General features: G+C 37.7%; 13 protein-coding genes across 30 annotated transcripts; 4 read left to right on the top strand and 9 right to left on the bottom strand.

The window, feature by feature from the left end:
- Nucleotides 1-4,388: 4,388 nt before the first annotated feature.
- tcea1 (transcription elongation factor A (SII), 1) lies at nucleotides 4,389-8,453 on the bottom strand. Its single transcript, XM_079877791.1, has 10 exons — nucleotides 8,267-8,453; nucleotides 7,649-7,711; nucleotides 7,454-7,559; nucleotides 6,822-6,921; nucleotides 6,501-6,646; nucleotides 5,416-5,472; nucleotides 5,131-5,285; nucleotides 4,881-5,027; nucleotides 4,729-4,800; nucleotides 4,389-4,618 (listed from the first exon to the last, which is right to left on the bottom strand). Exons 1-10 carry the CDS (start codon nucleotides 8,339-8,341, stop codon nucleotides 4,610-4,612), a joined length of 930 nt encoding a protein of 309 aa, XP_079733917.1. The 5' UTR covers nucleotides 8,342-8,453; the 3' UTR covers nucleotides 4,389-4,609.
- Nucleotides 8,454-13,966: 5,513 nt separating this feature from the next.
- Nucleotides 13,967-23,637, top strand: LOC307161036 (uncharacterized protein). Its single transcript, XM_079875489.1, has 4 exons — nucleotides 13,967-14,043; nucleotides 15,162-15,841; nucleotides 16,863-17,019; nucleotides 17,163-23,637. Exons 2-4 carry the CDS (start codon nucleotides 15,173-15,175, stop codon nucleotides 22,628-22,630), a joined length of 6,294 nt encoding a protein of 2,097 aa, XP_079731615.1. The 5' UTR covers nucleotides 13,967-14,043; nucleotides 15,162-15,172; the 3' UTR covers nucleotides 22,631-23,637.
- LOC307161037 (retinol dehydrogenase 12) lies at nucleotides 23,437-26,341 on the bottom strand. 4 transcript variants are annotated; one of them, XM_079875491.1, is made up of 7 exons: nucleotides 26,226-26,341; nucleotides 25,733-25,848; nucleotides 25,441-25,596; nucleotides 25,196-25,300; nucleotides 24,779-24,988; nucleotides 24,479-24,671; nucleotides 23,437-24,367 (listed from the first exon to the last, which is right to left on the bottom strand). In XM_079875491.1, the coding sequence occupies exons 1-7, from the start codon at nucleotides 26,246-26,248 to the stop codon at nucleotides 24,256-24,258; spliced, it is 915 nt and encodes a 304-aa protein (XP_079731617.1). In that variant the 5' UTR covers nucleotides 26,249-26,341; the 3' UTR covers nucleotides 23,437-24,255. The 4 variants fall into 4 exon arrangements, with proteins under 4 accessions (XP_079731617.1, XP_079731618.1, XP_079731616.1 ...); XM_079875492.1 differs by having other exon boundaries at nucleotides 25,441-25,640; nucleotides 26,226-26,316; XM_079875490.1 differs by having other exon boundaries at nucleotides 25,441-25,848; nucleotides 26,226-26,326.
- Nucleotides 26,342-29,804: 3,463 nt separating this feature from the next.
- Nucleotides 29,805-31,703, top strand: LOC307162391 (putative G-protein coupled receptor 141). Its single transcript, XM_079877642.1, has 4 exons — nucleotides 29,805-29,860; nucleotides 30,119-30,251; nucleotides 30,363-30,398; nucleotides 30,546-31,703. The coding sequence occupies exon 4, from the start codon at nucleotides 30,557-30,559 to the stop codon at nucleotides 31,430-31,432; it is 876 nt and encodes a 291-aa protein (XP_079733768.1). The 5' UTR covers nucleotides 29,805-29,860; nucleotides 30,119-30,251; nucleotides 30,363-30,398; nucleotides 30,546-30,556; the 3' UTR covers nucleotides 31,433-31,703.
- Nucleotides 31,704-38,695: 6,992 nt separating this feature from the next.
- ctnnd2b (catenin (cadherin-associated protein), delta 2b) lies at nucleotides 38,696-120,237 on the top strand. 10 transcript variants are annotated; one of them, XR_013821722.1, is made up of 24 exons: nucleotides 38,737-38,982; nucleotides 52,192-52,325; nucleotides 60,940-61,052; nucleotides 74,695-74,729; nucleotides 76,027-76,143; nucleotides 80,258-80,424; nucleotides 81,643-82,183; nucleotides 82,367-82,510; nucleotides 84,106-84,355; nucleotides 87,112-87,168; nucleotides 98,216-98,348; nucleotides 99,544-99,757; nucleotides 103,365-103,548; nucleotides 105,097-105,214; nucleotides 107,457-107,642; nucleotides 109,408-109,602; nucleotides 110,049-110,199; nucleotides 111,046-111,259; nucleotides 112,498-112,582; nucleotides 112,886-113,012; nucleotides 115,725-115,856; nucleotides 116,208-116,284; nucleotides 117,022-117,945; nucleotides 118,903-120,237. XR_013821722.1 is itself a non-coding variant. In XM_079876129.1 (23 exons), the coding sequence occupies exons 2-23, from the start codon at nucleotides 52,197-52,199 to the stop codon at nucleotides 117,265-117,267; spliced, it is 3,429 nt and encodes a 1,142-aa protein (XP_079732255.1). In that variant the 5' UTR covers nucleotides 38,696-38,982; nucleotides 52,192-52,196; the 3' UTR covers nucleotides 117,268-118,423. The 10 variants fall into 10 exon arrangements, 8 of the variants coding, with proteins under 8 accessions (XP_079732255.1, XP_079732250.1, XP_079732248.1 ...); XR_013821723.1 differs by having other exon boundaries at nucleotides 109,408-109,581; nucleotides 118,903-119,357; XM_079876129.1 differs by lacking the exon at nucleotides 118,903-120,237 and having other exon boundaries at nucleotides 38,696-38,982; nucleotides 81,829-82,183; nucleotides 117,022-118,423.
- A 2,220-nt stretch (nucleotides 120,238-122,457) lies between these two features.
- On the bottom strand, nucleotides 122,458-134,387 carry ankrd33bb (ankyrin repeat domain 33Bb). Its single transcript, XM_079875697.1, has 4 exons — nucleotides 131,789-134,387; nucleotides 126,229-126,358; nucleotides 124,294-124,434; nucleotides 122,458-124,169 (listed from the first exon to the last, which is right to left on the bottom strand). The coding sequence occupies exons 1-4, from the start codon at nucleotides 132,236-132,238 to the stop codon at nucleotides 123,349-123,351; spliced, it is 1,542 nt and encodes a 513-aa protein (XP_079731823.1). The 5' UTR covers nucleotides 132,239-134,387; the 3' UTR covers nucleotides 122,458-123,348.
- Nucleotides 134,388-135,930: 1,543 nt separating this feature from the next.
- marchf6 (membrane-associated ring finger (C3HC4) 6) lies at nucleotides 135,931-159,064 on the bottom strand. The gene is made up of 26 exons (XM_079877392.1): nucleotides 158,756-159,064; nucleotides 157,898-157,997; nucleotides 156,690-156,763; nucleotides 155,193-155,336; nucleotides 155,006-155,078; nucleotides 154,635-154,803; nucleotides 149,775-149,964; nucleotides 149,612-149,673; nucleotides 149,496-149,528; nucleotides 149,362-149,413; nucleotides 149,181-149,239; nucleotides 148,998-149,078; nucleotides 147,586-147,654; nucleotides 147,192-147,266; nucleotides 146,797-146,931; nucleotides 146,591-146,710; nucleotides 146,214-146,314; nucleotides 144,220-144,357; nucleotides 143,076-143,280; nucleotides 142,903-142,972; nucleotides 142,268-142,449; nucleotides 141,401-141,535; nucleotides 140,617-140,706; nucleotides 139,737-139,869; nucleotides 138,766-138,901; nucleotides 135,931-137,802 (listed from the first exon to the last, which is right to left on the bottom strand). The coding sequence occupies exons 1-26, from the start codon at nucleotides 158,772-158,774 to the stop codon at nucleotides 137,715-137,717; spliced, it is 2,733 nt and encodes a 910-aa protein (XP_079733518.1). The 5' UTR covers nucleotides 158,775-159,064; the 3' UTR covers nucleotides 135,931-137,714.
- Nucleotides 159,065-159,527: 463 nt separating this feature from the next.
- Nucleotides 159,528-161,596, bottom strand: atpsckmt (fATP synthase c subunit lysine N-methyltransferase). Of its 2 annotated transcripts, XM_079877390.1 has the most exons (4): nucleotides 160,923-161,596; nucleotides 160,587-160,724; nucleotides 159,978-160,028; nucleotides 159,528-159,871 (listed from the first exon to the last, which is right to left on the bottom strand). In XM_079877390.1, exons 1-4 carry the CDS (start codon nucleotides 161,205-161,207, stop codon nucleotides 159,674-159,676), a joined length of 672 nt encoding a protein of 223 aa, XP_079733516.1. In that variant the 5' UTR covers nucleotides 161,208-161,596; the 3' UTR covers nucleotides 159,528-159,673. The 2 variants fall into 2 exon arrangements, with proteins under 2 accessions (XP_079733516.1, XP_079733517.1); XM_079877391.1 differs by lacking the exon at nucleotides 159,978-160,028 and having other exon boundaries at nucleotides 160,923-161,485.
- A 294-nt stretch (nucleotides 161,597-161,890) lies between these two features.
- Nucleotides 161,891-169,822, bottom strand: LOC307162133 (neuropilin and tolloid-like protein 1). 4 transcript variants are annotated; one of them, XM_079877229.1, is made up of 9 exons: nucleotides 169,519-169,816; nucleotides 168,856-168,921; nucleotides 168,568-168,702; nucleotides 168,242-168,490; nucleotides 165,609-165,650; nucleotides 165,400-165,527; nucleotides 164,066-164,294; nucleotides 163,743-163,856; nucleotides 161,891-163,147 (listed from the first exon to the last, which is right to left on the bottom strand). In XM_079877229.1, exons 1-9 carry the CDS (start codon nucleotides 169,544-169,546, stop codon nucleotides 162,564-162,566), a joined length of 1,575 nt encoding a protein of 524 aa, XP_079733355.1. In that variant the 5' UTR covers nucleotides 169,547-169,816; the 3' UTR covers nucleotides 161,891-162,563. The 4 variants fall into 4 exon arrangements, with proteins under 4 accessions (XP_079733355.1, XP_079733354.1, XP_079733352.1 ...); XM_079877228.1 differs by having other exon boundaries at nucleotides 161,943-163,147; nucleotides 168,856-168,924; nucleotides 169,519-169,822; XM_079877226.1 differs by having other exon boundaries at nucleotides 161,943-163,147; nucleotides 168,860-168,924; nucleotides 169,519-169,822.
- Nucleotides 169,823-174,628: 4,806 nt separating this feature from the next.
- On the top strand, nucleotides 174,629-177,730 carry cbln2a (cerebellin 2a precursor). The gene is made up of 3 exons (XM_079877435.1): nucleotides 174,629-175,056; nucleotides 175,164-175,283; nucleotides 176,033-177,730. The coding sequence occupies exons 1-3, from the start codon at nucleotides 174,769-174,771 to the stop codon at nucleotides 176,228-176,230; spliced, it is 606 nt and encodes a 201-aa protein (XP_079733561.1). The 5' UTR covers nucleotides 174,629-174,768; the 3' UTR covers nucleotides 176,231-177,730.
- Nucleotides 177,731-192,956: 15,226 nt separating this feature from the next.
- socs6b (suppressor of cytokine signaling 6b) lies at nucleotides 192,957-198,035 on the bottom strand. Its single transcript, XM_079877789.1, has 2 exons — nucleotides 197,701-198,035; nucleotides 192,957-195,028 (listed from the first exon to the last, which is right to left on the bottom strand). Exon 2 carries the CDS (start codon nucleotides 194,909-194,911, stop codon nucleotides 193,319-193,321), a length of 1,593 nt encoding a protein of 530 aa, XP_079733915.1. The 5' UTR covers nucleotides 194,912-195,028; nucleotides 197,701-198,035; the 3' UTR covers nucleotides 192,957-193,318.
- A 15,289-nt stretch (nucleotides 198,036-213,324) lies between these two features.
- On the bottom strand, nucleotides 213,325-222,568 carry crispld1b (cysteine-rich secretory protein LCCL domain containing 1b). Its single transcript, XM_079875684.1, has 15 exons — nucleotides 222,391-222,568; nucleotides 221,589-221,898; nucleotides 218,994-219,112; nucleotides 218,757-218,889; nucleotides 217,747-217,862; nucleotides 217,550-217,650; nucleotides 216,567-216,728; nucleotides 216,260-216,320; nucleotides 216,108-216,174; nucleotides 215,839-215,969; nucleotides 215,702-215,745; nucleotides 215,538-215,610; nucleotides 215,339-215,408; nucleotides 214,387-214,520; nucleotides 213,325-214,038 (listed from the first exon to the last, which is right to left on the bottom strand). The coding sequence occupies exons 2-15, from the start codon at nucleotides 221,844-221,846 to the stop codon at nucleotides 213,987-213,989; spliced, it is 1,521 nt and encodes a 506-aa protein (XP_079731810.1). The 5' UTR covers nucleotides 221,847-221,898; nucleotides 222,391-222,568; the 3' UTR covers nucleotides 213,325-213,986.
- Nucleotides 222,569-224,075: 1,507 nt separating this feature from the next.
- pi15b (peptidase inhibitor 15b) lies at nucleotides 224,076-227,763 on the bottom strand. Of its 2 annotated transcripts, none has more exons than XM_079875685.1 (6): nucleotides 227,682-227,763; nucleotides 227,259-227,479; nucleotides 226,005-226,123; nucleotides 225,626-225,758; nucleotides 225,431-225,546; nucleotides 224,076-225,280 (listed from the first exon to the last, which is right to left on the bottom strand). In XM_079875685.1, the coding sequence occupies exons 1-6, from the start codon at nucleotides 227,755-227,757 to the stop codon at nucleotides 225,145-225,147; spliced, it is 801 nt and encodes a 266-aa protein (XP_079731811.1). In that variant the 5' UTR covers nucleotides 227,758-227,763; the 3' UTR covers nucleotides 224,076-225,144. The 2 variants fall into 2 exon arrangements, with proteins under 2 accessions (XP_079731811.1, XP_079731812.1); XM_079875686.1 differs by having other exon boundaries at nucleotides 227,259-227,554; nucleotides 227,682-227,759.
- Between the last annotated feature and the right edge of the window lie 11,229 nt (nucleotides 227,764-238,992).

Raw genomic sequence — 238,992 nt, 5'->3', positions numbered from 1 at the left:
GAACTAACACGAACAAACAAAGAACAGCTTTATTTTGTTTTAACCAGAGGTGGACAAAGTACACAACTTCCTTACTTGAGTGAAAGTACAGATAATGGTCAAATATTACTCCATTACAAGTAAAAGTTGTAAAGACCGATTTTTACTGAAGTAAAAGTACAGAAGTACTCGTTTTTAAAAGTACTTAAGTATCTAAAGTAAAAAGTAAATGTCAATGCATTGTTTTGTTATTGTTGCATTGTTGTATGTAATACTTACCCTGGAAATCCAGAGTTCTCACGAGAGCACAAGTTGAATTTGCTCATTAATCTTTCAGATTTAGGCCTGGATTTCCAGGCTATGTAATACTTACCTTATGCCTCTGAATCTATGCCTGCCTACCTACCTACCCTCATATCAATATCAAATTTATTTCTAGAACACAGTTCCTGTAGTGGGATTGAATGTGAGATTGAATAAGTGCACTCAATAACGTCCACAATGGTTTCGGACACCCAAATGGCTGTTCCCTCAAATAGTGCCATATTTAAAGTTTTTTAGCTTTTAGTATTAATATGTTAGCCTTACTGTTATCTATAAGCTAGTGTGTTCCAAAACAATGACAAAATTCACATTTAGAAGACCAAACCCAACGTTGAAAATGAAAATCAGGTTGATGTCAGAATCCAACATCAGATTGACGTTAATCTCCAACGTTGGACAGACGTTGTATTGTGGTTGAAAATGAAAATCGGTTTGACGTAAGAAACCAACATCAGTCAGGTTCTGACGTCAACCCAACTTTCATTTCCAACCAAAATCCGACGTCGGGTTCTGACATCAATCCGACATTCTGACGTCAACAGGACGTTGGATGCTGACGTCAATCAGACATCGGGTTCTGACGTCGACCCGACTTTCATTTCCAACCAAAATGCAACCCCTGCAACCAAAATCATCCCCTGACTGACGTTTCTAATTTCTACGCAAGGACCTTGACAGAAATGTAGTGGAGTAAAAAGTACGATATTTGTCTTTCAGATGAAGTGAAGTTAAAGTAAAAAGTTTCCAGAAAAAATAATACTCAAGTAAAGTACAGATACTCAAAAAGTGTACTTAAAGGTCCCATGACATGAAAAAGTGTACTTAAAGGTCCCATGACATGAAAATGTCACTTTATGAGCTTTTTTAAACATTAATATGAGTTCCCCTAGTCTGCCTATGGTCCCCCAGTGGCTAGACATTTTGATAGGTGTAAACCAAGCCCTGGGTATTTTTGAGAAAATGAAAGCTCAGACGGGTGAATCTAGAATCTTCCCTTTATGTCGTCATAAGGGGAAAGGTTACCTCCCCTTTCTCTTCTTTGCCCGCAAAGAGAATTTGGCCACCCATGAGAAAATGAGCTACACGAGCGTTATATTGTTTTTTCCTCGAGAGACATCATGGCTTGCAAACAAGCGATGCATTGCAGTTGCTCAGTGTTTGGATGTACAAATGAACACAAAAGTATTTTTTTAGCTCCTTCATCCGAGCTTCTGAAGAACCAGTGGGTTATGAGAATTTCTGATGTGTAATTGTTCCAGTTTTAGACAGATAATCTTTCTCTCAAAGTCGTTCAATACTGTTTATGCATCAGTAAATCAAGCCAGTGACTAAAATATCAACTTCACATTGTTTCTCTTGGTAGGATGAAAATAATCTTATTTAAACTGTGATTAAAATATATACAGAAAGCGATCAAAGAACAATCCCTTTCCAATCGCCCAAGCTGTCAATCACACAGCGCCAGTTTATCTGGACACTTGCCAAAACTCGTTATGAAATCAATGACGCTGTTACGCTGCACAACGAAGCTCTTACTGTACTTACCTCATGTTTGCATTGGTGAAATCATTAGTGAGAGTGCAGAAACTGCATTGCAATAAAAAGATCTTCATTCACACGATCAACAGGCTGTCATCTGCTCACTGCTCATCACTGCAACCTTTTATGTGATGGGAATAGTTCTAAATACTTAAAAAAAACTTCTCACGATTCGTTAATCCCGATAGCTGTAATAGTAAAAACGTATAATAGCTGTAATAGTAAAAGTATTCGAGAGAGTTCCACATGTAATGCTAGATATTTCATATGTAAGCATGTCAGCCAATCACAGCAGAGGGGGTTTACACTGAAGTCTCACAGCAGACACGCCCCTTCAAACAGAGCGTTCAAATCAGAGGATAAAATCAGGCAAGGAAAAATGCCTTTTATTTCTAAATTATTACAATTTTTGATCTTAAAAACATACTAACATTATAAGGGCACCCCAGGAAACATTAAAATAATAAAATAATCCATGTCATGGGACCTTTAAGTACAGTACTCAAGTAAATGTACTTTTTTACTGTCCATCTCTGGTTTTAAATAACGTTAACAAAGATTAACAAATACAGTAACAAATGTATTGCTCATGGTTAGTTCATGTTAACACATTAACTGATGTTAACAAATGAAACCGTATTGTAGTGTTACCAATAGAATTATACAAAAATGCAGTGCCCTTATTTGTCCAAGACAAATTTTTTGGTAAACAATCATTAAATATTTATACAATATATACATTAAATAAAGTATACAGACAATAACAGTATTTCAGGCTTTATTTCCCATTTAACTTATCAATAATGAATCAAAATGTTCAGAATAACCCCAGGGGGTTCTGTTTGGTCTCCATTTACAGTGGAGTGTAACAGTGCTGCCCACTCACTCTCTGTGCTCTGGAGAGGATGCACCTGGGAACCTTACAAAAGAGCCTAGAAGCAAGTGTCCTCGCCATTTAGCCATTTCTAAGAGCAAAGTTTGTGTATCCATAAAGAGCATTCATAATGTAAACATCTTTTCCAATTAAAGAATGGGTGAGCTGCTCTCCTTAACATCTTAAATTACTGTAAATGATGAGCAAAGATGCAGTGGTCTTAGGATGAGCTAAACCATCACCTCCTGTTTTCCATATGCACAAAAGGACGTCAAGAACAACCACCAAAGGGTTGTTTGTTATTCAGATGAGACATTGCTAATGCAAGGGGCTTGTTATGACATCAAGGCGGCAGTGGGTATTACAGCAAAATCATTTGAGAAGAGAGCGATAGAAATTCACAAAACTGAGCGATATGATCTACCATCAAATGGCAAGTACTATCCACTTTGTATTGATTGCCGACGTCATAAGTAACATTGCCATGACTGATCAGATATGAAGCTGTTTTTTCTTTACAATACATTATCATTAATTTGTTAATGGTGAATGCAAGACTTTAACCTGCCTAGTTTTTTCTTTTGAGAAATTGTCCTCAGAAAAAAAAGAGCAAACATGACCTCTACCAAACTAAATCATTCTTTAAACAAATAAAATGGTAACACTTTATTTTTAGTGTCCTTATTACATAAGTTACTACAGTAATAACAATAAATGATGCATAATTACACTCAACTAACCCTAAACCAAGCCCCAATCTTAACCCTAACCCTATAGTAAGTACATGTAGTTAATTATTATTACTCAGTACATAATGTACAATTACATTGTAACACAGACACCTTAAAATAAAGTGTAACCAAAAGTGGATCCAAAAGCATTAGTTTTATTTACTTTTTTAAAAAGTGAAAAATTCTGTTATAATTAAATCTTTTATATTTTTTAAAAATTAGTTTTTTGGCATTTTTACCTTTTATTATCATAGGACAGTTAATTGACAGGAAGCGAAGTTGGAGGGAGAGAGAGGGGGACGGGATCTCGGGACGCCTGAAGCGCAACTGCGCTATATGTTGGAGCGCTGCCCATGAGGCTATTGGCGCCGACCTGTTATCATTAAATCTTAAAAGGAAACATAAGGATCTTTACATTAAATGTAACTGCAAAAACCTCAAAATAATAACACCCAATAAGAACCAATGCGGTGACGTTAATCTAAGACTATCCATTTGCTAATAAATTATTTTTGTGAAGTTTTTTTTTTTAATTTAAAATTGACAATCGTCTCAGATGTGTAACGTGCTGTCTTGTCAAAATGATGTATAAATCACACTCGCCCTCAATCTTTAAAACATTTTACTCCTTAAAGTAAAAGCCATGTACACAGTAAAAATTTGTAGATCATGCATATAAATATGTATAATTCAAAGAGTGAGTGACAAAGAGACTCAAAAGTATCTTCCAAATAAACAAGGTAAAAAATAATAATAATTCTTGAGCCGTTACCAAAAGCAAACATACGCTAAAAGTATTTTATTTTAAAATGGGTAGGTTTGTCAAGGAAAATTAAATAGTTTTGACTGGTTTTCATAAGGGAAAAGCAAAACTATCTAAACATGAATGTTGTCAAAATGTTTATCTACGAATATAAAAAATGATGGTAAAAGAAAACAGAAATCCGACAACATTGATCATAGTCCAAAGGCCTACGGCCTAGCTATACGTCAAGTTAAAACACAGGACATGAGTTTGTGGACCATTATAATAAAACAAACAGTTGATGGGATCTATTGTGGCCTTTGTACATCAGGTGCGCCATTGAATTGTCATCAATGATACAGAAACGTGGTCCTGGAATTCAGCTACATCTCCAAACAAAGAGAACAACCCCCAACTTCAGCAGAACTGTGGAAATAGATTTAATAGAGACACCGTTAATTAATTACATAATGTTTGTAGGTAATATAAAGTTATCAATGGGCACAACAATAGAAAACATCAAAAGAAACGCATACCTTCCACCTATTTCCACATTCAGTGCAGAAGACGAAAGTTGTCATCGGTTCATCAGCACTTCGAGTTTGAACCTAATGAAAAAGATTTGTGTTTATAAAACGTATTTATAAAAATCAACTACACAGATAATTATAAAACACTGTCTGGTTACCTGGGTGTATGTACACTTCTTCTTTTTGCATTTCCCGCAAGTGAACAGGTCAGTCTGGGTGCCCCCAGAAGTAGCCACCTGGTGGTCCCTGATGGCCTCTTTGGTCAGATTCTTACGCATTTCCTTCAGCTCATCGCTTGCCATTTCCTATTGGATTTAGATTTCCACACGGTCACCTCTGAGAGAACATGTTCCTATAACTATTATAAAACGGCAAAGTGAATAGACTACCGTGTCACTGTTTACTCACCTCTGCTGTCATTTTTGCTATGCGGTCTGGGCTCACATTCCCACACAGCACGTTCCTTCTCAGGTTGGGGTTCTTTGCATCCTTAAGATTGGAGATTCGGCTTCGTACACGATTCTTGTATTTCATGTCAGTGTTTTTAAACTCCGAAAAAATACGTGCAAGTTGGTCAAGGAAATGCAAGTAAAATGAAATATAAAATATAATATATATAATATGTGGAGGATTTTACACATTTACACATTTCAATAGCAATAATAACTTTTAAGATGAATACAAAAAGGATATATTCTTCAATCTGGGCTCCAAGTTCATCGCAATCAGCGCCAATCGCAATGTGATCATCTGAAAAAAAAAAGAAAAAAAAAAAAGACAAAACACTTCAAACATTTAAAAACAAGAAAACTCTGAACTTTACACAATGCATGTATGTGTGTGTGTGCATATATATATATATTTATATATGGGGTGTAACGGTACACGTATTTGTGCCGAACCGTAAGGACGTCACATGCAACGAATAGTCAGTCACAGGCGATCAACACTCCAATCCAGAAGGAGGGCGCGCGCGGTTATGCAATGCTGTTTGCTACCAGTAAAAAGCGCAGAAGAAGAGATGATGATCAGTATGTTTACATCTCTCAACCAGTGTTTCAAATGCGGAAAGATATCAATAAAACTGCTTGAGAATATCTCACGTAGCATTACATTTACTTAAGGCATTTAGTGTCGACAGCAAGGTTAGTTCACTAGAGAAATTAACTCTAGAAAGAAGCATTTCATATATGCACTATATTAGCATATTCATTATATTTATTTAATCTGTTAGAAAATGTCTTAATTATTCAATGTATATTTAAAAAAATATGTAATTAACTTGGGCTCTCTATATAGTTTACAGCATTAGCCAAGATTTTTTTTTTTTTTACAAGAATGTTTTTTTTATCCTTAAGAAAATGAATAACAATTGAATTTATTTAAAAAAAGGTTAAATACAAAAAAAGATAAAAGAAGCAATTTTGTGTTTAGTTTACTTCCACCTGCTGTACCAAACCCATACCGAATCGTAACTTAAAAACCGAGGTACGTACCAAACCATCATGTTTGTGTAGCGTTACACCCCTAATATATATATATATATATATATATATATATATATAAATCAATTATCATCAATCACCAATAACTATTGAATAACTGTTAATCAAAGTAGTCTATGTATTTTGCACCATTCATTCAAGTCTAAATGTATGACTTATAATTCAGAAAGATATCAAAATTAGTAACAAGTCTAAATACTCTTGGCAAGACACCATATGCTAACTTAGTAAGGAGAAAATGTGTGTGCGGAAGAATTGCCTGCCATGACTTGCCTCCTGTTTGCAAAGCACTTGACAGCATCTCTCTGCACTTGATACGGACTGAGTCAGATGTGCCTGGAGCTCGTGGGAAAGTGGCTATCAATGTGTTGGGTGTAACATCGACAGACTCGCTCTTACTGCTAGAATTACTGCTTGAGCTGAGAGAGAAGATAAGAAATAAAGAGAATAAAGAGATAGAGGAAAAGTTCATAAAGAGCAAGCCAGAGTTAGAACTATAAAGCCTTATTTAGGGCCAAAGATCAAAAGATTAATATATGATTATTTAATTTTATGATAATCTCAAGACCATTAACACAATCTTGTAGTTGGTACCTCTCTTCTCTGGGCTCCGGACTGGCTTGCGATGGTGAGACTACCGGTGTTGTGCGTTCCTTCTTTTTCTCCTCAGAATTCTTATCCGCAGCAGGTTCATCTGGATGTCAAAACCACTCTTTAGTCATTTCATAAGTGTAGTGCAACAAATATATCTGGGACATTGTACAAAAGGAAACCTGCAGTTGCTACCACATATAGGCAATTAGTGGTATTACAACAACAAAAACCCATAGTAACTTATATTATTGTTAAATAACTGAATGAGAAGTTTGAATTATACACAATGTATGCTTACACACTGTTACACATTATATTATACACACAAGCCCCCAAAAGTATTTGGACACATAAGCCACACTGCGTATGTCATTACATTAAATAACAATATCAAACCAAGTATCATTTATTTTTTTTAAATAGCAAAAAAATATAGATATTTTTGTAAAAATGATGTGTTAGGTTGTAAATTAAGCCATACAATATTTGAAAATTGTCTGGTTGTCAAACATTAGTAGATGATGATCATAATTTATGTGATAAAATACACTTGTTTATTTACTCACCTGTGTGAACCTCAGCGTAACTTCATACATAAATACTTTCACATTAAAATGTCAAATGTTATTTACCGAGCAACTTCTTCCAGGACTTGATCAAGGACTTGGCCAGTGAGGTCACTTCATCGTCTGTGCTCTGTTTGCGGATGGCATTGACCGACATCCCGATCCTCGTTGACTGTTTATAAGAAAAGCAGAGGAAATCTCTCGTTATATATACTTGAGGACTGAAGCGAGAACGGCGTGCAGTAAACAAGGTAAACATACCTGCAGAAGCTCCAGGGTCATGGGTATATTCTTTAATTCCTTTAGTAAGTCCAGTGCACCAACCTAACAAGAATAAAAATACGACTTACCAAAATGCACTTCATTATGATGCTTTAATAGACACAATAAAATGTATGGGAACTTTAATAACACATGCGTATGTTTACGTAGACGTCAACAGTAGTCACTTTGTAGCCGAACTTTTGCGAATTATCCCACTTTTACTCACTTCACTGCCGCGGTCTGGATAAAACCTTGCGTTCAATTGGTTTATAAAATTATATAATAAAACAAGAGTCTTTATGCAGTTTGTATTCGATATGAAAGCAGTTGCATTACTGCCTCCCGCTGACTGACCCCGTGTATTTATCCGCGCTAACAGCGGCTAATGTTGCTAACTTTCCCGCTAAGCGTTGAGTTTCTAAACCAGTGAACTAAACCACTATATGCTGCACACACTTGAACATTAACCACTAAATCTATTCACAAGACAGTTCGCCAGTTTCGCTGTAGATGATGAAATTAGTTCTTCTTAATATGTAGCGGTTAGCTTGCTATGTATCAATGTAGCCTCGTCTAGTACGGGGCAGGGAATTCATTCATGACAAAACACCTCACCCCGTTCTTCTTCTGTGCCATTTTATCCATCTTCTTTGCAATCCGGATGATCTCTTCCTCTTCTTTCTTACCCATTATTTATGATTAGTGGCAAATATTAAATTTAAACTAAGTATGTTCAAAACGTAGAACCACACAGGAACACACCACTCAACCGGCGGCGAAACCAGCACAGCTCTGGCAGGAAGGCGTTTCTATGAAAAGCCCAGACATCACTAATCAACCCATTGACTACTCATCGACGTAAAGCCCAGGCAACACTAACGCCATCAAATGCGAAGCGTTCTGAATTATTGAATTGCTTCAAGCTTATCATTTGAGCCACATGAAAGTTACACACATAAGTGTCTAAAATGTTATGCACATTGCTTGTAAAACAGTTTTATTCATATGGTATCGATTTTTTTGTTGAAAGCACAGTGGTGAGATCCCAGCAACCTCTATGCAACACTAGAGTGCGCTCGTGCTTTATTTTACAATGATCAACACAGCCGCGGACAACATGACATGAAAACAGGTTTTGATGTCGGATGAGGCGGTAATGTGTTCACGTTCTTCTGCCTTGATATATTGTCTTCAAGATAAGTTAGTGAGGATATATCACTCTGAATGAATTCTTTGCTGCGCAGTTTAAAGGATGTTAATGTAACGGGGTTTATTTTATGTTGTGTCTTCACATGTTGGGAATGAGGTGGCTGACACACACTCAGTGGTTAAAGTGGGATTTGGCAGTTGGGGGAACCCTCAAAATTTGTGTAGGTGCAACAGGGGAAATTGACTCACCGTGGGACAACATATTGAGTATTGTGGTATAGCAATACTTTTTGGGACAAGATCGAGTGTCACTGTGGCACCAAGTATCACAATACTTATTTTCTTGATATTTTATAAAAATTGGTTTTATTTTGGTCTATCTACATCTACAAAAATACACAACCTTGTTTTTCACATTGTAAATTCAAACATAAAAATGGCTGAAGACTAGCCTGGATGCCAGCCGAACTTAGCCCCGCCCACAACATTTTTAGGTCGGGAAGTTCGGCCTGGACTTGATCCGTTGTGGAGCAATTATGCTCGAACCAGAGCTGTTCAGACCAATCAAATTGTCAGGGCGGGCTTTATACGATGATGGACAGATGATCAACAGTAACGTAATCATCCACGTCAAAGAGCGCTTGGGTTGAATTCCTTTACAACAAAGATGACTGCCTCTGAAGAATTGAGATTTCACGAGTTCACACTTACAAAAAAAAAAAAAAAAAATTTGCCGTGCTGTCCGAGGAGAGGGCTCCGGGCTCGGTATTCGGCCCAAACCCAAAGTAGCCTACTCCCCCCCATATTCCTGGCTGTGGAAGAACAAGCCAAGAGCGAGTGGAGGGATGCTGAAAACTGTCAAGGAATGTTAGGTGAGTTGACAGAGTGATTAAATATATGCTTCCTCTCATGCCTATCAGCATCAGTAGACATGGTAATTGTTTGATGACAAGTTGATTGGATTGATTATTTGAACATGCTCCTCCCGAACTTTGATTATGAAACATCATGTGTAGATTCCGCCATCGCGTCTGTTATAGAAGATATCGACAGCGCATTCATTTTAAAAGTGGAACAGAGAACCGAGATGAAGGCATTTGTCGATCGGAAAGATGAATGAAGAACATACGTCACTTACTCCGTTGCTCTGATTGGTTGTAGGTCTATCCAATTGAGTGCAGAGGCATTTTCTTTCCTGGTTTGGTTGAAACACGCCCCTTAATCACAGCCCAATGGAGCAGTATCAGACTCATATTCTGACTAGAATCGTAGATGGTGGTGTCCTTTCCATAGATGGTGGTGTCTGTGTCGGAGACTTTGATGTCTGTTCTGGAGACTGTGGTGTCCGGTCCGGAGACGGTGGAGACGTGCCGGAGTCATTAGTGTCCGTGCCGGAGACTCTGGTGTCCGTGCCAGAGACGGTGGTGTCCGTGCCTGTGTCCGTGCCAGAGACGGTGGTGTCCGTGCAGGAGTCGTTGGTGTCTGTTCTAGAGACGTTGGTGTCCGTGCCTGTGTCCGTGCCAGAGACGGTGGTGTCCGTGCAGGAGTCGTTGGTGTCTGTTCTAGAGACGTTGGTGTCCGTGCCGGAGACGGTGGTGTCCATGGCGGTGTCTGTTTCGGAGACGTTGGTGTCAGTTCTGGAGACGTTGGTGTCCGTGCCAGAGACGGTGGTGTCCGTTCCGGAGATGGTGGTGTACGTTCCGGAGACGTTCGTGTCCGTGCTGGAGAAGTTGCTGTCAGTTCCAGAAACGGTGGTATCCGTGCCGGAGTCGTTGGTGAGTGGTGTCCATTCCGGAGACATTGGTGTCCATGCCGGAGATGGTAGTGTCTGTGCCGGAGTCGTTGGTGTCCGTGCCGGAGATGTTGGTGTCCGTGCCGGAGACGTTGGTGTCCATTCCGGAGACGTTGGTGTCCGTGCCGGAGACGGTGGGTGGTGTCTGTTCCGGAGACGTTGGTGTCTGTTCTGGAGACGGTGGTGTCCGTGACGGAGACATTGATGTCTGTGCTGGAAACGGTGGGTGGTGTCCGTGCCGGAGACGTTGCTGTCCGTTCCAGAGACGGTGGTGTCCGTGCCGGAGACGGCAGTGTCCGTGCACTTGTCCGTGCCGGAGACGGTGGTATCCGTGCCGGAGACGGTGGTGTCTGTGCACCTCTCCTTTCCGGAGACGGTGGTATCCGTGCCAGAGTCGTTGGTGTCCGTGCCGGAGACGTTGGTGTCCATGCCGGAGACGGTGGTGTCTGTGCCGGAGTCGTTGGTGTCCGTGCCGGAGACGGCAGTGTCTGTGCACTTCTCCGTGCCGGAGACGGTGGTATCCGTGCCGGAGTCGTTGGTGTCCGTGCCAGAGACATTGGTGTCCGTGCCCGTAGACTGTGATGTCGTTGGTGTCCGTGCCGGAGTTGTTGGTATCCGTGCCGGAGATGGTGGGTGGTGTCCGTTCTGGAGACTGTGGTGTCCATTCCGGAGACTCTGGTGTCCGTGCTAGAGACGGTGGTGTCCGTGCCTGTGTCTGTGCCAGAGACAGTGGTGTCCGTTCCGGAGTTGTTGGTGTTTGTTCTAGAGATGTTGGTGTCCGTGCCGGAGACGGTGGTGTCCGTGGCGGTGTCTGTACCGGAAACGGTGGTATCCGTGCCAGAGTCATTGGTGTCCGTGCCGGAGACGTTGGTGTCTGTGCCGGAGACTGTGGTTTCCATGCTGGAGTCGTTGGTGTCCTTGCTGGAAACGTTGGTGTCCTTGCTGGAGACGTTGGTTACCTTGCTGGAGACGTTGGTGTCCGTGCCAGAGACAGTGTCCGTGCCGGAAACGTTGGTGTCTGTGTCGGAGATGGTGGGTGGTGTCCATGGCGGGGACGTTGGTGTCCATTGTGGAGACGTTGGTGTCCATTCCGGAGACGTTAGTGTCCGAGCCTGAGATGGTGGGTGGTGTCCGTTCCGGAGACGGTGGGTGGTGTCTGTTCTGTTCCGGAGACGGTGGGTGGTGTCTGTGCCGGAGACGTTGCTGTCCGGTCCGGAGACGGTGGTGTCCGTGCCGGAGACGTGGTGTCCGTGCCGAAATCGTTAGTGTCCGTCCCGGGGAGGTTAGTGTCCTTGCTGGAGACAGTGGTGTCCTTGCTGGAAACGTTGGTGTCCGTGCCTGAGACGGTGGTGTCCATGCTGGAGACGGTGGGTGGTGTCCGTGTCGGAGAGGTCCAGAGACGGTGGTGAACATAATCATGCTGAAAATTGTTTAATTTATGTTGGTTCAAGGCACTGGTGTTATCTCTTCTACTCGTCAGTGCTGTTTCTAATGCCGAGTCTGTATAACAGTTTCTCCTCCTAATCTCCTCCATATCGTTTTAAAAGACAGCATTCTGTGTAGAATTCAAATGGGTTCGATATGTTTTGTGGTCTGTGCCGAATCTCGCATATTCAGAACTTCTACTAGCCGAAACAAAATTATCAGCAATAATAGCTCTGTGTTATCATGTCTCTGAACCAGAGCAGACTGTGAGCAAACCAGACTTTATTCGCCCCAATGTAAAGCATATTTACTCTGTCTAAATAAATCCCTATCCCATATATAGTGCACAATGTGCCATTCACCATATAGAAAATAATAATTGTGTGAACAAGTGATCGATTTTTATCCGCAGCGTCAGCATATATTCATATTGTAGGGAGCGGGACGCTTTAGATTCTGAGTGATGTCATCAAAATCGTTGATCTATATTGGCGGAAGTGAGAGACTGTAAGTTTTGAAAACTTATATCTTCTAAATGCATATTTTTTCATTGTTTTGGAGCACTAGCTTATAGATAACCTTAAGGCTAACACATTCATACTAAATGTTAAAAAACTGAAATATTTTTTTATGGGGAATAGACAGTAAATGCGTTTTGTCACTCTTTGACAGTGCTTTCTTGTTACTAAATAAAAAATCCCATGTTTGTCTTACTCAGGGCCCTGCGTGTGTCCAAGCCTCTAATCCTTAGAGATCAAGACAACGTGATACGCACATCCAGTAAATCACCTACATGAGCAAAAATATCAAAAATTGTCAAGTTTAATAATGACAGCAAGAATGTAGGCTACCTTATACTGCCTGGAAACTTTACTCAAGCAGTTATAGAATAGAATAAGAGCTTGATCAGTGAGTGAAACCGTTCTGCACAAATCAAACTGCTTGAATTTTCCCTAGAAACACTGAGCACGGCTAATCTCCACCCCATGCTGATAAGGAAATCCTATAAAACTATCAGAGACATGACAGGAAGGCATTGAGATTACTAAAAACCGCTAAGTATCACTGAACAAACATCAGCGTCTCATTATAAAACAAATTAATAAAAATAAAAGAATGAATAAGTTCGTCAGGCAAGTCATTGCAGTTCATATCCATATCTGGTGCTAATTGATTATCATGATCCAAGATTAACATAATCCCAGATGTAACTAATAGAACTAGTGTTGCCTTGCTGTATATCAATCACAATCACACTATTCCTGCTGTGCTTCCGTAGTCACAGTTATGTTCCCACTGAGAGTCACATGCTTTACCAGCTGAGACTTCCTTTCCCTTATATTCAGCTACAGCATAAAACCTCTCTACTTCACCCCACTCTAATCCCTATTAACAGAGCCCTTAAATCTGCTTATATCTCTGCAAGAAATTAGAAACACCTTCAGCCATCTGCTGGATATCACACTCAGCAGAAAAATACTTCAAGTCTTGTTATGTTTAAGTGAAAACCTCTAAAAAACATTACAATTGCAATTCAATTTGCTAGTTATACAGCCAGAAGAGAGAAAGAAGCAGATATTATATAAACAGTTGAGATCAACCAAAATGTTTACATGGAGGTTGTTGCTAAACTGAATTACAATGTTTTGTGTGATATCATTCATTATCACACTTGCTGTTATAATGATTATCAATACTTTATTGTTAGACACCTCATAGGCTAAATATACAGTTAAATTATTTATATTTAGCCTACAATTAAATGACTGAAAATACAGATTATAAAAATAACCAGTTAAAAAAATTCTTTTCATATTTACTTTAATATATAGAGGCTTAAAATGAAAAATAATAAAAAAAATCTTGAAACTCTCTTTCTGTAAAATGCTGTTTAACCATGACCAAAGATTACACAAATCGACCCTGATGCCTGCCGTCCCAAAATAGCCATGAGCGTTGTTCATAATCTCTTCAGTAGATGGACAGCAAACTCGCCAACTCAACCCTCCTGAAAATGTGAAATAAGGTAAGATGAGAAACTTCAAATGATTTATAATATTTAAAATAGTAGCATCTAAACCTAGTAGCATATTCCAGATATTTTTCAATGTTTATATTGGTAGATAAACCTGCTACTGAACGTGTATGCTAATTATCAAATATTATTCAATTTGGTTTTTGTTTTAAGATACACTGTATGGACTGTTTTATGCAATGGCATTTGCAGGAGATTAAAAGGAGATTTTCATGTTTTGAGCTTTATATATTTGTGTTTTTGAATCTTGGTTTCCGGAACATGTCTTGTGGCTGTTATGAAGTGGTTTACTGCACTGAAAAATATATGTGGAGCATCATTTGTCAGTTGAATGAGGGTGTCTGTGCCACACGGCAAGGCAATCTGTATAAAATTATGTTTTCAGATAGCATACTGTACATTTTAGGACTAGTGACCCGTTTCAGTATTTCTTCAGTTTTCTGGAGTCCTTTTTCAGATCAACAAACATTGTTCAGGTTGTTTTAATGTGTATATAAAATTTACGTCATTTGTTTTATCTCTATTTAGTTTAAGTTGTGTTCAATAAATATTGGCTTAAGCATTTGTTTATTGCATTTGACTTCCATTCTTATACCTGGAAAGCGACCCTTCCTGTGCAAATTATTTTAGTCCTTTAGAGAGGCCATTTCATTGTTGACTGCAAGAAGCCATTTTGTTAATGACTGTAATGAAAAATTTAAACCAATACCTAAAAGACGAATGTAGTTGCTGCTGCTAATTAACTACAGACTGATTCTTTTAATGCATTTGTTGTTGTAAGAATTGCCCAATAAGACTCCATTAAAAAGATCATATCACATAATTTAAATGTTTTGTTTTGTTGTCATCAGCTGAAAGACCCCCAGAGTACACTCATTTACAAAAACACTTGCTTTATGGGTGACACAAAGTGGATGCGGAAGCTATTTCAGTACGGTAGAATCTAATGAGACCTAATGGGAACAATTTTATGGCATGTAATGCAGGATTTATGTTGTTATTATGCACAAAATATAAAAACCTTGTGATGTTGAAAAAAAGTCTGTATTAAACAGAAAAAAAAATTGTTTTGTTAAATAACTGTTGGTTCTTTCATTTTTTTTTTATAGTATCTTTTAATATGAGCACATCGCCCCTTAATGATGCACCTCATCCTGACGTGTCGCCGGGGAGCATGCAAACATTGGCCTCCAGGCCCCTGCCCCCCCACCCCGACCCCATTACCACTAAGAGGGTATGCTTCTACAAAAGCGGGGACCCTCAGTTCACGGGGCACCGGATGGTCATCAACAGTCGCACTTTTAAGACCTTTGATGCTCTTCTAGATGCCCTCTCCAAGAAAGTGCCTCTGCCATTTGGGGTAAGGACCATCACAACACCAAGGGGAACACATTATGTTCGTACTCTTGATGATGTGCAGGATGGGGGTTCTTATCTGTGCTCGGATCAGAAGAAAGTCAAGCCTTTTTACTTGGATGAGGTCCACAAGAGACAGGTCCCTTGGAACACTACCAGAGCTGTCAGCGCGGGACGCAGAGCACGCAGAGAATTGGTCCGGCAGATAGCAAAGAAAAATGAAGTGACCACAAGGACAGTAAAAATGGCAGAAAAAACTGTGGTGGTGCGGACACCAAAAAGACTAACGGTGTATAAAAACAGGGATCCGAGCATGAAGCGAGTAATTGTAGTTCATAGAAGAACAGCACCAAATTTTGAAACGCTAATGGATTATCTTTCTCAAGTGATGCAGTTCCCAGTTGTGAAGCTTTACACAGAAGATGGCAGAAGAGTAAGTATATAGTATACAAATATTTATAGTATGAAAATAGTATTTTTTTCTGGCTAAAATTATCACAGAAGAACGGTACCGTAATTAGGATTAAACATTGTCATTTTTAACATAGCATAAGTAATTGTCTGAACAAAACAAATAATATAGTGCTCTTTTTAAAGTTGTGGATGGTACAATTATATTAAATTTTAAATTAAAAGATTTTTTAACTACAAAATAAGAATATATTAATGCCTTTTTTTATTCTGTAAAATTATGTTTTATATTTTTAGAGTTAGTTACATTCCTATCCAGAAGTTAAAGATAATGTTATATTCCAGAGGTTCTTGGCACATCAGCCATGTTGTTTTAAAATAATAATAAATAAAGAATAAAAAAGAAACACACACACACACACATATACAGCAGTCAAAAAGAATTGAAGATAATCACTATGGAAGTCTGGATGTAACTCAATGGTTATAATAGCTTGTAAAGATCTGTACACCATATTGGACAACATGTATCAGAGGGTTAAATAGAGGTTGGTGGCAACCAGATAGTTAAGGATCTGAACTTCTAACATTAAGGTTAGTTTAATCTCAGTCTAAGGAGTTAGTGAAAACACAATCTTGCTCTATTTTAACTGTACCCATAAAAAGTTTATAAATAAAGTTATTTGAAAAAATATATTTAACAATACATTCTAAAAGTAAAGTGATTTTAATGTATTTTGTTAAAACACTCAATTAAGTTTTAGCTCCTATATCTTTGATTAACAGGAAAAAACAAAAAATAATGTGATATTATACTATTATGTTTTGGTTAGTACAAAAGATTTTAGTACTGTTAAAAAACTGTTTTACAATATTTGTCCTGAAATATATTTTAGATAATTTTGTTTTGTTTTGTTTTGCATTATCAAGAATTTTAAACATATTAGTGAGCTGTAAAACTTATGTCTTAATGTTTGAAAAAAAAAAGAAAAAAAAAAGGACAGATATTTACTGGAAACATTACGTTTCTTATTTATTTATAGGTTGAAGGACTTCCTGCCCTCATTTTGTGCTCTGGGATTGTTGTGGCAGCTGGTAACGAACCCTTCAGAATAGGAAACTACAATCTCCAAGCTCCCACAAAAGTCCAGTCAAGGATATCTGAATCATTGGGTCCAACACAAACTGAGACACTACTACGTAAGCCTAAATTACTTTTTTAAAATATTGATTTATTTAGCACTTTTCTTTAGTGATAAAAATCTTACATTTTAATTTTCAAGTTTAATTGATTATGTCTCCCCCCCCCCCCCAACCATCTTCTACTTCCATTCGTCCATTAGAAGAAAAAAATATTTCAGCGAGGACTTTTTCAAGATCAAGGAATTTCTCTTTATCTTCTGAGAGGTTCCTTGTAGAGCAGATCAATAAGTCACTACATGGAAATCTGACAGAGGACAATAGGACAAAGAATGAATCAATGGAGACCGAAGGTAGTCAGCCGGTGGGATCAGATGAGGTGGAGACCTGTGACTGTACGGAGGGTGTGGAGGAAAGGAATAACCCCATCATGCCTACTGAAGACGACATTGAAAAATCATTCCGGGTCAATGAGGATGGCAGCATGACAGTGGAGATGAAGGTGCATCTTACTATAAAACAAGAGGAAATGATCCACTGGACAACCACACTGAGTCGCACCTCCATTAATAGCCAGCAGAGAGCAGTGTGCAATTCTAAGCCAGAATCAAGTAAAAACTCATTAGATGTAACCAATGACTCAGGCAAAGAGTCGAATGGACCTCACAGCCTAGATTCAAAAGAAATCAATACATTCGCTAACAAATCTGTAGGATTCATCAAAGAAAAAAGAGAAAATTATGGCAGTGATACATCATCTGAGAAGCCTAAGCCCATCTTTAGAAGGCCGCCCACTCCAGGCCCCAGACAACAAAGAAAAGAGGCCTCAGTCGAAAACATCAAAACAGTTTCAGAGACTGATGTTCAGGAGAACTCAGTGGGTGCATACTCATACTTGGAGCGGACTGCACAGGGAGAGCTGACGGAAGGTTACTGTGTGGTCAGTCGCAGCAGTAGCAGCAGCACAAGAACCGTGTCAAAACCCGGGAGGAGTGAATCCGGAGAAGTTAAGCAGAAGAAGTCTCACTCCTCCTTCAGATCCTCAGGCATGGCAGAGGTTCTCCAGATACAAAACAATGGGACAATGGGAATAACAGAGACTGTGGTGCACATATATGAATCACAGGGTATGTGTGACAATTACTATGCAAATACACAGGTGGATGTGGACAACAAGCCTGGATACCACACAAAAGCTTTGCCTCAAAGTAAGCCAGGCTCAACAGACTCTGGACCCCCTTCGTCAAGTAACGATTGGGATGTAGATCTCACTAGACAATCCACAAGCTCCAACTCCCAGGATGGTAGAAAAACTAATATGCTGTCATTGTCTTCTGCCTGTTCAACACCTCCAAAAAAGATAAACAACAATCCATCCATCCTCACTAATGATAAAAAACAAACCTTGGTTGGGTGCACAACTGAAATAAATTCAAAGAAAAGTATGCATCCAGCAGCAGCAATGGAACAAGAGTCGGACGATAAAAGCATCGTTGGTTATAAAAATACACCAAAGTCCAAAAAATCAAAGAAAAGTACTTCTTCTGAATCATCTGGGCTTGGGAAGAAAATAAAGGTCAGTGCTCCAGGCTCTCCAAAAGACATCCAAATGGCGTCTGACACACTGAGCCACACAGGATCAGAGAAAAAGACTAGCTCAGCGGAAAGTGACAAACGTGAACACAAAGCTGTAAGAGACAAAAATAAGAAGATTAAAACATTGGCTAGCTCTCCGAAGAGTAGAAACTTGGATCTTGATATTGGGAATCAAAGATGGTCAGATAAAGAGCTCAAGTTAAAAGATAAAACCATCAAAGGCATCTCCCACAAAGTAAATAAAAATGACAGTGACTCTCAAGGGCCTAAACTAAAGAAGAATAGTTTAGACATTCGATCACCAGCCCATCCAGCTCCACTGATAAAGAGGTTACAGAAACAAAGGTCAGTGAATGGTGTCAGATCAAAATCCTCTAAACAAAAACAGGAGTTGAGTGAAAGTGTGTCATTGCCTGTGCTACAGTCCTCTTCCTCTAGTGTAAATCAATATGTTGAAAACTGGCTGAAAAAAATGGAACCAGAATCTGTGCCCTATAATGATGAGACGGACAATCCTGAGATAAGGGCGGTATTCCATATAGGGAATGACTCCACTGATGACTCTGAGATTAAAAGTGACCCTGAAAAAAATAGTGTAGAGGATGAAGACCCTGTTCTAGAAAATAATGCTGAAGAGCCTTATTTGTACACTCACCCACGTGTACAAATAAGTAGTGAGGGAGAGTCAACCGAGCCACAAAGGCCAATAGGCTTTTGTAAGTCGATGCCAGTTTTGACAGTACATTTTGAAGAGGAGGGTCTTGTAAGAATGCACAAGTCATCTGAGAACTTGGTTCCCCCAGACCCTTCTGGGACATCTCAAAGTACAGAAATCAGTATTAGGTCAGGCATGAAACCAGTTTTGCAACAGTTGTGTTCATCTGTTCAGTCCATCAAGCGGGTATTGAGTCAGACCCGTTTAACACCTGTGGAAAAGGAAAAGTCCAGTAGCCTCCCAGACTTCTCATCTCAGGTGGCCTCTGCCTTTGGTTCTCCATCCAGAGCTTTTCTGTCCTTCTTGTCACTGATGACTCTGAGAGATGGCCTTTCAGTCCTCTACAAAGATGAATCACAGGCCATCAACCCCAACATCTGCCCAGAGGCCTTGCAGGTAATGCAGTCCTTGGAAAAAATATCCAATATTAAAGATGAAGTTGAGCTAAAGGCCAGCTTAACCAGTCTTCAAAGTTCAACTTCATCCAAATTAAAACAAAGCTGGAGAGATTTCCAAGAGCAAAATGGCTTTGGAGAGAGTCCACCACTCTCACCAAGACTATCAGAGCAGGAGTTTGCTGTAGAAGTAGACTTAGAAGGAGAAACAGAGGATCAAGACAAACAGAACAATTTTAGTATAGAACAGTTACTGGATGAACTGAACATGCCTGAAGATCTTCACAGAGAGATTTCCTCACTTGTTGAAGGAGAAATAACTTATTTTAATCAAACAGACTTAATCAACGATGCTGATGACACCAGTGAAATCTCAGGTAAAGAAAAGAAAAACGACGGTGGCTCGTTGAGTGGTAGTTTAGAGAAAGCTGCTGACATGGAAGAGGAAAAGGACCATAATGGCCAAGTCAGTGACACAACCAATGATGACATAACCAATGATCCAAAAAATCCTGAGTCTCAGGAACTACATTTAATTCAACCTCATTCCCCTGACTCAGAAACTATAGAAAAGGACCTTGGTAATGAAGATTCTGGCATAGCAGTACCCAATCAATCACCTGAGGGTAATGGTAGAGATTCAAGTAAAGCAGAGGTTTTAGAAATGTCTGATAACAACCAGATGAATGCAGAGAACATGCAAGAAATGATAATGTATGAAGACCCAGAATCTGAAAACAAAGATGCGAAAGAAAATTGTTCTCCCACATCAGAACAAAAGATGATAGATGTAGTTGAAGAAAAAGTTTCTGAGCTCTCTGATGACCAAGACAATATTTCTGAAAGTGAGGACAATATAACTCAAGAGAACATAGAAGACACTGATATTGAGGAGGAGGACATAATCCAGAACATAAATGAACCTAGTGAACAATCAGATGCTTCAGAACCTGATGACACAGATGCCAAATGCTTATGTTCAGCATCAGAAACTGAGTGTGTGCCATTTCCAGACAGTGAATTAGCTGAGCTAAATGAGGAAAATCAGTACAGTACAGCTGAGAACTGTGTCAGAGAGCAAGCTGATCATTCTGATTTTGAGGAAACGATTGGTGATGGAGGACTGGAACAAGAAACCAAGTACATCTTATCGGAACGCGAGTCCCTTCACTCAGAGCCCTCAGAGACGTCATTGCCTCACCATGATACAAAGAGTGAATGTAGAGATCAAACATTAGAATCATCTAGTCAAGAAGATGATCAGGTGATGTCTCCAGATGCGGATCAACAAGGATCTGTGGTCTCAGAAGGTGAGGATCCTGATCCACTCTACAATAACGGCAGCCCTCAACAAGGTAGTAATGACGATAATAGTATGACCCCTGAAGCTGAATATGAGAAAACACAAATTGAAGAAGAACATGAAATTAATGAGGTGGATAATGAGAGCTCTGAAGTCTGTGAAGAAACTGATCCAGATGCTGAACCAGACTCTTGTACAGTAACAGATCCTGAGGCTGTGGATGAGAATGTGACAGAAAAAAAGTCATGCACAAGTGATTCTGAACCCTACAAAGTTCAGACTTTAGAGAAAGGTAGACCCACCGATAAAAAGGACAGTTCCACTGAAGAGCGCAATTCTGAAGAGGATGAAGATGACTATTATGGCAGTTTGCTTGATACTCATAATAATAATGTGAATGGTGTTCAACATTCTATTGCATATACTGACAGTAAAGATTCACTGGAAAGGGAGTCATGCAGCAGTACTAGTAAAAGTGAGCACCAGTTTGAGAATTTGGGAATGGAACATGGATATAATTATCTAATACATCCAACTGAGATCTCACAAGAGCTGTTAGACTTAATCAATTCAGCTTTGTTGTCCTCTACCCTGACTGTCACATGTGATTCAAATGGTAACCTCAGAATAGAGCCAGACAAATGCAAAATGAGGGAGATATTCATGGCTTGCCAAAAGACAGATGATCAGTACGGTCAAAAACATCTCCCGAGCCCTAATACATCAGATCTTTCTGATTACAGGCCTGAGACATCTGACAATGGTGGGTACCAGTCGCAGGAGCTTTTTACCGAGAGTGGAGAAGAGGAGGTGGAGAGGTTACGTATCTTTAGAGATATTATAAAACAAAGCACAGAGAAGCCAAAAAGAAAAAAACATGTAAAAGAGAACGGTTTGATGAAATCATCTACATGGATGACAACAAAACATACTCCTAGTACAAGTTTAAAAAGCAGTAGTCTTGCTTCTTTTCAGGATGCTAAAAGTGTAATACAAGAACCACTTTGCCACAGTAGATCGCCTAGTGATAAAAGTTCACTTAATGTAGAGTCTGTACAGCGCATGGCTTTAAAAGATAATGTGGACTCTGGAGACGGAGTGCTGATTGATAAAGGAAGGTGGCTTCTCAAAGAAAACCACCTCATCCGAAACTCACCTCCTGTGTCCATGGGAATGTATGGGAATGGAGACACCACATCAGCTGACACAGCTCAAGACAACAGGAGTGATGATTCACCCAACCAGTATTGTGAGAACCAAGCCTCGCCTCTGGCGTTAATATCCTCTTCAGAGCTGGAGGACATGGCTAAACCCCCTACACCGAAGTGTACATACTTCAATATTTCACATTGCAGTGACTCTGATCCTCTCTTGGATAATGACAGTGTCAACAGTGGCAGCAGTGGAGGGGATGCTAGGAGGAACAAGGAACTTAAGGTATCTCCAATGGGGGAGTCTTCTAAAATGTGGGCAAAGAAAAATGGAAGTATGTCTTCATTCGCATCTGTTGAGTTCAAACTGCCTGATGGAAAAGTTTATCCTCAAGAGGGGTCAGGATCTGGTACTAACAGATCTCAGAATCAAGACAGTCGGACAGTACAAGAAGAGGAGTCGAGGGAGGGAATAAGTCTCAGGTGTGGGCAGCACTGCCCAATACTATAGTTCAAAAGGGAAAATGTAGCAGATACAAGAGCTTCTGGTATTGTTAGATTTCAGTTATTTATAGAGGTTTATATGCTTAAACTGTTTGAACAACACATATAATGTAAAGAACTGCAGTAATAAGACTTTAATTTTCACACTTGGGTGCCTGTTGGACATTAAGCTTTCAGTTGTAAACATTTGATTGTTTTAAACGGTTTTGGGCTATTTCAAACATGTCTTTTCATTTCACAGGGGCTATATTGCACAATTGAACTGATTTACTTGAATTTATTGAACTTCCTAAGTGGTATTTGTTGTTGCTTTTCCTAATTTAGGCCTGTATCTTATTTGAATGTAATCACATTCAGCCCCAAAATATGCTTGATTTTTTTGTTTTGTTTCAGAGATGTAGGGACTCTGGCATATAATAATAATAATTATAAATAAAAAAACAGGTAATGTGCAAGTTTAAAACAGCATGCAAAATACCCTTTTTGAAGGGTGGTCTGCTGAATAATCTCTCAAGATGCATTGCCTCACTCTTTGAACCACATTTCAAAGTGGCTTTGAATGAAATATAATAATAATAATATATTTAGAAAAGTGATTGCTGTTACTTTAATTAACGTCATGTGTTTAGAATAGGAAGAGCGTGAACAATGCTCAGTTTTCTGTTTTGTTTTGTTTTTTGCACAAAAATGTCAAACTGACGAAGCAAATATTTATGTTTTGTATATAGTTTGTTATTTTTTAATGCAGAATTAATATAGCACAATATCCTGGGAAAGAGCACTATTTTAAAAATCTGATTGTGCATAACAGCTGTCATCATTATCACATTAAATGTGATTATTTTTATTGTGCTGATAACTCAGAAATCAAATAAAATATACATTAAGCACCTCTACAAAGGATATATCTTATTAAATGGAATGCAGCAATTACATTGATGTAGGTCTTATATATTTATTTCCTTCAACACAAAAGCTGTTGTTGAATATACATGCAGACGTCCTCAACAGATTGACATCAGTAGCTGCACACAGATCAAATTTAACAAATATATGTAATACAAACAGATCAGATAAACTAGACCAGAAATCACCCAAACACATTAAAAAGAGATAGACAGAATAAAAATATAAGGGTATATATATAGGACTCATTCTGAGGGTTCCTGGATAAGGGGACAAATTAGCTTGGTTCCCACAAAACTGTGTTGTTAAGTAGTGTGGGGTTTAAGGAAAAATCGAACAGCTCATATTGACTTTAATGTCAGTGGGAAATGTTACATGCTTGCCATATAATGTGATTGCCTATATCAGAACCTAGACCATTTTGGCTGCTATCCAAAAGGTTCTGATTTTATAATGCAAATGGTGAGCTACTTTTTTTTTTTTTTTTTTTTTTGCAAGAATGGAAAATCATTATTATTCTATTTGGACAAATTTGTTGACATATAACTTTGAAATAAAAACATGCTACTGAACAATAAATATTTGTTGTTGAGGTTTATGTCATGGAATTTTTTGCTTGGATGTGCATGTTGAAATTAATTGTAATTAATAATAATATGAATAATAAAAATTGGTACATCTTGATGGGTATTCTGAGTTGTTCATGGGAAACAAAGAAAATTCCACTCATTGCTCTCCATCCCAGACAATTCCCAGCATCTTGCAGCTGAGCTCCCAAAGTTTCTCAGCCATTTCATCATCTCTAGCAGCTCTGGTGCATCTTGAAGGTCTGCAGTTGCTTTAGAAAATGAGTAAGGAATAGAGGGGACAAACAAAAAAACAAAAACAAATTTAATTTGGGCGCCGAAAAGTCGATTTATATGTGATGAGGCCTCTGCAACTTTATTACCTGTAGTAACCACCACTTTCTGTGTCTAATTCTGGTTGTACTGCGCAGTAAATGGTAGTTTGTGCTCCCTGCACTGGGGTCTTTGTGAAGGGTCTGACAACTTTCCACATGATTAGAAGTCCAAGATTCATGTGTCTTTTAAGTTCTGTTCGAACAATTCCTGGATGGACTGCATATGCTGTGACACCTGTGTCTGCGGATAAAATTTAATGATAGATCAAAAAGTACTCCAAAATTTCACCTATTACGCTTTAATTTTCCCATTTATTTTTATCTTCCGTACTTTTAATGAACACTTACCCTTGAGTTTCTTAGCCAAGGAACGGGTGAAAAGGATGTTGGCCAATTTACTCTGACCATATGCCCTCCTACTGTGGTAATTCCTTTCACTATTGATATCATCAAGTGTTATAGTACCCCAACTATGAGCCATGGAGGAAAGGTTGATGATTCTTGAGGGTGCGGATCTCTTCAGCAGATCAATCAGCAGGAAGGTTAACAGGAAGTGACCTAGGTGACATCAATTATGTCACTTACATTTATATTTACTATACATTTATGAGTTTGCAATATTAAACATGCAGCAAGACAGGATTTTAAAGTTGGAACGGGTCAGGATATGCAAAGGCACAATATTGTTCAAACATGCATAATAATGTTAAAAGATAACATTAAAGAAGAGCACAGAGGTCTGAATGAACAAGAAATACACTTTACCCAAGTGGTTGACACCAAACTGCATCTCAAAACCATCTGCTGTTTTAGAGTAAGGACACATCATGATCCCAGCATTGTTAATGAGTATGTGGAGTACTCTCTCCTCTGAAAACAAGAGGAAAAAAAAGAGGACTTTAATTATATATTTTTTTCTGTAGTCTGCCGTAGGAGGCACACTGGTATTTTTCAAATTTGTTAGATCAAATACTCTTAATCAGATTTGAGTGTAACTGTAAAACTCTTACCATTGATGATTACCTCAGCAAATTTTCTGATTGACTTTGTGTCAGATAAGTTTAGTTTTTTTATCACTATGTTTTGATTCCCTGAGTCCTCCATGATCTCTTTATGTGCTCTTTCTGCTTTTTCAAGGTCTCTGCAAGCCATTATTATCCTGGCCCCTGTGGAACAACTCCAAAAAACCATGACTTTTATCATTGGTGTCCTAGAAAGATAAATTTGTCTACTATATATTTCATGTTTTTTAGTTGTTTGGTAACCGCAATAGAGAAGACAAGAATAAGATAAATGTGATACCGCGTTTTGCAAGGTCTCTTGTGGTTTCTTTTCCAATGCCAGTATTTGCTCCAGTGATAATGACTGTTTTGCCATCGAGTCGTGTAGTAGATGACCACTGGCCACTGAAAAGTTCTCTATGTAAAAGCATCGTAAATATAATTTAAAGGGCAGTGTAATGTGAACTTCCTTCAAGGATCATTTATTAACAAGAGATACAACAAATAGTGAATAAGAAAGGGCAATCAAAATAATTGAATGATTAAATGACTCAATGAAAAAAAAAAGTATATATACAGTGGCATATCTAAACTTTTTTGTCTTAATGAGTATGTCAAATAAACAATAACCTTTTAAAATATTTCTGAACTAAACCAAAATATGAATTACTGTAGAAGAATAAATAAAAGTTGTGTGATAGCAACTAAGAGTATAGGCTTACATCTTTACTGTTATGCAGTTTTAGTTATAACATTTGTACGTTTAATTAAAAAGACAGAAATGATAAACCTACCTCAGAGTGTATATGTTGGACATCTTGCTCAATGCAAAGATGCTCTAAAGACAACACATGACTTCCCTCTGGAGTTGTTCACAGAAACTGCAATGAAAGACAATGGATTGTTTAGCATGAGCCACATGCAGAACATTGGTTTGGATTAGAAATTGAACTAATCCAAGGCTAATCAGTTTAAATCCCTGATCTACTGTTAACTCAGCTTGAATGCATTCCTCACTAGATTCTGGGAACTTGCTGCATGTTTTGAACCTATTTATGTTGAATTTGAACAACCTAAAATATACATCTAAATGCTAAAGTACACAAAACAATTAATTTAGAAATATGAAATTACAAACAGCTGAGTGGGATTATATTCATTCTCTTGTAAAGGAACAATAGAAAGGGGACCACACACACACAAACACACACATGCGCGCTATCATTCATTCAAGCATGATAAGATGCAAAAACTTTTTTAAAAATCTGTACTGGCATGCTGTCTGTGAATTTCCTGTCTGTGTGACAGATAAACACAACAGCACAGAAAGCCTCTCCAGACAGCACACCGGCCGCATTGAGTTCTCTTTCACGCTTCAATGGACAAATACACACAAAAGTATGCGCGCTTTTATCCTCGTAAGCACAGTTTTAAATGACTTAAATAAAGTCTTAGATTAAGTCTTAAAGATTTGTGAGGACATAGGATCTGTCAGATCCGCATCATGAGCTTCTGATCTTAAAGTGACAGCAGCCAACAAACCTGCTGCTGAGATGTAAATCTTGACTGAATAACTTTAATAAGGATTCATCTATATTAAATTTAAAATGTATGCAGTGAAGACTTATTAAAAGAGCAAATTTGAGTGACGTTTGTTGCAAAATGGCACATCACGAGTGTGGATAAAGCAGGGCTACCCTGCTTCCCTCGGACGAGCACACGCATGCTCTCCTGTTCTCTTCCTCTATCGAGCCAAGATGTAAGAAACAGCTGACAGCTGACAGCTGACACCTCGATAAGTGGTTCCTAGAGCCGGGGCGCCGCCAGCAGGACGACTTCGCTGAGAGTGTTACAGGGGCCCCGAAGTCAACGCAGGCAATGCACCACTTCCTGTCGAAGCGGTAGGAAGCTTCCTGCCAGTTCTTCCACTGCTTCTAGTCGGCCTAAGTTGTCGTCGACTCAACCTCACCAGTGGTATGCACCCAGACCTCCTTCCACTATTATAGTGAATCAAATAAAAAACAAACACCTTCACAAACAGAGCAATCCTCCTCTTCATTATCCTATTCCAAGCGTCAGCTCCCCGCCACAGTGCAAAGAGCTACCATCTGTAACTCTTCAACCCCTCACCACCTGAAGCCAGGCTTGGGAAGCCATTCCCGCAATGTCGGATTAGGTTTTAGAAATAATCAAACGGGGTTACTCACTCCAGTTCGCATGCAGGTGTCCTTGGGCTTGGGGCCCACTCTACCAGGGGAATGGCCTCTTTTTGGGCTTGGTCTAGCAGAGTGTCCATTGCCGACATCTGTGCGGTTGCTGGCTGGTCCTCGCCCTGCTCCTTTGCCAGGTTCTACAACTTAGACATTTCTGCTCTTCAGGCGCAGATATTGTTTGCTTAACCTCTGGGTTTTTTTCGGTGGCATCATGCCCCATGGGCTCTGGGTCCTGACTTGAGCCCGTCTTGTTGGACAAACCTTTCAAGTCCCTTTCTCTCATGCCTACCATGTCACCAAGCACCCCTGGGCTTCGGGCTCGCAGGGCGATCTTCCGTTCTGTGCTAGAAGCATGGCGCTATTGAAATGCGTTCCCCATAAGCATCACTGACACCATGCGAATGAACTGTGTTGAAAGGGAGCGTTCCGGTTTAATGTAAACTTGGTTCCCTGACGCTACTCTGCCTGCACGCGACACAATGCTGCTGCTCCTCAGTCAAAAAATTCTAATGAAAATGGCTTTCAGCGCGACTTTAATAGGCACACGGCCCCGTCTGTTTTGGCGGGCTGAAAAGCCATTTGTCTGTGCAGGTGCAGGTGCAAGTCTTTGTCTTGTCTTTACTAGCATAGTCTCAGAATATACCTAGCATATTCTCATAAGACTATGTTATTTTGACAATATATCCTAGTAAAACTAGGTAATATAATAATGGTGGTATGGCCAATAGTAGTACACGCCAATGTTTTGTGATAAAATCAAATGCAGTCCATGACCTATATTAAATAAAATATTCAATCTTTCAAGGAAAAAAACGACTTCTTGTACTTCACGAGTTCACACTTACATACAATTAGAGGGAGTAAAGTTTAATGCGTATTTGGCGTGCTGTCCGGGGGGAGAGCTCCGAGCTCGGAGTTCGGCCCGAACCAAGAGTACTCCCCCGCGTATGTAAATGGATAGGACTAGAAGTGTGGAGAAGGGGTGGTGGAGGGATGCTGCTAAACTGTCAATGAATTGAGGTGAGACTGCTGAATATATATACACCTCTTATCATTGATTGCTGAGTGCTCTCCACTTGTGTTAATTATCTGAACGTGAAAATCATCGTTCAAAGATCTTGGAGTGCACGTGGACAGTGAACTTTCCTGGACCTATCATGTAGACTATATCTGCAGCAAAGTACAGCAGAGAATCTACTTTTTAAGGAGACTTCGGTCATTCGGAGCGAGCAGCGAAATCCTGTCTCTTTTCTTTGTGTCAACAATTCAAAGCATTCTGCAGTATGGAGGCGCAGTGTGTGGTATGGGGGCCTCTCAGCTCATCTGAAGGCAAGGATTCTACGGCTCCTGGGAATCTGTTCCAAATTGGTGGGACACTCAGTGGAGAACGCGTTCACTGAAAGCCATGTACTGCACACCGTCAGACTGGCTGACAAAATCTCCCAGGACTCTTCCCATGTGTTGCAGCGGGAGTATCAACTCCTGCCCTCCGGGAGGCGCTATAGGGTCCCAGAATGCAGAAAGAACAAATATAAACACTCATTTGTTTCTCTGTCAATATCTCTGCTGAATCAATACAAGAGAGTAAAGAAGTGTTCACTTTCACTTTCATCTATATATTTATGGCTATTGAAGACCACTCTTGCAGGGCAGGGCCCCCATCATATTAATTAAGTATCTATTTATGTTTTTACTGATGCTTCTATGTTTTTAGCTTTTTTAGGTTGTTGTGTTGTAATTGTTGGAGCTTGTATTGCAAGACAAATTTCCGTGTACACAGACAATAAAGTGCTATCTATCTATCTATCTATCCTCCCGAACTTTGTTAATAAAACATCATTTTTAAAAATGTTCCGGTTACTAGATGAGTGCATTATTGAAAGGTAGAGAGAAAAAGAGAGCAGGAAGGCCAGATTGAGAAAGAAAACATTGCAATGTAGAGAAACTTCCTCATATGTGCTGTTGAGATTTGTAAATCTTTAACCTCTACTGTGGCAAATAACGGTCAAAGGGTGTTTCCCGAAGGCTCTGGAGGCTGGCTGTTTGACACTGACAGAAGATTTACACATGAACTGACAAGCTGACATCACTTCATCTTCAGCTCTCTTGACACCTACAGTGAATGGATGAACCGCTTCTGTTACATCAAACTGTCTGTCTGCTGTCTGCTGAAGTATTATTGATATTCAGTATATGATTGATACTTGGGTAAATGGGTAAGTATCTGCAACCATTTTCTTGATGTGCCAAACTCTTTATCAGTGGAATTATTCAAAATAGTTGTTTCAGTCTAATTTTGCAGAATAATCCTCAAGTTATACGAAGTTATACGTTATTTCATTAAAAAATGAAAAACATGTTAAAACAATAGTTATTGCAATATAGATGTAGTAGGTCTGTTTTACAAATAGGTACAGGCTGGTTACCTTGACTAAAATTTTTCTCTTTTTTTGTGCTTCCTTTAAAATTGAAAGGTGTTTAGAAGAATTACAAGGGAAGTGTTTTGAAACTTCTGCTAATATTACCGTGTGTGAAAGAACTGTCAAGTTCAGCTAATTTAAAACACCATAGAAGGACAGATCTTCAAGTCCCTTTTCACCTTGACAGGTATGAAATGAACAGGCTATTGGATGTACCAACACGTATTTGAAAATCGTAGAGGAAAAAAAAAGATAAACATTGATAAAAAGAAATGTGATGAATATATCTATTTTTCAGGGCAAAAACGTTTTACCAGGAAAAGAGTTGAAAAAAGTGAGTTTATGTTATATTTCACCCTAAATCTCATAATACGGTAATACATTTACTAAGATTCTTTTCTTAGACTCTTTTATTTATATGTTTAGCATTGAATTAATACATTTTTGAGAGCAAGTAAATCCAAAAATGTCTCTTTTTCAGCAGTGTCAGGCATGATCATAAACAACACCACAAACCACACTGGCCTGCCGGAGGACTTCAGAATCGCTCTTCTGGTCTTATACACATTCATCTTTCTTTCTGGGACTCTTAATGTTTTACTAATGTCCTGTATGCTACAGTCCCAAAGACGTCTCTCTTTCACCAAAGTGTCTGTGATAAACTTAATGGCAGTGCACTCCATTTTCCTTCTCACGGTGCCCTTTCGCATTTACTATTATGCTTTTGATGAAACCTGGATTCTGGGCTTGTATTTCTGCAAAATTGTCAGTCTTATGGTCCATGCTCACATGTATCTTGCATTCATCTTTTATGTCTTTCTTCTTATTGCGCGTTATGTGGCGCAATGTGATCAACAGCACAGGCAAGAGTTTCATCGCATCCTTCATGCCACGATTGCAAGTGCAGTCGTCTGGTTGGTCATATTTGGCTCTATGTTCCCAGCAACTCTGGCTAACTATGGAATCGCGCAGAATGATTCCACTCAGTGCTTTAATTTCGGACAGGCTCTCCAGAAGCCTGCTGTGAAGACTTTAAACTATGTTATTTGCATTCTAGTGATAATGGGTTGGAGTGTGCTGGCACTTTTCCAAGTTTACTTTCTGCTGGACGTGAGAAAGAGATTTGGAAAGGCCATGTGTCAACGTCAAGAGTTCTGGGCACAATTGAAAAACATTGTATTCCTGTCCATTATGTTTTTTTGTTTTGTGCCCTATCATGGATTCAGAGTATATTATGTCAGTAAATATGGCAATGCTGAAGAAATTATTCATATAAATGAAATTTTTCTTGCTATCACTGCTTTCAGCTGCATTGATATGATTGTTTTTGCTGGTAGGGATATATGCAAACGTATAAATTCAAGTTGATGGTTTTGCAGTTTATAACAACTATGTTTACTTTATTTAGTTTCTATATTGTTATTGATATAATGAATTTATTTCCATTTTCTTTTATTTGTTTTTGATGCTTTTGTGCCTTATAAGCTTAAAACAATTGTCTTGCATGACAGAATGCTTGGAAAATAAACTATATACTGTATATGTATCGCATGAAGCAACATGCATGTGTGTTTAGTTTTATATACTTTTTTTTTTTTTTGTACTTCTGGAGAACTGAATCTGGAATAAAACTGTTAAATAGAGCGATAAGGTTTGGTTGTGAGTTCCTCATCATGTGCTAACCATAAAGTTTACAACAGATCCATCACTGTTTACTGGATGCCATGGCTTTAAGGTGTCATAAAAGACAGCCATTTAAAATAACAAAAGAAAAGAAAGGAAAAGTTGGCACACCACAGCTTCAGACATAGCAAAATATTTAGGCCTATTTCATGTTCTCACCACAGGTGATGTTTCGAGCCCAATGGCTCTTCATTAGACAATGACTTTGACCCATTTGGCTCGAAACGTCACCTGTGGTTTTCTATGTTTAGAGCTGTGGTGTGGCAAATTTTATTTCCTTTTCTAAAAAATGTTTTGTGGTTGAGCACACTCTGGAGCTTTTTGCCTGTTAGATGTGCACACTTTGTGTTGAATCTTTGTAAATAAAGTAACACCATTAAATAAGTCAAAGCAATAGCGCATGACACTGACAGTAGGCTATGTGTGTTGGGAGTTCAACAACTGCGATGTTCATACTAATTTCTACAAAGGAAGAAATCCTTTTGTGTTTTAGGACCCTCTAGAGGTCGATCAAAAACTAGCATGAGTGTTCTAACTACGTCCTCAATCGACTTTTTAAAACTTTGTAGATAACAGTACTTTTCAGAACTACTTCATGTCAAAAGTAACCATGTATGTGTTACGGAATAGAGACTCACAAGATTTATAGAGGTGAGAAACACTAGTGAGTGCAGATAAATGAGAATGTCTTTGAGAAGTGGTAAATGGAGATACTGACAGTTCTTTCTGTTGCAGATGGTTGAGGAGATCGTGGATGACAAGGAGGTAGATGGCAGAAGCACACACACCCATGCTGGAAGAGAGGTGTGTAGATCTACTAGAGACTGGATGAGGGAAAAAACGATAGAGACAAGGAAGACGATGGAGACTTGAAGAAACAGGATGGGAGATGAATAGACGTGGCATACACTTCATAGGAGGTAAGTACAGATGGTTAGGTGCGTCCTTACTCATGAACGAGACCAGACAAAGTGCCAGAGTGAGGTGTGTGCTTATATGTGTCTGTTATGATGAGCAGAAGAAGTAGGTGCAGGCCAGGGGATTAATATTCAGGTGATAGCGATCTTTGTGATTGAGTGGTGATGATCCCTGACAGTATGTTAGGATATTAAACACTTCTTCTTCCTCCTCTTACTTGAAATGTGTTCCTTTTATGGTGAACAGAAAGACCCCCTTCCTATTGGCTATGATTGTTTATGACAGACAAGCAGGCTACTTATTATTTACGCCTACTTATTATAAACTTAGTAACCCATACTTTTTGAAAAAACAAATATATGACACACACTGTCCTGACACCCATAGTTGGTGGCGACTAAAAATGACATTCTTGCAATGAACACTTGGCGAACCCAGAAGCCACTTCCAGTAAATATGTCTAATTATATATACTGTCATACCATCAAAACATTATCATGTGGGACCGATCAGCAGCACCTGATATAAACTGCAAAACACACAGCAGATAATTGGTCTCTCTTGGCACTCTGGTGGCTAGTGGTCAGCGAAAATAAATTTTTGTCTTCTCATAAAAAAAAGCTTGCAATATAACACAAATTAATGTAAAACAAACCATCACCAAAACTCGCCTGTATTGCTGTAGTGATTTTTTAAAGGCATGCATAAAATGATCTGCCCGTTATCAGTTTGTAGCAGTAAATGAGGAAATGTCTAAACGATCACAAGTTCAGTATGGAGTACCACAAGGCTCAGTACTAGGACCGTTGCTGTTCACTCTGTGCATGCTACCCTTGGGAGATATCATTAGGAAGCATGGGATTAGTTTTCACTGTTATGCCGATGATACTCAGCTCTATATCTCTTCGTGCCCCGACGAAACTTGCCAATTCAAGAAATTAGCGGAATGCATAGCTGATATAAAAATTTGTATGACTAGTAATTTCCTATTACTTAATTCTGAAAAAACAGAGTTTCTAATGATTGGACCAAAATCCTCTGCACGTACTAATCTAGAATACTGTCTAACAATTGATGGTTGCTTTGTCAAGTCTTCGTCGTCGGTTAGGAGCCTGGGTGTGCTCTTTGATACCAATCTTTCATTTGAAAGCCACATTTCTAGCATCTGTAAAACCGCATTCTTCCATCTTAAAGGGTAACTAAACCCCTGGTCAGAGCCTGACTCCACCCACTGGCAATATTTGAAAAATGCTGGAAAAGTAGGCAGAGCCCAGTGGAGAGGGGGCATGCATCTGAGACGCATCTCTCTGTAGGCAAGGGGGTGGTTAGCTGGTTCCCTCTGACATCACCGGCCACCACAACTTCCAAAAGGAAAATTCAATTGCAGTAGCCTCTGTTCAACCTGAAGAGGGCAGCACTCAGACGTTTTTACACCATATATTGTAGAATTAAAACACTTTAAACCCAAATGTCAAAGAAATTACTTGAATTGATGAACAGCATTAATAAAGCCCCAGTCTTACAGATCATTAACTAAAAAAAGTTGGTTTAGGGTTTAGTTACCCTTTAAAAATATATCTAAATTACGACATATGCTTTCAATGAAAAATGCGGAACAGTTAGTTAATGCGTTCATGACCTCAAGGCTAGATTACTGTAATGCTCTTATGGGTGGTTGCCCTGCATGGAAAATAAACAAACTACAGCTGGTCCAAAATGCAGCAGGTAGAGTTCTTACTAGAAACAGGAACTATGACCATATTAACCCGGTTCTGTCAACACTTCATTGGCTCCCTGTTAAACATCGTATACATTTTAAAATATTGCTGATTACTTACAAAGTACTTTAGTTCCCCAGTACTTGAGCAAGCTCTTAATGCATTATAGTCCTTCACATCTATTGTGATCTCAAAACTCTGGCCAGTTGATAATACCTAGAATATTAAAATCGACTGCTAGCGGTAGTTCCTTTTCCTATTTAGTACCTAAACTCTGGAACAGTCTTCCTGACATTGTCCGGGAAGCAGACACACTCTGTCAGTTTAAATCTAGGGCTGTCAAACGATTAATCGCGATTAATCGCATCCAAAATAAAAGTTTGTTTTTACATAATATATGTGTGTGTACGGTGTATAATTATTTTCTATATATAAATACACACACATGCATGTATATATTTAAGAAATATTTGCATGTTCTGTATATACTGTGTATATATATTTATATTATATATAATTTATATTATATATAAATATGTTATATATAAATAACACATTTTTCTTAAATATATATGCATGTGTGTGTATTTATATATAGAAAATAATTATACTCCATACACACACATATATTATGTAAACACAAACTTTTATTTTGGATGCGATTAATCGCGATTAATCATTTGACAGCCCTACTAAAAACACATCTCTTTAACCTGGCATATACACATAGAAAATTGTACATTCCTATTATTGAAATCAGTTAAATGATTATTAGGCTGCATAAATTAGGTCAGCAGAAACCGGGAACACTTCCTATAACACCCGATGTACTTGTTACATCATAAGAAGAATGGCATCTATGCTAATGTTAGTCTTTCTGCTTATTCCGAGGTTTCCTGTAATCAGCTGGATCCAGGCCGTATCCAGACCAGATGGAGGACCTGCACCTAGACACGACCACAACGCATCCCTGAAGTGTCAGCAGAGATTGAAGAGACAGCCATTGACACTGATCCTCAACCAACCCGTCTCCATCCCGGTGTGATGACTCTGATCTTAAGATGGAACTGGATAATATTCTAATTGTTCAAAACCGATCTGACTTCTGACCTATAATGCTGCCTGAATCATAATCATACACTGTTCGTTCATTGGCCAGAGGAGAACCGGCCCCCCGACTGAGCCTGGGCTCTCCCAAGGTTTTTTTCTCTATTCTGTCACCTGATGGAGATTTGGTTCCTTGCCACTGTTGCCTTTTTTCACCTTTGTTTCCATTGTCTTGGCTTGCTTAGTTGGGGACATTAAATTTAACATTTAATTTAATATTCAACAATAATATTGATCTGCCTGCATTGACACTATTATACAAGAACTGAACTGAGCTGGACGATGATATCACGGTTTACTCCAGAGCGGCTATATATATATAAATGAACTAAATTAATAACTTTTTTTTTAAAACAAAAATTAAACATCACTGAACTTACTTGAGCTGGACTGTGATGCTGTTTTCTTCTGGAAACAAGCTTTTTTTCCATTATTTTCCTGTTATCTCTGTAAAGCTGCTTTGAAACAATCTGTATTGTACAAAGCGGAAAGCGCTATATAAATAAATGTGACTTGACTTGACTTGTAACTGAAATAACGGTCCTGAGATCTGGCTGTGACCCTGGAAACAGAAAAATAAAAAAGTGCCCGCACGCGGCATTTGAGGTGTGTTCTGCTGATCTATTTGACGTCTCTGATGGACCCGATTTTTTCCCTAAAATAGTGGAAGATGCAGTAGGTATAACTAGGCTAATCGTGTCACATTTCATTGCACACTTATTAACGCCCTTAACTGAAATGCCTTAAAATGTGTTGTAAAACATCTACTTGTATCAATAAACGATGGGAAATTAATTTCAGTATGACATAGGCCTACTGTTTGTCACAATGTTTTCAACTCAGTCCTATTGCAGACAACACCACAGTCATCTGCCTCATCCAGGATGGTGACGAGTCTGCATACAAACAAGAGGTTGAGTAGCTGGGTGTCTGTTGTAGTCATAACAACCTGGAGCTGAACACGCTCAAAACAGTGGAGATGATAGTGGACTTCAGGAGGAACACCCCAGCACTCCCCCCACGGAGGTTCCTGGGTACCACCATCTCTCAGGACCTGAAGTGGGACAATCACATTGACTCCATTGTATTAAAAAAAAAAAAAAAAAGGCCCAGCCGAGGTTGTACTTCGTTCGCCAGCTAAGGAAGTTCAACCTGCCACAGCAGCTGCTGACACAGTTCTACTCATCCGTCATTGAGTCTGTCCTGTGTCCGTCTAATACAGTCTGGTTGGTTCAGCCAGCAAATCGGACATCAGGAGACTGACGAGGAACTGATCCGGACTGCAGAGAGGAAAATTGGTGCCCCCCTGTCCACCCTCCAGAACATGTACTCTTCCAGAGTGAGGAAAAGGGCAGGTAAAATCATCACAGACTCCACTCACACCGGCCACAACCTATTTGAACTGTTGCAGTCCGGACGGCGCCTCAGATTAAAGGCACTACTAGAACATCTAGGCACAGGAACAGTTTCTTCCCTCTGGCTATTTCCCTCTTGAACAGTTAAACGCCTTCCAAGTGCAATACCCCACTTTTCTGTGCAGTATCCTTATAAAAAGTCATATTTATTCATATTACTTCACAATAATGTATGTTCATTGTCTGTAAATATTTATTCTGACTAAACCTATCTCTGTCTTTGAACTTTTTTTATTTTATTTAAATGTTATTATATGTCTTGTTATATCGTGTCCTGGAAGCTTCAATACCAAGGTAAATTCCTTGTGTATATGCAAGCACACTTGGCAATAGCCTACAGCTATTTCTGATTCTGATTAATTCGTGTGGTTCTAGCTTTAAAAAAAAAAAAAAAAACTTAATTTATTCTATCTTAATACTGTACGTCTAATGGAGATACATATTATTTTGTGTCATTTAATTGCTTCTCTATAAATAAAATTATAGTTTTAATGTTGATGGTTTTGCTAGCTTGTAGTTTGAAATACTTGTAAAGTTTAGATTTACTGTAGTTTACCCTCTTTAAATTCGGAGTAGTCTATACTTTTGGATATTTCAGATTATTATTGCTTAAATTTTCAGTGTAATTCATTACTGCAGAAGTATCTGTTGTCTGGCGGTCCCAGAATTTTATTTATTTTTTGCTTATGAAGTAAGCCTACATGCTAGATTGGATTATGAATATGACTATGATTCTGACTGTGTATCCAAACAGAACATTCATATTCAAACGACAAATTGTAATGGAATTGGAGCTAATTGATAAAGGAACTAAGTCTGTGCCTTTTCATCCTCTTCCACTCAATGCCACTGGAGTGAATGCATGCCTGTGTCCACTGCTCCAGAGCGGAAGTACCCCGTCCAGACACGCTGTCTCTCTGTGTGTTGCTTTGGCTGATGGCAGGCAGAAATGGGATTAACAGTCTTTTCATACAGTGGTGCCTCTCACATGACATCATGCTGATATTTTAGTCTGGGCATACAAAGGCGATCTAAACTGATCAGACAGAAAATGTCCTTTATCTGATTGCCCATTACCTCCATTAACTCCTCATGCCTGAAAAGACAAATCATCATCCAATCATGATTCATGTTATTACAAATATGTTAGTTTACAACTAGCAAAACTTTAAAAAGTCTCTTAAAAAACAAATGTGTGGACATTAGCTGTAGGCTACACAGCACGTCCACCAACTGCCCATATTCTCTGAAATGACATTCTGAAGGATATTGCACACAAAACTGAAAAGCACTTCTCAGTCTGACAAGCTCTAATCTGATTGGCTGACATCTTTCAGGAATAATGGAACACGTTTTTTTCTCAGTCCACCTGAAAACCAGGGTTTATTTACTTGAAACAATCATTTTTTTGAAGAAGAAGAACTAATAACTGGATTTGCTTGTTTTCTAGACTCATATCTGCCTATAGGCTAGGCTACTTTTTTATATCTGTGAAGTAATCAGTATTCCTTTTGGTTGGATATTTTTCAGGATTTTTTCTGTTTTTGTAGAAGCGTTCAAAGACTTGAATGAATCGTATAAAGAAATTTAGCCGATTATATAAAGCCATAATTGTCAACTTGGAAATTGCACGTAGTAGCCTGTTCTGACGCTCTGTTTGGCGTTCAAACGGGAGCATATGCAATTTCACACGTGACCGCGAGATGTCGCTGTGGGACGCGTCGTCATCACTGCAGCAAGGTGCTTGTATGGGGATGGTCCAGCAGGGAAGAGGAGGAGGAGAGAGAGAGAGAGAGAGAGAGAGAGAGAGAGAGAGAGAGAGAGAGAGAGAGAGAGAGAGAGCAGGCGCTGCTGCTGCTGTGTCTGTGGCTACCCACCGCAGTTTTCCGGTCTCCTTCCATCCACACGATTTTCCTTGGATACCTAGCGGATGCTATCCTTTCCTCGGCACACCAGCATCTCTTCTGCTTTCAATGCCATTCGTTTGGAATGATTTCCGTGTGTCGCTCGCTGTGAATTGTCGGCATTAATCGGGGAGGGGAAGCGAGAAGAGCGTTGTTCCTCTGGATATAACACGGTAAGCGCAATGTCATTCCAGTTGCTTTTCCAGTTGTCACATTCCCCACCTACAACCACGATATCTGCCAAGAAAAAGCTCGAAACAGTTGCGAAACCCTTGGTACGCGTATTAACGGCGCATGTTATGTGTGTTTATTTGCTTGTGGGTGTCGCCGAGTTTGTGTTTAGCGTTTTTATCGCATTTAATGCTCGTATTCACAGCGCTATGAGCGCAGGCTGGGAACTGAAAATGGAATCCATTAGAGCATCATTCTCCATCCAAGACGGATGGGGAGGGGGGCGAGAGCACAGAAAACCTATTACTTCCCTATTGACCTAAATTTCAATGATGTATTTATAAGATTACACTAGTCCACGGATATGACCGCTGCTTCTTTGTGTAGTTTTACAGCATGTTCTCTCAAATCGTTATAAAAACCCAACTGTCAGTGCCTTTTGCTTGTGAAGAACCGTTTTCATTTGTGTCCATTCATTTTGAATTTCTTGATTTACTAGCTCGTGTAGCCTCGTTTTTTTCTAGCATTACTGCTGAAAATTTGCATTTTTGACCGGCTAATATTGACAAATCCTTTATAAAACATTGTTTAAATAGATTTTGAGTATGAAAGATGAATCAAGCCTACTAGTTTAGGTGTGCTGATGTGGAAATGGGAGGGCTGTATGTGGCTAGACTGGCCGCCTCTCTCTGCACTTGCTAAGGTGAGGCCGTCTTGGAAGAGAATAAGTAATAATTCAGCTCATAGTAGCTTTTAGGCCCTCATGTGTTTATTTATTGAATTTTGAATAATGTGCTATCTTTTCCCACACATGGCACATTGTATGTTATCAGTTGGTTGTTGGTGCTCAATATGCATACTAAGCAGTTGTTAATGGATAGAGTTATGACATTGATGGATTTTATTCTCGATTTATTCTTGGTGTGTCAAATTCACTATTAAAACCTGGCTGCTGTGGTTGCAAGAACTTTACAGTAAAAATACTGGGATGTTTCACACTTGGAATTCTGGGAATCCCCAGGTTTACTGTAACTTTTTATTTGCAGCTATTTTTTCTTTCTTTTTTTGCAGCAACAATAAGTACTAGTGGCAAAGTGTAGTTGCAAGGGTTTGATTTACTGATGCCATAATTCACACAAGTACTTTTCTGAGAGATATAATGCAAGAGAGACAGAGAGAGAGAGAGAGAGAGAAATGGAGAGATATTGAAAGAGAGAATATTGATCGTTCAAAGGATCGGACATTCTCAGGTTGATCATAAATTATACATTGCACATGGAATTTTTTTTTCTGTGCAGAAAGGTTTCAGCACCCTGGCCCTGGTATTCACCATTTTAATGTACTGATGCATAAGAGTGTGCTCTCAGGGAGCAACAGTGCATGACTGTGAAATATTGTATGCATACTAGTATTAACCTGCTTGCTACTGTATATGGCTGCATATGATTTAGAATGCAGGAGCTATGTATGCATTTTGTAACAGATCACGTACTCTTGAAGACCTCGCTCAGGTATCTCACAGGAGGAACAGACGAGCAGCTGAAAGCAAGCAAATTAGTGCAATATACATTCAAAACACCCATCATCATTTATAATGTTTGCAGTAATGTTTCGTTCAAATGTTCGATACAGATACGAGAAAATTACATGACTTGATTATGACCTGACTTTGCCCATCAATGGCCCTGCAATTTTAGGATAATGGACAGATTATCTATAGCTTAAACTTGGTGCGAAGACATCAAAATGTGCAAAAGCAAAGTGCTGGTATTAATGATTAATTATTAAAATGGTGCACTTTCAGCACATTGAGTGCAGTGGTGCTTATAATAGGCAATTTAACAACAATTTGTTATCTTTTGTTTAGCATTTTTCAACGAACATTTGATCGTTGTTCACCTATAGAGGTAGTTTTTATATGCCTCATTTCATATTCATATAGGCTACTCTATGATCTAACAGGTTTACTGCAGTTTCTTTAGATTTATTTTGAAGTTGCAGTAACCTTTGCAGTTTTTGTATTCTTGTTTTCTTTGCCACAAATGTTGTTATAAATGCTAACATTTTAAACCTTTTTTCAGGAAACAGTGTTTATTAACCTTATTTTTTAAATCGTTTGGTCATGGGGAACGGAGGAAGACTATATCATGCTCATTATTCAGTGTTCTGCTCTGGTGAAAGTAATAGACCTATTGATAAATATCAGACTTGACTCCAGCCACTTGGTGTGGACTGACTCAGTCTCCTCTTCTGATAATGACCCCAGAGATAAAGCTGTTGATGACACAGACGCTTGCCATTGTTGTCATCTGAGCCGACACTCACTGGCTGATATGTAGTTATATAGCTGTCATACAGGAGGATATGAGAGTGCAGAGTCATACATTTATTTTATATTTTCATTTTTCCCTAAGAAGATCTGCAGAATAGTGACTTGAAATTTTATGAATTTTTGATGACTCGTTTTGAGGTTTGAGGTGTACACTTAATTAGTAGCTAGATATGCCAATATTTAAGTTAAACTCAAAGGATGTGCAAGAGAGCAGATTAGTTAAGAGTTTGTGAGTACAAATGATGTGTACATGCATATTATTAGCTTATTTGCCTGTCATTTTTGAAGATTAATATCTCACTGTAAAAAAAAAAAGTTACCTCGTTGCCTTAACATTTTGAGTTCATTGAAATTAAAAATTTAAGTTAATAGAATGAGGGAAATTGGTAAGATAGAAACTCAAAATATTATGTTATCTGAACCACATGAATTATCTGATTTGACAAAAGATAAAAAGTTGTGAAAACAAATCATGAAAATATATAGCCTATTTTTACAGTGATAAATCCGCTTTAGAGGTCCACTGTAAAATAGGGCAGTCAATATTACAGGATTTTATTAGATTTAGCAGAAATTTCTTACTGCAAAATACTGTTTTCAGAATTTTACTGTGAAATCATTGCAGACTAGCACATTTTCCTTCATAACACAACACATGTATTAGCCTACTGTACTGCATGCTGGGAATCACACTGTGATCATTTACAGTAGCTGATTAAAAATATTTATTACAAGGGTCTTTGAAATTCTTGGCTGTGAAACAAACTACTATCTTTACGTCTTGTATTACACCACGCCATCTTGCGTCTTGGTTATTTAGTGAAAATAACCTCAGAGGACTTCACTATTCAAATAATATTAATATAGCATTGCCCGTCTTGTGGCTAGGCCTATTGTTTTGTACATTGTAATAGACATTTTTTTTCTCTAGTGGAAGCTTTAAGATAATATACAGGTAAGATTATAATTTCCACTCAAATCATTATTTCATGCCCACAAATTTATTCAGTTTGTAGTCATGTTTTTGTTTATTTTGCAATTTATGACCATACAGAATCCTTTACTGTAGTAGATATGATTTTGAAATCGAATAGCCCCCCCTTTTTAAATTCCTGTGTGCATTAAGTTGTCTTACTGTTATTGTGGGGCCTCATTTCCCAGCATTGCCTTCCTCACAGATCAAGTGCTTGAGTGAGCGATCTTTACCCAACTTCATTTAGCCAGTGCACCATAGAAACATCTTCTTATATGAACAGTGCCAATGCACCGGGGAGCTGCCTTGCTTATGTTCCCACTGTCAATGCTCCAGAAAAGACTTGATAGGAGGGCAGAAAAACATTCTTACCTGACTGCCTGGATTATGCAGACCTGGAGTGAGGAGAGACAAGCTGTGCTCACTGAGCATTTGCACTTATGATTAAGGAATCCACTGACACATGAAATATGAAATATGAGAGACAGCAGGGCCCTGGGTACCTATTTTTAGATTTGCCAACCAAAATAAATTCAAAAGGAAGGTTAGTGTTGTTTTTGCAGATGTCATTATTGTTTTGTTTTAAGGATAGTTTAAAGTTCCCATTCCCCACCTAAACCGGAATAGTTTGCTTTTTACTTTTTAATTTTTAACTGGAATCATTTGAGATATCTTGGATTTGCTAAATAAGAATTGTGAGATTATTTATGCAATATCAATTTATCTGAATGATCGTTTAGTATAGATTTTTAGAGGTCAGTAGTATAAGATAACTTGACAGTCAACTAGCCATTGTGTTATGAACTTGCTTTTGCAAAAAGTGTTCTTTATGCGATATGCCATTGTACTATGGTATATTATTATTATTAGATGGAATACTTCATGCTTTTGCATAGTGACCATTCAACTGGGCTACTGACAACCTTTATTGTTACAGTATATAAGAAAATAATATAATTTAAACTTCAATTCAATTATTCATTTATTTGTTAGGCATCCATGTACAGCCAACCATTCATTATGCACAGAATACTAGGCAACTGGCCGTTAAAGTATTGAAAAATAATAAGCGGAGTTACACCTGGTGTGCATTATCTTTCAATAATTCATGAGCCAATTTTTATGCTTATACCATGGTTACCACACCTCAAGACATTGTTCAGATGTTTTAGAGAGAGACCTTTCCATAGTGAATGATAATAATTTAGTTAAACATGGAAATTGTTTGCCTTTGTTATTGATGGATTTTGTTTCGTAGAATAAAAAGTGAAAAATATCTTGAACTTATGTTAACCATTTAACAAAAACCCCATTCAGGATTTGGTTTCTTGGTTAATTTTGCTATAATTACTTTTCTTATTATTAAAGCTGCAGTCGGCAAGATTTTTTTGATCATATTCTCTGAAACCGACACTATGCTCCGACAGAACAACATAAATCAGCCGGTTTTAGAAAAAACCCCGCGCTTCTACCTCCACCTGGAGCCTGTTATTTGTTTTGCAAAAATCCACCGCTCCCGGTTCTTCCGGTCCAATCAGCGCAGGGCTGTGTGATATCTGACTGTCAATCACAGTTCATACACATGCCACAGATCCCCCTTCCCCTCTCGCGCACGTTACAATATCACAAGCACACGACTGAAGTTCGCAGGTGTGTTGGATTGTACGAAGCGTGATGGCAGAGAGAAAATCTACTAACAAGCTTCCAATTCCTCGGTTAACAATCAGAGCTAGGAGGTCCAAAACAACCAAGGAAAAGAAAATGATGCTTCGATGCTGAAGATAAAATCTGGTGCACGCACTGACGAGCACGAACTCGATGGGAGGATGCTCGGTGGTAGTGGGGGAGGGGCATGAGAGTTGTAAACATTAAAAATTTTGGCTAAGTCCCCTCAATCTGCCAGACTTGTACTTAATATTACTTCTTATCCACAAATATTTTGTATTTGATCTTATAACCTTATTTTTTTCAGAATGCATAATTAAAATGTTGTAGTTGTCACAGACCTGTGATGACAAGCTTTATCACTGGTTAGAATGAAAATATTTGTTTTTTGCTTTTGATTTTGACATCTCCAAGTAAGATGATTGAACATTTTTGTATTAGTGAGAGGTTTGAGTCCTGCTATTGTCTGACCAGTAGGGGTCCTCTTAGCCATCATTCAGCAGCCAATTATAGAGGGTCCCAGCATGTCGGTGAAAACAATCTGAAACAAATGCAGAATGTGGTCTTAAATTAGCTTTTCATAAACAAACACAGCAAATGGGCTGACATACTGTAACACAGTGAACATTTGCAAGTTCAGGTCTCCATTAGATTAATTTTCTTCATCCTTAAGGAATAACACACTGCTTTGTCTTGGAGACCTCAGTGTGTGTATTACATTTCCACTGTTACCACTTGTACATAGATAACACTAGTAAACACAGCTTTCAGCAATGTCAACTCTCTTCAGCAGCAAAGTCATTAATCCCATACTAGGTCAGGGCTCTTACTGAGCCAACCGCTTCCACCCAGAGCTACACAGGCATGGCAGCAATGTCCTCGTGCCACGCTTGAAAAATCCATGCCTTATACTGATATCCCATGATGCATTTTCCAGGCAGGCGTACAGCAGAATTACAAATATATGTCAGTTCCCTGGCATGTCACAAATCATCAAGTAGTTTCCTTCATGGAAGTTGAAGGTTGCAGACATATTTGAAAAGTTAACAAACATTTTTTCACATCAGTGAGTTAGAAAAGAACTAAACAGAGAGCTTTTTTCTGTTTTTTTTTTTCAACTAGAGACTGAAAAAGTCACCAAAGGGATAATTGTTTCAATTATAGTTCTTAATGCACACAGGCTTTTCCTTTAATATGCTGGGGAAAGAGTGGAAGAGGTGGCCATTGAAAAAAATGAAATGCACCCAAACATCATCACCAGAGACTATAGAGGAGAAAAAGCCCTAATAAGCAGTGGGGCCTGTTTGATCACAGCAAGTCTCACATAATTACTCTTTATCATCGATGTCACGCTCAGCTGTCCTTTGAGAACATGATCTGAGGAGCATTTTAATTGCCTCACATTTGCGCTGCCTCTCAATGTATCGTTGACATTTTAGGCAAGGAGACATGTCTTGGAAAAACTATACAATTCTCCACCAAGACGTTTGCCGATAGCTAATTAGCTCTAGAATGTGCAGTGATATAGTGATGGCATAACCAAGTTTTTGTAGTGGTCACTCTTATTTAAATTTAAATGAATGCGCATCATACATGTATCATACACTTCTAGTCCACTAAAAATGTTTACAGCAAAGACACGGTTAATTAAATATACCTATTGCAATATAAAAGACACATTATCTCCAGTCTCATTTCGGCGCTTTGTGCAGGAGAGCATAACGTCATCTCCCAGTGTGCCAGCCTCACAGAAAAAGAGATTAGTTTCCTTTAAGACCTTATTGAACATTTTAATCTTGCAGTGTGCTCAGAATTTTATTGCTGTTTCATTCCCAACCTTGTCAGTCGTGTGTCGAGACAATAAATAAACAAATATGTCTGCAGTCAGAATACACAGGACTGATTAATGTCTGTGTGATTAATGAAGCTGTAAAATATTTGTTTTCCCATCCTCCGGCATTTAAGTTATATAACTAAAATACTTTGTAATAATTCAAATTTTATTTGAATGATTTCGCATGAGATTTCACATAAATATTTATCTTCCAAATGCTAGTTCTTAATGAACCGCCCTTGTTTTCTTTGTCTCATTAATTCCAGCAACTAATCAAGCCTGATTTTACACTGCAAACACTGCTGGGTGTGTAAAAGCGTGTGAATGTGTAAAACTGTAAACACAATATGTGCCTTTTGTTTGTGCATTTTGATACTTTAGTATCCTGCGGGATCACATGACTAATTGTGTACCTGGGATCACAACCGTGATGTCTGCCAATAGCAACATCAGCCGAACGAACACCATCATGTCCTGTGGGTTTAGGTAGATCCTTTTTTCTGGAACATCTGGCGTTTCACCTGGTGATCAGATCTTGGGAGTAAGTCTTCTGAATCTTGCGGAAAAACAAAACGGGGAACGTCCGAGGGGAGTAAACCGTTGTCAAAAGCATATGGCCAGAGTCTTACTGGGATGTAATGGGGATGAAAATGCAAAGGCAGGGCAGATGTCTTGAATGAGATGTTTAATGCAGATAACAAGATTAACCGGTTGCAAGATTGCATAGTGTAAAGCGTAAAAAAAAATATATTATTTAAAATTTGATCAGATGTTTGGACTGAGGTTTCTGCAGTTCTGATTTTTGGTTAATTTCTGCTGGTTTCTGTTTCTGTAGATACTGTTGCTATGAGTTGTATATAATCCCAAAGGACGGAAGATGCAGCAATTCCATTGGGTGCAATCACGAGACTCTTACACCATCATATATGAACCTACACATGCAGCAAACACAAACTCATGCTGAAAGATAGATATGGAGCACAGTGTAGACGCTTGAGATTTTTTTTTAAATAATTTTGTTCATGCAGATCCAGTCAAAAATAGCCTAGTTTTTTGCCATCCAAAACCACCTTGAATCATCAGTGCAAAGCATCTTGAGAAGAATTAGTTGCCGTGTGCAGCATCACTGAAATGATCCGTATGCCTCACGGTTGCCTTCTTGGAGAGAGACTGTCATAATGGATTGATATCTCTATGGAAACGGGAGCCTGTTAGCAGGCACAAGCATGATGTCATAGACAAATTAGGCATTCAGACATGAGCCCCAATAGAGAGATCCTCCTTTGTTGTAGGGCTTTCAGCGATTCTCGGCTGACATTAATTATGAACATTTCACAAATTTGATCAATTTATATCAATTTCCCTTTTTTGGCTATTTGATATCTGCAGCCAATTCAGTGGAAAGGCTTAAAATGTCTACATTCACCTCAGTGGTTTCAGACAGAAGTCATTGTGGAAGCACATTCAAGTACGTTAATCCAAAAATGTAGCTTTTGTCACTTTAAATGAAAAAGTGCCACTGAGGAAGTGAAATGGGATATAACCGCTTGTTGGGAACAATGGCTCTGGCTCTTCCACTGTTCAATTTGTTTAGTGTTTGACAATGAAATTGAGGTTGTGTTACGGGACTCTCCCGTATGCTGTCTCGAGCCTTATCTGACAGGTCAGGGGCCGTTGTGAAAGGCGTTTTAGTAAAATTACAGAAAACATTCACTGAGCAGCGCAGGCCTGTTTCTAAGGTAACTGTGGCCTTGGAGTGATTGTAGCAATCATGTGACTTAATACAATTAGACTCTTTTACCTGTTTCTCAGTAATGCCTTTTTCTTTTTCTTTCTTTTTCCATTAAACACACAGGGTGTGTTCAGCCAGTTACAGTAGCTTCTATATGGTCTATTCAGTATGTTAAAGAGTTTTGCCATTTCCTTTTAACGTGTAATATGCTTGTGTTGTGAGTCAGAAATCAGAGTACTTATTATATAGTAAATGTTCATTTGGATTAATGCATCCTATAACTCCGCTTGCTGATGTATTGTGCTTCCAAGGCACAGCCCGTTCTTAGTGCTCCATCCAGTTTCAGCAAGTCTTTACATGTTTTGTTATGAGAAATTCTCCACATATAATAAACATTGCTGAATAAAATTTAAATTTTCAATATTCCGATAATAACACCACTTCAAAGAAAGTCAACAGTGTGCTTGATTTTAATGATATATGATATGTATGCAAGTTGATTTTGATCAAAATTACATGAATATTGCATCATTATTTTGTATAATGGCAGCATAAAAAGGAGATGGACACTATTTCATTTTAATGTTGACAGGGCAAGCCAGTGGTGAAATAGTGTTTACTTGGAATGTTGAACATTCAGATTTCATTCAGTGATTATTATATGCAGAGAATTTCTTATAGTAAAACATGTAAAGACTCTGTGGAACGGCAATACATTTTTATACACTGTTGTTCAAAAGTTGGTTGGCAAGATTTTTTAATGTTTTATAAAAAAAAGTCTCTGCTCAGCTCACTTAGGAACATTATGATACTGTGAAAACAGTAATATTGTGAAATGACACCCATTGCAGAAAATTGCAAATGTAAAATTACAGCCATTACTCCTGTCAATTTTTTAATAACATTTTTTCTTTACAAAAACAAGCCAACAAAAATGATTAGGTTTTTCATTAGTGATTATAGCTGGATTTGGCTATAATGTGACTTTTTGACAGTTATGAAATCATAAACCGAAATGAATATGTAATATTCAGCCCATTATACAGTGGTATGCATAAGTTTAGACACCCATGCTAAAGTTGACTAAAAAGGGGAATAAAAAATCATCTTTTGGAATTTAAACTTAATGCCTTAATTAAAAAAATTAGGAAAAATCCAACCTTTAAGGACACCAATTTTCTTTGTGAAAGAATAATGTATCGTAATTCGTAAATAAATAAATGTTCTTCCTTAAAATACAGGGTGCATAAGTTTGGACACCCCTATGTTAAATTCCCATAGAGGCAGGCAGATTTTTATTTTTAAAGGCCAGTTACTTCATGGATCCAGGATACTATGCATCCTGATAAAGTTCCCTTGGCCTTTGGAATTAAAATAGCCCCACATCATCACATAGCCTTCACCATACCTAGAGATTGGCATGGAGTACTTTCCATAAGATCATCTCTCAATGCAAATCAAACCAGCTATTAGGCTAACTGAAATAAAACCATGCCAATCTCCAGGTATGGTGAAGGCTATGTGATGATGTGGGGCTATTTTAATTCCAAAGGCCAAGGGAACTTTATCAGGATGCATAGTATCCTGGATCCATGAAGTAACTGGCCTTTAAAAATAAAAATCTGCCTGCCTCTATGGGAATTTAACATAGGGGTGTCCAAACTTATGCACCCTGTATTTTAAGGAAGAACATTTATTTATTTACGATACATTATTCATTCACAAAGAAAATTGGTGTCCTTAAAGGTTGGATTTTTCCTAATTTTTTAAATTAAGGCATTAAGTTCAATTTCCAAAAGATGATTTTTTATTCTTCTTTTTAGTCAACTTTAGCATGGGTGTCTAAACTTATGCATAGCACTGTAAGTAATGCTTTCTTTCCGGAAGTGCATGAAGAGGTTACCAGAGCATGGACAGCAGCTTTTTCTGCCCGAAACCGTTCTGGTGCCTCTTCCTCCCTCACTACCCTCGACGGCGGAGCAGCTAAGAGGTTCGCTAGATTCTATAGCCTCCGTAGAGCCGGTATCTTCCCGTATACTCGCCCCCAGTGGCCAGTAGCGCAAAGGACCCGTTCTTAGTGTCGGCTTGCAACGCCCCCATGGGCCGGATACGTGTATCTATTTGCTCCAGTAGTGTTCCCCAGAAATGGCTAACCCTGTGAGTTCCTCCGTCACCCCTGCGGCAGTCAGACGTTGCGGAGCATCTGACGCCAGGCCTACACTCGTATGCATTGTGGAACCTGTGATATTCTGGGTGTCCATATGTAGCACGGTCCCTATGGCGACCCCATATGTGTATTCCACCACGATCAGCTCCTCTGCGGACGAGCCTGTGTCTTTCCCTCGACAGAGCCCGCTCTGTCGTCTCTGCTGGTGTTCTTTCCCGCCTATAACTAGGCTGGAACCACCCCAGAGACTGACATATGTAGTACTACCCTGCTTGGCTAGTCCATATGTGTAACCGTCACAGTGCCTCCCTCCTGGGTAGGATGTGGCTTCCGCAGCATTCCCTTCCCCAAGGGCACGCTTTCCCAGCGTTATCTGTTATCCGGAACAGCAGTGACTGACCTTCTCTGCTGAGAGCTCCCATTTCTGCCCAACACCGCGGTCAGGCCAGGAGGCTCAAGCGGAGCGCTGGAAGGGCCAGCAGCCCTGGCGTTTTGGTAGATATCCTCATTCGTCAGTCTGTACTTACGTAGTAGTGACTGACGAAGGGGAACGTCTCGGTTACGTATGGACGGTAACCCTCGTTCCCCGAGGAGGGAACAGAGACGTAAGTCCCCTCCACACAGTTGCTGGGCTTCCGCTGTACGACCGAGTCACAGGTCCGACTCCTCATCGGCAAAACAAGGATGCGACGCACTGTGCAATTATCACATGCCAATGTTCATTGGCTCGTTTAGTTTCACTCAAAGTAGATTCTGCCTCAACTGTTTACATTTACTTAAGACATAAATTACTGTGTTTATTAGGATACTCGCATAGACAGGCATTTTGACACGTCAGTATATCGTACAAGCCCAATTAGATGGTAAAAAGAACTCAGTTCAGTACTCAAGCGCTGTATGAGCAGCGGATTCATGTGCGAGCGTCTCTCAGACAGCACACACATATAACAAACTGAGTTCTCTTTTGCTGCTTATAGCGCTTAAATGGTTAAAACCGCAATGCTTAAAAACGCATGCAGATGAAAAGTTCTCATGATAGAGATGATAGTCCAAAATCTCTACCAGTCAACAAATTTCTACCGGTTAATTGTGTCTACCGGTATATCACCCACCCCTACTTTTCCCATTTCGCCATGTACCTCACCAGCGACTAGCATCTGTTTTCACAGATCTTACTGTTCAGGCAGTAAGATCTGTGTTTGTATATTCTCTCTTTCACACAGAACAGATGTGTTCATAGTTGTACCTGATGTGGTTGTGTAAAAAGGCTCTGTGTTCTGGTGCTCATAGGTACACATTCGCACGTGAGCAGCCATTTTCTCTCTGTTCCTGCTGTGTGCAGACTGTTCTCTGGGGAAGCAAACATTTGGGTGGTTGATTTTGAGAGGGGAGGCAACTGCCAAGGAGGAAGCTGAGGATGAAGAAAGTGATCTGATCTGAGAGAGCCAGAGCATTATAGTGGGATTTCATTACTCAAAATCTTTTTTTTTAAAACCCACTAATGCACTTGGTGAAGTACAGACAATTACATGTTTTATGTTATAATAATACAATTTTTTTTTTGGTCTTTAGTTGCATCACTGTTGCTACAGTAGGTTGTATTAGTGGTGGGGCTTACTCATTTTAGAGAGCATCTGAATGGCCAAATATCTAAAACTGCATGATGGGTCAAATATTTCTGGTTGTTCAGTTTGGGATGAGTATTTTTTTCTTTTTTGAAAGAAATCGATACCTTTATTTAGCTAGGAGACATTGAATTGATCAAAAGCGACAGTAAAGACATAAAACATTTTTTTTCAAATAAATGTTGATTATTTGAAGTTTCTATTCAAAGAGTCCTGAAAAAGACGAATCATAGTTTCCACAAAAATATCAGCACAACTGTTTCATTGTTTCACAACATTGCTAATAGTAAGAAATGTTTTTTTGAGCACCAAATCAGCATATAAGAATGATTTCTGAAGGATCGTGTGACACTGAAGACTGGAATAACGGCTGCTGAAATCACAGGAATAAATTACATTTTAAAATATATTTATAGAAAACAGTTTTATTATGGAGTACATTAGTGTATAGATGACATCAAAGCTAACACACATGAACTAAAAGCCACAAAACTGAAAAATTTGTTTTTGAGTCTTTTCTGAAGCTTATGTATACAAATCAAAGCATGTCAGCGACAAGCTGAGAAATTGTGTTTTGAATCACAAACCTCGAGAGATAAAGAGACAAAAGTAGGTCAAAGAGACTGAAAGAAACAGAGACTGTTAATTAAATATGTCTAACAATTATTACATCACGACAAACAATCAAAGTGTAGATAAAGCACTTTGATTAGTATTATGACAGCTGAAAAGTGCTGAACCACAATTTTTTATGTAATTTTAACTGACAATCTGTCTTTGTAAAGGATCTGTTTAAACTGATTGCTTTAGTACACTGAAGCATGACAAAAGCCTTGCAGAGTTCGTCTCGAATAACTATGGATGCTATTGTTTTGGTTCACAGAAGTAATGCCAGTACCAGACCAGCCCTTTGACACCGAAAACTCCAGCATGTTGAGCCCGGTACTGAACGCCTCCAACGGAGATGGATCAGAGACTGAGACCACCTCTGCCATCTTGGCCTCTGTTAAAGAACAGGTGGGTACTTCATGCCAAACTACTGTAAATTTCTTCATTCTTACAGTTTGTCTCTAATAGAAGGTTATGTTTCCCCTCACACTCATAGTCTGAAGCTATATGGAAACATTCATTTTCCAACAGTTTAATTAGAAACTCTCTGAATCTGTATATACCGTAAACAGTAATTACACAGAACCATACCAGCCCTCAGATGAACTGCATATGCCATCTGGGTTAAGGAGCCGCAAGGTTTGATGGGTTTTCGCGTGAGTCATTTCCATCATCTCGTGCTACCGGTTTCATTTAGCGCCTTGTGTCTAAATTCACAGATACAAATGGTTTTTGATGGTCACCACACTGCAAATGTGCCTTTGCGCCTCAGTATCACATGGTTTTGCGGACGAGTGGGAGTAGTGGATGTAGGTTTTTGTGCTGTGTGGTGTAAGAAATTTGAAATATTTGACACGGCATGATGCAATCAGGTCTTCATGCTATGCTAGTTACAACACCGCAGCTTATCTTTAATAAGACTGGTCACCTGCTTGTCAGCAGATGGACAGCTTCACAGACGTTGGCACAACCTTATGATAAACTGGCTTGATCTCTCAGGAATAATGACAGGTGATTGTAATTGCTTATGCCCTCCTGTCATAAAAAAATTCTGTCGTTTATGAAATGATTTATAGGATTATTGCATGTCAGAATTTAGTGTGCAATAATGTATAGTATTTCTCACTTTCACTTTGCATATATATATATATATATATATATATCATATATATATATAGTTCTATCTTTGCTGGAGGCCATTTTTAAGTCAAGACTATGTGTAGATAAAAATGGATCGTGACAAGCCCTTCGATTCCTGCTAGCGTTTAGCTCACACTCCTGCTTTTAACTATGGGGCAGAAAAAAAGCGACATGCTCTCAGGGTTGGAAATCTACACGGGGAGTGTTAAAGTAGGCCACAGCCATAGGCTGCTGTGGGCCAGTCTAATAGCTCTCCTATCAGAGCGAGAAAAACTGTCTGCCATCGTTTTTTGATGCTTTTCACTAGAGGGTACTGGTGGACAGGGTCCATGACTCTATGTCTTATGCAGTGTTTCTCTCTGAGAGAAAATTAAAAAATAGGGCTGCACGTAAGTGCACGATATATCAAAATATCACAAATGTACATTTCACGTTATTCATATTTCAATGGCTTGCGATATCTGAATGATTTTAATAGGCTACTTCAAAAAGTAAAAGTTTTAGGTCAAAGCAGCAGAGAATAGACTGAACATGCAACTGTTACTTGTGTGACTTGCTTGCCTTTAAAAAGATTTATTAAGTATTATTTATTAAGTATAAAAGTATTCATGTAAACACAGTTGGTTATGTTTTAAGTGAACGTAAACAGTTGGGAAAGAAATTAGATTCGGAAAAATGGGATCCGCACATTAGGTCTTAAAGTGACAGCAGCCTAATACAGTAAACCTGCTGCTGCTGCTGTCTGTCAAACAACAAAAGATAAAGAGAAAATCACTCACTGCTCTTGACTGAATTACTCTTGTAGCTTTATTATGAATCAATGTATATTTAATTCATGTGAAGACTATGTAGTATTTTAGTTTTACATTTGATTATTGAGTTTCTGTATTGTTTCTTAAAGGGATGTCACGATACCAAAATTCCAGTAGTCGGTACCGATACAATTAAAAAAGGTTCTCTGTACCATTTTCGGTACCACAGCAAAATCTGTTCTAACAATTTTTCTATTTTATTTAACCATTTGAAAAAAATATTAAATTCAATTCAATGACTTTATTATTTATGACGGTAATCATCAGTAAATAATACATATAAGCATTGAAGGCTACATGCTGTTTTAAACGTAAATATTGCTTATAAAAAAATTAAGTGAAAAATAAGCAACCTTCTATGCACATATTATTATTATTTCTAGTAGTAGTATTTTTAATACATGGAGACGTAGCTAAACCTACTGTACAGTAGCCTAATATAATTATTTCTGTAAATTTCTTCAAGTTTAACCGAACTTTTATTTTGACGGGTTGCCGTGAAGACCTTTGAGTTTCTGTGTCTGTATGATATGACGATAGTTTTCGCCATTCATTCACACAGAGACAAGCAGAACATGCAGGCCAGGGTTAATATTTAAATAGTATTTTTGCGGTTTAATATACACAGACAATATATCGTGGTATATATCAGCTACAGTGCTCCAAGTAAAAAAGTTAAGTCTGGAGCCCTGCGCTTAGATAAACATGGAAGCGACTGAAAGCAGCTGCCTATTACTGGGTAACGTTACCGAATATAACGTTACCCGGTAACGTTACTACAGAAATGCTGGTATTGTCACATTTTCAAAATTTCATTACCGACTTGGTACCGAAGTGTTGTGGTACTTTGACAACACTAGTTTCTTACTTGAATGCTACTATTAAATAGATCTAATGTAGGCCTACCTGAAAAACTTAAAGCACTGTTAATTTCATTCGTATAACGTTATTTGTTTTGTTGTATTTGCCCAATTGTTTGTAATTTGCCTCTTTGTTCTTATTTTTGATAACAAAGATAAATTAAAATAACTAATAGTCCACCTAGTTTCAGGTGTTTTTGTTTACCTGGATGTTCTTAAGGTTAATATAACTAGGCCTATATATATTACCAGTTGAGCAAAGAGTTTTTGGTATTTAAATAGTTTTTTTTTTTTTTTTGCATTAATGTTAAAATTACATTGTCAGATTTGTGTCATTACTGTTTTTTACACGCATATCGAAAATCATATTATTTAACAAGTTATCACATATCACATTTTTCTTCAATATCGTGCAGACCTATTACAATAAAAAAAACATGTAAAATGGGGTGATTTTCTTTCCCGAGTCGGTGTATTTCTTTTTTAAACTTTGATTTTGATTGATTGAATGATTGCTTGGGACATATAGAAGGGCTTTAGTTACACTACTGTTCAAAAGTTTGGGTCTGTACTATTTTTTTGAAAGTAGTGTCTTATGCTCAACAAGGCTTTTATTTGATCAAAAATGCATTAATATTGTGAAATATGTTTTGTATTTTAATATATTTTAAAATGTCATTTATTTCTGTGAAGTCAAAGCTGATTTTTTAGCAGTCATTATTCCAGTCTTCAGTGTCACATGATCCTTCAGAAATCATTCTAATATGCTGATTTGGAGCTTAAGAAACATTTCTTATTATTATCAGTGCAAATAGCCCACCTTGTTGGTAGAAGCTATTTACACTAACTCTGCCCACCAGTGTCTGGTTGGGCTAGACCAAAGTACAAAAAACGCCTGTAATTTGTCAGCTGCAGTGTGGCGTAGAGAGTAAGGCGAGTTGAAGATGGCAGACGCATTTCTCCATCACATATCAGATTGGAAAGGCATCTCAGTAGATATGAAGCAAATATGTGAAAAGTGGAATTAAAGTGCCTACCAGTTATTTAATAATAAAGTGTTTATCGGGTAGGTGTAGGGAGCGCTTTATTGTCCTAATAAGGTGGCAGACTGTGGTACAAATAGTATCTAACTACTACACTTGTTGCAAAGAAAATACAGCTATTACTATGTTTACATAGTGTAGGCTAAATAGAATCTATCGCTATTTGCACTTAGTGTATATAGCATCTATCGCTAAGAAAATATGCTATTTTCACTTAGTATTTTTAATTGAAATCTTTCGTAACATTATAAATATCTTTACTGTGACTTTTGATCAATTTAACGTGTCCTTCCTTTCTCAATAAAAGTATTAATTTCTTTAAAAAAAGAAAGAAATCTTTCCAATCCCAAACTTTTGAACCATGAATTGCTACTCTCTATCAAGGGATAGTATTTTAGCCCCAGCTGGTAGATACTGTAACTACACCATTTGGCTTTAAAAAATATATTTCTCCATCAATGGCCATTCAAAATGAGTTGTTTTTGCTTGTTCTGATCAAATGCATTTATTTTTCATATATTTAGACAAACAGACCTTGCTTGCTATCGCTAATCAGTGGTAGGCTATGTTAGCAGGCAGGGCGTTCATTTTATATTTTGTCTATATTTTATTAGACAAAAATTTGTTGTACAAGAAAAATCATCATTATTTCTGGTCCATTTGCCAAAAGAGAAATATTTGACATGTTCTAAAAGTGTTTTGTCAACATTTAGGAGTACACTAGCATCAAGAAGACCCCAAAACTAGCAGAAAAGCCATAAACTAAAACTCATATTTTCATGATTTCATGTGTATGCATAAACCACATCCATGTTTCAGTATGACCTTGTGTGTGTTTTTCAGCAATTTCTTAGTCTGCTTTTTATATTTAAGTATCTCTGATTCATGATACTGTTATTAAGTGCAGCTGGCATGATGTCCATTTCAAAATACACTGAAAATAAATGTTTATCATTCTGCCACTGCTTGTCTACTCGCTCAAATTATGATAAATCACCCCATTTTTTTTTGTCCTCCACTAGATGGCAATCTCCGATTTTGGAGGCATTTGGTAAAAGTGGTTTAGACAGAGGTCATGATGCAAAATTCACAGAATAAACTGAACTGTTCATCTAAAACCAATGTAGATATAAAGACAAAGGATGCTCTGTAGCACTGAAGACCTGTCTCCCCTCTGCTATGTATAAAAACAATGTAGCAAAATGTCTGGCAAAATGTCCAGGTCTCTTGTATGTGTGCTTTGTGTGCAGTTTTCAAGGTTGCACGTGCAAGCAGAACACAGTCTCTCCTGTGTACGACGACTCTCTCCCATTAAAATTCTCCTGTATCACTTGTGCTAAACAGAATCACATCCACTGGTCAATCAGCAAGGGAGAGCATGTTTAACAACTTGGACTTATATGCAATGCTCACACTGTATGGTAAGATCAGTAGCTGCTGCATTAGCAGTATAAGATTAATGAGTGTGATTTCTTCTATATAATGAACACTTTATTTTATTATTTCCCTTTGAGTGTTTCTTTCTCAGACTATGTTGATATAGTGATTATATTAGTCATATTTATAAAGTACAGACATTCTATGTTTAATTAATTTTCAGAAGAGCTGCTGTAAAGCTCAGCTTATAGTTTTTCTCTCTTTTTATCCCTTTAATGTGGTGTTAATTAAAGAAATGTATCTTAGTGTTGTTAAATTGACACATTAACTACTCAAAAAAGCCACAGGCATGTAAAGTTTTATTATGAGCATGGCAAGGATACTTTGGGGAAAGTGTCAGTGTTTGTAAGGGGTGCAGCTAAGGTCGAATATTTCTTCCCATTTAATTCTAACTCTGAATTTTTGGTCATTATTTTAGGGAAAGTCTGTTAATCAGCTCATTATATCTCCACCCGATAGGAGTGATTTACTTTAGCCAGAAGTGAAGTCATTTAGAATTTCCTCAGTCACATAATTAATATCGCATATTCAATCAAATAAAGCCGTTCTTTTAATTACTTGTAATATTCATAAATGTGTTGAGTTTGTTTTGAAAATGAGCAAATTATCAACAAAAAGATGGTTTAAATTTATTTGAAGTTTATCCTGAGGTCTTTTGAATATCTTCATTTTTGCTGTAATTTGCAACCAGGAATACGTCTACATTCATTTGAGTCATTCCTGCCTGTTTAACACTGTATGGTGCTCAGTCAGTTTGGTCAGGCTGTGGAGTGAGTCTGGACTCATTAAACCCCGTGAAATTATAGAAATTGGGTTAAATCCTTAAAAGAACTCGTGAGGCAAACCCCAAGTGACATTTTGCAATCAAACGGACCAATGAAGAAACTTAAATGTCAGTCTTTGTCCACAGGGCGCAATTAGGCATTCAAATCAATTTCTCTGTCCCTTGGATGTTTATTTTCTAGCCAAATAGGTTTAATGGCATTTTATGGAGTTAATATGTAAGATAATGGGAATACGTTCCTGTTTCTCATCCTTGTTGCATTCCTGGTCTTGCAGTTTTCTACCTGATGAAATAAGTAGTATAGTGTAGGAGCTGAGATAACAACAACAATGCATTAAATGCTATAGAATAACCATTTTTTGGTCCAGGTGACTCACTGAGTGCTTTCCTGTCTGTACAGAGTGCTATATTTATCCAAATTTTGTGACAAGTGGAAAGTGGAGGCTACTCCCCGCTCAGGGAGCCTGTCCATTGCAGGCTACTGAGGCAGAACAGCCTGTTAGGATCCCTAGAGGAAGCACAAAGCTTAGCATTGCTCAGTGGAACTGTGCTTTTTTTACTGCCAGGACCCGCAAAAAACACCTCTTTCTCTCTGGCGTTCTACGACCCTTTCAATGAGACCCCGCTTCCCCCCCCTTCTCCTCTTCAGAGTGGAGCACAGATGGCGTCAGAAAGAGGGGAAGAGTTTAGGAGGAGGCGGAAGAGTGACTGGAGGGCAGTGGTATTTGGCTGGCTGGCTGGTGGGAGGGACCCTTTGTGATGCAATGTTGCATAAATAATGCCAAAGGGGCTCTAAATTCACTGTTGCCATGACGACCTTTGTGCCTGACTGCACTCCACTTTTTGCTTTCCCGCTGGAAGGCAGTCACTACCACTCTTGTAGTTTCTCTAATGACTTTACTCTCTTGATAAGCAGACTAGTGGGATAGTGATGCGCCAACACTGCTTGTTCTCAGCGCAGACGGCCTCTGGAGTATGGTACATGTGCCGGTAAGAACAGTGTTATTTTATTTGGGAAGACAACAGGTGTTTTGTTGTGGGTAGATGGAAAGCTGGAGCAGTTTTGTTGTTGTTGTTGTTGTAGATTTTTAGTTGTTGGTGGCTTCATCATGAACTTGTTGATGTGAAATAAGAAAGGTCAGAGATTATGCTTGTTAGAATCATAATTGCAGAGTTGAAATGAGCATGCTTTTTCAGCGGAAGAGCTATCGCTAAGCGGCTTGCCTGTTTGATGCAAATGCACAGAGATGCGTCTGCCATATCGCCATTAATTGAGACCCTAGACGTGATGATTGTTGAAAATGCTGCAGTTAGCGCCTCTTTAGTCGTCATGGTCCATAGAGCTCTCTTCAACACTCTGAATGGGTATTTTTGTAGCCTTCATCTGGGTTTGTGCCCAAAATAGCAGGTGATGTGTTCTGGAGCCCTCTTAGCATTAACCGCTCTAGGGAGAGTGTCTTTGACCTTGTGGCTGAGTGAACTCATTTCAGCCTTGTCACAAAAGGAGTGGGAACGTTGCATTGACTGTCGTAGCCCTGGGCGCAGGCACATAGTGCAGTGTTTCTGACTGGATTTTCACAGTGATTACTTTAAAGAGGAGCTCTGGGATTTCATCTCTGATTTAGCATCGACAAGTTTGTCATTAAATGTTAAGCAGTGCATATCTAATTGAGTGGAGAGGAAGTGGTGCATAGTGCTGGAATGGTCCAGTGACTATCAAAGTTCAGAATACTGCCATTGGTTATCTGGAGAAACTGTAGAGTAGTTAAAGAGAATGTACGGTTTCATTTACTGTACTTTGCAACCAATTAACTCATTATGGCCAGGGCCCATAATTAAGTATATACACCACTGTTCAAAAGTTTGAGGTCAGTAAGTTACTATTACTTTCATTCAGCAAGGACACATTAAAGTGATCAAAGGTGAGAGACATTTATTATGTTACAAAAGATTTCTATTTCAAATAATGCTGTTGTTTTGAACTTTTTATTCATCAAAGAATCCTGAAAAATGTAGCCTATCATGATTTCCACAAACATTTTAAGCAACACACCAGTTTTGTAACAATATAATAATAAGAAATGTTTCTTGAGCACCAAATCAGCAAATTAGAATGATTTCTGAAGCTGAAAATTCAGCTTTGCCATCACAGGAATAAATTACATTGTAAAATATATTAAAATAGAAACCTTAAAAAAAGTAGTAATATTTGACAATATTACTATTACTGAAATGAAGCCTTGATGAGCTTAAGAGCTTATGAGCTTTCAGAATCTTAAGAAAAAAAACGTATGGACCCCAACCTTTTGAATTAAAAATAATGCCAAACTTTTATCATTGCAATATCATATAAAAGCTAGTTTTAGTCTCTTTGTGAAACTGTACCTGTCACAAAAGATGACACATCAAAGTTTTGCATATTTGTTTTATTGGTTTTACAAGGAGCATTCCACGTTCATTTCTCCATATCGATTCCTGGAGAAGAAAAATAAAAGGTAAATGTTGTCAGAAGATGCACAAGTCATGAAATTTATTTTCTTTAGTGGGTGGTTTGAATGCTTTTGATTACAATTGCCTGCGTTTCTTATGTCAGTAAGGGTCTGACAGTCATTCTTACAGTTTGACCGTGTTTTAAATTGCAGTTCCTTATAAAGTGTTTGTTGTGTATGCCAACATTTTTGAATGAATGCAAATAAATTTTTATCAATATGGAAAGAAAAGCCCTCTCTACAAAGTCTCTCTACATCCTCCCCACCCCACCACACACACACACACACACACACACACACACACACACACACACACACTTGCACACTCTCTCTATCTCTGTGTGTATGTGTTACTGGAGCTTGTGTAAGTGCATGTGTGATACATGCTATAGACAGAATCAATTAAATAATTCCTTTAGGGCTTTACACATATGCTCTGACTGCTTTATGTGTGCAGGAGCTGCAATTTGAGCGACTGACGAGAGAGTTGGAGGCTGAGAGGCAGATTGTTGCCACCCAGCTGGAGAGATGCAAGCTGGGATCTGAGACCGGAAGCATGAGCAGCATCAGGTGGGTCTAGTGGAGTGACACCTCTCATTTACTCAATCTGTCTCACCCCACAATCACCACTTAAACCAGCTAAAATCTTTCACATCCCTCAATCTCTCCTAGATCTACATCATCAAACATGTCCATCAAATACCATTAAAATCATGTTTTTGTAATTCTGTGAAAATATCTTGATGTCCTTTCCCAGCTTATTTCATCATGCATATTTTAATGTAACCACATTCAGAGGAGACTCAGATCTTAACTCTCTCTCTTTAAGTAAACTCTTTCAAGACTGCTAAGTAAACAAAGGGTTAAGTTGTCACAAGCTTTGAATTCAGCCTGTAATTAAAATCTCAACAGTAAACGAGAACAGATACTATAATAAAACAGACTATGGATTATATGCAATCAGTTTGACCCTTCAGAGGCTGATAAGTGCTTCTAATCACTGTTTACAGCGAATGTTCAAATTTAATTGAATGGCCCCATTGTATTATCCTCTTGTTGCTGTGGAGAATATTTTGTGTTTATTCATCAAGCCTGAAAACTCAATAAATCAAATGTCCTTCAGCTGTTCAGTCAATAAGACTCCCACGTTGCTTGCTTTGTCAGTGAGATTCTATTGTACAGGATGATATCAGGTTTAAAGTTGTATATTTGTATCCAGGGCTTGACATTAACACCCACCAAATGCGGGTGGATTTCAGCAGTGGCGTGTAACGCAGTCCCTTCTACTAGTGAATTTTATAAAATCAAAATTTTTCAATAGTAGTCTTTTAAAAAGGCTTCTGAAATAATAAGCTAGGTGCAATGTAGTGTTGTCAAAAATATAGATTTATCGATACTGAAATATCTAAAATGCTCCCAATACTCATATTCCACAGAATAGACACACAGTACCAGCTGCGTTTTCTCGCTCTCCTCTCATCTCTCCGACATCGAGTTGACGGACACACCCGCCTCCCCTCACTCACTGTTTCATTTGCTCTGCCTCCGAATGAATATTGTTGCTTATACAGGGCTAGAATTTCGCCGTGGGATTTCACGTATTGTGCATAATTTCTGCATAATTCCTGCAGATTCTGTGCTCACACCCAAAGTGTGTACACATAAAACCCAGTATATTAGCTATATAAAACAATATAATGGGTCCGTGCGTCAGGTCTTAAAGTGACAGCAGCCTAATATACCGGCTGCCAAATTATGAGATGATATTAAAAAAATATTTTTTCCCCATGGTATCGATGCCAAAATTGTGGCCAGTGAAAATGCTGAGTAGCTAGTAACTTTAGAAACCACTAGCCACAGTAGCCACTAGCCCTGTTTGTATCATTAGTGTTAGTATCTCTACTTTCAGTAGCTATTTTCTCATCAAAAGTTGTGAATCTAACTTATGCGCAAAGTTGGAATATTGCATAAAACATTTGCGAATAAAGCACCGTTTCCATCCAGTGAGCCGATGAGAGATATATATTATATGTAGGCATATATATATATATATATATATATAGTTATAGGTAAAATGAAGAAATTTATAATGACTTCAGTGTTGTTGATTGTACCTGTCTTTCATTTTTGATCAAGCTCGATCTTTGAATGTTCTTGCATTTTTTTGCTGGCTGTCAGTATGTTTAGTCTTAAAGAGTCAGGCTAGGTCAGATCTCTTCTCAAGACAAATATAGCTTACAGACAAACAAGCAGCTCAAGGCCAAAATATAATCTGCTAGTCAAATAACACGGTACTCAAGTATCTAATCAAGGTTTGCATGGATCTTGATTGATTTCAGTTCATGGTTATTTTACTTTGTGCATTTTTTTTCTGCTGTTCACTTCAACAGACATATACTTTCAGTGTTGGTGTTACTAAATGGTGTTCAATTTCAATTGCATTACAATACAGATACAAAACACCGCACTATTATTTGTTTCTTTTTTTTATAAGGCAACAAGCTGAAAGTCAGCATCAGGAGAAGCACCGTGGGCTAAAGAGAGCACTTTCAGCCCATGACCCACTTGTTTAATGAAACATGGAGCTTTTCAAATAGCACTCCATTTTGAACAAACATAATGCTGGCCTAGTTCTTCAACTAACTATCTGATACTCAGCAAAAACAAATCTCTGATTAACCGATGTGCAAAATGCCTCTGCGGCAACAGTGGAAATGCCACATGAAGTTGTCTTATTGTCTCTAGTCGGACGGAACCTAGGCACAGCGTCAAACATCTGCTGCTCTGAGTGAGGCCTTTGACTTTGACTAGACGTTCACTGTCGAGCCCTATCCGGTAGCATGGAGTTGTCTTGCTAAACGCTGTCTGTCGAGCACAGTGAGGAAGTATTAAGCCAAAGCTGTTTGACTGTTTTCCTGCCAGATTAGTCCACCAGTCTCCTGTGAGCTTGGACTGCGCTGGCACTGTGTACGTGTCTACAATGTGTGCCTCGAGGAGAGATAATGCTCTGTTGGCATGTGGTGTAAATAAGTTGTATTGAGGAGACAATGTGTTTGACAGCTCTAATCTCACTATAGTAAAACGGCAAGCGAGAGCTTCTGGCCATACAGTTGGCAATGGGAAAATAGTATTATTAGTATTCAATTCGTAAAGTATGTACATTATTTCAGCATTTGCTATATGTAGCAACAATCTTTTTGTCTGTTCCTACAGCTCAATTGGTAGAGTTGATGCTAGCAACATTATGGGAATGGGTAAAGCGTGTACCTTGTTTGTACAATGTAATCTGCTTTAAAAAAAAGCATCTGCCTAAATATAAAAAGAAAATGCATGAATGTACGTCTAGTATTAGATATCCACTTTGCTTGAAATTGCACATGAAAAGAAAAGAAAACATTGAAAGGCTTTTCCATTGAGACTGTACTGAAATGCATTAAATTTCTCTTCACCCTCTAGTTGCAGAGGATAAATTGACGGAAAGAAAGATGGTGGGCTGAATTCACTAAACAGTTTTGTGTGTGAGTGTGTGTGTGTGTGTGCAGTAATTGGGCACAAAAATCTGCTACCACCAGTAATCTACTTTAACTAGGCTTTTAAGTGAGCTGAAATAACGGTGCATGTGTAAATTAAGTCATGAGTATATCGTTAGTTATTGTTGTTCTTTGAATCCAGGCATGCAGCGTAGAAGAGTGCACTTTAAGCACACTACTCTTTTTGCAGGCCCTTTTTTTGGCATACGATATAGTATGGAAGTAGGCATATTCAGACATAGTGCCAGTGGTTTTTTTTTGTTTTTTGTTTTTGGTCAGTGGGGTCCAATGTTGTTTTGGACCCCACTGACTTTTATCATATGGATGAAAGCAGTTAAAACATTCTATAAAACTTTACAAGAAGCTCTCATTTGTTAACATTAGTTAATGCAATAACTAACATTGAACAATATATTCTTACAACATTTCTTACCCTTTGTTAATGTTAGTTAACAAAAATGTTTATGCTAATTCACAGAGCATCAACTAATTAACAGATGTTAATAATGTATTAGTAAAGGTTGAAATTAACATTTACTAAGATTAATAAATGCTTTAGAAGTATTATTCACTGTTAATGTTAATTAATGTAGTTAAATAATGTTAACAAATGAAACCTTATTGCAAAGTGTTACCAAATATTCTTCAAAATATTTTTCAACACTCACCCATTGAAATTCATCCTGTTGAACCCTTCTCGAAGGGACAGGGTTGAGGACACTGACAGTAAGAAACCTTCCCATCTGCCTGTGCACCCAGGGTGTCTGTGCTCAGACAATCCCTCTCCATTCTTACAGGATATTAAGCATATTAAGGGTGTCTAGTGCACTGGCTGACTCACGCTAAGTGTCTCCCCATACAGTACAGGGAATACAGAGCGTATTGATTTAGCAGGCAATATGTCTGGCTTAAGAGGTGATGAAAGCTTCTTCTGCTGCCCAAGTTCAGTTATAAGCACGGACTGTTTGACTTTAGCCTAACCATGTAGACTTAAACCCAGTCTGGTGACTGAGAGACAAGGATACTGTCTGCATCTCAATTACTGGGGTGACCCAGCTATTATTGTACTGCATGTAGCTTTCGATAACCAGATTATGCTGAATGACATTTAATAAAAACAATCATTCTCATTAGTTGTATTAAATAACTCTTTGGAAGAGATATTGTATAACAGACTTTGATTCAGATATAGCTAACTTATTAACGTTTCTGAAAAGACATGTAAATAGCAGTACTGTGGCATTTATCATAGCATTTTCACCAGTTCTTGTTTTATTATCTAATGCTAATGTTTTAGGTCTTAATATGTTTTCTAGTCTATTTTTACTCCGAGGAAGGAGTGGAAAATGTATTTTGACAACATTACATGGCTGTCCATGCCAGTGGAAGTGTCACCACTAGACAGCTAGATACCACTATGTCTCTCACATATTCGATCTGCCTTGTGACATAGCGGCACACTGCTGCCTAGCTTAAATGAACTGAACTGGTCATGAACTGAGAAATCAAATTTTCCTTGAGCTTTTGACATATCACAAGAGGTCATCATACTATAAGAATATCCTGTAAGTTTCAGAACTGAAAACTTCCTTGTTAGACCAAAAAAATCTTTTATTGTAACCAAGCCCAGAGAACGACTCGTTTAGAATGTACCTATTTATGACATCATAGGTAAGTGAAAGAACACTGAAGAAGACGATCAACTCCTACTTCATCATCGCAACTTTGGCCCCGCCCACTGGCGTGTTAGGGAGATGACGAGGAGAGAAGAGCGATACAGGATCACTGGACTAAAAATAACATTATCTTCCAAAGGATCCTAATGCTTGGAATGGGGTTATTTATTTTCAACAATGTGAATGTCTCAGTTGAACATTATTTATTTGAATTCAGTACATTTCACTGTGGATTCTTTGGTAAATCAGAACACAATCAGAGTTCTGGAGTCGGTATAACTCTTGGTATAATCAACGAATCTCTTATTTACATTGTGTTTGCACTGTTAGTTATGATGAAAGCATTCATTAGTGTGCAGAAATCGAGTTAGAGAAACCTATAGAAACTATAGATCTAAATATAATGCTATAATCAACACTTTTCAAGATTAGTTAACCTTGATGCTGTAATAGTAAAAATGTGCTAAACGTTTTTGAGAGAGTTCCACATGTAGTACTAGCCATTTCATATGCAAAGATGTTAGCCAATCACAGCAGTGGGCGTTTACACTGAAGTCTCACAGCAGACACACCCCTTAAAACAGAGCGTTCAAATCAGAAGGTAAAATCAGGCTAGGAAAAATGCCTTTCATTTCTAAATTATGACCATTTTTTATGTAAAAATCATACCAACATTATAAGTGCACCCTAGGAAACATTATAAAACAATACAACAATGCAGTTCATGACCCCTTTAAATAAACCGGCCTAGCATAGCGCAGATCTCAACCACTGAGCTCCCTACAAGTGACATCATTCACACTGTCAGCCTAATGAGCCACCACATCCTCAGATGCAGTCGAAATAACATTCCGTCCTTTTAGAAAGCACAATTACAATAGGAAATGTGTGATTGATCCTGTAATTGTTCAGGCTAACTGCTGTTGTCCTTGTTACTGCACACTGGGATCTATTTTTTTAAAGTCCAAATCAGTCTGGAAACTCCTTTTGAAACATTTAAAGGGGGGGTGAAATGCTCATTTTCACTCAATCTCCTGTTAATCTTGAGTACCTATAGAGTAGTATTGCATCCTTCATATCTCCAAAAAGTCTTTAGTTTTATTATATTTATAACAGAAAAGATAGGCTGTACCGAGTCTTTCCGGAAAAAACCGAGCGTCTGGAGGCGGGTCGTGTGGGCGAAGCCAGAGCCATAGAGAGAATCCGTCGATCTGGGCTTTGTTTATAAAACATTCATCGTCGAAATGCAGGGAACAAACAGCATCCACTGTTCCTAATGCTGGGTTCTTTGGTAAGCTTTCCCTCACATCCAAAAACACACTTTGGAGACACTATGCAGCGCTGCCGATGATTTCCTGTTGAAGCGCGTTGAGGTGCGCGGTCTCGCTCTCCTCTAGTCGACGTGTGCGCGGCCGCGCTTTTCCGGGAGAAATGCTCATATAAGGAGTTCCACTCTGGTCTACGTCATTAGATCCACGGTCGAAAAAAAAACAGCCGAAACTTGTACCAACCCGGAAGTAAGATTTTCGGCACAGAAATTCTCCGTTATTCGTCCAAAATATTTTTAAAAAACTTTGGCCATGTTAAGCATGAGAATCCATCTCTTTAACACTGTAAACAACTCTGAATACATGAAACACCATTGTACCCCCCTTTAAAGTAGAAATGCAGTGACTTTACCTGAATTTACCATAGTTACTGAATAGTACCCATAGTGTAACTGTGGTATTTGTAGTAACTTATTCAAAACCATGGACTGCATAATACTGATTTGGATTGCTTAGTACTAATAACACAAAATACAATTATTGTTCTTTTGAACTTTCAATTAATGAAAGCATTCTGAAAAAAAGTGTCTTTTTTCCACAAAAATATGAACTGTTTTCAACATTTATAATAATAAGTAATGTTATTTGAGCACCAAATGAGTATATTAGAATGATTTCCAAAGGATAATTTGACACTGAAGACTGGAGTAATGATGCTGAAAATTCACCTTCGCAATCAATAAAAAATATATGAAAATAGATTATGAAATAAATGTGAAAAAAATATTTTGAATTCTTGTAATATTTCACAATATTAATGTTTTCTTTTAATTACAATGGTATTCCATATACATAAGTACTACATTTTTGTAAACAAGTTACCACAGTGAGTGTTACTATATTAAAACTACTACTAAATTTTCTCGAGTCAGTTTCCAAACGAGAGCCATTTTGTGGCAGCCAGGGCAGCAGAGGTGTCTGGGGACTCGTGTTTATGTTACTGTGATTTGTAGTGAAAGTATTTTACCTTCATGTCATTCATAGTAATACACCGTAAAAGAGTGTTCACCATCACAAAGCAGCTGTACAGCATCTGTGCAGCACCATCCATTGCTTTCATATCCTCTGAAACAATTCTGCTGTGAGAAAGACGGCCATGATTCAGCACTACAAGAGGGGCTCTCTCATTACGGGATGCTCTCTCGCACTGGGATTGAAATGTATTCCTCTCTAAGGACTGTGTTACATCTCTCTTGATTTGTAGCCTATATCATTCCATGAAGAGTCCAAAAGCACACACAGCATTATTTCTGTTTTTCTCACGTTTTTGCTAAACTGACTTTTTAAGGACTGTAGGAGTGCTTCTTTTGGCAAAATGACATGAATTTTAGACTGTTCCTCACAGAAAGATATCATATGGCTTTAGAAGACTTGGAAAATGGTACTTTTATGATACTTTTATAGTCATTTTGAAGCTTAACACTGACAGCTCACATTCTTGTTCATTATAAAGAAAGGAGTGAGCAGGATAGTCTTAAAGGGGGGGTGAAATGCTCATTTTCACTCAATCTCCTGTTAATCTTGAGTACCTATAGAGTAGTATTGCATCCTTCATATCTCCAAAAAGTCGTTAGTTTTATTATATTTATAAAAGAAAGATAGGCTGTACCGAGTCTTTCCGGAAAAAACCGAGCGGCTGGAGGCGGGTCGTGTGGGCGAAGCCAGAGCCATAGAGAGAATCCGTCGATCTGGGCTTTGTTTATAAAACATTCATCTTAGCTGTGCTAACGCGCCGAGCTAGTAACACACAGAGACAATAGAAGCAGTTTTACTCACCGAACCTTTATCATTGTGACTGCTCGATCCTTAAGCATTAGACGATCTGCAAATCCGTCGATCTGGGCTTTGTTTATAAAACAAGCATCGTCGAAATGCAGGGAACAAACAGTCTTACACAACTCCGTTTATGCTCAGGAAAAACAAACTCCATCCACTGGTGCCTTAACGCTGGGTTCTTTGGGAATCTGTGCAGGGTTGTCTTGCCCTGGCAACCAAAAACACACTTCTTTGGTGACATTGGCTTCCCAAAAGCTTCCCAAAAGCCGAGCATAGCGCTTTGATGGCAAACTGCTTTCGCTCTCTCTCTCTGGTCTACGAGTGCGCGCGCGCCCGCGATCTTACCGGAGAAGTGCCCTTAGGACCCATATAAGGAAATTCCGTTACATCTGACGTCACACATGCCCATACTCGAAAAAAACTTTCCGAAACTTGTGACAAACCGGAAGGACAATTTTTGGCACAGAAATACTCCTTCAAACGTACAATTAAATTTTTGAAACTTTGTCCATGTTTAGCATGGGAATCCAACTCTTTAACAGTGTAAAAAACTCAGTATGCATGAAATAGCATTTCACCCCCCCTTTAAATTCACAGTTTGTGTTCTATGGAAGAAAGAAAGTCTGAATTTACAATTTACAGATTTCTTTTCTTTTTACGTGGACTAATCTTGGAGCCCTAATGACTAAAGGGATTAAATAGATTCAATCTGTTTAGCTGAAATATTTCATGATAAATTACTCTCCATGTTATATATCACACATACAGTCCCAGGACTAACAAGCACTATTTTAGTCAGACTCATGTAGAGTTTAATAATGGGTGGCCTGGCTCTTACAGATGAGTGCCTCTGCTCCGCACTCATTAATACAATCACGTGAAGCCCTTTCACATGCTTTGTCTGACAGCATGGCCTGTGCACCACACTGAAGACATGGGAAAGTAGTTAGCCCCACCCCCTCGATCAAACTCTTGTGAAAATCACCAGTTTGTTTCATGCGTGTAATCTTACTTTTAAATTTCTAGACTATTTGGGGTGATATTCTTCTTTTTAAGATGTGTTTACTTTACATTTATATTCCTTCTTCTCTATATAATATATATATTTAGCTTAAAAAAGCAAGCAACCTCTCTTTCTTGATGGCTTGCGTCTATCTTTCTGTCTGTCAGTTGGGAGGCACTCATTGACCCCCAGCGGTTTAGGGACGGCCTTTTTCTCTCCCTCCCTCTTTCACTCTTTTCACATACGTTAGCAGTGAACAAAAGCCGCTCTCAGCTTTGTTCCAGCTTTTCATAGCACACTTTCACTCTTTCACACCACAATCTCAACTTTCTTTCTCCTATCATGACAAACCAAAGCAAACAGGCTGTAAAAAAACACACACACTGTAAACACACACACACACACACACACACACACACACACACACACACACACACACACACACACACACACACACACACACACACACACACACACACACACACACACACACACACACACACACACACTTTGTATTACTGCAGTATAGGGCAGCTAGGTTTGTTCCACAGCATAAATGATAAAAATAAAGTTTTCATCTTTGGAAAAAGATTGCTTTAACCAAATATATACTGTATACTGTAACAGTTTAGATTAGGGAACACTATTCACTATTATCTAGTTGTTTATTAGCATGCATAATACTAGCATATTGTTTGTTTATGAGTACTTACTGTATACATATAAAGCATATATTATATACTTATAAAGGACATATTGATGCCTTATTCTGCATATCCATATTCTACATCCCTTTACCCTACCCAATACCTAAACATAGCCACTACAACAACGACCTTATAACTATCAATAAGCAGTAATTTGGAGTTTATTGAGGAAAAACTCCTAGTAGTGAACATGTGTTCCCTAATCTAAAGTGTGTGTGTGTGTGTGTGTGTGTGTATATATATTTAGTGCTGTCAATTGAATAAAAAAAATCACTAATTAATAATCACATATTTTTCTGTAATTAATCGCACGTAACATTAAAATTTGTTATATATTTTATATTGTAATACACAATTTCTCACTGAATCTCCAAATTAATGTAGAAACAATATAAACATGGTACAGTATATTTTAATGCCATCTTTTTACCAAGTTCTATGTATGAATGGATGCTGCATTCATTGCGTTAAATATTTTAACACATAATAAAGAAAATATTAATTGCAGAAATCGTTTTTTTTGACAGCCCTAAAATAAACATAAATGTTTTTAAAACAAATGTATTTGAAAACAAATTGGATTTAAAGCTAGGGTAGGTAAGATTTTTCTAAAAAAAAAAACATTCCAAATTTGTTTAAACTGTCTTTATATACCAATACATAATTAAAATGTAAGTACTCTGAAAAAGAAAGTATAAAAATCGAGTGTCTGTAGACCTCTCACGACTGTTGTAAACACAGGTCATTATTTCCATTCACTCCACCCCCTCCCTTCTGGGCTCCTTCCAAAGCCACGCCCCCAAAACACATGAACGCGCGACGCCAAACGGCTCAGCTCAGCTGAAGACGCATTTATTTACCTGAGACGAGCGGAGAGGAAGGAGCGCAGTGCATGCAGTGACATCATGTCAGAATCACATGTAATAAAAAACCTAACTTTATCACTATGAATATAAACAAATATGATGGCTTTTAGTACTCACTATCAAGCTAGCATATCGATACTGGTAAAGTTTAAAATATATTTTGTTTGATTCGGTAACGAGCTATATTTAGGCTATAGGTAACGAGCTATATTTATAAGGCAAAGCTAGGTTGCATTGATACACGTTTTTCCATTACCATCAGTTAAACTGTGATGAAGGTGAATTTCGTGTAAGAGTCATAACATATACGGTGTTTTGCATGTAAGAGTTTCCATGATGAAAACATTGTTGACTCTGATGAGGACTAACGTTACACTCCGGTGACAAGTACCGCATCGTCGGTTCGAGGACAGGTCCACTCCGGGGTCGAGGGCGAAGCAGAGGAGGTCGTTCAAGAGTGCGGGCAGGGTCCGAGGAAGTAGTTTAGCAAAGTAGCAAAGCTGGCATTGGTAGTTTTTGCTGCATTTTCTCAGCCATTGTGCCGCAAACTCCTGCTTACTCGGTGTAGTGAGCTGAATATTTCCGGGAACGGTGACATGTGATGAGTGCACGCAGGGCAGCGCACGCAGTGGGGCGCGGGCACGAGACATGAAGGCATCTGATTGGTTCTTTACATTCGCACCGAATGGCAGTGATTGGTCAGAGTTTTTACTGTCCTACAGCTGCTACAGAGGTCAGATTTTTTTCATTCCTTTTTCTGAACACATAATATATTGACTACTATCAGAATGGAAGGACCATTTCACCCAGTATAAAAAAAAATGTTTCTGAACAGGATTACCTACCCTACCTTTAATGCTGTTAAATGTTGTATTTAATGCAGTTAACGATTTACCTAATTTGATATTATAAGATACACACACACACACACACACACACACACACACACACACACACACACACACACACACACACACACACACACACACACACACACACACACACACACACACAAACATTTTGTATTACTGCATAGGGCAGCTAGGTTTGTTCCACAGCATAAATGATAAAAATAAAGTTTTCATCTTTGGAAAAAGATTGCTTTAACCATATATATATATACTGTATACTGTAACAGTTTAGATTAGGGAACACTATTCACTATTATCTAGTTGTTTATTAGCATGCATAATACTAGCATATTGTTTGTTTATGAGTACTTACTGTATACATATAAAGCACATATTATACACACACACACACACACACACACACACACACTGTCAAGTGACATTATTCATCAATTTAGCATTAGTTTGCAGTTCACGTCGCTTTGTTTGTTGTTTACAAACCAATAAGATATTTCTATCTTATGAATAATTGTAGAACAGACAAAGAAGAACAATAGAGATCCAACACAAAGTTTAATAATAATAATCCAAATAACTGCCATCAGGCTGAGCAACACACACTAAACGCAAACGTTACCGGACACTGAATGAAGAAAAGGTATGACTTAAATAGGAAACAAGGCACTCAATGACACACAGCTGATACAAACAAACTCATAATGACAGAAACCATGACAACCAAGGAGTGGCGGGAACAAAGGGAGACAGAAACTTAGTGAATGCAAACTATAAGTCCATGATTACTAAACAAACTGAACATAATGGTGACAGTAGACAATTAGCCAGAATGGAGGCAAAGAACACTAAATCAGAGTGCTAATTGTAATGGTCGAAAATCACATTGCTCCAAGTGTTTCAGCTAATATGTTGAGTCAATATGGAAATGGAGCACATAAAGAACAGTGATTAACTACTGACCATACAATGACCCACAGCTGTGATTGCCTCATCTGTCATGTCATTATTCTCAAGGTAATTATCTTGGGAGAGAAAAATATCTTCATCCCAAAAGGCTTTAATGATCCCCATGAAGACAGACTCATTCTGTGCCATCAATGTGATGTTATCTAGCCAGATGTCTTCGAGAGTGATATCACAATTGTCAGTCTTATAGCATACTGGAAATTGAACGACAATTTCCAGCCAATGGGAACAATTAGTTGTTTTTTTATTTATTTATTTTGTGTTGGAGGCACTCATAATCATATCTCACAACTGAATCAGTGTTCATCTACCTTAGAGGACTTATTTATTTCATTTTGCTTGTACTGTAATTACCTGACATATTTAGCCAGTAATTGTCTTTTATAGGGAGCTATTAGGATGAAAACAGTTAATGCTTGTTTGAAAGCAGGTCAACACACTCATTAAAACGGGGGTTTGGCAAAAAATGCCTTGTGGCTCATTTCTGTTACTCACTCTCAGGGAGCCTGTCTCTGTCTATAGCATTGTTCGCGGAAGAAACGGTGATGAATGGGTTTTAGGAGAACAACGCCGTGGCCCTATTAACATGGCGTTTTGTTTTCTTCTGCGATCAGTCACCCCCCGCACAAACACAGACTGCCTCACAAAATGAATCCTTGCACACTCGCCGGAAGAAAATCAATAGAGTGATTTAGCAGCTGCTGTAAGGATCCAAGGACAATGGGTGAGCGTTTAGCCTACTGATAGCGTTACGGGTAAGGCAGACCACTATATACCGTGTGGTGACAAACCCGGACATTGATTAGGGGTATGTGACTCGACGTTCATCCTCAAGCCTTTATTTCCACCCAATCCATAATCATCATAGCTTCTGTTTGTGTGTTCTACAACTGAGATGATACTTCATTGATCGACCTATGTGATTCAGAAAGTGTGCAAACAGATTTATGTACTTGATGGGAAAACAGCTACACAAGTAGTTTATGGAAGCCAAAGTACGTATTTAGTAAAACCAAAAACGTCGGTAAGATTTTTTTATTTTTTTGAAAGGAGTTTCTTACTCTCATTAAGGCTGCATTTATGTAATACAAATACAGTACAAACAGTAATATTGCGAAATATTATTACAATGTTTTCTCTTACTGATTCCAAAGTTATGGCAGATGTCTATTTCACTTACTGTATATCCCTTAATAACAGGTGCATAAAATCACGCATACAGCCGTACAATCTCCTTAGACAAACATTTACTGTAAAATTGGGCCTTTCCAGTGTGACATGATCCTGTGCAGAAAGCAAGGTCCATGAAGGAATTGTTCACTGAGTCTGAACCATTGAACACAGTTGGGATAAAATGCAAACTAGGCCCCATCATGCCTGACCTTACTGATGCTCTTGTGTCTGCTGCTTTACCATAAAAAATATTATCATCACTTCAGTGTTTGTGTTGACGATGCATCTAAATCTATTCTATCCTTAATCATCCTACAGTTCTGCAGATGAGAAGTTTCGCTGGAACAACCAAGGTAACTGAACTGTTTTCTTGCTAAAATGAGAATTTTCTTGCTCTTCAGCCCATCAGTGATTTGAAACCTTACGAGAAGGAGGTGAATGTTGTATTAAGAGGACCTTCTGAAATACGTTTTGACAGTTGTCATAATCTAGCTGCCCACATGGTAAACCGTGCATGTCAGAGTGAAACATGTTGACTTTTGACTGTATTGATTGTGCTACAGCAAAACGTTAGCCCAAGATGACAACCTCTGCCTTCCAGAACATAAAACATAGAGGAGAGGCTGAGATTGAAGAGCAGGAGCAGTGCAGCACATAAATGATTCATGAGCTTGCGGTCACGCCACACTCTTTAAAATACTGGGTTCTTGATGAAGAATCAAAACAAAACCAGATTAAGCATCTCATTTTCATGCAGGCTAATTCAAATGGAAAATTATTTTGTAGATTCCTCAGTGGTTGGTTTTGTACTGTAAATTTCTATGGTTTTAGTTCATGCCAGTTTTGGCCTTCAAAATAGGACTACATTATAAAAATGTTGTGAAAAGGTTGTGATATCATTTTATTCAGTATAATTTAAGGCCAATTCACACCGAACCGACAGACGCCGACCAATGGCAACAGACACTTTGTCGGATCAGTATGTTACCCCTGTCGGCGTCTGTTGGCATTGGATGGCGCTTGTTTTCATGTTCAATCAGCGTTTGTCGTGTCGTGGAATGTCTGAGAAGTGACATACTGTAATCTGGTGATTGTGCACATTGGTCACCATCTGTTTGACGGTGTGTTTTTTTTTTTAACATAATACTTATTGTCACAATGCTTCAGATACATATAGAGATCAAATACAAGACTCAAGTGGTGTCTTTTTTTCATATTTCTTTAAAATTTTTATATAAATGTTCACAGGCTACCCTATATGAATCGAGTAATCTGAATAACTAGCATATGGTTGGTTTTTGGTCATAAACCTTCATTCTGTAAATACAAATATTTTCACTGCATTTTTTAAATGTCTGATTTCAAAACCTAAATAAAACGTCGATTTGAATATGTAAACTGCACATTTGCATAATGCACATTTTTACAGTTTTAAATTACAGGTGAATGTTTTTTTAAAGCATTTTATTTCAGCTTAACCTAACTGCAATCAACATTGTAAAACCTTTTGTCCTTGCTGTGTAACTACCAGAATATTGAAACACTCATTATTGTAGGGAGGGAGCTGCTTTATTTTTTGCCTTCGGTAATTCTATTAGTTTTATCAAACAGCCTGCTAGATGAAGTTACCTCTCATGTCTTTGTTCACAGACGGACAGAAGGATATAGAGGAGGAGCTCACCACAGGTCTGGAACTTGTAGATTCCTGCATCCGATCTCTTCAAGAGTCTGGTATTCTGGATGCACAGGAATTCACTACAGGCGAAAGTAAGGAGCACTTTTAAATGCTGGAAGTTTAACACAATTAAGAAATTACTGAGACTGAAGTATGTTAACGACTCCTAAATGTTCTGATCCCGCAGAGTTGTGATCTTAAGATGAAATGATTGATAATTTACATTCTCTGAGGGCTCTCAGTCAGAAATGCATGTGTAACAGCCCATAATATGAGCTTGCAGGTGTTGCTCTGTAGAGTGTATTCACATGAGCTTGCTATATTCTCCAGCTTTGTGAAATTCATCAGTTAACCTCCCTATCTCCCTTATTATGCATGCTAGTAGCTTAATGCATGAATTACGGGTGATTTCTCAACAGAGTTTTTAAGGAAACAAGTATATTCACCCTGCTGAGAATATCAGACTTCATCTGAACTGATTAAATATGATATTTTTTCAAAGGCTCAGTTTCTCAGTGTTTAAAGGAGGTTGAGATATAGTGTAAAAAAGGTGTCCATACACTCTAAAAAATGCTGGATTGTGTCAAATATGGACAAACCCTGAAGTTGGGTTCAATTTTTTAATTACATTTTTAGCCCAACGTTTGGTTTGTCATTGTGGTGACATCTTAATTAATTGGTTACATTAACATTAAATATTATTTAAAATGACAGATTTAGCATCAATATATAATGTTATACATAAAAAAATTATTTTTGAAGGGGTTAGATCAGGTAGAAATACACTACCTTGCAAAACTTTGGGCTCTTTATGTTTTTTTTAAAGAATTTAGTCACCAAAGCATAAGAGGCTTTTATCCATGTTCATGTACTTTGAATCAATCAGTATGCTAGTGTACTTCTAAAAGTTAAAAAGTGCACTATACTTATATTTATCTTGGTTTCTGATCATGGCTCCAATACCTACAGCTGGTTTTAATCTAGTTTTAATTATTACAGATACACTGCACTAGCCATTGGTGTCAATAACTGACTAATCTGATTAATCATTATTTCTCCAAATATGCGCACCATTAGACTAATAGCCATGGCGGATGCTGCATGTATCTGAACACAAATAAACTGGAGAAGACATGAATTAATGCTTTATGAGTGATGATTTCTATTCAAAATAACGAACGTTACAGATTAATTATTTTGCACTCATGGCATAAATTAAGAAATGAATGTCACTGCAAACCAGTTTAATCATAAACAGTGGTCAAATATCGAAGCTGGAGTCTTAAACCTTTCTAATGATGCTCAGTTTGTCCAGATCAAGTAAGAGTGTGATGTTTTAACGAGTAATGAATGTTGAACAACAATAATCTGGGGCCGTCTGTGATCTTTGCCGCGTAATACAACTTTCAGTAATGTTAGACATAGCTTTAAGTAAGCAAACTAAACTACAGGAAACTTCAACCAAAGTATCATAGAACATGAAATATTGAGCAAACTGCTAAATAAATCAGTGTACATGGACCCTTAATGGTTTTTAATGAGCCATCTTAGAAGACAGTATATTTTGTATTTATTTACTTGCTTGTAGTGGTTTCACTCTCTCTAGCTGTGAGTTATAAATAGAATTCAGCTGAAATATTTATCAGCTCTGATCTAAAATGCAGGTCATATAGTGTGCAGATAAAACCCCACACCCAAAAAGATAAGTGACCAGCCACCTGGACACAGATCTTCCACCGCACTACCACTCTGTATGGCAGCAAATGGCATCTTAAGATGTCTGAGATGCTTGGGTTGAGACTGCATTTATGAAACTTTCAGCTCTTACTGTAAATGTGCCTCTTTTGAATCTGATAGTGGCTAAAGTGGTTATAGTAAACTCCAGCCATTTTCAATAACCGCAGTCAGCCAGTTTCTGATATTACTGGGTCATTTGAAATGACCCATCTCAAATGACCCAGTTATCATCTTCAATGGTTGTGAAGTCGCACTGTCACATAGTCTAGGTGTGTGTTTGTGTCTCCATTTATGGGAAATCTTTTCATAGACCACAGGCCTTTATTGGTTTTATTTTAATCTTCATACTTGTGGCCCGTTTTTGTTCGAAACAGCATCACAGATGAAAATATAGCATGTGAATATCACTAAAATAAGCTGTTTTATAATTTTGATTAATCTTACAGCATGTTGTGGCATGTAGGTGTTTCGTAAACAGAGATTAATGCTTCTGTCAGGCCATTTCAACTTGGCATCTCTTTAAAAGATGCAACATCTTTTGGTGCTGTCAGACATCCTCAGAAGAGGAGAAACATGCCCTGACAGTGCAGCAATAAGCTTCGGTTAACACGACACAAAACCACACACCATCATGATCGACTTTGCAGGCTGTCGGAGATTAAACAGCATTTAAATTCATGTCTGTGCACACAGGTGATATGTGCTGCTATATGGCAGTGATTGGCAAACGGGTACAAACCACAAGGGTACAGGAATTTGGATTGTGCTTTGTGCTTTAAAATAGGGCTGAAACTAACAAAAATGTTGATGATTGATTTATTAATCGATTATTAAAGTTTTTAATAGTGTGCACTATTTTCAGAAGTTTGGGGTTATTAAGATTTTTTGTTTTTTAAAAGTTGTGTTTTATGCTCACCAGTAAAAACAGTAGCATTATGAAGTATTATTACAATTTAAAATAGCTGTTTTTAGTTGAGTTTTATTTTTATTTTAACATATTTGAAATCAAAGCTGAATTTTCAGCTCAATTATTAGTCTTCAGTGTCACATGATCCTTCAGAAATCATTCTAAAATGCTGATTTGCTGCTTAAGAAACATTTCAAAGCATTACCAATGCTGAAAACAGCATATTTTTCTTTCAAGATTTTTTTTTTTGTAACATTATTAGTCTTTACTGTCACTTTTGATCAGTTTAATCGATCCATGGAGAAGAAAAGTATTAATTTCTTAAAAAGATAAGTCTTACCTCACACTTTTAAACAGTAGTGTATACAGTATATGAATGTACACTATACTAAATATGTAGGATTTTAAGTGAATATGGTCAAAAGCTACATTTAACTTCCAACTACAAATATTTTATTAACATTTTTTATTTGCTTGTGAATGAGACTTTTAGCAAAGTGAAAATACTCATATGCTTAGCCTCTTTTGAATATAATATAACACGCTTCTCTATTATTATTTCTTCAACAGTTTTTCTTGTTTCACTTACACTTTCATCTTATTAAATGTCTCAGCCAATCAAACTAAATACATGTATAAAGCAAGTTTCTACAGCTTCTCAAACTACTTCAGTTGGTGAGTTAAACATCAGTTGGTTTTTCCCCAACAGTATATTTTTTTGTTTCAAAGTGAATCATGTTTGTAGTGTCCAGTTTAAAAATGTATTATAATTCTGAATGATGAGTTCATAGGAACACCTTTCTTAGAGTGCCTGTGCCTTATTAATGTGGCTGTGGGTGACAAACTGTAAGACTAAACAGGTCTGGGAATCACTGCTATTTGGTACAGTGTCAGGCTGTCAGCACAGGAGGGCCGAGTAAAGAGAAGGGACTGCGATTTCTGTTCATGCTGACCCCATTTTCCTGAATGTGTGCTCATTGAGTGTCTTCCAGCAGTGATTAATTATGCATGCCTTTTCTGTCCATCTACTCACTCTGAGGCTTGAAATAATGAGCAGTATAAAAGAAAGTAAAACAGAAGAGAAGTACTTGGGATGGAGGCTGGAAGACAATGAAAGAATATGAGATGAAATGGTAAAGCAATTAACCAATTTTACGAAGGTAAAATGAGGTGAGGGGAATTAAATGGACAGAGAAGAGAGGGTAACAAGATTTGCATCTCCTGAAGGAAATACCTGAGCTTGCAAGGCTGCAAAAGAAATAACGTTTTATGCAAGTTTAGATTTTAGGCTTTGAATCTATGTAAATGTAATGCTGATTCATGCTGATTAGACATTGTCATGGCAATCATCATGTATCTTTTTTTCTGTTGGCTGCACACAAGAATCAACAGTCACTGTAAAGAAAGTTAAACATGGTTAAATATATGCAAAGATGACAAAACCACAGACAATTCAGTATGCAAATAAAGAAGACCAACTGCAATTCTTCATCTCTGTTGGATATAAAAAGTGATTGTCAAACTAATAGTATTTCTCTTTCTCCCAAATTCCCCCTTCACAGGACCAGGCATCCTCTCTCAGAGTGCTTTGCAGCTCAATAATCAAGAGGGCACCTTTCCCTATCCAGTCAGTTACCATAGCAACCAGACCCTGGCCCTCGGCGACCTGTCGGCCTCCCAGCCCCCGCGCAGTGGTCAGGTGGGAGGAGCCTTACATAGCTATAATCAGGTGGGGATTCATCTCTTTTTAAAAACTCTGATTTTGACCCTTTTGTCTTAAACTTTGCCACCTGTTTTTATGAGAAGACTCCCTGGGGGAATTCACTAAGAATTGCGTCTGTTAATAGTGCCGTTTTTGTGCATGTGCTGCCTTCATTTATTTCAACGCATTCTCATCCTAGGGCGTCATATACTGACGCTTTTGACATTTCGTCTACATCGAACGCACATGGTACCCTTTAGCGTCAATATGACACGCACAGAGCTTTGTTCGGTTATGGGTAGGTTTAGGTCTGGGGTAGGGTTAGGGTTAGACCGCTAGGAGGCGCCTTCTGGCCCATATCTATCTGCGTCTCATATTGACGCTAAAGGGTGCCATGTGCGTTCGATGTAGACGAAATGTCAAAAGCGTCAGTATATGACGCCTTGGGATGAGAACGGGCTGCGCCTGATCAGTGTTCATTTTCACACCTTTTGTTTAGTCATGGCCTTTGTCTTTTGATGAAAACATCCTTTAAATTTAGTCAAAATTTCATAATGTCATATTCATTCATTTTAGTCATTTTATGTATAAAAATAACACTGCAGTTTTCATTTTTTGTTAAAAGTTGATGCACTTTAATATTTACAGAGCCCCATATATGACGTGTGGAAAAAAATAGATATTGTGGCTAAAAATTAAGAACTCATTCCAACGACTTTATTTCTGGTAACGTTTTATTAATTAGTTTACTTATTTTAGTTAAAACGTGGCCTTGTACAAATTCATACAATCACAAATTAGTACCACAATTTAAACAAATTAATATGTAGATTTTTTCCATGTGTGAGGCTCCATAAACTTTTAACAAAAACGTGAAAAAACATTGTCAGTGTGGTGTTATTTTTCTTCATATTTTCGTCAGTAGTATAATTTAATTAAAAATTGTTCATCGTGATGCACTTTTTTCATTTTCGTAAAACAAACATTTTTGTTAGTAATTTCAATGACAAGATTAACAGTGCAGTGAATTCAGATGAATTCAAAAGAATGACAGTGACTTAATTGAAATACTCATTTGCATTTATACTAGACTGCGAGGTGTTTTTCTACTCGCTAAAAAGTGGCTCAAGCATTTAGCGAATTCACCCCTTTTTCCCTTTGAAAATGTCATGTCGGTCACCATCACTTAGCTCTTGGCTCCTAGATGAGTGAAATTCTAGCTCTTTACATGTCACTTACCTCCAGGTGACGTCTAATCGTGTTGCCCAGCTGGCTGCCAGAGAGACAGCCGCCCGGGCCCATTCTCGAGACTCCTTTGCCCAGAGTCATGGCAGTGCATTCCACATGCCTGACGATCCGCCAACAGCCCCTGTAAACTATTCCTGCTCCACTCTACCAGCCCAGCGAGTGAGCTCTCCCTTTTCCATGCAGGCTTTGGGCTCCCCCTCCAAACTGCAGAGGCTGGGCTCAGCCTCCGACATGCCCAGCTACGCCACTCTGGCGCGGGTGTCGTCGCCCAAGCAGTCCCCGAGCCGGCTAGCCAAGTCCTACAGCACCAGCTCTCCCATCAACATGGCGGTGGGAGGAGGGTCGTCCTCTTCACCGCTGCACATGGTCGGACCGGGCAATGGCTCCAGCTCGTCTCCGCTACACCAGCTCAGCGCTGCAGTAGGAAGCTACGCCACTCTGTCCCCCACCAAGAGAATGATGCACACCACCGATCAGTACAAAATCTCTCATGATCTGTACGCCAACGCCACACTCCAGAGACCTGGCAGTCTGGCAGGTCAGTGCTCTTTGCCGGATACAGCCTTTCCGTTTAGTAGTAGCACTACCAAAAACACATAAGCACTGGCTATTTTCACTCTTAGCGGGTGTTTGATATCATCAGACATGTGGATAAGAATTTGCACTATTGTACATTTATAGCATCTTTGTGCTTGAGAATCTCCCTTTGTCCATGATTTAGGTTCTAGGGGTTCGTACAGCAGTCAGCACAGTCACCTGGGCTCAGAGCTCAGACCCCTGCAGTCTCCTGAGCACCACATCGACCCCATTTATGAGGACAGAGTCTATCAGAAAGCCCCCCTGAGAAACTTCAATCAAGGCCAGGGTAAGATGGCAGCCATCAGGTTCTCTTACGATTTAAAGTCAACAACAAAATCTTTTCATCTAGAACATAATGGCTCTTCTACAGACTGTGCATTTATGAAATAAGAGGCTTGCTTCAGCTTTATTTTTGTTCAGAATAGAAGTTTTTTCCCAAGTGCCCAATTAATAGCAACCATATATCATCACTTTAACAGTATCAGATAGTAACATGTTTTGCTTTAAAGGTTTTAAAGTAAATGTAATTGCGTTCACATTTTGTTTTATCTGTTGAGCTGAATGTAATATATCATTACAACTATAAACTATAAAAGCACAGACGTCCCTACACTTATATTACACTTTTGCAGGCTAAATGGGTTTCTACTTGTACAACCATAACAAGCAGGTATGCAAGGAAAAGGAGCAGTTCAGTCAAAAATAATTGACTCATTTACTCATCCTCATGTTGTTTCAAACCTGCATGACTTTCTTTCTTCTGTGGAACATAAAGGAAACTGTTTTTAAAAAGTATGTTTTTTGTGCAAAGATAGTCAGTGGGGTCCATGTTTGTTTTTGACCCCAACGCTTTTCAAAATATCTGCTTTTATGTTCCACAGATGAAAGAAAGTTTTACAGGTTAAGCATGACATGAGGGCGAGTAAATGGTAGCATTCAAAATTTTGGGTGAACTATACCTTGAACCTTTGCAATCAAACTTGTGCACCTGACTGGTATTGAAAGTCAACATCAAATGCTGTTCGTAACTCATTTTACTTCCATAACCTAATGTATTTCCGGGTCGAACCGAATATGGATTATGCTATGGGATAGGGTATCAATTCAGAATTGATTGGTTGTGAAAAGTGGACATTACATACCATAGAAGGGAGCTAGAAAAGGAAATTTTGAAAAATAAAAGGGAATGGTGACATCATGTAAAAGATTTACAAGATGTTTTTTAAAAAGTTTTTTTTTGTGTGAAATTTTCAGATGTCAAATTTAAGTATCTTATACAAATTTGTATGCTGTAAGAGTTTGTTTATTGCTTGTCATTGTGTTTTAAACTACACAGGTTTTGCCATGATAATAGCCTTTGGTGCTGACATAAATTAATTAAATGAAAAAAATAGAGAAAAGATAACTTTTTTATTTATTAAAATTGTGAATAGATGAATCGTGCGCACCAGGCTTGTGCAAAAAATAAAGTTGACTTTAAAGCGGGAATGTTTCCAGCACGGCTCTGAGCTCCAGTCAGCTGGAAAACTCTGCCGTCAGGAAGAACAGCCCTCGGTGGTGGTTTCTGGGTAGCTATTCAAATCTGAACAAAAGCAGGCCAGAGAGAAAAAAACTGTTTTGCATTGACACTCAGACAAGCTACAGTAATAAAGCACCTACTGAAGAGCTATCATTATGGGCCAGTTTGTTATTTTGATGGTTTAACATCCTTTCTGTTTTGTTTTGCTCCTTCTGTCCTCCTCCGCCTCCTTCTCTCTTTTGATTGTAATACCTGGTCAACATGTAACGTTTTTCCACCTTTTGCTGCACCCAAAGATCCAATGAACCAGTTTTGTGACCAGGTCCTGAACTTTTTGCTCTGTCCCTACTCTCCTGTTGTAGCCCCTTCCTCTCCCGGTGTTGACTCCATACCCTTGCAGCGCACTGGAAGCCAGAACGCCACGGGAACATTCCCCCGTTCTGGCTACGCTACTGGCCCTGGTGCCTCCACCGCCGACTATGCCAACCCCTACCGTACACTACAATTCTGCCCCTCCACAGACTCACCCTACAGCAAATCGGGGCCTGCTTTGCCCCCGGAAGCTACCCTGGTCAGGTCGCCCTCTGTGGACAGCATCCAGAAGGACCCCAGGTGAGTCCTTTGTCTAATACATCTTGAAAGAACGGCATACGGAGATCTGACCCAGTTAGTGAGAATTAGAGACCCGAATTGACGTGCTGTGTGATTTACAAATCAAATAGAGCTTCACATGCACAAGTTGTCAATGAAGACATTGTTGGGGAGAGTGGTGTAAGCTGTGCCACTGTTGAGTTTAATTTGTGCTTGGGCAAGGAAAAAAGAGAACTAATACAGCTAATGACATTTCAGAATGTCTAATGGCAACTGAACCCAAAATAAACCATCTGTAACAGAGCCATGGTAACATGACTTCTCAAAAAAAAAAAGAAAGAAAAAAAAGAAGTTTATTAGGGGTAAATATGTGACCCATTCGCATTTTCATAAAACGGCCAGGACAACTGTCACTACATATTTGAATTTTGTGAAATAATTTTCAACATTTTATAATGTATTGTATGTTCACTATCAGTATTACAAAGCATCTGACAGACTTTGTCCCAGAGATATGGTACCGTTCAAAGGTGTAGGGTTTGTAGGAATTGTTTATGTTTTTGAAAGAAGTCTCTTATGCTTACCAAGGCTACATTTATTTGATCATAAATACAGTAAAAGCAATATAGTGAAATATTATTACAATTAAAATAACTGTTTTCTATTTTAAAATGTAATGTATTCCTGCGATAGCAAAAATGAAATTAGCTACATTTCAACAGAGATTATTCCAGTACTTCAAAAATTATTATATTATGGTGCTTTGTGACTCTTTCTTATTATCAATGTTGAAAACAGTTGTGCTGCTGAATACTTTTGTGTAAACCATGATTTTTTCAGGATTCTTAATAAAATAGAAATTTTTGAAACAGAAATCTTACTTAAGAAAACAGAAATCTTACTTTTGTAACATTTGAATATCTTTTTCTCTTTTTCTAAATTTAATGCAACCTTGCTGAATGAAAGTAAAAATAAATAAATACTGACCCAAACTTTTGAACGGTAGTGTACCTAATGAATCTTTTACTAAAGAAATTTCATAGTTTTATACAGTTAAAATTAATCCATATTAAATATATTTTAAAATGAAAATCCTCACTATTTATCTGCATCTTTCAATCACCATCAGCTGTATATGATTGGCTCTTTTCAAATATATGGTCACATGTAAAAATAAATAAATAAATGTTTAGTTTGCGTGATTAACGGGGTGACGCATCTTTTTCCACTCTCCTCTACTACAGCATGAATCAGACTTCACATGATCTCACTTCCTGTAGTACCTCAGATTGCCTGTGTACTGTATACTAACAAAATCCAAAATCACAAAAACCTATTGCACATTTGTCACAAAAGTAAACATCCTTCAAGAATGATAGCGCATGATTTTATAGAGAGGTAGTCAGTTCCACCTTTTCACTCTATCTTTATATTGGAATTAAGCATATTTTTGGTTTTATCCTGTGACATTAATTTGATGTGCTGAGAGGCCATTGACGATCATCTCTTGTGAACTAAAGTACTGTATGACTTCTCTCTTTTTTTGTTTGCTTGCTTTTTCTGCTGATTTGACCTTGTTTTAGTTGATTTTTGCCATCCCTTCTGTTGACCCCTCATTCTTTTGTTTTTCTCCCATGTCTTCTCACTGCTAGTGGTTATGGTAGAGGTGGTATGACGTGTGATGCATTGCATTTACTGGCTGCAAACAAATGCACAGATATGCACAGACAATTTCAAACTGTTTCAGAACATGTCAAACAATGTCGTCTGTTATCTTTGGTTCACTAATAGTGTTTGGTATATTAAAGGGTGGGTCTGGCAACCATACCGACCACAGTTTATCACCAAAATCCTTGCAAATTATATGTGAAACAGCATTTGTGTAACTAAAAAATTATTTGTTTCAAAATATTGTGTATACACAAGACACTGCATTATAACATATTGAACATCTAGATCAGAGGCATTCAAACTTTTTAATGACACAAAGGACCCATAAATATGATAATCGCTGCAATACATTTTCATATAAATAACAGTTTTTAATGTGTGAAATATTTGTACAGGAATATTAGTGCTATTACACAAGAAACATGTTTCCAAAATTAAATAGATTTTATATTGTCATTGTTCTAAAGCCAAAACAAATTATTTGGACAGTATTTACTTCGTATTGAGTTGGCAGCATTTTTTCTACTCACTGTTAGATTAATATTGGACATATAAACCTTACAAAAAACATTTTCAATTCAATTTAAATTAATGTTCAGTTTTTTCCCCCTCAATGGAAATATTTCGAATCAGTCTTTAGAAAGCAGAATGAAAAGTAATAATGACACATTTCGCATTGTGCTATTTATTGTTGTAGTGTTCAATTAATAACTCAAGGTTGAAAACCCCTGATCTAGATGATTGTCTTGAGAGATGTATTGAATTTTTTTTCCCTAAAAGTAGAATGCAGAGGAATTAACAAATATCAGTATTTGCACTGACTGGAAGTGTGAAACCTGATCTCACCCAAAAATAAGCTATTGCAGTCTATACTGTCTGGTTCACACTGGAATTATATGGATGGGAGTTATTTTCCATTATGTGAGACCCCTCTTTAATAAAAACCAGCAACAAATAAGCTTTATAGTGCATGTTGACAGTCAAATGTGTAATATGTTCATGCAGCAGCAAGAAGACAGCTAAACGTAAAAATATTATTTTAAAAATGTCAAATCCCTTTGTGCTAGACACCTACCCTGTCTCTCTCTCTGCCTGTCTCCTGATAGGTACGACCCTGAATTCCTTGTCTGGAATCAAAATCAAGCCGAGCAAAGAATGACAAAGTAATCCAACATTTATTTACATTTCTACTCATCCACAAAAGCACTGTTCTCCTCTCTACTCAACATCATATGCCTGGGCAGGATGACTGTGTTGAGACAAGCTTTGCTTTACAGAATATGTCAGAATATGTTTTTATGGATTTCCTTCCAACGTTTCCGCATTGTGTTTACAAGAAGAGCGCTAGGCCTTTATTCATCCACAGAAAGGTTAATTTGTGGTCAAGTCTAAAGTCATTTTTGATTGATCAGTTTAATGGAGTGATAGAAATCAAATAGTTACATGAAGAACATACAGTATGTTCTGATCTCTGTTGGCTTTTCCAGAAGGAGTGATAGGTGACTTCATAGGTAACCAGAGTTTGTTCATTGCTGCAAAGCATCACATTGTGTGTGTGTGCGTGTGTGCGTGTCTCCTGTTGTGTTGTTATTCATTGTTTTGTTATCATTTTATGTTAAAGCATGCTTATTATCCTTTTTTACTTTTATTTAACACCATTGTCTTCTTTTCAATGCAAGCAACAGCCATGATTGTATTGTTGTCTACCACATTGTGCATAATTGAATCACTGTATTGGCAACCAAACTTGTTAACAAGGAGATGGATATAGTTCAGGTTGACATTTTTAAGTGTACTCAGTGAGACTACACTTGCAACATCTCTTACAAACATTTACTATAGTAGCCACAGTTTCTGTCAAAATAGTTGCTACAATTCGTGTTAGTACAGTAAAACTACAGTAAAAGTGGCTTTGGACAGCACTGACATGAATTGAGCAAAACAAGATAAGACACATTATAAACCTTATGAATGTTATGAAATGGAATTCATTCAGTCAGTCCACAACCGATGCAACTGGTTAGCAGAGGTTTCTGCTTTTACTATATTATTACCTAATAATATTTCAAATAAATACTTTTCCTTTGAACTTTGAAAAATCAAAAAATCCTGAAAAAAAGTATCATGATTTCCACAAAAATATTAAGCAGCACAACTGTCAACATTGATAATAACAAGAAATGTTTCTTGAGCACAAAATCAGCATATTAGAACGATTTCTAAAGGATCATGTGACACTGCAGACTGGAATAACGGCTGCTGAAAATTCAGGGTTGCCATCACTGGAATCTTTTGATTCCAGTATAATACTAGTAATATAAGATTTATTTGACCATTTTGTGGAAATCAAATTTATGTGACTGTTTGTTTAAAAATGTCTGAGGCATTTGCCTCGTTCAGGCATGTGGAAGCATTAATATAGTCTAATGCTGAGAAGTGCAGTGTTGATTCTCTGATCTGAGTGGGTGGCTGGAGATGAAGTGGTCACTGAATGTGACAGAGACATTTCCTGACCTCTCTCATTGCAGACAGTTCAAGCCGCCTCTCAGGACCATTCAAGCATTTGTGTGCTGAATCCACAACACTGCTGAACACTATTTCCTAAATAAGGGGTCAACTGTGGGTCGCATGTTCACACCTTAATAGAGCTTACCTCTCCTGGCTGCACAAATCATATTTATGTGACCGTTAGCAGCTCTGAGCCCCTCAGTTCCTCTTGCGGCTGTCAAAACAGTATATTATGGGTTTGTTCTACTGTAGGGTGAGAGCTGTCAGAATTAGCCATCTGTAATCTCAAACTGACTGCTGGTTAGTTGCCCCACACAACATGATTTACTGAAGTAGAACATACATAATGTTGGTTCTGGAACAATATTACCTAACCCATAACCTGCCCTAAAAAAATCAAAAGAAAATTATATATTCATACAAACATTGTTCAGCCCCCTAAATGTATCTCAGGAGTGTTGTGTATGACCAAAGAATAATGTTAATCAAAGGGCCTACTGGGGGAAATAATGATGTCCACGGATAAATCATTTATAATAAACATATTACATAAAAAAAAGAAATGGCAATTTTGATTTCACTGCAACTTTAAATATAAAATGTGTAACTTATATGCAACTAACATCCATAAACGGAGTTGCTAAACAATTACAAATATTTTTCCCAAACATTCCCCCTATCTTCTGTTGGTTGGACAAGCAGATAATCCCGCTCCAAACTCACGGTCAAAACGGTATTGTTGTGTTGTGGCAGTCAGTGATAGGAATCGTAAAGATTCTGTCAACATTTACTCACAATCATCTCCTTCAAACCCGTTTTTTTTTCTTTTGTCCATATGTTGTTTTGGACCCAGTTGACTTTCATTGTATCTACCAAAACAGTTATAAAATTCCTCAAAATGGAATGTTCCACAGAAGAAAGAAAGTCACAGGTTTGAAACAACATAAGTTGAGTAAATTATGACAGAATTTTTCATTTTTGGCTGGACTATCCCTTTAAGTTGGGATAGAAAAGAGGTATTTCAACATCGCCTTTATCCATGACCCCGCAATTCTTGTTGAATCTATTTTGTATGCGCACCGTCTTTAATTGAGCTGTCACATGTTGTTGTTACAGCGCTCGTTTTTCTTTCAGACAAAAGCACGCACCAGAATGGAAGTGCATGAAGTGCATGTTTCATGTGCGTGAAGCTTATTCAGCGCTTTGCTCGTGTTTGAATAGGAAAGCCAGGGAGCAAGCCGAAAGGACAGAGGAGCTCTATGCTCATTAGAGTGTTTGTTTTAACAGTGCGCACGCTTCAGCGGCTAAGCCACAAGCTAGAGCTGCAGTGATTACATGGGCTGGTGACTGGTCTTATTTACTCTGCTCAGCATGTGTAAGTTCTTTATTCATCTGCCTGTAATGCCAGAAGCTAGTTGTATGACATACAAACAGGCCTGCAGTGTGGCAGTTGTGTTGGGCTGCACACACTTTGAACATGTGGCACTTAGTAATGCCACTTCTGTCTATGAGCAAGACATGATAGAGAACGGACTAACTGAGTTCATTGTTAAAGGGGCTATATGCAAGAATTTTCATGTATTAATCACATTTTTATTGCAAACAAGTTGTAATGAAACTTAAAAAACAAGGCCTTGCCTGATTTCTTAGGTTGTCTATGAAAGCCTGTAGAGAGACTATACAGGGTTCCGTTCAATGACACATGAAAGGAAAGCTTACACAATGTTCAGGATAATGCCAAAAGAGCTATTCTGTACTGTAATGTGAATGTCTGTGTCATGCAAAGAAAAGGGATTGATTCAAACTATAGTCTCACATAGCCAGATCTAGATAGTCTATAGTCTCAAACATAGGCCTACTTTATAATCATACTATCATAAGTTTAATGACCTCACCTGTCAACAAGATGCTGGTGAACTGTTGCAAACTTATCCACATCGCTATAATCAGATGCTTTCTTAACTGCTGTTTTCTCACCTCTGTCATTTTTGTTATTGAGACTGAGAGGAAAGCTTGCAGAACTTATTTACATATTTAAACGTCGCTCTCAGCAGCGCGTGTCGGCGTCTGGATGTTTGTTAAAAGTATATCGCTGCAAAGGTATTTCCAACTTCATTTTACTTCTAAGCAAAGAACGATAAAGAACTTTCCCATGAGTATATCCAGGCATTGAATCACGTTTGGTCTCCTGTACTTTACGTGTGCACGAGCGTGAGCAATAAGTTGCTGGCTGCAGTTCACTTAATGGCCACTGGTGTTGCTAATAACAAGGGTTTCTGAATTCTACATAGAGCCCCTTTAACCTTGCTAATGAAATCACTGACAAAAACATTTTTACTCATAAAGAAAAGCCTAATGGAGATTAGATGAAAAGATACCATGATGATAATTAAACAATTGTAGTTAAATCTTATAACAATGCAAAATATTTCTATGATTTCTCTATCATTTGTTGAAATTTCAAAAGGAATATTTATTCTTCTTTATTTCTTTAATATTTTGTATTATTGTATTATACTGTACATTATAATGTTGCGATACAACATTCAAACTATTTATTTTAGTTGTTTTATACTACATAGTTCTATACATTTATTATATTAGCCATTTATCGGTTATTGCCCATAATATAAAAATAATTATTGTCTTATTGTATAGGCCAGAATTTCAATATCGACATATAATGAAAAACATACTGTTCACGATCATATATAAACATTGTTATTTGTGACTGAGTTGTTATTATCTTGCAGTGTTTTATATATATATTCATATATTATAATAAAGATTGTAAGAAATATGAAGAAATAATTTAGAATAAATCCAATCATAGTATGCTGGTGATTGCCCCACAATAGCTGCTTACCAATAAACTGACATTTACTTTTTTGAAGAGGATCCGTGTACATCTCACATAAAGACTATATTAGATTTACCTCTGCTGCATCCCTTTCAAAATATCAATCCATTCGCTCTATTTCTAATAATCATGCTCAGCCAAGCATCTTGAATGCATAATTTATGATGCTTTTATTTGGCTGTTTTTTATGCCACGAAACATTCAGTGGTCCACAAGGGGCTTATCCTCTTCTTCCTCTGGCCCCGTGGGTTATTTCAGCTTTTGCGCTGCAGCATGAAGCTGGGTTTTGTGGTGTTAATGTTTCAGCTATGGGGATGAAAGATAGGCTCACCTGACTGAACCAGAACAAAAGCTCAAACAAAGACCTGTCACAAACAGGAGAGTTTGTCTCAATCCAGTGAGTGCTCAAATGTTACATCAAGCTCTGCTGAAGGGTTTTCAGGCTGCATGCCTAGCAAACCTTTTACAAATCCATGGACAACAAGACCCATTTCTCACTGGAAATATAGGCAGCATCCTAACAGTCATAGAACCTCACAAATTCGAACACTCTCCATAGGCAGCAACTCTGTGCACCACACAATAGAGCCTCCTACAGAAGACTAAGTTGATCTCAATAGAGTTTAATAGATGTAATTTTGTAAGCCAACCCAGCATCATCTTGCTTCCCAATAGGATTTTTCCATTGGATTTTTGTGTTATTGCAGAAAATAAGCTCTGTGGCTTCTTACATGTTTTGTAAGGTAATCTTCTCAATTGAACACAACTTTTAGGAATTTTGAAGCCTAAATACAATTGCTAGAAGTAAAAAGCTTAAGTGAAGCTATGAGAGAAATACACCACAGCTGGCATGGCTTTAATGTCACCATTACTACTGTATGCTTCCGACAATTATTTCATTTATAATTGTTATATATTTCATTTATAACAGTCTCTATATAAAATCTTCAAGTTGGAAAGTCTGATTTATATTTATTAAACATGACAAGGCTGTAAAAGCAGACTAGTGAGAAGATGAATTTTAAAAAAAGTGGGTTAATTCTGGTGTATTTTATGTAGTTGAAGAAAATGTGTAAATATCTTGAGATTGTGTTCACCACAGACCTTAATTCAGGCATTTAACCAAAAATTAGGGATGCACCGATACCATTTTTTTCAGAACTGATCCGATCCAATACCAAAAATTCAGTTCTTTTTTTAATTAAGTAGAATTTCTATAACTCTGAACTGATAATCACCATTTTGTGTGTTAAATACAATCTACTTAATACAGACAACTTCATTATAAAGAAAAACAACAAATCCAAAAAATATATGATCATAATCTATGAAAAAATGCTATTATAAAGATTAGTGGATAATTCAGCAGTAAAATTTACTCTAGAAAAATCACGAGTGCACAATAATTTGATAAAATCTGAACATTTAATGAAAAAAAAAAACCCATTATTTAGTGGGGAACAAATAAGAAACAATAAGTGTAGCACTAAATCTGGTAAAACGTTACACATTGCTCTTTGTATTGTTGTAATATACATTTAATGAAAAACAAGATAAAAAAAATCAGAAAGATAAAAAAAAACTTTTAGGCTATATATACTATAAAATTAAGACATTTTTTAAATGTATAGCATAGCTGATTAATGAGGCAGCAACAAATGATAGAACAGAACAAGAAAGGCTATTAATAATCTTTCATTGCGCAAAAGTATTATTTACATTTACATTTAGTCATTTAGCAGACGCTTTTATCCAAAGCGACTTACAAATTAGGCCTAAACTAAGCGAGTCATCGTGAAGAGGCAAAAACAATGCAAGTGCTCAAAATACAAAGTGCAGGCATTGCTCAGAGTAGCATAAGCCAGACAAGGGAGGATTAAGGGAAAAGAAAAGGATTTTTTTAAAGAGGTTAAGTGCTCACGGACGAGATGAGTTTTAAGTTGTCTTTTGAATGTTGTCAGGGATTCTGCATTCCGGATGAGGGTGGGGAGATCATTCCACCAGCATGGAACCGTGAATGAGAATGTTCTGGAGAGTGATTTTTTGGTTCTGGTAGGGATGTAGACTCGTTGGAGCAAGTGAAAGTAGGAGGGAGCTGAGCCTGTTATAGATATGTAAGCAAGCGTCAATGCCTTGAACTGATTATGATATGAAAGGCTCCAATACAGTGCGGCACAACGCGCTAATGCGCATCCCGCATTAAATTTCAGTTACTGTGCACGTGAAGAACAATTATAGTGCTATCTACTCCAGTGTTGTGAACAGACACCCGGTAGAAAGTAACATGATTCAGGTACAGCAATACAGTCCAGCAAAATAACGTCATTTTATGCAAAACCATAGACCTTTATCTACAGATCAAGTATAATAATAGTAACATTGAATCATCTTGGAGAGAGTTTCATTGTGTTGACTGTCGTGACTGAGCACAACACGCTGTTTGATGCTGAATGGAGAATGACTGACAGCCGCAGCGGAGGGAAGAGTTTACGTGAACTTGAATTTAACGACTTAAATATTCATTTCTACCTCACATTATACTATAGAATGGCTTCAGAACACTTATAATATAGTGCATGAAAACTTTATGATGCTTTATAATGTTTTTGTGTCTTTTGTGGGATTAACAATAACACAAAATAGTATACACACAATATCGGATTTGGATTGGCCTCTTCTGACCGATACCCAGTCTGGCAAAGAATGGCAGTATTGGAGCCGATACCGATACTGAATATCGAATCGGTGCATCCCTACCAAAAATCCATTCAAAAAAACCTTTTGGGAAAAATGTTTACTTGTTTCTGGGTTTCTCATATCTGCAGCACTCTATATTTGCATTTTGTTAAGCTAACTGCATAATACTAGCCTGACAAGCCAGACCCACATCAAGATGTAGGGTCTGGGAACACACCATTGGCAGGGCTCAATCTGAGGGCGGGATAAACTGTTGTCTTTCAAATTCCCTCTTCACGCAATAGGATAGTTGGTTGTAGCGCTATCCTATTGCCTTTGCGTTTTCCCTATCCTATTGCGTTTTCCCACCAGCGGAGCTAGTTGATAGATTAAACGGCAAAATTCCGAACACATCTTCCTTTTCTAAGAATGACTTCAGTGCCGTTCTTTGTTCTTTTCTCAAAGAAAAGCTCCAAGTCTTCCAGAGTCGCGGCCAAAGCCGATTCGAAAGGCAGCAGCTCTTCTTTGTTTTCCAGTAGCAGGGTATTCACTCGGAACCATCGCAACTCTGCCGTCATTGTTAAGCCCGCCCACCGACTCTATACACGATGTGATTGGCCTGACTAGAGTTTGTTTTTTTTCCAGCTCGCAAGCCAACAGAGAGTTGCTAGACGACACTGGCTGCAAAATAAAATTTGCTGCCGCTAGGGTGCGTCTAGATTTCTAGGCTAGGATAATACTCTAATAAGCCTAAAAATACATCACATGCACAAATATTTTGTAAAATAAATACATTTAAAATTTTTATCTATACTTTTCAGTATTGAATGAATTTCTCGTCCACCATTTTGGATTCATTTTTTTCACTGAGCAATGAATTTCCCATCCTATGTAGAAGGACACATGTTAATTCTCCTGCTTTTTGTTAAAGTCTGTGTGCATACCTTAAAATACTGTCTACGTAGGCAGAACACTAAGTATTTGGAACAGAGCCTCTTTCGTTTCTGACTGTTAAAATTAAGGTCAATGCTTAGTTTAATTGTAGGGGGTTGATCCTGCTGGTGAAGTTTAAGGGACAAACCGTTTATTAGTAGACCAGCCACCCACCCACAGCATCTCTCCATATCAGACCATGAGGGGTGAAATCACAAGTCTGAGAGCGCACATAACGAAAGAGCTCTCTGTTCTCTGTAGCGTGAATGAGTCACTTCCCAGCCAAATCCTTCTCCGGCTTTGGCAAGGGATGACGTTTTTTTGCAGGCCTGGGCTCTGAGCAGACGTTTGATTATTCATTTTTGGTGATTAATGGTAGGTTCATCCTTGCTTCAGCGGCCTGTCACAGTGACTGGAGCTGTGGTGGGGGGAGTGGCTTCACCCAGGCATTAATTGTCATAATGGGGAGGTTAAGGATTTGGCTGCCGGTGACAGACCTGACAGAGAGGAGGGAGTGTCACCAGGGTGCAGCAGCTTGTACTCTGCATATGTGCGTGTCCCTGTAGGACTGGCCTGCTGGGGAATGATTCAGGTTTAATGATGCGAACGAGGACGAGCAGGGTGCCATTACTATTCTGACTTTAATCATAAATGATATAGTCTGTTTCCAGAGCAGCAAATATCTAATAAATCTGAGTGCCCTGCTATGCACATTTAAATCATTACTGCACGTTTAGTCCTCATCACTTATGTATGCATTCCTTCATGCTGTGATGCTGCATTATCTATGGATGTAGAGCAAAACTGTGACTGCCCACTTCTTCAACGGCCTTGGTACCAAAATTTCCCCATTCCTTTTCTACGTTAATAAAAAATCTTCAATGACACAACCAACTCGCTCGCAGTTGGAAATCGGGAAAAAGACAGGTACAAGACTGTGTATCCACCTTATTTTTCAATCTTGAATTTACAATTCATTAGCCCCTATAGGTAAACAACTAGAAGAATAACTAGAAGTGCAGTAAACAGTAAACTATTTGCGGTACAAACTAGTGTGTTAATGATTACAATAATAATTAAAATAATATGATAACAAAAACCTGTATGCAACAGCAAGCAGCATAACAGACTATTTTGGAACTGCTAAAATAACTGGCCGCAGCTGACTTTAAATTGCCAAAAATGGCCTTTCCCACTCACGTTAAAAATGGCAAATTAGCCTATGCTTTTGAATCAGTTTTTTTTTTTTGTTCCAATTCTTTCAAAACATTGAGTCAATATGTGTTCGTCAGAGATGCAACATATAATTCTGCAGTGGCTTCACTTGGAACCATTTTAAATGATGAAGCAAAAATATGCAGAACAAAAATATTTGACAGTCTCTTATATGCAAGTTACACAGCAGTAACTTATTGTTTATTGAACTGCTACCACATTCACAAGGTGCTTGGTTTTTATGGTTGGATTATGTTATTGGTTGTGTTATCAATATTATCAATATTATCTTTAGCTGCTTACTGTCAAAGCATCTAGCTTTAGCTTTTTGTTTTGCTAAACACAAATGTCACTTCTTGAAGAACTCAGAAGCTGGTAACGCATTGGGGCCATGCCTTTTGCTTTATTGCCGTCTATAAATGCATGGGGTAAACATTGAGTGAATAATTTCACTTTAGTGCACTAGTTAATTAACAGTCTTTTTAGAGCCTCTGTCAAAAAATTTACTTACGCTAATTAACCCAGAGTTGACTTGCGTGACAGCGCCACATTGATTACCATATAAACTTCATCCATTTTACAGCCATTTTTGTGTTACGCTCTAATTACTGATTTACGCAAACATTATCAATTAGCCCGCTCCTGTGATTAATGACAGCTTGCTGTCATTGCATCTAATGCATTGGAGAGTTTGTGGGCTGTTGGCCAATTCCGACCCTCTGTAATGTACTTGGTTCCCTATTTTTGTGAATAAAGCCCTCAACATAGGAGCTTAGTGAGATGTGATTTAAACATGCCTTAATTTCAAGGTTGAACAATGATAAAAAGCAACAAAGATACAGTGAGAGAAAACAAAGTGCCAATCTTTCAGGTTTATCTCCTTTTTGACCTTTTTCCAATGGATCCCATTCTTCTTTTCATGACCACAATTGCACTCTCAGGTTTACTGGTTGTGCTAGAGAGAAATGGGACATGCTACAATAAATGTTTCCCATGATGCCTCTTACCCAGAAATGTTTGTCCATCATGTTGCTTTTTAGCAGCATTGCATTTTCTCTCTGCCTTCACCAATGTCTTGTTTTTCCTCTCTTCTCTTCCATCCTTCCTTTTGTTCTCTTTCTATCATTGCCGCCCCATCTCTTTCATACAGGATCGTATCATTTGAATCGATTCCTCTTGTTTGACAGCCTCTGAAATGGTAGTAGCATAGAGACAGAGTTTGCTGGTCTGAGAAAGAGAGGGAGAAAAAGACTTGAATGTCAAACACAATGTTCTCCTCTCTTGCCTACATGCGGTGTTCATGTTTTTTTCACAGCAGACATCAGGATGGTATGTTGAATTTGTTTTTGCTGCTTACCTAAATCACGGTGTTGAATGATATTCAGAGTCGACAGACTCGGGGGTTTAGGAAATGCAAATATTCTCCTATGGGGTTCCAGGCACCTTAGGACTGCTCCAGGCAATAGCACAGCTGTCACTGATACCCATGATAAAGCCAACATTTCTGTGAGAATGCTATTGTCTGTATAGATTACCCGTGATCTGACGTTCCTCTGCAGAAAGCATGAAAATCAGAATTTAAAAAATGATTTCTGACGTTTGGTAGCTGTAAAACCTTTGTTTCTCATGCATTATTTTTTTCAATTTTTTTTTCTCCTTACAAGCACTGTCATACATCATATTTTGAGGTTAATTTGTTTCCATTGTTTAGTGGCATTCGTTTCTATGTTAATTAGTATTACTCAACTATTTTCAAAGGAGAAAAGTAACAGAGGGAGATCACAGATGTTGGCAGAAAGTTAGAGTATGTTGAATTCGGTTTGATTTATTGTGAAGAGAAACATTCAGAGACTCCAGAGAGGAGAATTGAAAAAAAATGATGTTTACACCATAGAAGAGAAACATGCTGCTATATTTTATGATAGACACCTTCACAAACACGTTTTTTTAATGTTATATTGTTTCTTTATGTGAAAGCTTCTCGATGTTCACTTTTGTGTGCATATTTACCTCTTCAGGGAATTTGGCTGGAGGGATCCTGAACTGCCGGAGGTTATCCAAATGCTGCAGCACCAGTTTCCATCGGTACAGTCCAACGCTGCCGCCTACCTCCAGCACTTGTGCTTTGGAGACAACAAGATCAAATCAGAGGTAACTCCTGCATACCAACATCAAACACATTCTGCATGTTTTACATAGGCTATGGACTAATAAATCCTTGCAGTGGGGATTTCAGCTTCATTTGAATTTCCATGCTGGTTCAGGCTGTTGTTTTATGTTGGTTAGTGTCATTCTAGCTCAGTGGTTTTCAACTGGTGACCCAAAAACACTTTATAATAAGTCTATATTAATAAAGTAATTACAAATCATTAACAAACTATTAGTTTATAGTTAATTCACAGTTAATAAATTATAGTCTCTCTACATTGTTAATGTATTAGTAGGCTATAAACAAATAGTGAGTTTTTAATTCATTATCAAGTTATTAACACAACACAATTATTATTGTTTAATTAGCTTGTAGTAAAGGAACTGTTAATTGGTTATTAGGAGTAAATAATTCTCACAGGTCGGGAAAATGTCATTAATTAGGTGCTTTAAACCAACCTTTATTAGAAATTAATTACATTCATATTCAATGTTCCTTAAATTGTTTACAAATACATTAAGAACACACAATAATAATTTGGTTAATTACAGTGACAATGAATAATTAACTCAGTATTTGTATATAGCCTATTAATATATTGTCAATGTAAAGACGACAATATATTAACTATGAATTAACTATAATTGTTTGCAAATGATTTGTAAGTACTTTACTACCTTATACATATTATAAAGTGTTGCCAAAAAATGATATACAGCCAACTATAACCCATAATTAGGATACATTTAATAAGGAGAAAACGCTTTATCCGTCACTTGGTGGAAACTAGCCAAACTAGGCAGATGCCAACATATACAGGTTGTGTGACATGCTGCCTTCCTCCAAAACCGGTTATGTTAATAAATTATGTTCATTTAATAAATGTTAAAAACTTTAAAACATTTTAAAAAATTGTGGAAATCGTCATTTATTTTGATCAGTGTTTTTACTTTCACTTTTGATTAATTTAATGCACCATTGCTGCATAAAAATATTATTATTATTTATTTTTTAATCTTACTGACACCAAACTTTTAAAGAATACTGTACATGTATATGTATATGTAGATGGTTGACAAAATAATTCTTGTTGATTAAGATAGATAAGCAGACTGGTGGCTAGATATACTAGATAAGCAGACTTTTATAAAAATTATTCTACAATGTGTTTAATATTTGTGTGGCTCTGTGTATCAGATACGAAGGCAGGGTGGGATTCAGCTGCTGGTGGACTTGCTGGATCACCGTATGACTGACGTGCACAGGAGTGCCTGCGGCGCACTTAGGAACCTGGTTTATGGCAAGGCCAATGACGACAACAAGATCGCCCTGAAGAACTGCGGTGGGATCCCTGCACTCGTGCGACTCCTGCGCAAGACGACAGATGTGGAGATCAGAGAGCTACTCACAGGTGCTCAAGACACATTAAGCACATTTATTTCTCATTCCTTCTCCTTTGTTCTCTGATGTGACGGGATACTGGCGAGAAGTAATTTGTAATTTGTTTGTCCGCACTTAAAGAGGAAATGCTGCAGGACTTATGCTGCCTTTAAGTGCACCTGGGAAACTTGTACCTTTGAGTCGGGCATTCTCCATTACGACATGCCACACATTCAAGTCACCTAAACCTGGGGTTTTCAAACCTGTCCTGGAGCACCCCCAGCACTGCACATTTCATTATATTATATTATATTATATTATATTATATTATATTATATTATATTATATTATATTATATTATATTATATTATATTATATTATATAGATAAGAGTTTCCACTATACTTCAAATTGACACACCTCTTCCAACATCACAACTTGACAACTTGGGTATTGCAAGTTTCCCACCTTTAAATACGACTCCGTTTGGTCATTCATATGCTCAGAAATTGTAATTGCAATATTTCCAGCTCCACTTGAAGGGCACTACATTTCAAGTATATTTTGAGGTTATATGAAAAGAGATATTGGACCAATGAGATTTCACAGTGGGCGTGAACAAAACATCCTGTCTTTTTTGTGTGGCACCTGATTAGGACGTGGTGTCTGGCCCTATCTTTGAATGCGCTTTATCTTTATTTCCTTCCTCACCACCTTTTTTTGCGTGTTCAGCATACAAATACATTGCATATGACCTTTCTGTCACTATCTCTGGCTTCCTTATAATTGGGCCCAATTTGTTAATCAGCTCTCCTAGAATCATCCGCTTGTTACTGTGGACCCCTCTACCCATTAAATGATTTGTTAATGATCTCCTAATTGGTTAGGGCTATAATAATTAAGGATAATACCAGTGCTTGGCATAGCCTCTTTAGGGAATTGTGAATAATGAGTCTTGACGCGTTCACAAAAGACAAAGGCTCTTCTAAATCCCCTATAGAAATATTCATGGTACAGAGACAGTTCCTGAGAGATGTCGGAAAAATTGGGCGGCAATTTGCTTTTTGAGACATTTCATAAATGTCAGATGCTGAATTGTTGGGAGACGCTTCAATAAGACGTTGCGGCTCCCTTGTGTTTCAGCCTGGTGAGCAATCTAAATGTCCATCAATTGAAAAATCTCCATCCTCATGAATCCAGAGCTCGGAGAAACATCTAAAATGTTTCAAATTGAATATAGGAAGAACGAAGCTGAGTGGCACTTGCTTATTACAGCTCTATGTCTCTGTGTATGTAATCACTTTAGATGAAACATTTGGAAAGAGGGGAGAAGCCATTTGTGCTTTTTCAAAGACAATTAATGTTTAAGTTAGAGAGCGGTTCTGAACAGAAGACAAAGAGTCCTCTCGTTAGTCCGTAACATCCCCCCTCAAGCTACATCTACGCAGACCCCGGTCGCCTGCTGATTGCTGAAGCCAGACAAGGGCCTGTCACGACTGCTGGGGCCTGTTTGAGCTCAGAACTCTTGATTCGGCATAAAAAAAGGCTGTATAAAAAAATAGGTCTTTGATGTTTAACAAACAAGATTGGATAGGATAAGATAAGTTTAAATTGGCTGGGGCAGAGCTGTACACCATGCTAGCAATACAGATGAAGGGCCTCCAAAAGTGCTCCCTTGTATACTGTAGCATGCTTTTCAAATGAAATGTCATGAGAAATAATATTGATTATTTTGTGAGAATGCATGGCCAATTTTGAAGGGGCTGTCTATCGTAAAAGATGCTTTTTAGAACCAGATGGTGTAGTTACAATGTAGTTAGTAAGTGACTTTGAGCCCTTGGATTTAATGACCTAAACAGCAGTGAGACACCCAAAAAGGAGCCCCCAGGAGTTGGATCGAGAAACACTAGTAAGGAAGATGTTTCTTGCCACTACTAACTCTATCTAAGCTATTATAGAGTCCCACATAAACATTCAGTCATTTTGGGGGATGCCACACAGCAAATTCGCATCAACGGAGGGTACCAAATTAAATGGCAGGAAAACATCCATAGGCAGTATTCCAATCTGCATACTTCTACAATGTAATAAAAGTATGTACTTCACTGGTGATGCCAAAGTACATACTTTTGAATATATAGCAACATCATTAGATGTATTTGGACTCTTTGGATGTACTAGCATGTCATAAAATTACTTTTTAATACCACAGTCCCCCATTGCATTCTGTTTGAGCTTGCTTGTGAGTATTAGCATCTACCTAAATTAATTAAAATAATAGTGTTTATTTAAAGGTGCTCTAAGCGATGTTGGGTGACGTCACTTCTTGTTGACGTTCAAAGTATTGTCAAACAAAACGGAGGCTAGCCTTAGCCTGGGCTGTCTACAGAGACCGCGTTTTTTTTACAGTGTGTTCAGGGGACAGGCAGCTAGTGGATAGTGAGAAGATGTTTGCTGTATGGGACAAAAAATGTTTTGGTCCAAAACGCGTGACATCGGTTAGAGCACCTTTAATTAAATAGTGATTAAATAATATAGTGATTGTATTTAATTAAATATATTTAATTATAATTTATTTATATAATATTTAATCTATAATAATTCATTAAAATGCATTGTTACTTAAAGTATTGATGCACACTGCCATTTGGCATACAATTTTTTTGTGTACAATTTGGGTGGATGCTAGTATGTGATAGAATGTGAATGAGGACACATCTATGGTGTAGCCGCATGTCAATATCTACCAGCTATTCCTTGGTGTTTATAATAAGCTCTTTGTGTTACAAAATAGTAGTGAACATTTTGGAACAAACATACACTACCGTTCAAATGTTTTGGGTCGATAAGATATTTAAAAAAAAAAAAATTAAAGAAGTATTTTATGCTCACCAAAGCTGCTTTTATTTGATCAAAAATACAGTAAGATATTTTGAAATATTGTTACAATTCAAAATAACTGTTTTCTATTTTAATATATTTTAAACTGTAATTTATTCCTGTGATGGCAAAACTGATTTTTTTTTTCTTCAATGTCACATGATCCTGCAGAAATCATTCTAATATGCTGATTTGGTGCTCAAGAAACATTTCTTATTATTATAACTGGAAGACTGGAAGTCTGTGATATTTAACAAATAACATAAGATACAATTAGCGGGGACAAAGTTTTATACCCTAGCAGCAGGGAGGAAGAACGTGCAAAAGCGCTCCCTTGTACACTGAATCAGAGCAGTAGGGGTCTTGTGAAAGGACAAATAGTATGCAAAATTAGACACAGTTTAGCCATATTCTACATTCTAGCAGTTCACAGTTCAGTCTTGATTGTGATGTGGCTTGGACCACACAATCTAACGTTCATACTAACGAGCTGATGAGGACACTAGTGAAACTTCAGAAATTATTTCACTTGAGGGCTCTTGACCAAGACCTCATGCAATATTCAAATGCATGTTCTTAGCCTCCTGCAATCAGTGGGAGATTTTATATATTTTAATTATATATATATATATATATATTTGCACAACAAAAACTCAAGGTGAAGAAGGGAAATTGTAATCTCTGTATCAATATAATGGGTGTATTCTTCACCACTGGATGAAAGGCTTTTTGGTTCATAGACGTTGTTCTTGTAAACAGGTGTGCTGTGGAACTTGTCCTCTTGCGATGCTCTGAAGATGCCCATAATTCAGGATGCTCTGGCAGTGCTGACCAACACGGTCATTATTCCTCACTCGGGCTGGGACACATCACCCCACCAGGACGACCGCAAGCTGCACCTGCATTCCTCACAGGTGCTCCGCAATGCTACCGGGTGCCTCAGGTACAGCTCCTAATTAATGTCAATCTAAGTATTTATTCAAAATATATTTTTTTCATTTATATACAGGCACAGTTTCTAGTTTTGCTCTTAAGAGGCTTAACCTTCACTTAGAAGCAATTCATTGTTTTATTAGGTGATAATTCAAGTAAGATTTATGCAAATATTATGCAAATTTACATCTTTCAAAATGATATGATGAATTTGTGTGCCTTCAGAAATGTCACAGTATATTGGGGTCTCAGTGAGCAAAAGTACATAGCTGGATAATGGCTCTGTGCTTCTGTGTGTCAACCAAACACATTTGTGAATTAGCTTTGAGGCATTTCTTGGAACCCTTCAACTGATAACTTAAGTTAATTGATTTGAATAAATAGATTCAGTTGCTTTTGATGAATTTGGCTGGTCTCACGCTCTGTGCATAAAACCATTTTGTGATGGACCTCGTTCTGCCACTTTACTAGGATTATATTCTGGCCAGGATTGATCTGATTCAACAATAGGATTCTGTCCACTGTGACTGTGGATCTGGTGGCATGCCAAAACCTTGCCTATGTCCAATTCTCTTTTGTCCAAATCCCCCATATGTTTGACTGCTGTATGTTGTGGCTTTGTAATTTTTAGCTGTGATGGTTACATTATTTGCACATTTAAGCTTTTCCATCGTAATGCTGTTGATATTGTGTTGATTATCTTAATATCATATTTTCCAGTTGCTTTCTATTTTTTGCTTACTAAACAGAAATGTGAATTTTGATATCACTTAAGCTAGAGCTCACTGGAAACATCAAAAAATCTGCAGATACTTTCGGAGTGCAGAAACTTTTTTACTTTAAAACTCATTAACAACACTTTACATTTATAGCACACACTATATGCATATACTATGCTCTCTCCCTTTGCGCATCAGCATTCAGGTCTAAAGCAGCGGGATTGTAGAAAGTGCTGAGTCACTCTTGGATGGCTGGACTAAGCTCCCTACGCCCAGCGTGATAATTAATCCTCTTCATGGATGGCTGAGGAACTAGAAGTCTGATTGAATATTTAATGGTTGGACACAGTTGCCACACCACCTGCAGCTGCCTGAGACACACAGATCTCTTAGAAGCTTCTTGGAGAGAGAGAGAGAGAGAGGACAGGATGTGGTCTTTGATTTCTCACAAGCACCTTCTCAGATCAGACTTCCTGATTCAGGTCTCCCGAGGCTCCAGCTCTTGGGATTCTAGGCTTGTTGCTTTGAGGCATGTTGCTGGTGATTCATAAAGCTGATGTGAAAATTTTCTTTGTTAAATTACTTTCTCGTATCACAGAGTTGACTTCTCAGAAAGTATTAAAACAGTGCTATCCAAATATTGTTCTGTGTGAAAAGAACTTGGGGGGGGGGGGAGTGAGTTTTTACTCATTTCCATGAAAAGCTTATTGATGTTGAAGACCACTTTGGTTGGTTTAGTATTGACTTGAAGCTCAGAACTGCAAAAACATAATCAATGGTGTCGATAATACAAAATGCGTGACATTGTATGCATGTGTGCGTTCTTGTGTTCTCTACAGGAATGTGAGCTCAGCCGGAGAAGAAGCCCGCCGCAGGATGAGAGAGTGTGAGGGTCTGACTGATGCGCTGCTTTATGTCATCCAGACAGCCCTGGGCACCAGTGAGATCGACAGCAAGGTTTGACCTTTTCCTCCCCTGCCTTTCTACCAAAGTTTTATGCATTCAACGGAGCACCACAGAGAGTTCTATCAGGTTTAGTTGAGTGCTTTTCACTCCCCAACCATTTTCAACACAGCACTAGAGTACTTCTTCATTGTTAAATGTTAGATGAGATTGAAAACACAATGCAGAATATGCAAAAATTCCTCAGTGAAAAAAGCCAGTTCTGCTGAAAAAAGGCCCGTCTAGACCAGTCGCACGCCCACGGACCACCCACAGTCCGTTCACTCACCATCTGATGAATTTCACTCACAAAACTAGAAATCACTTTCCCTAATCTGGGATGCATTTCCCAAAAGCAAATGACCAACATAGTTAAGCGATTATGTGTTTCTCAAGACCATAGTTCCAACAAACATTCAGCATTGCAAGTTGTGTGGTTGGATCTACAGTTCTCAACCTGTGGTTCGAAGCATAGTTTCTTGTTAGACAAGTCACCTTTATTTATACAGCGCTTTTTACTATACATATTGTTTCAAATCAGCTTTACAGTGATAACAGGAAAATAATTAAACAAGTTTGTCTTGGCTGTACAGCAGATCTAGAAGAAAATAGTGTCATAGTCCAGCTGAAGTTCGTTCAGTGATGGTTCATTTCTGTTGTAAAAAAAAGTTATTAATTTAGTTTATTTATCTATACAGCCGTTCTGGAGACAACAGTGATGTCATCGTCCAGCTCAGTTCAGTTCTCATACAATGGTGTCAATGCAGGCAGATCAGTAATATTGTTGAATATTAAGAGTTCCCAGCTAAGCAAGTCAAAAGCCAAAGGCAACAGTGGCAAGGAATCAAAACTCAATCAGGTGACAGAATGGAGAAAAAAAACTTGGGAGAAACCAGGCTCAGTTGTGGGGGGGGCAGTTCTCCTCTGGCCAACGAACAAACAGTATATGATTATGATTCAAGCAGCATTACAGGTCAGAAGTCAGATTCAATAGGTAATCAGAAATGTTAATATGACACATTTCTGATTGGCTGACTTCCCGTAGCTTTTAGAAGTGAGTGCACATAGGATTTTTTTTATCAGTCTGCCTGGAAATACAGATTAAAAAGGGACCAGAGTAAAACAATGATTACTTCTGAGTATGAAATAATTGGATTTTCCAAAGTTTGACAAGTTAATGGCTTAATCTTTGAACAATATTCAGTTAAGCCATTAATTCAGTTTTGAGTTTTGTTTAAGGCTCTTAATAGCAAGTTAACTCGTCCTCTAGTTAACTGAGCAGAACTTTATATTACAGTTTATGTCTGTGATAAAGGCTGAATTTTTTCCTTTTGGATGGACAGGAATTCTGATCACAAAGTATATATAATGTTTTCTGATGTTTTCTAAACAGCCGTTCATCGAGACTGCAGGACGCAGATTTAAATTAAGTTGTTTACATGCTGTTTAATATTATTGTGGTATAATATTTCAGATAAACCCATCCTTAAATCTTCCTAGCTACATCACTACACTGGTCAAGCAGGTTTGCCTGCAGAAATATCTGTTTTAACCAGCTTGTGCAGTTTACAGTCTAGCATATAGCCCACCTAAATCTAATTAAAAATTATTTAGGATGCTTTTAAACAGGTCCAAACCAGTAGTTTTTTTTTTATTTTTCCAGCAGGGGCAATAGACATTGTATCAGACAGACAGTTTAGGTTTAGTTTCAGCTCCTTTAATTGCTTTTACCACCAACAATGTTGTACAAAACAAGCTGCAGTTGCTATTTAGAGAGGTTTATGGTAATTATACAGAAAAAGTAATGCAGCGACACACCTCTCTATTTTGAGTCCATGTTTTGTTTGATTTTCAAGGGGTCTCTGTTACCAGCATAATACTTTGTGAGAACAAGTTTGAATGAGGAAAAAAAGAGTGTCACACTTTAATCCCTCTGAAAGCATTTACAAGATCAAAGTCGTCCTCTTTGTTTTTCCTGCCTCACTGCTCATCACAATAGGATTAGTTCTCCAGTTCTCCACTGGAGTCCGTCCAAAAGACTAATCTAACAAGAGACTATTAAGAGTTCAGAGCACAATAATGCACAGCCTTCACAAAGAAGACAGATTGTCTTGCAAATAGAAAAAGACATTTTGATATTTACTGTGTCAAGTAAACTCAAACTTCTAGAGGTGTGTTAAAGGTGTGTTCTGGAGTGTTAATCTGTAAACTTTTTTTTTTTCCCCACTCTTTGCGCGTCAAACGTGCCCCCTTCTAGACCATCGAGAACTGCGTGTGCATTCTGCGGAACCTGTCGTACAGGTTGGCGGCAGAGACGTCTCAGGGGCAGCAGATGGGATCGGAGGAACTGGACGGGGTTCTTTGCACCGATGCCAGCGGGAAGGATGCAGAGAGCTCCGGCTGCTGGGGCAAGAAGAAGAAGAAAAAGAAGAGCCACGATCAGGTGGGCCGGGGGTTTTTATCCCTGCAGCTGTTGGCAATTAGCATCACTTAGCAGCATTCGCGTACGGGTCGCCTGCGTCGACACTCGTCCTCCTCCAGTGGATAATTACGTATTTTCCAGGCTGATTTCATTTAGTTTCTGAAAACAGATGAAGATAGGGGCATCGGGAGTGTTTGTTCAGCATTTGCATGGGATGAATAGCGAGGTAAAAGGTGGCATTACTTTGCATTGTGCCTTTTAAATAACTAAATTGTCTGTGAGTCATCTGTTCCTTTAACAACGATGCAAATGCACATCTGGCTGTGTGACAGTTTGCCCTGTTTATTCAATTGCTCTGTATCTCAAACAACTAGTGAGCATTATCTTCACAAATTTCACTAGTACACAACAAAAGTACAGTGTTATTTCCCTTTGCCTTGGCCACTTTAATTATCTTGGAGTGCCTTGTAAATATTATAGTATATGTATAATCATTCCGTACAGTGGTATGATCATCTTATCTCATCAGTACACATGTCACATTGAGCTGCAAGATACATTAAGCTTGAGTCACATAACATTACCCAGTCTCTTCCCTCTCTTCTCCCCATCATTTCCTGATGCCTGATGTCTTTATAAATAAAAGTGGACAAAAATAAAATCGCATCTGGCACTTTCCATGAATAGGGTACAATTTGGGGTCCTATTACACTTTGGCACAAAATCCCATGTTTTTTGTTGTGAAACACTCTCCATCCTCTTTAAATAATGATTTTTGTCCTGTCCCATCTGCACTGTATCTAGCAATTAAAATCATACAACAGTGTCATCATTTTTGCTGAACTGATAACCAGTTCATTGTTGTAAAAACATACACTAATGTTTAAAAGCTTGGGGTCAGTAAGATATTTTTAAAGTAGTGAATACTTTTATTCAGCAAGGATGCATTAAATTGGTCAAAAGTGACAGAAATCTGTTGTAATGTCTTTACTATTTCAAATAAATGCCATTATTTTGGACTTTCTATTCATCACAGAATCCAGAAAAAAATAATAATCACAGTTTCCACAAAAATGTTAAGCAGCACACATTGATAATAATAAGAAATGTTTCATGAGCAGCAAATCAGCATATTAGAATGATTTCTGAAGATTCATGACACTGAAGACTGAAATAAAAGCATCAAAGACATTTCAAAAATATGCTGAAATAGAAGACAGTTATTTTAAATTCTAATCAACTTTTTTAATAAGTATTATTTGTTTTAATTACAAAAGAATGTCATTTTTAAGCTTTGTCCCACTGTTTGTGCTCAACTCTGTTTTTTGAGAACATTTTTTTTTAAAAGTTTGTCAGTAATTACTACCCAACCTATGGTCCCAAACTTGTGTGTCCCTGCCATGTGACATTAGTAAAATTAAAAACCCTGTTACCCTTTCTGGTATAAAGTATTATTTTTATTTACTTTTTTCTATTAAATTTATTGCTTATTTAATATTTATTGCTATAAAATCACAAAAATCAGATTTTTTGAAGAACTTCATTCAGACATGTCATATATTGCTAACAGAGTTGCAAAACGACATAGAAAATAAAACAACTAAATCACAGTTGATGATCAATATTTTCTGGAGGTTGAGCACCTACTTTCTTTGACTATTCTTTTTTGGTTCAAGCTCTGTTTTGTACCTTATTTGTGGAAGGTTTCTGTACGTGATGTCTTTCTCAGTAGTACCACTTACAGATATTTTGTCTCGTGTAATGACACTTGTGTCTTTGCTTTCAGTGGGATGGTGTTGGGCCTTTCCCAGACTCCAGTGATCCTCCAAAGGGACTGCAGATGCTGTGGCACCCGTCCATAGTAAAACCATACCTCACTCTGCTGTCTGAGTGCTCGAACCCGGACACACTGGAGGGAGCGGCTGGGGCTCTACAGAACCTGGCAGCGGGTAGCTGGAAGGTAGGCCCCACCTTAAAACCTGTGAGTAGCCCTGCACCTGAAGAGCCACGAACCAACCAGACTGTCTCTGGCACACACACCACCATTATGACTGACACAAATACACATTCATACCTCAAGGTCATGGAGTTAGAGAACATGGTGAACTTTATCAAGAACAAAGTCTCTTTTGAGAGTACACAAACAGTGTAAGATACTGTATCTTCAAATGGATAGAATGTAAGAAAAGAGCTGAATTCTCTCTCAAAGTCTTGAAAGTGTAGACAGTGACTCAAATATTCTGTCGAATTCTGCACTTCAAATCTTCTGTTGTCCTCATTTTCTGCTCATTTGTTACAGAAAAGGGAAAACAAACAGTGGTGTGACATTATGCAAAGTTGACACAAATCTCATTTGAACGCATCTTTTCAGTTGATGTATTGATAATCATTTTGCGGCACTTTTTTGTCCGTTTTCTGTGCCTGTAGTGGTCGGTGTACATCCGTGCTGCTGTTCGGAAAGAGAAAGGGCTGCCCATTCTGGTGGAGTTGCTGAGAATAGACAATGACCGGGTGGTGTGTGCTGTGGCCACAGCTCTCCGAAACATGGCCCTTGATGTCAGGAACAAGGAGCTCATAGGTAGGTTCGGGACATGGAAGTGTATTTGCCTCAAGCTAACATTTTCTCTTTGACTTCAGCAGAGCCGAATGCCGCAGAGGTATGTGTACCCCTAAATTACTTTTAAGGCAGAGGCCTTTCAAGATCTATTTCTTTTTGTGTGTAAGTGTGTGTATTTGTTATGTGTGTATCAGTGTAGCGTTTCTAGTCAGGTATTGCTGTGAGACGAGGTGGCATTGTTTGAAAGGCTGCTCACGACACTAACAGACTATTGATCTTTTTAATAGTTTGTGTATTCTGATGGGCCCCCTTGTCTCCATGGCAACCGCTCGCACTCTTTCAGTCTGGTCTCGGCCCTGAGTGAGTTTGAATGCGTGTGAATCTCTTTTGGAATATAGGGCAAGAGGAACGGCGTAAAATGTACAAGTGTCGAGACGCCGGCACCCTCGGAATACTGCGGGTTCTTTGCGGATAGAGCTGTTCAAATGTCCTCCATTATTTAAGGAGATCAGTAATGAAGTGGGCAAAGCTGCAAGCGCACATGGGAACCTTTCTTTCATGTAACTTCAGTGCATACCGGTTGAAAGCAGTTTTGTAGCGCAGGTTGTTGCAGAGAGAATTAGCTTCCCAGTGGGAATGGGTATTTCGCGGTCACATTAAGTGTAAGCGAGCTGCTGGGTATATCGGACGCTTTGGCATTTCCAATGCTGCAGTTGTTACAGCCTTGAGGTTCAGCGCATTTAAAAAGAGCTTTGCGTGCCCACGGTAGAATCTGAATTCAAAATCTGCATCTCTGAAAAGGCCTCTGGTTGTCATACCTCCTCTCTGACTTTTCTTTTCTGTTCATCTCATCCACGCAACCCAAAGGCAAGTATGCCATGAGGGATCTGGTCCATCGGCTACCGGGCGGCAACAATAACAACAGCACCGGCTCCAGCAAGAGCATGTCCGATGACACCATTACAGCGATCTGCTGCGCTCTGCATGAAGTCATCACCAAGAACATGGAGAACACCAAGGCCCTTCGTGACGCCGGCGGCATTGAGAAACTCATCGGCATTGCCCGCAGCAAAGGAGACAAGTTAGTATCTTGGTGCTCTGTAAAATTAGCATGATCAATAGACAAACCAGATTTTACACTATTATATCCTACAGAATTAGGCATATTTAAATGGACAGAAAATTAGTTGATAAAGGAAGAGGACATGCTGGACTGGATTGTTTATTATGAAAAATGAAAACTTGTGACAGTGTGAAAAACAGCACTTGCCTTGAAGGAAGCCAAGCCTCCTCTCAGGAGATATTAGGATAGATGGAAGTCCAGTAACTCTATTGGATTTTGTGAGCTATTGTACTGGATCAGTTTACTCTGAAAGTGCATTACAAGATAATGTTTCCTTTTAGTTCTTATGGTTAACATTCAATGCCGTTCAAAAGATTTTTTTAAAAGAAATGAATACTTTTATTCAGCAAGGATGTTTTAAAGTGATCAAAAGTGACAGTTAATACATTTCTAATGTTACAAAAAGATTTCTATTTCAAATAAATGCTGTTCTTTTTTTCTGAATTCTGAAAAAATGTAACATGGTTTTCACGTAAATATTAAGTAGCACAGCTGTTTTCAACATTACTAATAATAAGAAATATTTTTTGAGCACCAAATCAGCATATTAGAATGATTTCTGAAGGATTGTGTGACACTGAAGACTGGATAAATGGTGCTGAGAATTCAGTTTTTCCATCACAAGAATATTTTTAAATATATTAAAATAGAAAACAGTTTCAATGTTTTCAATGTATTTTTAATCAAATAAATGCAGCCTTGGAGACTTCTTTCAAAAACATACAGTTAGAGACTTCTTTCAAAAGTCTTACAGACCCAAAAGTTTTGAACAATAATGTAATTTAAACGAATCTCCTTAGCATTTACTGTAGATGTTAATTGTGTTTATCATTCTCATTTTTTTGAGTTTTTGTGCCTTTGAATACATCATCAGTAGAGAAATCTTTGCACAAATTGATCTGAACTCAAACGCATTTTCACTGAGATATTTATAATCTATGTCTAACCAGCAGATTAATACTTTGTTTGTTTATATTGCTGAGAATGTACTTTTTAAAATAAAGTTTATTTATTGTAATACAGGGTTTTATTAAGTTAGTTTGCACAAAATGCAAAATAATAATACTCATAATAATGAAGCAATCCATTATACTAGAAGCCCCAGAAATGGATTCGAAACCAAACATTGTATTGTTTATATTATTGCAGATAAGGCTATGTATTGTATCCATTTTCTCTTCTATGTTTCTCTGCAGACACACCCCGAAGGTGGTGAAAGCAGCTTCTCAAGTCCTCAACAGCATGTGGCAGTACAGAGATTTGCGAAGCCTCTATAAGAAGGTAATGAATTCTGAAGACCTCACTGTTCTCACATCTATTACATTTGCTCCTATATACTTTTGAATAGGCATCAGAGGCTTTTTACTGCCGAATGGTGTAGCTATAGCATCTACCAGCAGGCGCTAACTGGCCCATTCTGACCACTTGGTTTATCTCAATTATTTTAAAGGAATTCAATTTTGCATGAAAATCTTTTTTCTTTTTTTTTTCATCTGTGTCTGTCATATACTTGAAACCAGGAGGTTTTGATGAGTGTTGCTTCAGGATGAATCAATGATCATGTTCTTCTTATTTTTATGACAGGATGGCTATTCTCAGTATCACTTCATTGGCTCTTCATCTACAATTGAGAGAGACAGACAACGACCCTATTCCTCCTCTCGCACCCCATCTATCTCTCCTGTGCGGACTTCGCCCAATAATCGATCAGGTGAGAGACGCTCCACTTTTCTCCATTTTGACAACAAGTGATATCATTGATATTTCCTTTGTCTTTATCTCCTTGTCGGGAGTAGATTAGAGGAATAAAAAAAGTAGGCTACTTGGGATGATCAAAACTACTTATTTTCCAAATCAGTTGGTTGCATAGCCAGTGTGTTGCATAAACACCTAGTCAACTCATCAGTTTGTATAATAGGATGGTGCAAGGTGGTCGGTGTGCATCAGGATGGAACAAAACACCAGGGTCTCGAGACACACAGAACTATTAAATAACCACAATGCTCAAGGTGCTCAAAAAAGGCATGACATTTGTCAGAGAGCACACTAAGTAAAGCATCTAAAACAAGTTGACCTCACTAATCAATTAGTCATTTGTTGGAGAATTAGGCTAAGCTACATTAATCCGGATAAATTTGAAAACGCCATTTTCGTTTCAAAACGCTTCACACTAGCGTTTCAAGCGTGTCCAAAAGTTTCTCATTCACATTGAAACATCGGAAAATGCTAAATTCACCTTACTGCACATGTGTAATACCTCATAAAAGCTCACTGAGAGGATACAGACGGAACAGACATCAAGTTTGCATGCTATTCTTCTGGCAGTATTGTTTTATTTAGCAAAATATCTCACCATTCACTGATGCATCCAGGAAGCACTCAGTCACCATTATATGTTTGGTCTGCTCTCACTGCTCTCACAAACGCAACTGCTCTCATGTTTTGCCACAGGACAGCAATTGCGAGTAAATTTTCTGTCATCTTTGCTGGATTGTGATATGAAGAGTGTACAAAGTAACATCTCTTTAGCAACAGTGTGAAAGTGAATAGCACATAACAGGCACAATAGCGGTACAAACATACATAACTATGGGCTCAATACGCGTCACATGACTAAACACGCGTCATCATTTTCAAATACCTCCGTTTTCACAGTCCACACTACAATACGAAAACGGCGTGTTCCAAATGATCCACTTTGGAAAGCATTTTCAAAAAGCACCGCTGGACAAAACCACCATCTCAGTGTGGACGGAAGGCCAAAATGGAGAGACAAAGATGCGTTTTCAAACGAAACCATATTAGTGTGGACAAGGCCTTAGTCAACTAGTCATTCAAAATGACTATTCCCAAAGTAGTACATTAAAAGGACAATAAAAAATGTGGCCATGCCGTTATGTGATCATAGAGGGAACAGAGCTGTCATGATCAGGGTACATCCTGATATTCTTCTATTTCCAACTGATGGCAGGAAGGAGAATGCAGTACTGTCTGTCAGGACGCCATGTGTATCCTAATTACACAGCGCTACAGAAGAGTCTGTTCTGCTTAATTAACACACTTTGTTTAGAAGGCACTGTCTGTTCTCTAGTTGTTTCAGATATCAAAGATTATTTAGTAGATTCTGCTTTTGCACTCATTTTATGTTTAATAGTGTTACATCATTTCAAGTCTGTGATAAATCTGTATTTACAATGCTCATTTTGTTTATTCAGGGCAACCTGAATATTAAGTGCTTATCAAGTCCTCACGTATCATTGGAAAAACAAAGAGGATAGATTTATTATTATTTATTTATTCTCCCTGCTGCTTGGGAGGGTGTGGTGGGGAACTATCCCAAATGAGAATCTCACACCTTTTAAATTAAAGTTGTAATTGTCAGGAAACTTTAAATAAGTACATTTGCAAGTAAGATGGCCATCCAGAGGAATAGACTGTGCCCCGACTGACAAAGTCATGCTGAAAAGAGCAAGAGCACTGAATCTGTCCCCAAGAGCCGATTCATTAACATGTAAATAATTAAATAGATGATGGCACATAAGTAACTTTTTTTTCTGATATAATCAAATTATTTTGTTGTAAAATAATCTTTTCTTTTAATAGCTTAGGATATTATTGGGTGGTTTCTTCAACTGTGTTCACTTGTATATCCCAAGGGTTTTATTAAGACTTGATTTCATTTGACTTTTTGTTATACTGTATGAAGGTCACATTAAAACTCTGGAAACTTTTTATTATTATTAATTCTTGATACTTTTCAAAAGCCTTTTATGTATAAAGTAAACGTTATTGTTTTACCCTTTCCTGACTTGAAAACTATATGAAAAACCATCACAAAAATACTAATTGTTACATTAAAAAAAAGAAAAGAATAAATACTGAAAAACCATCTCAGTATTTATTGGGTGAATTATAGCAGTTTTTACTGAAATTACGGCAGTTATGTTGTATTTTGTGTCGTCACATTTTCTCTGCAACAAATGTATATATTTATAATATAAAACATTTAATGTCATTAAACTGTGATTCGTGTTTTTACTTTGAATGTGTTCATATAATATTTTAAGTTAATCCCTTTTATAAAGTGTTTTTATGAAGTCTTACATTCTGTAAATCACATCTCCTGACTAGAAAGGTGAAATAAATGATTGCCGAAGGAACGAGTAAGAAGCCCAGACAAAACCAATCAATTACCTGACCAATTCCATTTTGCAATTAGGAGCAGAACACTGACACTTGTTTGCCTCAAAAGGCAACAAGAGAATTGCTTCATTACAGTAAATGAGTTTTTTATGTAAAATAAAAGATCCCTTGATGGAATGAGATCTTATTGTACTTTCAAATGCGTCAAGACACTTTCTTCTGAACAAACAGGCTGTTTTCCCCCCTCACTCATTATTGGTTGACTTGCCGTGTTTTTTAGCAAGTGCCCCCACCTCCCCTCGAGAAATGATGAGCTTGAAGGAGAGGAAGATAGACTATGAGACAACTGGAACCAATTCTGGTTACCATGGAAACAAGGGCGAGCACACCTCCAGAAAAGATGCGATGGCAGGTAAGGCTGCAATTCGGAGTCCTCCAGCGAAAGTTTAAAGCTTTCATATAACCGCCATCAAATGACTGACAGAGTCGACAATGATTTTCAGGCAAACCATCAAATAGACCAATAACAAAGGCAAGGAATTACACCCGAGTGCTGTAATTAGTACAGTATTAGTAACAGTGTAACACTTTTATTTCACAGAAAGATGTCTGATATCTCACCCTTGCATCTTGGTGTATAGTCTTTTACCTCAACAAAAGTCATGAACTGCATTTCATATATCTGCTCACCTGTTTCAGGCAGACGTTTGCTGTACCTGTAGAAAAGTCCTCTGAGAATCTTTATAATTCACTGTCTCCGCAGCTCAAATCTCAAGTGGAACATCTACACTGTTCAGAGGTGCTTACATGTCTCCTGGTGATGACATCAAACATAACCAGGTGAGGTCACCACAGATCACGCAGCATTGTAATAATGTTTAGCTCATACTGATATTTTGGTATCTGATATTTTACTCAACGTTAGTTAATGTATCAACTAGCATTAACCAACAATGAGCAATACAATTCTTACAATGTTTAAAATACAACTGTTCATTGTTCGTTAGCTCAGGTCCATTAAAAAAATATTAACAGATACAACTTCTGATTTTAATGTATTAGTAAATATTGAAATTAACATTAAGATTAATAAATGCTATTGTTTGTAGTATTGTTAGTTCATGTTAACTAATATGTAGTTGACTAATGTAAAGAAACGGAACCTTATTGTAATGTTTTACTGTTGTTTTCATGTCAAAAAAGGGGGTAGAAACAACAACAGACAATGGACTCACTCAGTCAGGAACTGTTACATATATATATATATAACTATATAATAATATTAAAATAAAATAGATCTATATATATAGCCAATTAATATGATCTTTTTTAGTTCCTTTTTGGTCTGGATGAAGTACTTGAGACTTTTTGATTGTATTGAGAGGGTACCGAAGACACAAAAAAGAATGTTGGGAAACGCTGGTTTAGATGAAGCACCTTTTATATAACTTTATTACACAGAAGCAAGGAATCTTCTTGATTTGAATTGTAAATTAGATTCTTAGTTTCTGAACTACCGCGTAACACATTTATGTCACTTCCCAAAACAGCCCTTACGCTCTCATTATTTCCGTCAGGTCTCCGCTCAAGGCAACCCTCCAGAGGCCTACCCTCCCTTCCAGACTCCCCCAGGAGCCAACTTCGAGGAGCCGTACTACGAGGACCAAGCGCATAAACGCCCCCAACCTGCAGCCGACGGCACCATGCACCTGGGACTGAAGTCCACGGGGAACTACGTGGACTTTTATTCGGCATCCCGCCCGTACAGTGAACTCAACTACGAGACGAGCCACTACCCTGCCTCGCCAGACTCGTGGGTGTAGAGGCACAGAGGCAGGCTGGAGGCTGGCCTACGAACACCATACACTGAGACCAGCCCAGCATGTGCATGAACACTAGTAGACATCTCACACACGTAAACCTTCAGTTCGGTTCACTGCTCGCACCACAGTGGGCTGCCACTCGGCCAGTGAGCGAGGTTAGGGAAGTGCTTGACGAGAGAGGATTTTAGAGAAGCTCAAGGAATGCGTTTTACCGAATGGACCACTTGAACTTTGGTGTTTTTCGAAGCAGTGGAGGGAATCGAAATGTAAACAGGAAAGTGGAAGATACTGTATGTGGCGCAGAGATGGGACAGTTACGTGAAGCACAAGAAATCGACATTCGACACAAGCTAAGGAAGTTGTTTTCACAAATTATTTTGGACATTTCTTTATGTTAAACCATGCTTTTATGGAGTGCTCTGTTACACTCTTAGCCTTTGTATATTTTATTTTGTTTCTTTTTATTATTTGCTTGTTTTTGTACCTCCTTTTTAACTTCTTAAGTCTGGTGTAAAGTACTTGTTGTATATTACAGATGTAGATACAAGGTGCATTGTGTATATTACGCAAAGACTACTGTGTCCTCCCATGTGGCTCAATATATCATTTTTATTTTCCTGTATTTTAAAAGAGAGAGGAAAAATACACTCAACTGAACTCCAGCGTCCTGTTCTATGGGTAAGAAAAGCATATAATTCAGAGGTGTCGTTTGCTCTAATGTGTTTTTTCCCCGTTTTTCTGAGGAAATATAGAAATAATAACTGACGACAGAGCATCACTGCCTGGACATGGTTTCCACCGATAACAAGAACATTTTCAGGCCTATCTGTCAGTTTGTTTTCTTTTTTCCCCAACTGTACTGACATGAAGATTGGTCATTCCTCAAGCCGTCGAGTGATCTGTGCTAAGTTATGTGCCAAATGTGGTAATCCCTGACCCAAGGGGTGCTGTAGATCTGCCGTTTAAGTTACATTTAACGACAAGTCACTGGTTCTATCGACGCCTGTTTGTAAATGCTTTTTTTTTTAAAAATGTGTTTCAACAGCATTCACACTGTAACGAAAAACGGAGGGACACGGTCTTTTACAGCTACTTCCCCTCCAAAGATGTACAATTAGTTGACGCTGTGTTGTAAAATAGACATTTGCAAAATCTGCTTTTTTTCTTCCGGAAAAATCAGTGGTTCTTAAGCTCATCGTAGACATATCTGTCAATAGAATATGGATATATATTATATAATTACAAAATATATATATACTTTTTATGTGCAGATGTGGATGTCACCTAACGCAGAAACATTGCAAGGAAAAAATGCTAGTTAAAAAAAAAGCATAGGGTTTTGTTCACTTTAATTTCTAACCAGATGTTGACCTCCTGTTGTCATGTTGCTGTTTCAAAGAGGTGAGACCAGGGCTCAGTGAGGGCAGATGTGAGAAAGCTTCTAATATTGACTTGAAAAAGTGTTAAAACAATGCTCTAACATTTTTTGGCCTATGTTGCTACCTTTTATTAATGCCTTTTGAATGTTTCATGTCCTTAGTAAAATGGATGCCACTAAAATGAATAGCTTTGATCTAGAAAGAGAGCTGTGCGTATAGACACGCCTCTTGATTTTCATTTTTTTTTCTCTCTTAGGTAATTGCCTATACCTAATCTCAGGTCATCTTATTGCAGGAGAAGATGGGTGATCATTCCTCTATTGACTGAATGGAGAACAAAGAATGACACTACCCTATAATTTTTTGGTGATTTTTCCAACCTTAAACTTCAAATCTGGCGGATTTAAGGAAGGTATGAAGCAAGCCCTGGTCTTCCCTTCATGTCAATTTACACTTAGAGGTAATTGTCAGATGCAAGGATTGAGGATGATCCCCAAACTCACATATCTTCAGCACCATCGATAGTGAACGTCTGAGAACAAGCAAAATATCTGTGAAAAAGTAGACATATCAGACAACCTGTATTGAAGATGTAAGTAAAACTTTTTTTTTTTCTGTTGCTAGACAAAGTGTTTGAGAGAATTGTGAACCTTTTTAATGCCAGGTTGCAACTGCTATATAAACTAATGGAGAATCACTGTTTTGTGATTTATTTCGTCTGTGTCTGAGTTATTTCTATCCTATATTGAGGTTTTCTTAGGGCAGATCTGACATTGGCATGCACTTTATTGCCATATTTGTTTTAAAATACACTTGTATTACATCCAAACCACTTTTTATCTGGAATGATGCTTTCAACACTTTAACAGCACTGATTGTTCCATGTATTTTGTAGGCTATTGATTTAGTCAACAGCATTTATTTTGTTCCAGACATCAGCATTAACACATAAGAGATTTCTGTTACCTTGTACAGGCGTGACTTTTCAATTTATTGTATTTTTGATAGAATTCCTAGATAGCTATCAGAGGCCAGGCAGGCAAGCTGCGAGCTCCTGTTAGGGTTTCATCACGACTGTTTCATTACCATTTTCCCCACAGAGAAGCATTTTGACATTGACAGGGTATGTGCTTCTCACTTTGTCCTGAGAACCAGTCTGCAGTATAAAAAAAGTGTGGCAGGTGCTAAACGACATCTCATGCCTACAGCTCTGAAACACCAAGCCCTTCACGTCCATTCATTTCAATTTCATCAATGCTAATGCGTAATAGAGTATTAATCCATCTACAGTTCAATTTGATGCATAAAAATGTGGTGATGCTGTGAACTGAGTGTTGAATTTTATTGTTAATGTAAGTGTGTAAGAACGTGTCGTTAGATACGAATATTAAAGAAATGCATTTTGAGAGCTGAAATGGCTCTCAATGTCTGGATTGTGTGTTTTGAGAACATGAAGCCTTACCTTGACTGACTAGAACGTAGGCCTAATACTGACCCCTATTGGAAGTTTACTGCCACTCTGCATTGCTGGTACAGGTGCACCCCTTGTAACTTTGACTGCTTTGTTTTGTTATTAAATGATTTCAACGCTATAGTTTGATATCTTTATCACTGACATGTCTAAAGGAAACATTAGGCCTACCTGATAACAAACATTATATTTCAAATCTTCACCAATATGTGACAACGTAGCTCTCTCTAGCACCGCACTTTTATTTTTAACGGTAATGAAAGTGATGCTGTGAGGGATAGACATCAGTGGGTTGTACTGTTATTTAATCGGCTTTTCAAATGTTCTAATAACGAAAAACAGCAAAAGTATCTTTCCATGAAATTCCACTAGTCAAAAAAACTCGACAAGGCATTCCTGTGGAAAATTATAATTGATCTATGAGCTTTATACACCTTTGTTTTCTTTTTCTTTTTTTTTTTTTTTTACAGCGGACGCCATTGAAAACACGTTAAGTCTACCCCTCACAGCCTTGCTTTCATACCTGGCATGGCGCTGCTCTAAATAAAGTATTTTGGCTATGAACATAAGTAGTGTGTTCTCAGCATGCGTTTTGCACATGCACGCCACGTTTTTTTAAAACTTAAGTTAAAAAGTTAAACTTTTACAAAAGGCGAATATGTTCTGTGTCATCAAAGTAAACGAACTGGACTAACCCTAAAAAAATACTTAAGAGAAGAGAGCTTTTCTTGGTTTACAGATATTAAAGGGATAGTTCACTTTGAAATTAAATTTTGGTATGTTTTAGCTTACCTCAAGGGCATCCAAGATGTAGGTGTCTTTTTTTCCGCAGTAGTTTCAATTTTGATATTTTTAGGTCAAACCGTTCTTGTCTGTTAGTCATTTAATGCAGGTCTGTGGTCACTGTCTCAAAGAGCATGCACAGAGTCGAAATTAAAACAATTCCCCATCGTAAGTACACATTGATGGCCTAAGACACGAAACGAGCGGTTTGTGTGAGAAAACAAACAGTATTTATATCGTTTTTACCTCTTATACACAGCCACGTCCAAGTGATCTGAGGGCGCGCACGCATCCTGGTGTGTGACGTGTACGCAGACTGGTGCATAGATATACATAGGCGTAATTTGCGGGTGGGACATGTCCCCACCACTTTTTGCTAAGGTCGATATTGTCCCCATCATTTTTGAAACATCTCGTGGCACGAATGACTGTACCAATACAAATAAACAAAACATCTCCAGTTAACTACCAGAGCATTAATTTCGTTCGTTTGTCAAATAAGAGGCGATGATCTAGCGTTGAAATGTGTTGTTTTTGAAATCAAGTGATCAAAGTGCTCGTTGCCGCTGCGATCAGTGGCGCGGTCGGATACTGTGTTTGTTTGTGGCTCGCGCACAGTCTTCACTCGGACGCGCGCTTCAATCCGTTGTGGAGAGACTCTCTATTCGTTCCGGTTAAATTACAAAATAAAATGCACACAAACGTGTCCCTGCCTGATATACAACCACTGAAAAACATAATCGAGGAAAAAAAAAAAAAAAAACCTAAATGAATGCGTTTTAGAACCCAGAACCTCTAACACGCTGGGCGAAAGTTCTGCCCCTGGACCATTTAAATACACGCTTAAAACAGTCGGATCAACATATAATAGGCCTCATTAAACGACTAATTAAACCCAATCACTGTACTATTTAAATCGATTGCCACTGGATATATACACTAGATGTCGCCTTAAAGACATTCGTTCCAATGAACTGCCGCAGACAATGCGACATCTAGTGTATATATCTATACACCAGTCTGCGTACACGTCACACACCAGGATGCGCACGCGCCCTCAGATCACTTGGACGTGGCTGTGTATAAGAGGTAAAAACGAAATACTGTTCGTTTTCTCACACAAACCGCTCGTTTCGTGTCTTAGGCCATCAATGTGTACTTGCGATGGGGAATTGTTTAATTTGGACGATGGGGAATTGTTTTAATTTGGACTCTGTGCATGCTCTTTGAGACAGTGACCACAGACCTGCATTAAATGACTGGCAGACAAGAACGGTTTGACCTAAAAATATCAAAATTGAAACTACTGCGGAAAAAAAGACACCTACATCTTGGATGCCCTTGAGGTAAGCTAAAACATACCAGAATTTAATTTCAAAGAGAACTATCCCTTTAAGGTCAGTTCCAGGGGCGCCATAGTGTTTTCTGGGGCCCCTGGCTAATTTGTAATCCGGGCCCCAAGGCCCCAACCCCCAATCATCTTATCTTTTTGCCAAATGTAACAACAGTCATTATCTATAAGCATAGCAATTAATGCATTCAATAAGAGACAATAAAGAACTAAATTTGAAAGTTTATTAAATTAGTAAATTATGCATGTATAACTATACAAATAATTGCATACTGCAGTACAACACCATTGTACCATCTCATACACAGACACTATTTAAACTCTGTCTGGATGTCTGTTTTATAAAAATAAGCTGTCAACTTGCAATTTCTTATTCCCCAAGCGCCAAACAACGTGTTTTTCTCACAGCAAAAACTTTGATCAGATCTTTGAAATCAAGCCGTCTTTCTAAATCGTGTTCAATAGACAGCAATGCCAGACCATTTAGTCTTTCCTGAGACAATGTTGATCTGAGGTAGTTCTTTACTTTAGTTTACTGAAGGCTCTCTCTCCCCACTTGCAACGCTCACAGGCAGTGCAAAATATGCTCAAGGCAATGCACACTTCACTGAAAATCTGGAGTTGCATCTTATAGATTTAATTCAAATGTTATCATTATTGTTATAATTATTATTATAACCTGCCGACCTAGTCAGGGTAGCGCCATTTTTACTGACAGGAACGAAAACTAGTCTGTGAGGGATAGAATACAGTTCATTCAATGGATTTTACTGTTGTTTAACAACACTGTTCAGCTGACGAAATGTCTTTTCGAAAAAAAAAACTACATATAGTAGTTTTAAAAGTTACGAGTTGCGAAAATTACCTGATCTACGACCTTAATACAGCGCGTACCATTGCAAAAACTGTGCCTATCCTCACAGCCTCGCTTTCACTTAAAAATAACGTATCGGACTAAAGATTATAGAACTGAGGAGTGAAGCACATGGCAGTCTAAAAGAGTATAGTGTACGATTTGTACTGCTGACCCTCTCACAGGCCACAAGCCTTCACAGAGGAAAACATCCTTAAAAAACACAAAGGCATCAAAAGCCACATCACTTTTTCCTCCCGATAGGCAATCTCAACCTATCCATCTGTTCAGCTTTCTTCTTCTCCTCTTTCAGAGCTTTGTACCTCCATTTAGGGATCTGTAGGTGTAATGGGTCTTTTGAAGTCCTGCTAGGCGGACGCTCCGGCACGAATGCAGGGGCAGGAGCTTTACACAGCATGACTTTAGGCACCACTACTCCTGGACGCACACTGCTTCTACGCATCATGTGTAGGGGCAGAAGGCTACTTCTCCTCAGGACCATGGTGGAGGCCATCGCTACACTTTGCAGTATCTGTGGCTGCAGACTGGCACGCCGCTCCTGCTTCTTCGGCACCAGCAGGACCCTGGAGTTCTGGAAGAGCCGCTTGTAGTTGTTGAGGCGCTCGGGCCCCAGGTTCTTCAGCTCAGCCAGACGCTGTCTGCGGAGGATGTCCTGTACGGCAGGGCGGCGTTTTCCAACACACGGAGGGCTGCCCGGGCACACAGTGTGGCAGGCGGTGGATATGAGCGGGCTGGCCAGCGCCGTGGTCATGCGCACCATATAGTCCATGACACCTTCGTCTATGGGGTCGGTCTTCATGCTGATGGAGAGCAAGTTACTGACACACTCTGAGAACTTCCTCAAGCAGGACTTGGGCTCTTTTGATTGAGCCACCAGTTCGCTTAGCATAGGCCACTCCATGTGATAAGAGTCACAGAACTGTTCAGCACAAGGCTGTTCCATCAGTCGGGACATCAGTTTGGCGGTCTCATAGCGGCCCGTGAACATGGCCCATTCATGTGGGGTCAGCTTACGGCCAAAGTCCCTTGCTTCAATGTCTCCTCCTTTATAAAGAAAAACATCAGACAAAGGGAAAATGAATGCCCACATGAAGGAACAAAATGGAAGATTATTATGGATGAACTAAATTAGGAATTCATATTCATTTTTCAGATGATGATACTGTACCTGTCATCATGAGAGACCGCACGCATTCGGCTCGACCCTGAATGGCCGCTTTCATCATCGCAGTGAAGCCATGGCAGTTCCTGCGTTCAGTGTCAAGCCCGGGAAAATAGTTCAGCAGGTAGTTGGTAATCATACTGTGGCCTATAATTCAGAACAAGATATAGAATACATTTATGTTTATGCATTTGGCAGATGCCTTTATCCAAAGCAACATTTTATGAGTTCATGCATTCCCTGGTAATCAAACCCATGAGCTTGACGTTGCTAGCAACATGCTCTACTTTTTGAGCTACAAGAATACAGATGGTTAGAACTGGTTAATACTCTTTATATAAAGTCGATTTTTGAACATGTCCTTCAATGAGGTTTCTAGGTGTCTGCTTACTAGAACAAGTTCATAATATTCTGGTCCCTATACAGGGTGCTTCATTCATTCTGTGTGTAGGTTTTTTTTTTTTTTTAAGTGCATGTTCAAAAAACATGTACTCCGGTTAACTCGTATAACTAATAACTCCTGTTTTCTTCTCATGAGCTCCCTCTTGCTCTGGTTGAAAGGATAACAGTATAGTGAGACAGTAGATATCGCTCAAACCTACTCAGATCACATAATTTCATGGAAAATTAATACAGTAGTCAACATTTGAAGTGGATCAAAACCTTTCATCAAAGTTATACATGAATTTTGAACAATACCCTTTCTTGTCTTAGGACAACTTTTTTTGATCCACTTCAAATGTTGACTACTGTAGAAATGCTCACTCTTTCTTTCTAAAGAAATGTGACAAACATATGATATTTTATCAATATTTGTCTAAATGTGTAAGCCTTTGGACTTAAAAGCCTTAATGGAGTTGTTTTGGGCATTCCTGTGATTGCAATTAAATGGAAGCAGGTGCAACTGAATAGGTGTTTTTTTTATGTGAAATGATAAATACCAGTTTGATTCAGCATGTTTGATGTGCACTTCTGACAAATTAATAAATTACTGTCACTATAACTTTTATTGTAAAACATTAGTCAAATATCGATATTGGAATCTTTAAGTCCCCGTGAACCGGAAGTTGCAAACGACTTTTCTCCAGTGTTATGACGTATTTCCAAGTGAAACGGAATATTGAACAGAGGGCAGGGTTTTACTTAGCGCTCCTCCTCTCCATCTCTCACTCATAGCAGACTAACGGTTTGAGGGGAGTGGTTAAGCGTTTTCAAACCAAGCCGTCAAACCTACGTCATCAGAAAAAGACGCCATTCCAGACCGGAAGTAACTTTTCAGATTTTGATTAAAGATTACCATGGTAAATTTTTATTTTATTTTTTTATACATGGATTAATTGTTCACCACAAGACTAGTAATATGCGCTAACAAAGTAAATAGGGTCAATTTTGATTTCATGGGGACTTTAAGTCTTTAAGTAAAGTACAAACGTTCTCTTCTGTCATGCTCATTTTGCGATCTAGTATCTAGTTTTCAGTCAGCTGTTGAAATGGTGTGGGTGTGTGACGTTGTTCTATGGAGGCTGCTGGGCTACCGGCCCGACAGTGGAAGCGCAACTTGATTTTGGGCTCGGTGCTTGAGGTCCGAGGCTATTGGCCCTGCCCGGCACGTTGTTAGCCCTGGTTCGCACGGGCCCGACAGTGGAAAAGCAGCTATTTAGACCCTTTCTTGCAAGCTCACATTTAGATCTGCCTCCATCCAATCAACAACCAACGAAGTGAACGAACCCCCATCTTACAATTTTTTTTCCCAGTAATCTGTTTCACTCGGATATGCCATAATACTAAAGAAAGGATCTCTCGCTACTTCTGTTCACAGATAAGTGATAATACATTTGCTCTTGTTTTATAGAAGTAAATGAAGGCCCAGGGGGATATACTGAGAGTTATTGATTGTCATTTTATTGCCTTTAATAGATGAATTGGTGTCACTTCCCTTACCTGCTTGTGCAGCAGTCATGAGAGCCGTATTCCCTTCATTATCCTGCCAGTTCACATCCACATGTGGACACTGAGAAAGTGCAATGACCACATCCACGTAGCCCTGGTAACACGCCACTATCAGACCTGTCTGTTAAGCAGTGGAGAGGAAAAATATAAGTTATCTCCACAGTCATTTTCCTGAATGTCCATCATTACTGCAGAAGAAGGTGTTTAACGTGCAAACTGCAGAGGCATTGAACCCTGCAATATAGCAGTTCATTTAAGGGCAGGGATTGTTGCAGGGTGAGTTTCCAGATCCATCTCTGGAGGTCAGAGACACATGGGTTTGGTGATCTTATTTATGAGGTCGATGAGCTCTTGATCTTTAGAGTAAATGTGTCAATTGGGGTTTTGCAGAAGCATAATTAGACTGGCAAGTGTAGCCTATACTGTAGTTAGGTCAGTCAATATTACTGCAATGTCACCACTGTGCATTTACATGGGTGAAATGTATCATTTCTTCCATTGGTAGGACATCAGATAGCCTCACCCAAAGTCAAGATAAACTAATGTGCAAGTGTTGCTCAAACAATCAAACAAGCAATGTTTTGAATGCACCACATGAGCCACAGTGTTTACACTTTTCTTGGAACTCTTCTGGGTAATGACTTGCTTAATATTCAGAAACAACTAATGTATTAAATAGAAATATTACACATTCAGACTAAATTAAAGTTTTCTAAATATGCTATAAATGGAGAATAATTGTTCTTTGTAATGTCTAACAGTTAAGCAGAACAAACTGCACAAATGAGCACAGAGACAAATGCAGTGCAGACATGGGGAGGCCTGCTCCTTGAACGCAGCATATGTAAAATCACAATAGAATTCAGCAAGTATTAAAGGCACAGATGAGTGAGGGTTGCGAGGAAATAAAAACAAATGCGTGAGGTCAGAGGCATTGCTTGAATAGTGCAAAGCATCTTCCTTTTCTTGTGTGTCTCCAGATTGTGAGTGATTATAGAGCACTACAGGCAGATGGTAAGACCCATAAAGACTATTAGCTAAGATTTAGTATGGAGTTCCCTCTAGGCTCAGAGCGCTTGTCTGCTGGCATTTATGGTGCTAAGCTCCAGAATAGCAAGAAACTGAAAATGATCAATGCTATAATCGATATGCAGCTAAATTAAAATATATGGATATATAATTTAGGTCTAGTTGTCTATCTCTCTTAGCCGTCATTAAGGCTCTTTTGCAAAAAAAAAAAAAAATATATATATATATACACAGTACAGGCCAAAAGTTTGGACACATTACTATTTTTAATGTTTTTGAAAGAAGTTTCTTCTGCTCATCAAGCCTGCATTTATTTGATCAAAAATACAGAAAAAAATGTAATATTGTGATATATTATTGCAATTTAAAATAATTGGTTTTCAATTTATTATACTTTAAATTATCATTTATTTCGGTGATGCAAAGCTGAATTTTCAGGATCATTACTCCAGTCTATCACATGATCCTTTAGAAATCATTCTAATATGATGATTCATTATCAAAGTTGGAAACAGTTCTGCTGCTTAATATTTTTTCATAACCTGTGATACTTTTTTAGGATACTTTGATGAATAAAAAAAAGAAAAAGAAAAAAGAAAAGAAAAAAAAAGAAGCAAATGTTTTCAAGATAGAAATCTTTTATAACAACAATATACACTACTGGTCAGTAATTTGGGGTCAGTAATTTTTTTCTTTATTTTTTTTAAAATAAATCAATAATTTTATTCAGCAAGGATGTGTTAAATTGATAAAAAGTGATAATAAAGAAGATTTATATACATATAAAAAAAATATTTTGAATAAATGCAGTTCTTTTTAACCTTTTATTCATCAAATATATTAGGCAGCAGAACTGTTTCCAACACTCATAATAAATCAGAACATTAGAATGATTTCTAAAGGATCATGTGATAGACTGGATGTCACATGTGACACTGAAGACTGGAGTAATGATCCTGAAAATTCAGCTTTGCATCACCGAAATAAATGATAATTTAAAGTATAATAAATTGAAAACCAATTATTTTAAATTGTAATAATATATCACAATATTACATTTTTTTCTGTATTTTTGATCAAATAAATGCAGGCTTGATGAGCAGAAGAAACTTCTTTCAAAAACATTAAAAATAGTAATGTGTCCAAACTTTTGGCCTGTACTGTATATATATATATATAGGTTAATAATAGGCTAACGATATGAGATAGCATGGTAGATCCCAATGACACTTCATAGGGATCACATCAGGTTACACGTGCATAGTCTTACAGGGAAGCGAAATGTCATGCTGTCGTAAGATGATTGTGAAGAAAAGCCTCTCTAACCTCCTAAAGCTCCCCCTCCCGGGATCAACAGAAGTTCAGCTGTGAAGGTGAATACAAACTCTTAAGGTGAAATATAAACTTTAAGCTATCAAATGTGCATCCCCACAGTCAGCAGGTTTCCTGAACCTAAAATTTCAGATTTTTCTGTTTAATTATCAGTACCGCAAAAAGGTTGAACATTGCCGAGACTGATAAACAGGATCATTAAATATTAGTGCTTAATGGTGCTGTTTAACTGTGCTGCACATATAATTTCCCCCGTGCTAATGGTTGTAGAATAAGATTTGTATTAAACAAATGATCAGGGATTGTGTTAGTTGAGAGACATTTACATGCAAATGAGTCGTAGAGTCTTAAAGGACGACTGCGTGTCTTTAACTGCCACACACAGCCTGCTGCTTTGGAGAAAACGAGTCTTTTTATCTCTGTGTGAATAACCGTTTGTTTCTATGCATGTGTATTTTCTGTTTGCGTTCAGAACATTGAGTTTTCAAACTGTATTGTATAAGTTAAGACAAGTGAGTGACAGACCAAGCGTACAGTCCTATTCAGCAATGATGAATAGTTAAATAAGATGTTTATTAACAAATTCAATGCTCGTACCAAGCGGCAAAGTGCACCAAAGTATCTTTTTCAATATGGTCTCAGTAGAAGCAGAAGCACAAAAGAGGGGGACAATAGGTGATGATTCATTTATTATAGGCTCTATTTTTAGGAAGACAGACACGTTTAGCAGTAGTCAATGCAATTTGAGTTCAAATGATTCACTGAGGAAGGAAGTCATCTCAATTCTCACACATAATTTAGCATGACAATAGGTGGCAGAGTCAAATTTAGACTTTTATGGTCTGCAGCTAGACTCCTTTCAGTGGAATTACACTTACATTATAAGGTCTCTGCTTAATGGACAAATTAGGGGTTCTCTGCTCATATGACATGCTGAAAAAATCCCTGTCTACTGTCTAGGCAGAGCCCTGCAGTATTTTGACATCTTGGAGAGCCTTTAAAAAGCTCAGTCATGATTACGATCTGCTTGGGCTGCATCTCAGACTGCAATTCAAACTCCAATCTGTTCCAGGGCTTAGCTGTCTGGTGCACCCATGAGACTTCAGCTGCAGATCACAGCGTCACAACACAACTGGACATCAAGTCAAGACAGAGATCTGATTTAGAAATGTCATGAATTTTTTGTCCCAATTTGGACACACGAAAGTGTTATTTTAGCTTTATACACTATTACATTTCATTTTTTAGTAATTTTGCTACTATATGTGCTTTTTCTTAGTTTTATTTTGTTTTATTTCTGAACTTTTCCATGGACCCCTTAGCACCCTTGTAGCCCCCTGGCCACCCATTTTTAAACTCCTGGACTTGATAATGACCCATCCATTTACATATATCGGATAAATGGTGGTTGTCGTGTCAGTGAAAACCTAACTACAATATAATATTTTTAGACTCAATGCAATTCCATCATGTCAAGAAGGCACATGTTTTGCTGACAGCTGCCATCCAGCCAGATTTATTTTCTTATAGATCTTGTCTTTAATGTTATATATGGATGAAAGTCTCAGCCTCACTTTTGCGCAGCATTGATATTTATGGAGGAAGGAGACAGCCGCCTGAGCTCATTCCCTGAGGAGCACTGTGTGGATCATGCATGTTTAAAGACTCTTTGATATGGTAATAGCCTTGCATAAACATGACACTGTTATCACCCACATTGTCATAATTGTAAGCTTCTCAGGGCTAAGGGGAGTGAAAGCCCGTCTCCCAAGTCAAGAAAGGCATTCTTAAAACCCATGATTTAGCTGAATGAATCCTGGAAAGTAATATGTTCATTATTCCAGTATTCAGAAAAATCAAAGCATGGATGGTAATGATAGAGATTTTCCTACACGGCATGAGCATGTTACTGCAATTTAATTCTTGCCTGTGAGAATGTTTCAACTGCCTGTGCTGCTAAAATGAAAAAGACTAGTTAAACTTAGATATTTTTACTTTTAAGACCACTTAAAAGACAAATGCGAGTCTTAATATTCAGTGACAACAGGTGTTTGATTCTCAGTCTTTGTGAAATTGCAAATAATAAAAGCGCACAACAAAATTTAAAGCTGAAATGTGGTATTTTTGTAGAGCTATAAGTAAGCCATTTGTTATGGAAGCTTGTTTCCGCCACAAAATAAAACATTTTAAAAGATAATTGCGACTTTTTATCTCACAATTGCGAGTTTACATCTCGCAATTCTGACTTTATTTCTCAGAATTGCGAGATATAAAGTCAGAATTGCGTGAAATAAAGTCGCAATTGCGTGTTATAAAGTCAGAATTGCGAGATATAAAGTCAGAATTGCGAGATATAAAGTCAGAATTGCGTGAAATAAACTCGCAATTGCGTGTTATAAAGTCAGAATTGCGAGATAAACTCGCAATTGCATGTTATAAAGTCTTTATTTTTCTCACAATTGCGACTTTATATCACGCAATTCTAACTTTATAACACATAATTGCGAGTTTATATCTCGCAATTCTGACATCTTTTCTCAGAATTGTGAGATATAAACTCACAATTGTGAGATATAAAGTCCAATTCTAAGGGAAAAAAAGATGGACTTTTTTTTTTTTTACTTCAGAATAGTTTGTATCTCACAATTCTGACTTTATATCATGCAATTCTAGGCTATATCTCGCAATTGCGACTATTTCTCAGAATTGCAACTTTATATCTCCCAATTGCGACTATTTCTCAGAATTGTGACTTTATATCTCGCAATTGTGACTTTATATCTCGCAATTGTGACTTTATTTCTCAGAATTGCGACTTTATTTCTCACAATTCTGACTTCATATCTCGCAATTGTGAGAAAAAAAGTCCGAATTGTGAGATAAAAAGTCGCAATTATTATTATTTATTTATTATTCAGTGGCGGAAACAAGCTTCCATAATTTGTAGCTTGACTTCCCTAGAAAAGTGTAAACACTGAGAGGCTTTTAAAAAATTTGAGCACCCGACTATCAACACTGATTCAACCAATAGCTTGAGTTTGGGGGCGGGCCTCTGTTTGTCTGACCAATGATAGGGGGTGGGAGTGTTTGGGAAACTTGTTTAAAAAAACAAAACAATAATTTCTGTGATTCAGTTTGGTGGCATAGAAATTACAAATTTCCCTTTTAAAACATTCAAAAGTTAACTTACTCTATTATTTTTGTCCACCTCTCGCACCTCCTCCTCCGTCACACCTTGTCTTATCAGGATTTTGACGATAATGACATTGTTAGTGCAGCATGCTTTGAAGAAGCTGAGTGGCTCGGGGCTCTCAGGACTCAGACATTTTTCCAAGTTGAGCGAATCATCAGGTGGGTAGAAGGAATCGTCCGACAAAATGCTCTTGCTATCCGGTAGTTTTGAAAAGTCCAACTCCTCAAATTCTTGGTAGATGTCGTCGTCGTCATCATCATCATCAGAAATATGGTGGTCTTCATCATCTGCATAATAAGAGTCCTCTGTTGGCTCCGCAATAGTGGAACTCTGTATGGAGGACTCCTCATTTTTCCAGTCTCTTGCTTGGTTGACACTGGTGCCATTTTGGTGATCTTTGACTGGAAGTACACCTCCTGCAACACCATTCTCAGTTATTAGCACCATTTAACTGTCCGACAGGTGGAACACAAAAACGAAAATCGTGTAGGATCCAGAATGAGACGTCACATAATGAATGGCAATCCTAAACTCCAGTTATTGACACAAGAAATGAAGAACCAGAAGTCATAGACCTTTTAGAATAATCTTTTCCATATCGTACCCGTTGCTCTTCAAGAACCAGTTGTACTTATGTCCACCCTTACATACCCAAGCTTGTTTTTTTTCACCAAAACTATCCCATTTTTTCTTCACTTGACTTGCTCTGTGGACCAATCTGACTCTTGTTGGAGAATGAGTATTTACACAGTGAGGATGAAGGACTTCCATCGGAAATGCTCTGACTGGCACGGGCACTGTTTCAAGAGAAGCCTCCTAATCGCCTTAGTCTCTTTCTGTCAACACAAATTTGCATCAATTACACAAAACAGTTCTCAACACAACTGATGCCTATTACCATGCGGAGGACTTTTATATCATTCAGGATACGAGTAGACTTGCTGTCCCATTATTACTTTAATCGCTTCTATTTTTAGCCGACTTTGATACTCACAAGCACATCCAGAGCGACTTTCTACACTTTGATAGCCTGTATTTGACTGTGATCAACTGTTGGCCGCACAAGCCTCGATAGATTAGTGGAAGGTTAATTGGATGCAACAGAAATAACATTTTGTTGTGGATAAGCTGTTCTCTCATTTGCATTCTAAAAAAACAATAACACATTAACACATACCGTCACTTTCAATGTTTTTGGACTACTGTTTTCTAACTACTCAGTAAAAAATTATATGATCAATAAGTTATGACAACATATGTTTTTGCATTGCTTTAACGCATCAAAATACGTAAAAAAATTAGTTGAATCTTGCATAACAAAACAAAAAAGTTGAAAATTGCTTAAGTCAGTCTAATGTAATTTAAGTTGAAATGACTTAAACATCCAAGTTGATTGTACTTAAAAATTTAAGGCAGCAGCATTTTTGGGCTTTAGGGTGATGTATAAAGCTTCTTTTACTGTCTATGGTATAAAGGCATGTTTTGTACTGATATTTCTGGTGACAGCACATCCTAGAGGCCGTTTTGGGTAAATTATCCCAGAAAATGCATCTACTAGCTAAACCTGCTCATGTCACTTTAATATCTTCACAAAAGCTCACATGATCTAATATTTTCTATCTAGAGAATAAAAGGTAATATGGTAACTGATACAGCCAATTCTATTTCATAATGCCAGCTATCAACTAAACTTAGAATTCAATTCACATTTATTTGTATAGCGCTTTTCACAATACATATTGTTTCAAAGCAGCTTCACAGACAATGCATTACAATTTAGCGATCCGTTATCAGAGGTGACGATGTCCAAGTTTTGTATTTCAGAAATGTACATATACAATCACACAGTTAGCTAACAATGTATTAATTTAAGGCAGAAACAATGAGCTCATTCAAGTAGGCTAATAATTGCAAGTTGTGATTACAATATATAGAAAATTTAGCATTGGTTCATGTTGATTCAGAGTTTGCATCATCTGAAGTCCTCGTATGAGTTGGAGTCATCTCTTCACAGGAAACTAAACTAAACTAAACTTAGAAGAAAGCATCTACAACAGAGAAATATGACTTCTCCAAAAAAGTGGCACAGTGATAGCTTGCCTTACATAGGGATAAACTGTCATGTCAAGAGTTGTTGAATAATTGAGGATGCAAAGTTAACATTTCAAATATATATATTTTTTTAACTTTTTTAGTGTTTTAGTAGTATTATAGTATATATTATTCATTTTTAGTGTTCATTTTAATTTAATTTGCTTTAGTAATTTTGGCTTTTAGCTTTAATTTATATCTGTTTTAGTAATGCTTCAACTTGTTAGTAGCCAAGGCGACATTTCTAATTTATATACAGTGCTATGCATAAGTTTAGACACCCATGCTAAAGTTGACTAAAAAGAGGAATAAAAAATCATCTTTTGGAAATTGAACTTAATGCCTTAATTTAAAAAATTAGGAAAAATCCAACCTTTAAGGACACCAATTTTCTTTGTGAATGGATAATGTATCGTAAATAAATAAATGTTCTTCCTTAAAATACAGGGTGCATAAGTTTGGACACCCCTATGTTAAATTCCCATAGAGGCAGGCAGATTTTTATTTGTAAGTATTTTTTTTTTAATTTTTTTTTTAGGATACTATGCATCCTGATAAAGTTCCCTTGGCCTTTGGAATTAAAATAGCCACACATCATCACATAGCCTTCACCATACCTAGAGATTGGCATGGAGTACTTTCCATAAGATCATCTCTCAGTGCAAATCAAACTAGCTATTAGGCTAACTGAAATAAAACCATGCCAATCTCTAGGTATGGTGAAGGCTATGTGATGATGTGGGGCTATTTTAATTCCAAAGGCCAAGGAAACTTTATCAGGATGCATAGTATCCTGGATCCATGAAGTAACTGGCCTTTAAAAATAAAAATCTGCCTGCCTCTATGGGAATTTAACATAGGGGTGTCCAAACTTATGCACCCTGTATTTTAAGGAAGAACATTTATTTATTTACGATACATTATTCATTCACAAAGAAAATTGGTGTCCTTAAAGGTTGGATTTTTCCTAATTTTTTAAATTAAGGCATTAAGTTCAGTTTCCAAAAGATGATTTTTTATTCCTCTTTTTAGTCAACTTTAGTATGGGTGTCTAAACTTATGCATAGCACTGTATAAGTTATATATTTATATATAAGTTGATTTTTTTTTCATCTAGTGTTCGTATTTTATTTAAGCTTTAGTTCAATTACTGAAAACGTTTCAGTTACAACAAAAACACTGATTCATAAGACCTTTACAACTTAACAGCACTGTATTGTGGCATTAAGGCAGGTCATTCTGTAACTCAGACATGACACATCTGTTACATAACCGCAGACTGTAAAAGATTATGTGACTGACCCACAAGACATATTAAGGCTGAAGGTTCTGAACTTTGATTGAGCATCCAGATTGTTCACTGGTCACTCACATGCTTGTATTTACAAAAGGTTACTTTTATTTTGCTGTGTAAAATTCCATTTTAAAGGAATTTAGGAATACAAAACGTTCTGTACATCATGCCAAACAACATATATGACAAGAAGTTCACCTAACAAAATGTTAATGCCCTCATCAAACAAACTAGCCTAATACAATAACGGGAAATCATAGCAAGTAAAAGCACTGGTAATGAACTAAGAGTCCTAGTAATCTGTTGATCTACTTATATGCACCATTGTTTCACAACAAGGTTGATGCCAATATTCTACAGATGACTAGGACAGGACAAGTTTGTACTGAATGTATGAGAAATTATGCTCAGCTAATAATGGTTATGATTCATATAGAAATAATGTATCATTAGACATATCAGAAGTCTCAATATATTACAAATACAGAAATACTTGTGGTCTTGTCCTGCATTGTTGTTTTTGTACCACAAACACCCACCAAGTTTGTTAGCTTTTAGTGCAGTTCTCATTGTGTGAGCAGTCAGTCTTATAAATCCAGATGTTGCAAACCCCATTACTGTTATACATCAAACCTGGTTAACTGAGTCATTTGTATAATAAACATCTTTATATCACACTTTGTAATAAACAGACATCTCAAAAATCAACTATGAATGATTCCAAGTTTGATTAAAGACACAAAAGCACTGCGAGTACCACACTTTGTGATTTAATATTTGTAATAAAAGTTTTCAACAAAAAAAAAAAAAAAATTGTCTGCCATTATGAGAAAGTAATTGTTACAGCGAGAGCCTCCTAGCAGGAGGTTTGAAAACATTCAGAAATACTGAATACTTCTCACACAAACATGCTATGAAAAGGCTTAGTAAACCAGACACGACAGTGTTTAGTGCTGGACCACTACCCTTTTTTCCCTGGATTCTAGCTGACCTCAGAAAACTTAAAGAGGATATCAAATCAATGGCTGATCAAACATGAAAACGGTGTCACTAGTTGCACATATAAAAATAGAACATTTTCCTTTCAGAGGAGCGCAAGCTATCAAGAAGCATACAGTATCCAGTTTCAGTGTAATAAGATACTATAAGGTCACTTATAGAATCTCAGCGCTGATTAACACTATCTCTAAAGCCGTCTGAGACAAATTCTGCGGGAATCGTGAACCTGTAACAGACGCGGCAAATCTGAAATGGAGAAAAACATACACAAAGAATTGAAAAGTTACACTATTTACAAATGTGTTGTTGAGGATCTCCTCCTTACCTAGACACGAAAAAGACTTCTCTTCTAACAAATCGAAGCAAGAATCATAAACCACACGTTTCGACTGAAATCCGATCAGTTTGATGAATTATAGAGTGAGGACTTAACATTTTGGTCTAAAGGGTTTCTGAACTATTGCTGCTCTTAAAAAAATGCTTTTTTAATTAAAAAAAGTGCAACAACCTGTGTACGTGCCAGAGTTACATCTATGAGGAAGTGTTGCTAGGCCATGCTGAGCACAAGACAGACATACAACGGTCGACAAATATGCTAGCTCAACCACTGACGCAATTAGCACTCTATACGGTCTTCTAAGCTACTCGAAAGGCTTTTTCAGAGTTGAACGAAGAGCTAGCAGGCAGAGGTAGGCTTTGCGGCTCACTGTGAGCCATAAACACTACCGTCATACTACGCTTCGTCTGCTAGATCCGGACTCTGCTTCTTGAACAACAGTCGCGCACAAACTGTTGGCGAAACGAAATTCCCTCTTTTCCACATGACAGGAAGCGGATGGGTGTTGCGTAACCTTTAAATCCGCCTCCATCCACTTCTGCTTCGCACATAAAACTAGGGAGGTTAAAGCATTGAGAAATGAAGGCAAGACACACTGCCAATTGCACCAAATCAAACGAGACCCTCTCATTCAAAAACTTCAAGATCATATTTCATTAAAAATTCAAAACTAATAAATAAGAAAGGTACTAATGTGACAGTCCAGCTCCATTATGACCCAGACGTTTGTCCGAGAGACATTTCAGCTCTGGAGTCTGACTGGCCTCTCCATGAGATTGATGAAAGGAACCATGTGGGTCGAGTCCCACCACAAACAAATCTCCACAAATAAGGTAACAACAAGATTTAATAAATTAATACATATACTTAATCTGTTTTGTTTTTTCTCTGGGTTTTCTTTTCCTTTTAGAAGCGAGACATTCTTTTTAATCCACGGTTGGTTGGCTGTAGGGTTTCCCTCTTTCGCCCCATTTATGTACATGGCTCTTTCGCCCTTTTTTTGCTGGCAGAGTCAGAGAGGCCAGAGGTCAGTTTTTAGAGTCTTAGCGGACGTGATGGTTGTATAGACGCACACATCACGGGTAAGCAGAGGGAGCAGGAAGTTTCATTCAGTCGTTCACGCATGCTCACAACATGCTCGCTCACTTACACACACACACACACACACACAAAACCGTGACTCCAAAGCAATCCCGAGCTCTTTACTCCTGCACTGAACTGCTGTGTGTGGTAGTGCTGGCCTTGCCAGCTTTTCGTTCATAGTTCACAAGTCTCTGTCCAACAAGGTACCTGCATGGACGAATAAAGAGCAAAAGTCAAATCAGAACAAAACAAAGCCCAGATAAACAAGGCTGTAAGTATTATTTATTCAAAACGGAGACAAAAATGCTACCAAAACTGTATTATTATTCAAATTATATTACAATACTATAATATTTACTTCTGTATTAATTAGATTTTCTTTGTAACAGCCAGAATTTACAGATTAAATTAAATCATTAATCAGATTACTTTAATTAAATCATTTAATTTCATTAGGTCAAACGTTGTTTTTTTTTTATGTTTCTGAATGTTTATGCTCACCAAGCATAATTTGATAAAAAATACAGTAAAAACAGTAAATGTTACAAAACCTTTTAATTTAAAATGTAATTTAATCCCGTGATGCAAAGCTGAATTTTCAGTATCATTACTCCAGTCTTCAGTGTCTCACATTATATGATGATTTGCTGCTCAGGAAATATTTCTTATCAATGTTGAAAACAGTTAAGGTTACAATATTTCGATAGTTTAGACAGTCTGCTAACTATTAGTAACTTTGTAACTACATGTCAACTAACTCTCCTTAGTGTATTAGTAGACTGTTAGGTTAGGGTTGGGTTTGGTTTAGTCAACGAAGTTGCAAAGTTACTTAGTAGAATGTCTGTCGGGGACCATCAAAATAAAGTTAGCAGATATTAAGCAGACAGTCAACTAATACTTCAAGGAAAGTTAATTGACATGTAGTTGCAAAGTTACTTATAGTTAGTAGAATGTCTAGAATTTCTGTGTTGAAACTGTGATACATTTTCCCCCCAGAATGGTTTGATGTAGAAAGATTTTTTTGTAACATTACGTCTTTTCTGTCACTTCTGAATGGTAGAGTAAATGAGTGATATACCAATCAAAAAGGTAAAAAATGTCCCTGAAAATGTAATCCACTAAGCAAGTATTGGCTCTGAAAACATAAGTTAATTACTGCTTAGGACTCACTTGTCATTCTTGATGTGCTCATAAAGGCGCTTGAATTGTCGGATTTGGAAAGAGAGGATACCCATCAGCACCACTACCATCAGAAGGAAGGGGTAGATTCTCCTCTGCACCAAATTCTGCATCTCCATTGTGACCCCTATTCAGAGAGACAAGAGCTGGTTAGAATAGGTAAGAGCGGTTAATGAGAGCATGAGAGAAAACCCCTGGAACAATCAAACTGGTTTTTGATTGATTTAATTAGGTTTTCAAGCAGACAAACATAAAATAAGATTTATTTTGGATGGCTAAGGTCAAGAAGGCCAGGTGTATTCTCAATGTTCGGTAGCTCCGCCAATGAGGATTTGATTTGATCTTTATTAACCCTAAAGAGAGGTCTCGACCTGAAGAAACAGGTATTTATTGCAAACTTCATGGTAAACGCCACTACACAACTTCAATATGCAGTATGAAGGGCATCTAACTGTTCAGACATCATCGGAATTTTGTACTTAAAGAGCTCAAGTAGTCGTTTACAATGCATCTGTCAAAACTAAACTTTTTCCCCATTGATTAAAGACACTCAGATCCCCACGAGATGAAGCCTCTTTAAACTATGAGAATCAAACAATGTTCAACTGCAACAACCGAGTCATTTGTTCTGTGAAATTGAGGGTGAATGAAAACTAAGAACTTATACTTTATATATGTAGGGGTCATTTGAATGAATAAATAAATATGGTGAAAAAACTTACACATACATAGATAAATGATTAATAAGCAAATGAATTAAAAAAGAATTAAATTATTTAAATGGGAATATGCCATAAAAAGTGTTAGTTTTTTGAATGAATTAATCTTATTTACAGTGACTGCACCAAACTTATGAAACTTAGATAAATAACATAAATTGTACACGAAATACAACAATGTCTAATACAAAATTGTATATGAGAAACAGAGCTTTGATTAACAAAAGTCTTGCTTCTACCCACCAAGAAGGGGGACGATGCCAACAGAAATCACGTAGGGGATGCAGAGGGAAAGCAGCAATACAGCGATGACCGGGGCCGCTAACTTCCTGATGATGAAATGAAGGTCAATGTTCCTGATTCCATTGGCATACACCTAAAGAGTGGTAAATCATTCAGTTAGTGTGTGTATCCATCTACAGTAGAGCGGCTTTCAAGCAGAGATCACAATTCTCCCACGATTCTGAAAAGACAACTTGACAAAATAGAGTAATTTACTAGACGTTCTGACAAAATATTAATTGCTGCAACCTATTTAAATTGTTCAATTAATCTGAATTATATAAAACAAATAAAACAAAACTTGGTTTGAATGATTGATTCAATGACTACTTCACTTGTTTCATAATTTTTGAACAAATCTCTTAAATTAATGATTCAATAACTAAATTTTTAAGTCACTTTGTAGCCACCTGGTGGTGTAAAAATGTAATCGATGCAATCGTTATTTGAAGCACCAAGTTACTTTCAAAAGGTGATTTGCTCTATTTTGATTTCTTCCTCAGACATCAGTGTTTTTATTCCAAACAAAAGTTTTATTATAATAAGAATATCTGTAACACAGAAATAACGAGACTGTGTTTGAAAATATTGCTAGTGAAACGGTTTCATTCCTATACATAACTACTCTCTCTGGCTCATCAGCAGCGCAAAAACAGATTTGAATGTTTCGGTGTGATTTTGTCCCAGGTTTAACAGTCACAGGCGAATCATTGCCGTTTATGAATAAGATCGCATGGTGTCTGAATGAATTTAACGATTAATCATGCAGCTCTAATCTACAGTAAAGCATCTAGAGACGTAACAGCACCAAAGAGATCATGGACAAACAACAGCCACTAACCTGCTCAATAACGGTCTTCAACCACCACTGGGGACCCATGAGGGTGATGGCAGCAATGATTTTGGCATGCAGCACTCCTAAAGCCCAGTCCTTGATGATATAAAAAAACAAATAAGAGTCAATATACCTCTGTGCCCAACTTTGCGCCTGCGGAAATTAAGTTCTCCAAACAGGATGGATTAATTTAGTAGGGCAAAAAGAATCTTGTTTAAAAAAAACTGCCTGCTACTGGTATAAATCCAACCAAAAATCTGTTTTCCTGTTCATCAGTGGCACAGCTCATTAGCTCAAACAGAGCACAGTAGAAGCACAAAGAAAAGCTGGGTCAGATCAATACCGACATGTCAGATGAGAATAATGTCATTTTTAAACTCTATTTGTGTATAAAGATCTAACAACATTAATACACCTGGTGGAACTGGTGAAACTTTATGCACTGGGATCATCAAAACTTTTTCTCAAGGGGCATCTGACAAAAAACACTCAAAACTGAGAATTCTGTCATTTATTCACCCCTGTTTCAAATGTCTTTAAAGTTTTGTCTTTAAAGAATATCCTTTAAAAGGCCATTGGTTCTTTGTGACCAAATGTCAACACTGTCAAACAAATTGATACTTTTGATACTGGGGATGAAGGAAAAAAAAGAAAATTCTTTACAAATGAACCTTTTGTGTCCCACAGAAGAAAGTCATACGGGTCTAAAACAACATGGTGATTAAATGATACATTTGTCATTTTTGGGTGACCTGTGTCTTTAAGAGCAGCACCCCTAATCATGCTTTACCTGCCAGGGGTAAAACAGAGGCGTCTGATCCAGCGGCACTCTGAGAGGAGCTACAATCACCAGCTCGAACAGCAGTCCCAAGAGCAGAGGGATCACTCCAGCCAACAGCACAGCCACAATCAGTGTCTTTAAAATCTGAATCCACACAGAAAACACAAATCACCAGCGCGCTTCATTATGGAATCATCTGTGTATTTGGTTTACTTTACATGTAATATCAATAGTTTTTAATTCCTGTATGTTATAGTAAAATAAGCCCAATTTTTTAAGGAAACATTTAATCTACCCCTTTAAAATTATGCTATTTTAAATGCTCCTAATTTTATTTTGGAGTTCTCCTACAACAGGTTTACATACATCCAAGGTTAAAAAAAAATTAAAAAAAATACACTTTACTTTTTTCAGTATACATTGCAGCATCACCCCTTTTCTCAGTGTCTGAAATGGTTTGGTCAAGGATCAGTACCAATGGAGTCAGTATTACCATATCAACTCCAGCCACAGTACACTTCCTTTGGAAGTGCACACAAAGTGGTTTTGTCTTCTCAACACGTCGACAGCACAACACAATCCAAACTCTTCCAGGCCTCAGCTACAACTACAGTTTTTTTGTTGGCGGGTCAAAGTAGACATTGTACACGGGCAGGCATTATGCAAATTTGTTACAGATTGGTGTCAAACTGAAACTACTGTCGATTCCTTTCAGGCAGTTCAGAATACCACAATAACTTCGTAAAAGTTTCAAAGATCAAAAGTGCATGACAAATATTCACAAACAGCTAAATTACACACTACATGAAAGGTAATATCTACAAAAAAGCATAAAAGGGACACATTATCCCACAATGAGACCAATGAATTAAGTACCATGAGGGTCCACTCCTGAACCTTGAGAAGGATTACTCTACGCCCCTGAGGCATCCAGGCCAACAGCACTGTGATCGCTCTGATGGAGAGCCAGCACACATACAGCCCACATGCTGCAGTGTACAGCTCATGGATCTTGGCACTGCCCGTCCAGAAAGACATCAGCCAGCGTCCAGTAAACACTGCCATAAACACGGAGGAAATCATTAAGACAAAATGTACCTATGCTCCCTCTCTGAAAGCATAAAAAATATCAATATGAAAAGAAGATGAATAAATAAAGGTAAAGGAAAACATTGATTTAATAAGAGCTAATTATTTATTTGATCAAAAATGCAGTTAAATCAGTAATATGAAATCTGTCATTATTCCATGCTGATCACAGTTTTCCATGCAATTACAAGTAATAGGGACTGAATCTTCAAACTTCACAAACTGCTCATTAAAAAGGTCTAAGACTAATGTGCTTTAAGTCTTATTCACTGGTCCCTTTTCATCAAAGCTCATCATTGTAATTAATGTCCACTTTAGGACAAACTAAAGTGCAAACAATTCTTTAAACTTCCTTTTGTCACATGGAAGAAAGCAATTAGGGTGAGTAAATGATCAGAAACCCCAATTTGTTTGGATCTCACCTGGTAATGTGAGACACACCAAGCTGGCCAAAAGCAGTGTCAAGCACATGAACAAAATCAGCAACACAATCTATAGGGGGCATAAAGAGGAAAATAAACATTAAACACCATTAATCTAAAAAATCATGACATACACTAAAGGATATAAAGTATACAAGACAGAGTTGGCGTACCCTCAGAGGGAATTTCATAGGCCGGTGATAGGGCTGGAAGCCCACTGGGCCGCCCTGCTGCAGTATGGCCTGGTGGGCAGCGTGCAGACCTTCTCCCACCACAGGAATGGCATTGTTACGGGCCTGCTGGTTGATGTTGTTGGCTTGCTGGTTGGCATTGTTCTCATTGTCTTCCTGGTCTCCCAGCAAGTAAGAGTGCAAGTCTCTAAAAGGTGTGGCACCAAGTTGATCGAGATTATCATTATGACTTCAAGATTCAAGAAATTCAAGAAAGGTGAAGGCACAATGTAAATTAGAGATTTATTCTGCGATGTGGACAGCTTAACTTATTTTGTATTTGTAAAGTGCAGAACTCTGCACATGGACTGTTAGTGAACTCATGTTGAACTGCGTGGCTCAAGCAGTTGAGTGAATATTTAATTGACAGTTTAAATCAACTCTTTCTCCGCCAGTTGCCAAGTTACCAGCCACCGCCAGCGTTTTTGGTCATTTTCACAAACGTTTCATGGCCACCAGAATATTTTCTTGTATGAGTATCTGAACATACAATATATCAAAAGAAATAACAGACCCTCTGCTTTTAAACAAAAAAAAAAAGATGATCAAAACATAGATGGGGTGGATCGAGTCCATCAACACCCCCAAACCTTCACAGTCCTACAGCACTTCATTCAGTTTCATTCATTCATTTCATTCAGTAACATTAGGCCATTTTGATTTTTATGCAGTTTATTTTCATATGCATCTGCTTACATATGAGATTGCTTTTTTCTTCTCTTCTGGATATACAGTACTCATTAAGGAGATGCGTAATAGTGCTCCCTACCTTATAACAGTGATAACACGGAAAGCCGTAAAAACTCATTGGCAGGGAAGGGTTATATCATGAATGATGAGATAACTTGTCAATGGCAGGGAAAGAGTTAATTATAATGGAATGACATTTCATGAAGTAATAACTGCTATTATAACATCAACAGAAATATTCAACAATTAGAATGTCATAATCGTGCTGCCCTAACACAAAGTTCAGTACCAGTGATTTTTTTTTAGGACAACACAGAGAGAATCAGGAAAAGTCATTTCAGTTCACTAGGTTATCGGACGTAATGGGCAACAGGGTAAATATGTATGTGAGACTCACAGTAAGTAGCCAGCGGTCACAGTCCAGGCTCGTACCAGACCTTTGAGCCACTGTCGTGTATGTCCCTGTTCCAACAGAGCAGGAAGAACAACCTGCAATAACAGCAACTCCAGAGACAGCTCACTCACTGGAGCGTCGCTGAAAGAAAGTGAGAGAGAGAGAGAGGAAGTCAGAACAATTCTATATAAAATACTGGCATCACTGTTTTCACTCAGCAATAGTGCTGTTCAGGAATGGCATCAATTTGTAGGCCACCAATAAGGCTAAACACTTCCCTATGGAATATCTAATTGGTTTTAAGAATAAAATACCCTGGGAGTCATCATTCTAGATCTGTGGCATTTTTCATTTGGCTGTCTTAAAATAAACTTGTCTAAAAGTCATGGTGTGAAATAGTTATTCAATTTAATCCTTTCAATTCTTGAATATAAACATTTAAAAATAGAACTTAGACTACTGCCCCTTTTATGTGCGCATGAGCTTGTTGTTGTGTAATTCATTCGATAACCGCTGTGGTCTTTATGTAGCAACTTGTTGCTGCTTTTAAAGCACACAATTTCAAAATTGAGGTATAACAGTGTCATTTGTTGTAGAACAAAATGTTTTTTCAAGTAATGGTTAACCACATACTTTAAGGACCATTCACACAAAGAACAATAACTGTAAATATAACTAAAATGATAACTATACTCCACACCAATGCTTGATAATGTTCTGTTTATTCCAAAACTTGCTGCAAATATGTTGTCTTCTGCTTTAAATGCTCAAGCTCTTTTAAGTAGGTGGATTCTGATTGGCCGACAATGTTTTTATCATAAATCAGCTAAAAAAAAAAAAAAAAAAATCATTCTGAAAGTTACTCCAACTATAAATGCCGTTATGATTATAGTTGTGGTGTGGGCTTCCCTATTCTCATAGAATTAGAATGATTATGAAAACTTTAAAATTACAGTTATCAATATAGTAATATAGTTATTGTCTTTGGTGTGAACTCTGAACAGCCTTTTATTCTACTCATAAAACGAAAACCATTCTAAAAACTTATTAGATATTCCAGAGGTAACCTGAGGAGTTAAACTGCTTGTACAGGACAAAGAGGGTACAGGATGTTATGTAGCATTAAAACTAAAAACACCACTGCAAATTTGTATGACACTTTTTCTTTAACACAAGAGGATATTTTGAAGAATGTCTGTGTTGTTGTTTTTTGTCAATACAAGTCTGTGCGGTACAATGCTGTTTTGGACTGCACTGACATTCACTGCATACAAAAAAAAAAGTTGAAACCTTAAATCAAAATATCTTCTTTGTGTTCCACAGAAGAAAAAAAGTCATGCAGGTTTAGAAATCCAAACATCAGCTTTCTCAGTCATTCAGACAATATTTAAAAAACCCCAATGGCCTCTTTCCACAGAGTCAGTGCCCCAACAAACACTACAGCTGTTCAAAGTACTCTCATAGTGACGAATGTAAAGCTCAGCGTTGCTATGAGAACAAGAAAGGTTACATAGGGTAAAATACACAAACACAGAGTGAAGGGACTTTTAATGGCATTATTGTTGTGGACACCAGTATTACCAGCTCTCTGCAAGATCAAACTGAAGTAAGGTCAGCTGGGATTCTGGGAATGATGACATCAGGTGTAATACACCTTCCAAATGATGCAACAGGCCCACCTGACACTACAGAGAGTCCTGGCACTCATTAGGTAACGAAGCAAAGGTCTGCCATGATGACAGCAATAATTAGCACTTCATATTTATGGCCCTTTCTTTTAAACATGATGTCACATGAAGAGAGAACTTTGCTTCTAACCTAAATATCGGTATATTTATAACTTATAATCTCTGACCAAATTTATACAGTAAAACAAGCAAAAGCACCAAACGACACTTGCCCTCAAACTCTGAATCTGTTTCCCCCAAAAGTTTAGGCAATTATCACAAGGAACATTCAAGTTTAAGACTACTGAGGTGGAAATACATCTCATTTACCTGTAAAGCATCACATTGTAGGGAAGAAATGATGGGAAGATGTGTTTGATTATCCGGATAGGAAGCCACAACATGAGAAGAACGATTGAGCCAAACACAACCTGAAAAGAGAGCAAAGACTTTTCATTCAAGACCATGGAATCCACAAAAGTACAGAACGTCTAAGGAGACACGGTAATGGGAAGGATTATACAGGAGGAAAAATATTTAAATTAATATATTTAGTTTGCTCGCAAAACTTTTACCTTTTCTTGCAAAACTATTGTTCCCTCGAGAAATTTTACATTTGCTTGCAAAAGCAATTAAATATGGTTTCCACCTAATTTAAGGGCTCCAATAGGATACAGTCTCAAAAAAAAAGTGCAAAATTTACTCACCACTGATAGTATGAATCGTCTCAGGTGTCTGTATATTGGTAGGTGAATCATTTCCTGCACTGGGTTAAAATCAGGATCGTTCAGATTTCTGAGAAACCACAAGACTCCAGGCCTTAGTACCTGAGAGATAAAGGAACAGCATCTAAATTTCCCAAACGTTTCCTGAAATATCTACTGTATGGTTAAACTGATACAGAAATGCTCACCTCTCTGAGCAGGAGAATAAAAGAGGCGAAATAGAAGACGTAGACCATCCCCACCAGCCAGTGAAGGAACATGGTGGTTCCTGGTGCGGATTCAAAACTCAACTCTCTGTCTTTCAATGAGGCATCAAACATTTCCTACAAAACAGGTAGATAAAAAAAAACAAAAAACATTTCCTTTACTGTATGACAAACACTAAGGTTAAGGTTCCTAAACTAAACTTACCAAAAACTTACCAAAAAAATTAAGCAGATCACTGACACTGAAGATGAATGAATGGGAATGATAACTGACTTTCTCCAGTTATTAGACCAACATGGTCTGGTTACATTGGGGCAACATGAACAAAAATAACTGAGTGCACCTTAAATTAGTATGATAAAATGAAACTAAATACCAGAGAGCAGATATCAAGCCACCATCCACAGATGAGGGGGAACACGCCAATCTCTACAACTACTAGAAGAGACACCTGGAAGAAAGATAATTTAATATTAGACTCAAAGTACTGCTATTAAACCAGTAAGCTAATATAAGACATATGAACACACACATAGTTGCATACATACTGTAGGTGTATTAGGCCCAAGCCTGTAATCTAAGCTTAGATAATGTGAACTAATTATAGCATTAGCATGACTGAAAACACAGCATTAAGGTAAAACCCAAAGAGCTTATTCAAAACCAGTTGTTGCAACCAGTGTTGCGCACTAAGATTAAGTCATTGTTCTCGCCCTTTCAAATGACTCAAGTTTAGCAAACAGCACATGCAAACTGCTGATATAACTGACCTTTACCACAATGTAGCAGACTCCTAACAAGCGGCGTGATCTTTGAAATCTCACCAGCGCTGCTAATCCCTGAGATCTGAATTAAGGAAAGGAACATCAAGGGCCGTATTACAGAGACTTCCCATCTTAAGATATGAGAAGTTCAATGTTGTAAACAAGACCCTAACTGAAATCACTATGGTTACTAAACAGATATGATTCTGAGTTAATGTGCGGTCACATTAGCGAAATTTCTGTCAAATATTGCGAGCAAAAAGGTCCACTGTCAATAGTGTAGTGATGTACGCAGAACAGCTCAGACAGAAGTCACTTTCAAACCTAGCAGCTTTCTGCAAATTAATTCATATGATGAAATTTAACCCAATGCAGAATCTGCTTGGGAAATTCCAAACTGCATGTATTCCTATAAAAATGACTGGATTCTGCCCACAAAGATTTGCCGAACAGTGGTAAATGTGACCACAACATTAATGTTACTGAAATTTTATGTCTTGAAAGTTGATTCAACTAAATTGTTGTGCAATTTCCTGGTCTTAAAGACTATAGGCGCTTTCCGACCAAGTAGTTATAGGAACTTAGTTCTAGGAACTGTCCACTTCTAAATAGTTCTAAGAACTACTCTCCCCCAAACTCGGTTTTGCTGTTTGCGTTCGCACTGGCCAAGTGGCCATAGGAACTGGTAGGAGGGGTAAGGGAGTGACGCAAGCACGGTGACTTTTATTTTGACGGCGCGACGGACCTTTATTTTGGCGGCGCTGAGAACGCCAGAGCAAACAATGCTCGCATTCTCTGTGTTTATTAGTTAGCAATCTGTCTAACAATACTGTTTAATATCTTATTAGATAGAACTGTTATAGAAAGTAGACAGTATATGAAAAAAGATTATTAGCCTATGCCGTGTGGTTGATGTCCAGTGTTGCTAGCTGGGCAGATAAACATAATCATGTTTGGCTTGGTCCCATCAAAGTTGCGTTGAATTTTCTCTTCAGCATAAAGGTTTAGAGACCCATCTATCACTGTTTTCCATGTTTGTATAGTTAGTTTCTGGAGTAAATATATAGGCTATAATCTGTGTGTTTACATTCTAGCTGTTTTAAAAATGGCGGGTGCTGGTGTTCCGCGTGCGTTCGGTCAATCAGCGTACACTAACGTCACGGGTAGTTCCTATAGTGCTGGTTTAGACCCTACTCTGAAGTAGGACCTAAATTAGTTCCTACAAATGGAGTTCCTGAACTAAAATCGTTCCTAGTTCCTGTGGTGCGAACACGCCGACATCCGGGTACTTTAGCCAATAGTTCTAGGAACTGTGAAAAGGTTCCTCCGGTCGGAAAGCGGCTTATGTAAACCAGTGCTGGCTAGTTACGTTGATTGGGATTGTTTTATTCCAGGTGTTTCTGAGTGTGAAAGGATACATGACACACGATGAGTGTGATGGCTAAAAGGACATATCCAACTATAGTGGTGATGAGACCCTCAAAGTGTGAGGCACGAACCTGTAAACAGATGAGAGATTGTTGTCAATGTTGAAACCATGTTTACATTAAAATCTTTCAATCAAGCTGGAAAAAAGGACCTAAAATGAATCTGATACTCACATATTCTTCAAAACCAAGTCCAACCACTGAGAAGTGGCCAATGTGGTAAGGACAGAAAGCTTAAAAAGAGTTGATTTTAAGAGTTGAAGTTTGTATTTGGAGAACATATAGTTTTCATTTTTCTGAACATTATTGAATGCATGTTATAATTTTATTGAAACAAAAATGCAGCTATGCTTACCAAACACCAGGATGAAGAGTGTGTTGAGTGAGACCACCCAGAACACATGCTCCTATAGCAACAACAAAAAAATCCATTGATTTTTTTGCTCTCTTGAATGAGATGTTTATTGAGACACACGTATAATGACTTACCAGGAAAACCAGGGACCCATCAAGCCCAAGCATCTGGAAAAAAAGGGGAAGAACAGGTTTAATGTTTCTCTGAAAGATTTTGGTATGACGTACAATATATGGCACACCAGTCTCACCCTTTCCCAAGTCAGCTCTTCAGCTGCCCGATCCCATTCCAGAGCATTCCAGTTCATATCATCTGTACAGAATGCACACAAGACTCTATAACTACAGTTCACCACCAGTCAACAATTATACCCACTTGAGAGTTTCTAACTTGTTTAATTAAAGCGTTCGTACCCTGTGCTCCATTGTTAGCATCTGCCGCATCTTCAGCTCCTCCATCCTCCTCATCTTCATTATCTAGCTCCATCTCTTCCGCAGGATCAGCGGGGAGGTCAGGGGCCTCAGCAGCTGCAGCGTTCTCTCCTGGAGGTTCAGCCGGGGCGGGCATGGGCTGTTCAGCACCTCCATTACCCTGGCCTGGGGCCTAATGGATAAGATATTATATCGATAATGAAGAAAATCGACCTGCTGACTGGAGGCAACGATGAGTATCTAAATAAGAGGATTTGTAAAGAAGTAAACTGCATCTGGTTCAACTCAAGAAAGAACAAGCAACTATTCTGGTAAGAGAGCAATCTCTAGAGCTTCAGGGGATAATGTGGGATTTGAAGATGACAGAAGGTCAGACAGGCTAATGTGCTGTGCTCAAAACAAAATGATAATTACAGTAAGGAGGAAGCAAAGTAAACAAAGAGGGTCATGGCGCAACCTGCATAATTGGTCTCTGAAGAATATCAAGCTTCAGAAAGTTTCACTGACATAAACCACAAAAGGAATGTCATTTTTGCTCTCCAAGAGAATATACGTTCATAAACAAAACTTGCCTGTGTGGAAATTTAGGTGGAAGATGACAAAATGGCAATAAAAAATTTTGGCCAAAAAAAAAATAAAAAAAAATAAAAAAAGGCTGAACCTGTGAAAATATTTACATTTATATTTTGAGCTAATATGTTTTCTGCATCTCATAATAGCGTGCCAAAAAATCTGGGCCCGTATTCATAAAATTTTTTAATGCAAACAGTAGCTCCAAGTGACAAAATTCTAAAAAAAATTCTTAGAAATGCGGGCGTTTACTCTTAAAATTAAATAAAAATCCTAGTAAAGAAAAAAGTAATTCAGAAAGTATCTTAACCCTTAAAAGAGGTCTTAAGGTCAAAATTATTAGGAGTATGGATGAGGACTTGAAGGCTTGAGAGTTTCTTTAGCAGAGGAGATAATTGCAGAAAGATGAAGGAGAAGAAATGTGTTGCAGACTAGAGGTCGACCGATAGTGGATTTTACAGATACCGATATTTAGGTTTGACCGTACATGCCGATAACCGATTATTCAACCAATATTTTTTTAATGGATATTGGGATTAAAAACAAACATAACACTCCAAGTAAAACAGTGCTGAACTGAAATGTGCTAAATGAAATAAATATATAAATATGAATATATCAAAATGAGAAGTTCAACAGAATGAACTCTACAGAAAATAATTGAAACATTAAAATATTACAGGTCAAATGTGTCTTTACATTAATGTACACCTATATTACATGTATAGTCTCTCAGTTTATTTGCGTCTATTTTTAGAACACTGGATGATTATCTAATCAAAATAACAATATGTATTGTAGTGATAAAAACAATAACTGAAATCGAATGCGTTTCTGATTTGTTTATGTTTCTGTCGGCTACATGAACATTTCAATGTTGAGAAAGCAATCATGTCACTAGCTTTAAATATTAAACTTCGCCGGCTAATGAATGCATAAAAGTTACCAGCTGGATATAAGCGAAAGGAAATAGATGGTAACAACTGCGACAAAACATTTGGGTCAGGATTGCGTGTGTTTTTGTCACATTGTTTTAACCGCTTGAGGTAGTCACTAGCTACTGTTATTCCTCTCAGACTCGACAGCAAACATACTTCTGTTCTTTCTCTGCTAATGCAGCATTTAGTCAAAAAATTAATTACTTTATAAATGACATGGCAATATGTACTTTAGTGTTCTGTATTCATACCATTTCGCTGTCTGTGTTTTAAATGCGCATCTGAAGTGTCAGCGCTCTCCGTATGATGTGTGATCTTCGTGCAGCGCGCATCAGCCGCACGTGTTAACGTAAACAACTCAGTCAGTGATAGTTTTTAGAGGCCGCTCTCGCTCTGTATAATGCCAGCAGTCTCTTCTCAGCGCTCTCATACTATGTAATGACTGTGCACACTTCTCACCCCGGATTTCCACCAACTGCGGAACGGCTGCATATTGGCTCCGTGCTGCGCCGTCCTTCAATACCCACCAGGTCCGGATTTGTTGCATATGATACGTATGAAATTCACGTATGATCGCGCAATATAACCCCTAATTTTATAGAATTCTATTCCTAATTCTATTATAAAATAGAAGCTCTGTGAATCTGCTCCGGAGGGCTGCGGATCGCCGGAGTCGGAACGCAGCCGTTCCGCAGTCAGTGAAAATACACACATTGACTTTAATGGAAACCTATTGACTCCGCCGCCATTCCACAGTTGGTGGAAATTAGGGGTCAGCCAATCCAGCAACAGGCGCAACCCGGAAAAACTATCGGTGTGGATTTTTGATAGTTCCACCAATCAACTATCGGTACGATATATCGGCAAAACCGATGAATTGGTCTACCTCTATTGCAGACAATGGATGACAGTGAGTTAATAAGACGCTATAGATTAGATCGTGCAGGGATCATGTTCGTGACAGACCTTATTAGAGACATGCTAACATCTCCGACACAGCGCAGAAATGCCATAGCGCCAGAAATGAAAGTAATCACTACATTAAAGGAGAACTCCGGTCAATTTTAACATTGAGCTCATTTTTTTGTACATTTGGAGTGCTGTCAATACAGAGAACAACGACAAAAATCGCTGTTGCCTACACCGAGTTATTCTATTTTTAAATTTTGCACCCTGTTGACTTCAATGGGGCAAGTACTAAACCTGCTTTTAGCCTCTTAACATCCTTGATGTGTCATTACAAGTGCACAGAAAATGTGAGTGATTCCTTCTGAGTGAACACGACTGAATCTGACTGCAGTAGATGTGAAAGATATGTATAAAAATTATGTTATTTAAGCCAGGGCAAATACCTGTGTTTACATCCTGTTTTTCGGTTGAAGTCCAAAGTAATCGATTGCCGAGTTCACGCGCGTGATCATAGGTAACTAAACCTATGCGCGTGAACTCGGCAATCGACTACTTTGGACTTCAACCGAAAAACAGGATGTAAACACAGGTATTTGCGCTGGCTTAAATAACAATTTTTATACATATCTTTCACATCTACTGCAGTCAGATTCAGTCGTGTTCACTCAGAAGGAATCACTCACATTTTCTGTGCACTTGTAATGACACATCAAGGATGTTAAGAGGCTAAAAGCAGGTTTAGTACTTGCCCCATTGAAGTCAACAGGGTGCAAATTTTAAAAATAGAATAACTCGGTGTAGGCAACACCGATTTTTGTCGTTGTTCCCTGTATTGACAGCACTCCAAATGTACAAAAAAATGAGCTCAATGTTAAAATTGACCGGAGTTCTCCTTTAAGATATTTGGCAACTGGGAAAATGCAACAATGCAGCAGTGATGATTTGGGTTTGTCACAACCTTCTGTACGCGGAGTGATCACACAAACAATTTCAGAACCTTTCATTGTGTTGCAGTTCATTTCGTTTCCACTGGACATTCCCACCTTGCAGGCTCAAAAAACTGCATTTATGAATATAGGAAAGAGTGGAACAATTGTTATCATTCTAAAGCCCTATTCGGAGGGGACTAGTTTAACATGGAGAGGTGGGGTAATGTAATTTTACTACAGGACGTCTGTGATAATAATGGCCAATTCGCACGGGATGAGATATCTCAGTAAAACTAGAAGAAGTGGGAGGGGTAACTCAATTTACACACTGCCGTCACCTCCCTGTCATCCTGTGAGTAGTAAGTTGCTTCCTGATCATCATCATCATGTGCGCAAACACACATACATATACATATACATATATATACATATACATATACATATACATATATATATATATATATATATATATACACATATATACATATATAACACCTTTGTATATATAAAACAGTTAGCTTCGTTCAGATGTATTAAATAAAATCAGATTGTATATGTTGGTAATAGGCACTTATCTAATGCTAAAAGAAGTTCTGTGCCTCTAAAAAGTGCGTTTGACCTTCTTTTTGATTTGAATGGTGTGTGGAAAACACGAGTTTTGACACAGATTAGTCCCACTGCCTAGAACACAACTGAATGCTTTTTCAAGCGTCTCCAATGCTTGAAAAACCGTGGAAAACTACTTTGAAACAGGAAATGATGGAATATTTACCTACATATTAACAGCGGTTCTATTCGCACGGGATAAGTATTACCTGAGGTAATTTTTCCGGACCTTTTTACTGAAGGTAAAAGTCGCCGTAATCTTTACAGACATTGTCCGTAATGACTACTGACATGGCACATTCAGATGGGACTAAAATCACTGAGAAGCTCTGGTAATAATTACTTTACCCCACCTCTCCATGTTAAACTAGTCCCGTCAGAATAGGGCTTAAGCCAATCAAATATAGGAAATTAACAGCATGGTTAAAAAAAAAAAAAAAAAAAAAAAGGTTTTATATACATATACATAATGTGTGTGTGTATGAGAGTAGACCCTATACTTAAAATCGCTCTTTTTTTTTTCCTTCTTGGACAACCAACCAGTCAAAGTCTTCAAAAGATTGTGTCATACGTAGCAACAGGGTCAGCCCCGCCTCCTCACTAAGATGAAAGTTTTTGTCTTTTCCTTGCTCAGAGATAAATATATATTATATTTATTTTTATTTAATTTTATTGTAATAATAGCCATGGTGGTCTTTCAAAAACATTTTTAAAAAGTCATACGACCCAAACTTTTGAACGGTAGTGTAATAATGGTATGGTAATGTAATAATGACAACTAAAGTAAAAAGAAAGTGTAGTTATACAATTTTATTAGTGTATTACTATTGTACTATTTAAATTTGAGGGTGATCAAGCGGATAGCGGATAAAGCGGTGTGGATATTCTACCTCATTGGGCGGTCCTGCTGCATTGGCAGGCTGCTGCTGGTTCTGCTCCAGCCATAAAGGGGCTCCACCATGAACAATCTGCTCCCGCAGCCACACCAGACTGATGAAGGCGCAGAGGGTGCAGGTCACAACAAAGCAGCCCTGCAGGCAGTCAGCCAGCAAGTTCTCTCTGCAGAGGATGGACATTCGCTGATCATCACTTCTGAAATATCCAACCATTACAATTCACCACGCAACCACATCCACAGCTAAACCCGAGACCGCGGCGAGGATTGAAATAACCCATCATGCTCAGAGTTCACAATGAGCCGTTTCGCAATGTAAATGAATATTTTAAGAAGAAAACTTGAGCTTTCCTGTCTGGTACGTACGTGGAGAGCATGTCTAATGGCAGAGTCAGGAGGGAGCTTACGGATCCAGTGAACAGACACTTATAGATGCGACCTACAGGAAAAGGAGAGCATTATATGAGCAACATAGCAAATAATGCACAACATATGGAAAAAGACAACGTACTACTCACAACGTAACAGACTGTGATCTATGGGCATCACTTACATGCTGTTAGAGGTACAACCCCCAGCCAAGCGAAGGCAACAAGCGTGTAATGAAACCAGTATCGGATTGCCGTCCCTATACTGGTGACCAGTCCTGCGAAAATGTCTTGCACTGGCAGCCGTGAAGGCATGTCTGGAGAGTAAACTGAAAGGAAAAGAGATGAAGACTTTAATACATTTTATATATCTATCATAGATAAACATTGTAAAGGTTTTTCATAAATTAGTGGAAGTGTAGCATTCAGTACTGAGAAATATGGATTTTAAACTGATTTTATATAAATTTAAGATGCTCAAAATCCTTTGCTTGTTTTGATTACTAGGTTATTTTCACAGATGTTTAATACACATCTTGCTCTCAGATCATGTCTCTGAAATGCCTCAAAACCATAACTCTACAAACAGAAGTACAGAAGAAGCAGAAGTGTCTCAAGTATGTAATCAAAAACTTGAGAATCAAAACAACAATTATGTCTACATAAATTATGTCTATATAAACACAGATGGGAACATTTGAGAGCAGACAAAAAATGTTAACAACGATACAGCATCTAAGGTTATGTATCACTTGAGCATGGGCTGCACGATTTTGGGGGAGACATTTTTTTATTGTTTTTTTGTAGGGCTTGTCCAAAAATGTTATATATTAATGACAATAACATCATAATAATTATTACCAAATAATAATAAACAAAGTAAGAAATATTACCATTGTAATATTTCACTGTAATATAAAAGAGCATTCAAGAAAAAAAAAATTTCTTAATAATAATGATTGTATTTTTTTATTAAAGCTGCAGTACGTTACTTTTTTGGTGTTCAAAATGTACAAAATTTATATAATGAGCAAGTACACCGTGAATCCATTTTCCAAACTGCGTTTTTATGGTTCTCTTAATTTCTGAATTTTCGAACATTAAACCATCAAGCTTTGCGGCAGAAAACCACACGGACCCCAAAAACCTTCTCTTTAATTGACGACAGCACTTTTCATTACAAATTTAGGAAGGCAGAAGCATTTTCTGACCCCGAATGCGTGTTATAAGCAACCTAAAAAGAGATGAGTTCATGGGGAGCATCATTTTCTGTAAACTCAGCCGCTCTTACACACTGGATCATGAGCTGTATGTGTGTAAAATAACACAGTGCAAGAAACTGGAACTAATGGTTCCCAAAGTGCCTGTGTTTAAATTTGTAATGCTTTTGTAAAACATAGCCCAAAACTCAATTATGACATCTTCATTGTAGTAAAGCCCAAAAGCCATGCAACAATGACTCACTCTGGGGCCTGGGTATAAAAACCTTGTTTCACCTCAGCAAATATCTACGTCAGACAACACGAGTGCCGTGCTTTTAAATCACATGACTCAACCCATAGAACCCTATCGCTCTGAAGCACACAATCACTGCTATTGAACAGGCCATTTGAGGCCGTTCTGACTATATAGAGCTTTGGCTTTAACTCTCCTGAAGAATGTAATGAGAGGGGTTTACTTACTTGGTGTGAAAGCAAATCTGTGCTTGCATAATTCGCAGTACTCTTTTCTGCTGTGTTTAAGCCACTGCACCAAGCTGTGAAAACACAAAAGGAAGCAGGCATGAGGCTGATGATCTGACGTGTGTGAAAAAGCACTGGAAATCCAGCTTCATTTCCCATTTACACAGGGGAAGAATAACAACAGCTGGAACTCCATAGTTGGGTTTACCGTTACATTGATGAGGCCCCCTGAGCTCAGAAGTTACAGCTTGTCATTTAGACAAATGGGTGTTGCTGGCTCTTTCTATTCAGTAACCAAAAATAACAAAAAAAAACAACAACTTTTGAACACGAAGCCTAACAAAATGAACTAGCCCCAATAGAAAGGATAACCTATATATCGGTATCAGTGGCAATGATCTACTGCCAGTTGTTCTGTTCTAGAAAGAAATGCCAAAATTGTGCGATTTCTGTTACAAAAATTCCTCAACTGGTTCTCATTCAGTGCAATACACCTAAAACCCTGGTTTCAGGTTTGTTTTTCTATTGCCACTGAAATATGCACACTACTGTTCAAAAGTTTGGATCAGTAATATATATATATATATATATATATATATATATATAATATATATATAAATATATATATAAAAAAAAAAATTCATTTAAAAAAAAAATCTAATATTGTTCAGCAAGGATGCATTATATTGATCAAAAGTGACAGTAAAGACATTTCAAATAAATGCTGTTCTTTTGAGCTTTCTAATAATCAAAATCATCCTAACGATTCTTAATGCCTGCTTTTGTTGACTTGTAAGCTTAATAATGAACAGCAATGCCTTTGTCAGATCAGAGCTTTGAACCCCTTCTTACATTGCAAGTGGTTTTCAATTTCACGCTGTCCCATTTTTTGCCATTACGGACTCATCCTTGAGTAGGAGACCTAGAATTATTACTGCAGGACATAAGGTTCAGTGTAGATAACTGCTCAAATTACATCTTCTGAATTTTATTGCACTCACAATAAACTAATAACAAAGTGACTTTAGTCATGATGAACCAGGTTTCGTCATTGAATGTTACTTCTAATATAGCATTTCTAAGTCAATTAACAATGAAACATGTAAATATGACACTTTGGAAGACATTTCACATAGTTTGAACCAAAAGCATCTCATTAAAACAGTTATCGCAAAGGGAATACATCGGTGAACAGACAAAGCTCTTACCATTCTTGGTGGATGAACTTAATACTTCCAGTACACACACAGGGATGGTAGAGTGGTTTGTCTTGAGTTCCCTCAGATCGACACACCCTACATATATCAGCTGGCAGAAAAAAGGGCAGAATAACTTTAAATAACACATCAAATTAAATGAGGATGAACGGGATATGAATGTTGCAACAAACCCAGAATCTACATCAACATGAGAGAAGACTTTATTAGATTTTATTATTTTCAATTTTTACTGAAAACAAAACTAGGTCAATGCAAGCACGATTATGACTTGCTATCTTGCCAATCAATCTCTTCCCCCTCTTGTTATAACTGTAGAAACCTTGACTAGATAGTAATGAATAACATGAGACAACTATCACTCTTCCACACATAAAGTTAAAAAAATGAATGAGCACTCATTGCAGTGTTTCAAAGATGGAATAACGTTACGTGATTTGACTGACCTACTAAGTTGAATTTGTCATATTTCATGTGCGTTTAAACCTGGCCAAAATATGCGTGAGTTAACGTTACAGTTGTTATGATAAAAGTTAAAACTATGGTATCATGATTAATGTGATTTAAAACATTTCCATGACATCCTGTAAAGTCAAACTCATATTAAAGTCATCTTTACTTGGACGTGCTCGGAGGATGACAGCTGTGCTAAAGACCGAGCTGGCAGGGAAGCGTATAGCTCGTTAGCTTGCAAAGGCCTCATCAATTGCATATTTGCAATATGCATATTTGGTTGAGCGCCCCGGCTAAATAATCACATAATGATAAACAATCTTCTGTCAAAGCGCATTTAAAAAATCAACAACAAATAGACAGCAGACAGAGAACCTCGGTGTCTAGACAGCTTACCTTCTTCGGCAGTGTCCATCTTGTACGGTGACGCACTGTCCTCTTTACAGTCAACACATAACACACACCGCGGAGCAAAACACAGTATCAGCTCACAATTACGCTAAAATTAAACATGACAAAATCGATCCAAGCATGAACGCCGCATAATCTCAGACCGGACCCTATTTATTCGTGTAGTGCACACAAACAGCGCTGATCAAGATACTTGTTGGTCGACTATTTTACGCTCGGATGAACATGTTTGTGGCCTCTAGATCCGAGTGTGCTGCTAGTGCTACGGTTTCGATTTACGACAGGGCAGCGCGCATGCGCAGAGAGCGCGACGACACTTTTTAGCGTTTTCCGGTGGTGACTGCGCTGGATTGTAGAACATATTCATACGGACTACTCGTTATGCATCATTATGTGACCGTATTTTTAAGATACCACCCTTAATCTTTGATTATTATTATGAATACAGGGCACAATGCGAGCATAAAATACTAGAGGCTTTGTGGTTTTCATGTATGATAAGGAGGTAAGGGATAGAACTTTGAATTGTCACACCTGGGCATGTGCAAAACACACAAACACACCTTTTTCTATCAGGTTATGGACTTTTCATTAGCTGCTTCTTAGTAGTAATTAATTCATATTTTGCATGGGTGCATTTGGTCCCTACAAAGCAAACAAGTTTATTTGGTGGTGTGTAAATAAGGCTCTGAAAGATTTATAAATCTTTATATAAAATCCTTTTCTTTGTCACATAATAAAAAAAGCTGAAAGAATAGATTTTGTTGTACTAAAACAAAGGGATATTTTATTATGAACATAACGACACCAAAATAGACTGAATTTTACAATGATATTACAGAGACAAAATGTTTGTCGATATTGTAAAGAAAGTAGTATTCCTAGGTCATCGCTGCTGAAGACTTATGGCATCTCTTGTCTTTCACTATCTTTATCATTTCTGATGTGTGGTTCGAATGTCTTGGCATTGTAAACCCACACTGTGTCAATTCCTTCTCCAGCTACATCATCAGGAGTCCAAGTGGGAAATGGAAAGCGACAAGCTACTACTTTAGCTGAACTCTGGAGCTCTGTTTGGAGCTTGACTTCAAGCTGCTCCATCTGTGGATAAAAAAAAAATAATTATTAAGAATGTTTGTCTGATCTTAGATTAGATGCATTATCAGGGAAACACACATATATAGATATTAAATATACATCATATTACCATTTGAGGAACCCCAAAGATGACCACATTGGAGTACTCTGAAAAACTGACCTATGAAAGGAGTTTAAAGTCACCATGGAATCAAAATGGACAGTTCGTATTTTTATGGATAAAGCAGTATTTATGATAAATGATTTATCCGTGCACAGCTTTATTTTTGTAAAAGTCATGTGCCCTCGTAATCTTTAATCAAAATTACTGCCCCTCCCATTTGCAACAAGAACTATTCTCTGATGATGCATTTACTGGCACGAGGGCGGGACAACTTGTCACTCACATGAGATTACAGCAATAGCAAATCACAAAGATCCAATAAGTTGTGGACACCTAATTGAATGGACAAAATCAGGTCCTGTCCTACTTTCTTTTTTTTGTTCAAGAAGCTGTTTCACTTATATATTATATGTCACAATAGGATACATTATGACCCTCAAGTGCCATGCTCCCTCCAAAGTCCCCATTTGAAGGGCTCTGCCTAGAGATGCTTACATGACATCTATAGCACATGCACTATTTTTTAAGAGATCATATTGAGCTGTAGCTGCTTAATCAACTGATTAAAAATACAAAAGGAGATCCACATTTAGATTATGATTGACCTGTTCTTACCTTCCAAAGGTCTGAAATATAAAAAGATGTGCTGTGATGAACACCTTCCCTCCAGGCTTTGTAACGGGAGTACCAGACCAGCCATGGGTTCAGCTCAAAGCCAGCTGCCTTGAAGCCTCTTTTTGCTGCAGCGATAACCTACACCAAACCATGCAGGAATACGATTTTTAGGAGATTTTGGGATAATGGTTCAACTATAAACAGGTTACTGTGATTAACTAACATCACATCAATGCTGTTATTTAGTTGAATGGTAATGATATGCCACGGTACTGAATGGTACTCTTTGTTAGTGCAAACTCCAAATTAAAAGATAGTCCGAATCAGGAAACTCACTATCCGTCCATCTCCGCTGCCGATATCCACCAGGGACCCTGATCTATTTTTCAAAACCGTTAGAACGTTTTCAATTTGTGTCCTTGTTGCAGGTACGAATGGCAGACAAACTTTCCTCAATGCTGGAGCAATAAACGGCCCGGTGACTCCATACAGAGCAACCAATGACCCACCGACGACACAAGTTGCAATAATACCGAGTCGTTTTTTAAAAGTACCTTCACCCGCTGATCCCTGTTTATAAGTCTCTGAGCGTAGACTTGATTCTGTGCCAAAGTCAGACATCCTGAAATGAATTCACTGACCTCCTTACTGAATGCCCAATGACAACACGCAGCTTTTGACAGCTGTGAGGTCAGATACGCAATGAGCTAAACATTTCAATACATTAATAACGTTGGCCTGAAAATATACAGACTATAAGTCTACATATTATATAGCTATGTATACAACAACCACATAACTTTCACAGACGAGAGGCATGAGAATCTGTGCATCTACTTATTTGTCCGACGAGACTGGAGCGTCGACATTAGTTCCACTCTCTGTGTCACTTCGTACAGATCAGATGGGAAAATACTATTCATTCAAGACATAATAAAAAGGGAGACATGCAGAAACCCAACCCATTTTTGCTTAAAAACTTTCCACCTGTTAATTTACAGTCATTTTCTGTGGGTATTTTGAGTGGGGAGTGGTGAAAGTTCCTCCCCCGCAATTACTTTTGTAAACCATTGGGAGGCACTATTATGCGGCTCATTACTCATCACAGCATCTTCTGGCGACTGCTGTTTTTTCAACCTTCAATGGCATTTGTAATAAAACATCACTTTTAAATCTTATTTAAATGTTATTATGACGAGGATTACACATTTTTAGAAATGTTTACATGTGGGCTTATGACCACAAAACTGCTACCAATAGGCGAGGAAAGCGGAGGCATGCAGTGAAAAAGAGCATTTTGTTCTAAGGTACATGACATTTTATAATAATAATGCAATAAAATCAGACTGCATAACAACTGTGCTTGTTCGTAATTTTATCAGTAATGTGATATGAGAATGAAAATTGGAGTATGAAGGGTAACAAAGTATAAAAGAAGCACATATGTTCTCACACAGGCATAACAGCAATATACAAATAAATGAAGTCAAAATTAAAACACAATTAATTAAATTAAACCACACAGTTCAAGAGAGAAGCCTGTAACAGATCACAAAAACATACAATGGTAAATATAACCATAACAGTAATGAAAGGACTTTGTCATGTTTTAAATAATACCCGACCCAAACGAAACAGTATGAATCTAAAGTATTTACAAACATATGCAATGATCCTCTGTCCTAATATAATTTCTCGATACTAGGAGTAAAACAAAAGTGCATAACAGTCATTCAATTATATGGAATAGACAGCAAGCACACTGTTCAAGGCAAAACAGGGAAAGAAAACTGACAGTAATACAGTTCAATGGTTCATTTAATTTGATATTCCTTTATGGATGCAAAATGATGAAAATGGAGTGACTAGACAAGGAATTTTGTCTGTCAACAAACAAAACACTACAAATAAAACCAAGACAAAAGACAATAAAGAAACAATCTATCCGAAAGCTGGGCTGATGTGCATGGAAAACCATCAAAAGTCATTGGATATTGACCGATGCACAGTTCTGTCCATTGCAGATCGCCCGTGGCTGGTGGTGGGCCCATCATAAAGTTCATCATCCAGGTCGCACTCTTCAGCCCCATCGTGCGAGTAGCTGTGCTTCATCACCAGAATATTCCTGCGGCCAGTAGGGGTGGCTTGCATAGGGAACTGGGGTTGTGCTGACGCCTCCATCTCTGAGAGAATGGCAGCAGCATCTCGCAGGCTGAGGTCGGTGCGGCTGCCTCGAGTGCTGGACACCCCGGAGCCACAGTGGTGGCCATGGATGCATTTGGAGGAGGTGCGCTGCAATTTGGGGAAATCCTCAGGTAACACCTCATCATCGGATGAGGTTGCTTGCCGTAACGTGCACAGCTCGTAGTGCGGGGGTTCAAAGGCCTCGTGAAGCAAGGTGGGGTCAAATTCATCCCTGCGGATTATGTACTTTTTCCGTGGCTGTTTTACTTGAATGATTATCGACACGGTAAGCAGGATAATCACCACTCCGCAGGTCACTCCAATAATGGTTACATTGGTATTGTCAAGGCTGTCCAGGATAGTGGCTTTTCTTTTCTCTGTGTGAGAGGGGCATTACAACTTTATGTGGTATAGTGTTTTGAATTTAGAAAATAATTACATGACAAATAATTAAATGAATATACACTAACATTCAAAAGTTTGGGGTCGGTAATATTTTTAAATGTTTTTGAAAGTTGTCTTTTATGCTCATCAAGGCTGCATCTATTTGATCAAAAGTACAGTATAAACAGTAATATTTTGAAACATTATTACAATTTATGGATGAAGTGGTGTAGCCTACTAAAAAAAGGGATAGTTCACTCAAAAATGAAAATGCTGTCATCATTTACCCACATGACTTTCATTCTTTTGTGGAAAGTAAAAGAAGATACTTTAAAAAATGTTGGTTTTTTTATTCAATTTTGTTTTGGACCCCAATTGACTTTCATTGTATGGACAAAAAATGTTTTCTTTCATATTCCACAGAAGAAAGAACGTCATATAGGTTTGGAATGAGGGGGGGAGTGAATTATGACGTTTTCATTTTTTTGGACGAATATCCCTTAACTTTTTACTTAATAAGTGGATTATTTACATTAGCTTTGTAAATACATTTGAAAGTATTTAATTTCGGAATATGTGATTATATACCTTTGCAACCATTCTCATCCCAAGGATAGACACAGTTTTGGATACCATTGCACACCAATGTGCGGTTAATACACATGTTGCTATGGCAGAAGAATGCATCTCCATCACAAGGAGCTGAAGAGCAAAATGATAATAATAGAAATGAGACACTACCATATCATACAGTTAAAACTGCTAAAGTGACTCAGTACAGCACTCATAATGTGTTAGTCCAAATATGCAGATAAAATAAGAGGTAAATCACATCTTTAATGCTAAAAAGCAAGCTATATGTGCTACTGAAATGTGTTAAGATAAAAAAAAAAACTGATTTAATGCCTCACGCTCGTGGAAGGTGGTGAAGAGGATACGGAATCGGCTCCTGCGGCTGGTCTCATCGGCCCACATGCGAATCACACCTAATGAAGTCAGCAGCATCACGTCATTGGCCACCGTGCTGCAGAATTTATTCTTCAGATGCTCCACCGAGCTGCTCCCATCATACACCGCCACAAAGTTACGCTTGCACTCGTTCGAGTTCTGCATCTCATAATCCAGAAAGCGCAAATAGATCTGTGCAAGAGACACATTTACAGTCACGCTCAAAAGTTTACATACACCTTGCAGAATCTGCTAAATTTGAATTATTATTTTATTTAATACTGTCCTGAATAAGATATTTTACATAAATATGTTTACATATAGTCCACGAGACAAATTATTCAGGTTTCCAGCATATTTTGCAAAGGTGAAAACATTCACTGATGCTTCAGAAGGAAATGCGATGCATGAAGAGCAGGGGGGGGTGAAAACTTTTGAACAGGATGATGTCAATTTTTTTCTTATTTTATTTAAATATCAAATGCCCTTCAGAAGCAACAGAAGATACTTACATGTTTCCCGGAAGACAAATTAAGTACAATTTACCTTGATTTTTAAATTCAAAAAGTTTTCACCCCCTGGCTCCTTAATGCATCATGTTTCCTTTAGGAGCATCAGTGAATGTTTTCACCTTTTGTTATAGTTGCGTATGAGTCCCTCAGTTGTCCTCAGGGTGAAAAGATGGATCTCGAAATCATACATTCTCTGCTGGAAAGGGTTCAAATATGCAAAAGATGCTGGAAAACTGAAGAATTGGCAGGACCTGGAGGATTTTTCTGAAGAACATCGGGCAGTTTAACTGCTCAAGATAAACAATGGACTCAAGAACAAGCATCACAAAACATTTTTAAAAAGTCGTGGATCATCCAGGTTATGAGAATCAAGGGTATGTAAACTTTTGAATGAGGTCATTTTTATAAATTCAGTTATTTGTTTGGTTTTGTGGACTATATGTAAACATTTTTTATGCAAAATATCTTATTCAGGACAGTACTAAATAAAAATAACATGCATTTTGTATGACCCCTCTTATTTTGTTAAAATAATTAACATTTAGCAGATTCTGCAAGGTGCATAAACATTTGAGCATGACTGTATATTGATATTTGTTTGATTTTATTTTATTTATATGTTTAATTAATTAAGACAGAATAACAGGATATTATTAGAAAGAGAAATGTGGAACAAGATACTTCATAAGAGTACTGAAAGGTACTTTCAGAGTACTGAAAAAACTAGCTTAGACCAACATGTTGGGTTTTCATTTAATTGAATACAGTTGTGAATGGGGGTTTACCTTAGAGCCAGGAGGAGCTCTTATGAACCACCTGCAGTCTACAGCCTCTGTTTGCAATGCTTTGCCCTCTTTCGCAACCATTACAGACTCCACATAGCCCTCTGGCCCGCTCATCTCAAACTCACAAACTACACCATGAAAACACAGCAATGAATCGTGAACTGGTTTTGATATGCAGAGGGTAAACTTAAAAAAACCACTACACTTACTTGGAAGAGGTGGTGGAACTCCAATGTCTTTGAAATCAGGATCTGCAAATATATAAAGAGAGTGAGTGATTAAGGATCAAGTGATTTCATATTCAGATTAGTAGCTTTTCACAAAATATTGTCCTAAATATCAAAATGAGTGGTTGTTGTTGTAAAGATCTCTGCAGAGCAGCATGAATTTAAAGGTTTATGTCATGCTGTTTATCTTCAAAAAACTACACCGTTTTTTAGTTCTCCCCAATTATCTTTCTGCAAAAGTTGGTCTAGCAAGGAAAGTCATGCTGGTTACGAAGCCTGGCGAGGACTAGCATGCAAAACGGTGTACATACACTACCGTCCAAAGGTGTAAGATTTGTAAGATTTTGTTTTGAACAACTGCTTTGAACATAGATAATAATACGAGATGTTTTTTGAGCACCAAATCAGAAGAATGATTTCTGAAGGATCATGTGACACTGAAGACTGGAGTAATGATTCGAAAAATTCAGCTTTGCCATCACAGGAATAAATCACATTTGTCACATTGTAATAATGTTTCACAAGATTTCTTCCTCAGAAAATGGGAACTATTTTAAAAAGATGTTATTTCATTTCCCTGATGGTTTCAAAGACTAACACAGATAAATGAAACACATGTTTTACTTCTCTCCCTGACCTTGAAAAACTTCTATCCCAGCACAATCATTTATTTTCTTTTTGCCTAATAACTGAAACACGTAGGATTAAGGAATGAGAATGATGTCCTGGGGCTTGAGTCGTGATTGTACGTGGATTAATAATCCCTGCACCAGACTCACACAGATTAGGCTGCACAGCGTGAGAAAGCAAAGTAATAAGACATAGGTGTGTTTACAGAAGCCTGTTTGTATTTAATATATTTTTGCACAGTATTTCAGGATTAAACAGTTAATAGACTCTGGCCAGTTTATAATGTAGATCAGTTTATAACTAGATCTAATCTATCATTTCCAAAAAACTCACTGGGATATTTCAGAGTCCTTTAGGGTTTCAATCTAAAAATCATTCAGGGATTCGCCATAATCCTCTCATGTTTTCTTACCTCTGGTACAGCTTGGCTAAGATTATTCTTATGATGATGTAACAGGACGCATGGATGTAGGTCTCTGATAAATCTATGATTTATGATGTGCAGGATTGTATTTTACAGTATTTTTAGCTTTTGTTAAAAAAAAATATTTTTTTTTCTGGTTTCTGCAGTGTGTGGATGTCATGGTGTTTGGCTGTAATGCATGGATTTTGTGTTTCCTTTATTTCAGGGCTCTCAAAATTCACAGGGCTCAGGACAAAGGTCCTCAGGTCCCCTTCCACCAGTCACAGGTTCTCCCTCATGTCCCTGCTTCATTACCTAAATACTGCTTACCTATCTGTTCACTGTTTATTACGATGAACACTGGTGTAATCAGAATTTAAATTTAGCCTAACATCACATAATTAGGGAGACCAGCCCAATTTAGTCAAGACGCACATCATATCTGTCTCGAACCTCAGTCGAATACAGTCAAAAAACACTCACATTTTCATTTTTACTTTGAATGATGTGACTATGAATTCAAAAATATTCTGACAAAACATTTATGACCCCTTTGCAACCCAACAGTAATGCATACTCTATAACAAATTATTTTGGCCATCCCATACACTCTAAAAAAAAAAAAAGACTCCTCATTGGCATTGATGAATTCAATGAAGAAACTTCATCATCAATGAAACCTTTTCATTGGACATAGCTCAAAGGTTCTTTAGATTATAAAATGTTCTTCACACTAAGAAACAAAAAGGTTCTTTTAAGAACTGTTCGCTAAAAGGTTCTTTGGGGAACCCAAAATGGTTCTTCTAGGGCATCACTGCAAAAAACCTTCATTTGGAATCTTTTGGAACCTTTATTTTTTTAGAGTGTAGATTTTCAATAGGATTTGGTGAAGCTGAAGTAGGAGGACAGAGCTCAGGGCATGGAGCAGACTGAGTGTGCTTCTCTGAAGACAAGCTTTCATTAACTGGGATCAGAGAAATCACAAACCTCCCCCACTCAGCTGCTGCATGTGTGCCTGCACTACAAATGCAGGGCCATCAGACCTGAGCACTGAACACAGCATTTACCAAAACAAGTAGGATTCTTAAGAATAAACCATCAGTACCAAAACAACATTATAACTGTGTATGCGTTTTGTTTTGCAATAGATCCAGCAGAGTCCAAAAGTCACAAAATCTGCTATTCAAAACGTAATTTAAACCTGTAACATGCTGAAAAAAATATTTCAGATTTTGCACTTTATAAATAATCAAAAAAAGTTCATTTGTGACATGGATCATCTCGCTCTTTGTACAGACGGTCAGATGTTCTTCCACTGAAGAACAAGATGCTCCTTGTTTCAATCTCAAATCATGATCTGGACAACATGATCATCAGGTTTTACAAAAACTTGTATAAAGAAATGGATAAATAATTGGTTGATAGAGACAAATGCATATACTCAGGTCTGGCGCCATGGATATCCCTGTGCCCCCCTTCCGGACCAGGCCCCCCAACCCCCAAACCCCCCACAACAACCCTCCCCGGCACCGGACCAGAACCCCGGACCTGCATATACTCATGACACAAACAGAACACTTACCTTGGGTGAAATTGTACCGAGCTGAAAATCCAATGGATTCTAGTTCACCATCTGCCACAAATTTTAACCAAAGGTATCGTCCACTGGACCTAACATAATTCGGGCTCTCTTGTCCACAGAAACGGCCGATGATAGGAGAAAAGCTGAAGGGTCCATCCCTGACTTCAATGTGGTCAAACTTACACTCCCACGATGGCTCAATAGCATACTTTTCATCAAAATACAGGTCGATGCATTGCCTTTGAGAAGCTATGGCACAATTAAAACTTCTAGTTAGATATAGAAATATGACTCATTAACAATGATCAAAATGTAAGCTGAATAACCTTCAATTATGTATATGCATTCTCGGTCAGGAGGATATTTCTCAGGATAGTTAGGAGATGTAAAAATTCCTCCATCAGAATCTTTGACCCAAGAACCGCACAATCCCGCCGTTGTCACACCTGAGTTGTTTTCAACTGAAGAGACAAAGCATTAAGAAGACTGCCATGAGATTAAAACTACTTGGATTAAACAACTACAATGTGCATTGTTAGAATCAGTCAATCCTGATTTTGCACAAGATCACAATGCCCTTCTTGCCCAGGTCATTGTTAATAAGAGATAATTACCTACAGCTTTCTTCGGTGGTGCTGTTGGTGCTCCAGAAAATCCAAGATTGACAAGACTTGCAACGACTGCTAAAATAAATAATAATGATCAGAAATAATGATGGTCAAGAATAGCTTGCTTCATGCTTAAAAAGTTCTTAAATGTGCCAATACAACTCTAATGCACAACATGTATACTGTCTTTGCATTTAATGTTTATACTGTGTAAGTGTTTTTGTTACTAATTCCTATCTATCTATCTATCTATCTATCTATCTGGCTTTTATCACTGCATTGTCAAAATTGAGGACGGCATACAGTACACTTCGATGTTTCCTCAGTCAATTGTGACATTATGGTTTCTGTATGTCCCGTACATAAATAAAGACTAGGCTAAATAACAAATAATTATCCAATGTACAACGACATGTTAATCAGCGTTTTACAACTTTATAACCACTTTTGCAAGTGTATGTTCTAACTGCCACTTGAGGTTTAGTGATATACTTGCTTTCGTGTGAACATTGCAAATAGAATTACACATTAAATATAAGAATATGGCTTAAACTTAACGGGAATAATGCATGTATTGTTCCCAATAGGTTACTAGGTCGATAGCAATAAATGAAACATAACATACGTTCGTTTTCTATAGGCTAACGCACTGTTTTGATATTTACTCACCAAGAAGCAGTTTTACCCGCGGCACCATGATTCTCCCCAAGGGTTTCAACTTTGAATTCCATGAAATGCGAATTGTAGTGGCGAAGCGAAGGATAAATTTTAGAGACAATATAACTACAATATATAAAAGTCCGTAATTAGAAGAGGCTGCTTGAAGGACGCGACCCAAATTATGTGAGATTCATTGCAAAAATTGTTGCGGCTATTCCCAGAACTCGCGGTGTAGTTGAAGACTGTTTGATGGAACAGGTTGAACACAAATATCTGCGTAATCCGCCTCAGTGCACAGAAGACCTGCGGACATGAAGAGTGGATTAACAAGATCCCTTCTCTCATACGTGGACAGACTTGGCTAACAACGTCGTGAATATATTCTAAATGCAGTAGGCTGCCTCAGATGAAGTTTGTCCAAGTAGCCCATTGTTAACTAATGATTTGCTGATTAAAGTTGGCCTAATACTTTGTGCACTTTGAAATATGGTGGTTTGACTGTCGTGTGCCAAATGAAAATGTGAGTTTTGTCAAGTTCCTGTAACAGCGTAGGCTATTAGATGCACCTAACGATAAGACTGTGTTCAAGAAACTAGATGTACAGTAATGTGGAGGAAATAGTGAAAAATAAGACACTAATATGGTCCCAAATGCTTTCTAAACTGGCATTCTCTGTGGGAGTGCTTTTCATTAGCATCTTGTAAACAAGAAATAATGGATGCTCCAGAACTGGGAAATACTGCAAAAGAACCTGCTTCAGTCGGCTAAGTCTCTCATCTTTTAGGTGGAAAGTAATTTAATTAGCACACTGGGTCATAAGAACAAAACTATTAATTGAAATGGTATGGCACTGAAATTTGTGGTGTGAAAGACGATTAATATAAATAATCTGCAGTAAATGTGCATTTAAGAATAGCCCATAATCACACTTTAACAGCATGTAAAACTGGTGCATATACACCCCAACTGATTTAAATCTATAACTATAGTTACTGCAAAAGGTATCTCTACAAAATATATCTCATAAAAATTAATTAACAGTTCTGACCACTGAATCATATTTTATTTTCATAAGGTTATGTGTGAACAAGTCTGAATTCTAAAACATATTGAAATTTGAAACATCAGAGAAGTGAAAATAAATAAATGTACTAGTATTTTAGGTTCAAAGACAAAAACAACCAGGATGTTTTAGTCATTATAACATGCTATCTTTCTAACTTTTATTCTGGCTGCAGATATCTATTTAATATAGGCCTATATCATTTTCATCCCTTTAAATACTTTGGTCAGTTCAATAATAATTTATTAATACATTTTTTCATATTATTTATTTGAAAATAAAATTGATTGAATTTAGATTTTTAATAGAGCGTTTTCATGTCTATCCTTATATTGTTCAAATGGTCACGGTTGATATGAGATTCAGAAAGTAATTAGTATAAGCAATTTTACTTACTTTTTAGAGAGAGTAATTAGTACAGTAATCTAATTACACTGTTGAAAGATGTAACTAGTAGCTAGTATATAACTACTTTTTATTTTTATATAACTACTTTTGCACGTTTATGTTATGATTTATAGCCTATAGGTTTATCGGCTAGCCTACATCTTTCATTTGATGAACACAGTCTCTGCATGTGTGAATTCAAATTTGAAGAGCTTACAGTTTTTCTGAATTGCTAAAACACTAAATCCCATTCTCTGAACCAAATTCTCAATAGCCTAAACCAATTTGTCGAATAAATCACTCTTTCTGTAAAACATTAAACAAGTTCAGGTAGTTAAAACACTGTTTGCAAATCTCATGCACTCTTTTCAAAACTCTAAACACATATTCACTCACTAAAACACATTTCACACTGTGATGCACTTATGTTTCAAAAATGCTAAACGCAGGGAAAAGTTAAACACAACTCCAACACAGTTGTCATCGTTTACACACAACGACTCAAAATTCTAATGATGTGATCAAACCAACTGTACATACAAGTCAGTTCAGTGTCCCAAAATTGACTCAAAATGTTGCACTGAATGTTGAAACCAATAATGGATGGTAACAATATAAGAGGGAGAGAAGGAAGAGTATGTGTAAAAGAGGTTGTGAATAAGGAGGAAGAGGATGAGGATGAGGAAGAACAAGGTGTGGAGAATGTTGTCAAGGCTGGATCTGGCTTTAGGATTTTTCCCTTTGCCTGCCATGATGATATTGTCTGTGATGTGGACAAAGTCCTCTGGCCGGACCCAACATGAAGACATGATGCTGAAGCAGAATCAATCTCTCATTGACCTTGATTCTGCAGTTGCACAAATCTTCTGAGTGACTATAACATGCTTTTCATTTAGAGTTATAAAACTGTAACCTTTTTGGCTTTTGCAGTTGGGGCACTGTATTTTCACAGTATGCAAGAGATGAATATACAGACATTCGATGGGTCTATATACAATATCCATTATAATACTACACTTGCAGTGCATACAGTATCATTTATTCACCTTACTACTGTACGTTGTCATTACTATACTTTACGTAATTGGAAAATTAGTTTACTTTGTTACAATATGCTTTTTTTCCTGTAACTGAATGCTTTGGTTTTGTGAAACCAAAATTTGGTTTTGTGTTTAATGTTTTGAGAAAGTGAGTGATGGTTTCAAGAAATGTGTTTTAGCAATTCAGAAAAACTGTAAATTAAAACTAGCGAAGTATTACAGTTTTTCTGAATAGCTAAAACACATTTTTTTTAGTTTTTTACAATCGCTATGACAGATTTTTCAATACATTTAACAAGTTTCCTAAACTCTTAACGCACCAACACACCTAAAACACACAATTGGCAAAACGGTTAATTTCATGCTCAAAATCACACATTGTAAACTAAACTCCGAAACTAATTTTCAAAATACAATAATACACTAACACAATACACTATGTCTAACAAAACACTGCAAACATGTTTCAAAATCAAATAATTATCCAAAACACTAACACATGTTCTCTTCCAACAGGAACATTTAGTCAATCATAACACAATGACAAAAAAAAACACTAACATCAGATGGAATTACAGAAACTACATTATTTTATATGTGTCAGGTATGCCCTTATACAACAGACAGTATATTGTATTGATCATAGTTTGTGTTTTGCACTGCAGTTTTTTTTTTTTTTTTGAAGTCTCTACATTTTTGTTTTGTTTAATGCATGCATTTTGTTGTTGTTGTTTTTTTGTTTTTTGCAGCAGCAGAAATTCAATACAACAAAAGAAATGACCCTTCCTAGAGTAGCTTTAGAGAATGTATGGTTTATGAAAAAAAGAAGACAGAGACAGAATTGCTGCAGTAACAGCTTTATTTGCAACAGGACATTTCTGCAAGATAACAAAAATATGCATATAGCTGCCATTTACAGTATTACTGTATGTGAAAATACAAAATATACAAACAGAAAAAGCCATCTTCTAATCTGCCCGGTCTTCTGCATTTGTCCACGTTCTCATCCACATCACACCTGATATCTTCCCTGGCAAGGCATCTTGGGAAGAATCTTTTGGCTTGCCTTACTGTATCCTGGCAGTGTTCAGCTGTGATGTCTTGGTATACAGCATCTTTTGCATACAGGAGGGACATTTGGTCCTGTGGACTATGGTCAAAAACCTTTCATCTCCAGGCTAAGAAAACTCCTCAATGGGGTTGAGGAAAGGGAAGTAAGGGGCAAGGAAAATGGACATCATCCTCTGATGGGCGTCAAACCAGGCTGTGACTAGACGGGAATGGTGGAATGCCACATTGTCCCATATTTGCATAACTTTATCAGCTGTTTCTCACTAGCAATGGAATAATGTGAAAATACAAAATATACAAACAGAAAAAGCACCAGAAGAATAAAAAAAGAAATAAAAAAATAGTCATCTTCTAATTATTTGCATAATTCAATCAGCTGTTTCTCAGTAATAGAATAAAATACAGGGGATATATATTTGTGTTTCAGTTCACAATATAAACAGCTGTTTACCTTGACTTTACTGTAAGGTTAGGTTTAGAACATGGTGTTATCTGTTCTGACATACAGTGTTAAAGCATTGGTAAATTTGGCAGTAAAAATCCATTGTTTTGGTCTTGTTTGAGCTTGTGTGTAAAAGAAGTTCAAGCATTTTAAATTTGTGTTAACTGTATGCATTTTGTGTTAAAGCAACAAGAAATGTGTTAATAGTATAGCTTACACAGATGGATGTAGTGCTAACTGTGTTAAGAGTTTTGGAAAATTGTTAAATGTATTGAAAAATCTGTCATAGCAATCGTAAAAAACTGTAAACTATCACTCACTTTCTCAAAACATTAAACACAAAACCAAATTTTCAAACCACATTCAGAGAACCTCTGACTCTTATGGCAAAATCAAACAATTGCCTCAAAACCATTTTATCTGTGCTCAAACTCAAACAATGCTTTCAGATCATACACACAGCAAGGCAAAATTATAAACACTACAGATCATTCATTAGACACTGCATCAAAAAATGGAGAACCCTGAATCCAAAGCATGCAGTTACAGGGAAAAAAAAGTATATTGTAACAAAGTAAACAAATTTTGCAATTACGTAAAAAAGTATAGTAATGACAACTTAAACAACAGAAAAACTGTAATGCTTTAATATCTTTTTACAACCACTGGATGGAGCAATAGCACATCATATTCCGTTTTTTACTGTAAACACTCACAAACAATGGGATGTCACCAGTGTACAGCCATTGTCCTCTTACAGCATTATGTTGAATTTAATTTGGCGATAAATGCTGAGCAGACCTTTTAAAGTTAATAAAGTGGTATAATAAGACATTTATTTACAGTAAATTGGATACTTTTAAGGAGATGTAGGCAATTCATTCAACGCACAAATCCTTAACGTTTATCCTTCTACAGATTTGTCGTAGTTGTGTCGTGATGGTTTTCAAAGCACCGATTAGTAATAAGGTTATTCTAATTATATGTGTAATTTAGCTGTGATGCATCAGTTTTGGATTTGAACTTGATTGTAAATTATTGCGCAATTTAAAAACTTTAGCACATGGAGAAAATTTAGGGCGTTGTTTTCAAATAAGGCGTGCGCGCGCTGTCTGTGTGTGGATAAGAGAGAGAGAGAGAGAGATTGAGAGAGAGAGAGAGAGAGAGAGAGAGAGAGAGAGAGAGAGTTGCTGTCGTCTTCACTGATCTCCTAAGAGTGGCCGTTAGTATTTTTTGCTCAGAGGTCTTCCACAGTCATGTTGAGAGCCAGGGAACAGGGCTCTTTGGCCGTGCTGGCTTCCACCCTTCTTTTGGGATGCGGCGTTGCGTTTTCCCTCGGACAGAATGACACAGAACCGGTAGTTTTGGAAGGAAAATGTTTAGTGGTGTGTGACTCGAACCCGTCCGCCGAAGGAGGAGTGACCTCGTCGTTTGGGATATCTGTCCGGGCTGCTGGTGCTAAAGTGGCCTTTTCTGCTGTCAGAGGAACTAACCACGAACCATCAGAAATGAGTAACAAGTCCATGACAATCTACTTTGATCAGGTCAGACCTTCTTTTTTTTTTTTTTTTTACATTTACGCATATCTGTGAGTTAAGTTGGCTGTAACATTAAAAACATTTTAACTAAGTGAACACACACCTCTTTGCAGGTACTAGTGAACATTGGAAATCATTTCGATCTTAAGGCGAGTGTATTTCAAGCTCCTCGTCGAGGCATTTACAGCTTCAGCTTTCACGTTGTGAAGGTGTACAACCGACAGACAATCCAGGCGAGTCTATGTTTACATTTGCTTCTTTTTACATCGGCTTTTTTTTTTTATCATTGCATATATTAATTATTCATTTCTGGCTATAGCATTTGCTGCTGGTACCGTTTCCAGTTTTACTAATACATTTATTTGACACTAGCTACTATTCATTCTATAATTTAATAGTTACTGCGTGTTCCAGTTTTCTTAGTACTAATTGAATATTATGTATTCCAATTGTAGGCTAACACTTACTAGAAAGATTTTAATTGAACTGTATAGTATCATTCTGACTAGTCATTTCATATGACAAAACAATGGTAACAAATAAGAAAAGAAATGTTACTAGTACCATTAAGGATAGATACTTGTGTCTCATAAATATGTACTGCACTGTATTACTTGCAAAGCTGGAATACATGTTAGTAACTCTAGTTAGAAATAGTAAAATTGGAATAAGTATCAGCAACAATTGGAAGTCATTACTAGTCTAAAGGTAATATTTCAATTGGTAACTTCATACCAGTAAAACAGAATAGTTTATACTTTTCACTGTTGGAATAGAAGGAAAGAAATGTATGAATGTAATGAATAATACTAGTGGCTTATTAAATTGAGACAAGCCACTACTGGAATAAGGACTATCTAACTAGTACTAATGAAAAGTTACAAGCTTTATATATACCATATACAGTTTCGTTCTATGAAGTAAAGGTTAATCTGGCTTGTTGTAATGCATCTGATCGCATCTTGTGTTTCCATGCCATTAGGTCAATCTGATGCATAATGAATACCCAATAATATCTGCGTTTGCCGGTGATCAAGACGTGACCCGGGAGGCAGCGAGTAACAGTGTTCTTCTTCACCTGGAGCGTGAAGACAGACTCTATCTCAAACTAGAGAGAGGGAACCTCATGGGCGGGTGGAAGTACTCCACATTCTCTGGCTTCCTTGTTTTCCCTCTCTGATTGAATATAGCCCACTTTAAATGGCCCAGACTGAAGACCAAGGGACATTTCCATATCTGCTTTCAAAAATAAAGGTAGCAGAGAGAACATGGAATGCGTTCTAGCTTATTTTATTTATTGTTAGGATCTGAAGAAATGTAATGAGTTTGTATGTATGTGTGTGTGTTTAACTATTTGTGAGATTTAAAAGCAAGTAGGATAGTGACAGTATTTGGACCAATTGATGTCTGCGTATTGCTTTGGAAAAGAGCGGTATGTTGTTGTCAATGACATTTTTGCATTCAGGAGCATATTTTGCACGAATTGTGTTTTGTAATGTGCTCGTCATTGTATTTTTTTGTATAGCCCTTATAAATTTGTTGTTCAATATGAACGAAGTAAGTACAAAAACAGATATTTCTCTTTAATCGTTGTTGTTTGGTTTAATGCATAGATAAGCAATGATATCTTGCATTTTATATTACTTGAATGTAAATATACCATATCATAAACAGAAGGAATGTATTTAAAAACTCATTTAGGGCTTGAAAGTTTGATTTTGCAAAAAGGCAATAAAGTAATGTAAGAGAGTGGAGGAAAGAAGAAAGCAACGCTGTCCGTGGTGCTGAAAACAGATGTCCGTCAAAAAATGCAATCTTGTCCAGTACACATATGAATTATTTATTTAATTATTACTTAGAAACACGCAGTGCAACATTTATCAGTTACATTTGTTCTGAATACAAACAGTATGTCACAATTTGAGAACAGCGTATACCTTCAATGGCTACCAGGTAGACTAGATCTACAGATTCAAGTGGTGATTTTATAATCTTAAAAGTTGCATTTAAGAGTAATTTTGTACCAAGAGTGTATAAAAATATCTGATTAAGTCTATCAACGGGGCAGTTTTAGGAAGGATGAAAGCAACACCCACCTACAGAGATCAATATGTGCACAAACTAGAAAGATATAGACACCATGCAGATTTGTTGTCTCTTTATTGAGGGCAGGGCAATGGCATAGCATGTGTTTCAAGATCATGTCTTACGCAACAGTGAACTTTAAAGATTTAACATTTATAGCTTTATATATATTTCAAAGCATGGCTGGGAAATGGGATGGAAATTAGGTAATTTATTACCAAGGGCACAATTAAAATCTGTGAAGACAGCAATTTTTGGAGGTGAAATGCAAATGTGATGAGGTATGAGAATGATGTGGGCGTTAAGTGTTAAACAGTGAAATATTCCTTCCAAGAGTAGAGCTTAAAAAGACACTTGCACATATTTTCACCGATCAAGACCGTCACATTTTATTGTATCAGTATATACAGTGTGGAATGTTTCAGGGAGTAACGAGTGGTTATGTTAGATAATAATTCAACATTTGATTTTATGTTTCACCTCATGATCAGACCGTGAACCTTTAAAAAGTAAGAAAGAAAAAACAATTTCTCTCTCTTGTCTGTCTTGGAATTGTCGTTTGATTTGGCTTGGAAGTAAACATTGCCCAAAGGCTAAAAGCTGTCTAATGTCTCTATCTGACCTTTCCTTTTCATAAAGATGATTAAGAATGAAAGCATGACTCAACAGCACATGTCGCTGCTAGGTCACTAAACATGACTTTGGTTTTGGGGGACAAAATGCAGAAAATGTTTTTATGCATAATTCTTTCATTTGTCCTTTAAGAACATAAATCTTGTTTCTAAAACATACTGAATTCTTATACGTATATACAGTATGTCTCACCCCCAAAAGTCATGATTTAATTACTGTAATAATTATGTTGAATGAAATATCATGATTTCATAGACATAGTGCACGCTTTACTCATGGCTTGTACTACTGGGTGTTGAAGAATACTTTGTCTACTTTATCATTCAATTGTTTATCATACTAGACCTATGGCCAATTATGTGAACCAGAGCTAAGAAATGAAACCAATGGAAGAATAAGAAATCTGCAGTGACTTAAAAATGCTCAATAATTTTAGTTTCTAAAGTAGCCACCCTTTGTCTAGATTACAACTCTGGGCATCTCTCCACCAACTCCCTGAGGTGCATCCTGGGATGCCGTTAACCGTTAAGCAGCATTTGGCCTGGTAAGCTGGACACTTGTTGGCTGTTGCCCCATCATCTGGTCCAACTCCATTTTATTTACTGATTTATTTTGTTAGCTTTGTAAAGACAAAACCAATCTTAAGCATTTATGCTCCTTGAAATACAGTTTATAAGAATGCAAAATAGAAATTCATGGTCTTTTGACCATAGAACTGTCTACATACACTAACGTTTGGAGTCCACGATTTTTCAATGTATTTGAAAGAAGTCTCTTATGCTCGCCAAGACTGCATTTATTTAATTAAAAAAATATGAATTAAAAAATAAATACAATTTTACGATTTAAAATAACTGTTTTCTATTTTAAAATGTAATCTATTCCTGTAATGGCAAAGCTGATTTTTCAGTATCATTACTCCAGTCTTCAGTGTCACATGATCCTTCAGAAATCATTATAAAATGCTGATTTGGTGCTCTTATTATAATCAATGTTGAAACAGTTGTGTCGCTTAATATTTTTTTCCAGGATTCTTTGATAAATAGAAAGTTCAAAAGATTTTCAAAAGTTTTTACATTATAAATGTCTTCACTATGAATTTTTTGACCAATTTAATGCATCCTTGATCAATAAAAGTATGATTTCTTTAAAGAAAAATCTTACTGACCTAGTAGTGTAGCTGCCCAAATGAATATCGTCTGATTGTGTGTTTGCATTGATCTACTGAAATAGATTTGATCAGATGGTTTAGTGACAGACCAGAACCCAGCAGAGCAGGGAGTTGTGTAACTTTACACATAAGGTCACAAACCAAAGGAATAACCTAGATGAGATAATAAGATGGGATCCTATAGTCTGGCAAATACTTAATTTTCTCCAATACAAAAATAGCCTTAATAACAAAATGCATGTGTGGGATCATTCTAGATCGCTTCAGACCTTTGGCAGCAAGCATTATGCATTGAAGAGTCGTTGTCCTATGAAGAAAATTGCTGTATATTTTTGCACTGCAATGAATGATTTATTGACCAGATTCTACACTTAACACCCCATTGAAAAACACATTCTCATTTGTTATCTCAGTTAAATGTGTTACCTCTCTTGTCTGGTGAAAAATCCTAAATGACCTATCAAGCAAATCAATTTTCAAGTTCTCCCTTTGTCCCTCTCTCTCTCGCCATCAACAGGAACATATTTCATGTCGCTGCATCTATCTTTGGGCTGTAATGTGTGTTAGTGTCCTCTGTCCCCGTTCAGATGGTAAAGGCACAGCCTCCTCATCTTTCCAGCATGAGTGCAACACGGGGCCTTTTGATGTCCGTACCCCTTGTGGGATGCATGCTGGGAGAGCCCGAGTGGCAAAGCACCGGTCCAATCTGTGACCCACTGACACATGGCATACGCAGCTCCATAATCAGCCCGAGCACTGCAGACTCACGCCAAGCTGGCCTTTACAGGCATTAGGGACAGAAGAACCCACGGCCATCTCTACCGGGCATTTAGCTGCATCAGGATATCAACTCTCAGCCTGCTGCTTCCTGTGCTGGAGCACGCATAGCCCAAGCAAGATATTAGACAATTGGAATGGAACAAAATAGTTTGAGACACTAGATTTTGTCTTTGAATCAGAATGATTTTACTGTAAAGATGAGAATAAAATGAAAAGCATGCAACTCTGCTTGCAAGAGGCAGATATTGTGCTGATGGCACCATCGCTTACAGTTGTAGTAATTAAAACATAATTAGGTGTTAGGCTCCTCTGTGCCTCCATTACACCTGGAACACTACCATCAATCTTCATTACACCTTGACATTGCATTAACCCGCTGAATAAGCTACTGTACAGTACTGATGCTTCCCATATTACAGTGTTTTTACATATTATGCTGTAATCATTTACTTATTTTTTTGTAAAAAAAAAAAAAAAGATATATATATATGCATATATGTGTGTATTTTTAAAATATACATATTAAATATACATTTATTTAAAGTTAAATATTAAACAATGCTACACACACACACACACACACACACACACATATATATATATATTCACATGTACACAATTTGTATATATATATATATATTTATTTACATATGTAAATAATTAATGCAAATGCCAATGATTAAATATCTGTATGGAAAAATTAATTATATTTTATTTGTTTAAATTATATTTAATAAATTAAATGTATATATTTTTAATAGTTAAAAAAAAAAGTATATATAATTTATTATTATTGTCAATAAATAAGCATCATTTGTAGGATTTTTAAATAATCCTATAATTTTATATAATTTATATTTAATTTAATGTATTAATAATAATAAACAAAGACAATACTTTTAAATCCTCAAGAAGTTTAATACTAAATAGCGTTTAGGTAAAATATAGTGTGTGAATATATATCAGCGTGTATCCTTTGTCCCATGTCCTGTGGCCCCAAACAGATTCTCACTTTATGGCCTCTGAACAGGTTGTTTGAATGCAATAGTTCACTTTGCATGCTGGCTCCATCGCAGACAATGGTTTATGGTGTCAAACTTGGCCAGAGCATATTGACATTACAGCATTCACTTTTCTGCATCTAAAGCATTTTTTTCATACCCCATCTGCTGTGATTTTCAGACCGCTTAACAGAGTATGGCTTATCATAAAATTTATGTCCAATCTGTTGAAAAAAAGTTGGTCATAAATTTGCTCCGGTTTGAAATGCGTGGGACAGCAATTCTAGAAGAGTAATGTCCAACAATCAGTAATATTGGATCTTTTAAAATAGTCCTCAGAGGAGCACTTCAGTTTTGAATGCAAGTACAATACAAACAAAATTTGTCTAGAGTGTCTTGGCTCGGTAATTTAGTTATTTTGTCAAATGCATTAAAGCGAATCTTTAATAATCTCACAATCACCAGCACAAGAGACCAGTTTGAGCATTTGTCCTCTGTTCTCAGAGCCTCCTGGTTGTCTTGTAAGCTGTAGACCGTGATGCCAACTGAGAAGCTGTCTCTAAAGGATGGCAGTGGCTGTATGTAAATAATAAATAAGGGCATCTGCTGGTTCCTGTTATGTACCCTTTACTTACTTCTCATTAAGTCAGTGAGCCTGAGAGAAGAGCGCACTCCTCACTTCTAGTTATTGTCACAATGATGAGCACATGGTGTGCTGATGATGCTTGAACAATCTCATAGTTTCGGTTTAGCCCATAGATTTTTCTATTTACAGTAACATCAAGGTTGAATATGTTAATATTATTATTACTTTCTTAAAAACACTGATTACATCATTCAGCGATTAGAAATGTTCTAATATTCAGCATCTTCTACAGCAAAACTGTATCAATCTGCTTATCTGGATAACTGAAACAGGCACTATTTTCACATCTCATATCACACTGCAGATTGACGTTTCCTTTAAACTCGGATCTCTTTCATGCATCTCAGTTGTTGATTGTAAAGAAAATGATCTTAAAGAACATTTTAATATAAGTATTAATACTAGTGAAGTATTACAGTATTAATATTGTTGCAGTGTTCATACATTGTAATGGACTACTTTATTTTGTAGAGGAAGTGATAGAGGTAAGATATGGATATATAGAGGTAAAATCAAATACTTTAAACTCAAATCAATATTTCATGTCCACGTATTAGTATTCGTTAAGTATATTTTTATATTAGCGAGCTAATGTGCAGTCAGCCGGTCACTGACTACATTATCCATACTTAACATATTAACATGAACAATAGGCATGCATGCTTTGAGAGTGTTTAGCTATAATAGAAGTTGCGATAGTCACAACATGAAAATACTATTAAAACTTAAATGTTGGAAACAATATTTTTTTATTAAAGGCCCCCTGTGGTTAAAATCATGTTTTCAATGTTGTTCATATGTGTGCTGTTTTTAATATGCTTTAAGACAAACCATGTGCAAATTCATAATATATATCAATATAACAGGTGAATTGTGTATATGATGTTACGATGTTATGGTGAACTGTATGCCTTTCTCCACTGACAATCTTAAGTTATGCAAAGCATTTCTAAGGATGCTGATTTTTAGAAGGCAGACTGAGATGGCGAATGGAACGGGAACATGGTTTGTGAAACATTAGCTTCACATTATTAGCTGTTTGATAATCAAGCAAAAGGCTAATCATATTAATTACCTTATGTGTCCAACGTTGTAGAGAGTGACATGATTGTGCCGCATTTGCTTCAGTTATTGACCAAGTGGATCTCTGAGCTGGTGTGAGTGAGTGGAGGCGGGGCTCATTTGCATTTTCATGTATCTGCATATATTAAATCAAGGATATAGAGATACATTCAAGCTATATTAAGGCATGAAAACGTTTAAATATGTAATTTTGGTGATCAAAGTTGAGTTTTAAGGGATAAAATTATTGACAACAGGGGGACTTTAAAAACTTTATAATAACTGGCTTCTTATTAATGCAATACAGTGAATGACAACTGTCTGTGGTCACCAAAACAAAAGATAACATGCATTAACCTCCGAAAACATTATTTTTGTCTTACATTTTATAATGAACTCATACAAGCTCAGTACCGACTCGTTTTTCGCCATTACTTTTTCGTGAATTGGAATGTGAGCAAAATATAGTGAGTGATTGAAGGATGCGAAGGATACACTCGATGCATCCTTCAGAATGAGCTGAATGAAGGACGCGAAACTAAGGCAATGTCCCAAATGGCACACTTCTTATGCACTTTCGGTCAAGGAAATTACAATGACTGTCTACAAGACTGTAGGGTGTGTCCCATTTGTCATTTTAGGTTTCAGAAGGGTGCTCGTCGATATGCACCCTCGATGCCCACGTTTGTCGAGCCCGCACTGAATCGAGCTCCGCAGTCAAAGCAGCATTAAGTCACGAAAATGTCGACTTGTAAGAACACCGCACAAGTTTAGGGTGCCATTTGGGACAGGGCCTTAAGGCTGCCTTCCAAGGATCCTTCAAATTGAGACGGCCCTCAGCGGTGCTTGATGACGTGGCAGCAGAGATTAGGCCCTGTCCCAAATGGCACCCTCAACACTCGAAGTCTTCCAACGAGTCTGCACTTACATGATGTAACGCCGCTTTGACTCTCACTTCAGTGATAAGATTACGAGGGCACATGAATGTTTTTTAAATAATGATGTGGACAGATAAATAATTGAATTTAATTAATTTAACATTAATACTTTAATATTCCATAAAAAAATAAGAATGATCTATTTTGATTAGATTTTTTCATGGTGACTTTAATGTTCATTTCTTCATATACTAAACATTTTACAGGTTGTATATTTTAACATTAGTTAATATAACAATGACCAAGGATATTTATTAACTAATAAATGCTTTCAATTATTGTTACTCTAAAACAAAGAAACTATTGACAATATTAAGTCACAATCACCGGATTGTTTTAAACAGCTAAGTTGTTTTGTAATGCTATATTACTGTGTTAGATAAAAACAAAATTGCAGCTTTGTTTTAATAGTGTTTTAATAAATCTTTTGAATTACGATAACCTCTTTAATTCTGGCATAATTTAGGCCCAACTTAAGGAAGGATCTCCTGGGTGATACATTGAATTAATGAAACCACACATTTATTATTGCCGAGAAGTGTGAATCTCAAACACCTGCAAAAGTGGCAGCACCAAATTAATATCTTTTAAAAAAAGGATGCTTTCACAACTTTGTCATGATTGATAATTTCAGACCTTTTTTTAATCACACACACACCACTGCCTTTATTTATTAGCTGTTACATACATATTTAGCTTGATATTTCCACATGATTGAGATTTAAGTATTTTGTTTCCTGAGAAATTACACATTTATATTTTATTTATTGAGCGATTGCATCCAAGTTGATCCCAAAGAGGCTACCTGCTGCACCAGCAATAAAAGACTTTGTTTAATGTGTAGTGCATTATGGATGGTGCACATTTTTATTTCATCAAAATCACAAGCAACCTGCTCCGCTAATAATTCAGAGAAGGGTTGCAGTTGCAGATTATGAAGCATTTAAACCAAGCAACTCTAGCTGTTAAATAAGCAGGCATGTATTTGAAAAAGAGAAAGAAATCAAAAGAATGAAAATGAGGGCTTTCAGGAGTTTGAAATTTTAAGTTTGTTGCTATAGATTTTCCATGATGTACAGTGGGAATTGTTTTTAATCTGGTTTCTCTACAAAAAACATCCACCTTAAGTAATACAAATATCAGTTATTGAAAGATCAGTCCATTTTTATGGACCTAAATATATATATTATATAGTATATATTTTACTTAGCAGATGCACAATTGTGAAAAGTGAATCTCCATCTGCAAAAGAAGGTTTACTAGTGAGAATTTTCCTGTAATCAGCATTAGGTAATTTCCTGTAATCAGCATCTGTTTAATCAGATAAGGCATAGTTTTTTATGTGATCATGATCATTTAATTTTCCCCTTCTGTACATTTTGAGAAAATTAGCAACAAGCAAACCAGAGTGTTGTAGATGCTATCAAACTGAGCAAGAATCCTCATGGGACACGATTGCACGCTATGCCATTAATATGCTAGTAAAACAGCTCACCTGAAACCAAAACACAGCTGGAAAACCACATCTAAAACTTTGCAGCCCATCTGATCTTCTCACATTTTAGCTTAAGCTTAACTTAATTCGATGTTAATGATTTAAAGTGTCATATCGGCTACACTAAGATGTATACGACTGAGAACAACAGGTGAATTCTGGGTTATATAAAGCCACATCTGGAAATGCCCTTAGGGTAATCTCATAGAATAATGAATCTTCAAGCGAGTGAGGTATGGTGCCGCGCAGTACTGTTTGTTTAAGCCACCCTTTTATGTGGAGACACATGGTGTGCTCAGAAAGAGGTCTTCTGGGGTTTCTGACAGATGGCATGGCTCACAGATAAAGACAGCGTCAATGTGACAAAAAGCTCAACTCCGCAGGTCTTTAGTAGAGATCCACTGTAAGGCTGCAAATGCCTTTGTGATTTTCTACAGACTCAATTTTTGCTCTTTATGCACTTAAAGAGACTGAATCTGAGATGTTGAGGTGTAGTGCATTAAAATAATGCAGATATGATGTTCATATATCTAATAAATAAAAATAATTAAAGAAGCAAATTTTAAAGAGCAGTTATTCTGTGTATCTAAAAAACGCTCTCGGTTACTAACGTAACCTCGGTTCTCTCTAGATGAGGGAACGAGTGTTGCGTAAGCTAGCTAAGCTTACGCTACGGGAAAATCCCTTTTCTCGAGAATACTGAAGCCAAAAAATTATCCTTAATTTTTGCATTAATTTAAAACGCATTGCTGCACAAGCAGACCTAGGCGAGACGGCTCGCGCGCCTATTGGTTGCTCTGCAGCAACTGCTGCAACCTATCGAGGGACTGCTCGTGACGTAAGCACCAATGAGGGCGCGGGCGCCCGTGCACGTCACGTCCCGCCAGAATGGCCGTGGCTTATGTCTATATAAGCTAAGTCCAAATAGGTTGTTCTTTGGTTTTTCATCGACTGAAGCGAAACCAGAACGTAGCACAAGCACGGCAGGGTTACGCAACACTCGTTCCCTCATCTAGAGAGAACCGAGGTTACGTTAGTAACCGAGAGCGTTCTCTTACAAGAGTACTCTCGTGTTGCGTAAGCTAGCTTACGCTACGGGCACCCAATGTAAAACGGCGTGCGTGCTTAGTAATGACCAGACATACAGTATATTCCCAAGGGCATGTGCCCGGGGTATACATAATAGTGGGTAAAATCCAGGCCAACGAACGTGGGTCTGAGAATATAATATAACCATCCCGATAAGGAATGGGTGCTTATCACAGTATAACAGTCAGGAACGACATGAGTCAGCCTGAACTGCATAGAAGAATGGTTAACAACTCTTTTTTTTTTTTTTTTTTCAGTCAGTGGGACATCTGAGCAAGAGGGACCTAAGTCAGCCTGATCTGTTAGTCTTAGACCCGTGCTGCCAGCACGCTTATAAAACACAGTCTGCGCGACGCAGAGTCGGGCAGAGCAGTGGATATTACACCTAGACTGACAACAGCTTAGCCTGCAAGGCAGGAACTTCCAGGTTATAGAACCTTATGAATGTAGACGGGGAGGCCCAGCCTGCCGCCATACAAATGTCCTGGAGTGAAACTCCACTGGACCATGCCCATGAAGAGGCCATGCCTCTAGTGGAATGAGCTCTGATGCCCAGGGGGCAGCAAAGGCCCTTAGACTTATAAGCCAGAGCGATAGCGTCAACTATCCATCTGGAAAGGCTCTGTTTCGACGTGGCTAGTCCCTTAGAGCGGCCACCAAAAGAAACAAAGAGCTGCTCTGACTGCCTGAAAGCAGCAGACCGTTCAACATATATCCTCAGCGCCCTGACCGGGCAGAGGAGGTTCACATCGCCCTCACTATCAGATCTTGGAAGAGCTGACAGTGAAACGACTTGTGCTCTGAACGGAGTGGAAAGCACTTTGGGTACATAGCCGTGTCTCGGTTTGAGAATGACTTTAGAGTCGTTAGGCCCAAACTCGATACACGTAGCACTCACAGAGAGCGCATGCAGGTCACCCACTCGCTTGACTGAGGCGAGAGCCACAAGGAAAACGGTCTTAAATGAAAGATACCGCATATCCACAGACTGCAGCGGTTCTGACCACTTTGAAGCGTAAAGCCTTCTAGTAGAAGGCGCTCTTGCCTGTGTAATAGTGTTCAGCACTCCCTCTGGGAGGTCAGCGGGTACCCGTTGATGGCCCATATGTGCAGGGCCCATAAGTCGGGGCGCGGGCGCCAAATCGCACCCCTGACCTGAGAGAGGAGATCCCTCCTCACCGGAATCGGCCATGGGGTCGTGCTCACTAGCTGCATCAGCTCTGGGAACCAAACTTGGTTCCTCCAGAGCGGCGCCACGAGGAGCACAGAGCATTCGTTCTCCCTGATTCGCTTGATCACCTGTGGTAACAGTGTGACCGGGGGAAACGCATAAAGCGGACGGCTGGGCCATACATGACCCGTGTTTTATCTGGGTGGCCGTGAAAACGGCCTTTGGGTACAGGCGAGCGGGTTGTGTAACGGGCTCGTTGGCTGTGAAATACACTCCTCCAGTCGCCTCTGCTGAGGGAACTGAGAGAGCGGCACGCGCTATCTTTGATGGCGGTCCGGCCGAAGCGAGACTCGACCATCTTCGTCTTCCTAGAGTGGTCAGGAAGACTTTGAGGGCTCAGGTATCAGCGCTATCTTGGGCCTGGGTCCCCGAGGGGGAGGCGGTCTGTGACGGCTTGAAGAGCGCGAGCGCTGCTGAGACTCTCTGGGCTGACGGCGCTGTGAAGCTGGCAGTGGAGACGGTGGTGGCGCTGTTCCGGTTGGGCGGCTGTTTTTTGGAGCGGCCCGCCACGGAACTAGAGCGTTTCGGGATGAAGTGCCGCATGGCCTGCGAGGTTTTCTGCACTTCAGAGTATCGCTCCGCGAAGCCCTTGAATGCCGGGCCAAAGAGACCGGCTGTAGACACAGGCGCGTCGAGGAAGGTGGCTCTGTCGGACTCTTTCATGTCGGACAGAGTCAGCCACAAGTGTCTCTCAGTCACGGTGAAGGACGCCATACTCCTACCGATGGCCTGTGCAGCGGACTTGGTGGCTCGTAGAGCTAAGTCCGTAGCGCTTCTGAGGTCCGTAAAGCTCTCAGGATTCGGGCCCGCCTCGTCCATTTTGCGGAGAAGGTTGGCCTGATGCACTTGTAGCACAGCCATGGCGTGAAGCGCTGACGCGGCTTGACCGGCGGCGGTGTAAGCGCGACCGATCAGAGCCGAAGTTGTCCTACGGGCTTTCGAGGGCTTGGACTGCCATCCAGCGGTTGCTACCGGTTCCTCGACGGCAGGAATGGAGAGGTAGCCTTTGTCTTTCGCGCCGTCCACGTGGGAGAGCGTCGACGAGACAGTAGGCCGCAGCCTGGCAGAAAATGGCGCCTTCCAGCTTTTAGCTAGCTCCTCGTGGAGTTCCAGCAGGAAGGGAGCGGGCCTCGTGTGAGGCGTCGAGCGTCGCCCGGGCAGGAAACAGCCATCCAGCCTGCTGGGCGCGGGTTCCTCAGGCAGAGACCAATCGAAGCCGAGGTCCTCGACGGCCTGGGTGAGAAGGCGGAGAAGATCCACGTCGAAGCTAGACCGCACACCGCTCGACTCTTGCGTGGAAGGGGCGGGGTCCGGATTGGAGCCCGACCATCCTTCGCTCTCAGAGGCTAGAAGAGAGCAGCTGTCCTCTTCTGCGTTGTCCCCGTCAGACTCGAGATGCAAGGCGGGGGGCTGGCCGGCCGCGATCGAAGAGGGCGACTCAGAGAGCGATGCACACGGGGAGTTAGCCGGCATGCAAGCGCTCACAGGGATGACCTCCGGCGTTCTCTGTGAACGGTGCAGGCTTCTCCGGAGAACAGCGATGTGAAGTGAACACTTCGCTGAAGAGATGAAAAATCAAAGAACAACCTATTTGGACTTAGCTTATATAGACATAAGCCACGTCCATTTTGGCGGGACGTGACGTGCACGGGCGCCCTCATTGGTGCTTACGTCACGAGCAGTCCCTCGATAGGTTGCAGCAGTTGCTGCAGAGCAACCAATAGGCGCGTGAGCCATCTCGCCTAGGTCTGCTTGTGCAGCAATGCATTTTAAAATTAATGCAAAAATTAAGGATAATTTTTTGGCTTCAGTATTCTCGAGAAAAGGGATTTTCCCGTAGCGTAAGATAGCTTACACAACACAAGAATACTCTCATAAGAGAAGAGAACTATATTTAAAGGAAATACAAAATCATGAATGGACTATAGTTGTTTTTCTACAAAGGCTGAGGCTGAAGGTATACTGCAAAGGGTCAAATGAATACATAACAGGTGGTCTACAATATTTATTCAGTGTGAAACAACATTCGTAGCTGTCAGTCCAACTCAGATAATGTTTCCTCATCATCAAGCCAGGAGAGAAACGCCACCTCGGGCTATGGAAATGTGATTGGATTGTTTCATCTGTGACATTTTGCTCCTCTGTGAAATATTCAAATGTACTCATATACTATAAAAAAAAAAAACTTGGCCTTGCCAGTCAAACTCACATGAGTTTTCCAGAGAAGACAGGATAAAACCTAATTTAGTGTTTAATCTCTAATGTAACATTTGCCCTAATATTGAGCAAATCAGTAGTGAACCAAAGAAGCATTCAGTCTTATGTGCCATTGCCATTAAATGAAACAAACAAAACAGACTGTGGAACAGATGATATTGTCAATAATGGGATACGTGTATATTATTTACAGCAGGTAGAGAGTAAACTGAGAATTATATTTGAAATTCAAGGATGAATGCGCAAGAATTGTGACTTTGAAAGAAGTATATGGTGGATGTTATAAGCGTTGGTGGATGCATGTCAGCAGGGCTTTTCATGCACAACAGTCAAAGGTTGAAATGCGAGTGGTGGAGTACTACAAAAACATCCAGAAGCTGTACTGATTATCAGACCGAAGTTATTAATAAAAGAGGATGAAGTGTACAGGAACCATGAAATAGTAGCAATGCATTAAATGCATCTTTGGAGTATATAGCTAACCCAATATGACTAAACGATTAAATATGAGAATTTTGTGTTGTCTCTCAGTTCATTATTTTATACATTTGTACATTTAAATACAGGGCTTTGATGCTCAGATTATGTGAATGACAAGTGTATGTAGTGTATTTTCTGTCAAACCACCCGAGTTACCTCAGACTCAGTAGACAAACATATCCAAAGTGGTAATTTTGATTAAAACATAGAAGGCATTTGCACCAGTAAGTGGAGTGAAGAAAGCTCTCAGAGGAGTCTGATGTGAAATTCCAAAGAAACCAATTAAAACAAAAGGGAGGGAGTATTAAACAGAGCCAGAAATCCTTCACCACCTGTAATAAAGCATCCTCCAGAGCCTTAACAGAATGGATTACTATAGGGTCACAGTGATGCAGGGGATTGACAAATCATGCATTGACAACATAATAGCCAACATGATGAAATGAGATAAAAAAATACTTCTGCAGCTTTCTAAGTGAATCCTTACTGACAATGGATGACAGTTGGTTGGGTTAAAGCAATATGAAAGGATGCTGGTTAAGATAGTGTTGAATGATTCATGTCTTTCTTGTTCAGAAGATATTACAGGGCAACTAACTAAGGATCTTATGCTTTCTCAAGTCCAGGGCATGTAAATATCACACCCCCTGAGCAACAATCACCTCCACCAGGGCAGATGTTGGCCTTCATTAAATGAATGGTGGACATATTTTACTTCATTACCGTAGGCCTACTTAAGTAACTTTTTTCAAGTAGGCCTATCTGTACTTTAGCTTTTACTTCACTACAATCCAAAGCATAATATCATACTTTTTACTCCACTGCATTTTATAAAAAACGTGTCATACTTGCTTGTTTCTTTGAATGGAAGAAATCGTCAACCACTCTGAGACCAATAGAGGTGTCTGATTCGTGAACGAGCTGATTCAGTGAAACTGTTAAAACGGTTCGTAAATCGCACTGAACGATTCATACATAAAATGGACCGTTTCATCTGTTCTCGACATCAAAGTACAGCAAGAGCGATTAGAGAGCAGAAGCTCTTATGCTTTCGAATCGCTCACATGGTACTTTGATGTCATACACCGAACGGTCTGCGCATTACCGCTTTAAGTCAAACACACCTAATAACTTTGATTCAAATAGAGATCTGGTCAGAGAGAGTCAACAGTTCACAAGTCTGACTGAAAATGAGCCACGGGGAGATCCTCAGAGCTTGAGTGCATTCCCAACTGATGGCGTAAAAAGTATGAGTTACTAATGCCAAATTTTAGGATTTATTAGCCTATTGCAGGCCTAAATAAAAATTATATTTAGGTCACGACTTACAAAGATGGATCCTATACATTTCTTTACAATTTAAAGGTACACTATTTCAATGGTCAATCGTGGAAGTATATTCTGGATATTTGATATATATCTGATATATCTGATTAGTCTAGTATTTGAGAACTGAGTGTCCAGTTTTGTGCGAGATGAGGAAATCCGCCTGTGATGCGCTCTCGACATTTGTCATTACTGCCCCACTCATTAAAAAAACATTTTCAATACGGTTCCTTGTGCAACACCTAGAATCATACATACTGCGTATCATATTATGAAGTCATTGATGACTTTGCATCAATGAAGACCAGAAGTGCTACATTTTAAATTCAGGTGAAGTGTAATCCCACTAAATGGAAGCAAGCGGATTTGAGTCAATTCTCTATATTTTATTATTTAATAGTTATTAGAGTTGAGTTGTAAATATGTATTTACTAAATTATTTTATTTGGTGCATTTTTTAATAAAAGCATGTCAATGCAATGTTGTTGCATCTTTATACATATTTTGGGTGGAGAGGTTGGGGTGATGGCTGATTTCGCCTATATAGGGCAACCAAATAAAACTAAAATGAGATGGTTTGTCCAACTACTAAGACAAAACATTTGACTTAAAAAAATGTCTTTGGAGTCTGAAGAGAACTGCTTCTCTGTGTTCAACATATCTTTTTGATGGAATGTGACGCTGTGTTTGCAAAAAGCACGTTTTGATTCAGCCAAATGCTGTTGTAAAGGAGTTGTTGGTCTTGTGAGGTCAACAAAACAAAAACATACAAAGTTTAATTATCCTGGCTCAAATTGCTTGGAAATAGTAATAATATTAATATAAATTAAGAAAGAAAAGGGTAAGAAATTATTAAAAATGTGCATATGTGCTGGATGGAGAAAACAGTGCAAAGCCTCTTTGGCAACCAATATTAAAGCCCACACACTGCCCACTTTTACAAAAGACCATTAATTCACAAACAAAAACAGTAAAATAACAGCACTGCAGCATCTCAATGGAGCACAACTGACCATCAATCTAAACCCACCACATTTAATTCTGTTCTAGTACACCAAATAAATCAAATGTTGATCGCTGAATTTCTAAAGATATGGATTATATGCAAGTCAAGTAGTTTTACATTAGAAGGAATTGACAGATATTAACCATATAAAACTTTTATTTTGAACTGGAGAACAAGTTCAAGTTACAACATATCAGTAAGCAAATTATGTTCCCAAAAAGAGATGATTTTAAACTGTACCATTGACATAGTCCATAAAAGGAAACCCTTCTGTTTTAAAACAATGATAAGTTATTCTAATGAACACTTAAACAATGCAAGGGGGAAAAGACCAGATGCGTTTATAACATAACTGCATGCCTGTTAAAAGATGACTGTTATAAAGAACAAATCATACAGTCCAAAATCAATTAGCTACAGCAAAGACGAATTTCAGCGAGGCACCCAACCTTGGCATCACATGTGCTAAAAAATGCAACAACAAAAAAAGGTTTGACAATATGATCTGACAAATATGAGCAGCTAATATAGCTTATTAGAGTAACTCCACAGAAGGGTAAGATCATATGTAGGGTGAGAGGACATCATTTGGCATATTGTATAGTACATTTTCCCTTTGAATAAGGTCATGACACAACAATGGCTAGTACAACAAAAGTTATGTGTTCAAAAAAGGGGCGAGGAGGAATGTAGTCTATGCATTCACAAACATGCGGCCATTATTAAGGCATCTATACCTCTGTGCATTGTTGCCAAGAATCTCTAAATGCCCTACAATAAGCTGGAGCTTGGAGTTGTGTGCTGATATTTCATAGTGTGGGATATGCAGAAAATTACTGGACTGTCTTTGACTGTAACAAAATCACATGCTACAGTACTAAGAGAACATGCGAAAAATGCTCCGACATTGAGATCCAAACACTCTAACAACATTCTGGCACTGCGTTTCTTCACAAACCACTGAATTATCTACTCTACCAGACCGACAAACATCTTTTCTTTCAACAAAACGTATAATTGAATGGTAACAAAACTCTTGAAATGTTTGCGAAACCTGCTTCGGTGTGTTATCCAAAAAGTGCAAGTAGCAAGTCCGGATTTACTGCGTTCAGTAGTGCTTTTCCTGCAGGTAATCTTTCATTTTGTTCGGTAAAGGCAATTTCTGGATCAGATCTATCCGTGTGTACTGGCGAATAACAAAACGGCACAAGTACTGCATTGAACGCACTTGCATAAACCTTGAAACGGGATTGGTCAGTCTAACAGGGTAGGTGGCGGAACCCGGTAAGCGGGATCTGGAGTAGCAGAACGCTCCGTTCTCCGAATCCTTGACTGAATTATCAATGAGATCCACAATTGATACATGGCCTTCGATGTCAGGCTGCTCATAGAAGCTGAAACTGCCGTTCGAGTGCTCAATCCGCGTGTGGAGCGTCTTACCCTGTGAGCGAAAGCTCAAGCTTAGGAGATATCGATCGTCGGAGCTGTCGCGGACTAAAAAAGAACCGTCTGGAAGATTTGTCAGCTTTTCTTCTGCCTCCCATCTGGTGATGGGACCCCAATACCAACCCTGCTTGGCTAGCTTCTTCAGTTCAGCTGTGAGACTAGTAACCACCATGGGTCCACTGTTCTGCACAGCATCATAGACCCGCTGCACCCCTGGAGCAGAGTTGGGGTCAAAGTTGAGATGTTGCATCACTCTCTCTGCAACCTGAGCGTGAGTACCACCAAACCGAGAGAAGCTTCTCTGGAGATAACTATCGGGCAATGGAGGTAGCATGGGGGAAAGAGGGGCTTCGAGTCTGGAGCCCTGCAGTAAGACATTTGCAGTGTTTAAAAAGAGCTGGTTCACCGATGATGACTCCATGAAGATGTCTGGTGACAGGAGGTCCTGGACAATAGGCTCCTCATCTACATGAAGAGATCCTTCTGACTGTGGAACAACGTCCATGGGTGTGGGGCCATCTAAGCAAAAGGAGTGCGAACCTTCGTCGTCAGGATAGAGTACATCATCTAAAGGCATTGTGTACTGAATATAATCCTGAGCTGCAATACCAATGACAACAGGCACATGTTCATCCATTTCAAGGTGCAAATCAGCATTCTGAGCACCAGAATGGTGGTCTGGCACACGTCTGGTGATTTTCAACGAATTGCTAGATTCTTCAAACTCTCTCTGGAGGTTTAGGATGTCTTGGCGCACACCGTTGAAAGAAGGACTTGGATCTGAGGAGTTCATTAATGCCTTAACGTCCATTTTGACACACATCTCCTCTGAGTTCACTGGTCTGAGAGGCCACGGGGTGGGACTGTAATGATGACTATGGACGGATGTGGAGCGGGAGGAACGCTGGGATTTTATGTCACTTAGAGTAATGGGCGCCGAAGAGGAGGAGAAGGTATCATCATCTATAGAGCATACAGATGAAGAACCACTCTTGACCTTTGGTTTCTGTTTCGCCGATAGTCTTCTTTTCAAGGTGCCCATGAGACCCTCGCTCTTAGATCGGACTTTGGATCTTTTTTCGTCCTCGTTATCCAGGTCGCTGCTGACGAAATCTTTGCTGTAGCATCCTCCAAACAGAGAGTCTTCAGCAGAGAAACTGGCTGCCAGGTCCGGCTGCGATACAGCATATTCGTTCTCCTCTTTGCCTTTAATGTTCAATGACTTTCTTATTGTTTTCAGACTGATCTTCTTCATTCTGAAAGATCCCCCTTAATGATTTGGAGGGGGATTACGCGTGATGTTCTTGGGATGAGGGAGATGACTGTGAACACTTACACATAGCTGATCACATAAGGCCCACAACTGCCATACCTAACAGAGAGGATTGAAAAAGACATTAATATAGAGTAAAACACAGAGAAATCTTACATAAACATTCATTATATTTAGGATAAAAAGATGATCGCAACTAATGTTACTTTCGCAATGAGACTATAAAATCAATACAATTGGTTAGTATGATTGTGAATAGGTCTTCACCAGTTTATACACCTTTTTGCCTAGACTAGCTCATCTTGAGAGGTCCTACGCAGTGACAAAAAAGCACAACAATGCTGTCAAGTGTCTAATAAATGAATAACTTAAGTAATAATTAAATGAATATTAGACTACAATCAATGGTTGGTCTAAATGGTCACATTTTTGTCTTTGTTTTGGGTCATGTCCAATTGTTAAGTTATATACACAACAGTTTAAAAGTTTGGAGTAAGTACATTTTTTTTAACTAATAGGCCTACTTTTTTCAGCAAGTAGGCTATGCATTCAACTGATTAATATAGTTACAGTAAAAAAAACAAAATCTTACAAACACCAAACTTCTGAACGATAGTGTATTCTCACTTCAAAATAAATGACTTATTTAAATAGGCTAAATAAGATCTAAACAATAGATCAAATATATTACTTTGACTTATAGGTCGTTCCGTGTCAACTAAACCAGAGGTCCCGGGCTAAAAATTTTGCCGGGCTAAAATTCTGGTGAAAGAAATACGTAAATGAAGAAGAAAGCCAAAATATTGCATTTAGTAGAGGGGGGACAAAATGACAATTTTCACCTGAGCACTCAGAGAGGTGTGTTTTATGCAATTGTTTTGATAGAGGGAAACCAGATACATTTCTAGTTTCAACATTACATTACAACATTCCCCATTAAATGCAAAAAGTATCAGCTGTGTGTGTGCAAATTGAACCACATTTGGTTTTCGACCAATAAAAATGGAAAAAAAATAAAACTTGAAAATTAAGCCGCATTGAGATCCCCTTATCTATGCGATTGGAAGATTTCAGAAGAAAAGTTTGTTAATAACCAGCATCTAAAATCATAGAGAGATATTTTTAATCCTTTTTGAGTGACAGGCACACAAACTTTGGAAAAAAAACGTGTTTATGGCACTCAGACAGGTATATTCTATGCAATTGTGTTGATAGAAAGAGAACGAGATACATTTCTAGTTTCAACATTATCTGTTGTTCAGATATTCCTTTTTAAAAGAAAAAAGTATCAGCTGTATGCAAAGTGACCTACATTTGGTTTTTGACGACTGAAAATGTGCACAATTTACTCATGTTGCTGCATTAAGTTCTCCATATCTCTGGGATTTAACCAGATAAGGCTTTTAAAATGTATACCAAAATAAATGTTTGTTAAAAACTAAAATCAAAAAGGATATTAAGATATCTTTAATACTTCTTGAATTACAGTAATGCAAACTTGGGGCAAAAAACACAAGAAGTGCTTTTTCCCATTTTTTAACTTTCACTGTTGCCATGTAGGCTAATGCAACAAAGCTTGCTAAAGTCAACAGATTTAACTAAAAGACCTAGCAATCTCTGTGTAAAAATAAAATAATGATGCTGCCATCTTTCTAAAGTAATTTTACCCCCTGTAATTTGGCTCCAAATCTCTGGTGAAAATTGTCATTTTGACCCCCCTCCAGGCCTCTACAAAATAGTGGATTACTCAGTCACTATACATCTGTGACATTTAATATTTTGGCTTTCATCAACATTTATGTTCGTCTTTCGTCAGAAAAAAAATATAGGTAAACAAATTAAAAAAATTGAACAGGGGAAGTTTCCAAACTTTGGTTGATTTGACATGAAATTACCCTTAAGAATGTTGTTGTTGGCTGGTATTCGTAGTCTAAATTGGTAGAGTCAGTATAAAGTAGATTTAATGGTGAAGCTGAAACGGAAATATCAGCAAAAATAAATGAAAAAATTGTTCAACACGATTACCAGTCTCTTTCTAATAGAAGTTGCACACATAGCCTAATTATGAATGGGATCTAAATACGCCACAACAGATTTAGATAGAGTACAGCACAGAAGGACATGTCAACTTCATGAAAGTATTTCAAATCATCTACCCAAAGAGATAACATGGAAGTAACATGCACAAATTAACACACACACACACACACACACACACACACACACACACACACACACACACTAAGATCAGCAACATGAACCAATAAAGTAAACATGGTTACAAGGGTTTTTAATTCATGCTGACTTTGAGGGCTATTTTTTTTCAATAGATGAGCACAGATTCAGTCGAAATTCACCAGATTAACTCAATATAACTGAAACAATATTGCACACAAAACAGCGTTTTTAATCTAGGCAAATGTCTTGTTATCAATGAAGGCTGACGTTCACAAAATACTGGCATTATTTTACAGTAGGTTAAGTAGTTATGTCTGATTGATGTCTGTCTGACAGGGATTAAATCTAATATGTAAAGTGAACAAAGCTGATAATAGATCTATAATATGAATTTGTCACCCTGCTAACAAGTTATACATTTTAAAGTTCAAAATAAAACACTTCTTGAATTCATAAATATGAGCGAGCTAACGCTTTAAGAGCAGTTAGCACTCAGGCTAACCTGTGCAGGCCCTGTATAATAAACATTACTTCTATCTAATGCTACAACACTAGCCATCAATATTTACACACATATATTAACTATACATTACCTGATGTTCCTTGAATACACTGTCAACTAACAGGAGTGGTCATATCAGTGTCCGGAGAGTTATGAAATCACATTAAGAGACATTATTACTTCACGACTAACGTTAGCTGATACCTGCACTTACAAAAACAGCGCAAAAACGAACTCAATTTTCACAGAGACGATTAATAATGGCCAGTTTATGACCGCGTTTTGCGATAAAGTGACACCTTACGCTGTGGACTTTTTGAATTGTGCCTATTTGCGGCGTTTGAAACTTTTCTCTAGCTAGCTGCCGTTTCTCCATGTAATGTCTCTTTCCTCTGCCCTCTTTGTTTGCTGTTGCATCATGGGAGTGAATGTGAAAGAGGGGAGGAGACCTTTGATGCTCGTCGGAACACCAGTCTACTTGGTGAGCACAAGAAACCACATAAATATTATTTAAATACTATTATTTAATTTATTATATATATATAAATGCCAAGTCAGTTGTCACGTTTATATGTTGTCACGTTTATTTGTTGTAATTCCAATTTATTTTGGCGAACATAATCATATTTTTGTAACGTTACGTTTTGCTTTTTTTGGTGAATAATTGTTTTACTGCTTGAACCTCTATGGAAAGGCAATTAAATAACAACCTTTAGTTTCCAACATCCTGACAAGTTACTCTTATGAGTATAGTAGGCCTACACTTATAGGCTACACACTTTAATGTTTCAGGAGTGACTGACTACTGCATTTTATGAGTCCCCTAATATTATCGTTCCATGTGTGTATGGAACACTCACTCCCGAAACTGCGATGATTTTCACCGTGGTAACCATAGCAACGTTCTAGCGTAATAATAATGTTGCAAATAATGTTCAGTTTTTAGCAGTAAGACCTCATATAGGCTATGTCATCAGGACAGGAGCCATCGGTATTCATTTTGTTTAGCATGTAGCCTATGTTTATTTGACTCTTAAAGTGACAGCAGCCGTTGACTTGCATTTTATGGTTTCAGCTTAAAAAAAAGCACTTTACTTCTTTACATTGCATAAGCATTCAGTTAATGTAGGCCTATCATTGAATGGAAGAGAGAGCGCATGTAAACATCACATCCTTTTGATTTTCCCATCAAAAATGTCCTGAATCCTTCACATAAAAATCAGTCAGACTTTCATAGACAAGTTAAGACAACCTATAGGAAGTCGGGGGAAGTCTTATTTTTTAAGTTTCTTTATAAGCTGTTCACACATTGTCAATAAAAAATGTGAGTAGGCCTAATACATGAACATTCTTACATATAGCCCTTTTAAATGAACAGTATCTTGTTTCTTGGTTGATAACAATAATGCCAAATTGTGTGTGAGTGTGAATGTGTCCCAAAACTCTCAGTGGTTGTATTACTAAATCAAATGTGTGTGTGAAGCGGACCCTGCAAATGTGCGGGAATAAGGAACATGGATGGATGGATGGATAATGGTGGTAATATATATTTTTTTTCTCTATTTGAGATTTCAAGACTGTTCATAGATATAAACAAAAATAAACACATTCCAAATTTTACATTGGTGTAGGTTATAAAGTGTGAAAAATAGCCCTTTAGTCCCCTACAATGTTTAGTCTTGATTATGGAAGAAGGCAACTGGTAAATGCTTTCATCATTACAGGGATTCAATTATTTTTCAGCTGTTTAAAGTTGGCATGAACCAGAAATTGTGATTGTCTTTCTCCCCTATTGTGACGTAGCCTAGGATATAAGAGTGAAACTGCTTCTGCTTGAGAAAAATGTAGGACGTGATAAGATTTAGTTCTTCGGGAATTGTTCAGATAGGAAGTTGGTCGTTTCTAACTAAATGGATGTAGATCTGAATGCCAGTTTGGTGTTATGGAGGATAGGCTATTTAGTCCCACCCTCCGCTGAGACATAGACTATGTCATGAAGAGAACAGATGCCGTTTTAAAGGGGAGAGAAGGTTAACGTGTTTGATTATAGATTACGAGGGCATATGATTTTTTTTTTAAAATGATGATGTAGCCTACATGGATGAATCATTTATAATAATCACTGCAACTGCAGCTATAAAAAACTAAGAATTCTAACATTTTATTTCATGGCGATTTAATACTACATATTTTACAAGGTTATGTAGTCATGTGAATATTGATTCATTCTGAATATAGCTTTGATTCTGAATTGAATTATTTCTTTAATTATTGAAATGTATGTGTTTTTCATATTTAACAAAAGAGACTTAATGAGACATATTTTGTGACATTATTGTGATCATAATTGGAGAGCTGTTATTTGTTTATTGTACAATTTTAAACAACAAAATATAGATATTCTCAGGGTTACTTTTATTAGGAACAGGTTTAATCTATCAAACCTTAAGGTCATTTTTGATCATTTGTATATATGAAGCTACTGGCACTTCTTTTAAGAAACCCAGGAAAAGTAAACCAGTCTGCTCACAGAAAAAAAAAAAAAAAACCTTTTGCTGTGCTTTTGCACATCAGACTTTTAGATGATTAAAGTGTGGTCTAATTAGTGTCAGTAATATTTAGAGGGCGCCTATGCATGCCAAGGCCAGGCTAATTGATGTCATACTCTTTCTCTGTGTTGTTTTTTCCGCCCCGTTTAACTGACAGAGCTGTGGGCTGTTGTGGTCAGGTGTACTGAAAGCTACAACAAGGAGACAGATACTCTGCAGAGGGATAATTACCTTCAGTGATAAGAGTTAAACAAACACCTCTCTCACAGACATCGCAATGGGTTCTGCTCTTACTGTAATGCATTTTAGAGAAAACGACTTCTACTTAGAACATTAACATTTTATTTAGTATTATTATTTATGCAATAAATCCCTGCCTTGTTGGCACAGAATTACGGATGATTCATTTTTTTTAATACAAATGTCAAAAACTGTATTTTGATCATCCACTCAATAAAGCTTAGTTTTCACTAATTGAATGAAGTGATGTAATCTGTAAACAAACACTGTTTGGCCATTCAGAATTAGAGCTACGTTACATTGTCTGTATGTCAAACGAATAATCTCCAGTACTTTTGAACAGTGACGTGACAAATACCGCCACGACAGCTCGCATTACTTTCCCGTGATAGCATTAACTGCCTCAGACTCAATGTCATCTGACATGTTTTCATGCCTCGATTGGCGGCGAGGCCAGATGGAAAACATGAGCAAGAGTGATTGACGTGCTCGCGAGGGTCGAAGGTCATATTAAGCAGTCATGACGGGCCATCCTTTAGCAGGTGCACGCAGAGGGCTGGTGAGCAGCAGGACAATGAGTTTGATTGGGGGCGATGGAGCCCAGTGTGAGGGTACGTGTGATGACTCACCCAACAGGCTGTTCTCATTCACTGCAGAAGTCTTCCTTGTGTGATGGAGTGATGTGAATGAAGGATCGCAAATCAGGGCTGATTGTCGACATAAGGCTTCATTTCGTTCTTCAACGGAGAGAGCTGACCCGAGTTTCCTTTACAGCTCAAGCGGCACACGTTAGCACAGGACATTAACATCGGAGGAAAAGAGCTTTGACTCCAGTTTGAGAGGTGCTAAATTATTAGATTCCTTTACTGAATCAACACTGAACTGACTTGAGCTGAATAATGACACTATTATCTTCTTGGGAGCTGCTTTATATTTGAATTAAGTTCACTATAAAATGAACTTTGCAACACTGACACTATTTGAACTATTGAATCAACTAAATTGAGCTGAGCTGAATAATGACATTATTGTCTTTTTATAGCTGCTTTACAGCTGAAATTGCATTTGTTTCATAATTGAAGAACTTTGCAACATTTAGTACTGTTTATTTGTTTATGCTTTGAAACATATGTATTGTAATGTGACTTGACTTTACATCTTTTGGAGCAAGAAATACTTGTGGATTGCTTGCGGAAAATGACAATGATGAATCATAAAAGAAACCAGTGCTTGTGAAAATATAGGCCTACTGCAAAACAAATATATGATTTTCCTGTATAATTCCACAGAATTTGTGTTGTTTAATACAATAAACTGGCTACTTTAGAGGATGTTTTGGTAACCAAATAGCCTGTTTGGTCAAGTGCTTTTCCATTGTAAGTTAAAGAGCTGAAGCACATTTCAAATAATAGGACTGAGAGTTGTTGGTGTGCTGCACTTGTCATTGTCATTATCATTTGATTAAACATCATCTACTAAAAATAAATACAAAATGAATGACAATAAGGCTTTACAAGCAAACAAAGCAGAACAAAATTGTAAACAAATACAAAGTGCTCTTGGTTGGTTTAACAGCTATTTTAATTGCATCTAGCCTGTAAGAAGCAGAACACATTTCGATCTCTCACCCAGACATGTCCCTGAAATGTGCCGAAGCATTAAATGTATTCTCAAACTCACTGTTTGATATGTCTCTCCACTGCTAGCTTTGCTTGATTTCTCATTTTCCACTTTGTCTGCTAGTGAAAATAATGCTGAAATTAAGATTTCTCTGGTACCCCTCATTATCTGCACCAGACACCATATCTCAATCGCCTGCTTCAGATGTACCTCTGCTTATTTTATTCATACCAACACAACGCTTTAGGCTACAGTTGAAAGTAACTAACATCGGCAGGAATGGACAAGCTTCATTTTCATATAGCTTCCTGTACCGGTTCCAGGGTTTGTTTGTTGTTTTGCCCCCCTTGTGTATCCGTTTCCTCCTGACTGGCACTGTTACCCTGGGGCCTGTCTGTTTGTGATATTTAAATATCTAGGGAAAGGGGGATGCTGCCATCAAGAGGTGTGATAGCATCTCCGTGGAGGAATTAAATATTTAAGCTGCGTAGCTGTTATGCACTGCTGTGAGACCGAAGCGCTTTTGCAAACTGCACAGTTTTATGTGAAGAATGTGCTACGTTTGTGCGAATGCAAACTGAACGAAAATGTGCAGAACTGTGTGGGCTAATAAAATGTATATCACAGTTAGTCATCTATAAATATCACACAGTCAGTATATTTCAGACATAACTTTACTGTATGTCACAATGACAAACTTGTTTAGCAAACTTTAATTCATTTTTAAATAATGAAATCAGGTTTTCTGTCGTGATATACATGTCGATGTGTGGTGGACATTGGGGCAGGTCGGGAAAATGTTTAAAAAAATGATTATTTATTTTGAAAAATGAACATAAAATATATATATATATATATATATATATATATATATATATATATGGAGCCTGTCATTACATGAAGCATTGCAGTGTATTTGATGATTGCTTAGTAATAAGTTAATAGTAATAGTGCAATGTTTCTGAAATTAATAAACAGAACATAGGCCTATGAAATCAGTCTCTCAAATGCATTGTATCACATCAAATTAAATTAAATTATTAAATTAAATATATAATCATAGTGAATATTACTATATAGATATATGTGTGTGATGAATATTAAAAATATAAATATTGCTTAACACTCATTTCACAGTGTCCACGCAATGTTCAAATGATTATGCCACTGAACAGCTGTCTATTGCTATGTCTCTAAAGAATATTTTTATGCTGCTTCTTGAATGAATTATTTTTTTTAGATCTATTAATAATTAATAAACAATAGATTCATTAAGAAATAATAAAATTAAGGTAACATCAACGTACATATCCATGTCAAAAACAGATTAATTGCACATTTAACATCTACTCACAATCCATGAAAGTATGACTAAATGAGTGACCGTAAATAATAGTGTTTGAGATCTTTACAGGTCATGCCATTTTTAAATAAGACATGCAGAGGAAATGTGCTTGGGTCACAAATGCTGAAACTGCCATTAGTTCAGGTGGTTACAGACAGGAAAACATGTCAACAACCACCGAGGGACTCCTGCCAGACATTTACCCCCTAGGTTTAATAGGCACACTGGTGCATTGCCATCCACGAATGCAAAAATCAGGTGAGTAAATAATCACAAGTCATATGTGATTATTTTGGCTGTATTTAATGGACTGTTTGTGTATGCAAACCTCAAGATTTTTCTGATCTTCAATAGCTGGCCTAGAATTGATTTACCTAATATGATATAGTGGACGAAGCAAACGAGCACAAATAAGAACAGAGACACTGCATCTTTGCTTGAGAGATGACGAAAAGCGGAGAATTTTAAACTTAATATGTTTTCTTGTTGGAAAATGTAGGAAATGCATTTGCATCAAAAGGTATGCAAAAATATCATCAGCACCCACAATGAATATATTTTGGAGCTGAACGAGTAGCTCAGCTGCACATCTGAGGTGCCACAGTGGGTCTATGAGGCCATAGGCGTCCAGTCTGTTGAAATGGGGTTTATTTTCTTTCTGCTTAGCTTAACCCCACTGGTTCCCTGTGGTCTACACTCACAGTTCTGCTGCATTTGCTCTTTCTTTGATTATCAGGAAGAAAACAGTATATACTGTGCCAAACTTCCCTGAAGCGAAACGAAATTTGGCTTCTTCCACACAGACCAGCTTTGACTGTGCCCCCAGTGTCCCCTTATAAAGGGTTCCCTTGTTATCCAAGACTTTGATGAGACTAAATTTAAAGGTTGAAAACAGGTCAAAAAAAAAAAAAAAAAAAGAACATAATGTTTCGTCAAGCGTATAGGTAGACCTGACAATTTGAGCACTTTCATTACATTCCTTTGTGGAACAAGCACGAGTGAATGCAGAACAGGTTATGACTGTTCTCTTTGGCTTTATAATATGAAACACACTGCAATAGATATCTGTTGCAAGGTTTCTTTTATGAAATGATGTGCAAGTTTGAACATTTCTGTAGTGCAGTCACGGTCGGCTTATAAAATATTGCTTGTGGGATTGAGATGGAATAGTTCCAAACCACCCAGTGGGTTTCCTTGTGATAATGAATTATCACATCTGTAGAACAATAGGATTTTTGTGCTTAAGGCTAATTGAAATGAAAATTGCAACGACAACAGGAGGAAATGAAGTCAAAGAGTCCAGTAGAGGGCAGTGTTGCTTTTAAACAGCGTTTGGGAAGCAACTGAATGGCAATGCTAATACGTCCATTATGGGGAATGCTGACAGACCAACAGGAGTTTTACAACATTTTTGGTGGCCACATTATGAAAAAAAATAACTAAATAAAATAAAAAACATTAATAGATTAGGCGAACAGGTAGTTTGTGCTTGTATATAACATATATTTCGTCACATGTTTTCAATTGTAGCGTGAACACGTTATGCTAGATGAAACGAGCAAATGGAGAACTGATCTGATTGACACAAACATGTCCAAATCTTATGTCCAAGCACATAAAACACATAAAAATATTAGTATATTACTTGTGAGAAGCACTTTATAAATCAGAATTTTACTGAATTATTTCTGTTCAGGTAGCTATCCTGACCTAATTAGCCTACTCAGCTTAATACAAAATAAATAATTTCAGGTTATATTAACTGAGAATGCATAAAGCATGCATTTACATCAATTTAAATATGAAGACTGGACTGGAATAATGCACTTAGTATGTTGTCTTATAGCCTACTCTAAGAGGAACAGATCAGAAGATACAATAATTTTGTATCTACTGATTTTTATTGGCGTTCCTGTTGGTTGTGTGCCATGCTTTGATGCCTTGACTGCTTCACCTCCATCAGATAAAAACAAAGCTACTATTTTACACTCACCCACTGTCCACAATGGTTTATGTGTGAACGTGAGAAAAAAAAAAGGTGAAATCAAATACCTCCTCCAAACAGAAAAAAGGTCAGAGATGACGTGGAGAGTGAGGATTAGCACCTCTCCTGACCGTATCATTAAGCAGACCAGTTCTATAAGCAGCACCTCTCGCTGTTTACCCTTGGCGAAAGAAACCCCAGCACCCATATAAACACCACGACTTGGATGAAATCATGTCATCGCATGTGTACACACTGCACAGTGCACTTATGTAAGTATTGCACAGTCAGCATTCAGTCACAGGGCATATATTTGAAGACAGAGCAACACATCCACAGCAAAAAGTTTGTTTTCTGAAATGGTTAGTAAATCTTCTGCTGTAGAATAATTGATAGTGTGGTTTGAAATGCTCCCTTGCATACAAAATCTGTAATGTTTTGCCAGTGGTTTAGGACCTCACTAATTCAATACATGAGAAACCTGTGTGCCAGTAATGTTATAAGCAGTTTGACTTTAGGATAGTTTCGTAAAGGATATAGTGGATGTCTGTTTCTGCCTCAAAGTAAAAGAAAATTTTTTACTGTGATAAGTTTAAAATGAGAAAGAAAGACACATTGTGGATATAAATTCATAATTGTGATGTATACATCATAATTTATGAGATATACAGTCAATTGTGAGATAAAAAGCTATAATTATATGAGATAAAGTCACAATTGTGATATATAAAGCCATAATTAAATGAGATATAAAGTCATAATTGTTCATCAAAATGCAGAATTGTGAGATGTAACATTACATTGTGAGTTATAAAGTCACATATATGTAATATATACTCATGTTGTTGGATATAAAGTCACAATTGTGAGATAAAGTCACAATTATGATAAAGTCATAATTGTGAGATATAAAGTCACAATTGTGAGATATACATTCATAATTGTGATATAATCACAATTTTTGATATATAAAGTCATAATTGTGAGGTATAAAGTCATAATTATATGATATAAAGTCACAATTGTGAGATAAAGTCATAATTGTGAGATATAAAGTCGTACTTATTGGATTTAAATTCAGAATTGTGAGATATAACATCACATAAAGTCACAATTATGAGATATAAAGTTATAAATTTGAGATTTAGGCTAAAGTCACATTGTAAAGTCAGAGTCACAAGAAACAAAGTTGAGATTTAATTCATTTAAAGCAGCAGATCATCAATGTTTGTATGCTGATAAATGTAAGAATATTGATGAATGAAACAACACATAATCAGTGCCTGAATTAATTCAGGACATTCTCATCAAAATGACCCACTGAGGCATCCAACCCAAACAAACCACTCTCTTTCGGTTGGCTTCACACAAGCTGACAAAAACGAACCCTCTGTCGTGATTTCAAGAGATGGTGTGTGCTCCTAATGAAGCAAAATATACAATTTAATGAAATTCATAAATATTAAGATCAAAATATAGGCTCGGTTGTGTGCTCAGGTCAGCGACAGGAGGGCACCAATGGCTCGTGCCAAACGTTAGCATGCCTATTTTAGCCATGGCGGAAAATTTTCCTCAGGTTCTTCGAGGACATACAGTGGGGGTACAGGGAGTGGGCAGAAAGCTCTTTGCTTTACTACTGCTGTGTGAACATAGGGAAAACTTGCACAACCACCACACTGGCACAACCTCAGTGTGTGTGGGATCTTGACAAATACATCTTAGAACACAGCCAATATCGCAACCGGGAGGGGGAAACGCAAAAGATTTAGGGTAGTGAGAAACGGGAGGGTTGGCATAAGATGAGTGTGTGGGTGAAAAACACACACACACACAATCCTCTAAGGTGAATAATATTTCAGCATATCAGCAAATGGTGTGGCCTCAGTTTGAAAGATTTTCAGAATAATTCCCTCTTTGTGTATAGAAACTATATGTAATCAAAATGACCCACACTTTCCACCCATCAGAAAGGGCATCAACATCTGCAACCAACATTTTGGAATCATAACGTTTCTCAGATCAAGTTACAACAGTTTTCCTGTAATTCTGTCCCATGCAAGCCCATGCACAATGTCTTATTTTCAGAAATACACTTACATGTATAGAATGAAAACATCTGGAACCAGATATGACACTTCTGTGGGTTAGGAGCTGGATATTTATGTATATAAGCACTGTTAAAAATATTCCATTATTATTATACAAACCAGCAATGCAAAGAAAAGCACCCTCATCACCAAGTTCCTGCTGTAAGTATGTTAGAATAATACTCATTAAAATCTGCTGTGGTGGTGAGCTCGCACACGGCCTCTGCAAGCTCTTATGTGAAGGTACTTATTGTCGACCGCATACACATCATATACGTCCACTCAACAGAGTGGCTTCTGAGGAATTCATATGAATGTGTGAGGCATTTCTAGAAACTGGCTTACAGTGAGCAGGCTGTGGATATCAAAAATGGATTGGTCACAAATAGACATCCTCACTCTCACTATTCAATGCTGTGGTCACCTCTCTCTGGACCACTGGCTCTCGAATGGTGGGTCACAGGTTTGTTCTGAAAGGACTGTGTGTGTAGCAGGGAAAATCCAACGGTAAATACGAATAATGAAATGCAGCTATATGCATATAGTCATGCATAGGAAAATGCCCATCAAATCTAAAGGCTATATGATGGGCAGCAAGGGCAGGCTGCGTGACATGTCCTCCTCATCTTTGAAAACTATAAACACAATTACACAAGGTAACAGAATATTTGACCCAGGCTTGGATTAATGTGGTTTGTGAAACCCACAATGTGTTTTCCGCTGTGATTTATTGGCTGCTGAGAGCATGAAACCATTGAAATTACATGTTGTGCAATAAACAGTTTTGGTAGCCTACTGTTCGGTAGGTTGTCAGCAGATGCTCACTCTCCTAAAATATAAAGGCAATTATATATTTTTTTATGTATAAAGACACATTTAACTGATATTATAAATATTGTTTGATATTATAAAGACAACATGTTAATTCTAAAACTATATTATTACTAAATAATATTGCTTAAAAATTCAATGTAACATTTCTTTTTTTAGTGCTTTTTTACAAAAGCCTATATATTTATTTATATATATATATATATAATATATTATATATATATATATATATATATATATTTCATAATGTTAAAAACTAGGTCTGTCAATAGAATAAAATAATCTTGAATAATCTCATGATTTCTGTCTAATATTTAGAATTAATTGAATTAAACTGTTAAATTTTATTTACATTAAATTTTTTACCTTTACACGCACACATCGGGTCTTTAGTGACCCGGGACGTCATTCACCACCCTCCTCCTCATTCATTTTTTAACGTTAGAAATCAACCTTCTTAGTATTCCTCAATTAATTAATTATAAACAATGTAAAAAAAAAAAAAAAAAAAAAAAAAACAACAACAAAAAACAATGTATATTTTTTCTGCCAACAATAATTGAATCTTTGATGACTGAATAAGTGCCAATCACCTTTATTCCACAATGTGGCAATGTCTGATACACAACGATGAAGTGACGTTTCACTCATAGTTACCGCAGGCAGAAAACAAAAGAATAGGAAGTATCATCAGCAAAACTTGAAATGGCTCAGCCAATTATTGCAGAGCAAGTACTGAACGCAATCAAATATTAGTGTCACTGTCAGGTGATGGATCTGGTGGAGAAGCAGTCAGCGATCAAAATATTGATTTTGAAGAGGTTGAAAATTATAGTTTTGAGTTCGAGATTGCAAATATGAGCCAGATGCTGAATGTTCTAGGAAATAAACTCTGATGAGGATTCTGCTCAAACTGAACCCTTCCAAGCTCCAAAAGATAACAAAATATGCTTTATTTGATTCTTCTGTAATTGTTACTCTAATATCAGGAGAGTTTTATATTATCGCGACAGGTAGAGATCCTTCCGTGTTAGATATAAATCCGGGTCACTAAAGACCCGAATATGTAATAATAATTGACGAAACATTCATGCATTTAAGGGTTTGATATTAATTAACTTGACTATCAGATGTTACAAATAAAGAAAGTACTGCATTACACATGTGTATTTCATATTTTAAGTTAACATGGTGAATTTGGCCATCCTAAAAATACATTTTGAACTCTCAAATTTCTCTCAAAAATTCTCTCAAATTTTCCGTAGACCCCCTAGCACCCCTGTGTGGCCCCAGACCCCTTTGAAAACCCCTGATCTAGACCGTAATCATGAATATAATTTAGTTAATGGTCTTTCTCAGTCTAATAAATGCTTAAGATAAATCATAATTCTTAAATTCATGGCAGTGAACCACATTATTAGGAAAAAACAGGGTATGCTCATAGTGTTTGGTGGCATACTGATCATTATTTATTTTGACCGCAATATGAACCACAAAGATTTTTCATTGCAGTTTATATGCATCCAGCCAATAGTCTGTTGGGTGCAAATATAAAATATAAAGTCACACTGTTTTCAGACCTTGGATCTAATCCAAGAACACATGAGCATGTGAAACCTGTGTTGCTTCACACTCACTGCCCACGTTCAAAGGTCCACAACATATCTTGAGGATATATAGGCATGTGTTTGCTGGGGTTGACACTTGGAAGACTTAGATTGTCAATGTGAAACAAATATGTAGAAAAAAAACCTCCAGGAACAATCCCATTGTGTTTTTGTATTTGCAGCACTGTGTGTGCAGAATCAGTTCTCTGATTGGAGTGCCATCTTCTGTGTCTTGAGTACAGACATGTCCTTATCCCGTTCAGCTCCAGCTTCTGCCACACTGGCCTGTGAATTTTGACAGAGCTCTGATGCATGCCTCTTCTCTCTGGATACCATCATACAGATCTGCTCTGGTTCCTCCACAACACAGCTTTCATCTCCAGGTAACTGTCAACAGGCTGGTGACTAGGGATGGGACGATACACTTAAACTCACGATACGATGCACCTCGATATGCCAGGGTCACGATACGATACGTCACGATACGATATCAAAAAATAATTTTTTTTTACTGTATAACAACAACTTATTATGGTGACGTTGAAGGTGGTGGTTCATGTTTGATGTGTTGGATGTGGTGTACGGAATGACAGCATGGCATAGCTTACACACAGTCTTAAGGCCATTGCACACTGAGTCCGAAATTCGCATTTGAAATTTTCGCACGTTAAAAAAAAAATTCGACCTCACGTTATGTCAATCACGCTTGCACACTGACCTACGAAACTTTCGTCCGTAAAAAAATAATTCGGATTGGGTTCGGTTTTCTGCGTTTTTCGCATCCACAGACGTGTTTTGAGAGGTTTTTTGAAAATTCAGAGCCACCGTACAAGCGAACGACAAAATCCAGAATGACGTCTGACAAGTTGATACACTTCGTCTCGCAGTACTGTATGAAAAACAAAATGCGGATTACAAAGACACTGAATAAAATATAACCTGTACAGCTGTTCTGTCTGCCCAGCGCTTCTGCCGGCCGCGCGCGCGTGTGTGTATGTGTGTGCGTGTCCGTCCATAGACATACTGCCTGTTCAGGATCGACTGGTTCACGGAAGTTGGTGGTCTTCTTTTTAATATGTGGCTCCAGTATCGCTAGCAAAGCATCAAACTGTTCCACTGACATTCTGAGGTAAATTTTGAATCGCTCGGAATAATTTCGCAACTCCTTGATAAGGAGGTGAAACTCTCCTTCCTCTCGGCGCAATCTCAGGATTGGATGGACCCAATATTTCCTTTCTTTTTTTCTTTTTAAGAAGAAAGAGTGCAACAAATTCATCCTCACTGCTTGACGAATCTTTTTGTATTTTTTGCGTTTTTTTCCGCAAAGGTTTAATAAATACGCATCGGACTCAGTGTGCAAGGTTTCTGTGCGTGACGAATTTTAAGGCTGACGAACACGAAAAAACGCATACGAAAATTTCGGACTCAGTGTGCAATGGCCTTTAGTTTTACCCTGCTTGATCAGCAGATGGTGCTGCCAGCCTGCCACCATAGACTGTATGTCTGCCCATATACATAAACACACATATAATACACTAAATGAATATACTACGCAAATCATGCAGCAGTGCCATCTATCTTTATTTCGCGATCCATTTTTTTCGACCTCGATGCGTTTCGTCACGTTTTGTATCGCGATATTTCGTCAAACGATATTTCGTCCCATCCCTACTGGTGACTATTGTTTAGAACAGGGGTGTCAAACTCAGTTCCTGGAGGGCCACAGCCCTGCAGAGTTTAGCTTCAACCCTAATTAAACACACCTGATCAGCTAATCAAGTCCTTCAGGCTAATTTGAAAACTGCAGGTGTGTGTGTGTGTGTGTTGAAGCAGGGTTGGAACAAAACTGTATAGGGCTGTGGCCCTCCAGGAACTGAGTTTGACACCTGTGGTTTAGAAAGCTTGCTTCAAAGTGTGGGTTGACAAAAGATGGATAACTACTGCAATGTGTAACTTCTATAGCAAATTGTTTTGCAAAAGCTGATAAATATAAGCAAGATGTATGCTATAGTTAACATTTGTGACCTCACAAAGATTACGGATCTTGTTTTTTATGTTTTCTGTTACAAATGCTTTTGTAGATAGATCAGTCATCATGACTTTATTCTACCATCAGAAGTCTCCAATAACGATTACTGAGATGAAAAGAGTAGTGTTTTGCTGGTCATGTGATTTCAACATGGACACCATCAATGTGGTGACCTGCTCTATGTAAAATAAAACAGCTTTTTAAGTCTTATTCTCATAATGAATGTACATCATTTTTCATAACACACATTACTGGGGTCAGTAAGATTTTTAAAGAAGTATCTTATGTTCACTAAGACTGCATTTATTTGATCCAAAATACAATAAAAACAGTAATATTTTAAAATATATTATGACAATTTAAAATAAAGTTGTTGTTTTTTTTTTACTGTTTTTTAAAATGTAATATATTCATGTTATGGTAAAGCTGAATTTTTAACATCCATTACTCCAAATCTTCAGTGTCACATGATCCTTTAGAAATCATTCTAATTTGTTGATTCGGTGCTCAAGAAACATTTCTTCTTATTATCAATGTGGAAAACAGTTGTGCTGCTTATATATATATATATATATATATATATATATATATATATATATATATATATATATATATATATATATATAAACCATTTTTCCAGGATTCTTTGATGAAAAGAAAGTTCAAAAGAACAGCATATATTTGAAACAGACATCTTTTATAACATTATAGATGTCTTTACTGTCACTTTTGTTTAACCAGTTTAATGCTTCCTTGCTGAATAAAAGCATCCATTTCCTAAAAGAAAATATTACGGCCCCCAAACTTTTGAATGGTAGTGTACTGCTCATTTCTTCTTGAGTAAAACTTTTTAATAAGGAGAAATATAATGAGTGCACCTCTATATGAACAAGGCAGGAACATACTTGTGATTTTGTGATAAACTAGGGTTCTAAGCCTGGAGGCAACGATCTCGAGAGAGCCTGAGAGGTCAGACAGGAAATGAGAGAGGTCAAGGTGAGTGACAGAGAGCCTGCTACTACCACTCAACCACATCTGTGCCTGACATGGAGGAAATGCACTCCAGGAAGTGAGATTAAAACCATCACACACACCAGCATACACACAATGTCCTTCTTTGTCTGTGGTGCCGGTGCACTGCCAGCAGAAGTTGAGTATTTTCACATGAGGCACGTTGGGTTTTCATTCTTCAAGGTGCAGAGGCTCCGTCTGTGCTTTTCAGAGTCTTGAATTTGAAGTAACCTCACAGCTGTGTTCAGCCAACAATCACAGAAATTCAAATACATAATACATCAAAACTGGACATTGTGATGGGACCATTGTGAAATATTTCAATGTACTTTCTCCGCAATAAGATGTACTCAAAATGTTCACAGTCAAAGTCATAATAGGATATTATAGTAATATTTGCAACAGAAGAATTATGAGTCTAAATATCTTTATTTTAGATTGCATGATAATAAATAACACAAAAAAAGTCTCTTCTTTTCCATATTGCTCCTTTTGTGGTACATTTTTCAAATTCTTATAAAGCAATAATGATTTCCTGGCCTGCCAGGTTGTTACAGTATCAAATTCTGAACATACGCAGCATAATATACTGTAAAGCGCAATACACCAATGAGCAGCTTTTGAACACTGATTAAAAAAATATGTTTACAAAAATATAAACTGTAATATTATATGGCCTTTTCTACACATTTGACATGTTCAGAGATTAACACTGTTGTGTTCGCATGCACAATTGCCTATTTTGTTACTTTAAGGAATGCTTAATATCTTTATGTGCTTAAAATAACAACATATACCTAAAACATACAAGAATGAATGCAATGAATAAAAACTGTATTTACAACTCGTATATACATGACATTTACATGCAGACCAAAATCATGGAGACTCAGTTTTCTCAGGACCAGATGGTGTCAAAGTCAATGTCTTTTTTTCCTGTTGAGGAAATATTTTTCGTGACAGCCCTGGCCTTAAATCCAGCCCAGCAAGACCAGCAAACCAAATGCACGGTAATTACCGGCTGTTACATTACCAAGAGCTCTATTTCTTTGCATCCGTCCTTGGAGGATGGTTTCAAATGACCGCAAACACTCTGAATGCTTTGCCTCCTGAGGGATTCTGTAGGCTAAATGGAAGAATAATGGCCAATATTAATCCAGATCCAGCAGGATAGAAATATATATGGTTTATATGCTAGTATGATTCATTAATCACTTCTTCAGATACTCATGATACCCTCAACATGCTATGTAATGAAGCAAAATAAAACCAGGCTGTGTTGGTGGTCTGGTTTTATTTTGCAGAAATGCAGAGTTTATAACATTACGGTTCAGCCACCCATAACATGATTACATTATCCAACCAAGCTCATATACAGGGATATTAGATAATTAGTCTGAAGACCAGAAGCCAAGAAGGAAAGACCATCTACACAGAAGTAGTAGCTCAAAAGCTGACTCAACACACTCAGTACCTCTCTGAGGTGATGCCATTCTGGTAGGAGCCCTTGTACTGCCTCCTTTTGTCTACAGGCATTACGTCCAGATAACCTCCCGAGTCGCTTCGAATCACCCCTGCGTGGATAGCTGCCCTGCATATACTGGAATTCTGCTCAGTGGGACAGAAAGAGGAAATATGGCTCATTTTCTACTGCAGTTGTAACAAAACAGTGACTTAATAGCCGCTATATAGCGACCCAGAGGAACATTTCATTGCTCAGACATCGTTCTTTTATAGCTCAGAAGACTTATGCGAGTAATCAATTATGTTTAAGTATCAACTTTCAAAATTCCTTAATGGAAATAAAAGTAGACACAACTGAGACATTTTTTTTTTACATATAATATTGGTATACAGCTATAACAAATAATGTGGATAGTTTTAGTTAAATTAAGTTGTGGTGTCAGAGCAAATCTGAGAAGTTTGAAAGCAAACTTGTGAGATTGCTATGGTTTGTTTCTCAGAAGTAGAATCTGAGAAGCAGAAAATGTTGGTAAAAGTCTGTATTTGCTCTCCATTTCAACATTGCAGGCTAGGAGAAACAACTGAGATATTAAAAAAGATATATCATATGTTTTTTTCAATGATATAATGGTGTTCTTATGTAATTAGAAGATAGCAGTGACTTCTTAATATTTATAGCAGGGCAGATAGTTGTAGAAAACACAGAATCAAAATTGTTCACATAACATCATTTTTGTGCTTAAAAACACAATGCCTAGGCCCTAAAAGCAGCATCTAGGGACATTGTGTTATTTTTTTCATTTCTAACACAGTGTCCCTAGATGCCATGTGTTATGAGAACAGATATGAGAGCTATAATCAAAGATGTCCATCTAGTGCATGTGTACATAGAAAAACAATGGAAAAGCAGTGCGATGGAATGCAAAAACATGTTCTGTGTGAAAATGGGCATGAAGACTTACATCTGAATAATAGCGGGTTCCGATAACTCGGGCATAGCTGCCATACAAGCAATTACGAGGACAATACAACCTGAAAAAAAAAAATTAAAAAACATCTTGTTAGCTGTTGCGTTATTAACGACAAAATGCTTTTTCAAATTTACTACATGGTATCTTGTGTAATCGGTCAATAATATTTTTTATTATAAAGTAAATTCACCTGGGACAGTGCTTAACTGGTTTCTTGAAAGGGCAGAATTGTGCCACCGTAGTTTCACAATTAACTGCTTTCACTGGAAGTCACAACATAATTGTTTTTTTTAAATTTCTTTTCTGAAACTCTAGCAACTTTATCTCATTATGAATGATCATCCGTGCACTGACCTGGGACATTTGATACGGTGAAGGCATTGGCACTCTGATTTTTCCTGTGGAATGACATTAATTGGAAAAAAATTGTGAGAACAATGTTGAACCTACATCCAGCAGCGTGAAACAAGCATGTGGGTTCTATGACTTACGCCAGAGTCTGAACTCCGTTTTTGAAGGACTTTGAGAATCGTTGCCTTCTGCCCACCCTTGTGACATCCAGCCAGCCTCCATCATCATCTATTATTCCAGCATGCAAGCCGCTGCCACAGATACTGGATTGCTGGAAAAACAGCAACATTAATAAGAGAGACCCTGAGCTGACCACAATATATAAATACAGAGCTGATACAGTATATAAATGTGTAACTGGAAAAATCAACTTGAAAACTTGTGATACAAAGCAAATGTATTCACCTACCATGTCATAATGACCTGATCCAAATACTTTTCCATAGTTGTACAAACAGCCTGGCGGGCACTCGTACCTGATTAAAGATTGACCAGTCATGAAAATAATTCATAGTAGCATGACCCAACCACACTGTTTAGTAACTGATGTGTGAATTATACCTGTTACAAGTAGTTCCTTTGCACTGATCACGTAATCTAGTATCACATGCTACTTGCTGAGCTGCAGAAAAATATATACAAACAAAGATGTGTTATGTATTTTCTGGTTAACCTTTAAGTAATGGGTTTTCATGTGCTAAATTAGGGGAATACGATTCTCTTTCTTCAATATTACACTGCTTGTAAACATACCCCAAGAGAATGTACATAGAAACATACATACCTTCTGATGTCACCCAGCAAAGACATTACAGCCCCGCCCACTTTTGAATATCTTAAGTCAACCAATGAGCTTAAAGTAGCTTACACATCTGGGAAGTACTGATGACTTCATTCCTCTCAATGTTCTCATTGGGAGACGGAGTCGTGGTCTCATCCCTGTAGTGAATGTCGTGGCTTCGGACTGGCTCTGGTTCGATATAGTTATTTTCCTCTGCCTCAGGGGTGTAATGATAATGACTGCCATCATCTGAAGAGAGCACAATTTAATTACTTTTTTTTTTTAAATGATTTAAGACTTACAGCCTTCACAAATGTTAGCTAAATATTGTTTTCATAACTAGTTTAGGGATGGAAATAGTTTACAATGTTTTAATCAAATTAACTGGCCAAAAGTGATGTCTGGCCTAGGAAAATTGACCTATTATTATTGAAGTATTATTCAAAAAACGTGTTAAAGATTTTGTAAGCATATTGCATAGTTGTGCTTTGCGTCAATTGTTTTATTTGTGATAACGCAATGAAACATGCCAAATTGTGCAAACATCATTTTTGGCCAGGCTGTCATACAAAGAAATTAGGGAGAGAACCGTCAAAATAATAGTTGATTATGTTGTAGTAAATGTATGTTTTTTTCCTGAGAGCTTTTTGTTTTTCTATGCCTTTTGTTTTGCATAGTAAAATAAAAACCGTAGCTGTAGTTTGCCTTTTTTGCCAAATAATTTTATCAGATAAATACCTTAACCAAGTTTAGTGTTTTATTCTTCCCTCATATTTAAAATATAAAAAAAATGTTTTCCTAATTTTTCATTTTAACCCGTCCAGACATCTCTTTCAGCCATTACTGTACGTCATGATAATGAATCAAATTGATCGCAATTAATCACATATCAATTTGCTGCCAATATAATTCAAGATAATTAATTGACATTGAATTGAAACTTGTTTATTTTTCTTTCTTTTCATTGTTTTTTAAGCACGCTAAATTAACACATTACGTTACTATGTTTAAATACGTAACAAAAAAAAGGAACATTAAACATCAATTGAATAATATAGTCCGTTTAGTACCTTTATAGCAGAGGTTGTTTCTGCAACCGCCGCCATAGCTGGGTGGGCAAGCAGAGCAAGGGGTCCCGTGCTTGTATGGTGCATGTCCCCACCAGTTTCCTCTGAGAAAAGGATGGCACAAAGCAAAAGCTAATAATAGTGCTTTATTAGAACTATGTCATATTGCAAATGAAAAAAAAAAAGATGAACGTTCATACGGGGGAGAGTAATTGCAGACCAGATACACGGCTTTGGTCCAGATCATCCCCCATACATTCATGTTGTAGCACACATTGATGGCACAGCCAATTTTGCTGCTTGTGGCCCAAACCAACTGTGAACAAATCATAATATAACATTTACTACATTGCATATCTCACCTGCTTGATTGCTTGTATTGTCACAAAATGTCAACTATATTATCACCCAGCTCTAATCTGCTAAATACGACTATAAGGCATGAAGATATTAAGATATTATAAACATTAACTTTCCCCGCCATTGAGAGAATTTTCCGTCATTTATGACACAACGCTTCCCTGCTATTGACTGAAATTTCCGGCAATCCATGTTTTAACTTTTATACGGTACGATCAAAACACAGCGAAGAAGAATCAGAAACAAGCAATAGAAGCATTGCTTACACAGGCCATCAAACATTAAACAGCATATAAACCAAAACTGCCTAATGTTACTGAATGAAATGTCGACGCAGGACGAGTTATAGACTGTGCAAGGGTTTGATGGACTCAATCTACTATATTTTAATCATTGTTCTGAATCTGATCCAGATGAATCCCTTTTTGTTCAAAATGTTGCTTTTTTTAAAGTTATGTTTTTGGCCTTTTTGTGCCTTTATTGGATAGGACAGTAGTGATTTTAACAGGAAAGCGAGGGGTAGAGAAAGGACCTCGAGCTGGGAATCGAACTTGGGTCGCGGGAGGCGCAGTTGCACTATGTCGGCGATAACCACAAGGCTGTCGGCGCCAATGTTGCTTTTTTTATGAAACCTACCCACATTCAAGTGTTGATTAAAAAAAAGAATGCATGAAGCTAGAATAAAATGGTAACAATGCTGGCAGAGAAAGAGTTAACATCATGTGTTTCTGTAAAGGTGCTTTGTGAAAATACATTTGAAAAGAAAATTGACTAAATGTAAACTGGTGACTATTTTTCCTGCCAGGGTTTTGAGGATATTGTTGATTTGCTAACGTGAATGTGTTTTTACCTGTGTGTAATGCGTGCAGACCGGTCCAGAGCATCTGTAGGGGCAGTGAGGGTTACACTCTTGTGGATAGGGGTAACTGAAATCTCTCACCTCATCATACCAGGCTTGGACATGAAATGTCGGGGGTCTGTCTCTGAAGAAAATCATATTTAAAGATAACAGTTAATGCACTGTATAAGATCTGCATGAGATGCAATGTGACCTCAATATTGTTTGTATCCATTTTTAATACAGCACCTGCCCCAGTGAGCTCCCAGGTTCTGGCCAATCCGGGTCAGTAAGTGAGACGGTCCATGTTCCCAAAGACAAGTGTGTGCCCAGTGCTCAGCACTCCTTTCTAGTTCATTATCCCACACCTGTAACAGCGTAGAAACACAAGCCACGTTCACAAAGCAACATAAAATAATTATCTGTCCTATATTTGAGTGCTCAAAACAGTTTGGTAATTTACAAGAGGGACGACCTGTGAAGGTATTTTCGAGTGAATATAACTGTACTGGACAACTGTACAACATACGCGCGCATCTAATTTGTGTTGCGTGTTTTCATGTGTGGTTTTGGTATTTTGCAGGACCGAATGAGCTACGTGTCACTGTTTTCCACCAGAGCTACTCCCATCAGTTTTGTGATAACTTATACTAATACATAGGTTATTAGTACTGTACTGTATGTACTGTACAGGTTGAGTCACACCTGTTGTGAAATGCGGCTGCCCATCCCAAACACTGTGTGAATATAGGTAACACAGCAGCTGAATCTGTCGTAATTTTTGCAGAAAAAGCACCTCAGAAAGATGTTCTGATAACATTTTTGGCATATGGTTGAACCTGCTTCTGCCTATGTACCCTGCCCATGTCAATGCATGGTTGTTTCTGACCAGAAAAGGTTGTTTCTGAAGTGGATTGAAGTTAAAAACCATAAAGCATTTCTGTTTCACTAACTTGGGACAAAAGACATTAAACCTATCATTAGGATTGTTACAGGTTTAAACTGTTTTGTATGAAAGAAAACACAGAGTACTCTTCTGCACAGGGCTCTGATTATTTCAATACACAGCAGTTTCATTTAAAATGACATATACGTCGTTTGCTGCCCTGCCAGTGCGCTAATCTGTTCCATGTGTGCAGAGCTGGTGCATTCCATTCCAGCAGTCCTCAACAAATGCTATTGCTGAACCACCTTGATCATTCTTTTATATTGCACAATAAATAAATCAAATATTTTTCATTTGAATCTAACTTAGATGCTACTTAAATTGCATTCCTGCTGTTTATGATGTTAATGCGAGCTGTATAAAATATGTCTTGTCGTCAACATGCACTTAAATGTTTACCATAATTGTAAATGTAATATCGGTCTTTAAGGTGCATAAAAGCCTAGCAAGCTTTCTGAATATGAGCAGAACCAGCATAGAGATGCAAAGCCTGCTAGCATTTTATGTGGCCTTTGAGACCCATCTTGACATTGTTTATTTGTTGTGATGCCTAATTTGCTGTTACAGCGACCATCTGGGTGCATTCCAAGGGATATATGCATCCTCTGTGACTCCCTCCACTTCCTTTTCAGAGTAATTACCCAGAGGATTGCACAGAATGGAGGTAGCTAATGTCTCCTCCCCTACCTGCGCCCCACACAAAGACACATTCTGTTCAACTTTGCTGAGGGATACAGGCTGGAGGCATTTGACAGATTTAACTCTGAATTGTTCAGAGTCCCAGAGCGCCACAGATGTTATCAACTCAAAAGTAATTGAATAAGAATGTTTTGAAACGGTTCTCTTACAGCTGATTGCAAGTGTCAGTCATATGGAATGATCCATGCGCAGTGCAGAGAAATGAATGATATATTGAACATTTAGAGTGTTCTATTCTATTCTGTCTTTGAAGTGCGAGTCAATATTTGCCTCCATTGCTGCCAACTGCAATGCAGTGGGAAGAAGCAGCAGCAGCAGCAGCAAACCATAGACGGTTCTAAGAAGTATCAGGTCATTTTTGGCCAGAAAGCAATTGAGAGGTCTGGCTGAGTGCCATATACAGTAGGTGAGCCACAGAACGTGGGAAGGAGAAGCTGCATTTTGGCCTCCCTGATGGACCTGATGAACTATTTGTTGTAGACCACAAACTTGACTGTAGTTCAGTCAGTGTGTTTGAATGCATTTGTTCAAAGTGCGGTTATGGTTGGTTACCCAATACTGGTTGGCAGAACCATCTGATAAATTTATGAGCCCCCTCATGACCCCTTTTTAGTCTTTTCAAAGTCACAAGACAACTTATAGAAGGTTTTCACATTTGCAGTAGCCTAGTTTTTGAAATAGCCTACATTTGAAATTTTATTCCGGTAGTTTGATTTAATGAAGGGATGAACGATATATTAGTACCATATTAGTTATAAGCCGATATGAGAGATTTTCAATTTATTGGTATCTGCCAATAATATTTGATATTTATCAGCAGATAATGTATATTTAAATGTACATTCATTTTGCCATTATCTAATGCTCAGTTAAAGTTAATCTGTAAAAACACTAATAGTTTAATACCACTGCAATCTTAAAATATACATTTTCAACACTATAATGGAATGATGTCTAAAATCACTTGTACCATTGAAAACAATTGTTTTAAGTTTAGTGTTTTGTTTTTCATTTATTTAGACAAAATGATAATGGTAGTAGACAATTTATTTTTATTGACTATTTAGCAGGTACAAAGTCTGACCCTCAATTTCTGTAAGTCCTTCTGCAGTAAGTATATATTGGATCATGATAAATCTGTGTAGGTTAGGAACATGATTCAGCAGGATTGTGACTGAGGGAGAATCATGTGATCTTACCATGTACTCCATGTTTGAGGCCGGGGGGTACACTTGACCCCTAAGCTTATTATGTAGGTCAAGAATTAGTTGCATATCACTTTGTGAAATTGCTCTCTTGCCCCTTGGCTTGGATTGCCACCACGCCTCATCCTTATCCATGTATTTTTCCAGGATGGCTTCTAAGTGGGTGGCATTGGGAATGACCATGGAAACCACCGTTTGGACAATCACAAGCAGCACAAACCCACTAAATAAATCTTCATGTCCACACTTCATGTTTCCTTCACATCTGTCAGCTACAAAATCCAAAGTGGTATCTGTCCTCTGCCTGTGAAATCAAAATGATTGTAATCAGATCTACATTTTAACGCACATAAATGTATATTTTTATATACATTTTTGTATTAAATTTATACATAATGTGGTATAACAGAATGACATAATAATTAGATTTGATTATGTGGATTGGTTCGCATGGATGCTCAGCAATAGATCAGTTCACAAGCCTGACTGAAAAGTGCAGTTTCAGCATTTTCACAACTTGTTAAAGACTTGTGTACGCCTTTTGCCACACACATGCAAAATTTCATACAGTCGTGTCCTGCATTAAAACCAACCACACAAGTCTTTGAAGTCTGCATATCATCTTCAGCCATATATGAGTAGCCTAACTCTAATGCTATATCTCTTAAAATAAAAATATTATTATATTTACTAGAGTTACCCTTATAAAGTTTGTAGTAGCATCAATTCCTTTGACATTTTGCAGAAAAAATGTTAAGTGTTCTTTATAGGCTACTGAAAGTAAGCAGCATTTTACCTTATGCGGTTCTGCGCGTGGACGTTTAGATCCGGTGTTGACCTACTGAAATAATGTTTCTCTGCAGTTTTTGCATTTCAAATACACGAGCCCATCTGTTTTGATCTGCTTGCAAGTTTCTTTATGAATGAGTCATCATGGGTCATTGTGCGGCTAAATAATGAACGTTCAAATGTTTAAATTTGTGATTTTGCGTTTCTCATTTATAGTGTACTTTTAAGCCACGCCCACAAACACACCCACAGCACAGAAGCGTTTAGGTATATATACCGGTGCATTTGCCTGTATTTCTAGTAATTTAGTCAGAGTGGAAAATAATTATTTTCATTTGTGTTTCTATGTGTTTTTTAGTGTGTTTTTTTTTATTGCCATAAATGCTTTAAAAAAATCAAGAAGAATCAAGAATCACCCACTTATGAAGATAGATCTATCTATCTATCTATCTATCTATCTATCTATCTATCTATCTATCTATCTATCTATCTATCTATCTATCTATCTATCTATCTATCTATCTATCTATCTGACTTTTTGCTGTAGCCTACAGTGTTGTGTATCTGTGTAATAGGCCAAACCAACACTAGATGGCAGCATTGAGTGATTTTTTTAAGCCTTCGCTATATGGATAAAATTAACTGTGAAAACTCTCCATAAACATGACATTTAGGCTGGATGATTATATCGATTACATTTAGCCTATACAAAACTGATTTCCACAGCTTGAATTTTAATTTGAGAAGCTTTCTAATTTGTCTCATGATAATCTAGTATTTCTGGCAAAGTCACATAATACTTTTTCCTTTTATCTTAGTATTTTAAAGGGTATTCTTTAAAATGTGCACATCTGTAGAAGAGGTCATGCAGTTTAGTGTGAAAATAAATAAAATAATGATTATTTCAATGTATCTGTTGGCAGAGAGGACCTTTAGCAGGCCCGGTCAATGTATGCAGTGGTTTTGACCTATATTTTGCTGAGAGAGCTGGATTGTTATGTTTGTTATTTGGTGGTAGAAAGGGGGATGTCTTTCAGTTTTGTTTTGTTTTTGTGCTCACATCCACTGCCAATATCGATGGTCTGCAAAATTATAAAAACAGGGGTATATTGTTTTTTTCCTAAGCAAACATACTATTGGTTTACCATTTCTCGTATTTCAGCTTTATCAACATACAGAAATGCTGAGAATGTTTTCACCAGATCAGTCTTGCACAGTGATCAGGAATATTTCCAGGTGTCTCAAAACTATTATAATCGAGTCCTGCAGATTTGAAGACATGCAGCTCTGAATTTTTCAACAGAAACAGAACAGAAAGGCATATATTCAAAGTAACACAAGAGGTTGACAAAAGAAGAAATAATGCAAAACTAAATCTGAAAAGTGGATGAGGAGGAGAATCGTTGAAGAACTGTCCAGGAAAACTGGAACCATTTAGCTTCATGGACACATGTTTACACAATCCATAAAGTAATGCAGCAGTCTCTGAAAGACACTGAAACAATGTGAAGTAACATGTGCCAGGGAAATCTTAGAAATGTGTTTACATATGAACCCAATACATCTCTTGAATGTCACTGTGCATTTGCAAATACAATTTTTCAGTAAACTTAAAACTACCTTTGAATGACACTTCTTTTCACACACATACAAAGCACCTTAAACTGTACCCCAAAATAGGCACTCACAAGTAGTAAAGAATTCTTTATTTGTATATATTTTCAGCACAAAACTGTAGAAACACTTAAACTACACCAACTGCATATTGGGCTAAATATAAACAATCTCAGTGCAATATGTGCTAGTAGTGCTACTGTATCTTGTGTTTAGGGAGATAAAATAACATAAGAGCATACAATATATATCTCCCATTTAAAAAGAAGAAGAACATGAAGAAAACAACACCGCTACTATGTGCTGGGAATGTATAACGAATAATTCTCAATCTCAGTGAGCCACCAATTGAAAGAGCTGTTATGCTGGCACAAAATAATGCACTGTATCACTGTATATGAAATGACACAATCATAAATTTAATAGCTTAGATGCACCTCCTCTCTCCCAGAGAACTAAAAAACTAGGATGTGGAGTTTGGTAGAGGTCACAATCTGAGGTCATGTTAGTGTAACCATGGCAACATCACTGTTCAGCAAACATTACGTAAAAAGAAAAGCGAATCAAATTCAGAGTAGCAATCCTCGACATAGAAAAGCACCATTCCATGATCATTTATCATGAACTGCCAATTGATATAGTTAAATGTAACACGCACACAAACACCATATAATATAACTAAACATGAGAACTTTTCATAACCAAATAAAAATGTTGAAAATACATTCAACGTTATCATTACAAAAACCTCAGAGCGGTTTTTGCTACTGAAAATACATGTACAGCTATAAAAACAAAAAATAGCTTGAATGTTTTATGTCTAAGCACCTTGGAAAAACCCTGACGTGACGGATGTAAAAAAAGAAAAGTGTATAAAAGTGGAATAGAAACATTCTTATAGAGAGTGATCAGTACAGACTTGATCTGTGAACCAGAAGAAACTGTAACTACTATCCATGAGCATCAATATGATGGCTGATCCTAAAACAGTCATGTTAAGATTGCATTAACATTAGCACCATTTCTGGAATCGATAGTATCACATACAAAAAAGCAGCTAAATCTGCTGTACAAAATGCATATATATTTAAAAGATATATTACACAGTACATTACTGTAAAATTGCATTAAACATATGACAGACAGCTTATTTAAACCAGTACATGAAGTTTGAGTTGATGGCAGGATAGCACATGCTGTTGCTGCATGAACCCCCATAGCTTGGAGGACAGGCTGAGCATGGCACACCGACTCTGTAAGGTGCTTCGCCGATCCAGTTGCCCCTGAAAAATAGGATTCTTTTAAAAAATATGCCACAAAGACAAGCACACGTAACACTTTAGTCATGCTCTGGCATTATCAGACTAAGAATGTGCTCTTGTAGAGTGTAAGGTCTGGCCAGAGTCACGTTAAAGGATAAAAACATGACTAACTTTGGGGAATAATTGCAGACCAAGTACGTTGCCTCCCTCCACACGGCGCCCCACACTACCATATTGTAACAGGTTTGGATGGCACATCCGACTCTGTTTGATGACGCCCACACCATCTGTAACATTCAGAGAGCATCAGACATGCAAGTTTTGGCTGTTTGCTTCATCTGAATTATGACTTGCAACCAAACTCACTTGTGTGTAATGTGTGCACATGGGTCCATAACAGCGCATCGGGCAGCGGGGATTGCAGTCGCGCGGGTATGGAAACGCATAATCTCTGACCTCATCATACCAAGGTTTAACCAGCTGAAGAATGGAGCGGTAACTGGCAGGAGCACAATTTGGGCGGGTGGGGGGTGGGGGGACAGTATTATACACTGGACTGTATCCAAAACACAATTCTGGTCTGGCCTGATGCCTTGAGTCTTGTTCATCATTTGTAATTTGATAATGCTGCCAAAGTGACATTTTTAAGTCTTAAATGAGCACCATTCTTCTTTATTCAAGGAACACTAAAGATATGAGAGGTTTTTCTGTCAATGGCAAACAACTGTTCACCTGCAAGACTTACTAGCCAGTTCGGACTGAGAGGTTTTGACCCAGATATCTGAGAAGGTAAGGAGGTCCATGTTCCCAAATACAGGTGGCTGCCCAAGCTTCTGCTGACCTGGCCAGGCCTTCATCCCAAAGCTAAAAAATATATTAAAAACAGAGGTAATTGTGTGCAGTAAAAAAATATTATTTTATAATATTTGACATTTTTTACATTTGAAACCATGGAGGAAAGCATATAAAATCCATGTCAAATAGACCTAAGATTAAATCGCCCTACTTTCTGCTAATGTCTGCTCTCTAATTGCTCTCGTGGTACTTTGATGTCATACACCGATCGGTCTGCGCAGTGCCACTTCAAGTCAAACACACCTAGGCTGCGTCCGAAATCACATTCTCTTGAGTAGGCCTGCTTATTTTGAATAAGTAATTATTTCACGATTACTAAAAGTAGGCCTATGTTCTATATAGTGTGTACGAATGTAATCTGGACATACTACATTCGACAAGTTGCCATTATCACGTGACCTATAGGGAAGTATGAGATTTTGGATGCAGCCCTAGTGTGATTTCATGTGAACATTTAGTCACATGACCAGAGATGTTTAATCCTGCGCGCGCGTGTGTGTGTGTGTGTGTGTGTAAATGGCATACTTGTTTTACTTTATAATAGGCTACTTAATTGTAGTAATTGCAAACAAGCTGGGATTAAACTGTTCTGGTCTTGTGACTATTTACACCACCCACGTAAAAATGTTTACATTAAATCAATATTTTATACTCGCAAATTCTGTGTAAAATAAATCAACGAGCATTTAATACCTTTTAAACTCAAAAGTACATTTACCGGTGGGATTAAATTATGTGAGACTATTCCCAGATAGCACACGTATGTATGCACGTCTGTTAAAGATCACTTAATCTGGAAAGCATCTGCTGTTTACTAACATCTGATAGACATCTTTAAGATGTCAGTTTAACATACATTCTAAATCATTACATCTTAAAGACATCTTCTAAACGTCTATTTGACATCTGACAGGAAACGTCCTATAGACGTATTGCAGATGAGCAAACACTCTTAAAAATACGTCTTCCAGTGTGCTATCTGGGTTATAATAAACTATTATAATATTTTATTGTATCCAGCAGGAGGAGCTGCCGGATGAATTAAATGCAGCACCGCATTTCAATCTAATCTGCTTCATTTAATGTTGATAGTGAGGGGTAAAATGCTTCATATTGTTTCTTCGGAAATGAGTAGGATGCTTACCATGTACTCCATGTTTGCTGCAGGTGGGAAAACATTCGCGCGCACCTTGTTGTGATAGTCCAGAATTGCTATCATGTCATCTTGAGAAATGTACCGTTTTCGCCTTGATTTGGGTATGGATGGCAATCCGTCATCACCCATTTCCGATTTATTGATAGTAAGATTGGTTCCGGTGAGCGTTTCAGTCGCATTTCTGATAATCCAAGCGCTCGCATCACTGGCTACGAATACAAGAAACAAATCGGTAAAAAAGTTGATGGTCTTCATCCCTCTTTTGGTGACTAATCAGTGATTATCTGCAAGTAAAATAATACTCATGAACACTTACATGAAATATAGCTGATACAAAGAGAGAGAAAAAAAGATATTTTAATTATAGGCTATTTAAAAAGTGTGTGTAAGATTCCTGCATCAACATCGTACCGTTGAATCGTTCGTTTCTGAATGAGTGTGCGGAGCAGCTCTGTGAGTCGCAGTTATCCTGATGGAGATCTCTCATCCCGTCCACTGCTGCCTCTGGCTTTTATACTGTGCTGCTGGGATTCAGGAGGCAAGCGCAAGGTGCTCTGACTGCGACCGGTCACCTGAACACCATGAGGCCAGCTCACTGTCTTACACTCTGCTACTGTTTTAATTGCAGTAGTGAACTTTTTTTATTTTATTTTATTTTTTATAATTACGTGCCGGCTGTAGCTACATCATTACACTGCTACTTAACTAATAAATACATAAATAGACATTATAAATATTTTTTGAATAGAAATACTTTTATTAGCTTATTAGGATATAGACCGGGTAAAGACGGGATTCCCGGATGGGTGGATCTATACAGTGTTCTGCAACGGCAATCATTCAGAAACCAGTATTAAAGGACATATAAGTAGGCAATTCCAGATATGCTTGTAATAACACTAATTAATCATAGTTTGCTATTAGTTGCACTGAAAATATACCATGCTACTGGATGCATTTTTTGTCTCCTTTACAAAATCAATGTATAGCATGACCTTTGCGGAGACTAAAATCTTGTTAATAGACTCAATTAACCTTTCTCAGTATGGCTAGCAGCTTAGAAAGTCAGTGAGATATGGTTTTTGCATTATATATGATTTTCTTCTATTATTCATTATACAGATACACTTGTTCAGTGTTTGAGTCCAAAGAGCCCATTTGCCAGCATGTGTGTGAAGCCAAGTTAAGAAGCCCTTTGGAAGCATATCGTTTTCTTTGGCAGGTGGAAGCTGAGTAAGAGCAACGTGACGCACATACGACCCCACTCCCCCGTTAACTCTCCTCCCCTTTTCCACTGAACAGTGAATTTGCAGGTTTTCTTGGAACTGAGTGTTACTACTTATGCATTCTTTGGTCCAGAAGCGAGATTTTTACTATGTCCAAGAAGTAATTAGCCCTAAGTTAGAAGTTAAGTTTTTGGGTAAAATTTGAAATTGGGTAATTGGATTAAATGAAGGCAATGCATTACATTATCTCATTTCATTGCAACTTTTTCAGCTGCTTCCTCTTCACCAGGCCAAATGAGTGGATTATACCATAGATAGAGGATCTTATTGAGGAGGACCCTTTTCACAGGACCCTGGTACATTTTCCTATTTAAAACTCTCAGTGATAGCCTTTATAAAATGAACAAATGTTATTTTGCCTTCACAAAATAGTAATTTGCTATAAATCAGCAAAACAGAAGCAAGTGCAGAGATACTAGAGTGACACTCATAGCTTGACTCATTCGTTTTCAATAACCTGTCAGAATAACCTAAATATGTCATATACTGTATGAGGGACAAAACAGTTTTAATAGAGAAATAATTGTAAACTGCATAATTTGAGATGGGATATTATCTGTGGTAAAAGATAAAACAGCATGCAAGAAACCAGATGAATAACGTGAATATCTAATCTTATGGATTTCTTTTCACCTGTGCATAGTATTGGATTTATATGGAGGAACCATTCAGGCTGTTTAAGAATAAATTTCACACAAACTGAGCTATGCAGTAAGATGATATGAAATGAAATCTTTTGCAGTTCTTCTGTATGTTGGCCTTAACCCAGTCTTATGCTAATTAAACCCCCATGTCCCCTCATTCATATTTAATAATGAATTAATATTTGATAATTATACAGTGCATATTCACTTCTTGGACTGGTGCTGTTAGCTGAAGAGTGGGAGCTGGAAAAAGAAGGTCTACTGCCAACAAGCCATCAGTATCCTTGCTTAGCATTTGTGTGCTCCACCCAATGATGTTCTTACTAACTGGCAGCTCATGGTTACAGCAGAACAACTTCATTTCCCTGTGCCTTAGGAGGTAAAAACTGTCCCAGTGAAACTTCCAAATGACAAACCTGTAATCAGAGGTTCACTAAAGCCAATGGCTTCTATATATAACTATTGTTTATTTTGTTCTAAAAAGATTATTCGAGCAACCTACTTATGTGCCTTGTATTCTGTGAATTCTGCAGTAATAAAAAAAAGTCCCAGAAAAGCTACATATAGCCATGCTTACTTTGCATTCTGAAAGACTGCTTTGTGCATCTTCATTAAATGGAGCCATTATCCATTTCATTCCCACTGTTTACCATTATATTATAGTCAAAACTCATTCACACACTTAAATCTACCCTATTTAATAAAAAAAAAACATAATGGTCAAAACACAATAAATAAATTTAAAGAAACAAATGATCAAGTTCAATATGCAGGTGTGAGCATGAGGAAATCTTAGGTCATTAGGTCGAATGGTTCATCACGATTCATTAAGTTTTTGGCTGGAAACACATTTGTAGCAACAACTTATAATGATAAAAAGAGACATACAGGTACTATTGAATTATTCATTAGGGACCTATGCAAATCTCAAACAGGAACATTGTGTTCATTCACCTATTCACCATGCTGAATCGCTGATATCTGCTCATTTCCATCACTGAACAGCTCATATACTGACAGTTTATTGTTTGGTCACTTTTTTCAAGTTGTTCTCAACATTATTTCAGTAAAGAACATCTATTGTGAATGTATGCAAACAAATGCATTTGCGAACATGCACTATCATTAAAACGTTTGGGGATGGAATATGTGTGATCTGTAATGGTCGGTAAGAAAATCTCCTGTTCACCAAGGCTGCATTATAAAAATATGCTAGTAAAAACAGTAATTTTGTGAAATATTATTTCAATTTAAAATAACTGTTTTCTATTTGAATATATTAAAATGTAATATATTTCTGTGATGACAAAGCTGATTTTTCAGCATCATTACTCTCCAGTCTTCAGTGTCACATGATCCTTCAGAAATCATTTTAATATGCTGAATTGCTGCTCAAGAAACAATTATTATTATTAAACATTTCTTATGAATATTTTTGTGGAAACCAAGATAAAAAAAAATCAGGATTCTTTAACGAACTGAAAATTTGAACAGAAATTTGGCGCGCTCACAGACATCTGACAGACAGAGACGTGTGGTATCGATCAGCAACAGGTAATTTGAATGGTTATCAGAGACAAATTTACAACTTCATTTGTTATGAAGAAATATGTCTCACTGCAACAGGGTGATATGTTCCTTGACAAAATGAAGAGATCATCCAAAATACATCTATATCTTAAGCGAGCTTTGTTGCATACAGTTAGGGTGGGTGTTTATAATGTTACAATGATTTGTGACATAATGGAGTTGTGCAACATTTCTGTAGATGATGTGCCAAAACATTGTCTAGTTCAGGAGTCCACCAATTGTTGTTTGATCCTAAACCAATTTTTGTTGTTGCCACAAAAAATACAATATTAGGTCATCTTTAACATGCTAAAGTTCAGCTAAACATTCCCTCTCACATTAAAACGTATTAAGTAAAATGAAAATGAAATCAAGTTTTTGACTAAATACAGTACTACACGCATGCTATAGGGCAGGCCTAAAATGCAACACTATTTCATGCAATATGTAACAGTTAAAAGGGTTCTTCGACTAAAAAGGGTTGAAGACTGTCTGTCCAGGAGTGCTATCATTGTAAGTGAAATGGAAAATGATTTTTGGGGGGGGATAATGTTTTAAAAAACATAAAAATAAAATGAAAAAAAAAACCTTTGTCACATGCACTCAAACAGTGTGTCAGCCATGGCAAACATTCTTGTGTATCTGATATTTGCTTAATCAAATACATCTATTCTCTGAGAAATCTTCTGTTGCAGAATGTCAAAACATCTCTGACATCATTTTTTGTTCTTCATTGTTTACTTGCTAACAATTGTGCTCAGAATAAACTCATGCTCAAGGACAGTGAAACTAGCAATTATGATACAAAGTAAAAATAAATGTTTGCTTTTATTTTATTGACATTTTAAAATGTCAGAGTAGGGAGAGAAAAGCCATTCCCCCCTTAAGGGAACCTCCAAGCACAACAACTCTCTCAGTGCTCCATAAAAGCACTGGATTATAGCTCACATATGAAAAAAAGAGATTGAAAACCTCCCTTTCTATCATGAGCCACTTAACAGAATTCCCTGGAACACAAAGAGAACAAACTTCTAATGCACTCACTTAAACTGCAGTGCTGTTGATCACATCATCATCTAAGATACACTTTTTTGGGGGGGGCAATTTATTAACGTGTGAGGTTTATGAGCACTGTAATGAAAACAATTTCAAATGAAGCACATTAATGTCTATAACTGGGGTCAAATCTCATAAAGCATTATTGGGAGATCACCAAACAGCCTCTGGAGTCTCTATGCCGAAATTCATTAACACTATTATATTTTTCTTTAAAAGAGTCATATGGTTCAGTGACGTTGGCTCAGACTAATGCTGTGATTAACTATCTGTTTGTTTCTCTCTAGTCCATATGTAATCCTTGATTTCGGTTCATGCTGATATCAATAATGGACTCCTGTATTGGCTATCATTTTGTGACCCCCATGATGCAGTGCAATGTTTTTCTCATCAGGATTTTAATGGCAAATTAGATGGCCAAACCTCCCAGAGATGAATCCCACACAACCTCCAAAAATCATCCACATGTGGGAATCTATAATTAAATGAAGAAAATTAAATATGATGTGGTTTTTAAGCAATAAATTGTTATTTTGTGGCTTTGGCAAGACCAAGATAATGGTGGTCTAATCATGTGGAGAAGGATTTCACACATTAGATTTATTTACAGGACATTCTTTGTAAACCCAGTGACCCCAAGTGTAATCAATTTTTTAGGCTACAATGCAGATATTGGTCAAATGAACAAACAGCATCTCTTCTACTTACTTTTAAAAACTGAATATTTCCGTTTGTAAAACTGATGCCATGGAAAATTGCTGCACTTTATATTTCTGTGCAAACGAGCAAAGATGCGGTCACAAAGCTGCAAATCCGCTTGACCGACTTGAACCGAAATCTGCGATGGAAAGACTTTTGTCCTCACGCAAAACTCCTGGTCCAGCTCCACCTCTCTGGACGTCTAATGGGGTGGAGGGAGAGAGTTGTGGGTAGGGTTAGGACAGGGTTAGGGTATATTCTAGCTCCACCCATTAGGCCCAAATTACATTTGCTCCTCCTCGCTGGACATCTAAGAGGAGCTAGAAATGACTGGATTTTGCCAGCGAAAATTCACCAACAATGATGATGAACGGTATGTGCGCCTAACTTTTTATAATATCGTTTATATAGCCTAGGCAGTTAATTTCAGTCTTCAAATCTAAATGGTCGAGTGACTCGCTGTTTGTAGCCTATCACTCACTCACTTGAGTCAGTCTGAGCCCTATGGTTTGAGCCCAGTGATACTGCAGGTTAGTGGTGACAAGTGACAGTCATTGAATCATTCATTCAAACGATTCCCTCAAAATACAGATTAATTTAGGAATGAGCAATGAGTGAGTAAGTTATTCAATTATCAACCAGTTCATAAAACACTGGTTCATTCAAGGCAGAACACTTATTCAAAAGAAGTAGGCCTACCTACTCAGAAAATATGCAATTTCGGACACAGACACACACTTTATGAATGAGCAATTGAGTCATTATTCAACCAATTTGTTCAAAACAGATTAATTCAGAAATAAACAAGTGGCTTTATAAGTAAGTCATTGGGTCATTTTTTTTGTGACTGAATGACATAGTTACAATCTTGTGATATGTCTGTTGCTTTACTATATCAGAAGTTAAATAATTGAATCACAGTGTGTGTAAAACACCAATCTCTTCGAAAGGCTGCTCGCTGCAGAACAAATGGGTGGAGCTAGACATCCAGTGAGGAGGAGCCAATGTAACTTGGTCCTAATGGGTGGAGAATACACCCTAACCCTATCCTAACTCTGTCCCTCCACCCCATTAGATGTCCAGAGAGGAGGAGCTGGACATCATTTGACTCTGCAGCAAGTACCACTTGATTTCTTTAAGGAAAATACTAAAGGACTATAACCAGAGAACAAGAGGGCAAGATCACCAAAAACCCTGCAAACTAAAAGTCTCGAAATGAAATTAGGTTAATGACATGTACATGAAAAAGACATGCAGGACCAGCTGCCTCAGTCAAGCACTGAATGTCTTTGAATGACCTTTGGGACGATCCCGTCCTAAACCTATTGTTAAAAGCAAAGTGAGATTGAATAACAAACTGTATTGTTGGTGCTCTGGCCAGAACATTAAACAGTGGAAACCATAGCAGCAAGCACTTTAAATAAAAGTGAATTATAGTGTACAGCGTGGACTAATGCACAAACTAATGTTGAATGTTGTAAAATGTCATGTTGCATCAAAGGGAATTTTAATGTGGTCTAGACCGAATGGAACGGGAGTTGTATTTTTTTTTTGCAGTGATTAAAGTGATGGTGCACTGGGCTGGTCAGTTGTCTGGTTTAGACAGGAAGTGGCAATGGCCCGCATTTTCAGTGTGGGAGGAACATGTGGACACTTGTTTTAAATCTTCCATTCATTACAACACCATATTTGAACCAAAATTATAGTGTAGAATTGTTTCCATATCTTTAGTGTTGCTCCAAAAGAAAACTTAAATGCATTGTAAATTGCTTTGGATTAATGCCAAATGCATTAATATAAATGCAAATGTCTGAATCTATCTCCAGAGCCTTCGGAAACATCATAACAAATGGGTTGCACTGTAGGTATGAATTTCAATGAGAGCATGGTAACTGTATGTGTCTATGAGTGTGCTTGTGCTTGTGTAACAGTTCTTTCTGCATTCCAACATCTTTTTTCTTCCTCAATTCACATGTATGCCAGAAAAGAAAAGAGCTCTCAGTACCATATATAGAATTACACTACAAAAATAGAACTAACAGACGGCATTTAAAAACATTCGAACTATTAATGCAGAAGATTATTGCATGGCGATATCATCATCCACCACTACAACTGTTTATAGGAATGACACAATATGATGCCATGCAAAACCTATAAAATGAAACTATGACTAAAATGTATATTATAAATTAGCAATACATTTCATTCTTATGCGTCAGAGACCATCAATGAAAAGAACAGTAACAGTCAACCCTTACTTTTAAAATGGTTAGTTTTAACAATAACAGCTGACATAATGGCAAGAGCTCATGTTGTACTGGTTGAAATCATAGTTTTAAAAAGGAGATGATGTCATGCAACCATGTTTTTCAAGCTGATACAAGGGGTCCGATAAGGAATAGCATATGTTCCCCTCCACCTGAATGATGCAATCCATCACCACAACAGCAATTTATGACTACACTTCACAGATAGATTTTGTTTTATCTTTGTGTTGTGTATAATTATGGAAACATTGTGCAGTTCTGTTATAATTTTTGTGCACATGATGAATAAGTGTAAAACTTGACTTAAATTGGATAATTACCAACTGTATAGAGAAACAGCTCAGAGAGATAAAGACCAAAGACACGCAGGCAGATTAACCATATGGGCCATTTGGGCAAGACTGCCCAGTGCTTTTTTTTTCTTTTAAAACAAGCGATTCATTCTCAAACGTATTTCTAGCCTAGGCCTATATAGACCCTTTCATCAGAACGTTCTAAATTCCCTGAATGTTTTGTTGAAAGTTTATTATTATCATTATTTTATAGTTTTTTCTTTTTTTTTTGTGGACGCGCGATCTACCGCCAGATTCACGCTAACTGCGTGAGCACGCGCGTTTCATTTCAGCGCCCATATTACACTAGCGTGTCCACTGGCACGGAGCAGAGCGAGTGTTTTCAATTAATTCCAATGGAAGTTGAGCTTTAAGCTCGCACGTGAGCGTGAAGCTAAACTTCTTTAGGCTATGAACTGAAAACGCTCACTCTGCTCCGCGCTAGGCTAGTGGAAACGCACCATTCAGATTCTGGGAGTGTGCTGTGCGGTTTCGCGTGTTTTGCGTCCTTTCAATCGAAATGAAACTGCTTCGCGACGCTCATGTATGTATGAATCCACTACAGAGCATCAGCCTTGCACTTTCACGTTGTACTTTGCAAAAAAGTTGCACTCTAGGTGTCAGTGCCGAAAGTTGGGTTGACGTCAGACGTCATACGTCATACTGACGTCAACATCCGATGCATACATAAAGTATTTTATGTGCCCTATTGTATATTCTGTATGTATTCATACAGTACATGTGTATACAACAAATCTCACATTCACACATGGCAAAATCCATGCCAACTGTGCTGTATCAATTACATTGTTTTAGCAGGGAAAGAAAACCACTTGCGCACTTTCACTGTTTTTCTGAGATATTTGAGCACCCAATCTTTGACGAGGGGTTACTGTGGAAAATCCACTGCAATATGGCATTGTCTTAGTATGTCATGATAAGACTTTTTTATACTTCGTAACGCACAGTAGAATTGAAATATATTTGATATGCGTTATCTTCAGCAATATTTCTTTAGGCACATAGGAGCGCAGGCACTTTGTGGAACAAAGCGCCTACAAAGACACAGAGTGAACTGATGGCTTTATCTATAGGAATAGTCTGGCTTTGCAATGCACTCTGGGACATACTGGCAGCCTTGGTTTTGTCTTGTTCCATCTAAGTGCTTAGCAAGTGTTATTGTTGGCTTGCTGTTCCGTTTCCCTCCCGTTTGAGGCCTGAGCTCTCTGCAGTGCCCCCAAACAAATACAGAGGGACCAGCCTTTGTGAGAACCACCATGAACTAGTGCCTCGAGAGGCACAAAACAGGTTTTAAATGACCAGCTGGTGTGCCCAAAGTGCTTTATTTTGTCAGGTGGCCATGCATATAAGAATAATATTGTATTGGATAACCATGTTGGCAACTATTGGACAACCATGATGCAACCAAATTAGCTCCTGGTGCGAACAATCAATTTTTCAAATGATTATAAATTGTCATGCTTGGTTTATGACGCAGGGAAGAATCATTCAGCTGTTCTGCTGTAACCTACAACACACACAAACTTCCCGTTAGAACAAAACAGAGATATGACTATTGCATAAAACAATGTTCTTATCATAAAATAGAGTTTATTTTTTCTTGTTGTTAATTGAACTTTACTCCCTCTTGCTTAACGCATCAGCTTTAGGTATAAGAATATGTGCTGTTGTTTTGGGGAGTGGTTCTTCTGTCTCTGCTTGTTTATTTAAACACAGCTGCTGTGTGGGGGAAAGGACGCTGACATCATAACCATGCTTGCCCAAATGAAACCAGCAAGAGGCCTACTTCACTTCATATCATTTTTTGAAATGATTGAAACAGTCATTCGGACATGGCAATAAACCAAATGTGTATTTAGAACCAATGGTTGTGTTCAAAATGAGGCATAAAAGAGGAAATCTGTATTAATAGGTTTTCATACTTCATAAAAGATATGTACTGTTACAAGTGACATTTTCAGTGTATTCCACACGCAATGGGAAATGTACCAAGCACACAGGGACACCTTGTGGTGGATTATGGGAAAATGTCCTGAAGCAAGATTTTACTTTTCTTATTGGCCATAAAGCAATTATTTTTAATAATTAAATAACTTAAGCAAAGCAACTCACATTACTCACATTTAAACATTAATACATCTTCACATATAATATAACTATATTATATAGCAGTTAGCTTCTTCCGATAGGCTTTATATTATGGATGTCACATTTGTCACACAACTGAATCTTAACTGAATTCCTAAGATTAAATAATTTGGACATACTGTACTGCATACATAGGCATTGAGAGCTTAGAAACATGACGGATAAATACCAGGGGTCGCTATTTGCATTCCTTGTTGCTCAAATACATTGTGAGACTAATTTCATAGCCTACTCATTCACAACACCTGTTACTAAGAATTCAAAATGTCAGCGATAGGAGGCATCAGAAAATACAACAGCATTCTACTGGGTAAAATCTGATTCAAGTTAAATTAAATGAAAATCAATATATTCATTATTTTCTGACCTATATCTGACAAGTGTCGCACAAATAACTAAACAGCTTTAGTTTACGCTAAAAAGGGCAAGACCATAAAGAGACATCAGAAAATGTATTTATTGCTATTTACCATCTTATTAGGACACAAATAATAGAATTTCACGATTCTTATGTTTGTATCCCCCAGGCAGAGGTGGACAGTAAGAAAGTACATTTACTTGAGTACTGTACTTAAGTACACTTTTTGAGTATCTGTTTACTTGAGTATTATTTTTTCTGGAAACTTTTTACTTTAACTATACATTTGAAAGACAAATATCATACTTTTTACTCCACTAAATTTCTATCAAGGTCCTTGAGTAGAAAGTAGGCTAGTAAGATCAGTCAGGGGATGCTTTTGGTTGCAGGGGTTGCATTTTGGTTGGAAATGAAAGTCGGTTTGACGTCAGAACACGACGTCGGATTGACGTCACAGAAGCCGATGTCAATCTGACGTCAGAACCCGACAGACGTTTGACGTAAGAACCCGACGTCGGACTGACGTCAAAACCCGACGGACAGACGTTGGATTTTGGTTGTAAATGAAAGTCGGGTTGACGTCAGAACCCGACGGATGTTGGTTTCTGATGTCAACCCGATTTTAATTTTCAACCACAATACAATAACGTCTGTCCAACGTTGGAGATTACCGTCAATCTGGTGTTGGATTCTGACATCAACCTGATTTTCATTTTCAACGCTGGGTTTGGTCTTCTAAATGCGAATTTTGTCATTGTTTTGGAGCACACTAGCTTATAGATAACAGTAAGGCTAACCAGATAGCACCGACTATTTGATGTGCATTTTACATCTGGAAGACATATTTTTAAGAGTGTTTGCTCATCTGCAATACGTCTATAGGACGTTTCCTGTCAGATGTCAAATAGACGTTTAGAAGATGTCAGTTTAACATACATTCTAAATCATTACATCTTAAAGACATCTTCTAAACGTCTATTTGACATCTGACAGGAAACTTCCTAGACGTATTGCAGATGAGCAAACACTCTTAAAAATACGTCTTCCAGATGTAAAATGCACATCAAATAGTCGGTGCTATCTGAGTATTCATTCTAAAAGCCAAAACACTTTTCATAGAGACTTTATATAGGGCACTCTTTGAGGGAACAGCCATTTGGGTATCTGAAACCATTGTGGATATTATTGAGTGCACTTATTCAATCTCACATTCAATCCCACTGACACAACCAATATCTGATTTACATGAATATTACTAGTCTTCTCGACTAGATGTCATCCTTTTTTTTTCTTTCTTGTTATTAAAAAAGGGGTCCCTGCCCCAGGATACATCGCCAAT

The sequence above is a fragment of the Squalius cephalus genome (assembly GCF_949319135.1).
Source record: "Squalius cephalus genome assembly, chromosome: 7".
Classification (NCBI taxonomy): domain Eukaryota; kingdom Metazoa; phylum Chordata; class Actinopteri; order Cypriniformes; family Leuciscidae; genus Squalius; species Squalius cephalus.
This window is presented reverse-complemented; position numbering and strand designations above follow the sequence as displayed.

Bases quoted from the DNA above. Each gene is read 5' to 3' on its own strand.
- tcea1 (XM_079877791.1), bottom strand. From the start codon at position 8,341: ATGGGTAAGAAAGAAGAGGAAGAGATCATCCGGATTGCAAAGAAGATG. The intron at 6,647-6,821 runs GTACCAACTACA...CTTCTCTCTCAG, and splicing joins CCGGAGCCCAGAGAAGAGAG to CTCAAGCAGTAATTCTAGCA. The intron at 4,801-4,880 runs GTAACCAGACAG...CTTTTTCATTAG, and splicing joins AGAAGTGTACATACACCCAG to GTTCAAACTCGAAGTGCTGA.
- LOC307161036 (XM_079875489.1), top strand. From the start codon at position 15,173: ATGAGCACATCGCCCCTTAATGATGCACCTCATCCTGACGTGTCGCCG. The intron at 15,842-16,862 runs GTAAGTATATAG...ATTTATTTATAG, and splicing joins ACACAGAAGATGGCAGAAGA to GTTGAAGGACTTCCTGCCCT. The intron at 17,020-17,162 runs GTAAGCCTAAAT...TTCGTCCATTAG, and splicing joins ACAAACTGAGACACTACTAC to AAGAAAAAAATATTTCAGCG.
- LOC307161037 (XM_079875490.1), bottom strand. From the start codon at position 25,807: ATGGCAAAACAGTCATTATCACTGGAGCAAATACTGGCATTGGAAAAG. The intron at 24,672-24,778 runs GTAAGTGTTCAT...TTTTATCCGCAG, and splicing joins CTTGGCTAAGAAACTCAAGG to ACACAGGTGTCACAGCATAT. The intron at 24,368-24,478 runs GTAATAAAGTTG...CATTTTCTAAAG, and splicing joins GAAAGTGGTGGTTACTACAG to CAACTGCAGACCTTCAAGAT.
- LOC307162391 (XM_079877642.1), top strand. From the start codon at position 30,557: ATGATCATAAACAACACCACAAACCACACTGGCCTGCCGGAGGACTTC.
- ctnnd2b (XM_079876122.1), top strand. From the start codon at position 52,197: ATGCCAGTACCAGACCAGCCCTTTGACACCGAAAACTCCAGCATGTTG. The intron at 52,326-60,939 runs GTGGGTACTTCA...TTATGTGTGCAG, and splicing joins TGGCCTCTGTTAAAGAACAG to GAGCTGCAATTTGAGCGACT. The intron at 82,511-84,105 runs GTAAGATGGCAG...CTCCTGTTGTAG, and splicing joins AAACTTCAATCAAGGCCAGG to CCCCTTCCTCTCCCGGTGTT.
- ankrd33bb (XM_079875697.1), bottom strand. From the start codon at position 132,238: ATGGTGCTAATAACTGAGAATGGTGTTGCAGGAGGTGTACTTCCAGTC. The intron at 126,359-131,788 runs GTAAGTTAACTT...ACTGCTTAACAG, and splicing joins AGGTGGACAAAAATAATAGA to ACAGGTCTGATAGTGGCGTG. The intron at 124,435-126,228 runs GTAAGGGAAGTG...TCTGAATTATAG, and splicing joins CATGACTGCTGCACAAGCAG to GCCACAGTATGATTACCAAC.
- marchf6 (XM_079877392.1), bottom strand. The intron at 149,079-149,180 runs GTGAGTATCAGA...ATCTGTTTACAG, and splicing joins GACTTGGTTTTGAAGAATAT to GTTCGTGCCTCACACTTTGA. The intron at 138,902-139,736 runs GTGGGTAGAAGC...CTCTCTGAATAG, and splicing joins TGGCATCGTCCCCCTTCTTG to GGGTCACAATGGAGATGCAG.
- atpsckmt (XM_079877390.1), bottom strand. From the start codon at position 161,207: ATGTCTGACTTTGGCACAGAATCAAGTCTACGCTCAGAGACTTATAAA. The intron at 160,725-160,922 runs GTGAGTTTCCTG...GGTTTGGTGTAG, and splicing joins GCAGCGGAGATGGACGGATA to GTTATCGCTGCAGCAAAAAG. The intron at 159,872-159,977 runs GTAATATGATGT...TTTTATCCACAG, and splicing joins TCTTTGGGGTTCCTCAAATG to ATGGAGCAGCTTGAAGTCAA.
- LOC307162133 (XM_079877226.1), bottom strand. From the start codon at position 169,580: ATGGAATTCAAAGTTGAAACCCTTGGGGAGAATCATGGTGCCGCGGGT. The intron at 168,703-168,859 runs GTAGGTAATTAT...TTGTCTCTTCAG, and splicing joins CAGCACCACCGAAGAAAGCT to TTGAAAACAACTCAGGTGTG. The intron at 163,148-163,742 runs GTATATAATCAC...CCTCTCACACAG, and splicing joins GGATGAGAATGGTTGCAAAG to AGAAAAGAAAAGCCACTATC.
- cbln2a (XM_079877435.1), top strand. From the start codon at position 174,769: ATGTTGAGAGCCAGGGAACAGGGCTCTTTGGCCGTGCTGGCTTCCACC. The intron at 175,057-175,163 runs GTCAGACCTTCT...ACCTCTTTGCAG, and splicing joins TGACAATCTACTTTGATCAG to GTACTAGTGAACATTGGAAA. The intron at 175,284-176,032 runs GCGAGTCTATGT...CCATGCCATTAG, and splicing joins ACAACCGACAGACAATCCAG to GTCAATCTGATGCATAATGA.
- socs6b (XM_079877789.1), bottom strand. From the start codon at position 194,911: ATGAAGAAGATCAGTCTGAAAACAATAAGAAAGTCATTGAACATTAAA.
- crispld1b (XM_079875684.1), bottom strand. From the start codon at position 221,846: ATGAAGTGTGGACATGAAGATTTATTTAGTGGGTTTGTGCTGCTTGTG. The intron at 217,863-218,756 runs GTAAAAACACAT...ATTTGTTCACAG, and splicing joins TCTGCACGCATTACACACAG to TTGGTTTGGGCCACAAGCAG. The intron at 215,409-215,537 runs GTGAATTTACTT...TTTTTTTTTCAG, and splicing joins CCAGTTAAGCACTGTCCCAG to GTTGTATTGTCCTCGTAATT.
- pi15b (XM_079875685.1), bottom strand. From the start codon at position 227,757: ATGAGAGATCTCCATCAGGATAACTGCGACTCACAGAGCTGCTCCGCA. The intron at 227,480-227,681 runs GTACGATGTTGA...TTGTATTCGTAG, and splicing joins CAGAAACGAACGATTCAACG to CCAGTGATGCGAGCGCTTGG. The intron at 225,281-225,430 runs GTTAGTCATGTT...CCTATTTTTCAG, and splicing joins GTCTGCAATTATTCCCCAAA to GGGCAACTGGATCGGCGAAG.